This window comes from Stegostoma tigrinum, chromosome 32 (genome assembly GCF_030684315.1).
Source record: "Stegostoma tigrinum isolate sSteTig4 chromosome 32, sSteTig4.hap1, whole genome shotgun sequence".
NCBI lineage: Eukaryota > Metazoa > Chordata > Chondrichthyes > Orectolobiformes > Stegostomatidae > Stegostoma > Stegostoma tigrinum.
This window is the reverse complement of record NC_081385.1, coordinates 5,529,937-5,754,840: the sequence shown is the minus strand read 5'-3', so window position 1 is coordinate 5,754,840 and position 224,904 is coordinate 5,529,937. Positions and strand designations below refer to the sequence as shown.

At 42.2% G+C, this 224,904-nt stretch overlaps 4 protein-coding genes and 1 pseudogene across 9 annotated transcripts; all 5 read right to left on the bottom strand.

The window, feature by feature from the left end:
• Window positions 1–8,719: 8,719 nt before the first annotated feature.
• LOC125466946 (transmembrane protein 25) lies at window positions 8,720–31,278 on the bottom strand. Of its 3 annotated transcripts, none has more exons than XM_048562159.2 (9): window positions 30,847–31,278; window positions 27,258–27,373; window positions 25,489–25,851; window positions 23,351–23,641; window positions 22,255–22,386; window positions 19,403–19,436; window positions 18,726–18,838; window positions 15,048–15,140; window positions 8,720–11,275 (listed from the first exon to the last, which is right to left on the bottom strand). In XM_048562159.2, the coding sequence occupies exons 2-9, from the start codon at window positions 27,328–27,330 to the stop codon at window positions 11,202–11,204; spliced, it is 1,173 nt and encodes a 390-aa protein (XP_048418116.1). In that variant the 5' UTR covers window positions 27,331–27,373; window positions 30,847–31,278; the 3' UTR covers window positions 8,720–11,201. The 3 variants fall into 3 exon arrangements, with proteins under 3 accessions (XP_048418116.1, XP_048418117.1, XP_048418118.1); XM_048562160.2 differs by having other exon boundaries at window positions 25,540–25,851; XM_048562161.2 differs by lacking the exon at window positions 27,258–27,373.
• Window positions 31,279–40,510: 9,232 nt separating this feature from the next.
• Window positions 40,511–45,441, bottom strand: ttc36 (tetratricopeptide repeat domain 36). Its single transcript, XM_048562358.2, has 3 exons — window positions 45,251–45,441; window positions 44,152–44,340; window positions 40,511–42,010 (listed from the first exon to the last, which is right to left on the bottom strand). Exons 1-3 carry the CDS (start codon window positions 45,354–45,356, stop codon window positions 41,736–41,738), a joined length of 570 nt encoding a protein of 189 aa, XP_048418315.1. The 5' UTR covers window positions 45,357–45,441; the 3' UTR covers window positions 40,511–41,735.
• Window positions 45,442–51,812: 6,371 nt separating this feature from the next.
• kmt2a (lysine (K)-specific methyltransferase 2A) lies at window positions 51,813–204,292 on the bottom strand. 4 transcript variants are annotated; one of them, XM_048562008.2, is made up of 36 exons: window positions 204,037–204,292; window positions 170,340–170,418; window positions 157,036–159,686; window positions 146,795–146,972; window positions 141,182–141,407; window positions 140,521–140,585; window positions 138,975–139,343; window positions 137,061–137,137; window positions 132,463–132,591; window positions 131,002–131,115; window positions 130,156–130,308; window positions 128,916–129,011; window positions 127,625–127,745; window positions 125,354–125,467; window positions 115,969–116,153; window positions 112,716–112,886; window positions 112,407–112,517; window positions 111,836–111,909; window positions 105,846–106,042; window positions 99,762–99,868; window positions 98,362–98,499; window positions 95,609–95,767; window positions 95,164–95,281; window positions 94,165–94,243; window positions 93,161–93,321; window positions 89,712–89,891; window positions 80,139–84,684; window positions 76,629–76,721; window positions 75,305–75,393; window positions 70,521–70,688; window positions 69,244–69,318; window positions 67,166–67,340; window positions 65,937–66,044; window positions 64,901–64,984; window positions 59,652–59,781; window positions 51,813–55,028 (listed from the first exon to the last, which is right to left on the bottom strand). In XM_048562008.2, exons 1-36 carry the CDS (start codon window positions 204,217–204,219, stop codon window positions 54,753–54,755), a joined length of 11,979 nt encoding a protein of 3,992 aa, XP_048417965.1. In that variant the 5' UTR covers window positions 204,220–204,292; the 3' UTR covers window positions 51,813–54,752. The 4 variants fall into 4 exon arrangements, with proteins under 4 accessions (XP_048417965.1, XP_048417966.1, XP_048417967.1 ...); XM_048562009.2 differs by having other exon boundaries at window positions 130,162–130,308; XM_048562010.2 differs by having other exon boundaries at window positions 128,916–129,008; window positions 130,162–130,308.
• Window positions 181,143–182,014, bottom strand: LOC125466974 (solute carrier family 35 member E2B-like; annotated as a pseudogene).
• Window positions 204,293–216,357: 12,065 nt separating the features above from the next.
• On the bottom strand, window positions 216,358–222,711 carry atp5l (ATP synthase, H+ transporting, mitochondrial F0 complex, subunit g). The gene is made up of 3 exons (XM_048562170.2): window positions 222,576–222,711; window positions 220,648–220,808; window positions 216,358–216,541 (listed from the first exon to the last, which is right to left on the bottom strand). The coding sequence occupies exons 1-3, from the start codon at window positions 222,637–222,639 to the stop codon at window positions 216,443–216,445; spliced, it is 324 nt and encodes a 107-aa protein (XP_048418127.1). The 5' UTR covers window positions 222,640–222,711; the 3' UTR covers window positions 216,358–216,442.
• Window positions 222,712–224,904: the final 2,193 nt, after the last annotated feature.

The following is a 224,904-nucleotide window of genomic DNA, read 5'->3' as shown; positions in this document are numbered from 1 at the left end:
TCAAGATGGCCGACGACCGTCATGTTGTTGGGAGCCAGGGAAGTGGGCGGTGGGGGGGGGGGGGGAGGGGGGTGTGTGGATTCAACTGCAGTCGCCGGCGGCAACGAAGGGCCGATGGGTTGTGGGGGGGGGTTGCGGGGGCACGGGACATCGAACGTCCTCTCGTAGATTTTGAACACCTCTGGACCTCGAAGGCAGAGGGATGTCCTGGGGTTGGGGGGTCGCGATACAAGACTGAAATGACCAGGCGGTGGTCGGAGAGCTGTCGGGAATGACAACATGTCTGCCGAGCGGAGGGCAGGGAGGTTGGGGGAAGCAAGCAGGGGCCTGTATACGGCCGAAGGGCCTGGCGTCCCTCCCGGAGAAACATGGCGGCCAGCAACCCCCTACCCCGACACCAAAAAACGTATTTCTGTGCTTCACGACTGCACTGAGTCAAAGCCGAAACTCCGAAGGTTTGCTCTCGAGCTGGAGCCCTGCGGGATCCTTCGGGGATTTTCGACGGGGTCCATACCCTCTCTGTTCGACTCAGCTTTCCGACTGACAGAGCGAGACCCGTCACCCACACTCTCAGGGTTCCGAACCCGACGTCTCCCTCAGGACTGAGTGCGCCCCGCTCCATCAGCGCTGAGCCTCTCACAGCACCCATTCCCTCAGCCCACACCTTTCCCTGTGACCCTGCATTTCCCACAGCCAATCCCACCCTAACCCGCACATCCCTGGGCACTACGGGACAATTTAGCACGGCCAATCCCACCCTAACCCGCACATCCCTGGGCACTACGGGACAATTTAGCACGGCCAATCCACCCTAACCCGCACATCCCTGGGCACTACGGGACAATTTAACACGGCCAATCCCACCCTAACCCGCACATCCCTGGGCACTACGGGACAATTTAACACAGCCAATCCACCCTAACCCGCACATCCCTGGGCACTACGGGACAATTTAGCACGGCCAATCCCACCCTAACCCGCACATCCCTGGGCACTACGGGACAATTTAACACGGCCAATCCCACCCTAACCCGCACATCCCTGGGCACTACGGGACAATTTAACACGGCCAATCCCACCCTAACCCGCACATCCCTGGGCACTACGGGACAATTTAGCACAGCCAATCCCACCCTAACCCGCACATCCCTGGGCACTACGGGACAATTTAGCACGGCCAACCCACCCTAACCCGCACACCCCTGGGCACTACGGGACAATTTAGCACGGCCAACCCACCCTAACCCGCACATCCCTGGGCACTACAGGACAATTTAGCACGGCCAATCCACCCTAACCCACACATCCCTGTGCACTACAGGACAATTTAGCACGGCCAATCCACCCTAACCCACACACCCCTGGGCACTACGGGACAATTTAACACAGTCAATCCACCCTAACCCGCACATCCCTGGGCACTACGGGACAATTTATCACGGCCAATCCACCCTAACCCACACATCCCTGGGCATTATGGGACAATTTAGCACGGCCAATCCACCCTAACCCACACATCCCTGGGTACTACGGGACAATTTAGCACGGCCAATCCACCCTAACCCGCACATCCCTGGCACAAGGGGACAATTTAGCACGGCCAATCCACCCAGCCTGCACATCCCTGGGCACTACGGAACAATTTAGCACGGCCAATCCACCCTAACCCGCACATCCCTGGGCACTACGGCACAATTTAGCACGGCCAATCCCACCCTAACCCACACATCCCTGGGCATTATGGGACAATTTAGCACGGCCAATCCACCCTAACCCGCACATCCCTGGCACAAGGGGACAATTTAGCACGGCCAATCCACCCAGCCTGCACATCCCTGGGCACTACGGAACAATTTAGCACGGCCAATCCACCCTAACCCGCACATCCCTGGGCACTACGGCACAATTTAGCACGGCCAATCCCACCCTAACCCACACATCCCTGGGCATTATGGGACAATTTAGCACGGCCAATCCACCCTAACCCGCACATCCCTGGGCACTACGGGACAATTTAGCACAGCCAATCCCACCCTAATCCGCACATCCCTGGGCACTACTGGGCAATTTAGCACGGCCAATCCACCCTAACCCACACATCCCTGCGCACTACGGGACAATTTAGCACGGTCAATCCACCCTAACCCGCACATCCCTGGGCTCTACGGGACAATTTAGCACGGCCAATCCACCCTAACCCACACATCCCTGGGCACTATGGGACAATTTAGCACGGCCAATCCACCCTAACCTGCACATACCTGGGCATTACGGGGCAATTTAGCACGGGCAATTTAGCACGGCCAATCCACCCTAACCTGCACATACCTGGGCATTACGGGGCAATTTAGCACGGGCAATTTAGCACGGCCAATCCCACCCTAACCCGCACATCCCTGGGCACTACGGGGCAATTTAGCACGGGCAATTTAGCACGGCCAATTCACCCTAACCCGCACATCCCTGGGCATTACGGGGCAATTTAGCACGGCCAATCCCACCCTAACCCGCACATCCCTGGGCACTACGGGGCAATTTAGCACGGGCAATTTAGCACGGCCAATTCACCCTAACCCGCACATCCCTGGGCACTACGGGACAATTGAGCACGGCCAATCCACCCTAACCCGCACATCCCTGGGTACTACGGGACAATTTAGCACGGCCAATCCACCCTAACCCGCACATCCCTGGGCACTACGGGACAATTTAGCACGGCCAATCCACCCTAACCGCACATCCCTGGGCACTACGGGGCAATTTAGCACGGCCAATTCACCCTAACCCGCACATCCCTGGGCACTACGGGACAATTTAGCACGGCCAATTCACCCTAACCTGCACATCCCTGGGCACTACGGGACAATTTAGCACGGCCAATTCACCCTAACCCGCACATACCTGGGCATTACGGGGCAATTTAGCACGGCCAATCCCACCCTAACCCGCACATCCCTGGGCACTACGGGGCAATTTAGCACGGGCAATTTAGCACGGCCAATCCACCCTAACCCGCACATCCCTGGGTACTACGGGACAATTTAGCACGGCCAATCCACCCTAACCCGCACATCCCTGGGCACTACGGGACAATTTAGCACTGCCAACCCACCCTAACCCGCACATCCCTGGGCACTACGGGACAATTTAGCACGGCCAATCCATCCTAACCCGCACATCCCTGTGCACTACGGGACAATTTAGCACGGCCAATCCACCCTAACCCGCACATCCCTGGGCACTACGGGACAATTTAGCACGGCCAATCCACCCTAACCCGCACATCCCTGGGCACTACGGGACAATTTATCACGGCCAACCCACCCTAACCCGCACATCTTTGGGCTGTGGGAGGAAACCGGAGCACCCGGAGGAAACCCACGCAGACACGGGGAGAATGTGCAAACCCCACACAGACAGTTGCCCGAGGATGGGCTGAAACCCCGGTCCCTGGCACCATGAGGGAGCTAACTATTGAGCCACTTTGTAAATGTTTGCGAAGTCTGTACATAGTTTGGAGAGAATTGTATTGTCTTCAGTGAAGACCGATCTATGCAAAGCACAGAGACACTTTTAAATATTAAAGAAACAGTAACCTGTCTTTTTTCTCAGAATATATGGACCGATGAGTCTACCTACCAATTTCATACGCTCTGCCCTCGATCCCTCAAGCGATTAAAGTAATGTTTCACCCAATTTTCTGTGTGTGTTTGTGCATGTTTCGAGCTCCCTGTCTGCTTTCACTCACCGAGGATTTAGAGCAGACCCAGTCGCAGCAGTGTGTGAGAGATAATGGGAACTGCAGATGCTGGAGAATCCAAGATAATAAAATGTGAGGCTGGATGAACACAGCAGGCCAAGCAGCATCTCAGGAGCACAAAAGCTGACGTTTCAGGCCTAGACCCTTCATCAGAGAGGAGGATGGGGAGAGGAAACTGGAATAAATAGGGAGAGAGGGGGAGGCGGACCGAAGATGGAGAGTAAAGAAGATAGGTGGAGAGGAGAGTATAGCTGGGGAGGTAGGGAGGGGATAGGTCAGTCCAGGGAAGACGGACAGGTCAAGGAGGTGGGATGAGGTTAGTAGGTAGTTGGGGGTGCGGCTTGGGGTGGGAGGAAGGGATGGGTGAGAGGAAGAACCGGTTAGGGAGGCAGAGACAGGTTGGACTGGTTTTGGGATGCAGTGGGTGGGGGGGGAAGAGCTGGGCTGGTTGTGTGGTGCAGTGGGGGGAGGGGACGAACTGGGCTGGTTTAGGGATGCAGTAGGGGAAGGGGAGATTTTGAAACTGGTGAAGTCCACATTGATACCATATGGCTGCAGGGTTCCCAGGCTATGAGTTGCTGTTCCTGCAACCTTCGGGTGGCATCATTGTGGCAGTGCAGGAGGCCCATGATGGACATGTCATCAAGAGAATGGGAGGGGGAGTGGAAATGGTTTGCGACTGGGAGGTGCAGTTGTTTGTTGCGGACTGAGCGGAGGTGTTCTGCAAAGCGGTCCCCAAGCCTCCGCTTGGTTTCCCCAATGTAGAGAAAGCCGCACCGGGTACAGTGGATGCAGTATACCACATTGGCAGATGTGCAGGTGAACCTCTGCTTAATGTGGAATGTCATCTTGGGGCCTGGGATGGGGGTGAGGGAGGAGGTGTGGGGACAAGTGTAGCATTTCCTGCGGTTGCAGGGGAAGGTGCCGGGTGTGGTGGGGTTGGAGGGCAGTGTGGAGCGAACAAGGGAGTCACGGAGAGAGTGGTCTCTCCGGAAAGCAGACAGGGGTGGGGATGGAAAAATGTCTTGGGTGGTGGGGTCGGATTGTAAATGGCGGAAGTGTCGGAGGATAATGCGTTGTATCCGGAGGTTGGTAGGGTGGTGTGTGAGAACGAGGGGGATCCTCTTGGGGCGGTTGTGGCGGGGGCGGGGTGTGAGGGATGTGTCGCGGGAAATGCGGGAGACGCGGTCAAGGGCGTTCTCAATCACCGTGGGGGGGAAGTTGCGGTCCTTAAAGAACTTGGACATCTGGGATGTGCGGGAGTGGAATGTCTTATCGTGGGAGCAGATGCGGCGGAGGCGGAGGAATTGGGAATAGGGGATGGAGTTTTTGCAGGAGGGTGGGTGGGAGGAGGTGTATTCTAGGTAGCTGTGGGAGTCGGTGGGCTTGAAATGGACATCAGTTACAAGCTGGTTGCCTGAGATGGAGACTGAGAGGTCCAGGAAGGTGAGGGATGTGCTGGAGATGGCCCAGGTGAACTGAAGGTTGGGGTGGAAGGTGTTGGTGAAGTGGATGAACTGTTCGAGCTCCTCTGGGGAGCAAGAGGCGGCGCCGATACAGTCAGAACTTCAGACCTGCCATAACAGTCAACGTCCTTAGTCTGGGCGTTGAAATGAAACAAATCCATTGGGGAGCGGGTGATTAGCTTCACACAGTGCACCTTAGCAGTTGTTTTTGCACCGTAAGTTCTGTGTTTGAAATGATTACTGGGTGACATCGTGCATGGTTGTTTCTTTTTATTTACTGATGGGACATAGGCTGCACCGGCCAGGCCCCATCTTATTGTCCATCCCTCATTGCTATTCTAGAACTGCTGCCGTCCCATGTGCTGTAGGTAGACCCAAAATGCCCTCAGGGAGGGAATTCCAGGATTCTGATCCACCGACAGTGAAGGAACGGAAATACATTTCCAAGTCAGGATGGTGGGCGGCTCGGAGGGCAGCTTGCAGTTGGTGCTGTTCCCATATGCCTGGTGCCCTTGTTGTTCCAGATGGTAGAGGCTTGGAATGTGCTGTTGAAAGATCTTCTGCAGTGCGTCCTGTAGATAGTGCACTGCTGCGACTGAGCACCAGTGGTGGAGGGCGTGCATGTTGAAAGGTGCTGCTGCTAATTACATCGAGTACCTTGTTCTGGTGGTTTTGATTTTACTGCCTGTTGCCAAGATGTTGTCATCACTGATCATCATGATGGCACACGCTCGCCCACTATATCCGCCGGTCGTTAGCTCACATCTCCAAGGTGTGAACATCAATGTTTACAACCTTCAGCTCGCACTTGCAAAAATCCTGAAAACACATTGTTGGACATTGAAGCCTTGTGGCTCCTACTGCTTCATTACTTGGAAAATCCTCTACCATGTGATAAAAAGTGGAAGATGCTTGAGTGGAGCATAAACATCAGCATGGACTAGCTGGGCCCAATTGCCTAGTTCTGTGCCATTTATCCCAGGTACCTCTCCAGCACACGTCCACCTCTCCACATGTTCCTCACTTGAGATGTAATTTAATGGCTCATGAAGCTTAATTCTAACACCCTCATAATAGCAATGATGTTACACACAATTCATATGATACACTGATCACTAAACAAACCTGCGGACCTACAGAAACATGATAACATTACTTTAATTACAGTTTTGCTGAACTCTGAATTGCAAAGTAGATAAATCATGGTCATTTTATACAGACTGTGGCTGAGGACCAAACGTGATATATGTGGACAGATCTCGTCTGCATATTACAAAGACAAAAAAAATGGAATTACTGGAAAATGTACACGAAAGAATTACTGAGCAACTATACCAGATGTGAGATGTTACAACTGTCAGGAGAGAGAGAGAAAGTACATTGGGAGTGGGCGATGATGGTTACAATGTGTCTGCAGATACCCAAAGGCTCTGGAAGGTGATGGAATTTGAATGCAATTTCACAAATCTGGAAGATTAACTGAGCCTCAGTAATGGTGACCATGATCAATTTTTGGAAAATTCCATCTAGTTCACAAATGTCCTTTATAGAGGGAAATCTGCTGTCATTCTCCGGACTGACCTACGTGACTCCAGACCCACAGCAATGTGGGTATCTCTTTACTGTCCCCTGGAATGGTCCAGCAAGCATAGAAACAGAATATCAGAGGAGTAGGCTATTCAGCCCGTCAGACCTGCTTTGCTATCAATACGATGGTGGCTGATCATCCAACTCAACCCCCTGTTCCCACTTGCCCCCCGCCCCCAATTATACTTTGATCCCTTTATCCCTAAGAACTATATCTATTTCCTTCTTGAAAACGTTCAATGTTTTGGCTTCAACCACTTTCAATGGCAGAGAATCCCATAGGGTCATTACTCTCTGGGTAAAGAAATTTGTCCTGATCTCAGTCCTAAATGGCCTTCCCCTCTGACCCCTTGTTCTGGACTCCCCAGTCATCATGAACATCCTCCTTCAGTTTACCCTGCATGCTTAAATCCCCTCGCTATGAAGGCCTACAAACTATTTACTATCTTCATTGCATTCCGCACTAGCATGTATACCGGCTTCAGCGACTGGTGTACAGGTCACTCAGTTCAAGAGCAATTCAGGATGCCAGCAACACCCAGATCCTGTGAAAGTATTTTAAAAAAAATATTGGGGCTGTTTTTGTGCTTTCTGTAGAACTAGAATGACTTGAGATGATAGAGATCTGAAAGGGAAGAGAAAATATTTAAACTGCAGAACATTGGAGGAAATCTGAGGCAACATTGGGAAATGTTGCAACTGTTGGCAAGTATGTGACTGGCCTGTATTGATGCATTCAGTTACACCAGAGAAATACCACTTTCACTGTACCAGTGTTATATTTAGAAAACAGAGATACAATATTGCACATTTGAACAATATGAATGCTATAATCAGCAGCTTTTCAAGCAGTTTGGATAATCCTTCAGCATTTTCGCTCTGAGACCCGCTCTTTGTAAAATTGCATGCACTTTGTCAGTAACAAGTCAAATTTCCATCATAAAACAGCATCAATAAATCTAGCAACTCCTGTACCAGACTCAGATAGAAGTGCAAAGCCGATTATGGAAATTAAAATGTCAAGTGTTACACCTTCCCTCTCCTACACTCACCAAAGACCATCTCTGCAAAATCTCCTCTCACCCCTTCAACCCTCCTTACCTGTATGGCCCATTAACAGACACAGGAAAGAAAGGGCTGATTTACCCATGCGGTCTCCCTATTGTGCTTTCCCAGACCGTGCATGTGTCTCTCTTGAATCGACTGGCTCAGCCCATTATTTTGGGCATTTATTGTTTATATTTTAGTAACAGAATTCAGGTTAGATGGTACGCTTTATGCGCTGAATTTGACAGGTGGGATGTGACGGATAACCAGGGTGAATCATCAATGCCCAAACCGTAGCTTAGACATTTTCTCCCTAACATCTTCCCCCACAATGTGGCAATTCCAATAATTCACCGAGAGGAAACATTCTCGGCCATGAAAGGCACGTGAACCACAAGGGCTGTGTGCAGCTGAGGCTCGGGGAAATCCCAGGGAGCTGTGACAGGGCTGAAAAGAAACTGGTGGACAATTCACTACAACAAAGAGTAGAAGTCCTACTTCTTTGGGGGGAGGGGGGTGGGGCAAGGTGTTGGGAACGAAGCTGCAGAGAACGCTGGAGGATCTGTTTGTTGTGTTGTGTGCGGTGTATGACAATTGTTTGACACTCTGGGAGGCAATGGTATAATTGCTAGACTATTAATCCAGGAAACTCAGCTAATGTTCTGGGGGTGATAATGGGAGCTGCAGATGCTGGAGAATCCAAGATATTAAAATGTGAGGCTGGATGAACACAGCAGGCCCAGCAGCATCTCAGGAGCACAAAAGCTGACGTTTTGGGCCTAGACCCTTCATCTCTCTGATGAAGGGTCTAGGCCCGAAATGTCAGCTTTTGTGCTCCTGAGATGCTGATGGGCCTGCTGTGTTCATCCAGCCTCACATTTTATTATCTAATGTTCTGGGGGCCTGGGTTCAAATTCCAGACGGTAGGATTGCAATTCAATAAAGAATCTGGAATTAAGGATATAATGATGGCAGTGAAGTCATTGTTGGGGAAAAGCACATCACTAATGCCTGTTGAGAAGGAATTCTGTCATCCTTACCTCCTCTGGCCTATATATGACTCCAGGCCTACAACATGGACAATAACTGCTGACCCAGCCCGAGACACAGACGTTCCATGAGTAAAGAAGAAAAAAATTGTCTGTTATCCATGTTTGCCCCATGCTGAGTTTAGGATATCAGAACACGTGTTCCAGCTATCTTTACATAGCCAACTTTGTTATTTCAATAAATGTTTGCAGGCATGAGTTTTATTTGTGATAAACTTGCTATTGTCATCAATGGAAGACATCTGGCTGAACAGATTCTACTATTAAAGCAGATACAACCCCAGACTGACACAATCAGCCAGCTCATGGTTATGGTCATGATTTACATTGACTATGACTAGAGGAGGAACGGGACTGAATGGGCTTCAGTGCAGAGTCGCTCCAAAGACACTTGTTAAAACCTAGCTCTTTGAAGAAACTTTTGATCATCGTCCCTAATACCTTTGAGGCAAATTTTGTTTTGAGTGATTCTTTGAGGTAACTTGGGACTTTCATTTTATTGTACATGAGATACAAGCATCATTGGCAAGGACAAAATTTGTTGCCCATTTCTAATGGCTCCTAGAGAAGGTGGGGGTGAGCTGCCTTCTCGAACCACGGTAGCCACCGTGCTGTGTGTTGACCCAATAACTGTGAAGGAATGGCGATATATTTCCAAGTCAGGATGGTGAGTGGCTTGGAGGGGAACTTGAAGGTGGTGGTGTTCGCATGTTCCTACTGCTCTTGTCCTTCTAGATGTAAATGGTCCTGGGTTTGGAAGGTACTGTCTAAGAATCTTTGGTGAATTTCTGCACTGAATCTTGTAAACAGTACACACTGCTGCTACTGAGCGTCAGTGGTGGAGGGAGTGGATGTTTGTGGATGTGGTGCCAATCGAGTGGGCTGCTTTGTCCTGGATGGTGTCAAGCTTCTTGAGTGTTATTGGGGCTGCACCCATCCAGGCAAGTGGGGAGTATTCCAACACACTCCTGATGTGGGCCTTGATGTGGACAGGCTTTTCGTGGATCGGGAGGTGAAAAACTTGCCAGAGAAATCCTGGTCTCTAACCTGCTCTTGTCATCACTGTGTTTACACGACCAGTCCAGTTGAAGAATGTTTATTCTGGATTCAGTGAATATTGTTGAAATTGAAAAGGAGATAGTTAGATTTTCATAGAAACATCGAATCTCCACAGTGCAGATGGAGGCCACTTGAATCATAGAATCTTTATAGCATGGCAACAGGCTCTCCGGCCCAACAAGTCCACATTGATCCTTGTAGCACCCAACCCAGACCCATCCCCCTACAATCCGCCTAATCTCCACATCCCTGAACACTGCGGACAATTTAGCCAATCCACTTAGCCTGCACATCTTCGGATTGTGGGAGGAAACACGCACAGGCATAGGGAGAATGTGAAAACTGCACACAGACAGTCGCTCGAGGGTGGAATCGAACCTGGGTCCCTGGTGCTGTGAGGCTGCAGTGTTAACCGCTGACCCACCGTACCACCCCAGACTTAGCCCATCAAGTCTGCACTGACCTTCCAAAGGACATTCTCCACAGACCCACCTTCCCCCGCTCTTTGTAACTGCATCAACCACCGAGCCTATACATCCCTGAACACTATTGACAATTCAGCATGGTCAATCCACCTAGCCAGTTTAGCGTATGGGAGGCAACCCACGCAGACCCAGGGAGAATGTGAAAACTCCACACAGACTGTCACCCAAGCGTGGAATCGAACCCAGGCCCCTGACACTGTGAGACAGCAGTGCTAACCTCTGAGCCACAGGGCTGCCCGATTCTTGTCTCATCGGAGATGGTCATTGTCTGGCACTTGTGTGGCACGAATATTACTACGTCAGCACAACTTGTTAAAAGATAATGATTAAAAAAGCAACAAACAAAAATGGCTTTTCAGCTTGTGTTAGTTTTGAAATTTAAATGTTAAAGTATCTCTCATCAGGATTGAGTCATGCACTGGAAATGGCCTCGTTCTGAGTGATACGATTCAAAATGGTTCCCCAAAACAGACAGAAAAATAGTTTAACTCAAATTGTTTCTCATTGCTTTAGTGAATGACTGGATTGGATTAACTGTGTGGTAGGGGGCCACACCTGTTTTAAACATCCATTAACTTGCAGCTTCAGTCACACAGGGCCTCAGCAGCAGCCCCAGGGGGTGAATGGTGATGACTGGGCCATTGAGGGCTCTTTTCAGGTAAAGCAGATCATGGTCCTCACAGTTTGGAAGCCCCAACGTTTATGGGACAGATTGGTCCCTCGAGAACTCAGCAAGGGAAGGACGTGCTTAAAGCCAGATTTCATCACTGCTCACACTGGAGACTTTGTAGATATATCCATACGTCGGGAAATGAACAAATCCTGTAGCAAAATAACAAGGAAATCTATCAGGTGACTAAAATGGAAACCACATGCTCTTTGCGCAGTGCTGTCCATTCTCCCAGGACAGAAATATTCAGCTTCTGACAGAAGTCTCATTTAGGCATGAACAAACTCTTGAGCACCCCGCAAACATTAGCGCATCGCAGAGACGCCCCACAAAATTAGTGCAGCGCAGAGACGCCCTGCAAACATTAGCGCAGCGCAGAGACGCCATTGCAACTAATAGCATATCCCAGAGAAACCCTCCCAGAATATTAGCATACCCCAGAGACCCACCTCTGTGAATATTAGTACATCCTAGACCCCTCTGTGAATATTAGTACATCCCGGAAATACCCCAGTAAATATTAACACATTAGAGACTATCCCCCTGTAAAAACAAACAAATGAAACAGAAACAGGAGGAGGCCATTCAGCCCATCAAACCTGCTCCATCATTCAACAGAGTCACGGCTTATCTGATGTTTTGAATTCCACATTCACATCTACTCCCAGAAACGTTTTATTCCCTCGCTGAATAAGAATTTATCTACTTCTGCCTTACAAATATTCAATTCCCCTTCCTCCACTGCTTCCTGAGGCGCTGTTCCAAACTCACACAAGCCAAACAGTTTTCCTCATCTCTATTCTGAAAGGGTGGCCTCCAATTTTAAAAGTGTCCCCTGGTTCTGGACTTTCCCAGAAACAGGAACCCTCCTTTCCATTTCTACCTTGTGAAGATCATTCAGGACGCTATAAAATTCAATCCTGTCAGTCCTCACTGTTCCAAACACCACAGGATATAATCCCAGCCTGCCCTCACAAAGCGAACCATTCATTTCAGGTGTCACTCTGATAAACCTCTCCTGAGCTACCTCCTACACATTTATATCGCTCCTTAAATAAACAGCTAAGACTGTACACAGTATTCAAGATGTGGTCTCTCTCTATGACCTGTACAACTGAAGAATAACATCATCACTTTAAGAAAAACCCAAAAAAAACTGAAGATGCTGTAAATAAGAAACAGAAACAGAAATTGCTGGATAAACTCAGCAGGTCCAGCAGCATCTGTGGAGAGAAATCAGAGTTATCGTTTTGAGTTGAGTGACCCTTCCTCGGAACCCATTCTGTTTTGGATCATAGATAACGAAGTGTGTAGCTGAATGAACACAGCAGGCCAAGCAGCATCTCAGGAGCACAAAAGCTGACATTTCAGGCCTAGATGAAGGGTCTATGCCCAAAACGTCAGCTTTTATGCTCCTGAGATGCTGCCTGGCCTGCTGTGTTCATCCAGCTCCACACTTTGTTATCTTGGATTCTCCAACATCTGCAGTTCCCATTATCTCTGTTTTGGATCATGATTACTTTAAAGGTTCAATTCCTGTTTTAATAAAGGATAGCATTTCATTATCCTCTTGATTGTGTGCTGTACCTTCATGCGAATGTTTTGTGACTTATGCACCAAAACATTTAAATCCTTCTGCACCTCATAATGGACAACAATGGCCAGATTAAAATAACATTCTGCTTTTTCATTCCTCCAGAAAAAGTAAACAACTTCATTTTTTCCCCCCACCTTAGGCTCCATCTGTCAGATTTTCACACACTCACTCAGCCTATCTATATAAGCCTGTAAATTCCTTATGTCTTTGTCACAACATACTTTCCCACCTATCTCACTGAATTTAGCTACCACACTTTCACTACCCTCATCTAAGCCACTGGTGTAAAGTGTAAGAAGTTAAGACCAAAGCGCACATCCTGTGGGATTCCACTTGTCACATCCTGTCAATTAAAGAAAGTCCTATTTATACCCACTCTCTTTTCTGCCAGTCAGACAACCTTCTATTCATGCCTGCACGTGTTTTTTTTTAATTTCCTGCAATAATCTTTCATGTGGCATTTTATTAAATGCCTTCCGGAAATCCAAATAAAGAATATGTGCTGGCTACTCCTCATCGACAATATCTGATGCACTTTTAAACAACTCTAATAAATTGATCTCCCCTCCCACTACCACATCCCAAAACCAGCCCTGCTCGTCCCCGCCTCCCTAACCTGTCCTTCCTCCCACCTATACCCTCCTCCTACCTTAAGCCCCACCCCCATCTCCTACCTACTAGCCTCATCTGGCCCCTTGACCTGTCCATCCTCCAGGGACTGACCTATCCCCTCCCTAACTCCCCACCTACACTCACCTTTACTGGCTCCATCCGCACCTCTTTGACCTGTCTGTCTCCTCTCAACCTATCTGCTCCTTTATCCATCTTCTATCCGCCTCCCCCTCTCTCCCTATTTATTTCAGAACCCCCTTCCCCTCCCCCATTTCTGAAGAAGGGTCTAGGCCCGAAATGTCAGCCTTGCTGCTCCTCTGATGCTGCTTGGCCTGCTGTGTTCATCCAGCTCTACACCTTGTTATCAGATTCTCCAGCATCGGCAGTTCCCACTATCTCCAATTAAACAGGATGCCTGTTTCACAAATCCATGCTGACTCTTCTTGATTACATTGAGATTTTCTGACCGTCTTGCTGTCACCTCCATAATAATCAATTGTAACACCTTTCCCAAGACAGACGTCAAGCTAACTGGCCTTTATTCCCATTCTGCATCTGCTTCCTTTCTTGAATTGACAGGTCACATTTGCTACTTTCCAGTCTGACTGAACTTTTCCCGAATCCAGGGAATTTTGAAAAAAATTAACATATTGACTTGTCTTTCCAGCCACCACTTTTAAGACCTGAGGGTGGAGTCCACCTGGGTCTGCAGACTGGTCAGACCACAGTTCCCTGATCAGCTCCTTTCCCACCCACCTCCTGAGCGGCAGCTGTTACTGGACTGCTGTCTGTGTCCTCTATCGTGTGAACACAAGCAAACTATTTGTTTACTTCATCAGCCATTTCCTTATTATTTACGATTAACTCCCCATTCTCAGTCTGGGCAGACAACCAACACCCTGTTTTCTCTCCATGATGCTGACACAAATGCCGAGTTTCTCCAGCAATTTCTGTTTTTGCTTCAGATTTCCAGCGTTTGCAGTTCTTTGTTTTATTTTAGTGTTTAACTAACTCCGCTAACTCCTTTCGCTTTGTAAAGATCCCCCCAACCTGGTTTTACATTTACAGGGGAGGTATCTCAGAGTGTGTTCACGTTAATGAGGGGAGGGCTTCAGGGAGATTGGTAATACAGCAAATTTTGTTTTAACCTTTACCCTGAGAACTGGCACTCTCGATAAACCAGCAAAACTAACATACCTCAAATAATAGAAGATTTATTGTAATATCCTGATCTCAGTCAGTTGGAGATGCAAGTGAGAAGGCTCTCTGCTGATAAATTTTATTTAAGGCGAAGTTGCATTACTATTTAATTGATTTAAGCTGTAAATAAGGTGCCACAAGCCATGTGTGTATCCCCTGCACTACGTTTCCATTACTTAGTGTGTTCTTCTACATTGATCTCTTGATTATCCAGAATATTTGATCAACTGGCACTTTCCTGGTCCCATAGCTGCCAGTTAATAAAAAGTTTGCAGTCATAGAATGGGGTCTGCAGGGATATATTTTTTATGGACACTGTACGTCAATGGCAGCATCGCCCAGTTCCCCCAAAGGAAGATTCATGTCACCATAATAGCTGCATTGTGCTGCGTGCAGAGCTCAGTCATGAACGACAGTGTAGGGAAGAGAGCAGACTGGCTCAATTCACATGAAAGTACTGGTTACAGGGGGGAACACAGTTCAGCATTGAACATGAGGCTGTATAAACTCTTTACCTCTAGAGTCCGCAACTGTAACATTCTCCTGATCCGAGAGATCTTCACAAGCTGCTCGGCTTTCCGACAGATGTCTTGATGCTGGGCCTGGCTCTGGGTTACAGCAAAAGGAATTGGCGGGGTTAGTAACTTAGACCATAAGACATAGAAGTGGAAGTAAGGCCATTTGGCCAATCAAGTCCGCTCCGCCATTTAAATCATGGCTGATGGGCATTTCAACTCCACTTCCCTGCACTCTCCCCGCAGCCCTTGATTCCTTGTGAGATCAAGAATTTCCCCAGAATAACCAAACTTAAAAGAAAAAGAACTTCGGCAAGAAAACAACGCGAGAATGTGAAAATCGTTTGGTGCCAACGAGTACTGTAGTCCATTCACCCCATCACCATAACGTTCACTGATCGCAATCAAGGTCAACTCCATTGAAAAATTCTCATTGGCATTTTCAAATCCCTCCCTGTCTCGCTTGAAATTCAAGGATATCTACCTTCATGTAATTCTGGCCTCCTGAGGATCCACGATTTCAATTGGTCTGCCAGCAGTGGATGCACCCGAGCGTCAAACTCTACAATCCTCTTTGGAAGCCTTTTCATTCTCCTTCCTCTTGAACTGGGACACTCAGTTTAAAAATAAGGGAGTGGCCATTTAGGACAGAAATGAGGAATCTTTTCTCCCCCTCAGAGGGTTGAGTGTCTCTGGAATTCCCTTCAAAAAGCAGAGGGTGCAGAATCTTTAAATGGTTTTAAGGCAGAGGGAGACAGATTCTGGATGGCCAAGGGGATGAAAGATAATTGGGAGAATTTGATCCTCCAAGATGCATCACCTCGTATTTGTCTGGGAACCTTCTTGCCCACTTCAGGATTACCTGCACCTGCCAATAGTTTGAAAGTAAACTAGCTCCCTGCTGTTGGAAGTGTAAACAGAGATAATGGGAACTGCAGGTGCTGGAGAATCCAAGATAACAAAGTGTGGAGCTGGATGAACACAGCAGGCCAAGCAGCATCTCAGGAGCACAAAAGCTGACGTTTCGGGCCTAGACCCTTCATCAGAAAAGGGGGATGGGGAGAGGGTTCTGAAATAAATAGGGAGACAGGGGGAGGAGGACAGAGATGGATAGAGGAGAAGATAGGTGGAGAGGAGTTACAGTGGGAGAGAGACCCCCTGAGGTTGGTCCGGAGGGAGGAGGGTAACTTCTTCAGGTTAGGCATCCTGGAAGAGGCTTCGCAGTAACTCCTCTCCACCTATCTTCTCCTCTAGCCATCTTCGGTCCGCCTCCCCCCCCCCCCCCTATTTATTTCAGAATCCTCTCCCCATCCCCCTTTTCTGATGAAAGGTCTAGGCCCGAAACGTCAGCTTTTGTGCTCCTGAGATGCTGCTTGGCCTGCTGTGTTCATCCAGCCCCACACTGTGTTATCTTGGAAGTGAGCATTGTGTTTACCTTTTTCAATGCATCTGCCACATTTGCCATTTGTGAAAATTGGCATTGATGAGTTTTGCAGGGAATCTCTCCCCACAAACAATGGCCCCTGTTTGAAATGAGGAACATGGAGCCGACGGTAAAATCAGATCAGCCATTATAGCTGAGCAGGCTCGAGGGACCTACTCTTGTTCCTTATTCATTTGATTTATTTGTTCATTCTGTAAGAAATTCCTTGAAGCATGAACTCATAGAATCTCCACAGTATGGAAGAAGGCTGTTTGGCCCACTGAGTCCATGGCGACCCTCTAAACAGCATCCCTCCCAGACGCATCAACCCACCCTCTCCTGGTAACCTTGCATTCCCCATGTCTCATCCACCTAGCCTGCACATCCCTGGATACTAGGGCCAATTTAGCATGGCCAGTCCACCCTAATCTGCACATTTTTGGATTGTGAGGGGAAACAGGAACACCCAGAGGAACCCATGCAGACACAGGGAGAATATGCAAACTCCATGCAGACGGTCGCCCAAGGATAAAATCAAACCCAGGTCCCTGGTGCTATGAGGCAGCACTGCTAGCCAGGGAGCTACATGCAACTTTTTAAACTGAACACCCTCTGTCTGATGCTGAACAACCAGCTCTCTCATTTCAAACAGGGGCCATTGTTTGTGGGGAGAGATTCCCTGCAAAACTCATCAATGCCAATTTTCACAAATGGCAAATGTGGCAGATGCATTGAAAAAGGTAAACACAATGCTCACTTCCAAGATAACACAGTGTGGGGCTGGATGAACACAGCAGGCCAAGCAGCATATCAGGAGCACAAAAGCTGACGTTTCGGACCTAGACCTTTCATCAGAAAAGGGGGATGGGGAGAGGATTCTGAAATAAATAGGGAGAGAGGGGGAGGCGGACTGAAGATGGCTAGAGGAGAAGATAGGTGGAGAGGAGTTACTGCGAAGCCTCTTCCAGGATGCCTAACCTGAAGAAGTTACCCTCCTCCCTCCGGACCAACCTCAGGGGGTCTCTCTCCCACTGTAACTCCTCTCCACCTATCTTCTCCTCTATCCATCTCTGTCCTCCTCCCCCTGTCTCCCTATTTATTTCAGAACCCTCTCCCCATCCCCCTTTTCTGATGAAGGGTCTAGACCCGAAACGTCAGCTTTTGTGCTCCTGAGATGCTGCTTGGCCTGCTGTGTTCATCCAGCCCCACACTTTGTTATCTTGGATTCTCCAGCGTCTGCAGTTCCCATTATCTCTGTGCACACTTCCAACAGCAGGGAGCTAGTTTACTTTCAAACTATTGGCAGGTGCAGGTAATCCTGAAGTGGGCAAGAAGGTTCCCAGACAAATACGACGTGATGCATTTTGGAGGATCAAATTTAGGTGTGAATTATACTGTAAATAGCAGAACCCTTAGGAATATTAAAACACAGAGACAGACCTGAGCGTGCAGGTCCACAGTTCCCAAAAAGTAGCAGCGCAGGTGGTCAGGAAGACATATGGCATGTTTGCCTTCATCGGCTCGGGTAGGGAGCACAAGAGTTGGTGTACCACGTTGCAGCTGTATAAAACCCTGGTTGGACCGCATTTGGAGTACTGTGTGTAGTTTTGGTCACCACAATATCAGAAGGACATGTAAGTTTTAGACAAAGTGCACAGAAGGTTCACCCAGACGTTAACTGGTCTCAAGACCATTGGCTATGAGAAAAGCTTAAACAGACAAGGACTGCTTTCACTGGAAAGACAGCGGCTGAGAGGAGTCCTGATAGAGGTCTACAAAATTATAATGAGGTATAGATAGAGTGGATAGGCTTTTTTTCCAGGATTGAAGTTTCAACTACAAGGAGGCACAGGTTCAAGCTGAGCGGGTGAACATTTAAGGGAGGTATGCAAGCGAAGCGTTTTATGCAAAGAGAATGGTGGGGGCCTGGAACGCACTGCCAGAACAGATGGTGGAAGCAGGCACATTGGCAACATTTAACAGGCATCCAAACGGTTACGCAAATAGGGAGGAAACAGAGGGACGATAATTGAATAAAGGCAGAAGACTTGTTTTCCTTATAGTTCAGTCCCGACGTGATGATTGGCACAGGCTTGGTGGGCAAAGGGCCTGTTCTTGTGCTGTACTTTTGTTACTTTGTGTTTTAAGTTCTTCTGCATTTGCAAAGGGTGGACTTCACTGTACCTCATTCCTTCAAAACACTAAAAGAAAAATCAACTAGCAATTCCGAGATTAAGATAAAGATCGCAACCTACCGGCAGGAGGTTGGTTCAGGTTATTCAAGTCTGGATTCAGCTGCAGGTTTGACTGAAGGGAAATGGTTTCTCTTGGGATCTGTGCATCTTCACATTTAACATTTGTGGATTCACTGTGTTGAGAAAAAAGACGCAGCTATTTTATGGAAGAAGAGAATTTGTCTCAGTATTGTTATTCGAATTGCTTGACAACAAGGGAAAGTATCTGGAGGAGGAAGACTGAGATAAAACATTTTGATCAGCACAAAGATCAGTTCAGCAGTGGACTAGCATCTCAGTCTTTCACTCTATCCTTAACACCCATGCTTTGTTGTTCTGTCTGTCTGTGTGCAGAGGGGGAGTGTGTAAGGGACTCAGTGTTTTAACAAGTAGTTATTTGTCAGTGGTTTATAATCGTTTTTCTGTAGCCATCATCTACATATTTGTAATAAATAGTAACTTCTTGCTCAGTACAGAAACTTGCTCTGCGCTTTCCATCAACCTGGGTCTAAATGACAGATAAACTGGGGAAGCTTGCAAACTTTTATCAAACCTCTAACTTTTGTGAAGAGAACAGCAGGGCTTCAATTCCAGTGTGCTCCCTTGTTGAGTTGTGACAATTATGAGAGGTTCAAACCTGCGCAGGCACAAAGATATGAAGCACGAACTGAAAGCTAATATTCGAGAGGATTATTTACCTGTGAACAGCTGAGTCAGCGACAGACTTGAGATCTGGAACAGAATGGGGTGGGGGAGACAGAAAGGAATCAATTATTGTCCTGTGTACTGAAATTCCAGGTTCAAATCATTTCTATGCATCACTATAACTCAGCTGGTAACACTCAAAATTCCAAGTTGGAGGATGTTGAGCTAAAAATCCAGGCGGCTACCTAATGCAGTACTGAGGGTGTGCTGCACTGTCAGAGATGCTGTCTTTCTGAAAATGTTCTAAACCAAAGCTTCACATGCTCTCAGTTGAACAGAAAACATTATTTCAAAGAAGAAACCAGGCTTTCTGCCCAGCATTTTTGCAAGTACTCTCTCTGGGCCACCAGGGCAAACATTTACGCCATCCACCACGGAAACAGTGGTCCGTGCTGTCGGATACGTCGCAGTGATTTTCAAGTGACAAGGACACGGGCAGCCGATACACAAACCTACACTTCCCCTCCAAGCCATAAGCCATCCAGACTTGGAAGGATGTAAACACATTGGATGCAGTTCAGGGAGGGTTTTATTACACTGACGTCAAGGTGAGTGGGTTGTCTTGTGAGGTAGCTTTGGACAGACTGGGCTTGTTTCCAATGGAGCTCAGAAGAGTGAAGGGTGACTTCATGAAAGTGTATGAGATTTTGAATGGGTTTGACAAGGTGGATGTGAAAGAGTGCTCCCTCCTGTGGGTCAGTCCAGAACTAAGGCACACTTTTTAAAGCTAAGGGCTGTCCTTCTTCGGACAGAGATGGCGAGAAATCTTTTGCCCCCGAGGGTTCTGTGGCTTTGGTAACCTCTAACTCCTCAGGCAGCCAGGGTGGGGGAGGGGAAGGTCATTTAATATTTTTAAACACAGATGAATAGATTCTTGTTTGCTGGGATAATTACGGATAAGGGAATCAACGGGAGATGGGAATGTGAAATTTGAAACACAAACAGATCAACTATGATCTCAATGAAGGTGGAAAAGGCTGAACGGTCCCCTTACCCCCTGTTTTGCATGCTCATGTCTCAGTATCATGCTGTTCCTTCTGTCCTTGGGTGAAAGTCCCAGGGACTCCCTCCCGAACATCACGGTGAGTGCCCTGAAACCCTGACCATCCCAACTTTCATCAACCCCCAAGACTGTCCCCACACCATCATGGACTACAATGGTTTCAGTGGTTCTCACTTAGAGATGCCAAGGAATGGTGACCGAACCAGCAATACATGCAAGGAAACATAAACTGGCAGCCTAACACACACCAAAGGCTTTCAGAAGGATTCCGTGAACATTTAAATGACTCTCCTATCTTAGAGAGCAGTCAGCATTTGTCATGAACTAATAAAAAAAACAACAAGATCATCACTAGATCACTATTTTTATGACTATACTTTGTGCAAATTGGTTACAAAAGGTTTGACATTACAACAGCAATTTGCTCACACTTGAGGAAGGATGTGAAGATTTTGGAACGGGATCAACAGAGATTTTCCAGTATGGTTTCAGGGACAAGGGATTGTCATTACACTGAAAGACAAAAGAAGCTGGGGCCATTCTCCCCGAACTGGGAAGGATAAGAGGAGCTTTGATAACAGGATCGACATGGAAAAGCGTTTAGATAACGGACTAAAATAAAGTTTCTGACGGCTATTAAGTAACCAACAAGGGGAAGAAATTTAAGGTGATTGGTTAAAAGATTTTTTAAACGACATGTGTAGTCGGGATTTGGAAAATGCTGCCTGATGGGAAATGGATAAATGCTCAAAGACCAAAATTGAAGGGAGCTGGAAAAGAGCATGGGGGTGAGGGCAGCTGAGTAGAAACTGTTGGTATTGATGGGCCAAATGGCCTCTATCCATAGTGTCCTGTTCTATGACTCTGTGAGCACACAGACACACTATCAGATTCTGGTCTCCAGGCAAATCTTGTATGTGTACGACAGGAACCTTACCACAGCAAAGCAATAGAACATTCGACAGGGTGCCTTCAGAAGGTCTTTGCTTTTACATTGCTCACAGGATGTGGGTGTTGCTGGTTGGGTCAGCGTTTATTGCCCATCCCTAGTTACCCTGGAGAAGGTGACAGCTCGCTGCCTTTTTGATCGGCTGCAGTCCATATAGTGTAAGGACACCCACAGTGCCATTAAGGAGCGAGTTCCAGCATTTTGCCCCAGTGACAGTGAACCAATGGTGATACATTTCCAAGTAAGGATGGTGAGTCACTTGGAGGGGAACATGCAGGGACTGGCGATCCCATGTATTTGCTATCTTTGTCCTTCTAGATGGTAGAAGTCACGGATTTGGAAAGTTCTTTCTAAAAAAGCTCGGTGAATCGCTGCAGTGTGTCCTGCAGCTGGTACACACTGTTGCTACTGTGCGTGGGTGGAGGAGGGAGTTGATGTTGGATGTGATGCCAATCAAGTGGACTGCTTTATCCTGGATGGTGCCCAGTTTCTTGAGTGTTCTTGGAGCTGCATGGATCCAGGGTTATTCCATCACAGTCCTGGCTTGTGCCTTGTAGATTGTGGACAGGCTTTGGAGAGTCAGGAGATGAGTAATTCACCACATTATTCCTAGCCTCTGACCTCCTCTAGCAGCCATTGTATTTACATGGCTGGTTCAGTTAAATTTCTACCAGTCACGTTATCAGCTATGCTTAAGGAGAAGGTGCGAACAGCAGGACCACCCCCCCCACACCACCGCGCCGCGCCCCCCACCCCCCACCCCGCAGTGTTCTGGCACTCAACAGTTACCCCATAAGTCTGCAAGTGGTGTTGTTGACTTGACATTTCATCCACCTACGTCTCTATGACAAGAGGTCATTGACCAACATGCAGGAATGTCCCAAGTCTCTCACCTGCTCGCCCCTTCCTCCTCCGATATACAGCACACAGAACAATAACATTGAGCAGCAGGATACTGAGGAGCCCGACAACTCCTCCAAGAAGAATAACTACAACAGGGACTTCGACACGTGAATGGAAGAAACCTGGGAGAACAAAGCAGAGAGGATCAACAGGCCAACTGTTCGTACTCATCCCACCCCAACTGGAAAGGGAGACCTGCATTCACATAGCGCCTTTCACACTTTCATAGCTGCCTATCTTCACACAGCCAGGTGATAAAGACCAGATTGTTTATGCATTGCTGATGACAGGATAAATATTTATCAGGGAGAACTTAGCTCCTTTTCTTTGGCAGCGCGCTATAGGACTTTTGTTAATATCCGCAGCTGAGGTGGAGCCCTCAGTTAAAATTAAGTCTGAAAGATAGCATCTCTGACAGTGCTGCACTCTCTCAGTACTGTGCTGGAAACATCCACCTCTACTGTACAGTCAGACTTCTAGATGAGGGTTTAAATGGGAAATGACAACGCTCATACAGACATCTGGGGGATGACAGCATAGTGGTAAAGTCACTGCATTAATAACCCCAAGGCCCGCCAAGCAGCCGGGGGCACGCATTCAAATCCAACCTTGGCAAAGGGTGGAAGCTAAAATCAATTAATTCACACTGGATACCGTAAAGCTGGTCTCAGTTATACTGACCATGAAATGATCAGATTGTCAGAAAATCTCATCTGATTCATGAATCTCCTTCAGGGAAAATAAAATGTGCCATCCTTACCTGGTCTGGCCTACATGTGACTCCAGACCCACAGCAATGTAGCTGAGTCTTAAATACCCGCTTAAGTGCATTCATTGTCATCCATTCAAGGGCAATTAGGGACAAATAGCAGCCTTACCAGGGATACCCACATTCCTAATAATGAAAGAAAGCTTCAAACCAGCTCTCCCACTTAACTAGTTCACGGCTGATAACCAGTAACTCATCTCCCTGCTTCGGCTCCAAATCCCTTTAATACCCAGCACTGACAGAATCAATTCATTTTGGAAAACCAGGACTTCCAAACGGGTTTTTATAACCAACACCAGTTTTGTCTCGCAGTTTACCTGGTAAAGAAAAGGAAGATTTGGTTGCACCAAACTCATTGCCAGCGGTGAAGGTGTAGTTTTTAGCCAGGCTGGATACCTGCACGTGGACCGTGTGATTGGTTAACCATGGGTATGTCTTGGTGTCCAAGATCATGAAGTGGGAGGTGTTCACGACGACATGCCCACTCTCGTCCACCCAGGTAATGGAGGCTGGAGGGTTCGCATGAACCAGGACGAAAAGGGCAAGGAACAGGCCCGAGTCATTGCGTTCCCTGTACTCAGTATCCATCTGCACAATTTCAGGTTTAACTGGGACACAACACAGAAAGGACCAAGAAATTCCATTTTAGTGGCACAACAACAGCAGCAATTCATATTTGCATTGATATCGCACCCTGGAAACTTCCCAGGCAGCATTAACAGGCAAAACTGAGACCATGTCAAAGAGGAGATATTAAAATGCAGCTCCAAGAGCTGGAACAAGGAGGCAGGGTTATAGAGTCTTTAAAGGAGGCGGAGAGAAAGAGAAAAGTAAAGAAGACAGGGGTAAAGAGAGAAAACAGAGCGGGTAGAGAGAGAAAATAAAGAGGAGGAGTGATTTAGGGAAGAAATCTAGAGCTAAGCTAAAAGAAAGAGACAGCAAGTAAAGACAGAAAGCAAGAGAGAGATGGTGCGGGTGGGGGGAGGAGAGAGAGATAGAGAGAGAAAAAGAGAGATGGAGAGGTTCAGGGAAAAATTCTACAGCTAAATGTTCAAACAGCTGATGGCATGCTCACCAATAGCAGATCGTGAAATGTTTAGAAACAAACACAGGAACAGCTGAGAGAGACAGTGAGAGAACTAATGTTTAAGGTCAATGACCCATCATTAGAACCCTGGCTTTTGGGACACATTCTCTCTGTTGCTAACTACAGAGATGCTACTTGACCTGCTGAGTATTTACAGCATTTTGTGTTTTAATTTCAGATTTTGAACATTTTCTGCCTGTAAACGGACAAATTGTTTTTGGAGCAGATTTAAATTCTCTCCCACTCTGGTGATAGTTCAGCTCATTCACACAACTCTCACACCCTCTGCTCAACATTAGCCTCACCATCAGCCAGATTACTTCACTTATGTTCTAGCCAAAGGGGATTGAAATGGAGTCACATCTCATATAACTGCCCCATAGGACCCAGTGAGTTAGTCAGTCTTTTGGTCAATGACAGAATCCTGGCGGCAGGAGCTGGAAAACAACAGGCTCTCCTCCAGCAGCACATTCAGTTACACAAAACAACCAAGTTAAATGCAGCTCCAAAGTCTCAATCTCACACAATGCAAGCTTCTACTATTTTTTAAACCTGTGTCAGATGTGTTAGGACACACCTATGGCACAGGGTGGGTTTTTTGGCTCAGAGGAAGGGATGCGACCATTGAACGACAACAGGCTATGTTTAATTTGTTGAACAAAGTATTGTAATGGTATTTCAACATACCTGGTTCCCTGGCCAACATCTGTCTCAGGTTTGCTGCAGTGAAGGTCAGCACAAGCTGGAAGAACAGCACCTCACTTTCTGTTTGCGGACTCTACAGCCTTCCTGACTCAATATCAAGATGAACAATTCTTGGGCCTGAGGCAGCTTCTCCCAAGTCCTTATCTGACCCCCTACACACCAGGCCTTTTTATCACATGATCTGCTATAACACACACCCTCACAGTTCCCAATCTCCCAGGCTGATTATCCAATCCTTTGTCTAACTGCTCTTCTCTCTCGATCTATCGGTTACTCCTTACCCCCTTCCCCATTCTATGTTCTGCAAATAAACCAACTTCTTCACAGCTACCCTCAGTTCTGAGGAAGGCTCACTAGACCCAAAGTATTAATTGTGATTTCTCTCCACGGATGCCTCTAGACCTGCTGAGCCTTTCCAGCAATTTCTGTTTTCCAGCGTCCGCAGTTCTTTCAGTTTTTATTTTGCAATCAGACCGTAAGGCTTTGAGATGGGACAGTGACCTTCCACAGAACTTCACTAATGATAAATGGTGAAGCTCTATGTGGAGTGATGAGGAAGGGGAAAGAAAATTAATGTTTTACGAGAGAAATGACCAAATACCAATCCATCTAGTTCACACACGCCCTTCCAACTTCTTCCCATTTAGTACCACTAGGGCTTACACCAGTTAAGAAGCCTCGTGGAGGGGTTGGGGGTGATTTCCTGGTGCTTACACTGCACATTGAGGACGACACTGGCGTTCTGGGTTCTCCCAGTGATCCGGTCAGTTGCTGAACAGTTGAGCTCCTTGTCCTTCCTATGGCTGGTGATCACGAAGGAGCTGAAACTCTGATTAATGGTCTTGCTGGAGCTGGGGATCAGTAGTGTCTGGTTGCTCATCTGCTTTTTACCGTTGAGGTACCAGGTGACAACAGGCACAGACTTCCAACCATCCATCCTGCAGGTAAACTCCTTCGTGACGTTCTCCTCTAGGGAGACCACGGGCCGAGGGCGCCCATTGAGAAGAGGAAATGGCTCCACATTTTCTGGAAGCAAAATGCAAGCAGCTGTTTTTTCACAATAAAAAAGACACATCCTCAAAACACTTTAACATTGACTGGGGAACTCCACGGCTTCAGATTCCCCTCAGGAAGCTGACCATTTTCCAAGCCTGATGTCAGAGTGTACCATCAAGCTAGTCGACACACGCACGTGGCAACACGACACAGCCAAATCCCACCGTCACACCCCCACTCAACCACCGGCACAAAAACTGACCCGCTGCTCATTACCATATGGCTGCTTGTGGGATCTTGCTGTGCACACATGGGCTGCCATGTGTCCCACACTACAACAGCAACTGCACTTCAACATCGATTCATTGGTTGAGCAAATCACAGCCGCCCCACCCAAACCTTCCTTGTCCCACTCCAGAATCTTATCCAATCAGGAGGGGCTGGTGGATGGAGTCTTGCGGTCAGAGGCAAAGTGCAGTGCCCCCTGCTGGATCGTGTTAATTCAGCACAGGCTGACAGACTGAATCATCCATGTGGAGCATCCAGCTCAGGAACAGGCCATTCAACTACGATGATCTGCGCTGGTCTTACAGCTCTACGTAATCCTCCTTACAACCCTCCTCCATCTCACACCTTCAGCGTACCCTCTATCCTTTCCACCCTTGTGAATATCCAGTTTTATCTGAAATGTTGTTCACTCAGGTTTCCAGATCCTCTCCACAAGCCCCTTCTCCTAAATCTCCTGTCAGAATTTCTTCCAGTCTGTCATATATCAATGGCACAAAGATTTAGACTCTCCCACCACAAGTGAGAATATCACCCCCCTCTCCCTAGTACCATGTGGCATTATCGACGGACTGTTAATCCAGGGACCCAGATAATGTTCTGGGGACCTGGGTTCCAATCCCGCTACAGCGGATGGTGGAATTTGAATTCAATAAATATCTGGAATTAACAGTCTAATGATGCCTGTGAATCTATTGTCAATTGTCAGGAAAAACCCACCTGGTTCACTAATGTCCTTTAGGGAAGGAAACTGCCATCCTTACCTGGTCTGGCCCACATGTGACTCCAGACCCACAGCAATGTGGTTGACTTGTAACTGCCCTCTGGGCAATTAGGGATAGGCAATACATGCTGGCCTAGCCAGCGACACCCACATCCGGTAAATGAGTAAAGAAAGAAAACACTCTCTGAATTCCTAAAGACACCCAGTGAAACTGCCCAAACTTCTCTGTTCTAGAGTCCCAGCCTTTCATTACCCATGACATTGGTCTGGGGGTATTTACTACGAGGCCATTGCTGCTAACATATATTGGAAATTGTAATTCATTTTACCTCAGGGGCTGTCCACAATGTCTGAATAAACGGAGGTCAAGAAAGCAAAATCTCTGAAACTACAAGGAATGAGAATTGGTCCGTTACCCATGGAGTACCTGAGCGGACGTAGGTCTTGAGCTGCAGAAGTAGGAAGACTCCTACAACATTGTCACATCCAGCCACTCTCATGTTGGAGGCTGCTCACCTGCGGGTCATCACATCTTCCCTGGAACTGGATCAATAATATTGTCATCATTTGGTTCCCAGCGTAAGAGACAGAATTTGCATTTGTATGGCAGCTTGCAACACCACAGGTTTTCAAAAAGTCCTTTACACCCAATTCAGTGATTTTGAAGTGCAGCTGCTGTTGTAATGTATGACACATGGCAGCCAGTGTGTGCACAGCAAGATCCCACAAACAGCTGTTTTTATGACATTTGTTCAGTCATGAATATTAGCCATGACAGTGGGGGAAAATTCCACTGACCTTTCAAATAATGCCACGCGATTCCTTTGCAGTGCATCCTCAATTTAATGTCTCATTAAAGAGATAGCACCTCAAAGTGCAATACTCCCTCAGAATGACACTGGGAGTCATGCTTGAGTTAAGATCATGGTGATGCAGGAAGCACAGCAATCTTTTAAGATTGAAATGGAAGACTTTTTTTTGTTTCTATTGCTTTGTTTCAAACATGTGCGAATCAGTGGCTCAGTTGGTGAGTGTACCGAGGAGACTGTCCACAGTATCTCAGGCTGACAGTGCAATGCAGGCTGGAGCGGGGGGCAGCACTGTCAGGGCAGCTGTCATACAAGATCTGAAGGCACTAGTTTGAAGAGCAGCAAGGGAGTTTTCACAGTTACCCTGGAAAGTAGTTATCCCTCAATCAGGGTAACAAAAAGCAGATTATCAGGCCATTATTTGTGGAAGCTTGCTGCATGCTATTTGGTTTTTTTTTGAGATTCCCACAATGCAACAGCAACTACACTTCAAAAGTTTTCCACTGGCCCTTTTGTAACATCAGGAAGAAAACCAGGAAGTACAAATGCTGGAACCCTTTTGTAAAAGATGTGCTAACAGTGCGCAGGATTGTACAAAGCCCTCATCCCATGAATGCATTAAAAAAACACTTTCTGAACTCTAAAGGCAACCAGTGGGACTGCCCTGTCTTCTCTGTTCTAGAGTCCTAGCCTTTCGTGGATTTATGGAAGGCACACTGTGTTTGACAAACACTGCAGCTTTTTGGAAGATGATGTAACCAGTAGAATAGATGAGGGAGAACTAGTGGATGTGGTGTACTTGAATTTTCAGAAACCTGTTGATCTAGACCCGCTTAAGATCTTAGTGTGCAAAATCAAAGCTCTTAGGACTGGTGGTTATGTAATGGCATGGGCTGAGAGCTGGTTGGAAGACAAGAAATGGAGTAGGAACTATTGAGTCATTTTCAGAGTGGAAAGCAGGTTCAAGAGGGTAATGTAGGGAGTGGTGCTTTAGCTTCAGCTATTTACAATATATAGCAAGAATTTGAGTGAAGGAGTCAAATGTAATGTTTCCAGGTTTGCTGATGAAATAAAACTGGATGGGACTGATGGTGCTGAGGAAGATGTGAAGAGGCTTCGGGATGATTCAGTCAAGTTGAGTGAGCGAGCAAACGTATGGTAGCTCCAGTATTAATTTTCCACTTCAGCAGGAAGAACAAAATGGCAGAGTACTATTTAAATGGTGATAGATTGGGAAATTGTCAAAGAGGCCCAGGTGTCCAGGTCAAGGGGTTACCATCTTCAGATTCAAAAGTTGTGGTCAAAAATCACTGAATTATTTAAGACAGAAACAGACACATTTCTAGAGGCTAAAGGTGTCGGGGGTATAAGAAGCGAGCAGGAACATGGTGTTCAGATACAGGATCAACCATAACCACATTAAATGTTAGAACTGATTGGCCTATTTCACTGCCAAATTTCTGTACAAATGCAGTCATTTCATTTTGATTTAGCACATTTAAAACTAAGTGTTTCTCTGGAGAGTGGCCAACTGATACTTAATAATAGGACTTATGACCTAAGATTTGGAAAGGGGTGGTGTTTTTCTTAAATTTAACCTAGTTTTCTAACCAACCTATTCACAAATGTTGTTACACAGCTCTGGAGCAGTTGGGACTTGAACCCAGGCCTTCTGGACTTGGGGTATGGACACTACCTCTATGCCACAAAAGGGCCATGGAAGAGGTTTGAGGAGGAGACGACAGGTAGAGGAGGTTAATGAACAAATTCCAGACACACGCAATTCCCACCAGGGAACCATCAGGAATGGTAACCACGGCTACCTTTCTCTCTCTTTAATTTAACATTCAAGCTCATTGCAACCCTTCTGGTGGCTGTATATCCTGAGATCAGCACACATGAACTCTGAACCCGGATGGTTTGACTGGGAAATACTGTGAGAAAGAAATGGACAAATTGACAGGTCTCCAAAACTTGCTCATGTTAGATCTGACATCCAATACATTTAATGTCACACCAATTTTCACAAAACTGCATTGATTTTGGCTCCAATAACTCTCTGTCAGTGTTTATATTCCAGTGTCCCTTCTCTGACTATCAGCACATCCTTCTATTCCCTTCTCCCTTTTTGTCTCCGCTCAAAAGCAGTTTTGCAATTCACTGATACTTCATTTGAGGGACTCTCAAGTCCCTCATTCTAACCATTCCCTCAATAACGAGTTGCCCCTGCATTTCAGAATGCAATTCATTAGAGATTATTGTGCATTAACAGCCAAATAATCTTCTCAATTCCCTTCATGAGCATCCAGACTTCTATCAACATCACCACTCAATTCTCTATTTCCTCTGAAGAACCCCAGCCTGTTCAGTTTTCCTCTGTCCATTTTTTAAAAATTCTCTTCTGCAGCTTATACATCTCCAATCTCCCCCCTTCCATATACAGCCCACTGCAGGAACTTTGGTGAACGTGTTCAACCTGAATTATGATCCAATCCAAACACAACCACCCTCAAATTTCTAAGAGATAGTCGGAACTGCCAATGCTGGAGAATCTGAGATAACAAGGTGTAGAGCTGGATGAACACAGCAAGCCAAGCAGCATCAGAGGAGCAGGAAAGCCGACATTTCAGGTCAAGACCCTTCCTCAGAAAATGAAGGAGGGTCCCGGCCCGAAACGTCAGCTTTCCTGCTCCTATGATGCTGCCTGGCCTGCTGTGTTCATCCAGTTGTACACTGGCGTGGCCTCAGATTTGTAACCTGGCTTCAGTCAGGTAACCAAGAGCTTCATGGGCTTCTGCTGGTCTAAGTTCCTGTTTTACACTAAAATCCACCAACGTTTTCCACAGGACACCTCACCTCCGCTGAGAGCAGGGACCCCTCTCAACCAGCATGGCTATATCCCTGGCAATGGTCCACAGCCATCAATCTTCCTCCTGTACCGGATATAACCTCAGAGGTAAATGTGCTCAAAGCTCCTTTATTTCGACTGCTGGGTACATAACGCCCGAAGCAGATACCAGATTGCCAGAGCATTTTTATTTCCGAGGATGTGTGCGCGTGCAGGGATCAAGGCCCTTGTTCCCTTGTACAATCATTCACCTTTCACCACCCGTCACATAGACAGAGACCTGATCATTGTGCTGATTTCTACTTAGTGCACAGAACTTGATTTACAAGGAAAGCAGAAACAAAACAAAACAATCTCACCTCAGGGCAGTATTCCAGGGAGGGAGGCTGAGGCTTTGTGCTTTATTCCAATGATCCAGGATGAAGCATCTGAAGGTAGCTCTGGTCCTTTAACAGTAAGGCATCCTCCTCCCCCTTTGCTGATGTTTGTATGGGCTTCTCTGCTAACAGAGCTGCTGCTGCTGCTGCTTCTCTCTCACATACTGCAGTGCAGGGCTGAGGGCGGCCTTCAGACACACTCAGTCAAACCCTGATTTCATGATTCCCAAGCTTCATCAGCCTGTGCTTTTTAACCTAGTGCCCAGGAGGAGCTCTAAGGCACGTTATCACCAGGAGAGGAGCAATAAGCATTGAAATCTCTCCCCACTGACCTGTCCACTCTCCTCCCTCCACACTCACCCTGCTCTCAGTATCCTCACTCCCTGTCCATACTCAACACCTCCTCTCTCCCACTATCCATTCGCAGCTGCCAACTCTGGATAGACTTCTGCCCAGAGGCTTTTTATTGGAAAAAAAAGTTATCCTTGTCTCAAATTGTCTGACCCCCATCAATGGGCAAGCACACACAAACCTCACCGCAAAACACCTTCCCAAGCACAGAGTTATTCACACCCCCTAGCTTTACTCAACAGGGTGATACACAAATATCAAACACCCCATCTTGTTAGTTCATTCATAGCAACACAGGCATCGCTGGCTGGGTCAGTAATTAACCATGTGAAGGCAGTCACAGGCTGCCTTTTCACACTGCCAGTCTATTTGATGTAGGGACACCCACTGTGCTATTAAGAAGGGAACTCCAGAATTTTGATCCAGAACACTGAATGAACAGTGATATATTTCCAAGTCAGGATAGTTAGTGGCTTGGAGGGGATCTTGCAGGGGGTGGTGTTCCTATGTATCTGCTGCCCTTGTCCTCCCAGATGGGAGTGGTCGTGGGTCTGGAAGTTGCTGTCTAAGGACCTACTTCTGAAATATTTCCAATGAACAAACTAGCTTTTAAAAAAAAACTTGCGATCTCTCTCAGCATTTCCCTGTATAAGTGTGGAGATTCATTTTTATTTTTTCCTGATGAGGTGGTATTTGTTCTCTCCTTGGCCTATCAGCAGCAGACCTCATCCCCAGCCCCAAGTCATGTCCGCCCCCACAACACTAACATCTTTTTGTCGCTCCTTTGATCGAATTAGATTTCCAAAAGGTGCTTCACAGGAATGTTGTAAAACACAAGTCAACACCCAAGCCATAACAATATTTCGAGTTAAGGCTAAGAATTTTATAATCTGGGCCTATCTTGACTGAGAACTAACATAGGTCAGTGAGCACAGGAGTGACAGGGGAGCAAATACATCACAATTCAAGATAGCAGCAGAGGTTTGGATCACCTCAAGTTTATGGAGAGCGCAAGACAGGAGACCAGCAAGGAATGCTCTAGTACTAATACTTCCTCGAATTTTCTTTCAATGCACAGGCTTTCACAGTTAGCAGGATCACGAGGATGATCCACGGTATGGAGGGATTGCCTTATGAACAAAGGCTAAACAGGTTGGGATTCTACTCACTGGAGTTCAGAAGAATGAGACGTGATCTCATTGATATATAGAGGATTCTTAAGGGACTTGACAGAGCAAATGCTGAGAGGATATTTCCCTTCATGGAAGAGTTTAAGACCAGAGGGTATAGTCTCAGAATAAAGGTGTGCCAATTTAAGACTGAGATGAGGAAGAATTTCTTCTCCCAAAGAATAGAAAGCCTTTGGAACTCCTTACAACGGACAGCTGTGGGGCAGAAGCTTTGTGTGTATTTAAGGCTGAAATAGATTGATTCTTCATCAGGATGGGAGTCAAGGATTATGGGGGAAAAGGCAGGAAAATGGTTGCGCTGAGCCTATTGAATAGTGGAGCAGGCTCAAGGGGCTGCGTCATCAACTCCTGTTCCCATTTCTCAAGGTTGGTGCACAGCATCAACTTCCAAACTCAGAAGTTAACGAGTTGACATGGTGATCAGTTGGAACGCTTAAGACCCGGCGTACAGAACCAGAGATGAGGAGTTCAGCAGCAGACAAACTGAGACAGGAGCAAAGTCACTTCATCTGTAGCATGGGACCAGCCGGGATGGCAGTGCAGGTAGAGGAATGTTCCTCCTGCATGATGTTTGAGGTGAAGGACACCATTGATGTCCCATCCAAATACGTCTGCAGGAAGTGCACCCAACTCTTGCTCCTCTAAGACCGCGTTAGGGAACTGGAGCGGGAGCTGGATGAACTTCGGATCATTCGGGAGGCAGAGTCTGTGATAGATAAGAGTTACAGGGAAGTAGTTACTCCTAAGCACAAAGAAAGCTGGGTAACAGTTAGAAGGGGGGAGAAAAAGAATAACAGTCAGTGCAGGGATCCCCTGTAGTCATTCCCCTGAAAAACAATATACCATTTTTGGATACTGTTGGGGGAGGGGGGGAACGACTTACCAGGGGCATGCACTGGGGTGCAAATCTCTGGCACAGAGTCTGTCCCTCTTGCACAGAAGGGACGGGGGGATAGGAAGAGAGTGATAGTCACTGGGGGCTCAATAGTTAAAGGGACAGATAGAAGGTTTGCCGGGAACGAAAGAGACTCACAGTTGGTGTGTTGCCTCCCAGGTGCCAGGGTCCGTGATGTCTTGGATCATGTCTTTGGGATCCTGAAGGGAAAGAGTGACCAGCCCCGAGTCGTGGTCCACATAGGCACCAACGACATAGGTAGAAAGAGGGATAGGGATGTCAGGCAGGATTTCAGGGAGCTAGGGTGGAAGTTGAGAGCTAGAACAAACAGAGTGGTTATCTCTGGTTTGTTACCTGTGCCACATGATAACGAGGCAAAGAACAGGGACAGATTTCAGCTGAACATGTGGCTGCAGGGATGGTGCAGAAGGGAGGGCTTCAGGTGCATGGATAATTGGGGCTCATTCTGGGGAAGGAGAGACCTCTACAAACAGGAGTCTCCACTTGAACCAGAGGGTTACTAATATCCTGGGTGGGAAATTTGCTAGTGCTATTCAGGTGGGTTTAAACTAGCTCAGCAGGGGGATGAGAAACTGTGGTGTAGTTCCAGTACACAGGAGGATGAGATTAGGGAGGACATGGACAGGATCTCACTGTCACAGGAGTGTGCTGGCAGACAGCAAGCTGGTTTGAAGTGTGTCTTCAACGCCAGGAGTATCCAGAATAAGGTAGGTGAGTTTGCAGCATGGATAGGTACATGGGACTTCGATGTTGTGGCCATTTCGGAGACATGGATAGAGTAGGGTCAGGAATGGATGCTGCAGGTTCCAGGGTTTAGATCTTTCATTAAGACCAGGGAAGGTGGTAAAAGAGGGGGAGGTGTGGCTTTGTTAGTCAAGGACAGTATAACGGTGGATGAAAGAACTTTTGATGAGGACTCGTCTACTGAGGTAGTATGGGCTGAGGTCAGAAACAGGAAAGGAGAGGTCACACTTCTAGGAGTTGGATGGATCAGTTTTTGTCCAATATGTGCAGGAGGGTTTCCTGGCCCAGTATGTGGAAGGGCTGACAAGAGGGGAGGCCACACTGGATCTGGTACTTGGTAATGAACCAGGCCAGGTGTTTGATTTAGTGGTAGGTGAGCACTTTGGAGAGAGTGACCGTAATTCGGTTATGTTTAGTTTAGCAATGGAAAGGGATAGGAACATGCCACAGGCCAAGAGTTATAGCTGGGGGAAGGGCAATTATAATGCGATTAGGCAAGACTTAGGTGGCATAGAATGGAGTAGCAAAATGCAGGGGATGGGGACAATCGAAATGTGGAGCTGGTTTAAGGAACAGATATTGCGTGTCCTTGACAGGTATGTCCCTGTCAGGCAAGGAGAAAGCAATAAGGTAAGGGAACCGTGGTTTACTAAAGAAATTGTATTTCTTGTTAAGCGGAAGAGGGAGGCTTATGTGACATCGAGATGAGATGGTTCAGATGAGGCGATGGAGAGTTACAAATTAGCTAAGAAGGATTTAAAGAGAGAGTTAAGAACAGCAAGGAGGGGACATGAGCAGACATTAGCAGCTAGAATAAAGGAAAACCCTAAAGCTCTCTATAGGTATGTGAGGAATAAGAGGATGACTATGGTAGGAAAAGGGCCAGTCAAAGACAGAAGTGGGAAGTTGTGTGTGGATCCTGTGGATATCAGAGAGGTTTAAACAAATATTTCTCATCTGTTTTCACTCAGGAAAAGGAGAATATTGTAGAGGAGAACACTGAGTTACCAGTTATTAGAATTGAAAAGATTGAGTTTAGTAAGGAGGAGGTGTTATCAATTCTAGGTGCGTAGATAGATAAATCCCCTGGGCCGGATGAGATTTTTCCGAGGATTCTCTCGGAAGTTAGGGAGGAAGTGACAGAGCCTTTGGCCTTGATCTTTGAGTCCTCATTGTCTACAGGTTTAGTACCAGAGGACTGGAGGACTGCAAATGTTCACAAAGGGCAGTAGGGATGACCCAGGTAATTATAGACCAGTGAGCCTTACGTCTGTTGTAGAAATGTTTTGGAAAGGATTAAGAGATAGGATCTAGCAAGCAACAATTTGATTGGAGATAGTCAACATGGATTCATCAAGGGCAGGTCATGTCTCACGGATCTCTGAGTTTTTTGAGAAGGTGACCAAGCATGTGGATGAGGGAAGGGCAGTTGACATGGTGTACATGGACTTCAGTAAAGCCTTTGATAAGGTTCCACATGGTAGGCTATTGGAGAAAATACAGATGCATGGGATTGAGGGAGATTTAGCAGTTCGGATTAGAAACTGGCTTTCTGTAAGAAGGCAACAAGTGGTGGTTGATGGAACATATTCAGCCTGGAGTCCGGTTGCTAGTGATGTGTCTCAAGGATCTGTTTTGGGACCACTGCTATTTGTCATTTTTATAAATGACTTGGATTCGGGCATAGGTGGATGGGTTAGTAAGTTTGCAGCTGACACTAAAATCGGTGGAGTGCTGGACAGCGTGGAAGAATGTTTCAGGTTGCAGGGAGACTTGGATAAACTGCAGAATTGGGCTGAAAGGTGGCAAATGGAGTTCAATGCAGATAAATGTGAGGTGATTCACTGTGGGAAGAATAATAGGAAGGCAGAATACTGGGTCAATGGAAAGATTCTTGGTAGTGTGGATGTGCAGAGGGATCTTAGTGTCCATGAACGTTGCCACCCAGGTTGATAGTGCTGTTAAGGTGGCTTACGGTGTGTTAGGTTTTATTGGGAGAGGGATTGAGTTCCGGAGCCGTGATGTCATGCTGCAACTGTACAAAATGCTAGTGCGGCCTCATTTGGAATATTGCGTGCAGTTCTGGTCGCCCCATTACAGGAAGGATGTGGAAGCATTGGAAAAGGTGCAGAGGAGATTTACCAGGATGTTGCCTGGTCTGGAGCGCAGGCCCTATGAAGAACGGCTGAGGGACTTGGGTCTGTTCTCATTGGAGAGAAGGAGGCTAAGAGGGGATTTAATAGAGACATACAAGATGATCAGAGGATTAGATAGGGTGGACAGTGAGAGTCTTCTTCCTAGGATGATGACATCAGCTTGTACAAGGGGGCATAGCTACAAATTGGGGGGTGATAGATTTAAGACAGATGTTAGAGGCAGGCTCTTTACTCAGAGTGTGGTTAGGGCGTGGAACCCCCTGCCTGCCAATGTAGTTAACTCAGCCACATTAGGGGCATTTAAACAGTCCTTGGATAAGCATATGGATAATGATGGGATAGTATAGGGGGAGGGGGTTAGATTAGTTCACAGGTTGGTGCAACATTGAGGGCCAAAGGGCCTGTTCTGCACTGTATTGTTCTATGTTCTAACATACTCTTGCTTCACCTCATCTTTTTCAATCCACACACTTAAGGGGCAGCCCAGGGAGACTCTTGTCAGAATGTCCTCCATGTGGCCCAGATGGAGGGTAAATTCAATCTACCATATTTCATTCACCCTGAGAAACCTCACCCCTCTCCCTATCATAGCCCAGCCTCAACCTTTTTCTTCAGTGTTCACATTTACTTCATTTAACCTGTAACAGCAAATTACATTCAAATAGCGTTAGCAGATTTTGTCTAACAGTCATCAGCTAGAGTCAGAGAGAGAGCTCTACAGCATAGAAAAACAGGCTCATTTTCCCATCAAATGTGCTGGTCAAAAAGCATCTAACTGTTCTCATACTACTTTCCAGTGTTTGGTTCATAGCTTTGTATACCTTGGCATCGCAAGTGCACCTCTAAACCATTTTTTCAAAAATTCTACGACAATAACAGCACTGCATTGGCTTGTGGATAACAAACTAGTATATATTTGCTGTGAGGTAGTAGATCAGTGATGGCGTCAAATGGTAGAGCAGGCTCAAGGGGCTGAATGGTCTCTTACTCCAATCCTTATATGACTGTTCTATAGAATAGAATGACCAATTAATAAATCCACAATCAGTGTCATAAACACTTTCTTGAGTAATCAGAGAAAGAAATGTCTAATTGATCTATCGAAAGGAGAGCCAAGTTCTACCCTTGTACTGCACGTACTTGTAACTACCTCCCAAAACACTGATGCCAATTTGAAGTATTTGTACAATACCCTAACAGTGACAGAGGAATAGTTTATATTGAGGATTTTTTTTTTGGTTTTACAATGCCCGAACACTTGATAATAAAAGGGTGCAGATTTACCATAACTGCAGGTAATGAAGAACTTGTTTTGTGCAGATTTCAAATGCACTGTTTGATTCAATAGCAGCCGGAAGTGGAGAAGTATTTGGAAGAGGAAACAAACTGCATGGGGAAAAGACCCAGAGTAAGGCAGTGGAATATCTGGATCGTTCTTTCAAAAGCTAGCGCCGACTTGATGGGTTGTGTTGTTCCAATCAGCCTGTTCAGACATGTTGCTACACACCTCTTGTGCAGGTAGGACTTGAACCTGGGCTTCCTGGCTCACTAGGGGCACCACCACAAGAGCCCCAAGTTCCTTTTCTATACTGATCCTTTATCTGACCTGGAGTCACATGTAGGCCAGACCAGATAAGGACAGCAAATTTCATTCCCTAAAGGAATTAGTGAACCAGATGGGTTTTTAAAAATGACAATTATGGCCATTCAATTCCAGATTTTTTATTGAATTCAAGTGCCATTATCTAACATGGTGTGATTCGAAGTCATGTCCCACAACATTAGCTAGATCACTTGCCCAGCAACAATACCACTGCGCTACCACTTCCCCTCTGTAGCATCTTCTATCTGACTGCCTAAACCACTTAAAGGTGCTATAAACTAAACCATTTTAACATAGGGAAACATCCCAAGGTAATCACAGGAGTGTAGTCAGATACTATTTGACATCATGCTTTCTAGGAGAGTGAGAGAAAGAGAGCGCAAGAGAGAGAGAGAGAGAGGGGGGGAGAGACATAGTTCAGGGAAGGAGGGCCCTGTGAAATAATGTACAGACCACTCTGTTGACACATAGCGCTGTACACATAACTGGTCACAAAGTTTTCTAAAGAGAGACGAGAGCACACACAAAATTTTAGGAATTTCCAGGTCCTTATTTAAATGAAAATCAGTGAAAATGACTCAATTTCAAAATACAAGATGACTCCAACTGAGCAAAATTTAATACAAAATCAAATGTGTAAGCCAAGACCTTTAATAGAGATTTTGTTCAGTTTTAACATTTTGATTGGGCTGTTGGCTTCCAGGCTGACCACCAAGGCATTGCTTTCCTTATTTTGCTTCTCTGTCGAGTGACTTTTGACAACGTTGCTGATTGCATCAGCTCTCAGTCCACAAATGCCATGAATAAAAGTTTCTCTTCCACCTCTCCCTCCTGTTACAGAAACCTATGCAGTCCCATAACACTCCTGGATTTCTGAACACTAATTCAAGTCTCATACATATTCCTGCACTTTCAGCTGTCCAGCTCTCAAATTACTTCCCTATCTCCAATTCTATCTCACTTCATGAGATTAAAACCTACTTTTTTCATCAAATCCTCTGACCAACTATCCTAATACATTTTCCTGCAGTTGGTTGTAAAATTTTGATTGATTGCACTGTTGTGAAGTACCTTGGGATGATTCTCTCTATAGCAAAGACACTATATAAATGCAAATCATTTTCCCACATTAGAAGGCACCAATTGTTGACATATTTTTGCTCTCCTGCCAATTTAGAGTGACACTGCATTTCCATGTTGCTAACCGCACCATCTAGTGGCCTGGATGACATTCAGCAAACACAAAATGCATTCTTTTCTGTAAGAGAGATAATGGGAACTGCAGATGCTGGAGATTCCAAGATAATAAAATGTGAGGCTGGATGAACACAGCAGGCCAAGCAGCATCTCAGGAGCACATAAGCTGACGTTTCGGGCCTAGACCCTTCATCAGAGAGGGGGATGGGGGGAGGGAACTGGAATAAATAGGGAGAGAGGGGGAGGCGGACCGAAGATGGAGAGTAAAGAAGATAGGTGGAGAGGGTGTAGGTGGGGAGGTAGGGAGGGGATAGGTCAGTCCAGGGAAGACGGACAGGTCAAGGAGGTGGGATGAGGTTAGTAGGTGGCTGGGGGTGCGGCTTGGGGTGGGAGGAAGGGATGGGTGAGAGGAAGAACCGGTTAGGGAGGCAGAGACAGGTTGGACTGGTTTTGGGATGCAGTGGGTGGGGGGGAAGAGCTGGGCTGGTTGTGTGGTGCAGTGGGGGGAGGGGATGAACTGGGCTGGTTTAGGGATGCAGTGGGGGAAGGGGAGATTTTGAAACTGGTGAAGTCCACATTGATACCATATGGCTGCAGGGTTCCCAGGCGGAATATGAGTTGCTGTTCCTGCAACCTTCGGGTGGCATCATTGTGGCAGTGCAGGAGGCCCATGATGGACATGTCATCAAGAGAATGGGCGGGGGAGTGGAAATGGTTTGCGACTGGGAGGTGCAGTTGTTTGTTGCGAACTGAGCGGAGGTGTTCTGCAAAGCGGTCCCCAAGCCTCCGCTTGGTTTCCCCTTGGTTTCTTTTCTGTAAACTGACTTTGTCAGAGGTACAAAAGTTATAACATGGGAGGAGACCATTCAGCCCGAGTATGTGCCAGCTTTCTGCAGGACCATCTTAGGAGGCAATTTTTTTTGTCCAATTTGTCACTGAAGCTATAGCTGAAGTCTGATTGCTCCAGCATTTCTCTTTTGCTAACATCTCTCAAAATGCTTTGGTGTAAAAGAATCTGGCACCATGTGATGGCTGCAAGTAGTCTCACCTTGAGTGAGGTGGTATGGGTCTTGTGATACCCCAGAAACCTGAGCCGAAAAAGCAAGGTGACATTTGAAAGTGAAAGTCGTTATGATCACAGAGAATCACACGGCAGTAATCCAGTCTAATGTTCTGTGGACAGGGGTTCGAATCCCTCGGTGGCAGATGGTGAAGTTCAAATTTTGTTTTAAATAAAAAATGGTCTTGTCGTTATTGTCAAAAAATCTCTCATATTTCACAAATGAGAGACAACTGCCATCCTTACCTGGTTTGGTCTATATGTGACTCCAGGCCCACAATGAGAGTGGCTTCTAAATACCTTCTGAAATGGCCCTAGTAAGTCACTTAGTTCAAGAAAATATAGGGATGGGCAGTAAATACTGGCCCAGCCAGGGACACTCATATCCATAAATAAATAAAATCCCCCATATACACACTTCACCAATTTTAAAAACAAAAACTGGTGAAATGAGAATAGCAGTTCAATTTATTTTGCAGATATTGAATGAAGCAATGCCCTACCTTATATTTCAACTTTACACATTATTCTCTTTGGAACACAGAAACAGGAGAACGCCATTCAGCCCCATGTTCTACCATTCAATGATTTCACGACTGATCAGCAGCCCAACATGGTTGCCGTTGGCTCACGTTTCTTAGTACAGTTACTTGAACAAAAGAACTCTCTCAAATTCAAAAGTAACAACTGATCCAGCATTCACTGCTGTTTGTGGAACAGAGTTCCAAATCTCTACCATCCTGTGTGTATAGAAATGCTTCCTGACATCTTGCTTGAATGGTCTGGCCCTAACCTTATCGCAGATTATACCCCCACGTCCAGAATCCCTAATCAGTGGGAATAGTTTGCCCATATCTACCCTGTCTTTTCCTGTTAAAATCTTTGTAATCATGCAAATTACCAACACCTATGTGGGCCCCATTAGAAGCATAAATGCACTTTTCTAAGATAAATATAGACTGTCAGATTATGTATCACTTCCTTTTTCTCTAGTGCAGAAGGCCAGGAGTTTATTACTGGTGCAAAACCCCAGATCCCAAAGGCCGGAGATGATCAGCCAAAGGATTCCCAACTAGTTGGTAAGGGTTAATTGGAGGAGCCATGCCATGTGATCCATTACTTGTATGTTGACAAAGAACATTACTAATTGTGTGATTCAGAACCATCAGCCAACACATGCATATGCACTGGAGGTTAATGCTTTGCAAACCCCATTTCCCCAGTGTGGTTTGGTTTTTGGCAGGCTGGAGTTGACTTAATGAACTTAATTTTAATATGAATTGAAATCTTTTCACAGTCAAGTTGGAATCTTAGAATATGGCTAACAACTAATAGAGTTAAACAGAGGACTCTCAGTCTGGTAACATGGGCTGGAGCTCCAGACTCCTCCTCCTCCGTGTGAGGATTAATTACAGATCTCATTATCACTGGCTAAAAAGGGCAGCCTTACCAATCGTCAATGTTGTGGAGACAGAGGAGTGGGGACTGGTAGACTTGGAATAACCTCTCTCAACAGCAAGACATTGAATTGTGACCATCAGCAGACAGAGGAAGGCAAGCCATAGAAATGTTTTGGGTATTGTTTATCATGAAAGACAGCAGAAAGGAACAACATGCTCTGCAAACCCTTAAACAAAAAGGAGCAAATAAGCCTTCACACAGAGGAACTCGTAGGGGGTTCTGGATTCCTCAGGTTGGCCACCATCTTGGCCAGCATGCGGTTGCACAGAGCTGCATATGGATTCATGAGGGTCACTTGGTGCTTGGCAAATCTGTTGCCTAGATCCGCAGCTTGTCTGAAGTCCTGCAGAGCCTCTTGGTCCTGTCCGCAGAGTCGGTAAAGAAGTCCTCGCTGAACAAAAGCCAGACTGGCTGTCCGTCCTATTCCTCCACTGAGCTCGACTGCTTTGTTCAGATCACTCATAGCCCCTAGGATGGACAAGATTATTTGTTAGTGAACCAAGTGCCTCTTGATTCAATATACAGAAGGTCAACTCACAGAACCAGGATAATAGAAATCAGAGTAGGCTATTTGACCCTTTCACTCCTTTCTACCTATCCATCAAGGTTACGGCAGATCAGAAAGTCTCAACAAACTATATCTTTCCACATGATTCTCATTTCCTCAAATTCCTCTGTACCTGAAACCTATCAGCTAAACATCCAGAACTTGTGAGAGATGAACTTTCTTCTGACCAGGCCTCTCTGGTCAAGCCCTTATCCTGAAACTGCGTTGAGTTCTAGATTTCCCAACCGGGAAAAACACTTTCTCATACTCTACCATATGCCCTTCCTGAGGTAAGGAGGCCAAATTTCCACAGCACACTCCAGGTTTGGTCTAACCAATACCAATAGGAAGACTTCTTCACTATGATAATCCAATCTTGGTAACAGAGGCTGTCACCACTCTGTTTCATAACTGCTTGACTGGAAACAAACCCAGATTTTCAGGCACAGCTCAGTAATTCCCTTTGCTGGCGTGGGGTAGGGGGAGAGAACAGGGGAGTGGAGTGGGAGTAGGTGTAGGTGGGACTGTGAATTAATAGTGGAAATGCCACATCCTAACCAATACATCAAAAAAGCTAGACAGAAGATTTATATTCCATGTATTTCACTCCCTTTCCTTCTCGACAGTATGAATATATGCTTTGTCAATGCTATATCTCTAAAGCATACAGCAAAACACCATTTGGCCCCTCAAAAGTGCTCTGCCACTCAACTAGATCATGGCTGATCTTGCAATTCAATACCTATTTTACACACATATCCCTCAATGTCACTATCTAGAAATCTATTGATTTCTGCTTTGAATATGTTCAAAAGGTTGTACTTCTGCAGTCCTCTAGACTAGGCAGTTCAAAAAAAAATACACACCGAGTGAAGAAATTCTTCAACTCACTCTGACATGCCCCTCATTTGGAGGCTGGGCCCCCCGCCCCGCTTTAATACTACACTCCAGTTAGTCATGGGGAACACCTTTCTGGCAAGGCCTTGTTCAGCCTTTTAAGGACATTGTATGCTTCAATTACATTTCAAGGGTGTCATATAAAACTGGTGGGCATCGAAATTAAAGTCAAAGGAATTTTATACACTAGAGTTTAGGGGCAGCACGGTGGCTCAGTGGTTAGCACTGCAGCCTCACAGCACCAGGGACCTGGGTTCAATTCCAGCCTCAGGCGACTGTCTGTGTGGAGTTTGCACATTCTCCCCGTGACTGTGTGGGTTTCCTCCGGGTGCTCTGGTTTCCTCCCACAGCCCAAAGATGTGCAGGCTAGGTGGATTGGCCATGCTAAATTGCCCATAGTGCCGGGGTGGGTTTGGCAGGGGAATGGGTCTGAGTGGGGTGCTCTTCGCAGGGACAGTGTGGACTTGTTGGACCGAATGGCCTGTTTCCATACTGAAGGGATTATATGAAATTGCCCTGAGACATTCCTCATTTAAGGAAGTGGGGAATTATGTTGAGCTCCTATTTCCAGCCACTGGAGGGCAGTTTTAACTGAGAGGAAAGATACTATCACAGCTGCAATGTTCTCAGTCTGTTTTGGCTGCTGATTCGCATTGTTGTGATTACTTAATGAATAGAAATTGGACGCAAGTATCACTTTTAACAGATTTAGTTTCTACAACTTGGATAACATAGTAACAGAGCACGTGGAAATATTATTCTACCCATGCAGATCCAATCTCCACACACATCCCTTTCCCCTGTCCAGCTTCAACTCTGTCCATCTATAAAATTGTTAATGTCTTCCATCATTTTATCTGTCATTAAACCTGTCATCCCACACATTAATTATCCTATTGCCATCTATTATCCATAAATCCACTGCCCACTAGGCCATCATACCCCACAGTCTCACACAGCTCTTTATAACCGATTCACTCTTGCCACTCGTCCATCCATATAACCCATCCAACCGTGCATTCTCCTGTTCTGCTTCGATCATCCATTCCCCATCATCACAGACAAAACAGTCACCTACAGGTACAAATGGCCAAAGGTAAGCTCCCACCTGACAAAAAAAGTTGAATCCCATCCCACAAGCTCCATGCTAACCCTAGGCCGTTACCTGTTGCGTCACCCATCAGCCGCAGACTCTGTGCTCGGTTGTTGTAGCCTGATGCTCGCTCAGGGATAATCGCTATGGCCCGAGTGAATACCTCCACAGATGCATCCACATTCCCAGATTCTGCCAGGGAAACTCCCTGCAGTTCCAACTCTTTAGTCTGTTGCACTAGAACTGGATCAAACTTGCTATCTAAATATAACACCAAGAAGGGTTACACAGATAATCAAAGTTCCAAAAATAAGCTTACACCCCCCCTGTTTAACTCTGGTCATCCGCTCACTGCACAGGGGGCATGAGAGCAGTAGCTTGGGTGCTAAAATAGTGGAGAGCTGGTTTCCTATGTACTGAAAGTTTCTGGGGTGCAGATCTCTTTCTACCATCTATGCCTTGATTTTAGAATTCTCATCCTTGAAATCAAGTCACTCAAAAGCCTCTTTTCCATCTTGAAAGTCCTCCGATTTCTGCAGTCCTCAAGTTGTGGCCTTGTGAGCTTTTCTAACACTAGTTTTCTACAAATGATATCCATACCTTCAGCTGACTAGCCCCTAAGGTTAGAATCCCATAACTTTTCATCGCTGTGTTTACATTCCCCTGTTGAAGCAGTTTGGACTATTTTATGTTTAAAGGTGCATATAAATGTAAACTGTTGCAGGGTGCTGACTTGCTGAGGTAAGGACTTTGTGCAATGGGGTTCCTAAAGTGTGCCATCTAACTAGAAAACAGGATCTACAGGCTCTTTGTGGGGTACAACTCTGAATAGGATCAACTTTGTTGGTTATATGTTCCTCACATATGCATCCCCAAGGCATTGGCCGTTGTTGGGATAGAGGTTCCCAGGGCTGTCAATCAGATACTTACTGGGATGGAAGCTCCTGGGAGCTGACCCTCACTGCGTTCACAATCCACAGGCAAATATCACATGCTCAACTTTGCTTTACAGAGTCCAGTGAACATGGGTCTCCGTCAAACCCAGAGAATGAATGCCACTGCAAAACCTGATCTTGTTCTCACCACAACATCTACAGACAAAACTAGTTTTCTAAAGGGTAACGTAATGGTCTTCAGTGAAAATAAACAACTGAAATAGTCAAATACTCACCATCATCAGTTAGCTCGACCTCTGCTTCCAACCGAAGATTGTTACCAAAAGGATTGTTGGGGTTGAAAATGGCCTGGAGCACAGCTTGGTCACTGAAGGTAGACATTTCCTACAGTTGATGTGAAAATTTCTTGCAAAAAGGTATAGCTTGTTTGAAACGGATTCCTATGTCTGACCTTGTGGGGTGGACTTCTGACTTCACTCCAGCCAATGGGACTATGGGGCGGAGACCAATGCTCAGAGCACTGACCTGCGCACTGTTGTAAACAGCAATGACATCAATCACAGAATATCTGGCAACACAGGGTTTGCAGAAACCAAAGTTAATCCCAAAGGCACCAATCAGCAGACCTTCAGTCACAGCCCTACTCTTAACCAATTCCAGGACCCCCTTCCTGAAATAGTCCTTATTGTTCAGTATCCAGCAAATGAACAATGGTTACTTAGCAAAGTAATAAAAGGCTCAAACTTATTCCCTTGCTAAGACAAAATCTTACAGGAAAATTTAAGTACTGAAATTAAACTTACTTCGTATCAACACTGAACACATTGAGAGAATTGTGTACTAACTGCACTTGCTGCCTTGACTCAGTGGCAAGTCTCTTTCATGTTTGCCCAGGGTGAAACATGACCTACACAAACTCCAATGAAGTGTAAAGCAAGTGCTGTGCTGGCAGAGGCAGCAAATTTCATGTGACTTCAACTGATGGCCGTTTTGTTTTTGAATGTCGAAGTTCACATTGAAAGGCATTAGAAGTTATTTTAGTGAGTTCAACATTTCACCCTGATCCAACATCACTGAAAATATGTTAATTGGTCATTAATCTCACCATTGTATGTGGAATCTTACTGTATGCAATTAGACTGCTGGGCTTTCAACATGGAGCACACTGCAATCACAAGGAGCAATTACTCTCTTTCGCTGATCTAGTGCCCATGTAAAAACACAATTCCACTTTACTGGGAAAATGAAACAAAACTGTTCTCAACACTCAAGTCCGTTAAATCTTCAATCTTTCCTAGATACTTGCGTCATAGCAGTTATCTTTCATTTTGGAGCATAAAAGTATTACATTCCATTCAGGAATGTTCACTGTGAAGGTTTACTGGCATTAAGTAAGGGCATTTTACTTTCAGGAAGTGACCCAACCTAGCCCTTGATGGGAAATAAAACGTACCCTTTAGCACTTAGTCAAAGACTAAAGTTGCACAGTACCTTCTGCTGGTGCCGAGAGGCTTTTTTTTGGTACTGAACATACTGCACATTTGCACGAGTGTGTGAGAAGAGTAACTTAAGTGCTGACACAGAGACACAGTGGTTTCCTACATACTGAAACTTGCTGGGGTGTAGGTCTCTTACCACTCTCTATGCCTCAATTTTAAAATTCTCATCCTTGATTTCAAATCACTCAAAGGCCTCTACTCCATCATGACTGCCCTCAGAATCCTGCAGCAGTCGTCCAGCATGATGTATTGCACACTTCCAAGATTAATACAAGGTCGCTTCCAATATTTATATTTTATTGCCCTTTATCTTCTATGTTTTTTACAGAAAAGAGGAGAAAAATGACAACTCGCTCCCAAAATTCATCTTGGGAACTGTCACAAACTAGGTAAGTAGTGAGGGCATTCCAAGATTTATTTTTAAGTTTCTTTTCAGTAGGTCATGCTGCAATTTTTTTCTTCCGATCTGGATCCTACTACTTTTAAACTGTAACATTTGCAATAAAGGAGTACCCATTATCGAACCCTATAGTGCATCCACTGGTATAGAACAGTTTACTGACACATACAAATGCAGCATCCCAATGACTTGCATTCAGAACCAGACAAAAAGACAGGTCAAGGATCTGAGATTCTTATCTGTGGTTAAGTTGCCTCCTCTAAATACAAGCACAACCTGAGCTACAACAACAGGATTCAGTTGCTCTGGAGATATTAGTCAAAACATTAAGAGCACTGCAGTGTTATGTCCCAGAACAACAACCCTCCTCATGCTCTCAAATGAAGACCATTGATTTAGTTAAGGTGGATACGCATTTTTAGCCCCAGGTGATCCATCCCAAAGTGTGCGGCAGAAGTGGTACGAGAAAAACAATTAAAGAAAACCCAAACCCACACGAAATACACAAAATATATTTAAGTGTATCCAAGGATAAACTGGACATGTTTATTAATTAAACTATCACTTAAATAAAAAAAGTGCATAGAAAATGACGCTTAGAAACATTTTTACAACTATGTACAATTTTTTTTACATTCATTCTTTAGCATAGCTTTCAGTTTTGCTGAATTAAAATTACCTTCATTACCATGATATGGTTTAACACTGATGCACTAACCAGATTGTTAATAATGTTTTGCAAGAGCAATGTAAAAAATAACAATTTACAGGAACACAAAAAGACTGAAAAAAATAATTAAAAAAGGTTTACAAATTACCTTGTCATGAATAAAAATAAAACAAATTTCTCACGAAAGGTTTCTCAGACCTGGAACATTTTACATCTACTACTTCGTGTATTCATCTCAAAAGAGACATAAAAATATATTCACATTAACGGAAAACACACATATAAATATAATTCCGTTCTGGTGGGATATGGGAGAGAAAAGGCAAGCGTCCTAGTCACAGAGAACAGGGATGTACAGACACAATGTATACCCTAATTTTTAAAAAATAATTTAAAATGTATATTCCCCCTCCCGCCCCATCTAGTAGTTATATAGTCAGCTGTCTATTCTTTAGACAATAAAAAGAATAGTGTTTAAATATTTAAAAAAATCTTGGGAAAGTATTACTGAAGCATTATGTTCTCTTAAAAACAATTGAAACTGTAGATTCTGCATTCCCCCTCACTGTTATTACTTTCTGAACTAGGACCCATATGTACTTTCAAACTATCAAGACATGATGGTTTTACATGATCTCTACAGATTTACCGTAAACATCGTATTGCTTTGAAATGGATGCTAAATAGACAAGGTGAGAACCAGCCCTTCAAATTAACCCGCTTTTTTTTCCAGATGGGATTGTGTATCTCATTGAACAAACTTTATGGTGTATTACTCACTTAAAAAAATTTCGAGTAAGAAGTTGAGTCATTAGAAAAAGATACATTCATTGTAAAACCGCTGTGTCCTACTGTATTGGATTGCAAAGGGGACAATGTTAAACAACTTTATTTTTTAAAAAAATACTAAAGTCCCTCCTTGCCTGGCCTTCTTGGGTTTGAGCCTGAATTATTCCAAGTGATTAGCTTGTAACCTTCCACTCTACATGAGGACACACATTTCATCAGTTCCAACCCTGTTACAGGATAGGATAATGAAGTGCTCCAGCAGGAGAATGAAACAAAAAACAAGGTTTACAGAGGACAAAATACCAGAAAACCTCTGTAAATATTTCTATGGATTGCTAATGACAATCATGGAGGCACTTCTAGCCTTGACTATTCTGCAATCCAAGAGACCGAGCTCAAACTCATTTCTGCAATCGTGGTATGCCAGTTCTGAGGCAACTGCTTTACAAGGACACTAAATGTATAGAATGAACCTTATGAAATGGTGCAAAAGGACAACAGCAGTGTTAAAAATAGATTTTTTTAAAACTTTGGTGTTTAAAATGAAGATCAAGCCTCGTGGATGCCGCTCAGAAGAATGCGCCTGATGTTAATGCAGCTAGTTCTGACAGATCACGTCATGGGGAAGGAATAAGAAATTTAAGTTGTTACAGAAGTACTTCTTGCCAAAAGCTAATCCTTCAAATGGCATGGATGTCCCAGAAATAAGTACATCTGCCACTGCATGAGCACTGCCTCTACCACCCACAAAAACTATAGAGGTATGGAAGTTGCATGGATCTAAGTGGCTCTTCATTCATATGGGATAAATCTACAAGATGCTTGCAGCATCCAATACCAAGCCTCCTTGTCGAACTCAGTCCAGCACATGGAGTGAGCAATGTGTGGGGTATTAGCTATTTATTCAGCGGCACCCCAAACTACAGATAGCTGCACAGAGTACACAGTCAACAAAAAGACCCCAAATTAAATAAATAAATCATAATAAAAAAATATATATGCACTATGGCAGTATTTTCAATTGTTAATTGGCAGGTTTTTAAACTTCAGCTAAGTTGTCTACAAATCTCAATTTTAAAAAAAATAACCTGGCACTTAATTATACACACTGTATGGCATGGGTTATAAAGGTTTTTAAAAAGTTAAACTGTCAACACAAAGGAACTCATGGCAGTATTTTGCTCAAGGTTCGAACAGCCTTACTGACAAAAAAAAGCAGCGACATCTGTAAACAAAAGCGAACAAGCAACTAACCATTTCTTCGGATTTGCCACACATCCCCATTCTAACCTCCCATGTCCAATCGAGTCTTTAGGGGTGACTAAAAGTATTTGAAGCTGTAAAAATACAAAGGATTTCGTCAATGGCATAGAAACATGGGGAGCCAAGTTCCTCTCAGCAGATTACCTGCTTTTCCACTTTCACACCTCTCTCAGAGGGGACAGTGAGATGGAAAAACACATGTTACCGGATTTAAGAACTGTGAATGCCACATTACCAGCCAATCTGAAGCCTGGTTGTTAGTGTACTGACAGTACAATTCTATAATTTGGGAACAAAAGGGAGAGTTAAAACTGACAAAACATTCAAATAAGGGTGTCAAAAGACAATGGTATCTCCTGTTCATATGCCTCTGCTGCCGTGGTTTGATGGCTACACAACTATTGTGTCTCTTGGCTCTGAATTAAAAATGGTGGTTGGCGAGGAGGCATGGCCTGCAAGAAATGCAATGATTCAATCACTCCCATGAATCAAGACTTTGGTACACGTACTCAGGCTGCCACCATCTGGTTCACTGTGTTATCATTTGTTTCTTTCTACCTGTTCAAAAAACAAACTCTCCCTCCTTCCATTCTAACTTTTTAAAAAATACAACTATATTCAAATGTCCTATATGTTCAAGGGCTTCAAACAAATATAAATGACACTGTTTATTAAAAATCTCTGCTGGGGTTATAGACAGTGAAAGTTAAGGAAGAACACCTATAATAATCTTTGTACAATGTCATAACTCATTACCCACAGTCACTAGAAATCCACTCTGGATAAAAAGTACTATTTAAAATCTTTGCAAATTCCTATCAAGTTCAAGACACTTACTTCCCATTGGTGGGAACATGAGGATCAGTAAAAAAAATTCACGCAAGCCCAAACCCTGCTTCAGAATTAATACAGTAATAGCATTTAATTTAGTAACACAGACAGGGTTTTGGTATAAGTTTGATGAGGGACAAGCCACAGAGCTGCGACTCTGGAATCCATCACATTAAAACTACACTAGAAAAACACTGCATTCAAAAAGCATGCCAAAGACCCCTTGCAACAATAACCCAATAAACCATCACACCCCAAATGTGTAGTGCTTTACCTAAGCTTTGGGCAACTAAAGGTTTATAAGTGTATTCAGAAGTTCACATGATTCCATTCATTGTCTGCACATTTATTCAACTTGTTCAAAATTTCTAGCCTTCTCAACAAATTCAAAGGGTTTTTTTTGTTCTTTCATAGGATTTGGGTGCCATCAGAAAAGCCAACATTAGTTGTCCATCCATAAAAGCTGTCACGGTGGCGGTGAGTTGCTTTCTTGAACTGTTTACAATCTTTCTGATACAGGATATACCCACAGTTCTGTTATGACTGGAATCTGAGAGAAGAATCAAAGAATACTGGATGCCAATACAAAGGACAAAGGCAAATCCATTACAGTGTGAACACGCCACAGGAGTGCTCTCTGATCACTGAGAGCAGAGTGGTGGTTGAACCAGAGTGTGACCACAATTCAGGCCATAAGCCAGGCTGAAGACAACACAAGCTGGTACAGGAACTGAACCCACACAAGTGGCATCCCTTTGCATTTGCAAATGAGCCGCCTAGCCAACTGAGCTAACCACCCCCACACATGACACTCAACTGTTCATCCAATTCTTTGAATACTATGTATCTTTGGGTAGAACTAAGGGCATTGAAGGCAATTCTTAAGCCCCAGGTAACTAAAGGCTATTAAAGATCAACAATACTGCTTTAAAAACCTTTTTCTAAGCCACATAATTATAAGTGACTTGAAAAAAACTACAGGTCACTGGACGTTTAAATTCTTGTTGAACTGTAAACTGATGCTTCATATATTCCTTCAACTAGTGATGAAAAAAAAAACTTATGAACAAAATGGTAACAAAAACTGGCAATCAAATCGTTGCCCCTTTTCTGAAATGCCCTGCAATGAAGTAGAGGGGTGCACCAGGAAACACAAACCAAATTGCCCACTGCTAGTCACGGTTCTTTCAATTATGGACTTTTGGTAACACATACTAACTAAAAAAAAAACCAAGTTCATCTTAGCTTGGTATTGTGTCAAACCAACCAGCAGTCATTTATACAGCATTTCAGATTCTGTCTTCACGGCTGTCAGTGCATAAAGAATGGTTCCCCCACCACACCCGCATCCTCCCCACACCCCCCACCCATCCCCCAACCCCTTCCAGTAGAACCCCCATTACCTGAACATTAACACCACAATCAGAAGGCTTGTCTTCCTTGTGCTGTAAATATGCTGCCCTGGCAATTCCACCACAAACTTGGTGAAGTGCAATGTCGTTCTTAGGTAAACACTGCTTTCTTACATAAGAGGTTAATACCTCCCTACGAGCAAAGGTGCCCTCAAGAAACAAGCTCCTATCATAGCAGCAAGGAACATGGTCCCAAAAGGCTGGCGGCGGATGGATGTCATTAAGCAGCAGTAACTGAGTGAAGGCAAATGAAACAAGAAGAAAAATCACCAACCCAACTTTTGTCCAGAGGTATAAATGAAGAGAAATAGTGGACAACAAATACCACATCAGGGAAAAATTATCCTGAAACAGTTTTCCATCCATCAGTCCATCTAGCTGTCAATTGCTGCTTAAAGGGGCACCACTTTGCCAACAAAGGAGGTAGGAACGAAAGTGGAAGGAGGGTTGGGTATGTGACATCTATTTTTTAAAATGAAGACAGTGCCCCTTTAAGAAAACAACTTCCTGATCAGACAAACTGAACTTTTTTCTTTTAGGAAATTCAACAGAGTTTGGATAACAGGGCTCACATCTATAATCTGGATAATTGAATACACAGGATACAACTAATAATCTGGACAACGGGACACATGGAAATACGACTGTAGTCTGAATAACAATATACTGCTGTAGTCAGTACAAATACATTAGGTTTAGCGTCAATCTCAATAGCGCACAGTGCAAAACATTAAGGGATCAAGATCTTCAAACATTAAGTCACTGTGATAAACCCACTTGAGATGCATTCATTTGGTCAAAAATGCCTGTCTTCCAGGAGCCAGTTATGGTAGCATTTCAGCATTGAAACAGAAATTATTTCCTGACTCTCAAAATAAACATTTTTTTAAAACTAAAAGACTATCACAACCATTATGGTGGTTATGCAATATTTTAGCACATTTCCCCAACACTACAATGCAGTACAGCTGTTAAGTGGTGGGGGTGCAGAAAAAAAGAAACCAGATGACTAACACACTAGGTGACATTTACCTGTTAATTTAGTGGAGGTATTTAATACCTGCATTAATAAGTGAATTAAGAAACATCAGAAGCGTATGTTAAGCATTCGTATGCCAGTACATCCACAACGATATGCTGGTTTTCAATTCTGAAATTCACTCATGGCCGGGCTTGAAACATTTGCAATTCCCTACACAACAAACAGTCCTCAGGAGTAGACACACTGACAGGATGATTAAATCAAGAATGTCAACATGAATTTATATGTATGGATGCATGTTCAAGGTTACTTTACCTACTCTTCCAATATGAATCTACCTTGAAGAATTTCAAACATTTTAGAAATGTGTTAATTTGTTGGACAAAAGTGTTCAAATGAAGTGTTAAAGTTATCATGCAGGATAATGACATGGTTGGAAAGAGCAGTGGTCAGGTGATACCAAGCGTGAGTTTTAGAAGTCTATTGATTGTAAGTGGAAAGGAAGATCAAGATGCTTTATCTTTTAATTTTCCCATGTTCTCTTAAACAGGAACAACCATGACATGATAGTCATAAATCTGGATCACTCCACTCCACCCAATGATTAAAAGCTCCCATCAGTGGAAGGGTCTTTTTTTTTGTTTCTCCCCTGACCCCCATCAAATGTCAAGAAATGGGTGCTAACAGAAGTTTAGAGTTTAATTAACTTATCAGTGGTGCTACCGCACCACTAGTGCATTTCAAACAAGTGGTGTGAACGTCAATACTCGTGTGTAACTAGCAAGACGACTTCAGGGGTTCAGAGGTGGGCATATATCAGCAGGCTTTTCCAGCATTAATGAGGTCAGCATGAAGTTTCTATGTACCCTGTTCCTGTTTCCTTTTCCTGTATCTTCCAAATCATTTTCTTAATTTCTTCTCTGAATAGCCAGTTCATCATTAAGTGCAGTGCTACTTTGAAGCAACTTGGAAAAAAAACTTAAAACTAAAATCCAAAGAAACATGAGGCAGAATGCTTACCTAGTTAGTGTTAATTCTATGCTCTGCCACTCAAGTTCCAAAAATTCACAAAGCTTTAAACTTAAACATGCGACAACTGCCTCCTGGAAAGGGGTGGGAACTTGCTAGATTGAAGTGATTTTATGGGATTACAGGCGTTATGCAGTGTTGTATGGGTACAAATATGGTTCACTTCATTTCACTGCCATCTCGCAGTAGCTCCGCGTTGAGAAGCTGCTGTCATTGGAAGAAAAGAATTTGAAGAATACGTTGGTTTCACATTTTAAAATTATTAAAGCAAATTGCTCCCAGGGGAGAAACTGCAAAACACAAGGATCAAAACTGCTCTCACCCAGTACTGCCCCTGCCTTTTCCACTGCACAGCTGTTAAAGATATTAATTTTCCTCACATGCCATCTTTACCTTTCTTCTACAAGAGAGGAGATTCTGCTCAAGTGACATAGCTAATTCAGGGTGAATTTCAGTTTTTGTTGTTGCCTTGGTACATAATTGATTGGGAAGCGGGTAGCACTCATTATTTCACTCAGTTCCATATATGGTACAGGATGTTTTAAGGATGGAAATGGAGCTGTAGTCAATTAGTACTCTGCCATGCAGATCTGAAAGTGATCAGCAGTCAACACTGTTTAGCAATGCATTTTTACCAAGTATGCACTAATACCATGAGCTCCATGAATTCATTTGAATGGCATTTTTTTGCCATTTATTATTTGGCATGAGCCCCACCTATACTACAACCACTCTTTGACCTTGGTGTTCAAAATCTTTTTTTCTACAAGATTTTCACAATGCAGATTGCAAAGCAACTTCACCATTTCCATCCAAGGGCTTTTCTTTCCGAGATCCCATAAAATCATTACAATCACCTCAAGAGGGTGTTTTTTACCCCCACCAGTTAATTTATTTTTTCCTCAGTTCAGGAACTTCCTGCATTTCTTTGCTCCACAGTTACAAGGCAGTTTGTTGCTGGCATCTTCAATCGGGAACTTGTAATCGTATGTAAGTTCTTCACCACGGTAGATCTTTCGCACAGCAAAGATGACTATGTGTTTCTGCCCATCCACATTTATCACCCGTGAGTAGCAGTTGGGTTCACAGGAGTGGTTGATGAAACGTGCTGCATTTCCGTGCATCGTGGCATCCACAACTTCATAATCATCAATACGGAACATGTAACAACCGATCCCCTATTAGTACAAAAAGAGTAGAAAAAAAATTAATAAATTACCATTAGTGTATCTTCTTTAAAATACCAAACTCTTGCTGGGGTACAGTCCTTAGGACCCAGTAGCCCTTGATTATCTTGCCCAAGTTTGCCCAGATAATGAGTACCAATAGGGCACGTGACCAAAAGAAGCACCACAGCCAATTTTGGCAGTTTTTAATGTTCAAACGGTTCATTTTCCAGTTTGGCCTGCAGCAGGAGCCCTGACAGTTATAGATCAAGGATAGTGAAACTGGCTAGCATCTCATTGTTGCTTCAACCAAGGATCTGTATTGGATGCAGTAAGACACAGCTTTAATCTTATTGATGCACTGGGAAGTCAAATTCATTAAAACAAAGATGCAGATACACCAGAGAAGGTGCAGAAAAGATACACAAGAATGCTATCGGAATCGATGGATGTAACCAATCAGCAGAAAGTCAACAGGCTGGAGCCTCACAGGCAGAAAACCGATTAGGCCTTTGGAAAATGCATATTCCTCTGGTACTACGCTGTTAGGTTAGGACTCTCTTCTCCAGAAAGGCAGAGCTGGAGAAGCTGGACGGGGAGGGAGAGTTGGAGGGGTGGGGGGAGGGAGAGTTGGAGGGGTGGGGGGGAGGGGGAGTTGGAGGGGGGGGGGAGGGGGAGTTGGAGGGGTGGGGGCAGGGGGAGTTGGAGGGGTGGGGGGAGGGGGGTTGTGGTGGTGGCGGTGCTGTGTTAATGTGGAGAGTGAACACAAGAAAATACAAAAAAAAGGAGAATCTATGCGCTCACATGGCACAGGAAGACCCCCCAATTGGAAATAATTAAGAATACAATAAGGGAGACAGAAACATTTCCACTAGTGGGGAACCCAGAATCAGGAGCTATAAGCAAATCGCTCTCATTAACAAATCCAATTGGGAATTCAAGGGAGATCTCTTCGCTGAAAGTATCTCTAATGTATTATAGCTGTATTATTAACTCAGAAACCCAGACAATGTTCTGGGAACCTGGGTTCAAATCCTGCCATGGCCGAATTTGAATTTAATAAATATCTGGAATTAAGAATCTAATGATGACTTGTGAATCCATTATCAATTGTCAGAAAAACCCATCTGGTTCACTAATGTCCTGCCATTGGAAGAAAACAGCTATCCTTACCTGGTTTGGCCTACATGTGTGACTCCAGACCCACAGCTATGTGGTTGACTCTTAACTGCCCTATGGGCAATTAGGAGTGGGCATTAAATGTTGCCTAGCCATTCATCCCACAAATGAATAAAGCAATAGATACACAGAACACATAGCTAGGTAAACAGAATTAAAAAAGGGAGAAACTAGATTATGCTGGTAGAGTCAAATGAAGAGTGGTGGGAAGGTTCTTTGTAACGCAACAGAGAGTTCAATCTGGATAAATGCGAGGTAGTGTGTTTTGGCACAAAAAAGACAAGAGTAGGGCTTCTACAATTAATGGTAGAACAGAGGTACCTCGGGTGCAAGTACATGATTCTGCAACGTTTATGCCACATACAGACAGAATGGTTAAAAAGGCGTCTGGCACACTTGCCTTTATTGCTCAGTCCTTTGAGTACAGGAATTGGGACATGATGTTGAGTTTGTACAGGTCATTGGTGAGGCCTCTTCTGGAATATAGTGTCCAGTTCTAGTTGCCGTGTTATAGGAAGGATATTATCAAGCTGCGAGTTCAGAAGAGATTTACCAGGATTTTGCTAGGTATGGAACATTGGAATGTGAGTTTGCTCGCTGAGCTGGAAGGTTAGTTTTCAGACGTTTCGTCACCGTTCTAGGTAACATCATCAGTGAGCCTCCGACGAATCGCTGGTGTTATGTCCCGCTTTCTATTTATCTGGTTAGGTTTCCTTGGGTTGGTGATGTCATTTCCTGTTCTTTTTCTCAGGGGATAGTAGATTGATTTGGACCCAATGAGTTTGTTGGAGTTCCAGTTGGAATACCATGCTTCTAGGAATTCTCATGCGTGTCTCTGTTTGGCTTGTCCTAGAATGGATGTGTTGTCCCAATGAAAGTGGTGTCCTTCCTCACCTGTATGTAAGGATACAAGTGATAGTGGGTCATGTCGTTTTGTGGCTAGTTGATGTTCATGTATTCTGGTGGCTAGCTTTCTGCCAGAATACATGAACATCAACTAGCCACAAAACGACATGACCCACTATCACTCGTATCCTTACATACAGATGAGGAAGGACACCACTTTGATTGGGACAACACATCCATCCTAGGACAAGCCAAACAGAGACACGCATGAGAATTCCTAGAAGCATGGCATTCCAACCGGAACTCCATCAACAAACTCATTGGGTCCAAATCAATCTACTATCCCCTGAGAAAAAGAACAGGAAATGACATCACCAACCCAAGGAAACCTAACCAGATAAATAGAAAGCAGGACATAACACCAGCGCTTCGTCGGAGGCTCACTGATGATGTTACCTAGAATGGCGACGAAATGTCTGAAAACTAACCTTCCAGCTCAGCGAGCAAACTCACATCCAGAACCTCAACCTGAGCTACAAATCTTCTCAAAGCTCGCTATGGAAGGTTTGAATTATAAGGAAAGACTGGATAAGCTGGGACTTTTCTCCTGACTGGAGTTTGGAAGGTAGACAGGTGACCTGATAGAAGTGTATAAAATAATGAAAGGTATAGATCGAGTTGATGGTTGTCTTTTCCCTAATATGGGGACTTTTAAGAGTGAGGGGCACATTACTAAGGTGAGAGCAGACAGACTAAAACAAAGACATGAGGCAAATTTTTCGTTTTACACAGACAGCTGTTCATGTGTGGAATAAACTTCCTGATGAAGTGGTGGATGTGGGCACAATTACAATGCTAAGAGACATTTGGATGGATATATGAATAGGAAATATTTAGAGGGATATGGGCCAGGAGCAGGCAGGCGGGACTAGTTTAATTTGGGATTATGTTACTGTTCTGTATGACTCAATGGCTCTGTATCCAAGTTGGGTCAAATGGTTTGCTTTTGGTCTGTAAATGTTATGTAGTTGCAGCAAAAACTGGAGTTGTTATTTTGTGCATTACACTACCTATCACAGGGAACCTAAAGATAACAAGCCAATAACAAAAATGATTCATACATTAACCAAATGGTAAGGATAAGGACCGCAACATACTTAAGTGACCAAAATGCTGAATGAACGTTTTTCATGAAATACTGCTTTGCGTAAATTTGGCAATGTCATACAATCTGATCAAACTGACTAAAAGAATCAGTTCTGTTAATTCCAGTTTCAGCTCTCAACATGGCTTGCCATGAATTTTCCATAGTTAAGGGGCAATTATATGATTAACAATATACATCTCCATTCCAAATCAGAAACCTCCATTAACCTCTCCTTCTCCCCAGTGACATTAGTCAGTTATAAGAAGATATCATAAGGCATAAAATTTCATTTTCATTTCCAAAAAGCAGGCAAAACTACAGAAGCAAGCAAAAGCAATCGAAGCATTTTTTTAAATAAAATTTTATTCAACAAATACATGAGCAAGAGTTGAAGAGAATGTATAACTACTTGATCCACAGAATGATTCACAGGTATCCCAGGGTCTGGATCACTAAGATACTTAGCTGCTAACAATCATGCTGTTTAAGCAAGTGTCTCCTGCTAACGGTACGCGATCAGATAGTTTCTACGCAAGCTATGGTCTCAACAGGAAATTGAGGCTGACTGCTGGGGAAGGTCTGTACAGGTTGACAAGTGCTTATAAATTCTGCTGCACTTGGCCTTGGGATGAGACCAAGGCCATGAATGCCACAGACACAAGGAAGGGGCTAGCTTTTTAATCTCTCTTTATATACTTGAAAGCACTATTTATTTTTAAGGAAGTGTAAAACATGCCTCAGGCACAAGGCTTTTCTAGCCGGCAGTGTTCCTCAGTGAGTTGAGAGAGTGTGTTTACATCACTGTTAGCAAAGTGCCCTGAGAAAATGTCCAAAGGTGGCACTATACAAAAGATATTTTGTACACTAATAGATAGAGGGCTGAAAAATCTGATGAAAATAATCAAAGTTCAATGAAGACTGGTAACTGCAATTGGCAGCAGTCAGGCCCAAGTAGAAAATAGTATTAAAAGGTGCTCTACAATACAACAGTCTGATTGCTTACTTTGCTGTTTTAGCGGCAAAACAGCATATCCAGGTATCATTGGAGTTTGGATAGCAACAAATTCTAATAGCACCCTCCATTTAAACTATTAATTAAATACAAATTTCACAGCAAGTTATCCAATGTACAAAATAAAGGCACTCAAGAATTGGCCAGTTTTGAAACAGTTCCAAACCAACTTGGTAATCCCCACACTGTGTACATTCAACATTCAACAGCCGAAAAGCTTGCACACAAACCAATTTTTAAAAATGAACTGCAAAGTTGCTGCAAGTTAAACAACACAAACGGGTAAGCTGTTTAATTTCACAAGGAAGGCGGAGCGTCGCTGATGCCATAAAGATAGCGTTATTTCAGAATGGGTTCATTAAACGGCGGAGAAATAACATCAGTGATTCCTACGATGGCTATCCCAGCACCTGTGGTTATTATCTAGCATAAACCTGCACTAGAAACTCACCTTGCTGTCATAATATTTCTCTCGTTTGTCTGTGAGGACAGATCGAATGACATTACCCGAATATTCGATGACCATCTCACCTGCATCAATGTTTCGCTTACAGAAAAGGCCTCGTCCGTGGATTGGTGACCTACAGCAGTTACAAAGATGGGAAGGGTGGGAGGGAAGAAAAAAGACCACAAATCATTCATTATGAACGCTAAACTCATGGCATTACATCAATTTTACTCTTGGCTAAGTAAAAATTCTGTGACAACTAAAACCAAATATCTTCCCAGCCAATTCAACAAGGCATTCAATTGCTTGAATGAGATACTTTGCTCTAACCAGCTGACAGTTTAAATTTTGCATAAACACTGAGTCTCATTACTTATTAAAAGAGCACAGCAAACTGCGACCAAGAATATTCTTAACGCCTCCCTCTAACCTGATTATATTGTTTGGAGTTCAGCTGCTTGACCACATTCGTGGTCAGCTTCTGAAGTTTCAGCATTAATAAACAGGAGGCCATCCAGAACTCTACTGCCCATATTTCAACTAATATCACCTTACAGCTGCTTTTCAAAGTGGTTTTGCTGATCTCAGAGTTAGAAGACATCGCCATTTTAAATTTCTTTTTCTTTTCAGCCATGCATCAACCCTGCAGCCCTCTTGAGATATCGGCACTCCTCCAATTCTGGTCTCCTGAACAGCCCCCATTTTAGTTGCTACACCACTGGTCACCCTGTCTTCAATGGCTAGACTCTAAAGAAAGCAAATTTCTCCTGAGACTGCTCCCACAAACCTGCTAAAACTGCATGATGATGCTTATGTGAAATACTTGGAACATTTTACTATGCTGAAGTCACTACAAAAATGCAAGTTTCTCGTTGAGGTTCAACTGTTCCACTGCAGTACTCTGGTCTTGCTCACATCACGGACACTTGCACAGAAGCAGCATGTCAGCCTGCAGATTGAATACATTTGCACAAAGCGAGTACGGAGATTTTAAAAAGGATTATTTCTAAGATCAGAATGGTTTTGAATGGATGAAAAACACACAATAGCAAATACAAAACTGAAAAACCCCTCATCTTGATAAAAAGGAGGAAGTACTTTCCACAACTGGGTTTTCATAGATCCTGGGGGGAAAAAAAAATTCTAATCTTCTTGCCTTCAATTCTTCCTGTGTTTTCTTGAAGCACTTACTCACACTAGAATACATTGTTAGATTTGAGGCTCCTTAACGTCTTAATTTAAGGTTCAGAGATGGTAGTGTCTTTTCTCTCCCCAATCAACCTGTTCAGACATATCATTACATACTTCTGGACCAGGTGGGACTTGAACTCAGGCCTCTCGGTCCAGGAGGAGGGACACTACCACTGTGCTACTTGAGGGTTCTGGTAGTTGTTAATTGTCTGAACATAAATAGGGAGCAGCTGTTACACTGGATGTGGGATGACAGGGCTACAACTGAGTAAATACTTCTCTACAAAAGACAAGATACATGTTTTGGTTTCAATCTTGTCAACTGGCTTGCACTGTATAAACTTATCCAGTCTACAGACCTAGGTACATTGCACTGAGAGAGTGGCCGTTCTTTGTATGTGCTAACCCAGACAATAAATGATGACAGGTTATTAAATCAGTATATCACAGTTGGGCCCAATGCAGTCCTCAACTAACATGCTCACAAACACTTTCAGAGAAATTTGGTGAACAGTGATCAACAGCAAGGACACTGTTTACATTTTGCTTCTCACCTCCAAGGTATTGACGATAACTGAATCAGGTGGGAGATTACAGGGTAATTACAGAGTTTCAATTAATTTAGCTTCATCCATTCAAAACGTCAGCTTGCCAAAATGGAGCATTCAATAATTTCTCCAAGAATTCCAGAGTTCATGTCTCAGTTATTTAACAAGTAAATTAACTTCCTATTGCGGTTTTAGTGTCAAGATAAGCTTCATGGAATCAGCCCCAACTTTAACTGTTGGTACTGAAAATTTGGTCATTTCAACTTCTAAACCCCACCCCGCTCGCTCAATTAATTTTCTAAATTTATTTTTTCATTCCTTGTATATACATCTAAGATCACCTCAGTTTAATCCTGTCAAAACTCAAAAAGCCTAATACATGACCAATCTTTTTTCATACCTCTGACACTACAGGCATCAACCTTGTTGCTCTCCTCTGACTGCCTCCGGTGTTGATTGTCTTCTTTGTGATAGCTTGACAAAAAACTGTACACAAAACTCATGGCACAGTCTGATGCATGCATAATACAGTTCAAGTAAGACCTCCTTTGACTTTTTTTTAACGCATTCACAGGATGAGGGTGTCATTGGCAAGGCCAGCATTTATTGCCCATCTGTAACTGCCCGGAGGACAATTAAGAGTCAACCACATTCCTGCGTGTCTGAAGTCACATATAGGCCAAAAAAGGTAAGGATAAGAGTTCCTTTCCCTAAAGGAGATTAGTAAGCCAGATGTGTTTTTAGGACAATCAACAATGGATTCATGGTCATCATTAGACCCTCAATTCCAGACATTTGATTAGTTATTGCAGCATCTTATTAGCATTGATGATTGCTGGTCTGATAGTGGGTAGCATGTTGAGAGTCCTGTCAACTAAGTTTCTTGTACAGCACACACAATGTTTGCCAATGATTATATAATTTTCAGCACCATTTGTGACTCCCTCAGGATACTGAAGCAGTCCATGGATAAAAGCAAGCAGCTTTGGACAATATCCAGGCTTGGGCTGGCAAGTAATATTCGTACCACACAAATGAACGTCTCCAGTTAGAGATAATTTAACCAGTGCCTCTTTAAATTCAATGGTGTTACCCCCAAGGTCTGCCCACTTATTTATTTTGTTCAAATAACTTCATATTTTCGTAGCTGATTCTTGAATATCAGCCTGTCTCATTTGGCAACATTCTCAAATCTGACAAATTTACATGGAATTTCTGTGTGCAAGTCAATGCAAGCTGGTCTCAAGAGATGCAACATGGACAATAGATCTGATACAACTCCTGAGAATTCCTCCTATTTTCTGCTCCTCAGACAATGCATCATCTATTCCTAAGGGATATCCTGACTTACCCATGAAGTAGTTAATAGCAATATTTTCACAAAATGCTTTTTGAAGTAGTAGGCATATCACAACAGCTTCAACACAAGAAGATAACTTCTCAAATAAAAAAAGGCCAACTAGGGTTAGTTAATCAGGATATTTCCTTTCTAAATCCAAGTTAACTGCTGTTTAATATGCCGTTATTGTATCAATACCAGGAATAAATTGAGGGTAAATCAATCCCATGATTTTAAATGGGACTGAAGATTAATGATCCATTAATACTATTTATCCCGTAAGGGCTTTATTTGTCTTAAGCACATTTAGCCTGACTGTGGCTTCCAGCTCATTGGTATCAGTCATTAATTCTAGACAAGTTATTGACAGGTAGGGACAGTGAGCTGCTTGGAAGTAATCAATCATTCAGGATCAACTGGCTCTTGCTCACCCATCAGTTTCAAGCCTGGTTGCATCTTTTACGAATGTGTCATGGCAGACCGCCATCTAAGAATAGGCAGTTACAGTCTTATTTTACTTCCACAAATGATTTCATTTCAGGATTCTGGGTAGCCAGCTCCTCTAACCATAATTTAAGAAAACACAATTTAGTTCTTTCTTTATCCCTATAAGCCATTCAGCCTTCTCCCTGCAGATTATTTCCATTAAATTCTGGGACTATTGATATTGCTAGCAAATCCAGTTTAATCTTAACAGCAGTCTATGCTCCAGCATTTCATTATTGGTAACCTGTTAAGCTATTTCGGAACACACTCATTTCGAATTATGTGTTAGTTGAGTTAGATTTGGTTACTAAGAGAACAGAGAAACTGGATTCTTGCATTCAGAAAATTAATGTTCCTAGAAGTGCAATTGAAGAGTAACTAGAAAGAGAATTAAGAGTTCCGGACAGAGTAGGTATGATGGATTTCATGGTCTTTTCTCAGTATCACAGTATTATGTCCCTTTTATTCCTCTGCGTTAGGATCTTACGTATTTTACAACCAATTCGGGATGGTCTATAGCTTGGACAGGAACTTGCAAGCGTGCAAGTGATTCTGCTGGCCTTGCCCTCCAAAGTGGTAAAAGTCATGGGTTTGAAAGGCGCTGTTTCTGGATGCCTAGTAAGTTATCACAGTCTACCTTGTAGATAGTACCCAGCGATGCCCGGTATCATAGATTGAATTTTCAACGTTGTGGATGGGGAACCAAAGAAGCTTTGTCCAGGACAGTGTCGTGTTTGTGTTTTTGGAGCTGCAATCATCCAGCCAAGCGGAGATGGTTTTCATGGGTGTCTTGAGTTGTGTGTTTTGTAGATGATACTCTAACACTGGGCTAACACGAGGAAGAGTCATTCTCCTCAAAATTCGGAGCCTCTGAGCTGCTTCTGTAGCTATAGCTGGACAACAGTATCCCTCAGGATATGTGTGTGTGTGTGTGTGTGTGTGTGTGTGGTTGGGGGGGGGGGGGGGGGGGAGGAGAGGAGGAGGAGGAGAGAGAGAAGGGTGAAGAATCCGAAATTAAGTGCATTTTGATAGCTTCCAGTCTGGCAAGTTTGCCAGAAATCAAAATAGCCAGAATCAACATGAGCTTGATTTCACTCAGAAGGCTCTCCATTAAGCAATTAAATGGATAATCACCAAGAATAGCACTAGAAAGATGTCAGAATACCTGGCAGCATATACATAAAAAGTTCCTAAGCAGATAATGCTGTTCATGATATGCACCAGATCGTGTAGACCCAAAAATGCTTACACAGTACACTGTGTTGAACAATCCTGCAGTGTACATACAAAAGATAACAATCTGTCCACATGAGCCAGCTCTTCCTTTTTCTTTAGTTACTGTAGTTCTTACTTATTGCATTTAAGTAACATGCAGTTAAATACTATAGCATTAAGTTCTTATGCCATACAAAATCACATTCGTGAATGTCCTATATGATGAGATCAACTAAGTTTGACAGTCTTATAAAAAGCTTGATTTTTTAAAAAATCCTCCAGTCTTAATTTGATCTTTCTTTTTGTGCGATGTAATGTATTAGGGGTTAAAGTTACTCCAACAGCACAAATTATACATTTGTGAAAAGTTGATACTAACACAACATAATGGAGCAAATACATTCACTTTTCCACTAGCAGCTTAAAGCAGCTCTATATACTGTGCACACTGTGTAGAATTTATTTTCTCTTACCGGTAGACACCAACTGCTTCTTTAGAAGTCTTTTTCAAGTGCCTGAACCGCATGGCCATTGGGAGGTCCATGCTAGTCGCTCGCCTACAAGGTTAAAGACAATAATAAGTTACTGCAAAGCTATCACTTCACAATGAACTTCTCCAGGATATTTATACTATAAACATAAACCTCTCCTCAAATATATTTCTTCAGTTCCTTGACAGTGAAACTCGGTGATAAAATAGTATTCATCTCAATTTAATTCTTACTTCAAATACGTATCTTTATGTCCAAGTTATCTTCTGAAACAAAATGAAATAATCTTACAATTAATTTTGAACGCCAATATAAAAAATTATGGGATAAATTTTATAAATGGCATCCTTAGTACAAAATGTTTAAGAAACAACCTTTTCATATCAACATTAACAATAACTGGAGCATAGTTGAATTTCAAAACATATCCCCATCTTGTGAAAAATAATGGCCACCATAATAAATTAGCTTCTCGCATTATCAGCAGGGCAAGTAATCTGGCATAGCCCATTGTGAACATGAACACAATCTCACTGTACATGATAGCTGCTCCAGTATCAGCATTTTGGATATAAAACGTCCAGGGCAATGCAAGAAAGAAAACCACGTGCTGCAATAAACTGTTTCCGAGATTCACTGAACCTGCCCATGAGATATAAACTGCGGTTCCATGGGGTCATAACAAGAAACTTTTTTTGATGAAACCGTAGCAAAAGTTTAACATCTAAAATCATGTGAATGCTGTTATTTTTAAGATGCTGATCCACTGGCAGGAAAAGGAAGCCATTCATCCATTACTTTGGTAGGTAAGCTACATCTCAATACGTAGCATGTATTCCTTGATGTCCTTATCTAACAAAGCTAGTTAATTACATACATGTTTACAAATTTATACGTCATTGGATAAACATCTACATTTTTGAATGGTACTTTGAATCAAAATCAATGACTGTAATGTAACTGTTACATATTGACATATAACATATTGGATATGAGTTTATGACTAACTGGAGCCCACCGTGCTGATTTAAGCTGCACCTCCTCTTCCTCCTCTTCATTGGGACAATAATCTGGTGGCTGCCGATGTTTTGAAGCCAAGAAGTTGAACATGTCAAATGCTGACTTCCTGCATAAATAAAGATAAAGCAATAAATTGTGGATCTTCTGGGAAATACTGTCAAGTAATAAGTACAATATTAAATGCACATTTATCTTTCTTCATTCAATCTACAGCTCATGTTTTGAAAGACTAAAGATCACATCATTATTTTTCTTAGTTTTAAACCTTAGTAGTGTCTTAGACCATGAAGACCAGAAGACATAGGAGTGGAAGTAAGGCCATTCGGCCCATCAAGTCCACTCTACCGTTTAAATCATGGCTGATGGGCATTTCAACTCCACTTCCCTGCACTCTCCCCGTAGCCCTTGATTCCTTCTGACATCAAGAATTTGTCGATCTCTGCCTTGAAGGCATCCAACGTCCTGGACTCCACTGCACTCCATGGCAATGAATTCCACAAGCCCACCACTCTCTGGCTGAAGAAATGTCGTCTCATTTCAGTTTTAAATTTACCCCCTCTAATTTTAAGGCTGTACCCACAGGTCCTAGTCTCCCTGCATAACAGAAACAACTTCCTAGCGTCCACCCCTTCTAAGCCATACATTATCTTGTAAGTTTCTATTAGATCTCCCCTCAACCTTCTAAACTCTAATGAGTACAGTCCCAGGATCCTTAGCCGTTCATCATACAAAACTTCCATCCATACTACATTAATGTCATCAATAACCATGCTACACCCAACTGTATTCCAGGACTTCAAAAACTTTAATTCTCTGGGATTCTCAACAGTCTCTTTCCCTTCCAAAGCGCACAAATGCAGAAGTGGCACAAAACCTGGAGGATCTCCAGTTGTTTGCTTCGCAGCAATTCTGCTCGACAAGTGCAGTCCTTCATCTGTGACTCTTGTTGAAAGAAAAAATATCCAATATAGACTTCTAGGGTGTCACGTGTGTGGAAGTAAATCATATTCTCTTGCTCAATGATACAGAAAAATGTGACGCTCTTGTTGAAGCAAATTCCACCTCACCATTCATCAAAACTTCCTGCCTAATGATATCCTGTTGACAACCTTATGTGTAGCTGATCTAACCCCCAATCACTCCACTGCAACAGTCATTTTGAGAACTGAAATCAGCCCAGTACAACAGTGTACGGCTTAAATGCAAATTTCTACCTTTGTGTTTTACCTTTGGTGTATTTCGGCTCTTGCTGATCCATGTGGGTTGATAGGAAGCTCATCCACTTCCTGATGTTTGTGAAACTTGAAGCTGTAATTTTTGCAGCGCTTGGCTCCATAAAGTTGTTCGATTAGGAACACTACTGCATCATGAGAAATACCCAGCATTTTCAGTCCATTTATCGCTGCAAATGGAAACAAAAGTAAAAACTAGCATTCGGGTATAAGATTCTGAAAATACTAAGCACTTGAATAACCAAAAAACATCACTCTTCAGAGTGACCAACACTTCAATTTTCTCACTGCATTTTATCAATTCTACTTTAAGGACAGAAAATATTAGTAATCCCAGTTAAATGATATGATGTATAAACTGTATTTAAGTTCGTTCATATGGACGCACACCACATGAAGGATACTGGAAATCTGAAACTCTCCCTTCTAAAAACCGGTTGAGAAAATTACAAAATTGACACAAAGTATTTTGTTAAGATGCAGGTAATGAGAGCTGGAACCATAGCAAATACGTAGTTTAGATTCAGATTGGCTATGATGAGCGTGGTTGATGGATCAGCTCAATGGACCAAACAGCCTCCTCCCTTTCCTAGCTTCAGGCACAGCAGCCTGAGACGAACAGATAACAGGTGGCTATGTATTCACAGTTAAACAATAAATTTAACGACAAATACTCACCATCAACACCTTAGCAGTTATCAATGATCAGACTGACCTCGACTAGCCACTTAAATGGACAGGTTAGAGGCTTGGAATTCTGCAATGATTAACTTTGCACCTGACTCCTCAATGCATGTTTACATCTACAATGCATAAATCAGGTGTGTGATCTAACATGTTCCATTTGTCTGGATGCGTGCAGCTCCAACAAAGCTTTAAGTTTGAAGCCTTTCACGACAAAGCAGCCTGTTTGACTGGAACCCCACCTAACACCTGCAACATTCACTCCCTCCACCATCAACAGGACGAGTGCACTGCCACAACTCACCAATGCTCCTGAGATGACACTTTCCAAGCCTATGGCCTCTACCATCTAAAAAGGGAATGGGCCACAGATACATGGGAACTTGCACATTCCTCTTCCAAGCCATTCAGCTGCTCCTTCAACATTGTTGGGTCAAGATCCTGGCAGTCCCTCCCTAATAGCAGTGGGTGTCCTTACACCCATAGACAGCAGCAGTTCTACAAGGCAGCTTATCACCACCTTCTCAAGGGCAATTATAGATGGAGCAAAAACACTGGCCTACCCAATAGTACTCACATCCCGTGACTGAATGGAGAAAAATCCTGTTATTTGACAATTAGTTCAAAATGCAAAATCAGACAATCAAAATTTAAATAGGAACAGCAAATAAACTTGATGCTTAATGTAAAAACATTATAATTCAATATAAAGTAAAATGAATTTAACAGTACAGTACATTTTACATTTGCGCATTTTGATAGGTAAATTTTTTAACCAAACTGTAGGAGGATGGTTTTCCGAGTCATATCCTGGCTCCTAGGGCTTGGTTAATGCTAATCACACTGATACAGGTAAATTATTCTCCCTTCCCCACTCAGGAAAAAGCACTCACTTTCAATAACAAGCACATTAAGAACTGAACACAACACAGTCATTGGGGTAATTATGACAGGTCAGTAATCTTAAGGTTAGGGGATAGGCTGTTTAGAACTGAGATGAGAAATTGCTTCACCCATAGCAGTAAGTCAGTGGAATTCTCTGCTGCAGGAAGTGGTTGAGGCCAAAACATTAAGACATCCAAGGCGTTAGATAGAGTTTTTAAGGCTAAAATGATCATTGGCATGGGGAGAAAGCAAGATCAGAGTACTGAGTTGGATGATCAGCATGATTACATTGAATAGTGGAGTTGCCTCTAAGGTCTGAATGGACTACTTTGTCCCTTTTTTTTATGTTTAAGCGAGCTGGACTCAGTTATTACTCAAAGTTTTGGAGCTGCAATTGCTACTTTATCTGCTCTTCCCTCGAAGAAATGTCCTTATCAAGTGGTAAAACCTGTATTTCCTAACAGCCATCTGATGGGCGAGATTCCCTTCACAGCAAACACTCACCAGAAAATGATATGTGCTTCAGGCGGGCATTGGACCGAGCCTCTTGTACTTTGTCAGTCAGCACCCTCCAACCCTCTAGAAAAAGAAATTTATCGTAATTAAATTTATTTTTGCAGACAAATTCATTTCTCATAATTTAGGCAGATACATGCTTTGTTTCTAAATGTAGGCATCATGAAACCACACACAGATTTGGAACGTTTTTCATTAAAAAGGGTTCAAGGCCCATGTGGCATGACACTATCAATGTTAAAGAATGAAAGAGAAAAGTGCTTCTAAACTAAAGGTTTTCCCCAATCTCAGAACATCGCATCGTGCTTTTCTTCTGAAGCTTTGTAGCATCAGGACCCTGAATGCAAAGCAAGGTCTAAAGTCAATGTAAAGACAGCACAGGCCCACGAAAGTGATTGCGATTGCAACGTTGAATAAGTTACAAATGCTGATCAGGATAATAGGGAATGTTTCCCTGCAGTTCTTCAAAATTAGCAGACAGGACCTCAGTTTCAAGTCTCAGCCAAAAACAGATTTTCAGGTCAAATCTCTGGTGTGCAACCTGAAAACACAAACATCTGACCCCCTAAACCATGGGTGACACAGGAGAAAGTAAAGGGATTAGATACAAAACACAATTGGGATAGAATGAATAGTGAGTTTTGGTTTCAACTGAGGATGCAAAGAGGTGGTCAAGGATGAAGAAGTTGGCAGGTACCTGCTAGCTCTCCTTTCTCTATCGGATGGACAAATTAGGCTTTTTCTAGCCAATTCAAACCTCTACTTCAGTGTGCTGTTTTCTGTCCTTCAACTAACAATTGAATATATAATCAACGGCGGTTGTTGTCCATTCTTAAAGTTTGTAAATTAATTGGTCTTCAGTATTTATTACCAGTTTTCAAAACTATTAAATTAATAATTCAAAGTATTTTCGCAACAACTGCAATCCAGATTAAGTGGCATCCATTCCACCTAGACTACTGCCGATGCCAGACTGGACCAATCATTGGGGGAGACACAAGAATAATCTGGAGTTAATCATTTATTTCCAACTGTGAAGTCAAGCGGTTTTGCTCAGCAATTCCTGTTTGTAACAGACTATCAGAACAATCTAAAAGTGTGAATCATTGATTCTACCCAATCAGCATGTTCTTAAAAGTTTAACTTCAAAGCAGACAATCAAACCTTCTTTTCATCTAGCATGTGGAACACAGTCCCCTTATTCCACACAGACAACACTTCACTTCTCTTTCTCTTACAGACAAAAAACAGTAAACCATCCCTACCTTCGATATTATCACATTGAATCTGAAACCCATCATCACTCGTAATCTGAAACAGCAGACCTTTCTTTGTTTTCTTCTCATTCCTGATTTCTTTCCTCTTTTCTTCTTGCTCAAGCAAAGCAAGAAGGGGAGAACTGAAGGAGTCGTCCTCATCTGAGCTTTTGGATTCTAGCAGGAAAACAGAATATATGTATCACTAACCCTTTGAGGGTGAGCTTTATTTGTACTTTCAGAAAAGCATTAGTACATACAAGAAATGAGCCAACAGGAATTTCTGATGTTCAATAAAATATAACAAGGAGCTGCAAATGCTGAAAATCTAAAATAAACAAACTGCAGGAGAAACTCAGTGGGTCTGGCAGCATCTGTGCAGAGAAAGCAGAGTTAACCTTTTGGATCCAGTTCCAATGAAGGCTCGCTGGATCCTAAACACTAACTTTGCTTTCTCTCCACAGATTCTGCCAGAAGTGTTGACTTTCTCCAGTAATTTCTAGTTTTGTTTCTGATGTGTTTTACCAGTGTAGGCTGATTTTGAGTGAAGCAGCACTACAGCAACATTGCTAGAAGTGTACGGACAGGCTAATAATCTTGCTCAGAGGTGGTGAGAAAAAGTTTATCTTTCTCAGAGGACTGAGCAACTTTGGAATACTGTTCCTCAGAGGTTGTGGACACAGGGTCATCAAATGTTTTTGAGACACTGATGGCCGATTTTTGTGAGGAAGGAGAACGAAGGATTATCAAGGGTAGATGCGAATATAGAATTCAAAGCACAAACACACAATCGCAATTTTATTCACTAGTGAAGCGGGCTTGAGAAACCAAATAGGTGCCTTCTGCTACATTTTTGCATGTTTGTACAATACAGAGCCTATAAACGTAAGTGGAAAAAGACCGACAGAAATTGCTGCAGAAATTCAGCAGGTCTGGCAGCAATTTCTCTGGGAGGAAGCAGAGTTAACATTTAGAGTCCAGAGTCTCTTCACCAGAACTGTTAGTAGCTAGGAAACCGGGATATTCGTCTGAAATCAACATTGGGGGAGGGGCGAGGAAAGGGTGAAGTGAGTAGATAGGCGGAGAAGGAGCCCAGAGAGAGCAACAGCGATGAAAAGTGTAAGTAAACAAGGAGATTGTGGATAGCAGGCCAGGGCCGAAGAAAAGCTGAGTAGGTGTGAACAAAAGCTAAGAGAAGGAAACAATGGGTCAGCTGCACTGAAACATCCCATATATGGTAATGGGCCTAGAAACACATGAAAATGGGTGACAGTGCTAAAAGCAACCCATGCCAAAACTGAACCAGGTATGGGGCGGGTTTAAAAAAAAACATGGAAGAATGAAATCAGATTCTAAAGTTATTGAACTGTTGTTAAGTTCTAGAGGTTGCAAGGTGCCCAAGCAGGAAATGAGATGTTATTCTTCAAACTTAGGCTGAGACTCACTGGAGCATTGCTGCAGGCCTGTAACCACAGTGATGTGTTGAAGTGGCAGGCAACTGGAAGCTCGGGATCATTTTATGGACAGAACACAGGTGTTCTGAAAAGCAGTCAACCAGTTTGCGTTTCGCCTCCCCAGAGTACAGGAAACTGAATTGTGAGCAGTGAAAACACTTGACTAGATTGACTGCAGTGCAGGTAAACTGCTGCTTCATCCAGAAGATATGTCTGGTGCCTTGAACAGTGACAAGAGCGGAAGTGAACAGGTTGTTGTTACATCTTCTGCAGTTTCATGGGAAAGTGTCTTTGGGGCATGAGAAGACCTTGGGAATGGTACAGCAGTGGACTATACTGTTCGGGAGGATCCCTGCGGTAAGTCGACAAGGGAGGGAAGGGGAATGCGTGTCTGGTTGTGGCATTCTGTTGAGGGTGACAGAAATGGCAGCTTACAATCCTCTGGATGTGGAGGCTGGTGGTGTGGTAGGTTGGGACCAGGGGGACCCTATTATTGCTGGAGGGAAGGGTTTAGGACAGAAGTGCGGGATATGGGTTGAACACAGATAAGGACCCTATCAACAATGATTGTGGAGAATGATCAGTTGAGGAAAAAGCTGGACACTTCTGAGGATGCCTGGCAGAAGCTGGAATCATCAAAACTGATGTGATGGAGGCCAAGAAACTAGCAGAATGGGATGGAGTCCTTACAGGAAGGACGGTGTGAGGATACGTAGTCAAGGTAACCATGGGAGTCAGTGAGTCAGTAGTGTAGATTAGCGGCCAGTCTATCTCTGGAAATGGAAACAGAAATGTCGAGGAAGGGAAGGGAGGAATTAGAGATGGATCTGGTGAAGGTGAAATCAGGGTAGAAATTGGAAGTATAATTGATCAATTTTTCAAGTTTTTTTAAAAAAATTCATTCATTCATTCACAGGATGAAGATTTATCTGGCCAGGCCAGCATTTACTGCCCATTCCTATTGCCCAGAGGGCAGTTCAGAGTCAACCACATTGCTGTGGGTCTGGAATCACATGTAGGCCAGACCAGGTAAGGAGGACAGATTTCCTTCCCTAATGGATATTAGTGAATGAATTGGGTTTTCCAACAATCAACAATGGTCATCACTAGATTCTGAATTGCAGATATTTATTGAATTCAAATTCCACAAATTGCCACGGTGGGATTTGCACCTGATCCACAAAACATTACTTGGGTCTCTGGATTAAAAGTGCAGTGATAATATCACTAGGCCATTCCCTCTCCTCAGTTGAGAATGAGGTGGGAAGCAGCACCACTGTTGTCATCAACATACTTGAGAAAAAGTTCTGGGCAGGGTCCCGAGCATAATTGGAACAAGGAATGTTCCATGTACCTCGCAAAAAGACAGGCATAACTGGGGCCCGTGCAGGTACCCATCGTTACATGTTTGATCCAAAGAAAGTAAGAGCAGTTAAAGAAGAAGTTGGTATAAGTGGGTGACTGTCTCTGTGGAGTTTGTATATTCTGCCTGAGTCTGTGTGGGTTTCTGCCATGTGCTCCGGTTTCCTCGAACAGCCTGAAGATATGGTTCGGTGGACTGACCATGCTAAATTGCCCATAGTGTCCAGGGATGTGCAAGATAGGTGGAGTGGCCATGGGAAATGCAGGGTTAATGGGACAGGGTAGTGGGAGGTGGGATACTCTTTGGAGGGTTGGTCTGCACTCAATGGGTCGAATGGCCTGCTTCCACACTACAGGGATTCTGTGATTAAGTTGTGGGTGCAGAAGGATAAAATTAAGACCTTTGCCAAGTATGGAATGCAAAGTCAGCAGAAGATCAAACATAAGTGATTAGTTGGTGCTCTTAATTCTTGAGAATTTGGGCATTTCTGCTGCCAATATGCATAATACTGTGATCAAAAAATAATTTATTCACTGAAGGCAGCAAAATTCATGAGGCAAAGATTCAAATCATTTGCTTACTTTGGTTCATAAATTACATGATCCAACGGATACTTTCATTTGGAAATGACAATAACTAATACACTTCTTGCGGCTGTTGGTGGCTCTGCTGAGCTTATTTATGCTCCTGTTGCCTTCAGTACCCCAATCAGACACACAACGGCGCTATAAATCTAATTTTCCTTTCTTCTATAACCCTTGTAATCCTTCCTGTAGATGAGAGGTAAGCTCAGTCTTCACCTGATGTTTGCAAACACCTTGGGAGTGAGACCCAATGGAACATTCAAATTGTTGCTTGGTTTAGATTAGCAAATTCAGAGATTAGGATGAACTTTACACTCAATTACACAAGAGCCTAGGAGACTTAAACAGTCCATCTGGCCCAAAATGACTATGATAGCATCTATACTCAACACCCCTCACTATACGGTACACCCTCAACATCATCTTAAAGACAAAGAACTACAACAATCTTTATTCCAGAACCAGAAATATGACCTCCTCACTATTTGTATCCAGTTGAAGTACACTAGGTCGTTTCCATTAATAAGCACTAATTATTATACTTCTGACATCAGTAGAGTTAAGTAATAAAAAAGGGCTCAAAATGCTTCTATTTATTTCTAATCATCCTTGCCTACAGTACAATTATTGAGAGGACTCTAAATGGACTCACTATCAGCTGGTTTATTTTAAATTGGGTTTTATTTCCAGAAGTATAGAATTAAAATGTATGGAATCTACTTTAAACATGTATTGAACACAGATTACACCACAGAGAATTCTGAAGCAAGTCGTGTAGATGCATTTAAGTCAAAATAGGACAACTTGTTCAGGAAGAAGGGATTGAGAGTTGAAATAAGAAAAATGGGAAACTACTGTCGTGGAGCATATATACCAGTACAGGCAGGGGACAAGAGGATAATACATGGCACAGAAACAAGCCAAGATAATACTACGTGAACCTGTGAAGCGATAAAAAATGGGCCCATAACATTTGTGGTTTCCTTCCTATCTTTCTTCCCTTCATAATCTATTACCTACCGTGGAGTCAAGGGCTATGGGAGACAGTCAGGAAAGCAGGCTTAAAGCTGCAGTTAGAGCAGCCATGACATTGCTGATTAGAAATGCAAGCTCAAGAGACTAAGTGCATTAATCCTGCTATCTCTCATCTTACGTTGACAGTGACACCACAGGCTGCATTAATCCCCAGTTGTGTAAGATGACCGGAGTACTCACACTCAGTCCTATCTCAGCATTTTTAGGGAGTAGACAAGACAAACTGTTAAAAGTGTGCGATTTGGAGTGAAAATATAGCATTTGGCCCCACCACTCCAAATCAAAGTGTTCACATGCAAAGACCAAGTCACAGCAGTTCCCTATTTTAGCAAAGGTGAAACAAAGCTCGCTACTTACCAGTGACAAAGTCATCCTGTCCTTCTGTGTTTGATGCTCCAGTATTCATGGATTCAAAAGGTTGCAGCGTTGGCATATGTTCCATTTGACTAAGGGCAAAGAAAGGACTTACTTTAGTAAATGTCTTCCAAGGCGGACTTCAGGGTACACAACAAAACAGAGTCGCCAAACAGAGGCTGTTAGGCAAGTCTGGTACCCATGAGGATGGCCTCAAATGGGATCTGGGGTACATGTTGCATGACAGGTGACCCCAACACACTATATACCCACACGCACTCTCCCCTCCACACACCCGCGCGCGCACACACAGCGCCCCCCTCAACACACACACACGTGCATGCGCTCACAGAGCCCCCGCCCCGACACACACGCCACCCCAACCCCCTACCCGCTCACATACACACAAACCTAAATCTAGGGGTAGATTAATATTTGCAGAAACATTTTTGTTTGCTCTAAAAGCATACAATTTATAGACAGTCAATACTGATTTTATTTCTAAAGTAGGAATTTATAAAACAGTCTGACTCCAACCTAAAACACGAACAGATTTTAAACAAGGTCTCACAGCTAACATGTACTACCTGAGCTAAAACGTCATCTCTTCTTTACACTGTTAAAACCTTTAGTTCTCTCAGGACCATGACGTGAAAGGAATTCAGGGATTTACATACACACATTAATCAATTAAAACTTTCTAACTGATTAAAGATCTAACAGCATCTCAGGTTTGTTTAGTACATCCTCATTAATGGTATGAACCTTTGATCTTTAAATGTTGTATCTGATACTTCCTCTCTCACTAATACCCCAAGGAGGAGTAAGATTATGAAAGCTTGTGTTTTCAAATAAACCTGTTGGACTATAACCTGGTGTCATGTGATTTCCAACTCTGTCCACCCCAGTCCAACACCATCACCTCCACATCATTGCATTAGTGATGATTTATTAAGACAGATTTGCTGGCAATTAACTATTTTGATAAGCTCACTACAAGTCTTAAAATTAATTTTCAAATTTATATGAACGCCCTTTCAAAACGTAAAAGAGCAAACTTGCAAATTTCTACCAGATGCCAAACTCCTCCGATTTCAGTAAGCTGGCCGAGCTTTAGCATTGATTGAGAGCCAAAACAACTTGCTCACTCAGACATGGAAACAAATTTTTCTAGATTTTCTAAGCTTCCAACTGGCACCTGCTCTATAACCTCAGCTGCATTCAACTTTCATGCAGGAAAAATAGAAGATTGAATGTAGTTCTTTGAGCTTAGGTGTGAAAATGGCAATGCATTTCACTGCAAAGGATAATCATAAACTCTGCTCACCTTGGAGATTCAGAATCCCGGTTACTGATTTCTTGCTGGTGCTCATTGGGTTCTGCTGCATGTTGCACCGTCTTTATCCGTACTCTAATAGATCTAAAATTATGTTGTATATTACAAACATTTAGATTGAGGTAAAGTGTTGTTACTAGGTATGTTTAGTGCATTAGTAATTTGTTAAATGGCAGTATCAAGTTTGCGTCAACTTGCTATCCTATGGTCAAGGTCAAAAATCACCTGACACCAGGTTTCGTCCAACAGGTTTATTTAAAGACGCAAGCTTTCAGAGTCTCACTCCTCCTTGAAGAGTTAGTGGGGGTAGCATCAGACACAGAATTTAAGTGTAAAAGATCAAAAGGAACACCGTACCAGTTCTATGACCACGAGAATTTGTAAGCGGATCAAAGGGTCATTGAACTAAAGGGTTCCTTTAACGCTTTGCTTATAAATTCTTTGTTCGATGCCACTTCTCTCACTGACACCCGAAGGAGGAGCGAGATTCTGAATGCTTGTGTCTTCAAATAAACCTGTTGGACGATAACCTGGTGTCACATGATTTTTGACCTTGTCCACCTCAGTCTAACACCGGCACCTCCACATCATGGCTATCATATGGTGCATTATAAATCTCGTCAAGCTTTTTGAATCAGTGTGAAATGGCTCCCACTATGGCAGACATTTCAGAATTTCTCAAATAGCATTTAAAATGCATTAGACACAGCTTTGGTTTGCGATATTCAAATCAGTATGATTGCACATTTTCCAGTTAATATTTTGTATAAGATTCTCTTACCCATTACACTTCATTGAAATCCTACAGGCAACATACAGGTGTGTATGTAAAATATAGCGCTTGTGAATTAAGAGGCTTATTCAACAGGTGTCTTGATATTTTACTATACTTAACGCAAAAGGTTCTGGTGACAGACTTGCCTTGATAATTCAAAATTATTTATTTTAATAAATTAGTTATCTAAGAAGTTGAAATATTTTTCATAATTCAGGAAAGATAGCAGCAAGTTTCTGGGTGTAATTGAGGACACGGTACAGAGGTTCATCCCAAAGAAAAGAAAGATTATCTGGGGTGGGATTAGACAGCCATGGCTCACAAAGGAAGTCAGGAAATATATCAAAGAGAAAGAGACAGCCTATAAAGTGGCCAAGAGCACTGGGAAATCAGAAGATTGGGAAGGCTACAAAAACAGACAGAGGATAACAAAGAGAGCTATAAGGAAGGAGAAGATCAAATATGAAGGTAGGCTAGCTAGTAATATTAGAAATGATAGTAAAAGCTTCTTTCAATACATAAGAAACTAACGAGAGGCAAAAGTAGACATTGGGCCGCTCCAAATTGATGCTGGAAGGCTCGTGATGGGAGATGAGGAAATAGCTGAAGAATTTAAGTACTTTGCGTCAGTCTTCACAGTGGAAGACATGAGTAGTATACCAACAATTAGGGAGAGTCAGGGGGCAGAGTTGAGTACGGTAGGCATTACAAAAGAGAAAGTGCTAGAAAAGCTAAAGGGTCTAAAAATTGATAAATCTCCTGGCCCCGATGGGCTACATCCTAGAGTTCTGAGGGAGGTGGCTGAGGAAATAGTGGAGGCTTTGGTTGTGATCTTTCAAAAGTCCCTGGAGTCAGGGAAAGTCGCAGATGATTGCAAAATTGCTGTTGTAACTCCCTCGTTTAAGAAAGGATCAAGGCAAAAGATGGAAAATTATAGGCCGATTAGCCTAACCTCGGTAGTTGGTAAAATTCTAGAATCCATTGTCAAGGATGAGATTTCTAAATTCCTGGAAGTGCAGGGTCAGATTAAAACAAGTCAGCATGGTTTTAGTAAGGGGAGGTCGTGCCTGACAAACCTGTTGGAATTCTTTGATGAGGTAACAAGTATGTTAGACCAGGGAAACCCAGTAGATGTTATCTATCTAGACTTCCATAAGGCCTTTGATACAGTGCCTCATGGGAGGCTGCTGTGCAAGGTGAGGGCTCATGGTGTTTGAGGTGAGCTACTGGCTTGGATTAAGGATTGGCTGTCTGACAGAAGGCAGAGAGTTGGGATAAAAGGCTCTTTCTCGGAATTGAAACCGGTGACGAGTGGTGTCCCACAGGGTTCAGTGTTGGGGCCACAGCTGTTCACCTTATACATTAATGATCTGGATGAAGGGACTGGGGGCATTCTGGTGAAGTTTGCCGATGATACAAAGATAGGTAGACAAGCAGGTAGTAATGAGGAGGTGGGGAAGCTGCAGAAAGATTTAGACAGTTTAGGAGAGTGGTCCAGGAAATGGCTGATAAAATTCAATGTGAGTAAATGTGAGGTTTTGCACTTTGGAAAAAAGAATACAGGCATGGACTATTTTCTAAATGGTGAGAAAATTCGCAAATCATAAGTGCAAAGGGATCTGGGAGTGTTGGTTTAGGATTCTCTAAAGGTTAACTTGCAGGTAGAGTCCGTAATTAAGAAAGCGAATGTAATGTTGTCGTTTATCTCAAGAGGGTTGGAATATAAAAGCAGCGATGTGCTTCTCAGGCTTTATAAGGCTCTAGTTAGGCCCCATTTAGAATACTGTGTCCAATTTTGGGCCCCACACCTCAGCAAGGACATACTAGCTCTGGAGCGTGTCCAGCAGAGATTCACACGGATGATCCCTGGAATGGTAGATTTAGCGTACGATGAGCGGCTAAGGATCCTCATTAGAGTTTAGAAGGTTGAGGGGAGATCTAATAGAAACTTACAAGATAATGTATGGTTTAGAAGGGGTGGACGCTAGGAAGTTGTTTCCGTTAGGCAGGGAGACTAAGCCCCGTGGGTACAGCCTTAAAATTAGAGGGGGTAAATTTAAAACTGAAATGAGACGACATTTCTTCAGCCAGAGAGTGGTGGGCTTGTGGAATTCATTGCCGCAGAGTGCAGTGGAGGCCGGTACGTTGGATGCCTTCAAGGCAGAGATCGACAAATTTTTGATCTCAAAAGGAATCAAGGGCTACAGGGAGAGTGCAGGGAAGTGGTGTTGAAATGCCCATCAGCCATGATTTAAATGGCGGAGTGGACTTGATGGGCCGAATGGCCTTACTTCCACTCCTGCGTCTTATGGTCTAAATTTATACAGGGCAAGCAGCCACCAACAGCAATGCAACGGTGGCCAGATGATATTTTTATGCAATGTTGATGGCAAGATAAATTATGACTAAGACAATGAGGATAACCTCTCTAATTTTCTTTGAAATAGTGCCATGAAATATTTAAATCAGTCTGACATAAAAGATAGGGCCTGGCTTAATGTTTCGAGCAAAATTAAAAATCTTAATTTATTCCTACAGGAGATTGACACATCATTATGTATTTATATATAGTAAACATTTATTACTTCGGTTATGACATACATCAGATCACAAAATATTTTCAAGGATATCAGAATTACTTAAGATCAGGTGTATTAAGAGCTATGTCACTTTAAAATGAACATTTTAAAACTTCTCGTATTTTGCTCAGAACACACAGTACTTACTCTGCACTAGAGGATAGGGGTAAATTGGTTGAATCAGACTCCAGAGTAGCTTGATGATCGCCAAAGGATTCAGTCATAACATGGGCTGATTTGTGCTTTTTGATGCTTTGTTTGTCCAAAGCAGGTGATGCCCGTTTTACCCTGGGCTTGGCCTTTGGGGACTCAGGAGACACCATAGTCATTGCGTCGACAGGAGACCGGTCCATGGTAGAGGAAAACACAGAACTCACTGAAACTGGTGAAGACATGCTGGTGGTTGAAAAAACAACTGTGCTGCTCACAACACTAGTTGAGACTGTTAGCATGGTTGTCGACATTTGACTTCCTGAATTACAGGCTGTTTCCAACTGGGAGGTTGATGCAACACCTTTACTGGACAGAAACTGAGATATCTGTTGGTTTAGCTGATAGGCCCCGTCCTGGTCAGATGAGCTTGGTGCAACTGGTACACTAACTGCAGGGCTGGAAGGCAGCAGGCAGATACTCTGAGATGGTGACAGGGGTCCACTGCTTGGGCTATGCGGCGGTGCTAGATGCTGGAACATTCCTGTTCCAGGTAATGGAACTGCCTGATCAGAAAGTCCTAAACTCTGTTGACTAGCTTTGATTAACAGATTGCTTATTGAACCAGTGATGTCTGTTGTCCCTAGTAACATAGGGGTAGTTAAGGTGACTGAACTTTGACCCAGAATGTGTCCTGTTACTGTACCCCCACTAGTTGCTGCTGTTGCTGCTTGCATAGATACAACGTTCAAAACTGACTGGGTTGGACCCAATGCTGACACATTTCCAGCTGCCAAATGAGCATTTTCTGGGCCAATCATGTTGGTAGAACCGACTGCGCCCAGGTTTTGCTGAATTTGGGGCACAGGCAAAGGGGACTGTTCAAAACACATTACCGCAGATTTGGGCCTTTTAATTATATTAGGAATTGTTCGTTGGGCTCCAGTGCTAGCAAGTGTTCCTAAATCCACCAAACTGGTCTGGTTTGTCATTCCTCCAGGGACTTGTGACGGTGAGAAATTATTTAAAGTTATGTTAGGCACAATTTCCGTAGCAGAACCAGAAGTCTGTTGATATGAAGGTGCAAGCTTCTTGCCTTTTTTGGAAGGTAACCTGTTTATCGGTCTTTTTTTAGCCTGGGATGATCCTGGACTAGAGGTTGTGGTAGTGACAAGCTCTGGCCTCTGATTAGATTCTGAGTTTAAAAGTTGCGGATCAGGTGGCGACTGGACCCCAATGAGAAGGCCAGACGTAGAGCTAGTGCTGTTGGACTGAAATGCTGATGCAGTTGGTCCCGCAAAGGAATGTAACTGAGGGTGTTGTGACAAAGTCAACAAACCTTTACTGCTTGCCATTGTGGCAGAAGTGCATATCGATTGGGAAGCTGGCAAACTTACATTTAAACCTGTGGCTAACGCTAGGTTACCTCCCATGGAAACATTTTGCGCAAGGACTGCATTGTTTGTCTCTACAACTGCTTGGGCAGGACCCACTGAAGGTGCAAGATTTATCTTTTGTGTAACGCCACTGGGATATGTCTGGAGAACATAGAGTGGATGCCCATGCTGATTGACGACAATTACGTTATCTGTTCCTGGTTTAAGGAGTGGGGTTGCTGTTTGCACTGCAGCGTTGCTAATGGGAGCAGGGCCAGGACTGTCTGCAGGACTTGCAATGTATTTCTGACCTTGAGGTGGCACAGAGGAGTTAACAGATGCTGGAATGACAACTGGCGAGCTGGTGCCAACCCCAGTCATGTCCTGGCTGTTAGGCCCCTGCTCTACCTGACTACAGGTTGGTGTAGTTAACTGGTCGGTATCCATGTGGCTTTGCATGAACTGATCAGAAGCCATGTGGCTTTCACCGGATGACTCCACAACTTGGTGCCCTATCAAAGAAACTTCAGCATCATTTGCTGTCACTGACTTCTCTCCTGTCACTGTCACCCCCTTCTCCACCGATTCAGCAGCAGGTATATTCAGTACCGATTGGTCTTCTGAGGTGGTCAGCTGTGATGTTGAAATGACAGTGAGGCTGCTGTGGCTTTGATTGGAGACAGTTGGACTGCATGTTGTTAAAACAGAGAGGTCGGATGGCAACTCCAGAGGCAACTCAAATGGCTCCTCTGCAGGAATGGATGCTGAGACATCACTTTCTACAGTTTCTGTGCTGGGGAGAGGTTGGGAAAACACTTCAAAGAGACTGCCCATGTCCTTTCCTCTGTTACTAACAAGACCTAGACCCTCACCCAGCGTTATGAGTTCAGAAGACGATGACTCTGGGCTTTCCCCTAATGCCTGCATAGACTGAGTATTCTTAAGAACAAAGTCCATGATGTCAGATGGAAGGATATTACCACAGTCATCGCTATTGTTATTATCAGAGTCATTAGCAGATTTCAACAAGTCAGTGTTAAAAGTATCCAACAAATTCTTGTCTGAAGGTGTGCTGGAATGGACTCTTCTGGCAGTGTCTAATGAAGTGAGAGAAACCTCCCCTATGGAGTCTTGGCCCTGAGACTTCACTCTGTTTACTGGAAGACAGTTATCTAATTTTGAATCATTGCCTTTCAGGTCAGAAACTGTTTTGACACCATGTTCCTCCTTTTCTACATCTTCGACCCCACTGTTGACGGTTCCATCAAGGTCCAGGCTTTCCGTTCCATTTTCTTTGGCTTTTATCTTGTTCACCTGTGTTGCTTTGCCTACCGTCGTGGCTACACTAGCATCACTCTCTGTGCCATCATCAACACCATCAAGCTGGCTGATCCTGGGTAGGTGACAATCCTCCTCTCCATCGAAGAAATTACATGGCTCAAGCCTTCCCTCTCGATCAGACGTGATTACTGTTCTTGTGAAATTGTAGTAATACTCCATATCCTCATCAGAGGACGTGTTTGGATCGTCAGCTCCATCTACCTGTCCTTGAGTTGATTGTTCTGCCCTTTTCTTTCCTGAAGGATCCCGGTAGAATGGAAAGTCCTCCTCACCATATGACTTTACACCATAAAAGGGAGTCAACCCAAAAAATGTAGTTGAGCGTGCTCTGGCACTCCGGCGGGGATACCGCCTTTTGTTTGAATCATTATCCTGTGTTTTGCTCCCATCTCCATCATCCTGTGAAGTTTGATTTCCACACTGCAGGACATGTTTCTGAAAAAGATTTTTCACCCTTTGCTTGTAGATTTTGTTGCATTTTGGACACCGGAGGACTTCCCGTTCATTTTCTGGACTTTCTGACATTACAGAAGGCACAACTGAAGAGGATACAGCCTCATCACCTCCCTGAGAGCTGCCCGACATGGATGCGGTCAAACCTTTATCGTGATCTTCTTCAACAAGGTACTCGGGTTCTAAACACCCGAGAATTCCTTGCTTTTGGGAAGCAAGCATTTCTTTTTTGCCAGTGTCAGACTGGACTTTTTCTAAGGCAGACTGGACTCCATCTCCAGTGATCGTGACCAGAGGATGCTCAATACCAGCAGATCTGTCCCCAGGCCTCTGTTTAGATTCATCAGTAGATTGAGCTTTCTTATCTATTTCAGCCAACAAGCTGCTAGCTCCTTTTGCATTAACTATTACATCTACAGCAGAATCTGCAGTTGGACACCCCTCAAAATGCTTTACTGCCTGCACTTTGCTGTTTCTGGAAAGATCAGCGGAGGATGCTTTCATGCCAGATCGCTTCTCTATGCAGTTTGAACGAGGATGCTCATTTGCTGTGACCATGATATGGCTGGCTCCAGCAGACTGTAGCCTTGTCCTTTCTGATTCGTGACTTAGAGCATGAAATCCACTTATCTTTCCTGTTTGAACAGTGTCTTTACTTTGCTCAACCAACCTTCTTGAATCCTTTGGATGGAAAGGTAATGTGCAGCCTTTAGTTTCTTTGGAGATAGATGTTACCGAATTAGAGTTTGTATGCAACCCACTGTTATTAAATGCTTCTTTCTGTAAAGAACGTGATACAGTTACTGTTGTAACTGAGTTAGATGTTTGTGCTAATGCTGATGTTGTCACTGAACCGTCCAATGCATTTACAGCTGTAATATTTTCACCTTTCAAGGCACTGTTTTGAGACTGGCTACCAGATGAAAACAGAGAATGTTCTTTTGAGCTGTAATGCCCTGTGGATGTCAGCAATGACCTGTTAGGTTGGGAACCTACCGCTTGAGAAATTCCTGAAAGATGTATCGTGGCAGAATCAATACTACTGAATCTTTGACGGCTAGACGGACCAGAAAATCCTTGGTGTGAAGTGCTTAGTTTGCCTGAATGAAATGCTTTATGAACAATTTCACCAAGGTGACTCCCAGTCTCAGCGTCTGATAACATATTGAGCGATGACAATGGTGATGTGTTAATGTTCCCACTCGATCTTAGGCATGTCATGCCCATTTGGGAAGAAGCCGCCAATCTGTGCCTGGAATGTTGCGGTGATACAGAAGACGTACTATGTCGTCTGGAAATGGTACTTCTTCTCCCTGATGACAGTAGGGCATCAGCAAATGTGACAATCTCATGAATCATCGGGGTGGGGCTCCCTTAACAAGAAAACAGAGAATATTAATTACGACTATTCCTGGTTTTATTGTCACATTTTCAGTTCAGGATGCAATTGTGGTAAAATCAAGTATTATTCCACCTTTCAATGTGAAGACTCTATGTCACTAGTACAGAAACAGACCCTTCATCCCTGCTTCTCCATTTAATAATACATGGGAAATCTGTACCACAATTTCATATCTCTTGATACCTTTACCTGATAAAATAAGTATCAATCTCAGTTTAACTTTCAATTGATTCAGATTTCAGCTCTTTTACGGGACAAGAGTACCCAAAGTTTTACCACTCTTAATGCAGAAGTGCTTTTTGATTTCATTGTTAAATAGACTAGCACAAATTTAAGGACAGTGTTTCTTGTTCTGGATTTTTCACTACCATCAGCTGTTGTTCTTCATCTACACTATTAATCCCTTTTAACATTCATTATTGCTCAATCTTCTAACCGTAAGAGAATACAAACCCCAAGTAATGCAACTTTCACTCAGAATTTAAGCTTTTAAACCCTACATCATTTAGTCAGATATAGCATGCATCACATGCAGAGTTATCAGTAAGTTCATTCCAAACAGGGCCTACTTAATGCACCTTAATCTCCAAACTCAAAAAAACCCTATCACAGCACTGAGATTGTAATTTCCATCATCAGCAGTGCACTGGAGAAGCAATGACATAGTGGCAATGTCACTGGACTAGTAAGCCACGATCCAAGGATTAATGATCCAGCGCCATCCAGTACAAAGATGTACAGTAAGGTGGACTGACCATGTTAAATTGCCCATCGTATCCAGAGACATGTCCGTTAGGTGGATTAGCCATGGGAAATACAGGGTTACGGGGATGAAGAGGGGATGCTACTCCAACGGTCAGTGTGGACTCTATGGGCTGAATGGCTTGCTTCCACATCATAGGGATTCTACATCCAATACAGACGGTGGAATAAAAATCTGGAATTAAAACCTAGCCAGCCATGTAACCACTGCCAAAATGTCATAAAAACACTTCTCAGAGAGAGAGAGAGAGATTCTGCCATCCTTATTTGGTCCAGCCTGCAGACAACTCCAGACCCACAATAACATTGCGAGTTTTGAGAAGAGGTTGAGGTTCTGGATGTGAGTTTGCTCGCTGAGCTGGAAGGTTAGTTTTCAGACGTTTCGTCACCATTCTAGGTAACATCATCAGTGAGCCTCCGACGAAGCGCTGGTGTTATGTCCCGCTTTCTATTTATCTGGTTAGGTTTCCTTGGGTTGGTGATGTCATTTCCTGTTCTTTTTCTCAGGGATGGTAGATTGATTTGGAGCCAATGTGTTTGTTGATGGAGTTTCCGGTTGGAATGCCATGCTTCTAGGAATTCTCGTGCGTGTCTCTGTTTGGCTTGTCCTAGGATGGATGTGTTGTCCCAATCAAAGTGGTGTCCTTCCTCATCTGTATGTAAGGATACGAGTGATAGTGGGTCATGTCGTTTTGTGGCTAGTTGACGTTCAAGTATCCTGGTGGCTAGCTTTCTGCCTGTTTGTCAATGAAGTGTTTGTCACAGTTCTTGCAAGGTATTTTGTAGATGACGTTCGTTTTGTTTGTTGTCTGTATAGGGTCTTTTAAGTTCATTAGCTGCTGTTTTAGTGTTTTGTGGGCTACCCTGATGCCAAGTGGTCAGAGTAGTCTGGCAGTCATTTCAGAAATGTCTTTGATATAGGGGAGCTACAAATCTTCTCAAAACCCACTAGCACCTAAGGGGGCAATACGCTAAAACTGGCCCGAAGATGGGAAACCAATGCCATCCAACAGAGTGCCACCCGCGAACAGCTGTACTTCCTGCATGAATGCCTAAGGAAACAGGTACTACCTAAATGTCTCAAATACAAACCTCCCCTTAACACCCCGCTAGCCAAAAGAATAGCTGAGCAAAACGGCCACAGAATGCTTAGAGAAATGATCAATGATGCCCACAACAGACTCCGTAAATACAACCGGGAAGTTTTACGCGAAAAAACTTTATTCACTAACGCGACAGACCATGAATGGACAGACACTGTACAACGAGCCATAGACATTAGACAATGGCAAACACAGAAAACAAAAAAACTAGACCTGCAGAAAAAACTAGACAAACTCACACAAAATAACAACACAGACAGCACAGAAGCACGGATTAAAAAAAAATTCATCTGACCGACCACTAACAGACACTGAAAAAGCCGTCTTAGTAAGTGGATTAAATTACAACTTCCGGGATGCGGACAAGAAAGATTTCTTAGCAGCATTAGAAACAACACTGAAAGACAACAAAGTCACAGAAGAAACCCAGCAAACCATCAGACAGACAGTCGCACCAACATTAAGCAGGAAAAAGGAAGAAAACACTCAATACACAAGAAAGGAAAGCCTTAAAAGGACTCAAAAAAGATAAAAACATCGTTATCCTACCTGCAGACAAAGGATGCTTGACAGTCATTTTAAACCAAACAGATTACATTGAGAAAGCGAGCGCACTGCTTGCAGATACCGATACTTACTAACAGGTGGCGATAGACCCGACCCCACAGCTAGAGAACCGAATCACAGCCTTACTGAAAAAACTTCAAAAATCTGGAGAATTAAACAAGAGAGACTTCCAAAAAATGAAACCAGATGGATCCAACACACCACGCTTCTACGGACTACCAAAAATTCACAAACCAGGAGCCCCCCTCAGACCCATAGTGTCGCTACCTGGAACACCAACCTACAGATTAGCCAAGGAACTACACCAAAGACCAAAACAACTAGTAGAAGACTCCCGCCACTCCAGTCACTCCACCCAAGAATTCCTGAACACCAAAGACACCAAGATAGAAGAGGATGAAATAATGGTCTCCTTTGACGTAACAGCCCTGTTCACATCCATCAACATCAACCTGGCCAAAGAAACACTGACTACACTATTAGAAGAACCGAAGACACATACACCAGACACCACCAACCTCATCAGCGAGGACATCATCAAGCTAGTGGACCTATGCCTTACCACCCACTTCACTTTCAATAATAAAACTTACAGACAAACCAACGGTACACCCATGGGATCTCCGATATCAGGGTTCTTAGCAGAGGCAGTATTGCAGAGACTCGAACAAACAGCTCTGCCAATCATCCAACCCAAACTTTGGGTCCGCTATGTGGATGACACCTTTGTCATCACTAAACAAAACAAATTAGAGGAAACCTTCAAGACCATCAATAATACCCTTTACTGGCATAACATTCACAAAAGAGGAGGAAAACAACAGCAAACTGCCATTCCTAGATGTCACAGTAGAGCGAACAGTCAATGGGGAACTTCAAACCAGCGTCTACAGGAAAACAACACATACGGACCAAATACTGAACTACAGGAGCAACCATCCCAACACCCACAAACGAAGCTGCATTAGAACATTATTCCAACGAGCCACCACACACTGCAGCACAGAGGAACTACGCAGAGCAGAGGAAAATCACCTATACAGCGTATTCAAAAAGAATGGGTACCCTATGAACACTGTCCGCCAATTCCTCAGCAACAAACCCAAACAAACAGACAAAACGGGCCCAGAAACCATAACCACGCTCACCTACATCAAAGACGTTTCCGAAATGACTGCCAGACTACTTGGACCTCTTGGCATGAGGGTAGCCCAAAAATCCCACCAAAACACTAAAACAGCAGCTAATGAACTTAAAAGACCCTATGCAGACAACAAACAAAACGAACGTCATCTACAAAATACCTTGCAAGAACTGTGACAAACACTACATTGGACAAACTGGCAGAAAGCTAGCCACCAGGATACACAAACGTCAACTAGCCACAAAATGAAATGACCCACTATCACTCATATCCTTACATACAGATGAGGAAGGACACCACTTTGATTGGGACAACACATCCATCCTAGGACAAGCCAACAGAGACACGCATGAGAATTCCTAGAAGCATGGCATTCCAACCGGAACTCCATCAACAAACTCATTGGCTCCAAATCAATCTACCATCCCCGAGAAAAAGAACAGGAAATGACATCACCAACCCAAGGAAACCTAACCAGATAAATAGAAAGTGGGACATAACACCAGCGCTTCGTCGGAGGCTCACTGATGATGTTACCTAGAATGGTGACGAAACGTCTGAAAACTAACCTTCCAGCTCAGTGAGCAATCTCACATCCAGAACCACAAGAACGTAGTTACTCTTAACTGGCATTTAGGGATCAGTAATAAATGTTGGCCTAGCCAACAATGCCCACGTCCCATGAACATAAAAACGTGGCTTTGAGTAACAGTCCATTTTCACACCAGATGTCACAGGTTTATAATCATCTGGAAACAAGCTGAAATTCCTAACGTTTATTTCAAATAAATCTTCTTTAGACACCAGAAAAATCAGTCCTATCAAACTGACTTGTTTTAAACCCAAGCCTGATGGTAAATCACAGTATCATCCAAAACCTTCATTTGTATTGAAAATAAAGCTTCTAATTTACATCTAACAGACATGAAAATTCCTGTAGAATAAATAAAGTAATTCAGAATAGAGAGAAATTAAAATGTTAATTACAATAATTCAAGTGCCCAAAATAGACTTCATATAAAAGGTTTGAAATGTGCACAGTTCCCTTCGAATGAGTTCATGATCTGACCCTTGTGCATCTTTTGTACGGATATCAGTAAAATAAAAAATAATTTATAATTATAAAATGACAGGTATCAGCAAATGATCAACATGCATGTACAAAATTGCTCCTCGACCAGAAATGTTAGCTGATTTACAGTAAACAGGATGATGTATTCGTTAAAATAGGGATAAAGAGATTTCAGACAATCTTGTTACATGTGAGCCATTATTATCTGACAACATAATTTAATGGTTTTAAAAATATGAGTGATCTTAAACATTTATCACTTTAGTGTCGTCCTTTATAGGTTGATTTAAACTTATGGTATTGATTAAAATCGATACGACTCAAAGTCAATAGTTTATAAATTCAATTACCTGGTGATGGAAGGGGTCTCGATCCAGTACTTGGAGATCGTCGTGTTGGGGAGAAACTGGATGTCTGAGTCCTGCTTCCCAGCTGTAATCTAGGAGGTATAGGCCCAGGTGTGAGGGAAGGTGGATGGTGGTCTGGTATTTCAGACATATTTGTATTGTGACTCTCCGCCATGTCAATTTCTGTCAAAATGAAGCCAAATCAATCAGCTAAATTTCTCAACGGGACGTGGCCTACAGAATAACGCAACATAGGAGACCATTCGGCCTACAGTGCCTGTTTCAACTTTTAAAAAAATTATCCAATGACTTGTTGTATATTTAATGTATTGTTTGGTGGAGGAAAAGTATAAATTGGCCTTAAGGAAAGCAAAAGTGTTTTTAGATATCCAACTGAAACTTTTGTCATATTAGACGTACAGTCAACTCTGAAGTTGCAGCTCTCCCTTCATCAGCTGCACCCCAAACATAAAAGCAGTGGGGTTGCAGGGAATTAATGACGACATCAATCTACGCAAATGTTACGGCATCAGTTGGTTCAGGCTGCAAATTCCAAATAATCAATTGGTAACATGCATTCATTCTCCGGATTCCACGTGTGACTAGCAACTAATCTCTATGTTCAAAATGAGAACAGTCCAAGGGGACTGATGTCTCCATGAGGAACCATTGAGAGTAATCAAACATGAGAATTTTGAACCAGAGCACAGAATGTGTTGGATTATTACAAATACTTTCATTGCTTCAGCTTTTACAGTCAAAGTAACAACATGGACACCTCCAAATAAAAATCCTTATTATTTGGTATATGAGGCATCAACAATGCTAGCACTTCAAATGACAAGCTGCACATTTTTGTTTTGTCCCATGCTAATGAGTCTTGAAAGAAAGCACTTAATCCAGTCTTGTCATGAAAATCAATCTCCCACAGGCACTGAGACAAGCTTAAAGCAGCAGAGAATTTCAACAAACCAAATCCTTATAAAGGGTATTTTCCATCACTTACATAATAAATCCAATGATTGAGGGGTATAGACAGGGTGGATAGCAAAAAGCTTTTTCCCCCAGAGTGGGGGACTCAATTACTAGGGGTCATGAGTTCAAAGTGAGAGGAGGAAAGTTTAAGGGAGATATGTGAGGAAAGTTCTTTACACAGAGGGTGGTGGGCGCCTGGAACGTGTTGCCAGCGGAGGTGGTAGACGCAGTCACGTCAGCGTCTTTTAAGATATATTTGGACAGGTACATGGATGGGCAGGGAGCAAATGGACACAGACCCTTAGAAAATAGATAACAGGTTAGACAGAGGATCTTGATCGGCGTAGGCTTGGAGGGCCGAAGGGCCTGTTCCTGTGCTGTAGGCTTCTTTGTTCTTCGATCATCAAGAAAGTGAATATAATGAAATCACTACATTTCAGGGATAGCGAAGAATCAAACAAGCAGCGGACAGACTTGCACTGGTCAAAAATTGTCCTTCCCAAAAATTTGACTAGATTCTCAAAATATTCTTAAAACTATGCTCTCTTGTTTGTTTTATTTGTACCTTGGTCCTCCCCATTTTAAAAAAAAATGGAGTTTACTTAAAATTCTCAACTATCACCCCCTAAAACAGATCAACACCCTTAATAAAACAGCAGTCATTATCTCCCAGACCACCCATAACCTCATCACCTCAGATGACCTCCAACCTTATCATTCCCCAACCCCGCACTGTCTGTTTCTATCTCCTTCCCAAAATAAAAAGAAAATTACCTGCCTTCTGGAGGGACCGCGCTCTCCGCGACTCCCTCGTCTGCTCCACATTCCCCACTAGCCCAACCACCCCAGCACCTTTCCCTGCAACCGCAGGTGATGCCGCACCTGTCCCTACACCTCCCAGCTCACCTCCATCCCAAGCCCACGAAAACCTTCCACATTAAACAGATGTTCACCCGCACATCCGCTAATGAGGTATATTGTATCCGCTGTTCCCGATATGGCCTCCTCTACATCGGGGAGACCAAGCGGAGGCTCGGAGAACGCTTTGTGGAGGACCTACGCTCAGTTCATGACATACGACAGTTGCTAACCACTTCAACAACCCCTCCCACTCCCACGACAACATGTCCATCTTGGGTCTCCTCCAGTGTCCCAACAATGCTACCCGAAAACTGGAGGAACAGCACCTCATTTTCCGTCTTGGAACCCTACAACCCAATGGTCTCAACGTGGACTTTACGAGCTTCAAAATCTCCCCACCCTAACCTCTTCCCAAGACCAGCCACCCCTCTTGTCCCTGCCTCCTTGACATGTCCATCTTCCCTCCCACATACCTGCCCCTCCCACCTCACTGAACAACGCCCATTCCAACTCCTAACCTACACTCCCCTTTATGAGGTTCATCCCCGCCTTCTTGACCTGTCCATCTTCTCTCCACCTATCTGCTCCACTATCCACCGTCTATCACCACCTCCCACTCCCTCCATTCAGTTCACAGCCCCCTTCCCCTCTCCATTTCTGAAGAAGGGTCCAGACTCAAAACATCAGCCTCCCTGCTCCTCTGATGCTGCCTGGCCTGCTGTGTTCATCCAGCTCCACACTGTTATCTCAGTATCCAGCTACTATCTCTGACAAAAAGAACTTGATGCGAACCCTGTACAATAAAACAGCGTAAATTCCAGTCTTGACCTTCTTCTGCTAACCATTACCACTGGTGAATCAGATATGTAATTTGTTCAGCAACTGCTCTATCTGGCAAAAAGAGAATTCCAAGTTAGTCAAAAATGACCGTTGGATTCTCTCTTCCTTCCTCCTCTATATTCTACAGCTACAGCAAAACAACAGATGTTAACTACTTTGATCTGCTGCTCTACAGTATAGCATCCCATGATCTCATTCTATAGAATATGGGTTTGGAAGGTTAGTAACATTAAGCAAATTGCACAAAACTACTAATGAGCTTTTCCTACAACTGGCAAGAGCACAGATAACCCTCCTCCTCCCCATGCGTGACCTGAAATGAGACAAGCAAATCAAAGCTTTTACTTCAATCCACAAAGCTAAATTTAAGCTTACAATAACATTTTTGAGGTGGTGCCATTTTCGCACTCATTGGATTAATAACTTCAGTTTCATCAGACATAATGGCTAGAGCTAAATTAAGAAGCGAATACTGACACCCAGTCTATCACAGTGGAAACAGTTATGTAGTTGGTGGTGTGCAAATGGCAAGCAGCAACAACCACGCCAAATGCTAACGGTTTTAGATCAGCAAGTTTTTACATTTGTAGTCAGCTGGAAGTGCCTCAGTTTAAAAGTATATCAAAAAGGTTAGCACTCCCAACAATTCAGCATTTTGTCAGTCAGATTAAGTGATCTGGTCCAACACTAAGGGTTAACTAGCAATTTACTTTATTTTTAATAAAAAAGGGAAATGCTTTAAGGACAATGCCCTACAACTGAACCTGTCCACATACCTGATGGACTGCTCGGGCTGTGCACGATGGTTCTGTTTTCACTATGCTCTAAAGTGCTGTTTTCTTCTGCTTCCGCTGGAGGAGGTCGATGCTCCAGGATCTTGCATGTGTAAACACATCGCTTCCTAGCATCCGTTGTACTCCAGTACACCCTTGAGCACCTATCAATTTATGTAACACAAACACACATTAGAACAATCCAATCACCAAATGAAAGTTACGAATTTTAATTGAATGCATTATTTAATCGAGAAATAAAGTCAAGGGGTCAAAGCTTATCCTGAAGGTTACCAAATAGGTTACAAAGAGCTGGAGGTTAAGCAAGCCACGAAAGTAGTAGATTAACTCACTACACAGAGTTTGTCTTCTACCAATTCATATGAGAGCAGGATAAATCCAATCCAGCCACTAACCACTCCCTTACCATCCCATCAATTTCTTCACTATCATCAGTGAAATGCTAGATATTTTCAGCAGTTATCAAGCAGCATTTAGACAGTAACAACCTGCTCACTGGTACTCAGTTTGGGTTCTGCCAGGACCAGTCAACTGCTGCCTTCATTACAGTTTTGGTCCAAGGAGCTAAACTCAAGAGGGGAGGCAAAACTGAGCACCTGGAACGTTAGGGCTGTATTTGGCCAAATGCGGCATTGAGAAATGCTGGAAAAATTCTCCACCTGAAGTATAATAGCATCCTTTATAACAAGAGTAAGGCAACATTTTTATCCCTCACTAATTGAAACTTACAACAACCAAATCTGAATTCAAATGTTACATCTTGTTGAGATGTAGATTAGATAATGAGAAAAGTCAGGGGGGAGGAGCAGAAAATGGTGAAACATGCACACCAAACGTAAATTTTGTGAACATTTAATTTTTGTTATAAATCATAATTATTAACTAATCCTGAAAACAGGAACTGGATTATCAATGCTTCCAAAAAGCACAACATCATGTATGCGCTCTCTCTCACCCTATTTCGTAGCAGTACAATGAAAACTTACTGATAGCCGATTGGAAATAATTTGGCTTCACAGTCAGAGAGATCATTGAGTATCCCCAAACAATCTATTGTCATAGATCCTGGATTAAAAAATGAAACAAAATTATACTTTTATGGACCTAATTGAAGGAACATCTCAGCTGAAAACATGAACAATGAAGCACATTCAAATGCATGAAATTCCCAATCAGTAACTACATTGAATGTACTGCATAGAAACAGGCCATTCAACCCATCAAGCCCGAAGTTCATTAAGGATAAAAGCAAATCCTGTAGAATACCATAAAGGTTCACGACTATCTGCCTGTTGCGCCTCCTCACTGCCTGCAATAAGTGAATTTACCATACATAATAAGTTTTTGACCTTTATGCAAATATAAACCAGTGATCCAGATCAAATGTAAATAAAACTAAAATTCAACTTTGGACTAACATATCTGGTCTGGCTGAACTTGAATGGCACACATCTCCAGAAGCAATGTTTATGACACCAATAGTCTAGGCCAACCAGAAGTAATGCCAACTCTATTTGGCACCCATCCGTTATTCAACTCTCCTGCAAATTCAGACAAAAATGGAAACATACCAGCTCAGTATTAATGTGCATCAATTAATTCATGCTGCCCAACTATGGAAGTGGTCTTATACTAGCGAATTCTTATCGTGGATGACCAGACACTCAACGCAGAATTCATTCTCAATCTCATAATTTTTAAATACAATGACAGAATTCCACCACCCCCCAGAACTTCTTTTAAGCAAAGGATCTAAGATTATCACAAGAAGCTCATCTTTCAATCTGCACATCTGTGGAAAATAAATAACACTTTATACATATCATCCTGTCTCCTCCCATAAAGGTTTGCACCGGAAAAAGTCTACCTGCTTAACTAAACACGTAGTGACCTGTTTCAATATTTCTTCGTGTAGCACAGTTTCAAATCATGGTTGATAACCACATTCTTAAAAGTACTATACAAATTAAAATGGCTATACTCACCTATCATCATGTGGATACTGCCTGGCTCAAGGCCTGTCAGAAATTTCCTTCTTAAAGTTATGTCCTCAAAGTTGACATAAACCCTACGTGAAACCTCAAACCCATCATCGGCAACAGTCTGGAAAGAAATGTTGTGTCGTTCATCAAAAATGGTCAACAGCATTCAAACCATTCAGTGTCTGCCCAACTGTCTAATAAATTTGTTAAAGAATCTTGCATCACAAGTTGTTCATGATCAACTGAGCTTTGCCAGTAGAAAACTAATCACGTAACAAGGTGGTTTCCTTCTGTGAAGGAGGACAAAAGTTTCACACTTTAATCAGCGATTTGTTGAGAGCTGAATTCTGCCCTAATGTGTATCAACGATTTTCTGAATGTGCATTTCCAGGAGGGGCCTCAGTTACTGCTTATATTTATTGGGTAATAGCTTCTGTCTTCAACCTACCTCCCCTTTGACTAGATCTTTGTGCCGCTGGCAGTACACTTTCTTGTCATCCAGGAACACACAGTTCTTTGCCCGAGCGCACATGAAATGGTAATTGCTTTGACAGGATGTAAGACAGCAACCAACAGTAGCTCCAGCCTTCTGACAACACTCGCAACGCTATAAAATAAACAGAATGAATAAGTATCATCTATAGAACATTTATTTTTTGAAACAGCCATATCACAAGATGGGTAAATTAAGCTTGCCTTTACTTTAAAAGGTTAATTCAAATCCCTCCCATACAACAATGCTCCAGTTTTTAAACTCCTTGACCTTCTTGACAAGGGGTTAAAGGTAGCCTAAGTTAGACAAACAAGTTAGAGTTCTCTGACCATCAGGGTAAGCTACATTGAAAATAATTAACATTCAAAAGTGAGTTACTTTACAGAATCCAAACACAGAATTGGATGGTCTAACTAGAATTTAATCGGATAAACAAGTGTTGTCACTACTATCATTAGTGGTACAATTCAACATTCATTAGAAAACTACTTATTGTCTAGAATCGAATCTAAGCAAGGAAGGAGGATGGGTTGCAGCCTAGAATCTGCTATTTTGATCTGACAAACTGAAGCTTTCTTTTAGTTCAGTAATCACATTAATTATACTTTGTTACTGATATTTTAGTGATAATACTCGATTTATTTTATCTTGCTATTGATCTACTGGATCTAATCTTTCATTACTTACTCTTTTGTACACCACAAATTAGATTCTCCATAACCACTTGCATTCCAGTGAAAAAGAGAAACCTTTTGCAAATGGCAGAAGTGCCATTATGTACAACCAAGACAGAATCCCCCTCGTCCTCACGTACTACCCCACCAACCTCCGAACCCAATGCATCATTCTCCAAAACCTCCACCATCTGCAATGTGACCCCACTACAAAGACATTTTTCCCTCCCCACCCTTGTTTGCTTCCCGGAGGGATCACTCTCTCTGTGACTCCTTTGACCGTTTTACACTCCCCTCCAGGGCCAACATACCCAGCACTTTTTCCTGCAACCACACTAAGTGCTATACTTGCCCCTACACCTCCCCGCTTACCCCCATCCCAGGCCCTAAGAAGACTTTCCACATTCAACAGATGTTCACCTGCACATCTGCTAGTGTGGTAAACTGTCTCTGCTGCTCCCGCTGTGGCCTCCTCCACATCGGGGAAACCAAGCGGCGGCTTGGGGGCGGCTTTGTGGGACACCTATGCTTGGTTCTTAACAAACAACTGCACGTCCCAGTCACGAACCATTTCAACTGCCCCACCCACTCATTGGACAACATGTCCATCCTGGGTCTCCTGCATTGCCACGAATCATGCCACCCAAAAGCTGCAGGAACAGCATCTCATACTTCGCTTGGGAACCGTGCAGCCCAATGGTATCAATGCAGACTTCACAAGCTTCAAAACCTCCCTTCCCCCGACCGCATCCTAGCCCAGCTCACCCTGCCTCCCTAACCATTCCTTCCACTTCAAGCTCCACCCCTACCTCTTACCCACTAACCTCAACCCTCCTTCTTGACCTCTCCGTCCTCTATGGATGAACCTATCCCCTCCCTAACTCCCCCACCTACATTCACTTTTACTGGGTTCAAACCCTCCTCTTTGACCTGTCTGTATCCTCTCCACCTATCTTCTCCTTTATCCATCTTCTATCCGCCTCTCCCTCTCTCCCTATTTATTTCAGAATCCCCTTCCCCTCCCCCATTTCTGAAGAAGGGTCTCGAACCGAAACTTCAGCTTTCCCACTCCTCTGATGCTGCTGGGCCTGCTGTGTTCATCCAGCTCTACACCTTGTTATACTTAATTCATAGATAACAAGGTGTAGAGCTGGATGAACACAGCAGGACAAGCAGCATCAGAGGAGCACAAAAGCTGACGTTTCAGGACTAGACCCTTCATCAGAAAAGGGGGGTGGGGAGAGAATTCTGAAATAAATGGGACGGGGGGGGGCAGACTGAAGATGAATACAGGAGAAGATAGGTGGAGAGCAGAGTATAGGTGGAGAGGTAGGGAGGGAATAGGTCAGCCCGGGGAGAACGGACAGGTCAAGGGGGCGGGATGAGGTTAGTAGGTAGGAAATGGACGTGCAGCTTGAGGTGGGAGAAGGGGATAGGTGACAGGAAGAACAGGTTAGTCTGTGTCTGCTGCTTTCTAAACATGACTCCCACAATGTAGCTAAATTGTTTTTGATATTCCTACATTTCCAAAACGTCTTTTAAAAATGAGCAGCATTTAACACATAATTTTTGAAATTCAAGTACAAAACCCAGTTCATTCCCAGCTGATATCTATACTTGCATTGTACAAGCTATACTTCACATTTGTTTTGCTTTTATTGTCTCCTTTCAAATTCCCCATAATAGAGATCATTATAACACAATGATATCAGCATCAGAATACATAGATAATACACATGGAAAGCTACTGAAAAAATAATAGTAATACACATTTTTTAAGAACAAACTTAATAGAAGATATTATATGGGTTGAGAACATGGGAAATATTCTCACCAATGGAATAAGCTCCACTCTTAGATCACTGCCACTTATGTTTCAGGTCAGGTCTAGTGATTTATTTCATACTCTTTGTATTTCATTCTAGGATCACAGCAGAAACCTCCAACTCTAGAATTGAAGAAATAAAACCTCTTTTTGTCTATTACACTCTTGCCTATTTTAGAACATTCCTTGGGAACTCCACTAAAACTCACCAGCTGCTTGCCCCTGATTACAGCCATGTGCACATTCTTCAAAGAGCCATCATCATCTTCAAAGACCTCCGCTGACCACAAGGCACAGTTTATGTGTGTCCACTCATTCTGGCCAACGTACAGAAGACGCCCAGCATCCTAAAAGAGCCGATAATTCTATCAATACCTGGGTTTTAAGACAGATTCTTTGACACTATTATGAAGTCTACTTTAAATGAACAGCTCCAGAGTACACTGAATATCTCTTGTGGACAGCTAAAATGAAAGACAACTGTTGTTAACCTCAACTAGTGGGCAGTCTGAAAATAAACTGAATTTTTTTAAAAAATGCAGAATTCTTTAGTCTGGATAATGTGCAGAATTCAGAAAAGTAGTAACAGTTGTACAAGCATAAGCGGCATTTAATGGCTTAACTACATTAGAGATGGAAACTGAATATCTTCTATTTTACTGTACTTTTTGCTAGTTCTCAAGATGCGTGTAACTTTGGCGAGATCACATTTATTGGCTATTCCTAGCTAACTCGAGAAGGTAGTAACTGGCCATTGCTCTACAACATCATGACCCTACTGGAATTTTAAAAAAAGATACTGATCCAATGGCAGCTGGAGTACAGAAGCATATACCTAACTCGGAAAGGAAAACAACCAGTTTCTGCGAGTATTAGAGAGCACAGACATTAAGTCTCATTTCAGGGATGCCAGCCTGACTCTGTTCTGTGCCTGGGAAGGCAGTGAATCCGAGTTTTCTTGTGTATTCATTAATTCATGTGAGCATCATATACTCCATCACGCTCCTGACTTAAGCCGTGCAGATGGTGCAGTTATAGTGGTTCAGGTTGTGAGTCATATGGTCCAAAGTACACAGTCTCCACCTTGTTGCTAGCAAGCTTTAGTTGAGTGTAAGCCTCAAGATATTAATGGTAGGGACTTATGTGTTGGTCATTACCTGGTCCTTATGTGGCATAAAGAAGGCTGGCAGATTTTTGGCTTCAACAACAAGGTGCAACAATTGACTCAGCTGCTTTAGAACGGTACAATGCTACAAATATGCTTAGCAGTTTTAATTCACAATCTCAACTAAACAATATTTTGAATTAAGAATTTACATGAATAATTCTTGGTGCTGAACTGAATAATAGTTGAAACAATCCCTAGCCCATCCCAGTAATATCCGTAAATAACAGGATCTGACATTTAAAACGTGCCATTTGAGCTAACTTCCCAAAACAAAGACAGGCAACCCAAAATCATGTAAGTCAATCGAGTTACAAGGTTTTCAACCTTGTTTCAAAGAATACTCCTACTTTACTTCACACATACAAAAACAAACAGCAAAACATTTGAGATTTGCAACCAGTTGGCTGAGATGACTGGCTTGGAGATAAATGACAAACTCACGTTTCTGTTGTCATCTCCATATTTCAGGCAAAGCACACACTGCCTGTTGTCTTCCACATCAGGAGGGGGGTCGATATCAGGACTGTCCTCTCGGCTTCTGTCAGAGCCTTACAAAGATGACAAATTGACATTACTCCATTATTTATATTAATACTATTGCTGATGAATAATTATTACTGATCCTGGCTAACACTGCTGATTTTACATGAGGTACTGAACTGTCCTAATTGAAGAGAACAAAATATTGAATTATTCTGACAGTAATTAGTCAGAAATGAGTTTGCAAAAGAACAGGTAGGAAAGGAATAGGTGATGGGGTAATTTTGTTAATATGGGATGGAAGAGGGAGAACAGCAAGAAGTAACTTTTAATCAGAAGATGCAGAACATATACGATGCAGGTAAGAAACAAGGGAAGATGACACAGGTAGTCACAGACACACAGTCTATAGGCCCCCAAACAGTAGCTATATATTAGGCCAGGGAATTATTTAGGAAATAACGAGGACATGTAAAAATGCAGCACATTAGAGACAGGTGACTCCAATCTTAGTGTAGATTGGGGAAGCCAAATTGTCAGAGGCAGCCATGAAGAATTCAATGGGTGCAGTCTGGTCTGTTTCTGAGAAAACTAACTTGTGCATTCAACCAGGGGTCAGGCTATTGTAGATCTGATAATGAGGCAGATTTAATAAATGATCACAAAGTAAAAGATCCCCTAGGAAACAGTGACTATAACATGGTCGTTCAGTTTGAGTATGAGAAATCTGGGTTAGAAACAACCATGGGCAAACTTAAACAAGAGCGATTTCGGAGGTATACGGGTGGACTTGGCTGAAGTGGGCTTGGAAAGGAATTTAGCAGCAAAAGGTAGTTGACGTACAACGGCAGACATTGAAGAAAGTAGTTCATAACTCACAACAAAGACATATTCAAGTGAGAAAGGATGATTCTGGAAAGGGGATAAACCAACTATGCTTAGCCAGGAAGAGTTAAGGATAGCATCAAATCAATGGCAAAACATACAATGTTGCAAATACTAGTGGTAAACCAGTGAACTGGGAAAGTTTTTAAAAAAGGTAGAAAATAAATCTCATGGGTAAACCTCAAGTAATATCAAAACAACTGATAAGGGTTTCATTAAATATATCAAAAGGAAGAGAAAAAGCAAAGTGAACACAGGGCCCTTAGAGAATGAGGCTGGGGAAACCAGGACATGGTAGAGGACTTTGCCTCAGTCTTCACAGCAGGAAACACAAACAACATCCTAAAATACAATGCAAACAACAAGTAAAAGAGGTACAGGAAATAAATACAATCGCTGTCAGGGTGGAAAATGTTTTAGGGAAACTAATAGGGCTAAAAGCTGACATGTCTTCTGGGCCTGATGGGACACATCTTGGGATATTAAAGGAAGTAGCTAGACACACAGCAGATGCACTAGTAGTATTACGCAAGAATCCTTCAATTCTGTATAAACACTGGAGGATTGAAAAACTATCAACAAAACACCCTTATTCAAAAAGGAAAAACAGCTAATAAACAGGTAGTTCACTATTGGTAGTTACTTTCACATCTGTTAGTGAGAAAAATGTTAACACCTCTGTTAAAGGGTGTTAGCAAAGCGTTTTGAAATGCAGGGTCAGCGCAGCTTCATGAAGGGGGAAACCTGCCTGATAAACTGACTATAACTTTTTGAAGTGGTAACATGCATGATAGATGAAAGGGAACCTGCAGATGCAATATAAACGTATTTCCAGAACGTTTGATAAGGTATTACACATGCAACGACTTAAGATAGGCATCTATACTATTGGGTGGCGTATATCTGTGTGGATATTACTTGAATACATTAGCTAACTGATAGAAGGCAGAGAATTCAAAGAAAGGGGGCTTTTTAAGAATGGCAAACTGTAAATAATGCAGTGCCAAAGAGGTCAGTGCTGAGGCCAACTATTTACAATATATCTTAATGACTTGGATGAGAGAAATGAATTTACTATTGCCAAGTCTGTGAATGACAAAGTAGGCAGAAAGGCAAATGGTACAGATGATCCAGACAGGTTGAGCAAGTGAGCTGAAACTTGGCAAATGGAGTATAATGTGGAAAAGTCTGAGGTCATGAACTTCGGCAAGAAGAACTGAGGAAAAAGGCAGCAGAAAGCTAACATACAAGTTCAGCAGGTAATAGAGAAAGCAAATGGAATGCATAGAGAACAAAAATAAAGTAGCCTTGCTAAAAGCACATAAGGCACTAGTGAGACCACACCTAGAATATTGCAAACAATTTTACTGCACTTATCAAAGAAAAGATATCGCTATACTGGAGACAGTGTAGGTAAGGTTCAATAGGTTTATCACTGGTATGGGGAACTTTCTTACAAGGACAGGTTGAGTGGGTTTGGCCTACAACCAGGGGTGTTTAGAAAAATGAAAAGATGACCTTGCTGAAATATAGAATATTCTTGGAGATTTGACAGGAGAGATGTGAAATGATTGTTTCCCTTGAGGAAAAGTCCAGGACCGGAGGGCATAACTTTACAGTAAAGGGTTGTTCAATAAAGAGGAGTTTCTTCTAAGAGGGTAGAGAATCTAGGCGTTCTTGGTCAGAAGCTGTGTGAGCATTATGTTCAAGGCTGAGATAGATAGATTTTTCATCAATAAAGAAATCAAGGGTAACGAGGGAAAGGCCATAAAGTGGCACTGAGTATTGTTAAATCAGCCATGATCTCACCAAATGAGAGAGCAAACTCGATGGGCCAAAAAAATGTACGTCATCTCCCACTTATTATGGTCTTCTACAGGGTACTGCAAAAAACATGTTACTGAGAGAACAGGCAGTTAATGTATTTGTACTGATCCTCCTGGAATCAAAACTGAATCTAGTTTAGACAGGAGGCACAAACACACACTGGTCAAAAAGCCATAGTCGTCCTAGACAAGCATGGGTTCAGGCCTCTTCCTATTTGCGTGGGCTCATGGAACAAACAACATGGACAGTTTGGACAATGAAAATACTGATTCAGCACCAGCTGGAGAATTGCATTCAAGACATCGACAGTATACTTTAAGAAGAATATAAAGATCAGTTCAGAAGCTATTTATTTGAATGAGAAAAGGATAAGCAAAATCCCCCGAAAAATAGGAGATGAGAAGACTTGTTTAAAAAAAATGCATCTCAGCTGAAAACAGTTTCAATAATAACTTTTAATCCTACTCGTGATATACTGTTTCAGGACCACAGAGAATTGCACATCAGGTGGGACGCATTGCATGGGTTTGCAAACAGCTAGACAGGCATGATGAGCAAACTGTGTTGTTAAGATTAAGCGTCATGCTGCCATTTAGCTTGTTGGAACAACTATCATACACCACGTACAATGAACACATCTTCAAATCTTAGGTTAATATCTACAAAAATTCACATACAAACCTGAAATAATCAAAGCCACAAACACAAAAATGGAAAATTTGTATGTGCTTGCGGGGCACAGAGAAAAGGGAAAGAAATTACTTTTCTATAGCTTACAATGGAAGCAAGGCAACTTTGTATATTTCTATCAGGAGTGGAGAGAGAAAGAAAAACATAACTAGAAGGTAGTTATTTTGGAATTAATTTTAATATTTCACTATGACGGGACTGAGATCAAAATTATGAGGTTCAAAATTAAAACGGACGTTATCCCCTGGCCCGGATGTTTAGATGATGTATTATCTCAGTCCAGCTTCACACATTAGTCACAAACACTAACTAGCAATTATATAATATCTCTGTTGCAGATGCACAAACACTGTCCAAACCCCCTTTGGATGCAAATACTAATGAAAGTTCCGTCCAGCTTCATAGCTACTTCCTCCAGCACCTGTGCCAGCTATATGCCTGCCTCGACCTGAGACTATGGTTGTTGCAGAATACTGTACTACAGATGACAAATGACATAACTTTGCACATTACAGTACAATCTTAGAGGTCATGTCAGGTGATTTTGTTGCATAAATCGCCAAACTGCTATGTTATGACCAGCGATGCTACATCAGTACAAGTACACAACCAGGTGTATGAGTGTTTGTAATGGCTTGACCAGAAAACAACGGCTTGATTATAACATGTTAATGTCCAATACATAGTTGGTAATTTTACTGATCATAGTGGTTGTTGTTTTAACACTGTTTCAGCGAATACACCAAAGATACTAGGACTAAATTTGCAAAATATATGCTTTCATAATGGCACTGCATGTACTGGAAGTGTGTGGCAGGAAATTATAGATACTACTCCCACAAACTAATGCCCATTTGAATACCCAGACAACAAGTTTTGGCACTATTGCAAGATTTCTGATTTATGCTTAAAAGTGAGACTTCAAGGACCAGGCAGCAGTTGTCAAATCTAAAGATCTCCATTCACAATTTTGATATAAATTTATCACACTGTAATCTTAACTCTCATTACTCTCTCCACAGATGCTGTCACTTCTGATGAGTATTTCCAGCTATTTCTACTTTTATCTCCATTTACAGTTTCAACTAAAATAATATGCAATACCATATTACACCTCTAGATGACTAAAAGTACTGCAAATAGTCCAACACGTATTCTTACAGACCAAAATCTTGGAGGTGGCCAGACAGGAGAAGGAACTCCATTTAAATAAATGGAAGGATTGTATTCCTGATCTGCCCTCATTTCTTCTTTCACCTCTCTGCCATCACTGGTACTAAACTTTCAGCGGAAAGGTCCATGGTCAATCTTTGTATATCACTGCTAATAGAGAAGCTTATGTTGCCAATGAATGGAAGGCTTCCATCAAAGACACAGTGCATTTGATTGAACAGATGAACACAGGCATGCGTGTGATGGTTACTGAACGTCATGCCTCTGTCCTTCATTTCTGGCCATTCCTGCAAATCATTTAACTTGCTCCTGGATTCTGAGGCTCTGGGGAACAATGCATTGATATCATGCTCACAAAAGTGAAGTGCACAACTTCGTTGCTCATAACCCAAAATCACTGGCATGTTATCCATAATTTTGTGACATGAATTAGCAGCATTTCTTGAATTACTATCCTCAAATAAAGTCCAAGTTGTCATTTGCCATTTCAATTCTCCCCATGGAATATCATTCAATTTCTGTCTTTGCTCCAATTATTTCAATGAAACATCTGAGGAACAGTACTGCATCTTTTCACTGAGCATTTGGAAGTACTTTGTAATTTTTTTTTAAACCTAAAGCAACAATACACCTTCTGTATAGCAACAAGTGATGCCACACTAGACCAAGTGTATGAGTCTAGGGATGATGGAAGAATGGAGTAAAGAACAGGTTGCTGCTTAATAAGTGGAACCTCCGCTAAAAAAATGGATTTGCTTTATTCTTCGACTTTTTATTCCAACAGACTACTCTGCTCCACTTTACCTGTGTCTCTCAATTCCCATTCTACTCGCTTAAACCTCATTCAGTTATCTCCCTTTAGCTATTCACACACACCTTGTTCACCTTTTTATTTGGTTGATCTGTTACACCCTTCTCTTCTGCAATTCTTACTCTTGTTGTTTACTAGCCCCTATTCTTCACTTTAAATATCAATTACTTTGCCTACATGTGCTTAGGTCCATTTTAAAATAGTATCTTTCAGCTCTGAAGGGAGGTCTGCAAATGGATACTCACTTTCCTTCTCTCCACAAATAGTGATGCATTGAATCTGTTCAGAATTTTCTTTTCTGTTTCAGATTTCCAGCATCTGCTGCATTTGGCATTCTGACTTGGAAACATTTGATGCTGATTCAAAATGCCTGAGGTGGTAACCATATCCAGAACCAAAGATTCCTGAACAACAAACCCCACCACCAGAGCACTGACGCGCCATCCCACATCTCTCTTGCCCCGACCACCGCAGTACAGAGGTAATTGGAATGGGATGAGTTTAGACCATTCAGCCTCTTGTACTTGTTTAGTTAAAAACAGTGAATCTACACTTTAACTCCATTTAGCCATCTCTGTTGCAGTTTTCTTGAATCCCTTTTCGCCTAAAGACACAAAAATAAAACTGCACAGTTGTAATGTTTAATATTTTAATCATACCTGCTGCAATTGCAAGGGGTGGTGGGGGCAGAGGCACTGGTGAATCAGGGTCTCCAGGTCCTTTTGGTTGTGGTGCGGGTATGATCTTCTTGGTAAGTGCAGGCTGCTCAGTGCGAGTGCTCTCCTCCCGTTCTTGCCACTGAGCATAGTTGTGATCCGATGATGGTGGCAACACTGCGTTTGGTAGCATTCCACTACTGAAACAGCAAGATACTGACAGTAAGCATTTTAAGCAAATATGCTTCACTGAACGCCGATTAGACAAAGCAAATCCTTCGGTTTGAGGGGGTGCCTGGTTGGAACAGTCTGCTTATCTGAGAAAGAAGGGCAGCAAGCCACAAGCCAGTGCAAGTGGCAGGTAATCGTTTTCATGTTGGAAAACAACACAAAATCTCAGGGTTATGAGCTTAAGTTTGGTAGAAACCAAGATACCACAATTTGTGCAGGGCTTACTCCATTTCCCCATTTTCCATTTCCTCGCACACTTCAATGCACCCAAGGTGTGGATTTGCTCCGTGCTGTAGTTCAACTAACACCAACAACCCTCCAGCACATCATTTCAATGTCCAGTATTTATGCACAAATCTAAAGTCAGTCTCAACAGTTTGTGCAGGGGTAACAACCAAACCCTGTACTATCCTTTCCAGATATTTGCACACAACCACTTCAAGCAGGAATAGAAAGTTTGTGTAACGACACACTATCCAACACAGTAGACCAGACACCCTAATGCTCCTCCTTTTGAGATTAACTAAAGATCATGATGGCACGCATGATTCAATTTTCCTCTGTAAAATCAGCACAGTATTTTTTTTTAGAGATAATGGGAACTGCAGATGCTGGAGAATGCCAAGATAATAAAATGTGAGGCTGGATGAACACAGCAGGCCAAGCAGCATCTCAGGAGGGCATCTCTGATGAAGGGTCCAGGCCCGAAACGTCAGCTTTTGTGCTCCTGAGATGCTGCTTGGCCTGCTGTGTTCATCCAGCCTCACATTTTATTATCACAGTATTTTTTTATCTTTTACACCAATGGCAGTTGAAGGGTTATTCAGTTAGGAAGTAACCAGACTTGAGAGACAGAACATGACCAAAGAAAGATATGGAAGTGACAGAAGATTTTGTGGCAAATGCTCTAAAAGTAATATTGAGTATTTTTTGTCCTGGTCCACAGAATTGAAAAGGACATACCCTCACACAAAGGTCTAGTTCATGCTCATACTTCCTGATTCATGCATCTGAGTTGGGGGAAAAAGTAATTCAATTCAAAAAAAGTATTCTGAGCTTTGTCTAGATAATATAATTTGATTGACAAAGTGATTCACAGCTTCTCTTGCAAAATCTAAACACTGAACGTTTCCAGAGAGATACTGGAGAAGTTAAGCTAAGATTCTGCAGACAATTGAAAGAGCCACAATTTAAAGTTAATAACGTGCAACAGAGTTTTGTCCATGCAACTGATGTGGCTACTTCATGGCGGTCCCGAGTCAAAGTTGAGGACTATCAGTGCAACTCCCAACTGACTGCATACCACTGCACCGCCACCTCTGCTGCATCTGTCCTGCTGGTAGGACAGGGCATATCCAGGGGTGGCGACGGTGGTGCCTGAGACGCTGTAAGGTATGATGCCATGAGTATGACTATCTCAGGCTGTTGCTGGACCAACCTGAGACAGTTCTCCCAATTTTAGCACGAGCTACTGGACGTTCCTAAGGGAGGACACTACAGTGTCAACATGGCTGTTTCTGTGCTGAGGTTGATGCCAGGTGATACATCCAGTTTCATTTCTTTGAGACTTTTTTAGCAACTGCTACAACTGAATGGCTTACTAGGCCATTTCACAGGGCAAGAGAGAGTTAACCACATTACAGTGGGTCTGGAGGCACATGAAGGCCGGACCAGATTTCTTTCCCTGAGGAAATCAGTGAATCAGATGGATTTTTCCGACAATCAACAATGACTTTGAGGACATCTGAAGATCCTTAATTCTAGAATTTTTATTGAATTCAAACTCCACCTTACCCAACCTGCCCACTCCCCCATTACTTCTCACACCATTCCCACTTTCCTGTTCCCTCTCCCATCCTGCCCACTTCCAGAACCTCATTCACGAAAACAAGAAAAGCTGCTTAAATGTTCCAAAGCTTTCCAACCGCTAGTGAATGAATAGTTACACAATGCAGCATCTAGTACCATGAAATGAAGGTTATAACTCTTCTCCCGCCAACGCCTAACAATCCAGCACTATGATGGATCACAACTTCAGGTGTGCTTCACATTTCTGTTGCGACTGGGGATCAGAGAGTCCAGCCAAAAATTGGGAACTCCATCAGGGCAGAAACATATGACAGTGAAGCAGCAATCTGATAGCAATTGCTACACTTTAAAAAAAATTGATCCAAATTGTCAAAATGGAGGGATAACCAGAGGCAAATGGTATATTACTTATATCTACTTTAAAAGTGAAGTTTTTTTTTTAAAGAAACGTTGCCAAACATTATGAAGATAATGAAGAAAATCTAGAAAATTCAAAGCAGCAGGAAATGTTACTCCCCTAAAACTGTGCAAAGGTAATTAACTATGCTTTTCAATATGACAGCGAAAGTGTTTGAAGTTTTATCGCAACTTCAATTCCAGCTAATGTCTGACACTCAATTCAGTACCTCACTTCAAATTTAAATCCACCCATGTCCAACTGAGATGCTAATCTCCTGTTCTGTGCCATGTTGGGATTCAAAAATGCATTCCTGTCCAATGGAATTCCAATCGCTACTTAAGCTCCTGAACCTGATGAAGGATTCAAGTCAGTTCTCAAAATTATGATAGCAATTTAATTTTTTTTTAGCAACTCTGTCCCACATTAAGATGCAGGCATGCATTCCTTCCCACTCTTCAATTGCTTTCTAGTCTCTACCACAAATATAGAATTCATATACGTCACACGAGTACCAGTAATTTCATGAATTGTACAACACGGAAACAGGCCTTTCAGACCAACCAGCATGTGCTAGATTTTACACAACACATGGGCCTCCTCTTGTTTTTTATTTTAGCCTTTCAACACACACTGCATTTGTTTAGATCCTATATGTTCCAAGGACAGTATTACAGTTGCAGAAAGGATGTTTGGGGACTCGTCAACTGAGGTACTATGGGCTGAGGTTAGAAACAGGAATGGAGCGGTCACCCTGTTGGGAGTTTTCTCTAGGCCTCCGAATAGTTCCAGGTATGTAGAGGAAAGGATAGCAAAGATGATTCACGATAGGAGTGAGAGAGACAGGGTAGGTGTCATGGGGGACTTCAACTTTGCAAATATTGACTGGGAACACTATAGTTCGAGTACTATAGATGGGTCAGTTTTTGTCCAGTGTGTGCTGGAGGGCTTCCTGACACAGTACGTAGATAGGCCAACAAGGGGTGAAGCCACATTAGATTTGGTACTGGGTAATGAGCCCGGCCAGGTGTTAGATTTGGAAGTAGGTGAGCACTTTGGTGATAGCGATCACAATGCTGTTATGTTTACTTTAGTGATGGAAAGGGATAGGTGTATACCACTGGGCAAGAGTTATAGCTGTGGGAAAGGCAACTACGATGAGGTTAGGCAAGATTTAGGGAGCATAGGATGGGGAAGGCAACTGCAGGGGATAGGCACTTTAGAAATGTGGAGCTTATTCAAGGAAAAGCTCCCGCGTGTCCGAGATAGGTATGTACCTGTCAGGCAGGGAGGAAGCTGCAGAGCACGGGAGCTGTGGTTTACGAAGGAGGTGGAATCCCTGGTCAAGAGGAAGAAGGCAGCTTATGTTAGGATGAGATGTGAAGGCTCAGTTAGGGAGCTTGAGGGCTACGAGGTAGCCAGGAAAGACCTAAAGAGAGAGCTCAGAAGAGCCAGGAGGAGACATGAGAAGTTGTTGGTGGATAGGATCAGGGTAAACCCTAAGGCTTTCTATAGGTATTTAAGGAATAAAAGAATGACGAAAGTAAGATTAGGGCCAATCAAGGATAGTAGTGGGAAGTTGTGCATAGAGTCAGAGGAGATAGGGGAAGCGCTAAATGAATATTTTTCAACAGTATTCACTCTAGAAAACGCCAATGCTGTTGAGGAGAATACTGAGATACAGGCTACTAGACTAGGTGGGATTGAGGTTCACACGGAAGAGGTGTTAGAAATCCTACAGAGGGTGAAGATAGATAAGTCCCCTGGGCCGGATGGCATTTATCCTAGGATCCTCTGGGAAGCCAGGGAGGAGATTGGCGAGCCTTTGGCATTGATCTTTAACTCATCTTCATCTACAGGAATAGTGCCAGACGACTGGAGGATAGCAAATGTGGTTCCCCTGTTCAAGAAGGGAAGTAGAGACAACCCTGGTAATTATGGACCAGTGAGCCTTACCTCAGTTGTTGGTAAAGTGTTGGAAAAGGTTATAAGGGATAGGACTTATAACCATCTAGAAAAGAATAAATTGATTAGGGATAGTCAGCATGGTTTTGTGAAGGGAAGGTTGTGCCTCACAAACCTTATTGAGTTCTTTGAGAAGGTGACCAAACAGGTGGATGAGAGTAAACCGGTTGATGTGGTGTATATGGATGTCAGCAAGGCGTTCGATAAGGTTCCCCACAATAGGCTATTGTACAAAATGCGGAGGAATGGAATTGTGGGAGATATAGCAGTTTGGATGGGAAATTGGCTTGCTGAACGAAGACAGAGGGTGGAAGTTGATGGGAAATGTTCATCCTGGAGACCAGTTACTAGTGGTGTACCGCAAGGGTCGGTGTTGGGTCCACTGCCGTTTGTCATTTTTATAAATGACCTGGATGAGGGCGTAGAAGGATGGGTTAGTAAATTTGCAGACGACACTAAGGTTGGTGGAGTTGTGGATAGTGACAAAGGATGCTGTAGGTTGCAGAGAGACATAGATAAGCTGCAGAGCTGGGCTGAGAGGTGGCAAATGAAGTTTAATGCAGACAAGTGTGAGGTGATGCACTTTGGTGGGAGTAACCAGAAGGCAAAGTACTGGGCTAATGGTAAGATTCTTAGTAGTGTAGATGAGCAGAGAGATCTCGGTGTCCATGTACACAGATCCTTGAAAGTTGCCACCCAGGTTGACAGGGCTGTTGAGAAGGCATACAGTGTTTTAGCTTTTATTAATACAAGGATCAAGTTCCGGAACCAAGAGGTTATGGTGAAGCTGTACAAAACTCTGGTGCGGCTGCACTTGGAGTATTGTGCGCAGTTCTGGTCACCGCATTATAAGGAGGATGTGAAGGCTTTGGAAAGGGTGCAGAGGAGATTTACTAGGATATGTGTGGTATGGAGGGAAGGTCTTACGAAGAAAGGCTGAGGGGCTTGAGGCTGTTTTCATTAGAGAGAAGGAGGTTGAGAGGTGACTTAATTGAAACATATAAAATAATCAGAGGGTTAGATAGGGTGGATAGGGAGAGACTTTTTCCTAGGACGGTGGCGGCAAGCACGAGGGACCATAGCTTTAAATTGAGGAGTGAAAGATATAGGACAGATGTCAGAGGTAGTTTCTTTACTCAGAGAGTAGAAAGGGAATGGAACGCTTTGCCTGCAACGGTAGTAGATTCGCCAACTTTAGGTACATTTCAGTCGTCATTGGATAAGCATATGGACGTACATGGAATAGCGTAGGTTAGATGGGCTTCAGATCGGTATGACAGGTCAGCACAACATCGAGGGCTGAAGGGCCTGTACTGTCCTGTAATGTTCTATGCTGACCAACGAAAGATTCTGTTCAGTTTACATTCCCATGATTCCAAAGCTGATTTACATATCCATTTTTCTTCAGGTCTGTAGTCTTGCCTTCAGTGAGAATCCAATCTCTTTCAACATTCCCAACTGAGATTCTCTATGTCCAGTTCTCACGTTCAGTCGCCTGGTACACAATGAAAATTTCTAAAGTTTCTTTGAGTTATATTTATTATTTCAAACCTCTATGTAAAACCAATTCAATACTTTTTACATTACTCACTTTGGGGTAACCTTGTTGGGCTCCCAGAATTTGGATTCCTTCACACGAAACCATGGGAAGAATCGCTCCATTTGCTATAGAAGAAATCAAAGTACTTAAGGCAGTAAATCAAACAATGGCAAACTGTCAGAATTACTGGAAAACACATTATCCTCCTGCTACTCCATTCCAGTTTTCTCCCTCCTGTGATCTTTAGACTCCACCACATCATGCAATCAAACTAAGAATGCAAACAGCCTGCTCCCAGAAACCAAGTAAAAACACTAGATCATAAACAAACATTTCAATTTCAAAACTCAAAAAGAAAATTTTCAAGGACAATTAGAATCTTTTGATTTTGAGAATTGAACTATTGCAGCCAAGGAAGTTAAGGTCAAGATGAAATATCCAACTGCTCAGCAACAGAAAGAACAACGTGATCGCTGTATTTCGTCTTCAATAGTTGTAGCTGATTGCCAGGAGACAGGATTTTCACAGTATGCTTGCTTCTTACTAGTTTAAATGTTGAAAAATTAACCTACTCTTGAGATCAAGGCAGGAGATATTGCAAACTGTAGATAAAGCAACTTACTCGTATAAAGAATGCTTTGACCATGCTATTGGCCTTTTTGTTTTCAGGTTGCCCTCCATCGCAATTCATTGCTGTTTGAATGATCTTCACAATGTCATCGCTGAACTCCAGCTGAGCACACAATAGTGGATAATCAGCATTTGCCAACAGACAGAACACTTTAATTACATAGAGAGAGGAGAGTGACTCATGCTGCAAATTTCACGATGCCGAACTTACAGATTGCCTGAGATATTTCCTTGTGGGCTACAGGTTAAAGAAAACACTTTTCTCACAAATCTACGAGGACAAAATAAATGGCAGCCTTACCACTGAATGATATCTCTCCTGTTCCATCTTCCTCTTTACCCCTTCTAGATCAAGAGGTTGTTCATCTTGTTGGTTCACTTCTATTAGAACTGGAGGATCAGGACCTTCTGGCGAGCTGCGGACTGAGACAGCTTCCTCAGTCTCTGGGTCTAAATCAGGTGGCTTGGCTGCCTAATAAGGAGAAAGGAAGACTCAGCTGCATCACTTCTAACACCACCTACTTACCTCAACCAAGTTTACAAAAACATCAGATCTATGCTAACCAATTCAAGTGATATAAGGAGTCATTCACATTAACAAGTGAACCCCTGGCCCAATGAGATCAGCTCTAAGCTGTATTTCATAATCCAGATCAAATACTAGTAAATTCTAACAAAAACGGTATATGGCATTAAGTCACAGATCAACCAGGATCTCAGTGAAAGCAGAAAAAGATCAAGGAACTAAATTAATAAATCCTTTTCCAAAATTGTAATTTTGACTGCAGTTCTCTAGTTACACATTGCAAACAGTGCATTTACATGCAATTACTGCAACCTCCACACTATCACAGCCACTAACCCTACTAGTAACATGTGAAGCAAATGTCCTGGGGTCAAAGTAATTCCCTTGAGGGCAGAAAGTTAAAACATTGAATGGCAACAAGAACAAACCTGTCAATCATACCCTCAGGAAAGCTACTGACAGGTGAATGAGCCCCAAAACCACCCAGCTATCATTAGGGATAATCCACCTATAGGGGTAACAGGTCAAGGAAAAGTTGGTCCCATAAACACAACAGAAGGAAATAGTGAGAGCTTCCCCTCAATTACAATCTGGTTTCCCTTCTGTGATTACTGCAATCAAACAGGGGTAGGGAGATTGGAAGAGGTGTGAAGGAGGAGGAGACGGTGCAAGAGGGGAGTGGACAGACAAGCTAGTTGCATGGTTTGGGGGGTGGGGGGGTGTTACAAAGGACAGAAGAGTTTTAAACCTGTTAACGAAGGAATAATAAAACAACTGGCATTCAAAAGAGCTTTAAATCCCTGACGTAATTAAGTCCTTGCAAATTAATGTCAAATCTCTAATTTTGCGTAGGTTCAGGGACAAATATACTTGGGAAAAAAAATATAGCAAAATTTAGCGAACACTGTCAACTGTTAAATTTAAATCTGAGACTGAGTTCAGAGGTGCACTAAGTCAGGTTGTCACTGTGTGCTTATTATATTTCAGCTTTGTTCACGTGCAATGGAAATGCATTAGCTGTGACCTCCCCAGCTGCAGAAGGCGCACTGGGGTTGGTTATTTTCACATGTAAAAACACGTGTTTGTTGCTTTGAAAAAAAACTTAACTTTTCCCTGTTCTCTTGTACTAATTAAATACTGTGATGTCTAGGAATTCCATGTGTTGTTTTAGTTTAATGGTATGTTGATGGTTACTGAGGCTTTGGTTGAAATGATGAAATTCTGCTGACTGTCCAACTACTCCAGATGTCAATAACAAGGCCACTTGCATTCATTTAACAGGAAATTACTAATATTGAATTAAGGAGATGAAAAAGCAGCCTCCAAAAACCAAAATTCCCTCCACGAAAAATTCTGACCCCTAAAAATCAGTTTTGACTTGTATTACCACTGATATAGCAGAGACACAAAGCATGATCTCATGAACAGCAATGAGATAGATGACCAGTTAAGGAAGAAATGATTATTGGTCAGGAACCTTCTGCTTAGTCTTACTGAATATTCAAATATTCCCACTCAAAATATTTATATCAATTTGAACAGGCCTTTAGTTTAACCTTCTGTGCAGAACAGCATCTCTATTGTTCTACTATGGTGTTTGGCAAGGAGAACGTTTTGATAAAAACAAGTTAAACTCTGTGATGAAAAGTGTGAATGTCATACACATTAAGAATCATTTTAAGAGTTTGGAATTATTTGAATGAAGCTTTGTTTCGCCCCAAAATAAAAGGCAGGCCAGACAGTCCTTTTGGACCTTATCCAGCATGAGTCAGAGTGCAGGGAAACCCCTTGGAATATTAATGGAAAGTTGTTTATTCTGAAGCAGTTTAAAACAGGGGTAGTAAACATTCGAAGTTATTAACTTATTCTTCATTCAAGATTATTGAGGACTGACTTTAAGCTCAGAAAGAACCCTAGAAGCAAAGTTTTTAGGGCAATTCAGAGGATACCGGACTGGGGTCAAAAACAAGTACAGTCTCTCACAGAGAAAGGATTTTGTTTTTTAAAAAGCAGTTAAGAAAATGGTTTACCTCAGTAGAAAAGGTTGTGCAATTTCCAGACCAGGGTTGCTTGCTTAAAAATCCTCACGTTCTTAGAGTTTCATGCATATTCATGTAGGAAAACGTCATTGCTCACAGGACAGAAATTGGGAAGAATCGGCGAAGTCAAATCTCAAGTTTTGATATAAAAGAGGTATAATTTCTTTGGATTTGAATCACTGTAAACTGTCACTGGGTTGACTAACTTGAGTACAAAGTCACTGACAGAAAGAAAGGGCAAGTTTATTCTCTCAAAGGATTGAGTGTCTTTTGCAACTCCTTGCCATGAGGGCAGAGTCCTCATATATTAAATGATTATTTATTTAAGATACTGTTAGGGAATAGGATAAAAATTCATCCTGTTAGGTGTTTAAAGATTTTTCCCCAATATAGATAGATTGGTTCCTTTCTTCCGGTTTTTGTCTTTTATGTAATGAACTTCTATTGCAAAAGAAACTCTGCAGCCTGGAGTAACTAGGTTTCAGCAAACAACCAGATTAAGCAAAACAGAAAAAAAAATCCATCAGGTCAGATTTCATTGAGATCTGACTTGTCAAGAAATACCACCAAGTCGAATCATAAGAGACTCTCTTTTCGTGATGCGTTTTAATAAAGACAGTATCAGACCACATTTGAAAACATTTTAGCAATCACTCTACATCATCTGAGTTTATTCAAAATTCCACTTTAGTTCAGCTATTATGTGCTAGTTATGCAATACCCAAAGGGAAAACTATGTAATGGAGCTTATTATTAAACTCATAAGCAGAGCATATATTATGTAACCAAAAGAGGATCTTTTATCCACATCAGCACAGTTTACTCAATATGATAAGCAATTCAGCCAAATAAAACCAGTTTTAAAACTACAAATTCATGTCTGACAATACAAATAGGAGCCAATGCATGAAGGCCTGTACCCACAACAATGTAAAATATCTGCTTCTTTATGCTTTGTTGATATTAGTGAAGCAGCAGTTCAGACTCACCTGCCTATAGCGTAACAAGTGGCTTGTAGTCCTCGAGTTTAGTAGTGCAGTCAGAACTTGCTTTAAAGAGATTTGCAGTTCCTTTCCCAATGCCAGCCGCCATTCTGCAGGATGCTGCTCTGTGCAGTTTATACATGTGTATGCCACACTTTCTGGAAGATTTGACAGGATCTCATACATCTCATCTTAAGAAGATACAAACAAAGAGAAAACATGTCACAACTAGATAGCTGATATATTACGTGACTGATGCTATAGCCTCTTCATACTTTTCAAGGCAACGAACTCAATGCTTCTAAATATCTTTGTGATAGACACACGGACATAGCAGTATGATAGATGCAAACTACTGAAGCAGTTATGCAACATGACAAAACAGGGCTAATCTCCTTGGTGGCTGAATAGAGCAGATTCTATATAATGAATGACAACTGAGCGGGAGGGGAACCAATTTGCACGATCATACCTACGGCAAGTCCCAGCATCTTCTAATGGGGCTCTTACCATGGGAATGGGCCTTAGATGGTGAGGAGTGGGATGAACTGGAGTACAAAGTCACTTACAGAAATAGAGGACGAGTTTATTCTCCCAGAATAAAGAACAAAGAAAATTACAACACAGGAACAGGCCCTTTGGCCCTTCATGCCTGCGCTGATCTAGATCCTCTGTCTAAACCTGTCATCTATTTTCTAAGGGTCTGTATCTCTTTGCTCCATGGCCATCCATGTACCTGCCCAGGTACATCTTAAAAGACACTATCATGTCTGCGTCTACCACCTCTGCTGGCAACGCATTCCAGGCACCCACCAGCCTCTGCATAAAGAGCTTTCCACGCATATCTCCCCTGACCTTTCCTCCTCTCACTTTGAACTCATGACCCCTAGTAACTGAGTCCCCCACTCTGGGGAAAAAGCTTCTTGCTATCCACCTTTTCTGTACCCTTCATGATTTTATAAACCTCAATCAGGTCCGCCCTCAATCTCCATCCTTCTAATGAAAATAATCCTAATCTACTCCACCTTTCTTCATAGCTGGCGCTCTCCATACTAGGCAACATCCTGGTGAACCTCCTCTGCACCCTCTCCACATCCTTTTGGTAATGTGGCGACCAGAACTGCATGCAGTACTCCAAATGTGGCCAAACCAAAGTCCTATACAACTGCAACATGACCTGCCAACTCTTGCATTCAATACCCCGCCCAATGAAGGAAAGCATGCCATATGCCTTCTTGACTACCCTATTGACCTGCATTGCCACCTTCAGGCAACAATGGACCTGACACCCAGATCTCTCTGAACATCAATTTTCCCCCGGACTTGTCCATTTACTGTATAGTTTGCTCGTGAATTAGATCTTCCAAAATGCATCACCTTGCATTGCCCGGACTGAACTCCATCTGCCATTTATCTGCCCAACTCTCCAGTCTATCTATATTCTGCTGTAATCTCTGACAGTCCCCTTCACTATCTGCTACTCCACCAAACTCCGTGACATCTGCAAACTTGTTATTCAGACCACCTGTACCTTCCTCCAAATCATTTATGTATATCACAAACAACAGTGGTCCCAGCACAGATCCCTGTGGAACACCACTGGTCACAGGCCTCCAATTTGAGAAACCCCCTTCCCCTACTACTGTCTCCTGTTGCACAGCCAGTTTTTTTTTATCCATCTAGCTAGCACATCCTGGACCCCATGCAACTTCACTTTCTCCATCAGCTTGCCATGGGGAACCTTATAAAACGCTTTACTGAAGTCCATGTATATGACAGCCTTTCCCTCATCTATCAACTTTGTCACTTCCTCAAAGAATTCTATTAAGTTGGTAAGACATGACCGTTCCTGCACAAAACCACGTCCTCTATCACTGATAAGCCCATTTTCTTCCAAATGGGAATAGATCCCATCCCTCAGTATCTTCTCCAGCAATTTCCCCACCACTGACGTCAGGGTCACCGGTTGATAATTACCTGCATTATCCCTGCTATCCTTCTTAAACAAGGGGATAACATTAGCAATTCTCCAGTCCTCCGGGACCTCACGCGTGTTTAAGGATGCTGCAAAGATATCTGTTAAGGTCCCAGCTATTTCCTCTCTCGCTTCCCTCATTAACCTGGGATAGATCCCATCTGGACCTGGGGACTTGTCCAAGTTAATGCCTTATAGGATACCCAACACTTCCTCCCTCCTTAAGCCAACTTGACCTAGAGTAATCAAACATCTATCCCTAACCTCAACATCTGTCATGTCCCTGTCCTTGGTGAATATTGATGCACAGTACTCGTTAAGCGTCACCCATTTTCTCAGACTCAACGCGTAACTTTCCTTCTTTGTCCTTAAGTGGGCTAATCCCTTCTCTAGTTACCCTGGGGATTAAGGTTGATTAACCCAAGGTTGAGAGTCTTTCAAAACTCCTTGCCATAAAGAGCGTGGGGGAAGAATCCTTGTCTATATTTAGGGCTAAGGCAGATAGATTCTTGATCAGTAGAACAGACCTACTCCTTTTCCTCCTTCTTAGGGTCTTTTGGTCTACACAATGAAATAATAATGCTGTAGAGCAAAATGGAACGAATCAGATAGGGCATGGGGCACATACAATGCAAGCTGAATGAATACAGCGTCTGTTCAAAACTGACCAGTAAACTCAATAAATTAGTTCTTCTACACATACCTGGTTAGACCACACTTGGAAATTTGTGTTCAGTTCTAGTCACTTCATTATAGGAAGGATGTGTAAGCTTTAGACAGGGTGCAGAGGAGATTTACCAGGATGCTAATAAAATGTGAGGCTGGATGAACACAGCAGGCCAAGCAGCATCTCAGGAGCACAAAAGCTGACGTTTCGGGCCTAGACCCTTCATCAGAGAAGGGTCTCTGATGAAGGGTCTAGGCCCGAAACGTCAGCTTTTGTGCTCCTGAGATGCTGCTTGGCCTGCTGTGTTCATCCAGCCTCACATTTTATTATCTTGGAATCTCCAGCATCTGCAGTTCCCATTATCTCTCTCTTTACCAGGATGCTGTCTGGACTGGAAGGCAGGTCTTATGACGAAAGGTTGCGGGAGCTGGGGCTTTTCTCATTGGAGCGAAGAAGGATGAGAGGTGACTTGATAGAGGTTGAAAGATGATGAGGCATAGATAGAGTGGATAGCGGAAATGACTATTATGAGGGGGCATAATTTTAAGGTGATTAGAAGGTGGTATCGGGAAGATGTCAAAGGTAGGTTCTTTACACAGAGAATGGTGGACATGTGGAATGCGCTGCCGGGAGGGGTAGTGGAGACAGATAATTTAGAGACTTGTAAGTGACTCTTGGATAGGCACATGGATGATAGTATAATGTAGGGGGCGCAGGGTAGTGTGATCTCAGTAGGATAACAGGTCAGCATAACATCGTGGGCTGAAGGGCTTATACTGTGCTGTACTATTCTATGTTCTGTTTAATTTCTGAGGCAACAAACTATGAGTGGTCAACCAACTCGTGGTCATGACAATATTAAAATAAATTAGTAAATGATTTAAAATCTCTTCATTCACAATCAAAAATGAATGGGCTTACTGGGATTAGCAAGCCATGTGGTAGCCTTAAAAAGTTAATGGCAGAGAGAAATGTTAAATTGGCTATATGTAGAATCTGCATGCCCTACCTCAGCCTTCCATTTTTTGCAGCAGCAAAAGACAGCAAGGACCAGGGGACTGCCGGGAGGCAAGTCACCCCAGTTAATAACTTACCTCGTGCAATCAGCGGCGTTCATTTTTTGCTGCTGCAGCAGCGGGAGCAGTGAGAACGAGGACCGGGGGCTGCTGGGAAGGTTAAGTTCTTCATTTCAGCAGTGGAGCTGAGTGGGATTTGTCAAATTGCGTTCTCGGTAGTTGAGTGAACTGATATACTTGGGCAATGGCTAAACCTGAGACAGCACACATGTGTCTCCTCCTCTGACCAAAAACAAAGGACTCTGGTGTGTTGATAGGGCAAGTGTTTTTCTTTCACTTACCAGCATACGATAAAAGAGAGGAGTGATTTGGTACAATTTTTTTTCTTTTCATTTATCCAATATTTGATATTATAGTAGGAATAAGTTAAACTCAAGAGTAAAAACAGAAGGAGATCCCAGACCCATGTCATGCTCCTCTTGCTCAATCTAGGTGGTCAGGGACGCGACTGATGTCCTTGACTCCGACACGTGCAAGAAATGTGTCCAGCTGCAGCTCTTGTTAGACCGCATGTTGGCTCTGGAGCTGCAGATGGACTCACTTGGTGAGCATCCGCGACGCTGAGGAAGTCGTGGATAGCACGTTCAGCAAATTGGTCACACCGCAGATTAGAATTGCTGAGGGAAAAAGGGAACGGGTGACCAAACGGCAGAAAAAAAGCAGGAAGACAGCACAGGTGTCCCCTGCGGTCATCTCCTTCCAAAACAGGTATACTGTCTTGGAAACAGTTGAGAGAGATGGCTCACCAGGGGAAAGCAGCAGTTGCCAGGTTCATGGCACAGTGGCTGGCCCTGCTGTATAGAAAGGCGGGAAAGAGGGTGGAAGGACTATAGTCATTAGGGATTCAATTGTAAGGGGAGTAGATAGGCGGTTCTGTGGTTGAAAACGAGACTCCCGAATGGTATGTTGCCTCCCAGGTCCAGGCATCAGGGATGTCTCAGATCGACTGGAGGGCATTCTAAAGGGGGAGGGTGAACAGCCAGCTGTCGTGGTGCATACAGGCACCAATGAGAGAGCTTAAAAAAGGGATGAGGGTCTACAAGCAGAATTTAGGGAGTTAGGAGCCAAGTTAAAAAGTAGCCCCTCAGGATTGCTACTAGTGCCATATGCTAGTCAGAGTAGAAATGAAAGAATAAGCAGGATAAATGAATAGCTTGACAGATGGTGCAGGAGGAAGGGATTCAGATTTTTGGGACATTGGAACCAGTTCTGGGGGAGGGAGGACTATTACAAATCGGACGGTCTACATCTGGGCAGGGCTGGCACTAATGTCATAGGGGCTGCTTTTGCTAATGCTGTTGTGGAGGGTTTAAACTAATGTGACGGGGGATGGGAACCAAATGAGGTGGTTAGTGGACAGCAAGGAGGTAGCAACTAAAGCCTGTAAAGAACTAGATAATGCAGTCAGTGTGACTAAGGAGAAAGAGGAGGCAGAGAGCAGATGATGAACACAAAGGGGCAGGTGGTCTGAGGTGCATTTGTTTTAATGCGAGAAGTGTAGTTAGGACTTGGATTAGTACCTGGGAGTATGATGTTATTGCTTTACTGAGACTTGGTTGAGGGAAGGGCAAGATTGGCAACTAAATATCCCAGGATATAGATGCTTCAGGCGGAAGAGAGAGGATGGAGGAGTTGCATTACTGGTCGAAGAGAATATCACAGCTGTGCGGAAGGAGGGCACTATGGAGGACTCGAGCAAGATGACAATATGGGTAGAGCTCAGAAATTGTAAGGGTGCAGTAACAACTTTGGGGTGTACTACAGGCTTCCCAACAGCAAGCGTGAGATAGAGGTACAAATATGCAGACAAATTATGGAAAGATGGAGGAGCAACAAGATGGTGATGATGGGAGATTTTAATTTTCCCAACACTGGCTGGAATTCACTTCGTGTTAGGGGTTTACATGGATCACAATTTGTAAGGAGCTTCCAGGAGGATTTTCCACTGCAGTATGTAATTAGTCCTACTCAGGAAGGGGCCATACTGGACCTGGTGTTGGGGAATGAGCCCGGCCAGATGGTTTAAGTTTCAGTAGGGGGTTACTTTGGGAATAGTTATCACAATTCCCTCAGTTTTAGAATATTGATGGACAAAGATGAATGTGGTCCTAAAGGAAGAGTGCTGAACGAGGGAAGGCCAACTATAGCAAAATTCAGCAGGAGCTGGGGAATGTGGATTGGGAGCAGCTGTTTGAGGGCAAATCCACATTTGATATGTGGGAGGCTTTAAAAGAGAGGTTGATTAGACTGCAAGATAGATCTATGCCTGTGAAAATGAGGGATAGAAAGGGCAAGATAGAAAGGGAACCATGGATGACAGGTGAAATCAAGAGACTTGTAAAGAGGTAAAAGGAAGCATATGGAAAGGTCTAGGCGACTGAAAACAGATGAAGCTTCGGAAGAATATCAGGGAAGTAGGACCAATCTGAAACGATGATTTAAGAGGACTAAAAGGGGTCATGAAATATCTTTAGCAAACAGGGTTAAGGAAAATCCCAAAGCTTTTTATTCGTACATAAGGAGCAAGAGAGTAACTACAGAAAGGGTTAGCCCATTCGAGGACAAAAGGAGGGAAGTTACGCAAGGAGTCAGAGAAAATGAGAGAGATTCTTAATGAGAACTTTGCATCGGTATTCACTGAGGAAAGGGACAGGACGGATGCTGAGGTTAGGGATAGACGTTTGATTACTCTAGGTCAAGTCGGCATAAGGAGGGTAAGTGTTGGGTATTCTAAAATGCATTAGGGTGGGCAAGTCCCCAGGTCCGGAGGCAATCTATCCCAGGTTACTGAGGGAAGCAAGAGACAAAATAGCTGGGACCTTAACAGATATCTCTGAAACATCCTTGAGGTCCCGGAGGACTGGAAAACTGTTATGTTATCCCCTTGTTTAAGAAGGGTAGCAAGGATAATCCAGGTAATTATGGACCGGTGAGGCTGACGTCGGCAGTGGGGAAGCTGCCGGAGAAGATACCGAGGGATAGGGTCTATTTACGTTTGGAAGAAAATGAGCTTATTAGTGACAGGCAGCATGGTTTTGTGCAGGGAAGATCATGTCTTACTAACTTGATAGAATTCTTTGAGGAAGTGACAAAGTTGATAGATGAGGGAAGGACTGTAGACGTCATAGACATGGACTTCAGGAAGGCATTGATAAGGGTCCCCATGGTCGGCTGATGGAGAAAGTGAAGTCGTATGGGGTCCAGGGTGTACTAGTTAGATGGATAGAGAACTGGCTGGGCAACAGGAGACACAGTTGTATTGAAAAGGGAGCTTCTCAAAATGGAGACCTATGACCAGTGGTGTTCCACAGGGATCTGTGCTAGGACCACTGTTGTTAGTGATATACATAAATGATGTGGAGGAAGGGATAGAAGTTCTGATTAGCAAGTTTGCAAATGACACTAAGGCTGGTGAAGTAGCAGACAGTGAAGGGGACTGTGGAAGAACGCAGCAGAATTTAGACGGATTGGAGAGTTGGGCGGAGAAATGGCAGATCGAGTTCAATCCAGGCAAATGCAAGGTGATGCATTTTGGAAGATCCAATTCAAAAGCGAACTGTACGGCAAATGGAAAATCCCTGGGCAAAACTGATGCACAGAGACACCTGGGTGTTCAGGTCCATTGTACCCTGAAGGTGGCAACGCAGGTCGACAGAGTGGTCAAAGCGGCATACGGCATGCTTTCATTCATCGGACAGGGTATGGAGTACAAGAGTTGGCAGATCATGTTACAGTTGCATAGGACTTTGGTTCAGCCACAATTGGAATACTGCGTACAGTACTTGTTGCCACATTACCAAAAGGATGAGGATGTTTTAGAGAGGAGGTTCACCAGGATGTTGTCTGGTATGGAGGGCACTAGTTATGAAGAAAGGTTGAGCAGATTAGGATTATTTTCATTAGAAAGACGGAGGTTGAGGGAGGACATGATTGAGGTCTACAAAATAATGAGAGGTATAGACAGGGTGGATAGCAAGAAGCTCTTCCCCCAAGTGGGGGAACTCAATTGCTAGAGATCACAATTTCAAGGTGAGGGGGTAAAAACGTAAGGGAGATATGCGTGGAAAGTTCTTTACACAGAGGGTGGTGGGTGACTGGAACACTTTGCCAGCGGAGGTGATAGAGGGAGGCACGATAGTGTCATTTAAGATGTATCTAGACAGATACATGAATAGGTAGGGAGCAGAGCGATATAGATAACTGGAAAATAGGCAACAGGTTTAGATGCAGTATCTGGATCGGCTCAGGCTTGGAAGGCCGAAGGGCCTGTTTTTGTGCTGTAATTTTCGTTGTTAGGCCGTAAGGCCATAAGACATAGGAGTGAAAGTAAGGCCATTCAGTCCATCGAGTCCACTTCACCATTTAATCATGGCTGATGGGCATTTCAACTCTACTTACTCGCACTCTCCCCATAGCCCTTGATTCCTTGCGAGATCAAGAATTTATCAATCTCTGTCTTGAAGACATTTAACGTCCCAGCCTCCACTGTGCTCTGTGGCAATGAATTCCACAGGCCCACCACTCTCTGGCTGAAGAAATGTCTCATTTCCATTCTAAATTGACCCCCTCTAATTCTAAGGTTATGCCCATGGGTCCTAGTCTCCCCACCCAACGGAAACAGCTTCCCAGCGTCCACCCTTGCTAAGCCATGCATTATCATGTAATTTTCTATTAGACCTCCCCTCAACCTTCTAAACTCTAATGAATACAATCCCAGGATCCTCAGCTGTTCATCGTACCATTCCAGGATCATCCGTAAGAATCTCCGCTGGACATGCTCTAGTGCCAGTATGTCCTTCCTGAGGTGTGGGCCCAAAATTGGACACAGTATTCTAAATGGGGCCTAAATGTTCTTTGTTCTCCCGAAAAAAAAGTAACATTTATGAAAACTATCCCCATCTAATTATCATTGCAGCTTCTCTTGCCAAATGCTGATTAAAATTTGGAACACACTTTTTTTTGAGAGAAAAACCCATTAAATATTTACAAAAGAAATTTTATATAGGGGCAGGAGGTGGTCCTTCAACTCAGGACTGATTCAGGATTCATTAACATCATAGCAAATGGGCACTGAATTCTTATCTTACTGTTTTGGTTTTGTAAATCTAATTCAACAAAAATAATCAAGCTGGTCAAAAGAAAGTACAGCATTGTGGACAGAGCAAGTTAGATCAAAGAAGCAGTTAAAAAGGCAGCTATCAATATCCAAGAATAAACTCATGCAATTACGCATGTTCTGATTTATAAACGAATGAATTTCTTTTGAAAGTGTACTTCTTATAATAAATACTAGCAAGCAGCTGTTAGGAAAATTAATGCGAAAACCAAAACCCTCAGGAGAAGACAGAAGACGACTGGGGCATCAATGAGAAGGCAAATAATACGGCAATTTTGTTTGGAAGATTTGTTAGTGTAGGAATAAAAATAGTAGGGCCAGAACTTAAGCCGGTTGGGGTTACACACAAAACAGCTAAAGAGGAAGTCAAGACACTGATGTTATTTCACAGATTATATGCATTAACAAATTATGCATTTATATTTTAAGTTAAAAGGAACGTCTATATAAACAAATCCTGAACGAAATGAAGCAGGCTAGCTAGCCAGCCAGACAACACATCTCCTTAATGGCATCATGTGTTTCAAATACAAAACATGCTCTGCATTTTAAAATACCTGACAGGCTTTCACACTTTGCATGAACCCATCGATCACATTTTCCACACTGCATCATCTTGCTCTCATAATCATCATCATCGTAGCACTTGTCACACAGTGGGCAGAAGTTTCCTAAAAATAAACAACAACTTGTATCAACACAGCTGTTGTCCTTTCACAGCTTTCCTGATAATCCTCAACACCGCTGACACAAGTTTTGTCTGTAATTCTATTAAAATGGACTGGGTCTATGCTTCCCAACCTACAGAGCTGCATGCAATATCTTACAACACACCTAACAGAGGCTAATCAGCCATATGATTACTGGAACAGGCCAGGACCATTCAGGCTTAGGATAAAAACAACAAATGCAATATGGATTTTTATGCCAAGATGGAAAGGAAGCACCGAATGAAAATCCCTAAATAAGTTCCATACAATTAAAACAGAACTTGACTTATTTAGTTAGTGCAAGCATGTGAAACTGGGAAGAATTCTCAAGTTTCCTTTGTAAAAAGGACAGACTTGTAACTTTCACTCTACCTATGCAGATGCTCACTACAACTTACCTCCTGACAAGCTCCAAATAATACTAAATATTATAATTAAAGAACAATTTAATCAGGGCAGAGGAAAATAAATTAATGATGTAAATTTTAGAGATGTCAACAAGAACCTTCTCTACCAAAACATATGGATCAGGTAGTAACTAAGTGCTTTAAGCAACTAACTGAATGAGTTTTCGACCGTTCCCGGACATTTCAAAGGCTCCTGTGTTGAAGGTGACCTCATCTGAACATATGCAACGGAGAAGGAGGAACTGAGATAATGGGATGGAGTCTTTATAGGAAGTGGGGTGTGAGGATCTTTAGTCCAGGTAGCTGTAGGAGTCAGTGGGTTTACAGTGGATATCAGTGGCCAGTCTACCCCCAAAAATGGAGGCAGAGGGAAGGGAGGAGTCAGAGATAGACCAGGTGAAAATGAGGGCAGGGTGGAAATTGGCGGTAAAATTGATGAAGTTTTCCAATTCCAGGTGAGACAGGGAAGCAGCACCGATGGTATCATCAGCATATCAAAGAGTTGTGGGTGGGGGCCGGATTAGTACTGGAACAAGGAGTGTTCCACGTACCCCACGAAGGGACAGGCATAGGGATAGGGCCCATGCAGGCACCCATGGCAACCCCTCTTACCTGAAGAAAATGACAGGACTGGAGAGAAAAGTTGTTACGGGTGAGGATGGTTCAGGTCTTTGCTCCAGGAAGAAGCGGAGAGCCCTATGGCCCGCTTGGTGGGGAACGGATGTGTAAAGGGATTGCACATCCATGGTAAAGAGGAAGTGGATGGAGCCGGTAAACTGGAAGCTTTGTAAATGGCACAAGGCATCAGATGAATCATGGATGTATGTGGGTAACGAATGGACCAGGGGAGAGAAAACTGAGTCAAGGTTGGAAGAGATGAGTTCTGTGGGGCAGTCGATACAATGGCCTGATGTGCCATGGTGGGGTCATGGTCCAGGGTAAGGTAGGAGGAGGTATCTGAGAGCTGGCACTCAGCCTCTGCAAGTTAGAGGTCAGTACGCCAGACTACAACAGCACCATCCTTATCAGCAGGCTTGATGACAAAGTCAGGGTTAGATCCGAGTGCACAAAAGGAATCTCAAATTTGGGGATATAGTTTGTGAATACGGGACACCTGTTTAACGATCGGGTGTGAAAGAATTTCTCTCGGACAGTACTGAACATCTGGAAATCTCTACCCAAGAACTGTGGAGGCTAGCTCACAAATTATTTAAAAGGGGAGGTGGATGGTTTTTTTAAATATCATGGAGTTGCAGGTTGTGAGAAGGTGGTGCGAAAGAAGAGTTAAAGCCTGGAGTAAATCAGCCATCATCTTACTGAATGGCAGGGCAGGCTTGAAGATTGAATGGCCTTCTCATGCTCATAGTTCTTTTGTTCTCACCTCAACTTTTTGTCTACCAACCACATTGCTAAATAAGCCATGTTTCTAACCTGGCTGAAAAATAAACCATGACCATAGCCAACTTTTTGCTACAGCACTTATAGCATTAAAGGGACAAAATAATTTTCTACCTCAGTGAAGCAAAGTTGTGTGTTACACAGTATAATATCCCTCTCCTGACAAAAATTACCTGACTTATAATGAGCAACTATATATTAAACAAACTCCAATTCACAGTTTAAGACAGTGTCTGAGCTGCTTAACCAGTTGCCTTGGAATCACTGCTAGGTAGTTCCATTTACTATGAACAAAATAAATGTGTGCACTTACCTTTATCAAACAGCTTTGCACATTCGTGACATAAAGAAAAATCATGTGACCACTGCGCATCCCAGCCTTTCCCTGGTGTTGTGGCTCCACAACTCTTACATCGGACACACTTTGTACAGATCTATAGCATAGGAAACCTTTATTAGAAATGCCAATTAGCTACTCTTCTGACCCTTATCATATCCCGTTCTGGAAACTGATGTACATTTCAGAGTGTATCCTTTTACTACATAACCTACGTTAACAGTACCCTGGGGTTTGGAGATCCACAGGCATCTCAGTTGCCTTTACTATTGTCTGCGACTGGAAATACCTTGCACCTTCTTTCCACTGAACAATCTGGCCTTCCTTTCAACTGTAAACTGACCTAACACCCGGATATATTGTTCAAAAGGTTTCAGCGTTCATCATATGACTCTTCAGTTTACTCTAAGTGAAAGACCATTTCATGAACAAATGAGCTGTTGCACTTTGCTGTTTGTCATGTACAGATTTAATGATGTCCATTTAAAAAGGGGGGCCCATTGGTAGCTGCATAGGAAAAAATCTAGCCTCAACTTGTCATACTGATAAATGGAAAGCAGCAACAGCATGACACATCTTGTACAAGCATGAGAAAAGCAAAGGTGAGACTTTCTCAAGGTGACCAAGAAAGATAATTGTAGGGAAATTTAAGGCAGGAGGGGCCTTAATTTGGCAGGTGAAGGAAATGTCAATCCACTAATGTATTTAATTGACAAACACAATAAAATCCCCACAAACAATCTTGTTCTTGCACTAAATATACTGCAACAAAATGTCACGGAACACAATGTTCAAGGGGCATTTCCACTTCTTTAGAGCAATTTGGGATGGATATTGTTGGTTCAACCAGGAATACCCCCCTCCCACAAACACATAGAAAATCTACACAAGTATAAAAGCAAAATACTGTAGATAGCAGAAGAATGAAGAAAGTGAAAATACTTGAATGATAAGATTACTTTTGTTTTGATGACATCAACAGAACAGTAACTAATTCTCTCTCCAAAGATGCACTAAACATTTCTAGCATTTCTCTTGTACAAATACATTTGCACATTAGTTTTAACTACCTGGATTGACAAACAATTCTTGAATTTGTGACCAAGTCACTTTGTTCTAACCATATTTGTTTTGTCATTAGCAACTCCCTAATGACAAGAACAACATCCATACTCTTCAAATGGGTAAAGGGGGCAAGAAACAGTTGATGGAATTTAAGCCATGAGGTAAAACAAGTCACAGTTTTTCATGAGAAAACTAGACTTACCCATACTTTCTTTTTCTTGGTTGGCTTTGTTGGGTAGTTTGGTCCCAGGCACTCTGGATGATAGCTGTTTCGACACTTGCCACACTCCAGGAGCTGCTGTGTAAAAATACAAGTTTTAAGAGACTGCATTTTATTTATGATAATCAGTCTTTGAGAGACAGGACTAATATTTAGGATTATTTCCCTTGCTTAGAGAAATTCTGTTAAATACTGCACCATTTTCCATCCAATTCACACCTGTTGGAACAAATAAAAATAGAAAATGTTTATGTTACAAAAGGTCCATCAATCCAAAAAAAATACAAGCTAAGGTTTCAAGCCTAAGCTTAATCAAAGGGCATATGGGCTGAACAAAAAGGTTGGAAATGCAGATAAACATGAATAATTCATTTTAAATAAAGACCATCTAATCTTCTGGTGCTAAATGCATTAATGCAGTAAACAAAGCAGCATTAGGACAGAAATGTTCCCTTCTATCACACGCTATTTCTCCTCACTATCTCCTTAAGTGAGCCTTCATGGGGAGACAGGAAACAGAACTGAAACATTTCCCCAAGTGGGCGGAAAAATCCCCAGAGTTAACACCTCTAAACCTCATGTTTTGGCAGCTGCTCTTTGGCAGCAAATGCAAAGTGGGCAGGTAATTAATTTGTCATCTACATTCAGCTGATGTTTATCGCCAGAAAGAAAGACTCAATAATGAAGATAACTTTTATAACAGAGTGTGTGCTCTATAAAATGGCAAACATTTACTTTGAAAGAAATAACTTATGCTGAAAGCCTACTTTTTTTACAGCTGTCAATGTGTCAGCAATGAACACAACAAAGTTAAAGGCTCAAAAAGAGAAGAGAATGTGTCTTTATTTAGAAGTAAAAGCAACAATCAGGAGCAGACAGTAGTGATTAATAGTTCTCCCAGGAGTCGAGAAATTTTAAACTCCAGAGGGAGTTAATCAGCTCGGCAAACGCAAAATTCCTGTATATAACACTTAGGAGGCATGAATAAGGAGGTATGAGATAGGATTTGAAGTTTCCTCCTGCCTAGGTTATTTTTAAAAAAAGAACAATTCTGTTAGAAGTCACCCTCAAACCACTTAATTCTTGTAATCACTGACATGTACGTAACGAATGAACCAGTTAGACGTGAACCTTGCTAGCAGAAGAAGGCAGAATATGAACTTTGCAGCAGTAACAGGGGCAAATCCAAAATGCCCATCTTAAACAATTATGCGCAGCTTACCATTACCTTTGAAGATTTATTCTGTCGGCAACAAACGTGACAGAACTTGCAGCGCCGACAACACCAATTCTCCCACTGCTCCTCCAGGGGTCGCTCATTTTCCTCCAAGCAGAAGAGATGGAAAGGCTCACAGCACACCTGACAGTAAACAAACTGTAAACAAAACACAAAGTAAAATAAATCAGCCAACTATACACTCTCCAGGTGATAATGATTGGTCCCCCGAGTATGTCAGATCTGTAACAATGTCACAATCCCTAATGCACATTCAGCCAAATTTGTTTGTGCATACAAACTCTTCATTTCTTCCCGTCCTTCAAGGGCTGTTCATTTCCACAATGAAAACATCTTGCGATTTTTCTATTAGCTGCAGATAAGATCCTGTATATTTTTTAAAAAATCACCAAGCCTTGCGATTAGGCAGGATCCAAGCAATATTAATTTGCACATTAGAATTCAGAAAATGTGATCATTGCCTGGTGACAACGGAATACTAAATGCCCTTGCAGAGAGAAATACCACCTGAATATGCAAAGCGGTATTACAGAGTTGATCATTTCGCTACAAAAACCAGGCTTTACTCATGTTTCTTCACCACAATCTATGTTGCTTGTGTTGCCAATAAACATTAAGATCAAGTTCCACTCTGTCAGTCTCACAGATGTTGACTCGAATTCAGATGGAGTTTAAACTAACTTATTGAGTAAGGGGTGATCATAAGATTCTGCATCCCCGGGTAATGATGTGGTGTGCTGCTCTTACGCAGTTATTTTACCAATTCATGAAGTAACTTCTACTAAATGGAGGTCAAACTTCAAGACTGAAATCACGAGATGGAAACCATACCTCAACATGTCCACTACTGGCACAGAGGAAGCAGACCACCCTGGGAGTGATGGGTAAAGAAGTCAGGATACTAAGTCCACCCATCTCCCACACATTTTCCACATCACAGTCCTCCTGCCAAAGTCAGTAGAACAATATCAGAACATAAACAGCAATAAAAAGTTTATTCAGTAGTTAAGTAGCTTCAGTCGAAGCCTGCCAGTGTTAATATTCAGATTTGCTGATTTGAGTAGTTCCTTCTTCATACAAAAAATGTACTTAACGTTCCTGAACCCATTCTTTAACAGTATATCCACTAGAAATATCACATTATAAAGAATAGCCTTCACGGAGAACATTGTTTGAGATGTGCACAGTGATTCACCAGGATGGAGCTTTGAACAGAGGCTGGGTAAGTTGTTTTCTGTGCAGCACAGGTGGTGGTTGAGGGGAAACCTCAGAAGTATATAAGATTATGAAGAGCACGGACAGAGTACATAGAAAACAGCCGCTTCCCCTCGTCAAAGGATCAATAACAAAGGGGTATAATTTTCAAGTGAAAGGCAGGAATTTAGAAGGAATATAAGAAAAAGCTTTCTCACACAGAGGGTGGTGGGATCTGGAATGCACTGTCTGGGAGGGTAGTTGAGGCGGGCAACCTCACAACCTTTTAAAAAAATACTTGGAACAGCACTTGAAATGCCAGAACATTTAAGGTTATGGGCTGAATGTGGGAACATTGGACTAGTAGTAGTATTTTATTTTTGGCGTACGGACTCGATGGGGCAAGGGCCTCTTCTGCACTGTATGATTCTACGACACAAAACCTGGTATGATCCTTTCCAATCACAAGAATCAATTAACAAATCAGAAAGAATATCCTACATACAGTTCTAGAAGTGGGTAGAATTTTATAATGGACACTATTCAAGTCTCCCAATCTGCAGAGATTTCTTTGAAAGGAGCATTATTCTCCAATCCACCCGTCATTTCAGAAACACAAGTAAAACAGCATTAACAGGGCTGCTACTAAATTCTCCCAAAAAGCTTCCATGGAGATTATCAATTCACAACGTACAGCACAGACAGGGAAAGATTTGCTGTACCTTCTTGCATTAGACCTTGGAAGATTGAACACGGATGAAAAAATATTCTCTACATTGTCCGAGAACTCAGTCAAACTGTGCTTTGGAAAGAGAGTCAGAATGAAGTGGCAATGAGGTGGTGGGATTGAAAAACACAAAGGGAAGAGTCAATTCTTACTGCTCCTAGAACTCCCTTACACCAATGGAATGCCAGTGAACAGGTGCCTGGCTGTATGCAAGAACAGAAATGGTGTATGAGATGACTGATTAAGTTTCACAGTAATAGAAAGAGGGGGACAGAAATCAAATCAAAATTAAATTATACCCTCCTTATCCTAAGCTAATATTTTCTACAGTTTATGTGACAGCTTCGCAGCCCCAACAGTTCTTTTTCTACCTTGAAATCCACTCTGATCCTATGGACTCCATCTGCTAACGGTTTTTGTTTTCCACAGGTGACATTCGTCAAAGGGGTGAGCAGGTTCAGAGTACTGGGTTCAAACTTGCTGACAGCAATCACTTTATCCTAAAAACAAGAAACATAAAATAAATAAAGCTGTTGTTTCATGAAAAGCATTTGTGAGCAATTAGACAATACCTGCTCAAGCTATGGTTTACAAAAATCATTATATTTGACTGGCAGCACGGTACAGGAGATTAGCTTTCAAAAGCATATAATTTCTGCTAGAAATATGCAAGAAACATTGGTCACCATACAAGTTACATTTTGCTCAGTTAAAATAATACCATTTTTTAAATTTCTCCATCACCATTTTCCCTGCTCTCACGGAGAGGGGTTAGAACTGACTCTAGAGGTTCAGCTGCTCAGATCAGCTAACTCAGGATGCAATTAGAATTACACTTGTGAACTTGTCTGTGCCATTTAGTATTACAATATTCAGCACCCCCTAAGGGAGTTTAGTGGCACTGAGTCAAGATACTTGTTTGGGTGAGATGGTGGGGATCCCAAGTAGAAAGTAAACAACAAGAGCCTGCAAGTGCAATATTGCACTCCTTACATGAAGAATTCCACAAAGCTGTTTTCATGCTTCTGCAACTATGTAACTGCTTCAGAATGAACGTTAGTCAAAAAAACTTCAACTGTCATCAAAACAGAACATCCACCTGAATGCACATTCTATAGAGAATTCAGGCCTGACTGGTCACTGCTTAAATATTCCACTTCAGCCTACTGCCCATCACAATAGTCCAGGTGGACTCGGGAACTTCACAGATAGTGAGCAAAGGTGATATAAATTCACATCCTAAAGGAAGTAAGTTTCAAGCTGCTCAGGGTATTTAACCTAGTCCTATGAATGTAGGACTGGAAAATTCTCAAGAACAATGGCAAAAAGCCAGTGGCATGGTTCTTGTGTCTCTGACCTCTCCTTAGAGCCTGCCCTATAAAGGGATTTAACCAAAGTTGGATTCACTCCAGTTATGTGCTCTCTCAAGAGGAAAGGATATCCCAATAGTTATTAAAATAGATCTATTTGCCATATGGTTTCATTTTCCCTTTTCCTCCCCACACAGAAGTGCCGGGATTCCAAATGGCAAATGGTCAGAGGCAAGAATTAAACCGGGATGTCACAGTATGGGTAATTACAGGTACAAACCCACTTAGTATCAGGCCACAGCACAGCAGTCAATAATGTTCCACAAAGAGGCTCTAAAGCAAAACACTAAATAAAAGAATTAAAATAAAACATTCTGAAGAACCCAAAAGGTAAACTCTACTTTGTCTCCACAGATAGTGCCAGACCTGCTGAATTTTCCCAGCGATTTCTGCTTTTGTTTCAAATAAAGAATGACACTAGAGCAAAGAAAAGTGACTTATGCTGCTGTAAGAAATGCCGGCAATAATCTTAAATTGGCAGGTACATTTCACTGCTTATGTATACTGACACTCACACAGCCTGGCATTAGTATCTACCCATAATCACTTAATTTTATCAGGTAGACCGCATCTGTAATTGCAAATCTGTGGCTAATGCAGTGGAACCCAGCTCTATTTATCAGACACAGTACAAATCAGCATTAGGTACCTTCCCAATAGGGACGGCGAATAATCAGACTATACATCTCAAAGCCAAACTAGTCAATAGCTGGTCACAACAGTGATGTATCGGCGTAGCTTTCATCATGTTCCCTTTCATGTTTCCTGAAAAAATAAACTTTAAATTCCTCTCTACCACACGTGGTAACATTATTACTTTTCAGTCCTGATGGCAGCTTCAATACGAGGGGCAGCATGAGCAGATATGCTCGGTGTGGCTGGTGAAAATTAGTGCTCGTCCTAACAATTACTTATGAAGCATCACTGGTAAAAGAACAAGGAGAACATCACAATGCATGATCATGATTCAAGGGATTGTGGACAATATTGAAATCTATTATGGGGAAAAATACTGAAATCTATTATGGGGAGGGAGGAAGAGAGGGGGTGAGTGCGCACGTGCAGAGAAAGAGGCAAATGAAGTCAAGACCTTTAATAAAAGGGTCCACAAAATGAGAAATAATTCCAATACATTCAGCAGCTTTACTTTGCAAAGAATCATTGTTTAATTGCTCAACTCTCACTCTCTTCTAGCCTTTTTCCTGTGTCTCACTAATGATATCCTTCTTTTATTATATCCTTTCATTTTCCGCCCTGCATTTCTACCTCAGTTGAAAGCTTGTGACTTGTACTGATTGTCTTTCGCATTCCTTTGATCAGTGTCTGTTCTCATCTTTCTTTTGCCTGTTTCTCCTCTTACTTCCTTGCTCTTCTTCTGTTCTCTTTCAGTCATCCCTCAATAAAAATTTTGCATGATGCAACCTAGCAGTCTAACAAGGTTTTACGTGAACATGCTGCAGCATCAAACTAGTAGGACATGTGTTCAATCTCATCATCTCTTACAGTCCTGACATCAGTTGGGCCAAGCTGGAGGAGAAACTAGTCCTAAAAAAGTGAAAAATCGGTCGGACAGCAAGTCAATCTTAGCCACACCTGTTTGCAATATGTCACAGCATTGTTGACAGACAGCTGAAAGAAACTCATCCTGATGAAAAGATGCTTGGTAAAATGGAGAATGCTATTTTAAAATGCTCGCTTCAGTTCTGTTGCAATTTTCCTGCCCCATTACTTTTTTTAAAACAGCTGATTTGTGGTATGACAAACAACAGCCATGGGATTAGTCTTTTCAACCATACAAAACCACTGTAGAAAAAATGTTAGTATTATGTTTACAAACTGGGAAGGTAGAGTATTTATAGCAACTCGTTCCTTTAGTATTAAACTAAGACTTTAGGCAGGAGGGACTGCAAGCATGTTTCCTGTTCAAGAATTTTGTGTCCCCATGCCTCTGATATTAAGACGCATAAAAGCTGAACTGGGAAAAAACATCTAAGATCATTGCATGTGTTGCACACATTAATTCTACCTGACTTGAGAGTTGAAGCCACATCAAATGAACAATGAGTCACTGAAAGCCCATACTGCACAGTCCTTTCCACTAGATTTAAGATACATTTTTGGGCCATTTCTGTGCCCTGCACCTGAAAAGTCTTCAGCATTTTTCCAGTAATGAAAGAAAGACAAGGTTTTACTTAGCAGGAGAATTAGAAGGGCCAACTTATTAGTCTAGAGAAAGCAACAATTATAATGGTACTTTTTATTTTTGAAAACATGGGGCGTCAGGTTCACCAGAAGAACAGATTGAAAAATTATAGGCACATTCATCATTGTTTCTCCATTATTATAAGGAAACCTGTGGGAAATAATACTGCGATTTTTTTGATTATGGTCTGCCACGAAGAAAGATTTGGTTCTGGGAGAACACATTTGTGAAATTAGTCCCTACATAAATGTCATTTAATATCAAAGTTGGCCTCAGTTGCTCAAAAGGTCAACTTTAACACAGTAGTATATCCAATAGATCCAATCTACTCTGTCAACCAGTCTCAGCAAAAGCATCTTTTTGGGATGCTACAACCGGTCTAGGACCCTTAGGTTAGTGCATTGGAAAGAATGTCAGTCAGTCAATCAGGAGCCTGCGATGCTCGCTATATTAAAACTAATGCTCTTACCATCTGGTGCACATTGCATACTGAAGACCCCCAGTCTAGTGGACCTGCACCTACATGCGTCAGCAAGTTAATTTCCCTTTAAACATCAGACAATTTCTACATGAATGTACTGATCATATAACACTAATGTCAGAAAATCTTGGCTCCCAAACTCTCTACAGCAAGATGAGCTAAGCAAGAAGCCCGTACATTGCTACCGGCATTAAGTGAAACGCTAAAGGAGCATCAACCACTGGCTTCCTATGCATATTTTCTGAGCTGTCACTGGACAGCATGGATAGCTAGGGATCCTCTTTTGTATGGGATCCACATGTAACAGGAAGATCTTAATAAAAAAGCGAAGTAGGGATAAGAAATGACAGAGATAAAAGGTGGGCAACTGAATAGGTTTTACAGTTCTAGGGACCCGGGAGAGAACTCTAAACAACACACGTGGATTTTAGAATTGCAGGTGCACAATTTAGGGGTATACCTGAATCACGACCCTGTTTGGTTACTTGTACTTGTTTTAACACTGAAAATTTGAGGCCATATATGCAACACACTGACCTTTGCACACCAGAATTCCCAACACAATACAGAGCATCATGTGTTGAGTGTAAGAACTACCAATTGTAAAATCTAACCAGGACAAGGCAAAACAGATGCAACATTTTTGGCCTTGACATGAAGGGAGGTTCTAAGAAACTTGATGTGCAGTTCATCCAACGCAGAACAGCACAAGAAAAAGAAATAACACCAGATATCTGCAACCTATGGAAGCATCTTGGGAAAATGCAATCAGAAGATTTAAAACAGTGGCATGATGTTTTAATGTCATCAGAATGATAAAGGTTACCTAGGAGAACACACATACACCAAAATGTGCTGGAGTTGTCCTTTAAGTAAGGTAGAATTAAAACACTAAGATGAAAGTTTAAATCTCACCTTTTCTTTCGGCTTTTTAGTTTTTAACTGAACATTGAAACGAGCAGGGGCTTTCTTCTGCTTGCTCAGCTCTAGTGCTGGGGAAACAAAGATCTTTATTAAGCGACAAACCAAGATGAACCTTTCACTGACAACAGGTTCAGATTGTATGAGGCATTTTTTCCCTGAAATGCTTCAAAATCAGTAAAATCTGTTGTTACCTAGCCGAAGGTACAGTCGCCCTTTAATTGTCTGAGAATGGACAGGGGCTTTGTGGTACCTTTAACAAAAGACAGTGGACTGTTTTGATGGCTCAGTTAGTAAAGTGTGCAACTAAGCCATACGGATCTGAAGGTCATAGGTCAACTCCCAGTCTCTGCTGATGTTTGCCAGTGCAGCATTTGGGGATCTACAAAATGTTCTCCATACTCTAGGAAAGGGAGAGAAATCATGCAGGTCTCTGGCTTTTGGGTGCTATCAGGAGCTATCTAGACACAATAAGCTGATTCAGCTGATGTCAGGACTTGGCTGTGGTACCCCATGAGATCAACTGCCTATCACAATTTACCTTAAAACTCAGTTGCGGTAAAGTACTATTTGGGCAAGGTACCAAAGTAGTCCCTGTAAAACTGCCTGCATCAGAGGAAGGGAGATAGACAAAAACAGACATTACATAGTAAAGCTGGTAACTGCACCATTTTAGGTGGTAAGTGTGTACGCACCTTTCCTTTCCTAATTTTCTTATGGGGAAGGTTCCGGATATTATTAGGAAGAGGTCCCATGCAAGCTGTGGAAGTTAGGGAGCAGAGGGTGGAAATAAGTAGCTAAGAAACCCCACAACACTCTCAAGAGAGACATTAGTTGAAGACTGGGAACAAAAGTGCCTGCCTGCTCTCTTGAGTACATCTTAAGAATCCTTAAGAAGAGGGGAAAGAAACAAAACAAATAAATTGGAATATGCATCATATATTTCAGGTGCTAGACACTAAACCGGCTGTAGAACCAATTCTAAAAGTCTTATCTTGAGCTAATTAAACAGGAGTGCCACAGTTATCTTAATGGAAGACAACCCAGCTTGGTCTGAGGGAACAAACTGCCAGAAATCAGGAGGTTCTCAAAATAACAACCCCAGCCATATACTAAAAGAAACTCTGCACAAAATATTTCCTGCATGGCATGCAAGCATTCCTTAAAACTTAGTGAAGAAAAATCTGTAACTATAGATTGGGCCGTCTTGGAATCGCATTATTCAACACTATCAATAAATTCCCACCTGCAGCAAATGAACTGAGTCAAAGCATGAAAAGTAGTAAGTCACAAAAGGCAGGGAAAAGAGACTTGTCGACAGATAAATGATGTGACACGTTGAGATGACAATGCTTTAGAGGAAACAATAGAAACTGCAATTTAAATTTATCTACAACCACAAAACTTTAGAATTTTCAGAACTTTTATACTGGAGAATTGACGGCAATTGTCTTGTGACCTTGCAGATGGAAGACACAATCAGTAATGTCAACCAGCTCCATAATTGATAAGTTTGATTGGTAAATCTCAACACGTTGTAGCAGTGATAAATCAGGTTGCAATGGCACCTGGTCTGGACTCCCCTCCTGCTTTTTCCAATGAGATCATCAAATTTGCTGGGAACAATATACCTTTAACATCAAGGTAGCAAAGAACTACATGCTTATTATACAACTGGAGCGGGCGTGAATGATAGCTAGGGAAGTGTCCTGTTAAGGTGAAAACCTGCACCCTGAAATCACGCGGTGCAATAGTAATAACTACGCCTTTTTTTGCAAATGAGTAGATGTCTTAAAACGATAGCCAGGAGGAATTTGTTACTTTCAAATTAAAATGTCACCCCTAATTGCAGAATGGAAGTTCATCCCAGTGATGTGCATGATAGTGGGAATGCCAAGTTTGGATTACCTGAATCTGTTTGCAATGGCTGTTTTTTCTTAGGGTCATTCAGCCCAGGCTTGACTGATTCTTTCTTTAGTTGCACAGGTCCTGGCTGCTGAGGCAGGCTGAGGTCAGGTGGCTGAGGGGGCTGTTTGTTAGGTTTCCGGGTAGGTGAAACTATAGCTGTTTGCTGCCGGGCTTCAGAAGGTGGAGAGGAATTGTCTTCCTCAAACTGCTGGTCATTGTGTTGATGAGGAACCTGGTTAGTTTTCTGGGCATGCTCCTGCCCTTGTGAACCACCCTGGGGAGAGCTCTTATGGCTGAAGTCAGAATGCTGTTTGACTGCTGGAAGTTCCTTCTTCTCTTGTGTTTTTGTTTTCTTTTCCTTTTTCTTTACTAAGAACCAAAGTTAGAACATATCAGTCATAATGAATAAGAACAATTCTCAAGAAGCAGAGCCCAATTACCAAACTTCTCTTGATGGCAGTCACTCATAGATAGTTATGTTCTATAGGAAGCAACACAAATGGTCAACCCCATATCAGGGTGAGCTTCACCTTGATGAACTGTCAAAATTGGAATATTCAATTTCCATGTGTGCTATTAAGGAAAGCAGATTTTTTTTTTGTTTAGAAACCCCTTGTCTCTTAATGGGGAGCAAAGGCTGCTAGCTCCGGTGGATGTCCAAATAGTTCAGTACTATATAGCTTATCCATGAGTAAAAAAGGGAGCATCACCCCAAAACATTGATTAAATAATTTGTACAGATGTACCTGGAAATCACACTGGCCACTACTATTCAATCTGCAGGTATCTTAATAGCCGCTTAATTCTAAGTTCCTCCTGTTTTAAAGAAACCCACCAACTTAAGACATGCCCCAAGGCAATATGACAAGACAACTTAAGGACAAGCAGCCATTTCAACTAAATTCTAATCTGTTGTGAAAGTTTTTTTTTTTTAAAATGAAATATAATTTTAATAAGAAATATAAACACATAGGAAGCATTAACTTCTTACTTCAACATTCCTAACATAACCTCTAAACTAGGAAATTTAAGGAATGTTTAATTTTAAGGGTAATGGAAAAACACTAGGTAAGCTTTACAGTGCCATTCAACAGGGAACTAGGAACGTAAGTGTCTATAATGAGGAGAATAAAATTACAAAGGGAGGAGGGTTCAGAGGAAATAAAACAGATTTTTACCTGTTAGACATATATATACACTTTATCTCTCAGTATCTCTTCATTTTTATAAATCAGCAAATAAGATGGCTCCTATCCTATTAGCAAAAATTTCATAGGGCACATTAAACACATTTAAAATTCTGTTTGGGCGACTTTTATTAAAAGGTCTACAGACCATAATCACTGCTCTTTAAATCAATTAAACACAGATGAAGCATTTTGGCAAGTTTTGGACAGGTAAGCTAAGATGCTACTTCAGCAAATCTTGATTTTCTACCTAGGTAGCATGTGCAACTTTCCAAAATTCACCTAAAGTGAAGTGCAGAAGCAGAACCAAGTGCAAATTAAGAAGCGCACAGCAGAGGGAAAAAACTGCAAGCACTCACCTTTAACTGGTTTTGGTGGAGGTGCTTTAGAAGGCATCCACTGGAGATTTTGACATTTCCGCATCCTGCATTCACAAAAAAACATGGAGTTGTTACAGTACAGTTGAAAAGAGAACAGATTAAAAAGAAACAAAAAATTATAGAACACACATTACACTTTCAGGCACTGCACTTTGAACAGTTTAATGCTGAAGGGCCTGTTCTGTGCTGTACTGTTCTATGTTCTATGTTCTAATACTATAGATCTAATACTGAAGCACAAAGCTCGTGACAAAATTCCTCAATCGGAGAGCCTTCAAGGGGAACCAGTTAGAAAATCACACATTGCAAACTCCATACCCAATTCTATACCTTTTTTTGTTTATCTTTCCTAAAGACAGGGACTGGTGAGCAGCAGCACTAGCAGGCCTCCAATAACATTAAAATGGCTGTTCCATGTTGCAGAAATTATTCAACTTTAAGAAGAAATCCCAGTAGAACTCAAGTTTACGCTAAATCAATGTCCGCTTTTCACTTTTGAGCTGATCAGTAGAAGGAATTCCAATCTTCCCCAACCTAACCCAGGGTACCGGTTCAAATTGTCACATTCCATCTGTTTTCTTGATGGAGATCAGTTACCCAAAGCTTGAACCTATCCAGCTGGTTATAAAACCTCACTCACTTGCAGCATTGTTTCTTCACATTCCGACCACCAAATTTGGGTTTGTCCAAGCAGTTTGTACATTGGCCGCAGTCATCTGGTACCTGACAGCCTGGACACTGCCCACACCTACGTGATCTCCTCCCTTTTCGAACAACAGGCTCCTGTGGCACCTTGTGCTTAGCAACTGGTTTAATTACTGGCGCAGGTGGTTCAGCATCCTCAGACCCAGCTACAGACGATTTATCTGTAATGCAAAGACAAGAGGTTTCAATATCTGTCATTTTCTTGGGCAACAGGGATTACAATTCTAGCATGGCAGAGACCTCCACAAACGCAGGTATATTCCACAAAGACTCTCATTTCCACAAAGGATCTATTTTAAATTCCAAAGGTAAATGCTAGCCATTCAAAGGGAAGAAATACTGTCATTTCATGTAATTTTTAATTATATACAGAAACCAGTAAATGCAGACATAAGACATAATTCCTAATACACCATGCTAATAACTACATGTACCCAGGCACAGACAGAGACAGAATTTTGATGTGATTCATGACCGCAGAGTTGCCTTCATGGTTTTGAGTTCTTATACCTCAGTTTTAATACTATAAGCTATCCCAACAGTTCCAAGTAGTGACAGGCCACAATTATACAAACTGAAAATCAAAAGCCAAATATGGAACTTACAACTTTCTTGGGTCTCCAGAATTTTCCACATTACAGAATTTGATTCTCGATAGAGAGCATATGCTCTCCAATGAAGAAGGTTTCTTATCAGGAAAACGTTTAGAATAAAACCAGTAGGAGTATCACTGACCAATTGTAACGAGTCAGGACTCTAGTGGAAGGGCTGATTTTCGTTTCCCATTGGCCCCAAAACTTGAAAAATTGTTGACTAGTCTTTCAAAACATTGTCAGCAAATTCACTTGCACAGATGGGTTCTCACTTCATCTCCAGTTTTCTCCAGGCGGATTATGTCATATTTTCTTTACCTTCCAAGTGAAACCGCTTGTTTAATGGTAAAGTCAGAAGTTATGCCAAATATGTTAATTATAACTATTTTCCTTGTATGTTCTCGTAGTATCACGACACCAAGTCTGACAAAGTATCTATCTGATCAGTCTGCAAGAATGCCAGTTAGCTGGAAGAACTGTCAGGGGAAAACAGGGGCAGGAAATAAATTCAATAACTATCACTAGAGAGAAAGTACTTAGGAAACTAATAGGGCTAAAAAGCCACAGGACGCCTAGATCTGATAGGATGCATCTCAAGATACTAAAGAAAGTAGCTACAGCAATAGCTAATGCACCAGTAGTTATCGCCAGCATTCACTCACTAATCAATATTATTGTGCAGCTAGAAAATTCTGTGGGTAGTAATTTTCCAAGAATCCTTACATTCTGGAAAAATTCTGCAGATTGGAAAGCTATTAATATGACATCCCAATTCAAAAAGGGAAGTAAGTAGGGATTCTGCAGTGTCCCCACGCACAACTCCAGACTACATCCACATAAATTTTGTGCTGGTCAGACAGTCTTTAAGTTTACTGGCTAGCTATGTCTCCATACAATTAGTCTAGGTCTCTGGATTACTAGTCCTGAGACACAGCCACTATATCATAGTCTTCGCTACTGAAATGTAAGATTCAGAAGGGCATTATGAGGTAGATGCAGAGATAATGCTTCTCGTTGTGGCAGATTCCAATCAGAATAGAAGGAACTTCTTCCCTAAACACTGTCAATAGCTTTTGGACTTTTCCTCCTGAGAACAGTGGAAGCTGTGCTACTGAATACACTCAAGGCTGAGTTACAAAGATTTTTAATCCAAGGATTATGGATGGGAGAAGGAAAAATGATTTCAACCGTCATTTTATTGAATGCATCAGAGTTAAGTGGAAGAGATTCAAGGGCCCAAACAGCTGACACCTGCTTCAATTTCTCATGACCATATAAAAAGTTGCATTGTGTTCATTATAACTCCACATATTAAACCACTAAGTCAGTCAGATACAACTTCATTTAAGTTTAACTGTTTGCACAGGTATAAGTAAAGGCCACGTTTTTACAAGTCAGACAGGCACTTAAAACTCCAAACTCTACATTGTCAAGGCTTTAGAAAAAATCTTCTATTGTAATATATCAGCATGGGTTTGAAAACTTAATTTGGAATTTCCCACCTTCAGTATTAGTCAACTGACAAATACAAGCACACAAAAAAACACTATAGTGAAGAGTGTATAACAAAACATAGATTAGATACGTAACTTGCATGGTCAGAACTGAAGTTGGGTTTCAACAACCTATTATCTTTACTACCACAAAGATCATTTCAGTTCCTGAAATGGCCCAAGCCTTCTATACAGTTTTACTCATTATAAAAGTTGAGTACACTTTCTGGTGACAACATTCAGTCTTTCAGATTTTGAAACACACTTGGCAAGCCTAAGCTTGCTCACTTTATAATTTTCCGTTGCAAGGAATGCAAACTGGCTAAGTTTGGAAGTAGTGGTTTTGCACGCAGAAATTATTTGACAGGCTAGAGAGCCCAGTACTAACAAAGCTCTGTAACAGTCATTACGAAGTGACAGTTACAGCATCCAATTTGGCACAACAGGGCTACACTTGGTCACTTGCCAGGAAAACACTGTGACTGACTGTAAACATAAGTCACACTCAGTGCTGTCCTCAGGCTGATTTATCCTCAGTCTTCCAGGAATCAATACGAGTGTACCTCTGGACTCAAAACATTAACTCTGCTTTCTTCCTACTATGTTTCACCAGTAATCTCTGTTTTGTTTCAGATCTCCATCATCTGCAGTTCTTTGTTATATTTTAAATCAATACAAAGGACACTAGCTCGACTTTAAAAACATATGCCAGATCTTTGATGTCCAATAATTGTCACTTTTTCTTTTATGGGGATGGGAGAGAGAATTGCAGGCCATTTGGGAGTGAAATTAGACAATACTTTTTCACCAGTGAAAATATAGAGCTGTGTCCTACAAGGTTGTGGACATTATGAATCATTTGAAACTTCAAGGCTGAGCTTGACATGCTTTGCTAGCTAAGCTTATCCAGGGACAGAGGGCCAGAACAAGCAAACGGGAGCTGTGGTTTAACCTAAATAGCCACAAACAAAATACACTCAAATACTGGGTTTCAACATTGAAATGGAACATGCTAAAATGGTACAACTTTTTGAGCAAACTGTCCACCTAGACTTGTTTTGACCAAAGGACCACGGATTATATTTGGGTACAGTTGGGTACTGTGACAAGGGTGGGGATCAGTCACAGTAGGTCCAGGCTATAGGGATGACTAGCACGGGTGGATATGTCCTGCTCCTTCCTATTTGCTAAAAGGATACAAATGACATAACAGAGCCAGTTCTGAAAGAAAAGACAAGGCAGGTAAAAAAACAAAAACAGAAGTTGCTGGAAAAGCTCAGCAGGTCTGGCAGCATCCATGAAGAAAAATCAGTTAACATCTCGGATCCAGTGACCGTTCCTTGGGATTCTGAACCATTCTGAGGAAGGATCACCGGGTCTGAAACATTAACTGATTTTTTTTCCTTCTTGGATGCTGCCAGACCTGCTGAGCAATTTTAGCAATTTCTGTTTTTGTTCCCAATTAACAGCGTCTGCAGAGGTAGTAGGAACTGCAGATGCTGGAGATTCAGAGATAACAAGGTGTAGAACTGAATGAACACAGCAGGCCAAGCAGCATCAGAGGAGCAGGAAAGCTGACGTTTCGGCCCTAGACCCTTCTTCAGAAATGAAAAAGTCATTATATGAGATTAACATCTACAAAAAAATGTATTTCTTGAGTGAGAATGCAATTCAACTGCATTATTGTACAGTTAAAGTTCGTGTTTCTAAATCAGTGATTGCATTTCTACTTAGCTCTTTGTTTCAGAGTGCTTGGTTTGGCAACTCAAACATATGAATAAAGAACAATAAAATTGACAATAGTGGTGAAATTGTTCAGAAAACAAGCAAATGGATGCAGTGATAGCATTTTTTTAATGATAGTTTTTTGTTTAATTGTGGCTTTGACAACTCCTGAAGACAACTCCTGATTATAGCACTGTTCTTTCAATAGTTTGTTTCTTACTAAATAAAAGCCAAAAGAACTGCGGATGCTGTAATAACAAGATGTAGAGCTGGATGAACACAGCAGGCCAAGCAGCATTCGTGGAGCAGGAAAGCTGACATTTCAGGTCTGGACCCTTCCTCTACCAATGAGACAGTATTAGCTTTACAAACAATACCATGATTTAATCAAATGTTACTGGCATAAATCAAGGTTTTTTTGGGGCACGTTCCAAAGATTATATTATAGACTAGGATACTTTTGTACTCTCAATTTAGTGCCATTGTGAAGCAATCTGAGATTCAGGCAACACCAGGTTAGGATTATGGATTAAGATTCAAGGCCTGACCTAATTCCCGAATGAACCAGAAAGCTCGTTCCTTTTCCTGAACATGGTTTGAAGCGTCAGTGCAGTACGGAACCTGGTTTACCAAAAGTTTTGGGCACTTTCTAAACCCAATAAACTTCAATTTCTTTTATAAAAAAAAGAGCAGGAATTCTCTCTTTTCTTTATTTTGAAATATTTAATTGTTGAAACAAATACGCAACAGCTCACACTTCCTGGTAAGGCCATTCCAGTTCCAACCAGGCAATGTAAAAATTTTCTTTTTCCTCCCTAAATGACGCCACAACTGCAAAACAGATTTAAGTCAATACAAGCTGTAGGCAAAACTGTTGATACTGGTCATTATGTAACTGGTACATGGTGATTCACCATTATCTCACTTTAATACTTGGGCACTTATCAGATAAAAAAATTAAACTTAATGTAACAATCAATCAATCAGCAAATCATGTACTGGCTGTCATTATCATAGACTCTGTACTGATCAAGCAAGGTCGCTCCCACAAGAACGTGCAACATTTTCCCAAGAGGGAATAACCAGGGCTTTTTTATTACTAAAAGTAAAACTATAATGTTAATGCCTCTTCTAATATTGCTCATAATGCACTAAAACAAACAAATGAGAGACTTTCTGAAAACAAAGTGTAACAATGTGGTTTCTATCCAATTAGTATGAGCAACACTTAAACAGTTGAGTGTTTTATAGATGAACATTTTCACAGGTTCAATTTAAAACTTTGCCCAGGAAGTTGAGATGAGCAGTCTGTAGGCCATATTTCAGTCACTAAATTCATACACAAGTTCAAATGCGGACACGAGTAACAATGTTTCACTTATTGAGGTTTCCTAGACAATTGGGTTTGTTAACTTTATTCACTTGTTCTGGTTAGCCAAATACAACCAAAACAGAATATTATTAATTCAATGCATCAAAGATACAAAATCAATGGTTCATAATTTACCTCATATGCATCCTGGACCGAAGTTCCAAATTAAGACAACTTCATGAATTTTCAGATCATATTTTTGGAAGTTTATACAGACTTCAACTTTAAAACCTGGAGTAGTTGAACCAGAGTGTTTTCATTCAAGAAAAGCAGCCTTTTTGCTCTCAAATAAGATAAAATGATTTCACCCCAGGATGTTAAAATCCCACCTCAATTTCAACAAGCAAGAGTTTAAGTTTGCCTACCATCATTTCCCATTGAAGACAGTATCTTCTCACGCTCTTCCCATGGCAAGGCACTCAGGGTAGGCATGTCATCAGGGAACACAGCCCTCTTCCGACCTAGGGCAACAGCAGCCCGTCTGCAAACATGTTTTATACGAGGCCCTCGTATTGATGCTTCTGAAGAGTCACTTTCTTGACCCTGACACAATTATAAACAAATTGGGACACATCAATTTTCAGATAGAGAAGTTAAAAAAGGCCCAAGTTTCCCATCCATTGCATTTGTAAGACTTAGCGAGAGTAATTACCTAAAATAAATATATGCAAAAACTATCTTATTGTTGGAAGTCAAACACTGTTGACAATGTTCATTAACAGTTTTAAGTAGACATTAAAGACATACCAAAATACCAAGGTAATCAACTATTCTTAATCTCTGGAGCAATGAAGAATACAATAACTCGCATCAACTAGGTTCACATGCACAGTAGCTCAATTACTGAAACAACAAGCTTTATAGAATTGATACTAGAGACCAAACCCAACAGCATATTCCAGCTGAATTAAACACATTTATGAGAAAGAAATTAATGAAGTGTCATTAAACTCTTCAAGATTATATTCAAATAATTATTGAATAAAAATAAGTGAGGATCAATAAGTCAGCAAGGTGCCCAAGCAGAGAGACATTTTTCCTCATCAGATAAAGACTAGTACTTAAAATTGGATGATAGTTCTGTTACTAAACATTTCCTAGAAACTGACGGAGGAATGACAGTGGCGGAACTGGATGAGATCATCTGCCAATGGACAATAACCTAGGTGAAAACAGGAAGGAGAAAGCAGAATTTCACAAACGCAAAGCAGTTAAATTGGAAACTTGCCAACATTTTAAGACAGTTCTTAAAGAACATACTGACTAAATCTTGATCAAATCAGTCAATAAATTAGCTACTCATCCAAATCTCCAAAAAAATCCTCTGCAGCTGTACGGAAACATGGGCAAAAGTACAAGGATTTAGTTTAAAAAGATCAACTTTTAGCAAAATACTGCAGCATCCCATCTCATTTTAATAGAATAAAACTGGAATAAATATGAATCATAATTGTGCCGTAGACATATAAACCTAGCTATTGTGCATTTGTCTGTCCTTTAAGCTCTAAGGCTCAAGACCTAGGTGAATATTCTCTTGTTATTCTGATACATTACTGTCTAATTAAATACTGTTCAAAGAACATTATATGAACAATATTTGATTCTCAGGAATAAGGTAACTACTGCATTTATATTGTATGAATACCCCACACACACACACACACACACACACACACACACACACACACACACACACACACAAATGCAAAGCTGCAAAGATAAAATAGTCAGAAAAGTGGAGAATGACAACTTTCATGAGTAACATTTTTGGACAAGCTGAAACTCTTTTCAAATACGTGCTATCACAGGAGTTTTGTAGGAACTGGCATGGTCCTTCAAAAGGTGCACAAAACCAAAACCAAACCTTTTCTCAAAATTAATAAATTAAGTTGCAACCTTCATGAAGGGAAATATTAACTTCTGCACACGAATTTATCAGATTCAAAATTAAATACCATTTATACAGACTTATACAATTTCACCTTTCTCCCCCTCCACAGTGCAGGGAAGAATCCTGCTGTAGAGTATGTATTGAATAAATATTAAAATCCATTCAAATCATCCCATTCATCTTCAGAACAGAAATAAATTTTCGCCCAAATCGGTTTCCAAAATGGAACCATCATACGGATGCACATTATTATTTGCAAAATGATATGGCTGTGACAACCTTTTGTGCAACCAATTTTATTTGATATTCCACTCCTCGGAAAAAATTTTTTTCCATCTCCTTCCTGATTTAATCCCTGGCTTCTACAGGCCGCATTCACAGGATTGGTAACATTGAAGCCAGTGTGCTGCTTCCCTCAATAAAAGTCATTTCTCCACCAGTCATCCAGTAGTTTCACATTCTTCTCACGTTATCCTTGAAGGTTTGCTTACGGGCATCCAAGGGTGGTTACACAACCAGGCATCAAAAATATGACTACTTTGCAAATGAATTCCACATCAATAAGGAGTGATCTGAACATGTACCAGATGCCACTTTATACTTTACACAATCCTATTTGGAGTTCTGAACCAACTATTCACAACTATATTTTTGAATTATCTTCATCCATCCATTCTTTATTGCCAAAATACAGTTTCCAAAAAACAAGTGATACTCTTTTGAGGAAGGATTCTCTTTTGAATAGAATCATTAGTTCAGCTCTAGCCCTTTAGCCATTCAAGACAACAGTGAATCTGTTCCTTTCATGTTCAGTTATCTTCACTAACAGTTTTCTCCACAACCGTGCTCACCTTTTAACAGTCTGGCATGTCAAAATTCTTGGCAGTCCCATCCAAATTCCTGACACATGTCTATCTGTATCAATTCTTTCTGTCAAAGTCTGTTTATAAACTGCTGAAATGAGAGATAAGCTTGTCACTGAGTTCTATTGGGAGATGCTGTGAAATCTTGGACTCTCTATCTCAGTACAAAGTTTATTCATTTCATAAACCTGGTACACTTCCAAAGTTGGCTTTGAAATTTGCAAAGCCAAATTTTATTGCTTGTTTCCAAGTGAATATTCAGACAAATCCATAAACTGAATCTGTTCTGGCAATTTTCATTGACATTTTGTCTTTCAACTACAGCAACATGCTAGGACCTCCTCAGGGCATTTATTCTTAGGCATCTGCCTAAGCTATAAAGAAAGCTTGTTCTTACCTCTAATGTTCTTCTCCAATATCTTGAATTCTCTAGCTTCTGCAAAATTATTTGCCTGTGCTATAAATGTCAAGGCCTCAAGTTTGAACTGGGCTATGTACCCTCCATTTTTTCTAAATATCATGTTGTCACATTAGACAGCAGGAATGGCAGGAATGCAGCATGCAACTCTGAAGTAATAGCCATTACATATGTTGGCATGCACAGACACAGGACTATTTCTTAAATAGTGTGCTATTACAAACATGTAAAATAGGAGCACATTTAGCTCCTGAACCCTGTTCTGCACTCAATAAGGTCATGCAATTTGTTCATGTTTTAAATTCCACATTTCCATCTACCTGGAAACAGCTGGGCAAGGGAAACAATCTACCACTGCCTTAAAAATATAACTTCCTACAGTTTTTAATCAAACAAGATGCCACGGAGGGAGATTAACTTCAGCAGAAACAGGTGGCAAGTACAAAGAGTTTGGGTTTTTGGGCTAAAAGTCAGGCATTGATCTACACACAATCATGTGAAAATTGTATTGTATTTGGTAAAAATCCAGTGTTTGGCTTTTACAGGAAATCAGACATTACCTGAGTATGTGTAAGTACATTTAACACCCAAGCTTGAATTGAGCGTTTATTCTGATGATGCTAGAAGCACAACGTTCATCAGCAGACTGATTTTTTTTGTTAACAACCTATAATATTTTGCATTTACCTCAACTGTAACGAGTAGGGTCGACTAGAAGGGGCCTAACCCACGATGCATCCACCAAAATATATATTTTTGGCAGCGTGAAACGTGTATGCTTTGCTGACATGTGCATCTGCACTTTTAACCACATATTTATTCTCCTACATTTTGGTTAGGCACAGCCAAATGGGTTGTGACAATATCCACCTGCAGAGTGTGTCTTTAAACACTTAAGCATAGCAGAGGAAGCATCCCAAGGTACATTTCAATGGGAGAAAACTTACAACCAAAGGGAGGAACACACACCAAGCCGGGTTAAGAATAATCAGGGGAAATAACTGAAAATTTGATCAGTGTGCGCTAAGGAGGGTTCAAAAAGGTGGAGACTGAAGTGAATAGATCGTAAGCCTCAAGTAAGAAGTTCCAGAGCTGAGGCGCCTAAGAACTTTCACTAAAAATGAATGAAGGCCAGAGGGAGGTAACTGTCCAAGTATGCCACCACAGCAAAGCACTCAGATTTTGGAAATCTAAACTAAAGGCAGATAATGTGAGTTAACAGATTTCTGAGGACAGCAAACATGACACTACGACCAAGGCGAAAGAAGTGCATTCTCAAGAGTCCTAGGGAACAACTAGTCACAACATATAAAATGAAAGAAAATTACTTTTGCCAGTCACGAAGATGCCTAATGAAATCCTTCATCTACATTAGGGTTTAAAACAAAAAGGTATATCAACCAGGATTCTTAATAAACACAATTAAGTGTTATTATTGAGAAGGTTTTATTCTGAAAAAGACACAGGAAATATTTAATATAGAATCCGTAATATAGAAGCATGAATGTTTATTCTTCGCAGTATCCCCAAACTACACAAAAAAACACTCTTTTCAGGGAGAAAGAAAATTTCTCGGCTCAGACGGAGTTGCCGAGAACAGTTTGGCCAATAAGTTATTCTAGAAGGTAAATGGAGAAGTGCAGGACATTTTGGAATCTATTAATCGTAAATTTTGGTGTGGGTGATTAAGATACTAGGCACTCACCATTTTCTACTTGCAACTTCAGGAAACACAATCTTGAGATGTTCTTCCAAAACTCCTTCCAATGAACAAAAAAGGTCTCAACCTGAACTCAACAACAGGGTTTTTCCTTTCACAAATGGGTATAAACAGTTGGGCATCTTAATAAAAGTGAACTTTTCTCCAATTCAGCTTGTTCTCAGTTAGCCTCTCTCCAATTCAGTTTGCTTTTCGGCATCCTCCCAAATGAACCAGCTCTCCAAACTGTCACTACATAAAGTAGCTTTGGTATACTGCACAGCAAGCAGTTATCCTAGTCATGTGACTTAAAGGAAGCCTTGTTTAAAAATACTCCAACGCCCATACTGACCTTCGAAACAACTTTTTTCAAGAAACCACCCTAGATATTTTCACAAAACTTGTAATAAATTCATTTTCTGCAATGCTCTAAAATGTAAGTTCTCCAAGTTGATGATGCTGTGACTTTAAGGTGGTTATTTTGTCATGCCTTTTTTAAAAAAGAGAGATATTGGAGGACAGGTGCCGGGCAGTCTATGAGAAAATAAACAACTTGTGAAGCCTTGGGTTTTCTTTTAAAGCTGGAACGATAAAAGCAGCATTAATGGGTATGGTCAAGCTCCCACCCACAGAACCAAGGGTTTTTAGTTTTCAGCAGCAGCTGCTGTTTGGGAGTTAAGAAAGTAGAAGCTACTTTTCCCTCGATGACAGTTGGGGGCTGCTGGATTGCATGTGAGACAAAATCTGTTTTCTGAATTTGCCTTTTGCCAAAGGTATGTTTAGGGAATGTTACTGTATTGAAACAGTTATAGAGTCAGAGATATACAGCACGCACAACACCCTTCAGTCCAGCTCGCCCTTGGTGACCAGATAACCTGAATAAAACCTAGTCCCATTTGCCAGCATGTGGCCCATATCCTTCGAAACCCTTCCGATTCATATACCTATCCAGATGCATTTTTAAATGTTGTAATTGTACCAGCCTCCGTCACTTCCTCTGGCAGCTCATTCCATACACGCACCACACTGTGAAAATGTTGCCCCTTGTGTCCTTTTTAAATTATCTTTCCCCACTCACCTTAACTTGGTTTTTGTTCTTTCTTCACTATCCTGTCTACATGTGACTCCACTTTCAATGAACCACGAACCCACACTCCAAGATCTTTACTCAGCAACACTGCCCCGGATCTCACCATTAACTGTACAAGTCCTGCCCCGATCTGCCTTTCCAAAATGCAGCATCTCGCATTTATCAAACTTAAACTCCAACTGCCACGCCTCAGCCCTTTGGCCCATCTGATCATGATCCTGTTGTATTCTGAGGTACCCTCCTCTGCTGTCCACTACACCTCCAATCTTGGTGTCATCTGCAAAATTACTAACCATACTGCTGATGTTCACATTCAAATCGTTTATATAAAACAACAAAAAGCAATGGGCTCAATACTGAGATAACACAGTGCGAAGCTGGATGAACACAGCGGGCGAAGCAGCATCACAGGGTCCTTGTGGCACACCACTGATGACAGGCCTCCAGTCTGTAGGACAACACTCCAACACCACCCTCTGTCTTCTATCTTTGAGTCACTTCTGTTCCCAACTAGGTAGTTCTCGCTGCATCCTTGAGATCTAACTCTGCTAACCACTCTACCAAGAACCTTGTCGATCGCCTTACTGAAGTCCGTGTAGGTCACGTCCACCACTATGCCCTCTAATCCTCTCGTTACTTCTTAAAAACAAAACTCAGTCGAGTTTGTGGGACATGACTTCACAATGACATGGTGACTAACACTAATCAGTCCTTGCCTTTCCAAATACATGTAAATCTTATCTATCACAATTCCCTCCAACAATGTGTCCACCACTGATGTCAGGCTCACTGGTCTACAGGTCCCTGGCTTTTCCTGACCACTTTTCTTAAGTTGGTCGGACCACGTTAGCCAACCTCCAGTCTTCCTGAACCTCACCTGTGGCTATCAACGATACAAATATCTCAGCAAGGGGCCCAGCAATCACTTCCCTAGCTTCCCACAGAATTCTAGCGTACACCTGAACAGGTTCTGGGGATTTATACACCTTTATGCATTTTAAGACATCCAGCATCATGTAATACAGACATTTTTCAAGATGCCGCTACTTATTTCCTCATGTTCCGTAACTTCTACATCCTTTTCCACAGTAAAAACTGACGCAAAACACTCATTTAGTATCTCACCATCTCCTGCAGTTCCACACATGGCTGGCCCAGCTAATCTTTAAGGGGCCCTCTTCTCTCCCTAGTTGCCACCCTTGTCGTTAATGAATCCCTTTGGATTCTCCTAAACCATATTTACCAGAGCCATATCATGTCCCCTTTTGCCCTCCCGACTTCCCTCTTAATATACTCCTACTACTTGTATACTCTTCTAGGCAATAACTTGATATCTGCTGCCTATACCTGACATGTGCTTCGTTCTTGATCAAAGTGTCAATTTCACTGGTCATCCAGCCTTCCCTACACTTACCAGGAACATACTATCTCTGGACTCTACTCATTTTTGAAGGCTTCCCATTTCTCAGCAGTACCTTTACCTGTGAACATGCACCCACAATCAACATTTGAAAGTTCTTGCCTGATACTATCAAGTTAATGTATCTATCATTCTGTTAAGTTTTCCAAGTTCTTCCTTCTTTTGCAGTATTTGAACTATGGCGTTTGAATAAACTGTTTTGTTTAATATTGAGTAGTCTAACTAATCAAATTGCATCTGGGACACAGCATCTGACATTTACCTCTAAAATAAGAAAATGTTCAGGTCGAGGCTACCTTCTCAACATATTTTGAAGGGGTGTGGTCTGGTGCATAGCACAAGCAATATTAAATATAAAGCATCTTTATACCAATGATAAAAGATCACAGGTCTGAAATGTTAAATTTTTTTCTCCTCAAATGCTGCCTAACCTGAGTATTTTCAGTGCCCTCTGCTTCAAGTGCAGCTATCACACTGCAAGGAATGAGGGCACGTGGCATGGATGCTATCCTTCTCATTTTCCTCATGTACTTTGGCTGAGTGCACCTACCTCAACAATGTTTTGCACCTCCACAACGGAATGTAAGAACTTGCCTTTGGGCAGAATAAAGTTAAACTCTCCATGACAGCATGTTTGGGCCCCAATTTAGTTCATCACTTAGTTCAAACACATTTTATTAACTTTTCCATTGCTAATGTAATCACTACCAAGCAGATGAGTTTGACCAAAGCAGTCTGTGCCAAAGCGCTGTAGTTTACAACAGAGGAGGCAGCAATCTGATTAGTTGTTCTGTAAATGTGAGAAAAATCCAAAACCAATTCCTTGTTCAGCATTATCCCAATGTAACTTTTCCCAAAAAAAATCACATTGGTGTCTCAGTGTGACAAAGCTTTCCCAGCATTCTACCTAAATCAATTGCTCAAAATCTCTTTTCCTTTTAGTGACAATTTTATATGAAGGACATTTGCCACAGACTCTTCAACCAGAATTGGTCTGTACATTGTCATCTTATTGAAACTCTTCCTAACTTCATAAACATTTTCCAATAACTCCCCTCATTAACTCCTCCTCTGTTCCAATATAATTCAAACCTATCAAGTCTCTCCTCATAAACAATACCCCAATCTGATGGATCAAACCTGTCTGTTCTCTATTGCTTTTATGGTTCTTCTGATTATAGGAAACTCAAAACTGCATACTGAGCATTAAACTCTCAATTTGCAGCAGAAAGTTAAGCTTCCAAGTCTGGACAGGGGAAGACTTCAGAGTCTGCAGGCATTGAAGAGAATGTCATGGACTACATGTAATTTGTGCATCGGCAATTTTTCAGAGTTTTTAATGCTGATAATTGATGTATAGGGTCTTGCTTGAACCTAATATGAAATAGTCATGGCTACCTAACATAGAACATAACAGTACAGTACAGGCCCTTCGGCCCTCGATGTTGTGCCGACCTGTCACACCGATCTCAAGCCCATCTAACCTACACTATTCCATGTCGTCCATATGCTGATCCAATGACGACTTAAATGTACCTAAAGTTAGTGAATCTACTACCGTTGCAGGCAAAGCGTTCCATTCCCTTACTACTCTGAGTAAAGAAACTACCTCTGACATCTGTCCTATATCTTTCACTCCTCAATTTAAAGCTATGCCCCCTCGTGCTCGCAGTCACCATCCTAGGAAAAAGGCTCTCCCTATCCACCCTATCTAACCCTCTGATTATTTTACATGTTTCAATTAAGTCACCTCTTAACCTCCTTCTCTCTAATGAAAACAGCCTCAAGTCCCTCAGCCTTTCTTCGTAAGACCTTCCCTCCATACCACGCAACATCCTAGTAAATCTCCTCTGCACCCTTTCCAAAGCTTCCACATCCTCCTTATAATGCGGTGACCAGAACTGCGCACAATACTCCAAGTGCGGCCGCACCAGAGTTTTGTACAGCTTCACCATAAACTCTTGGTTCCGGAACTCGATCCATCTATTAATAAAAGCTAAAACACTGTATGCCTTCTTAACAGCCCTGTCAACCTGGGTGGCAACTTTCAAGGATCTGTGTACATGGACACCGAGATCTCTCTGCTCATCTACACTACTAAGAATCTTACCATTAGCCCAGTACTTTGCCTTCCAGTTACTCCTACCAAAGTGCATCACCTCACACTTGTCTGCATTAAACTCCATTTGCCACCTCTCAGCCCAGCTCTGCAGCTTATCTATGTCTCTCTGCAACCTACAGCATCCTTCGTCACTATCCACAACTCCACCGACCTTTAGCGTCATCTGAAAATTTACTAACCCAACAACAATATTACTGCTAATCCTGCAGTTCAGAGAAAAGGAGAAAGAAAAATTCCAAATTATTTCAGATTATCAAATGAGGAAATTTACTGGCTTCCTTAAAAGAATGTAGGCATGATGGTTTTGGAATTATGAAAGAAATTAAATCTTAAGAGAAATTTACTGCTCAATGTAAAGAATCAAACACTACCAGCTACGAAGTAAAAACCTGAACTTGATAAGTAAGACCAAGTAAAATACTTTTGGCTTGAAGGATAGCTGAATTCAAGGGTCACACTGGCATAGTGGTAAAGTCACCGCATTTGTCGAACCCCAGCTCTGTGGACATGGTTTCAAATCACACCAAATCAGATAAAAGTTGAATTCATCAAAAATCTGGAAGTCTCATCTAATGGTGACCACGTAACCACTGACAATTGTCATAAAAACCCATTTCGTTCACTAACGTCCTTCAAGGAAGAAAATCTACCATCCCTACCTGGTCTGGCCGACATGTGATTGCAAGCCCACAATGTGGTTAACCCTACAGGCAATAAGTGCTGGCCTAGCCAGCAACACCCATGTCCCGAGAATGAATTAAAAAATACTGCAGCATCAGCCACTGGGGAGGAACCCGTAAACCAGTGTAAACTACATCAAGGTACATTTTCAAAGAACAGGTCAACGAAGATGGCTAGAGCACAGTCACATTGGATTCATCTGATAATGAAGAAATGGGGAGCTACTGACCTCGACACGTCCCTTAAATTCCCTACAAAGTATCTTCAAAAAGTAATATTTTTACTTCTGAAGTTTATAAGCATGTAATCGACAGAAAAGACTGAAATGAATAATTTGAACAATGCATTTACGTAGTGCCCTTTAGGTGTGCGAGCACTTCAACTTCAAAAACATCTTAAACAAAACTAAATCAAAAAATTACCTGTGATCTTGTTGGATCAGTTATTTTTAATGACTTGCTCTTCTCTATTTTGCAGAGCTGTGCTTTGGCCCTTCTCAGCAGGTTTGCAACGCGCTTATCAGTTGTTGGCATTTTGTCTGCTTGTGCAAGCATGCTACTAATAGCAGGTGCAGAATGTTTTAGAGTACCAGACGACAGCATCGCAGTAATGGAGGAATGTTGAGGAGGCTTGTCTTTATTGCCTACGGAAGCAGCTGCAGTGTTTTCAGTATCACCTATCACAGGGCCTACCTCTTCAGATCCAAGCCTGCCTTTCTTCGAATTCTTACTCCTCACATCTGACAGGTTTGCGGCTGGGCTATCACCCATTGCTGCTACATTTTTATCATTTGATATCAACTTTTTGGTTCTCCCTGAAACTTTCTTCATGGAAGATGAAGCAGCTGCATCCTCTGTAGCTCTGTCTTCATCCACCGCCCTGGGAAAAAGAAACAAAGGTGCAGCACTCTGAACCTCTGTTCCCTTACTCTGAGACTTTTTTTCTTTGTCTTTCCTTGTTTCACGTTTATTTTCCTTTTCTTTGTCTCGATCTCTGTCTTTCTCAGACCCTCTCTCACTGTCTTTCTCTTTGGATAAATCTTCACTTAGTTTGTCTTTGTTTTTCCCTTTGTCCTTTTGGACGCTCGGTGCTAGTGATGGAAACAGCGGAGGTGTTGGACTGGCAGAGTCCACAGAGAAGCTGTCCCCTGGAGTGCTGGTCTGTCTCGCTCCCAACTTTGATCTACCATCTTTATCCTTTACTGTTCCCTCAGTGTGCACCAAACTACCAAGAGGGGGAGTTAAGGCACCAGTTAGGATGGAGCTTACAGGAGATGAAGAGGCTACAGATGCCTGCGGAGTGACTGGCGACAAATCTGTGGAAATTAATCGCCCACTTCTGGTTCTCATGGAGTGCGAGGGAGATTTTGGATCAGTGCGACTTGGGATATGCATCTCTTTCTTCTTCCTTCTGGAAGAATGTCCTTTTGCTGAAGCAGAAACAGAAGATCGACCCACAGCATGTGATGACACAGTAACAGACTCAAATATCCTGGAGTGAGCTTCACTCGGAGTGAATCGTGGGGCACGAAGTAGAGGGCTTCTCTTATGTGTATCAAACCGAGAGGCAGGGTGAAGCTGTGAGAAAAAGCGTGGTGGTGGGGTGTTGGAGGACGCATGAAATCTGGACGGCAAGCCAACATCTTCAGGAGTCAAAGGCGACGTTATGAAGTTATCAAATATCGGCTTGCGGATGAGTCCCTCTTTGGCATATTTTGCTGAGGAGAAGTACTGATGCGATTCTGGCCTCAGGTTTTTTAGCGATGTCCATTTAAACGTTGGCTCTCTCAAGATAGATTTCCGCTTCTCTGGCAGTGTGGTTGGTGGAATAAATGGTATTGTTGGAGGCATTAACCAGGGAGAGTGATCAGACATATTTGAAGATTGTTGCAATGGAGGGGGAGGAGAAAGCAAGGGTGGTGGTGGAGATGATGATGTTGGTTGCGGTGATGAAGTTGGCAATTTTTTGCTTGCTGTATTGCCTCTTTCCGGCATTGAGAATCGATGACCCTTTTTATCCATACCACCCGATTCACTCGACTGCGTAGTATTTAAACAACTATGCAAGTCTGTGGACTGGTTTGCTTCAGGAAGAGCCTGCAATTCATCAGATGCCTGTGAATCAGTGGAGGTGACACTGGGGCTGCTTGACCGTGAAGAGTCAGAGGACATTTGTGAAGAATGCTGTGAAACAGCACTAGACTTCTCACTGGACCCACAAGATATTGTGCTGAACCGGCCAGTTGGAGTTGACTCTAGGCGTGGTACCTTGACAGGAGGAACATAACTGTCATCTTCAATGAACCTTTTTGGAGTCTTAATTATCCTCGAAGAAATGGCACTGATTACTGGCATGATAAACTGACGAATATTTTTCAGCTGAGGTGAAGCCATCCGTTTCTGCGCTCCTTTTTTGGCTCTCTGCAGTAACTGTTTTGCAATGGCTGCATCTGTCCTTTTTGTGACAGGTACAACTCTGACTGGTTTAGTTATTCTGCGGGGCCTCTGTTTGACATCAGTTTTTACCTCCTTAGTCACCGACTGCTTTGGTGTTGATGTGATATCCTTCTCCTTGCGAAATTTCTTTTGTTTCTTGGGTTGTGGAGGAACAAGTAGTTTTGGAACGGTCTTCAATCGCTCAGAGGATGGTGGCCTCCCTCTTCTCCGCTCAATCTTCCCCCCATTACTATTTATCTGTAGTTTAGCTTTCTTTAATTTAGACTGCAAAGGGGACAGTTTGACTGCCCTGAGCTTCTTGATTTTTGTAGCCTGCTGCAGTAACACAGACGGTTTCTTTTTCATTTTCTTTTCTTTTTCAGTTTTTTGCTTTTCTGCTTTCCCATTTGTTGTCACTTTCTTGTCATGCGAAAGATGAAGTTTGGGATTGCTCAGCACTGGAGGCCGGCCTCTCCTCCTGTCCCCACTGCTAAGCTCTTGCTTCTTCTCCTTCTCATCAGGCTTTAATTCAGGCTTGTTTGGAGGGGACAATGCAGAGGATGAATCAGATAACACATCCGAGCTTTGAGAAGAAAATGTCCTTTGTCTTCCTCGAAGCTTCCTTTGAGGTGATTCAACTGAATGACAAAGAGAAATACTGAGGTTAGAAATCTTGAAAAAAATTTTAACTACAATATTAAGTTCAAGGTAAATTACTACATCCATGTTAATCACAGAGGCATCAAATGAAAACAAAATATATAGCAGTTTCATATAATGCCAACGAATTTTATTTTTCTCTTCTCTCTCTGCGCTCCCCCCCCTCACCCCGCCCACAAAAAAGAGACCCATGCTTTTTTTTGAAAGACAGGTAGCATAAAACCTTAGATACTTACTGATACAATCAACTCAGGTCGAGTGGGCATTCTGACTACAAGAGGATACGAAATAGGGATGAAGAATGCATTCTTTAAAGCTAATTAATGGAAAAGCTATATACATCACAAAACATTAAAAGGCAGACATGTGGTTAAACATAGGTAATTTCAATAATGTGCTGAAAGGACTGGAAATATGCTTAAGTCTCTGATAAACAGAAACAGGTATCAAGCTTAACTTAAGGCATCAAAATGCAACTCTCAGTGCAGCGATTAGTGAAAATGAGGATTAAAGACAATCATAGTGTCAACTGATAAAAGATTTTACTGTTGCTATGTAAACAAGTCAGAGGTGGAAAGGGACTGGATCAAGATGGGCACAATGATGTTCCAGATGGATGCGGGTGGTCAGACATAGGCTCCACAGTTACAATGTAGAAACCACTTCCTGATGCCTGCTCCTTTTAGATTAATATCCAGGCTAACGAGTTTTGAGAAGATGTGTAGCTCAGGTTGAGGTTCTGGATGTGAGATTGCTCGCTGAGCTGGGTTAAAGTATACTTTTAAACTACTTTCTTGGTGGTAGCCTTTAAACACCCTGTTAGGCTGTATATGGACCACGCTCTCCTGAACAATGCCAGCGCCGGCCACTTAGAACAACCCGATACTTCAAAGGAGGCCTCAGTTAACAATGCATTTCCTGCCTCCTGTATCAGGGACTTGGAGGCTGTGCAATCAAATTTCCAGGCCCAAATATTTTGATTTTCAATTGTGCCAAGATCTGGGTTTGTTTTCCAGCGCTTAGAAGGGTTGATGGGGGTATTCAAAATAATGAACAGTGTTGTCAGAGTAAATCAGAAACTATGTCCAACGGTAACTGGTAATCAGAGGATACAAAAGGAATGTAACTGGCTAAAGAACCTAACATGTCACACATAGGAAATGTCAAGACACAAGCAAGGATCTTAAATTCACTGAATCAGATAACAGGAAGGCCAATACAGATCAACATGAATCAAAGAGAAAAATAAATGGGATTTAGAGCACAGCAAGATGTAAATTGTTGCATTTTATACAAGTTGTAATTTGTCCAGGAGTGAAGGATGAATGGCCAATAGGGCAGAGAAATCAATAGCTGATGTGACAAAACCACAAATGAGCTGTGTAAGCATGTGTTTCAACAGCAATGGGGAGCTGATGGCAGTGGTGTAAGAAGACAACGTTTTACCTGGTAGGAGTAGGAGGCAGATATCACAGCACTGGTGCTTCTAATGTTCGCCTGGAAGGAATTGTGGCTAATTCACTACTTGATGCTTCAAAGTCGCCTAATGGCACAAACATTATCATGGGATCAAGTGTGATGGAGAAGTAGTTTTGTTTTAATTCTTTTACAGGATCCAGGCATCATGAATTAGGCTAATACTTATTGCTCATTCCCAAGTGCCCTCCTGCAAACGGTGGTGAGCTGTCGTCCTAGCTCATAGGGCTACACATACAACCCAGTGTTATTAGGAAGGAATTACATGAATTTGACCCAGTGACAGCGAAGAAACTGTGATAAAGTTTCAAGTTAGGATAGTGTGCAGCTTGGAGCAAAATGTGAAATTGGTGATACTCCCATGCATCCACTGAACTCATCTTTCTAGATAGTAGAGTTTGCAGTTTGGAAAGTGTTGCTAAAGAAGCTTTGGCGAATTACTGCAATGTACTTGCAGTACTGGGCTGCTGCAGAGCATCAGTGGTGGAATCAGCAAATATTTAAGGTTGCAGATGGGACACCACAAGAGGTTACTCTTCCTTGGAGTGATAATGGGAACTGCAGATGCTGGAGAATCCAAGATAACAAAGTGTGGAGCACGATGAACACAGCAGGCCAAGCAGCATCTCAGGAGCACAAAAGCTGACGTTTCGGGCCTAGATCCTTCATCTCTGAAATAGAAAGCGGGACATAACACCAGCGCTTCGTCCGAGGGTCACTGACGATGTTACCTAGAATGGTGACGAAACATCTGAAAACTAACCTTCCAGCTCAGCGAGCAAACTCACATCCAGAACCTCAACCTGAGCTACAAATCTTCTCAAAACCCGTTAACCTGGGTATTAATCTAAAAGGAGCAGGCATCAGGAAGTGGATTCTACATTGTAACTGTGGAGCCTATGTCTGACCACCCGCATCCATCTGGAACATCATTGTGCCCATCTTGATCCAGTCCCCTTTCCACCTCTGACTTGTTTACATAGCAACAGTAAAATCTCTAATGAAGGGTCTAGGCCCGAAACATCAGCTTTTGTGCTCCCGAGATGCTGCTTGGCCTGCTGTGTTCATCCTGCTCCACACTTTGTTATCTTGAATTCTTCCTTGGAGGGTGTTTAAGCTGCGTAAAAACTAGTCAGGCTGAATAGCTTACTTCTGCTCCTATGTCTTATAGTCTTCTGCAGGCAAGTGAAGCAGTCCTGATCTGTCCCTTATGGGCAGGCATTAGAAAGTCACCAGTTGAGTTACAATTGCAGAATTAAGTCATAGAGTTGCACAGCACGGAGACAGGCCCTTCAGTCTGACTTGTCCATACTGACCTGATATCCTAAACTGATTTAATTCCAGTTGCCAGCATTTGCCCATATTCAAATACACATCCAGACACCTTTTAAATGTTGTAATTGTACCAGCCTCCACCACTTCTCTGGCAGCTCATTCCAGACTCGCACCACCCTCTACATGAAAATGTTGCCCATCGGGTGTCTTTTTTACCCCCTCTCACCTTAAACCTGTGCCCTCTAGTTTTGGGCTCCCTTACACAGGGGAAAAGACCTTGGCTATTTACCCTACCACGATTTTACCCTTTATGATTCTATAAACCTCTATTAATGTCAGCCGTCAGCCTCCAAGGTTCCGGGGATTATAGCCCCAGCCTATTCAGCCTTTCCAGCCTCTCCTTATAGATCAAACCCTCCAATCCCATCAACATCTTTCCTCCAGCAGGGAGACTAGAATTTAACGCAGTACTCAAAAAGAGGCCTCACCTATGTCCTGTACAGCCACAACATGACACTGCATCTCCCATACTCAATGCACTAACCAATAAAGACAGGTGTATCTTCTTCACTACTCTGTCTATCGGAGATTCTCCTTTCAGGGAATAATGAACCTGCACCTCAAGGTCTCCTTATTTGGCAACACTCCTCAGTTCTTGACCATTAAGTGTATCAGTCCTAGCCTGACCTGCCTTACCAAAATGCAACACCTCACACTTATCTAAATTCAACTCCATTTGCCACTCCTCAGCCCTTCACCCATCTGTTCAAGGTCCCAAAGCACTCTGGAGATAATCATCTTCACTGTCCATTCTGCCACCAATTTTGATGTCATCTGCAAATTTACTAACCGTACCTCCTTTATTCACATTCAAATCATTTACATAAATGACAAAAAGCAATGGAGCCAGCAACTACCCTTGCGGCACACCATTTGTCACAGGCCACCAGGCCAAAAAACAACCCTCCACCATCCTGTCTCCTACTTTCTGGCCAATTCTGGATGCAAATGGGTAGTTCTCACTGGATACCAAGTGATCTAACCTTATTTAGCAGTCTATCATTGTTGAATGCTTGCTGGAATCCACATAGACAACATCCACCACTCTGCCTTCCTCAACCTTCTTTGTCACTTCTTCAAAAAACTCAAATCAAGTCAGTGAGACACGATTTCCCATGCACAGAGCCACAGTGACTAACCCAAATACATCAAAATACTGTCCCTCAGAAAGCACTCCAACAACTTAGCCATCACTAAATCTAAAATAATGGCACACATTAGCCATCCTCCCCAGACTTAGGAATCTGACCTGTTCTCGTCGCCTCAGTTACTTATATGGCTGGCCCAGTTCAGTTTCTGGTGAATGATCTAATGTTGACAGAGGATATTCAGTGATAGCAATGTAATTGAATGTCAAGCACAGACCAATAAATTCTCTCTTGTTGGAGATGGTCACTGTCTGGCACAATACTGCCCAGCACATGTATAGCGCGTTGCTTGCCACTTATCAGTCTAAGCCTGAACACCATCCAGGGCCTTGCTGCACACAGTTTTTGTAACTCACTCGTGAGACAAGAGCACGGTTCGCTCCTTCCTTGGTCCCTCTGTCTCCATCTCCGGCAATAACCCAGAAACCGATATCCATTGCAAGCCCATTGACTCCCACAGCTACCGGGAATACACCTCCTCCCACCCACCTTCCTGCAAAAATGCCATCCCCAATACCCAACTCCTTCGCCTCTGCCGCATCTGCTCACAGGATGAGGCATTCCACTCCCGTACATCTCACATGTCCTCATTTTTCAAGGACCATAACTTCCCCTCATCAGCGGTCAAGAATGCCCTCAACTGTGTCTCCCACATTTCCCGCAACTTATGCCTCCAAAACAGAATCCCCTTCGTCCTCACGTACCAACCCACCAGCCTCCGGATCCAACGCATCATTCTCCAATACTTATGCCATCTGCAATCAGACGCCAAAGACATTTTTCCCTCCCCACCCTTATCTGCCTTCCGGAGGGACCACTGTGATTCCCTTGTCCGCTCCCCCCTCCAAAACTCCAACCCCACCACACCACACCCAGCACTTTTTCCTGCAACCACAGGAAGTGCTACACCTGCCCATACACCTCCTCCCTCACCCCCATCCAAGGCCCAAGACGACTTTCCACATCAAGCAGATGTTCACTTGCACACCTGCTAATGTGGTATACTGCATCCGTTGTGGCCTGCTCTATCGGGGAAACCAAGCAGAGGCTTGGGGACCACTTTGCAGAACGCCTACACTCAGTTCGCACTAAACAACTGCATCTCCCAGTTGCGATCCATTTCAACTCCCCCTGCCATTCCGCAGACGACATGTTCAACCTGGGCCTCCTGCTGTGCCACAACTATGCTAACCAAAGGTTGCAGGAACAGCATCTCATATTTCGCTCGGGAACCCTGCAGCCCAATGGTATCAATGTGGGCTTCAGAAGCTTCAAAGTCTCCCCGCCCCCAACCGCATCCCAAAACCAGCCCAGCCTTCCTCCTACCTCCAACCTCAAGCCCTAAACCCCCCATCTCCAACCTACTAACTTCATATCGCCCCCCCCCCCCATTGACCTGTCCGTCCTCCCTGGAATGACCTATCTCCTCCCTACCTCCCCACCTACATTCACTTCTACTGGCTCCACCCCCTCCTCTTTGACCTGTGTCTCCTCTCCACCTATCTTCACCTCTATCCATCTTCTAACCGCCTCCCCACTCTCTCCCTATTTATTTCAGAACCCCCTTCCCCTCCCCCATTTCTGAAGGAGGGTCGAGACCCAAAACAACAGCCTTCCTGCTCCTCTGATGCTGCTTGGCCCGCTGTGTTCATCCACTCTATTGCCTTGCTATCCGGCCCTAGTTGTCCTTGAGAAGGTTGAGGTGATCTGCCTTTATGAGCCACCGCAGCATGACCCACAACGCCATTAGGGAGGGAATTCTAAGATTCTGACCCAGGAAAAGAACAACGATATATTTCCAAGTCAGGACGCTGAGTGATATGGAGGGAATTTTGCAGGGGATGGTGATCCCATATATCTGCTGCCCTTGTTCTTCTAGCTGGAAGTGGTTGTTGATTTGGAAGACACCAGGGATTTCTGATGAATTTCCACAGTGCGTCTTGTAGACAGAAGCAGCAGTGTGTGCTGATTGTCAGTGGAAGATGGAATGAATGTTTTTGGATGTGGTGCCAATCAAGCAGGCTGCACTGGCTTGGATGGTGTAAAGCTTGAGTGTTGCTGGAGCTGTACTCATCCAGGCTAGAAGGGAGTATCCCATCACACTCCTGACTTGTGCCTTGTAGACAGTGGACAAGCTTTGTGAAGTCAAGAAGTGAGTTACTCACTGCAGTTTCCCGGCCTCTGACTTGCTCTTGTAGCCAGTGTGTTTATGGGACAAGTCCAGTTGCGTTTCTAGTCAATGGTAACCCCAAAAAATGTTGGTAATGGACAATTCAGTGATACTAACGCCACTGAATGTCACGGGCAGTGATTAGATTGTCTTTTGTCTGAGATGGTCATTACGTGACATTCCTGTGACGTGAATGTCACTTGCTACTTGTCAGCCCAAACCTGGATATTGTCCAGATCTTGTGTATTTGAACAGGGACTGCTTCAGTATCTGAGGACTCACGAATATTGTCGAATACCACTATCATCCGCGCAAGTCCCCACTTCGGATCTTAAGATAGAGGGGAAGTCATCGATGAAGCAGCCTGGGCAGCACAGTGGTTCGCACTGCTGCCTCACAGCACCAGGGACCTGGGTTCAATTCCACCCTTGTGCGACTGTCTGTGTGGAGTTTGCACATTCTCCCCATGTCTGGGTGGGTTCCTCCCTCAGTCCAAAGATAGGCAGGGTAGGTGGACTGGCCATGCTAAATTGTCCAGTGTTTAGGATATGTAGGCTAGATGGGTAATAGGGGGATGGGTTTGGGTGGGTGCTCCAAGGGTCAGTGTGGACTTGTTGGGCCGAGGGGCTTGTTTCCACACTGTTGGGATTCTATGATATAAAATGACTGAGCCGAGGATTGTACCCTGAAGAATTCCTGCAGTGACAGCCTGGGGTTGAGGTATCGGACCTCAAATAACCACAACCATCTTCCTATGTTCCAAGTATGACTCCAACCAGCGAGTTTGCCCCCAATGTTCACTGATTCACTCAATCACTGGGTCAAATACAGCCTTAATGTCAAGGGCTGTCACTCTCACCTCACGTCCAGAATCCAGCAGTTTTGCTCATGTTTGAACCACGACTGTCATGAGATCAGGAGCTGAGTGGCCCTGCTGGAACCCAAAGCGAGCACGGACCACTTAAGTATCTGATGAGTCACGACAGACATTCAAATTGTGCAATCATAAGTATCCCCACTTCTGAACTTACAATGGAGAGAAGATCACATGTGAAGCAGCTGAAGACCTTGCGCAGGACACTGTTCTGGGGAATTCTTACAGTGATGCCCTCGGATTGAAGCAACTGATCTTCAACAACCATAACCAACTTCCCTTATACTAGGTTTGACTCTAACCAGCAGAGGATTCTCTTGTTGCCAGTGTGCTGCTCAGCCTACATTATAACCTTTCATAATCTTTTCAAGCCTTAATCTTAAAGGGGAAGAAATCGTAGGTTTCCCTCTAGACTAGAATCGTGACTTTTTACATTCTCTCATACACCCCGCTGAACTAACTGAATTATTTTTCTGTTCAGATTTCCAGCATCTTTAATATTTTACTTGATGCCCTGAACCACCTCAGCTCTCATGAAAACATTTGAGATGTTAATTCTGGCTTCATTACTATGAAGACTCACACTGGTGCAGAAGTGCCAGACCTTACGGATCCAAAAGAATTATCCAAAAAAAACTCAATCCAGTACAAACATAAAACAGAAGCTGCTGGAAATACTCATCGGGCTTGGCACAGTGTGCAAAGAGAAAAATGGACTTAAAAAGGCAGTCAACCTTAACATTTACAATTTATGGCCTGTTAAAGGAAGATGAGAAAAGACTGTCTCTTCAGGCCTCAGTAAAGCCCTTGTTTTGCTCCTAGCCTGTGTCTAACCAAAATCGCCGCTTCCCTCAGCATGATTTGACAACTGCCTCCTCGTAGGAACTAGTCATTTTCCCACTGTCTCAAATCAGAAAACTTCAGAGTGCTGCTCACCAGATTAGAATAATATAGCAGAACAGATAGCAGCGACAACAGCCTAACGAAGTGTTTTTGTGACATGTTAAATTGGCCCCAAGAAATTATTTCATATAATAACATACGAACAACAATATTTGCCAAATGTCTGGTGGCGAAGAGTCTAGCAACATTTAAAAACTGCCGACAAATTCTCAAGCTTCTATGTTATTTTAATAAACTTTTTTGAATTCCTAAAGGAGCATTCCTCGCTATCCAGTGGTTGAAATATCGAAATGAGTTGGAATAATACTTAATTCCATTACAACAGGCCTTAAAAGCTATTTTTCCTCTATTATGAACCAGAGATTTGAGTAACATCTGACCCAAAGATCAAAATGTTAAAAACACAAACCATGAGCTCCACCAATGCCCGATTAAATGATATTTCCCAGTGAAATATTAAATCATGCCAATTGGAAGGCAGAATTAGGGCATAAGCAGGATGCAGAATTGGTTGAAATTAAGCTCCTGTTTGGAACATAAAAACATCTACTGAAAAGGACACACATGTGGAAAACAGATGATGACAGAGTCAACTTTGAGGCACACTGTGGTCCAACATCTACTATCCAGCTCACACAAGGCAACTGTGTGGTATGAATGAAATTCTCCACCTCTAAAATGACACCCAGTGAGTGCTAGGACCTATGGCACATGGGGAACAGGAAAGAGTTGGGAAGACTTAAGAACTGAAGTTTGAGCTCTAAAAATTGGACTGTTTATCATGAAATCCAACTTAAAACTTAAGCAAAATACAATACTGGCATCTGCCAGAAGCTGAAGGCTGTCCAACGAACCAAAAAAGTGAATAAACAGCTCATGAAGATCTGTAAAGACCTTAAATGGAAGTGTTGTTCTGTATGAATGAGAAATTGGATCATACGGAAAACAGGCATTGACTTGCGGAAGTGGTTTGAAAAAGAATGAAAATAATCAGTTGGTTAGAGAAAGTAACAAATAAAGAAGCGTTGTGAAGAATAAATGAACAAAGAAACCTGCTAAAGGTAATTTAAAACAGACAAAATCTCTGTAGGTACATCCCAAGAATCTCTCAGCACGGAAACTGACCTTTCAGTCCAATCCACCTGCGCTGATCAGACATCCCAATCCAATCTAGTCCCATTTGCCAGCATTTGGCCATTATCCCTCTAAACCCTTCCTATTCATAACAGTCCAGGAGCCTTTTAAATGCTGTAATTGTACCTGTCTTTACCGCTTTCCCCTCCCACCTTAAACCTATGCGCCCTCTAGCTTTGGACTCCCCCCACCTTGGCTATTCACACTATCCATTGCCCCTTGCGAAATTATAAACCTCGTAAGGTCACCCCACAACTTCCAATGCTCCAGGGATGAAAGCCCCAGCCTATTCAGCCTCTCCCTATAATGTAACGTTCCAGTCCACAACATGATATCCCACCTCCTCCACTCAATGCACTGGCCAATGAAGGCAAGCGTGCCAAACACATTCTTCTTCGCCGTTTAGCTGTAACTCCACTTTCAAGGAACAATGCACTTGCACCCCTAGGTGTCTCTGTTCAGCAACACTCCCCAGGGCCCTACCATTAGCCGCAGAAATGGATTTGTAACCGACATTATGATTTTTTCTGAAATCTTTTCTCTATAAAGAAAGAGGATATCAATGCCTAATTACTTGAAAATTGCAGAGTGTTACAAGGACATAAAAGAATGGGCCAGGATACAGACGTGGAAGGAATGCTATGAGGTCAGAACATGCCTTTGGGTGGGGAAGGAGAGGAGGAGGAGAAGAAGGAGGCTGCAGAAAGATTTAGACAGTTTAGGACAGTGGGCCAGGAAATGACTGATGAAATTCAACGTGAGCAAATGCAGGGTCTTGCACTTTGGAAAAAAGAATACAGGCATGGACTATTTTCTAAACAGTGAGAAAATTCATAAAACCAAATGTACAAAGGATTCTCTAAAGGTTAACTTACAGGTTAAGTCCGTGATTAAGAAAGCAAATGTAATGTTGTCATATATCTCAAGAGGGTTGGAATATAAAAGCAGCGATGTGCTTCTGAGACTTTATAATCCTCTTGTTAGGCCCCATTTAGACTACTGTGTCCAATTCTGGGCCCCACACCTTGGGAAGGACATACTGGCACTGGAGCTTGTCCAGTGGGGATTCACACGGATGATCCCTGGAATGGTAGGCCTAACGTATGATGAACAGCTGAGGATCCTGAGATTGTATTCATTAGCGTTTAGAAGGTTGAGGGGAGATCTAATAGAAACTTGCACAAGATAATGCATGGCTTAGAAAGGGTGGACGCTGGGAAGTTGTTTCCGTTAGGCCGGGAGACTAGGACCCATGGGCACAGCCTTAGAATTAGAGGGGGTCAATTTAGAATGGAAACGAGGAGACATTTCTTCAGCCAAAGTGTGGTGGGCCTGTGGAATTCATTGCCACAGAGCACAGTGGAGGCCAGGACATTAGATGCCTTCAAGACAGAGATTGATAAATTCTTGATCTCGCAAGGAATTAAGGGCTACAGGGAGAGTGCAGGGAAGTGGAGTTGAAATGCCCATCAGCCATGATCAAATGGCAGAGTGGACTCAATGGACCGAATGGCCTTACTTCCAGTCTTATGTCTTATGGTCCTATGATTTTGGACTGCACATATACCAACACAAAAAAGGCAACATTTACCTCTCTGGGGTCTGGAATGGCATCTTGTAGGGCTTCGTACACTGTTGTCATCTGAGCAGAAACCCAAAAACTGTTCATCCTGAAAGACAAATATAATCAAAATATGAAATTAAGAAAATGCATTTGACAGACTGCTGACTTCATCTGGAATAACAAGAGAATCAGACAAGTATTACAGTGCAGAAAGAGGTCATTCAGTCCATCAGGTCTGTAGTGCCAGCTCTCCAAATGAACATCACTCATTCTCCTGCCTTTCCTCTTATCTTTGGATATTTAAATAGACATAATCATTCAATGTCCCCTGAATGCGTCAATGGAACCTGTATCCACGAACAGGTCCCAGCCAGTGCATTCCAAAGCTTGTATGAAACAGTTTTTTCCTCAACTTACATTTGCTTCTTTTGCAAATCACTTTAAACCCACGCCCTCTCATTATTTATCCTTTTAGGAGCAGACTCAGGAGCAGCAACGGCTGTTTTGATTTTAGATGACCAGGTAGGAGAACACTACCCATTTCAGCGCAGAAAAGGCTACTTTATTTAATTAAGACAAATGAGTTGCATTAGGATGCTAAACAAACATTCCACTTCAATTCTTGCAATTGGTCAAGGCAGCCACTATTTACTAAATTTTACTATGTAGAGGACTATGCTGTTATGTTGCTTGCCAATCTTCAGGACAACTCAAGTTAAAGTCTGGATCCAGACCCAAAATGTTAGCCTTCATGCTCCTCTGATGCTGCCTGGCCTGCTGTGTTCATCCAGGTCTACACTTTGTTATCTCAGATCCTCCAGCATCTGCAGTTCCTACAATCTCAAGTTAGAGTCAATGACTTTTCAAGAAGGATAGCAGATATAAATCAGGCAATTACAGACCAGTGAGTCTCACGTAAGTGGTAGAGAAATTTTTGAAGTCTGAAGGACAGCATTAATCTCCACTTGAGAGAAGCAAGGTTTAATCAGGAAGAGTCAGCATGACTTTGCCAGAGCGAGGTCATGGCAAACAAGTTGATTTCATCTTTAAGAGGTGGTGACTAGATGTGGAGATTAGGGTAGCACAGACGATGTAGTTTATTTGGATTTAAGCACAGCCTTCGACAAGGCCCCACATAGGAGAAAAGACGACAAAACTATTTTTTCATTATGTTTTTATCAAGCTCTGCCTTGATTAAACTTCAAAACATAAAAACATAGGTACTAAGTTAGCCTGGAGCAGAGTTTTTAGAGCAGTAAACTTGTGCTATTTTCTGGGTCTGTAGATGGTTAAGGTGCAAAAATGGCCTTCAGTAGAGTGATGCGCTGTTCCTATCAGATGTAGGAGATTAGGCAGAGTTTCCAATGTTATTGATGATATGTCTGCAGAAAGTGTGTTTGTTTGCGCATCTGGTTCAGTTGGAGTGGCAGCTAGAGGCAATGAGGAACTTACAGAAGCTAGAGGGTGTGATGGATAGCACTTCCGGAAGTGAAATGAACTGAAGATGCAGTCAGGTAGGTTGGTTACCTGCAGGAAGGGTCGGATAGGGAAGGAGGTCATCCACAAATCTCCTGTGGCTATCCCCATCTCAAAACAAGTATGCTATTGTGGAAAACATAGGAGATGGACGGACTCTCAGGGACGTAGTACTGACAGCCAAGTTTCACAGACTGGATCTAACGTTACGCAGAGTATGTCAGGTTTCAAGTAATCAATTGTGATAGGGGATTCTCGCGTCAAAGGGACAGGACAGACATTTTTGCAGCCAACACCAAGACATTAGAATGGTGTGTCGCCTCCCTGGTGCCAGGATCAAGGGCATCCGGGAGAGGGTGCAGAATATTCTCAAAAGGGGAAAGGGACGAACAGGAGGCCGCTGTACACACTGAACCTAACAACACAGAAACAGAAAAGGATGAAATTCTGAGGAGAGGATATAGGAAGTTGGGAATTAAGGAGTAGGTTCTTGAGGATTATTCCTGGTGCCACAAGTGAGTGAGGATAGGAATAGGATAATAGAGCAGATGAATGCATGGCTGAGGAGCTGGTGCAGAGAAGGATTCATCTTTTCGGGCCATTAGAGTCTCTTCTGGGGCTCTTCAAGGTTTAAACTGAAGGAAGGGTGATTTTGACAACATTAGCCAAGAACTTCCAAAAGTTGATTGGGGACAGATGTTTGAAGGTAAAGGGTTAGAGGAAAATGGGAAGCCTTCAGAGGGTCATATTGCAACTGTACAGGACATTGATTAGGCCACTATTGAACGCAGTATTCCAATTCTGGTCTCCCTGCTGTAGGAAGGATGTTGTGAAACTTGAGGGTCCAGAAAAGATTTACAAAGACGTGGCCAGGGTTGGAGGATTTGAGCAATTGGGAGGCGCCGAATAGGCTGGGGTTATTTTTCCTGAAGCACCAGAGGCCGAGGTGTGACCTTGGAGGTTTATAAAATCATGAGGAGAATGGATCAGGTAAATAGACAACATCTTTTTCCCAGGGTGTGGGAGTCCAAAACCAGAGGGCATAGGTTTATGGCAAGAGGGACAAGATTTAAAACAGACTAGGTCTGTTTAGGATATCTTGTCAGCATGGGCCAGTTGGAGCACAGGGTCTGTTTCTGTGCTGTACATCTCTATGACTATATGAAATCCAGGGTAATTTGGCAAGGTGGGTACAAAATTGGCTTTGTGGCAGGAGACCAAGGACAGTGGCAGAAGACTACTCGTGGGACTGGATGCTGGTGTCCAGTGGTATACCCACAGGAATCAATGCCAGGTCCCTTACCGTTTCCGATACATGTAAATGTAAGGAAGAAAATGTAAGGGGGCTGATAGGTTCACAAATGACATGAAGACTGGCGGGGTAGTTCAGAGTGAGGAAGGGAGGTCTTGGGTTACAAAAGGACCCAAGCTTATCCAGCCTCTCTTCATAGCTGAACTGCTCCATTTCAGTCAACAATGTCGTGAATCACATCTGCACCTGCTCCAGGATAATCATTTCCTTCCTACACTAGAACTACACAGACTACTTCACCTGTGTTGTTTTTAATGTGAAAGGTGGATTAGTCAAATGCTGCAAAGGGGGGGGGGGGGGGGGGGGGGGGGAAAGAGAGAGACAGAGAGAGAGAGAGAGAGAGTCAATAGCCAATAGAATTTAACTCAAAAAGTGAGGCAACACACTTTGAAAGTAGTAACAAGAGAAGGGAGTACTCAAATGCATGAAGTTGCTGAGTGGAACAGAGGGGTCTTGGAGTGCTTGTCCACAGATCTCTTAAGGCAGCTAGAGATTAATTAGGGTAGTTAAGAAAGCATATGAGCTACCTGCCTTCATCAGTTGTGGCATGGATGGAAAGAAATGACAGGTTATTCTGTACTTATTATTCTGGAATTTGGTTACAACACAGATGAAGTGGTCTGTGTAGTTCTAGTCTAGGAAGGAAATGATTATCCTGGAGCAGGTGCAGATGTGATTCACCACAGTGTTGACTGGGATGGAGCAGTTCAGCTTTGAAGAGAGGGTGGATAAGCTTGGGTCGTTTTCTTTAGAGCGGAGAAGTCAAAGAGGGGACCAGATTGTTTTGTATGAGATTAGGAGGGACATGGACAGGGTGGATAGAAACTAGTTGTTCTCTTTAGTTAATAAAGTGTGAAGCTGGATGAACACAGCAGGCCAAGCAGCATCTCAGGAGCACAAAAGCTTTTGTGGTCCTGAGATGCTGCTTGGCCTGCTGTGTTCATCCAGCTTCACACTTCATTATCTTGGATTCTCCAGCATCTGCAGTTCCCATTATCTGTTCTGTTTAGTTGAAGGGTTAAAAACAAGAGGACACAATTTTAATGTGAAAGGCAGAAGGTTTAGACGGGATTTGAAGAAAAATGTTTTCAGCTACAGAATGGTGGGAATATGCAATGCATTGTCTGGGAAGGCAACTGAAGTAGGAAACCTCAACTTTACCAAGTACTTTGGTAAACACTCAAAATGTTGTAGCATTCAAGACTTTGGGCTAAGTGCTGGAAAATGGAACTAAAGTAGATTTTTAGTGCAGACTTGATGGGCCAAACGGCCTCTTCTGAATGATAAAATTTGTTTTTAACTGTGCCTTATGTTGGCAAATGTTAAAGGCAATTTACAAACAGCAAGGTGACAAAGTGCCAAAGGCCCTATTCAAGGATTATTGTGCAAAGACTGGCGCTCATGACAACAGTGTTTGCCTTAGCTTAATTTCTGATTCCTGTCACTATATCACCCCATCCTCACTATTACCAATCACCTTAAATCTTGAATTTAAAATTCTTATCCCTTTTCTTTAACCTGCCTCAGGGCTCCTCAACACAAGAAAGGTCACTATTATTGGACAACAAACCTGATTACTTCTAAGCCTAATAAACATTGTTTAGTTAACTAAAGATAAAAATCGCCATAGCCCCAGCCAACCATACGGCTACTCTGAGATAGCTATGACTGACAGTGACTTAGCCTGAGGTTCATCACATCTTGGGTGAGTTAAGAGACTGAGAAGGAGAATCCTTCACAGAAATCTTAGCCAGTGCAGGAACTGAATCCACACTTTTGGTGTTACATGCATGGCAAACTAGCTGTCCAGCTAACTGAGCCAAACAACATAATATAAATGAACAGACAAACTCGATCATTACATCATAAGCAGCTTGCAACATTTTGAACTGAAATATGGCATAAGTTACACTGTGCAAATGTAAAGGCATATGAATTTCAGCCATGGCATTTTTAATCTCTGAGCAACCAAGTTCCAGTTTCAAGTCCCACTCCAGGTCTTGAGTACACAAATAAGGCTGACATTGAAGTACAGAAGCAACATTGCACTGTCAGAGGGGCTGTCTTTCAGTTCAGACATTAAGAACAGCTGTGGATACAAAATAGCCAAAGGCATTATTTCTCAGGCACTTTAGGGGTTTTCCAAGAGGTAAATCAAAAACGTGCTGACAGTTTTTCCCGGAACCAGTAGCCAAAGGTTTTAGATTGGGGGGACACCACTCTACATCAAGCACAGCAGATCAGAAAACGCTCCTGCACTTACTATCCGCCAAAGGCTTACATGCTGGTTTAGCTCTACCCTGAATGCAGGTTCTGCAACTATCATGTCTTTGACAGGGACACAACATAGAGCAACTCAGAAGTAGGATACCATCAACTTGACTTTCCTCAATTCTAAGGGGATCACAAGAGCTATCCCACTGAGCTGACCAGAATCCAGTCATTATGTTACCATTCGCAGGAGCCTGCTAAGCACTTGCTCATTGTTGCATTTCCTCTATTACAAATGTGATTACACCTTTACTGCCTATATACCAATTTCAGATGTCCAAGGTCATGAAAAATGGTAATGGAAGTCTTCCTTTTCTCATCTACAAGTTCTCGTTTAATTAAATAAACTACTGACACTTTATTAGGTTCTGAAAATTTAAAAAGGCTTTTTTTTAAAGACTAACTTTGATCAGTCTCAATTTAACGAAAATGGCATCTGCACCCCAATATTGTGACAAATTTTACGTGACGATGATGATGATGATTTGGGACTCTTTAGTTTCGGGTAAAATGCAGGAATGAATGGGGCCAAATGATCTGTTGAATCATACCCAGTAATTGGAAGTGGTGGTGAAGAAAGAGAGCAAGAGGAGAGAGAAATCCTACTAGGAAGACGGTGCAAGATACTCACATCTGTAAACAATGACCACAGTAAGTTGAGTTGACGGTGGTCAGACTTAAGGGAGGGTGAAAGCAAGAGTGAGAGAGAGACTAGCTCTTGGAGGGCTGAAGGGTCAGAGAAAAAAAAAGCTGCCCAGGAAGGGAATTTTCAGTCATTTCAAAGGTTAAATGAGGAAACATTTCCTTAAAGTTTAAACTGCTTACTCAATAGTGTTTAGTCATTGTTGCTTTTAGTTTATTATAGTAACGTAGAACAGTAATAATCCTATTATTCCATTTAGATGAGATTATGGCTGATTTGTGGCCCAACTTGACATACCTACTTTTGGCCCATATCCGTTAATACCTTTATTTAGCAAAAACTCTGTTTCAGATCTAAAATTAAGGGTGATAAAGATGGTATTTTTGTTTGCATTCACATGCTCAGGCCATTGAGTATAGGAGTGGGAACACCAGGCTGAGATTGTCCAGGACATTGGCGAGACCACTTTTGGAGTACTACGTACAGTTCTGGTGCCCTGCTGTACAAATGATTTATTAAATTAGAGAATGTGCAGAAAAAATTGACAAAGATGTTACTGGGATTGGAAGGTTTGAGTTACAACGTGTAGCTGGATAGGTGGGACCTTTTTTCCCCACTGGTGCATAGGAGGTCAAGAGGTGACTTTATAAAGGTTATAAAAACCATGAGGGGCATAGACAAGGTGAATAGCAAAGGTCATTTACCAAGGTAGGGGTTTCAAAACTAGAGGGCATAGGATTAATGCCAGAGGAGAAAGATTTATAACGAGCCGGGGTGGGGGGGATTTTCCACAGTCAGGGTAGTTCATACGTGGAATGAACTGCCAGAGGAAGTGGTAGATGCACATATAGTTAAAACATTTGAAAGACATTTGGATAGGTACGCGAATAGGAAAGGTTCAGAGAGATATGGACCAAACACAGGCGAATGAGACTAGTTTAGTCGGGGAAACTTGGTCAGCATGGACAAATTGGACTGGAGGGTCTTTTACCCCGCACAGAGACTCTAATTGATCCAGAATCAACTGCCCTTTGTCGAAGAGAGTTCCAGCGTGTGCATGGAAGTGCTTCCCAACTCACCTATGCTGCCTCTTAGTTTTAGAATTTGTGGAAACCTGTAGAACTCTTTTAGAGCTAGTGGATATAGCTCATCTTTATCTACGCTGTCTTTTCCTGTTAATGTCTTGAAGACTCATTATGATCCACCCTCTGACTATTCAAATCTATCTCCCCCTAATTTAATACTTAACAAAATTCTCATTATTCTCTGCTTGAATAGAAATCCCAGGATTTGGGACAGGTTCAACAACCTTTACAAGTGCTGGAATTACGTCACATAACAAGTTTTGATCATTGTCACACTGTTGTTTGTAGGAGCTGGTTTTCTGCAATTGGTTGCCATGCTTCCTACATAATTGTGGCAGTGTTTCAAAAGTACTCATTTGCTATAAATTGTTTTGGGACTTCCTGTTGCTCCGAAAGGCCCTGTACAAATGCCAGCCTTCTCATTATTCCGATAACCATAGATGAAATTAACCTTTAAAAAGGCACTTGAAGATTTCAACAAGACAATGAGATTTGACATCTTAAAACTTACTGGATCCTGAAAACATCACTTATTAGGTAACCACTTTCCTTGCAACTTGGGTGACAGAATGCAAGAAAAACCTCAAACATGTAAACAATATTCAAGTCGGGCAGACCAGGGCATTATAGAGACCCACAAGCTGCTGGCAGGACAAAAAAATATTGCTGGTCATAAAGAGGCAACTGACTTATTTTCCTTCTTCCTGTTCTCATTCACCAGCTGAGAAAATAGAGGTGATCTTTACAAACATCTCAGCCAGCATTTTTTTTTAAAAATAGTGAAGTGCAATGAGATAAGTGCACAGAGTGAAACTGTGTCCAATTACCACTCCTGTACTGTACAATTGAGATTGCAATCCAAAAAAATGTAGACATGAGCTTCTACCCTGGCATCCTCTTCACCAGTCTACTTAGCTCTTTTTAGTTAATTGCCTTTGTTAGCAACTCCTCACTGATCCTCCACTCTAAGCACATGCTCTTACCTTCGAATCACTTTTTGGATTAATAAAGCTATTCTTCCCCAATGCCAAAGACAAGGTTATGTAGCTGTCAGACATTAACAATGGATGGAAAAGACTTGATAAATGGTATTTTCCCCTTTATGACTAAAATCAGTGATACAGTAAGCATATGCAATTTATGGGTAACTGCCAACATAAAAATGAGAATTTTTGTGGTTGTTGATTGTATGTTGACTATTTTACAACAAATTATTTTGTTTTAAATTACAATTTTCAAGTTCATCTTATACAAACCTTATATGCAGATGTTTCCAGCAACACTACTTTTGCTAATAGTTCTGGCTTTCAAATATATTCAAAAGCTTATGCAGATATTCAAACAAACTGCTTAAAAAATGCATTTCCAGTGGGAAATACCCCAATCATTTTGCAAATGTGCAGTAAAAGTAGTCATATTTTCCTTCACCTACTCAAATCTACCCTGTAAATGATTCTTGTGTCAACAGATGAGACTTGCACAGTCTCCTGTGAGGCACAATTTTTGTTGCAGCCTTGCACAATAAATTGGCAATGCTGTAAAGTTTGGAAAACTGCAGCTTGGGCTAGTGGAAGTAATGCTATAAATATTCAATATACTTAAAATAACAGACCCCCCCCTCATAGATTTGACCGTAAATGAACACTGTGCATGTAACTGCACTACTTAGACGGCACCAGTTATAGGAGACAGCTCACAACCGCATGTTTAAGGTCAGTTAGGTATGAGTAATAAATGCCAGCCTTGCCAGCAATGCTCACAGCATTAATCGATAAAAATGAAAAGATTCTGACTTGGTGTAGACCAACTAACTGTTCTGCTGTTAGAACAATGGTAGGGATACAACAATTCATCTGAGCACTGTAGGTTGCATGACATGGAGGATTAGCCAGTGGTCCCTTTCCTTACTGCTAGTCAGAGTTTCAATCAACGTGAAAGTAGTAACTATATTCTGTTCTTGATGGCATCAGCATAGAACAACGGACTTACTGAAGTTTGCATATAAAGACTATCCTGGCAGCTAAAATATCAAGAATCCACGCAGTTCTACTGTGTTTAATGTCAGCATTTTAAAATGAGTGAAAAGTGATGCTTTACAATGAAAAGTCAAACACAATCTCCTCTCATGTGATCACAAATAATAAAGACAAATTCTGTTGCAATGCCTGCAAACAAATTCTGCATCTCTCCCTTTGTTTCCCTGCCTTATTTTCATTATTCTCTACTGCTTTCTTCACACTTGTATCAACTTTCTCATATGGCTCTCCCACTTGTATCTCTATCTCTGCACACACTTTTCTTCAGTATTTCTACAGTACAGACTGCAATCTGTGTTAGGCTGGTGTATTAAGGCTTTCAGAATCAGAATGGATAGTTGTGGTAATGATCACCTACAGTCAAAGAGGATGAAAAAGGAGAGAATGGCCTTCTTTTGGTCCTTCGTGATTCAAGCCAAGTATGCAGATATTAGCTTCAGGTGACCAAGTGACTGATTGCACACAAACAGGTCGACTGTTCGCAGAGAACTAAAGTGCTGCGTACCAGTTTTAAATAGATGCTTGATGTATTTGGCCTGGAAAAACATTTGGTAAAGTATCAAGCTCTTGGGATTTTGTTTTACATGGTGTATCTGACATCATGGAATCAATGTCAAAACAATTTTAGTCTGACTCTTTCATTATACAATATTCCAACTCAGAGTTACATTTCCTTGTATTTAAGCAGGAAAAGGCTTACACTTGCTACACACTGGAAATATAATTCCTGTCCTAAATATACTGCATGCCGATTACAAGCAGTTAAAGCTGCCTTCTGCCAAGGATGAAGTTTGTTTTTACTTATAATTGTCCCGTATCTCAGAAACCCTGAAAACTACAATTACAGGCAACAAAATATTATGGTCAAGAAAAAGAATAAGGGGATTGAAAAGACGCATGTCATCGCAACAGGATCTCAATTGAGATTACATTATAACTAAAGTCACTTACTGCCTAAACTTGTTTTATAACACAATGCAAGTTTTGTTGTTCTTCTCAATTGATTGTCGAGATGTGAGAGCATATTATATTATCTTGTGCTATTGACAGCACTGCAAGCACTAGAAGTAGTGTTCAACTGTTTCTCAACAAGCACACAATTAGCTTCTTCTAGCCTAATCCAAATGTCTTTAAAAGTTCATGCGTCCTAGATTTCTTTGCATCTTTCTTCAGTGTTTCTATGTTCTCACATACATTCGCCTATTTTGCCCACAAGACTCTCTTTCTGCTCCCTTCACTCTATTTCACCCAAATTATGAAACGCACAGTTTCCTTTCTGGATCTTGTGACAGCCGAGTCTGCTTATAATTCTCTTCATCAAATCTGCCATCTCTGCTCAAAAAGAAATGTCCTCAAGACCCTTCTGTCATTGTAAACTACCTAACTTCCAACCTCCTATTTCACACCTAAGTCCTTGAACCTGTTCCTTCCAGCATGGGCATGTCTGACCCACTCCAAACAACAATGCAAAAGCCCTTATAGCTGCAAACAATCTCTTATGTACTGGCGACCATCCCTACTTATTCTTCTCAACCTGTGTTCAACTGCTGATACCATCCTCCTCCAAAGTCTCTTGTCTATCGTCCAGCTGGCTGGGACAGCATTCAGCTGGTTTCTACCTATCTATCCAGTCAAAGAATCATAGAATTCCCACAGTGCAGATAAAGGCCACTTGATCCACTGAGTCTACAAAGGATTCCACTCAGACCCCACCACTCCCATCCCCAAAACCCCACATTTATCACGGCTATTCCACCTAGCGTGCACAATCCTGGACGCTATGGGGCTATTTAGCATGTTGATATAATTGTCTTTCTACTGTGGGAGGAAACCAGAGCACCCAAAGACACAGGGAAAATGTGCAAACTCCACACAGTCACCCAAGGCTGGAATCAAACTTAGATTCCAGGCAATATGAGGCAGCAATACTAACCACTAAACCACGTGCCCTGTGGCTGTGTGTAAAGTTTCGTCAGATAATGTTCCTCTGAAGTGCCTTGGAGTGCATTACCATGGCAAAGGCACCATGTAAGTGCAAGTTTTTGATGGCTGTATTCCTAACAAGTTTTGGAAGCAACAATGCCATCTTTTAGAACCAATACAATTTTCACAATTCAGGTGCTGAACCTCTTGTCCATTGTTATTGCAAGATATCAAAGATTGGGTTTTGCTGATGCTGCCATAACTTGTTATGCAAAAACACTCCAATGACTGAAGATGTCCCAAAGGCACAGTATGCAGTAATCATGTTGTTGAAGATGATGATACTGAGTCAAATAGAAAGAGCATGCTCCAAAGTATTGGCAACACTAAAAGTAACAGGTGATATCTTTCCCATTTAAGCATATGCTGCCACACTCCAAATTTGGAATAACATGCCATCAACAAGAAGCAGCATCATGAATACCTTGGTCAAAATTAAAAAACTTTGTCCATTTTTCTCAATGGGAATTAATGGGAATAGCCCTAAGAAACAGCCACATTAATATTATCACTAGGAACAGAACTACAGTTCAGGTGGTGAGAATTTACATTTGTCTCCACTAAGCAATTTTTTTAAAGAAGAGAAGACATTATGTAAACAGTCCATGAAATTGGTGCTCAAAGCTGTTGAGAAGCCATGTTAAAGTAGATTTCTGAGCCTGTACACAACGCCAATCCACCCAGTAAAGGCATGAAAGACTTATGAACCCATGAACTGCGCGCTCTCCTGTAATTAGCCGAAACATAATTAGAATGAAGATTGTAACTGAACTTTTTACACTTTCTGTCAGTAAAACAGCTAGATTTTTTCTAGGCTCACTTGTCCCAAAACAACAGTAGTAGACTCATTAATCCTACAAAGAACGTAATCTAAAGAAGTTGGATGGGTATTCAATTGATATTCAGTTCCCACTTCTGCACTATTACCTCTGGAGTCTCTCAAGAATCTATTTTGGCACCGATTTCTCATCCAGATTCTTCCCGTTGGCAAAATCATACAAAACCATATCAGCTTCCGTAAATACACGGACAACGCCCAACTCTACTTCACCAAAACCCCCTCTCAATCACACTCTGCCTCAGGTTTGCCACTGTTAGTATACATCCAGAGCTGGAGGACGAAACATTTCTTCCAACCAAACACAGAAGACCAACATCAATATCTTCAGGCCCTGCCACAAACTCAGTGCACCAGATATCAATTCCAACCCTCTCACTGACTGAGGTACTACCAGATCATTAATAACTTGAAAGTACACTTGATCTCAACAGTCTCTGTTTCTTTATTAATGAAGCTGCATTTCCCACAAATCATCATCATGTTAAAAGGCTTTCAGCTGAAGGGAATAAAAAAAACTTCCAGAGGACACACCATAAGATGTTGCACTCCACCAAAATCTGGGGAATATATTTAATATATTTCTTCCTTGTGTTGGGAGTAGCCTTTCAATTAACGAGCTCTCTATTTAAACCTACATAAAAATTATTTGAATCCAATACTGCCTCAGATCACTAGCTGAAGTCCTTGCTTAAGCCTCTATTATCTCTAAATAACTGCTCTTATGGTCTCCCGGCCAGATTCTCACTTTCCTATCTCTGAACATCCAATGTAATGAGGTCTCTGGAGGTTTCTTTTTCTGGACTCTTGTACACATCAATTTTATTTGCTCCACTATGAGTGGTTTTGCCATCTGCAGCAGCCTAATCCCATAGTGCCGACTTTTCTCCCAGAGCTGCTCTGCCTCGCTATCCTCCTTTAGAAGGCTCCTTAAAACCTTTGCCAGTCCTAGATTCTCCTGAACAGACTTGGTTAATGAGTATAGATTGATCATGCTCCAGCAAGATCTTTTACCACATTAAAGATGCTACAGTATGAAACTGTTGTGGCTATACCTATGAGGTGCATACTTATTTCTATTGAGAAAGGATTGAAATTTTAAAACTACACAGACTATATTCTATACAAATTAACACTGTATAGAGTTTAAGGTGGCTTTCAACCTTAGGATCTGCTACGTGAGAAACAAACAGTAAATAAATTGCAAGATTGGAAAGATACCTACTACAACAGTCAGGCATGCAATACAGACTCAGTTCCCCAGATACAAATCCTTAAGGTTCCAAAGACTGACATAAGACTAGTTGACGAGGCAGATCTGGTTACACATTCACTCTTCAAAGAGCAGCTGCCTTCATTAACTTGGAGATAGTAAGAACCGCCGATGGACAATTCTTCCAGCAATTCACCTGCATCAAACTACCCCCAACACACATCTCCCAACTCATTTCCCTCAAGAACTGTGAACGCCAACTGTGGTTTTCACTACTGCTGCATCCAAGATCAGTTCATGCAACACATCAAGTTTTACAGTGGGCCAATGGCAACATTTTAATCCACCAAGTGAGGGCCAAAGCAAAATACCACGGATGCTAAAAATCTGAACAGAAACAGAAAACAGTGGAGGCAGAATTTGCAGAGAAAAAACAGTTAACATTTGAGGTCTGTGACCTGAACAACAACTGGGGAAGACCCACTCGGTTATGAGCAGTAACTGACAATAAATAGATGACTTATATAATACCCGACCTGAGTAGCAGAGCCAATCACCACAGAAGCTTTTTATAAAATCTCAGAAGTGTTAAATATTACCATAATTTACCGGTGATCAATATTTGGATATTACTGGTGGACTTGTAGGCATGTCAAAAATTTAGCAGCTTTAAAAAGATCTATACATTACAATGTTGCACAGTTAAGGCTGACTAATGGAGCCAGAGGCAACATTTTGTGAGCAATACAAGAAAATCTTGGAGAAGTGATAATTTAAAATTGGTATCATAGTATGAGTGTCAATATATTCTAGGAGTCCTATGACCTTCCATTCATGTCAGCTGATGGTATAAGAAGAGTATTCCTGGTTTCAAACATAAACACCAACATTATCCAGAAATAATTTTTATATGAATTTGCAATATTTTACTAAATATTCTCATTGGTACTGAAAAACCATAATTCATCATTGGCACTTAAGAATATAAGAACTGGGAGCAGTCTGGAATTCAGCCCCTCAAACCTGCTCTATCATTTGATTCAATCATGGCTGATCTCACCTTGGCCTCAATTCAAATTTTTTATCTGCTCCCCTTAAATCTTTTATCTGTTACTAATGAAAAGTGTCTGTCAAATTTATTTGGCATCTCGGTGACCATCGCACTCCAGGATGGTGAATTCCAGAGATTCACAAATCTTTGACAGTGGTAATTCCTTCACAAGCAAAAACATCAAATGTTGTAAAATCTCAGCAGGTGTGGTATCATCTGTGGAGAGAAGCCAGAGTTAAGGTTTCACGTCCAGTGACCCTTCTTCAGAACAGATTCCTTCTCATCTCTGTTCTAAATCTGTACCCTTTTGTCTGAAACTACGACCTCTTGTTCTAAACTGCCCTACAAGAGGGAACATCTGTTCTAGGTCTAGTCAACCTCCTTCAGTATCTTATATACTTCAATTTGATTTTCTCTCATTCTTCTAAACTACGGCAAGTACTGACAATCTTAATTTGTAAGTCAAACTCTGCACCTCTGGAATGAAATCGAGTGAACCATCTCTGAACTGCCTCCAATCCAATTATGCCGTTCTTCAAGTAAGGTGGCCAAAACTGCACACAGTATTCCTGATGCAGTCTCACGAATAACTTGTACAGCTGCAATAATACTGCCCACTTATATACTCTATTCCTTTAGCAGTAAGTGCCCAAAAAATTTCATTTGCTCTCATTATTACCTGCTGCATCTGCAATTCATGAACAAGGACAAATGGATCCCTTTGCACCAAAGCATTTGAAATTTCTCTCTTTTTAGGTAAAAGTTGCCTTTTTATTCTCCCAACCAAAATGGATAATCTCACACACCTATTCTGACCCCCTTTTGCCAAATTTTGGCCCATTCACCTAACCAATCCATAATCGATTTGTAAATATCTTACCTATATTTTGTCATTGCAACTAAGATACTTATTTTTGTACCATCTGTCAGTATGGCCAAAGTACACTATCTTCACATCCAAGACAGATATAGACTGTAGACATGCTGCGGTCCTCTGTATTGAACCCTGCAGCACCCCACTAATTACAGCTTGCCAATCAAAAAAAAATTCTTCGCTCATAACTCAGATTTCTGTTTTTTCTGAAGAAGGGTCCAGACCCGAAACGTCAGCTTTCCTGCTCCTTTGATGCCACTTGGCCTGCTGTGTTCATCCAGCTCTACACCTGGTTATCTCAGATTTCTGTCGGTCAGCCAATCCTCTATCCAAACTAATATTACTTAACCCAGCATGATTTTACCTCAAGCATTAACCTCTTCCTCATCAAATGCCTTTTGGAAGCCCAGGTATACTAAAACCACAGGACCTCCCGTTATCTTCTTTGCCTGTTACATCTTCGAAGAACCCTAGCACATTAGTCAAACATGGATTTATTCTTCGGAAAACAATGCTGACTCGAATGGATTGTGTTTTGACTTTCCAACTGTGCTGGTACTATTTCCTTAATAACAGGTCCCAACAACAGATGTTAAACTAACCGGTCTGAAACAGGTGCATTACATTAGTATTTTCCAAACTTTCAAGAATCAAGGGAATTTTGGAATATTACGACCAAAAGATGAATTATATGCTGCCACTTCCCTTTACAACCTTAGAACATGGACGGTCAGGCCTTCGGGATTTGTTTATCTTTAATCCCAATAGTTTGCTAATAACTATTCCTTAGTGATAGCAATTTCTTAAAATTCCTGTTTTTAACCTCCAAATAATCAGTTACGTTGGGATTGTTTCAGTGTCCTCCACTGTGAAAACGGAGGCAAAATACTGATGTACGTCTCTGCCAGTTCTGCGTTCTCCACTAATAATTCCCCAGTCTCGTCATCTAAGAGACCCAGATTGACCTAAGCTATTCCCTTCCTTTTTATATACTTACAAATGCTTTTGCTATCTGTTTTTAGATTTTGCACTAGTTTTCTATCATTATCAGCTTAATTTTTTTTATACCACATTTCGTAAATTTTTGTTGGTCTTTAACATTTTCCAATCTTCCAGCCTCAGTCACATTTGCAATGTGGTATATCTTAGATTTTGCCTTTATCTTTTGACTACTTTGCTTGGCCATGGATGATTCCCCCAAGCCATCCCTCCTTAAAATCTTCGCTTTGTTAGTGCGTATTCAATTCCTCCCAACTAACACATCTCCTTATTCACCACTGTTCAACAGTTCCCCTCTTAGCCTTTTGATTCAGTTCACTGGGGCCAAATATATCATGTCTGTGAAATTATCTTTAATATCAAAATCCAGTTTCACGTTTTCAAACTGATTTTGAAATGCCAGCATGCTATGATCACTCTTTTCCAAAGCACCGTTTACTAGGTTATTAATTAATCCCATCCCACTGCATAAGACGAAAACCAAATCAGCCTGCTGCCCGATTGCTTCCCCAACATACTGCACCAGGAAATAATCTCTAATATACTCTATAAATGCTCCCTTAATGCTGCCCTTGCCAATTTGACTAAGCCTGCCTATACAGATTTTTTTTTTTTAAAAATCACTCAATTATTGTTGTACCTTTCTCACAAGCCTCCACTACTGCCTGATTTATACAATGTCCTACTATGGAACTACTGTTAAGTAACATAAAGAATACTCCCACCAGGACCTGTTTCCCTTGCTGATTCATGTTTCTGCCCAGACTAGTTATATTCTTGATTTCCAGACATAAACTCATTTCTCACGACAGCACTCTTCCTTTCATCGCTTTCCTTTTTGTCCATTCTTCTGAAACACTGGTATCCAAATACTCTTGGGCATTCACCTCCCAGATCTGGTTAACCATGTCTCAAAGATATGTATCAAAGATATGTATCAAATCATATCCCATTGTCTCTATCGCATTGCTAACTCTTAACTTTATTCAGAGTGCTATGTGCATTCAGATACAAATCTTGTATAAATGTAGGGAAAATTATTAATATGACATTCATACACTGACCATACCTTTCATTTTCTGGTAACAAGTACCTTCATCACTAACCTGCACTCCTATTTTCTCCCAGAGATAACAAGGTGTACAGCTGGATGAACACAGCAGGCCAAGCAGCATCACAGGAGCAGGAGAGCTGACATTTCAGGCCTAGGTTCTTCTTCAGAAATAGGGAAGGGGAAGGGGGTTCTGAAATAAATAAGGTGAGAGGGGGAGGTGGAAAGAAGATGGATAGAGGAGACAGACCAGTCAAAGTGTCAAAGAGATGACAAGAGAGCTGCAGTGGGAGAAAGATCCACTGAGGTTTTTCTGGAGGAAAGAGGGTAACTTCTTCAGGGTAGGCATCCTTGGAAGAGGCTTTGCAGTGGGGTTAAAACTGTTTCAGAGATAGTGGGAACTGCAGATGCTGGACAATCTGAGATTTGGAAGGTCGAATTTGAAAGCTGAGTACAGGATTAAGGATAGGATTCTTGGCAGCGTGGAGGAACAGAGGGATCTTGGTGTGCAGATACATAGATCCCTTAAAATGGCCACCCAAGTGGACAGGGTTGTTAAGAAAGCATATGGTGTTTTGGCTTTCATTAACAGGGGGATTGAGTTTAAGAGTCGTGAGATCTTGTTGCAGCTCTATAAAACTTTGGTTAGGCCGCACTTGGAATACTGCGTCCAGTTCTGGGCGCCCTATTATAGGAAAGATGTGGATGCTTTGGAGAGGGTTCAGAGGAGGTTTACCAGGATGCTGCCTGGACTGGAGGGCTTGACTTATGAAGAGAGGTTGACTGAGCTCGGTCTCTTTTCATTGGAGAAAAGGAGGAGGAGAGGGGACCTAATTGAGGTATACAAGATAATGAGAGGCATAGATAGAGTTGATAGCCAGAGACTATTTCCCAGGGCAGAAATGGCTAGCACGAGGGGTCATAGTTTTAAGCTGGTTGGTGGAAAGTATAGAGGGGATGTCAGAGACAGGTTCTTTACGCAGAGAGTTGTGAGAGCATGGAATGCGTTGCCAGCAGTAGTTGTGGAAGCAAGGTCATTGGGGTCATTTAAGAGACTGCTGGACATTTATATGGTCACAGAAATTTGAGGGTGCATACATGAGGATCAATGGTCGGCACAACATTGTGGGCTGAAGGGCCTGTTCTGTGCTGTACTGTTCTATGTTCTATGTTCTATAACAAGGTGTAGAGCTGAATAAACACTGCAGGTCAAAGCAGCATCATAGGAGCAGGAGAACTAACGTTTCGGGCCCACCTTGTCCCCACCTCCCTAACTTGTCCTTTTACCCACCTATCCCCTCCTGTCACCTCAAGCCCGACGCCCATCTCCAACCTACTGACCTCATCTTGCCCCCTTGACCCGTCAGTCCTCCCCACCTACACACATCTACTGGCTCCGTCCCGCCTCTTTGACCTGTATGTATCGTCTCCACCTATCTTCTCCTCTATCCGCCTCCCCCCCCTCTCCCTATTTATTTCAGAACCCTCTTCTCCTCCCCCATTTCTGGAGTGGCGTCTAGGCCCAAAACGTCAGGTCTCCTGCTCCTCTGGTGCTGCCTGGCCTGCTGTGTTCATCCAGCTCTACACCTTGTTATCTCAGATTCTACAGCATGTGCAGTTCCTATCTCTCTCCCACTTTCTCCCTACATCTTTTCTCCAACCCGCCCACCCCAATTTCCACCCTTTTCCCATTAGTTGTGATTTGATTAAATCATATTGAAGTAAATGCTAATGAAACAAAATTGTTTCATCTACGCACATTTATGAATAATGTGTGTTGGATTTGCTATAGGTTTGTTTATCATTGATTTTTCACTCTCTTCAATGTATAATTCCATGGACACCTTTCCCAAATGTCCACTCACAGTCAGTGACCAGGGATCAAACAGCATCACAATTTGGTATCTCCCGACATCTACATGTGCATTCCACTACAGTACACGACAAATATATTCGCTTTGCTTTGCCTGATCCAGGGCTAAATGTCTTACTAACAATTTTCCCCACTTTTCCTTGATTCCTTGGTGCAATATTGAATTGAATTAACTTTACTGTCACATGCACTCGTGTACAGTGAAAAGTTTACAAGTTGCCACTTACGGCACCATCTGAAGCACATGAAAAATTCAGTATTACAAAAATTCAAAAATACAAAATCATAGTAATAAGTTAGAAAAATAAAGAAAAAGTTCAAAATAACAGTGCTTCCAGTGCAACATAAAAAATTGAAAGAGTGTCCACTTCATAGCTTTGGGCTTCAGGACTCCAAACAAAACCACCCCCCACCGCCCCCCGCCCCCGCCGCCCCACCCACCGCCACCACCAAAAAAATTCACAAGTTTAATTTAGCAGCCTGCACTGCTGCTCTGGCAGCGATCAATTAAATCACCATTGAGACCTAAATTGGGATTTTCAACTACGTTCCATTCTTACCAACAGGCAATCTAATTTATTAGCAAAATCAGAAAGAGAGTAAATTTGCAAAATTTAAAAGGTTACTGAAGACAAGGACTGTAACCTAAAAAGTGCAGTACTCTATTGCAACCTCTGATATGTAATGGGCTAACAACAGAGACCACGATATGGTATGATTTAAGTGGGCAGATCATTCCCACAACAGGGCAGCTTTGTATAGATGTGTAGTCAAATCACCTTTGATCTGGTCTGTGCATGTTTGTTTACATCCTTGGGGAGCTATGTGGTATGAGTGCATTCAAACTGAAAAGGGATCTGACAAGTATTATGCATTTGCACAGATAAAGTGAATAGGTTGAAAACTTTTTCTTGGGTAAGCTGTGTAGCAACATACCCAAAAGGGTACTTTAAGATTCAGATCTTATCAAGATCATAGGCTTCAAACAAACTTGCTAGCATTTAAAATTGTTCACTTAGTTGTCAAAGTATTTTCTATATCAAGCAAAAATTCAAGAATGTATTCTGTTAGCAATAATGCACTGCTCCTTATTGACAGCTCTCAATTCAATGTCTTTGAAAGACAGAATATCATAGGCCATAATTTAGATCACAAACAGGAAAATTCCCCTGCTTAAAATGGAATCTGTTACATATCAAAATGTATCATTCAATGCAGTAAAATGTACCTTCAAAATGTACACTGATGCTCACAGGTTATTTAACTTAAGGTTAACCATGCTTCTTGGATTATGTGATCCAAGAGCAACATTCTCCAATAAAGTCGACTTTATCAAGTGTGACAATAGCTCAAAGAATGATGCTTTTCTGGATCACAGGTCAAATTGCCTACCAAATTAGAAGGACACCCAGCAACCAGTATTCACCCACAGAACTAAGCAATTCTCCCTCTCATCTGTTTCTAAGATGGCAAATCCACTCAATCAAGTGTTGAGTTTAGAGTTGACTGAGAAAAAGCACATCATTTTGTTTTTATAACAAGCTATAAAAATTATCCATTAAGTTTCTATTACCCAAAACCACACAAAATTAAACCAAATGATTTTAGAGGAGCTAATACTAATCAGCATTTTTTGAAATGAAATTGTGTATCACCAGACACAAAAAAAATTGGATTTTAAGTGGTATCTTGGCATTTGCAGAAAATAATTAGGAACCAAATTACTCAAACTTGGAATGACTCATATTGCCTCACCAGTTATCCCAAATTATCTTCAGAACATAATAAACAGTAGCAGTAGTAGGCCATTCAGCCCCTCAAGCCTGTCCACTATTCTATTCAACAAAACCTTGGCTGATTTGCTGAGACCCAACGCTCTTTTGTGTAAAGTTCTTGACATGTCAAAAATCTTCCTACTTCTCCTTCTAAATACTTACAGTATCTACTCAGAGAAAACACTGACCAGTAAATTTAATTTGGAATATCTCTATTTTATAGATCAATTCAATAAAAGTGACAGGAAATTAATTAGGCAATAGATTCAGGTTCAGTATGCCATGAAAAAAAATACAAAATCTGTACTTTGCAACCATCATGAACAAGTCTGTCTTTTTAAATTCATGCATACACTTTAAAAATAACTAATTCCCTGGACTGACCTATCCCCTCCCTACCTCCCCACCTATCTTCTTTACTCTCCATCTTCGGTCCGCCTCCCCCTCTCTCCCTATTTATTCCAGTTCCCTCTCCCCATCCCCCTCTCTGATGAAGGGTCTAGGCCCGAAACGTCAGCTTTTGTGCTCCTGAGATGCTGCTTGGCCTGCTGTATTCATCCAGCCTCACATTTTATTATAATGGATCACACTTTCAGTTTTTAGGAGAGTTTTTGTGTTACTAGCTGTCAGCACATTCTGGACCACTGATGTTGAAAGTAGATATTCAGTCCAATTAATTACTGCAAATTAAGTCATTCCAGTGGATTAAAAGAAACAGAATCTATGGTCATCTAAACATTCAAACTGATTTGCTAAGGTTATGTATCAAACTATGGTTGAGGCCACTTAATCTTTCATTTCATACAATTAAATTTTACACCAATCCTCTCTATTTAAAAACTTCATTTTCCTTATAACGATTGACCAATTGACAAAATGCAGTAATGACCACTATCCACATTTAAAAGACAATGAACTCTAAACCCCAACACAGTGTGGAGCTGGAGGATCACAGCAGGCCAGGCAGCATCAGGGGAGCAGGAAAGTTGATGTTTCGGATCAGGACCCTTCTTCAGAAATGACCCTTTTTCTGAAGAAGGGTCCTGACCCAAAAAGTCAACTTTCCTGCTCCTCTGATGCTGCCTGGCCTGCTGTGATCCTCCAGCTCCACACTTATCTCAGACTCCAGCATCGGCAGTTCTTACTGTCTGAAACTCCAAACCAGGAGGCCCACGTTCAAGTCCCACTTGCTCTGGGTGTGTCATAACATGTCTGAACAGGATAATTAGAAAACATCTTAAATGACAATCAATCCTATTTATTGGCAAGTTAAAACCTTGCCCAAGAATCTAAGCAGAACAAAATTTGCATGTTAGATCAGAGCCGTACATCTGACATTCGCTGTTGATCAAAGACCTCAGCAACTAGGCTGTCTGTCATATTTAAAAACTATTACTGTTACTTAACACTCTGACTCTACGCATAACCAAAATAATAATGTCTTCTTTAAAATTCCATTGAACTGCATAACAGATTTAAGTTCTCACTGTTCCGCACTCAACAGAAACAAGAATTTTTAACAAATGGATCATAAATTACATATATTACTGTCAAGATATGCGGGCAAAGCTCTTTTGAAACCGTTGGTAAATAAAGACAAAATTACAATTGTTATGCAAGTTCATTTATACGCTTGTATCATCACTGCTCTAGATTCAGATTATTATGCTAGACAGACCTATTTCATCTTTCAGCCATTGTGCCTTTTCCCACTCCAACATTTCGATAAATACAATTCGCTCATATTTCTGTTCATCATACATCTAAAAGCTCGGGACCTTGATGTAACTGATGATGCCCCACTGGGCAAAAAGAAAAAACTTCATCCTACATTTACTTTACACCAATAAAATCCAAAAAAAACATAACCTTGTAGTTTGTTTCTGCACATGGCATGGAGTTTAAAGGTAATTAATCAAGGAAATGATGCCTGCATTCATTTAGCTATTATTCTTGGCTGAAATCATTCAATTGAGATAGGGTGGATTTTTAGTAAAGCAAAACAGGGTAGTGAACAGGTCATCAGTATGACAGCCATTACAGGTCAAGAAAGAGGAGGTTTATAAGCAGTGCACTGTCTGAAGTGTAATCTTGCTGCTCAAGTAGTAAAAAACAGCGCAGGCAATAAACTTAGAAGCCATTATTTTAAATGGAAAAACAATAAGACTCGAACAAAATCAAAGATACAAACAAAAATATACTAAGAAATCAATATTAGTCCGAGCATGCTGATGCAATAAAAATAAATTGAATAGTAAAAATCAGAACATATTCATTACAAGTAAATAATGTCAACATTAACACCATGGACTACATCTCACTGATTTTCTTCATGGAATGCACATAGCATCTACTGATATTTTCACTCCTCACCCTCTTCGAAAAGATGGTCAGCTCAATCAAGATTTGTGTGTGGAACATACTGTTTCCCTTCAATACACTGCAGAGCCATCTAACTGAGAACAAGATCAACTATGTGGGTAATTACAAGTATTTATCTAACTTCCTTATTGTGTAGTACCCTTCACAATTGTGTCAAGGTAAAATCTGAAGGGAGAGAAAACATCAAACGCTGAGGTCAGCATAAAAATTGCAGTACATTAGTTTTAATATAATGTGTATGTTGGCATGTGTGAAAAGCAAGTTCCCTGAAAGGACTTAAAAGGGCAACCTTAACCTGTATCTAATCAAACTGGAACTAGTATAAATACAACAAAAATAACTTACAATTTCCTAGCCTTCATCTTTGTGTGCAACTACTCCCAGCAAGTAATTTGCTCCTATTGTCATTCCTGTGACAACTTAGACAACAAATCCCAGTCAGACTGATTACATTTCACAGAACTGCAGGACAATATCTTCGAACTCATTTTCCAGTAGCTGGTCACAAATAAGTAATTAAGAAAAACTGCCCGATTTTCTCCTCTTTAACCCAGGTGCACAAAGGTCAATTTCAAATGCTCCAACTGTTCTAATTGTTTTGATATCAGCTAGTGAAGTGTAACTCGTGAGTAATAAATGGTACTTTACTTCCATGTTTTAAACTAAAGGCCTATATTGGGGTTTTAACAGAGCACACAAACTAGATACTTCTAGCCCTTTAAGTTCCAGTTAAGAAACCACATTTGTTACATCAAAATTATCTTGCATATTTTGAAGTCTTCTGTTGATAGTGTGGGGCTACGACAGTGCAGTGCAATAAAGTGAGACGGGAAAAGCAACTTTAATTTTTTTTGAAAAAAAGAGAAAATGAGGGCAAGGCATATCCAAAACATTTCCAACTTCATCAAGGAAAAAATACATTTGCAGAATAGATAGATGAATGGATTAAAAAAAACTTAAAATTTGTCAAGTCTTTGTTTATCAGCTTAAAGTTTCAATGTAGTTGCCGGCTTAATCCCAGACATTTACTAGCTTTACTATGACTACTTGCAGTGAGGCAGGAAACAACTTCAAAACTTAGAAATTTAAACAAAATAATGAGTGTATCTTTAGAACTGCAACTGATCTACTGAATACAATGTAATGTCATACTTAAGAAACCCTTTCCCACTTGTGCTTTCAGAATAGGTGATCTTGTATTCTTACAGAACCTGAATGTCTCAAAACACTCAACAGCCAATTAATTTTTTTTGTCTTTTCATTGTTATAGTATAGGAAACATGACAGCTTCTTTCTGTACTACAAGCTCCCACATACTCCCATAGAGATGCTAATTGATATGGTAGGTTAATATGGTCAGTACATCCAAGGGGAAGCTCTGATCCTCTTCAATGGTACAACTGAATCTCTAACATCCAACTGAGAATGTGGGCGGGTTTAAACCTCAGCCATACAACAGGACTTCTGGCACAACCACTCCTTCAGTACTATACTAGCACTGTCACCCTCGATTGTTGCATTCCTATTTCCGAATCAGGCCTTGAACCTACAAACTTCTGATGCAAGGGCTATCACCTGTGCAACAACTGAAAGTGGAAGCTCCTACAAACCTAGGATCCAGTGCTGCATTTTGAGCTCTGGATTTACAGAATTAAACTGGTCCATACTGATTTGCCAAATACAGATCATTGAAGGACCAATTTACCCACACCTTTTACACAAAGTCAAAGTAGAACATGCAGATCAAATTTTTTAGTTGATAGTCAAGTTTCTTAAACTTGTCACAATTTCAAACCACACAGATAACCAAAAAATCAAAAGACCTGGATATTAGGCCAGTCTATCACAACATTCTATATTTGAGAGTGAATAAATCAGCGATAAAGAAGAAAATGTCATCCTTTAAAGAGCACCAAGAAAACAATGATCAATATCAAAGTAAGGGCAGCACAGGTGAAGGCTGACAAAGGAGAATTACTCTATCACATGCGCAAAATGAGGAGGTAGGTTCACCATGAAAGCAGCATCTCCAAGGCAATTAGCATCACTATCTCTAATGAATTATACTTTCAAACACATGGCAGATGAAACTTCCTACATGCTTTATTGTAATGTACTTTCGACAATTAGCTATGGAGGATGTTGGTCAACAGAGAGCTGATCAAGTATCCCATCCCTGGGGGTATTAAACTGTACTGTTTGATGTGTATTTGGTTAAAACAAACTTTTGAAGTAAAATCCCACAATTTACTTTGGGATAAAAAGTACAATCCCTTTTACTATCGTTACTAGTTTGCATAATTTATTCAATCTGACAGATTAGGCCTGAACTCCTGCTCCTTGCTTTGTGCTGTAAAATTTGTGTATTGTTTCATGAGCAAGCCTCAAGTGATTACTACTTTTGTAGAGGAATTTAAATGTGTTGTATTCCAGACAGCCCTGTAAATTGTGCCCCTTTGGATTTGTCAGCTGAATTTATCTTTCAACTGGAATTCTGTCTTCACCGTTGCATCCATACTGAAAACAAAATATGCTAGAAACCACAGCTGGTCAGGTAGCATCCACGGAGAGACAGCAAGTTAACTTTTCAAGTCTAGATGACACTTCTTCAGAGCTGGTGTAAAGCTCAGCTCTGAAGAAGTCCTCTGGAAGCAAAACGTTAGCTTGCTCTCTCTCCATGGATACTGCCTGACCCACGTGATTTCTTGCATTTGTTTGTTTTGTGTACAGATTTCATAATCCGCAGGGATTTGTTCCGCCTTCCTGTCGCATCCATATTTTGTATACTTCATAAATATGATTCAATTAAGATACAAAATGCGTTATGATGTAATACCACTCCAAATAGCAAATACCACCACACATAACCAGAATCAAAAACACTGTCTCCAACGAGTTGGGCAGTAAAACTGCTCCAACAAAAGCAAAATACTAGAGTAACTCAGCAGGTCAGGCAGTAGCTGTGGAAAAAGAAAGAGAGTTAATGCTTTGAATCCAATATGGCTCTTCTTCTGAAGTCGAAGGAAATTACTGCTTTCCATATAGTTACAAGTTCAAATACCCTACGCATCACAGACAATTAAGTCTATGTAAATGTACATTCCACATCTCCGTGGGTAAAGGCACCAATTGAAATGGTGAAGAGTTTTAGAACATAAAACATAACAGCGCAGTACAGGCCCTTTGGCCCTCGATGTTACGCTGACCTGAGAAACCAATCTGAGGCCCATCTAACCTACAGTAATCCATTATCATCCATATGTTTATTCAATGACCATTTAAATGCCCTTAAAGTTGGCGAGTCTACTACTGTTGTAGGCAGGGCATTCCACGATTAGTTGTGAATGCACATGAAATGAAACAAAAATCAGCAGGAATGGCTTTATTATCTTTAACCTTGGCAGCCAAGTTTTACTCAAGCTGACAGAAGCATTTCCACCAACAGATCAAGTTTAACTAACTCACTTTAGATCTGGGATTAAACATAGGATCTTGTAGGTTTTCATAAACACATTGAATGATGCGTAATGGCCTTTGCATACCATTGCGTAACATTTTTATCATGTAATGACAGTATGATGCATTGATAAAGCTATCAATTTATCTGGAAACTTGTCAAACACTTCATGACAATTCTCCCTTATGAGCCAATAACTTATAAATAGTGACCCACAAGTACAAATAAAATTTCACATATGAAAGAATCAATAAAAGATTTGACAATATAACTACATATTTCTGTACGATTTGAATGACTGCAGTTTTGTGGTCCAAGAAGATTCCAAGATCCCAAGATCCATCATTGATGTGTTAACTCTGCAGGCCTTGTCACTGGCCTCAAAATTTCATCTTTAAGAAGTGGGAATCAGCAGGCAGACATGGAAGGGGAGGACAGCACAGAGTCAGTTGTAAACATGTGTGTGTTTCTGGTGCTCACTTGGAACACGACTCGCTTCCTACAATTTTCTTTTGTTAAGCAACTCATCACTGCTGTTCAGGTTCAACCCTAGTGAGATAAGGGCCATCGATATGAATTCCACTTTCAACATCGGAGTTAAAACAGCAAATATACCCATGGTTTCCCTTCATTCTAGACTCCAGGCTTCGACGAAGTTCAGACTTATGATTCTCAGCCAAGGTGGTGGGTAGGTTGTATCGTACAACAAGAACTGGGCAACCTGCACTCAATAACAGTCATATTTTCATGTGCGAAAGGATATTAAAAAGCTTACGTTCTTGGAGGTCTCTTTCAGCACCCATGTCTCCAAGCCAGAAGGCCTCAAGTTCAAGTACCACCTATTTCTAAAGAGTCATAACACATCTGAAATGGTTAAGTAAAGTTATCTTCAATGATTTAGGGTCATTGGGCCTATTAACAGCTCCTTCCAAAGACCTAGCACAATCAATGCATTATAGTCTACCAATTTAATATTTAGGGAATCTTGCACACAAATGTCACTTGATCTCAAACTACTCTAACATTCATTAATTACAGCATGTCCAGTTCAGCCATGCACTCCACACAATTAATGGCGACTTCCAGTTCAAAGGATATGAAATCAATGAACATCACTGCAACCCCAAAATGTGTTTTGGACGAATCTGGTAGAAGTTTAACAAGATAGCCAGTCAAGCTTATAAACGGCAAGATGAAATCCAACCTGGACAATTACTACACTAGTCTATCCTCAAACGTCAGTAACATGATGAAAGGAGCAATCAACAGTACTAACAAACAGCATTTGCTTAACAATAACCTGTATAATGACCCCCTGTTTGAGTTCCGCTAGGGTCACTTAGCTCCTAACCTCACTGCAAGGTCAAACATAGACCCACAGCACCACTGCAGAAGTTCAAGATGAACACAACCATTTCAGCTGTTTCAATAACTCTCCTCTCCACAATAACGTCAAGATGTTCGCTAATGGTAACACAACGCTCAGGGCCATTTACTGCAACTCAGACACTAAAGCAGTCCACGTCCCAATGGAATATGACCCCAACAATATTCAGGCTGAGGCTGACGCTGGCAAAAGCAAACATTCACATCTTTAAAATGCCAGACAATGACCATCTCTTGACATCCAATAGCATCACCATCATTGAATTCCCCCACTATCAAGATCCTGGGGTTATCATATAAATATTTTGCAAGTAAGAGGTTAGGAATCCTGCAATGAGTAAGCCATCTTCCAATTTCTCAAAACCTGTCCACCATTGACAAAGCAAGTCAGGAGTGTGATGAAATACTCCCCACTTGCCTGGACGACTGCAGTTCAGCACTCAAGCTTGACATCAACCAGGACAAATCAATTGCTCAACTGGCAACGCATCCACATTCATTCACTCACTCCACCACTGATGCACGGCAGCCATCTTCAAGATACACTGTTGGGATGCAACGCAGCTCCTGAGACATTCCTCAAAAACCTTGAGCATTTCCATCTACAAGGACAAAGGTAGCATACAAGCGGGAACTGCACCACTCCCCTCCAAGCTCCCCTCCAAGTCATCTAACATTCTGACTTGGAAATATAATTACTGCTGCTGACTCAAAATCCTGGAACTTCCTCCCTAGAAGGATTGCAAATCTATCACACTGCAATGATTCAAGGTGGCAGCTCACCAATACCTCAAGGGTAAGTAGGAATGGGCCATGAATGCTAGCCCAGCCAGCACCGCCTACATCTCAAAGAATAGAAAATGCATCCAATTTCTCACCTAAAATTAATCTTGTTTGGCTATTGCTCCCATAAATATTTTCACTGTTTAATTTTGCAGCTTGCCATTCACAAAGTTCCAGTATACAGCTGGAGTTTCCTAATATGTAAACAAATAGTCTGTGGTGCAGTACTGAGCCTAGAGAGGGAGCTCCCCCTGCTGGGAGAAACAGTCACAGAGTGCTGACAAGGTTAGGCACACATTCCACAATCAATACCCTCAATTCATTCAAATCCATAAGTAGACTGATACCACAGGACATTTAGGACTATAGTTAATTTTTAATTAACCTGTTCAGATAGATTATTTCACACCTCCTGGGCAGGTGGGATATAAACCCAGACTTTCTGGTCCAGGGCCAGGGATATTACCACTATGGCACAAGACTCTACTCATTTAGAACTATACACCAGCATCAGTCCCCACTTTCAATGTGGGAGGAATAAAGGACAGACACAGTCTGAGAATGACTACAAGACATCAGGCAATATGTAATAAAATAAGAGAATATAAAATGTATTTCAACACTTATGCAGAAATTAGTTATTTGTTTCTCACTGTACTGATCTTCATGTTGCAACATTAGAATGTTGCTTAATATCAATGACACCAGATAAATGAAAACTGCTATATACCCTTATATTAACAATTTTAATAAAATTTCCATCAAACTAATGGTAGTGTTTCAATATTGCAATTAAAAACATATAAGCTCAGACAAAGCAGCATCATCCTTAATATTAGGAATAGGTAAATCAGCCAACAATACCTTCCAAATCACTGTCTAGTGGCTGCTGCCATCCCACCCCACTAGAAAATACAAGCACTTAAACACATAGCCATATGAAGTTCTATTATGAAGAGTCCAGCAGCCAAGTCTTCTTGCAGGAATGTCTAGCCTCACATGAAAAGCAGGCATTTTAAGAAAGTATGGGAAGATGTGTGCAGGAGGAAAAGACAGGAGGAACAGTTGCAATGCATTTTAAGGTCAGGCAGTTGTTTGGTACTCAGTCTAGGTTCAAATATGAAGAGCTATCATACAGCTGACCAACCAGAGAACACAGGAACTCATGGAAGCAAATCCTAAAGGGGTGACATATCCAAGAGAATGGAGGGAGAACTGGGCACAGAAGAATTAACATATTTCTGAAACTCATTTGTCTACTTTGCCTGATGGTTAAACGTATTAAAGTTCAGTAAGGCCTCAGCATCAAGTAATGAGTTGAGCAAATAACATGTCTCAGCTTAACAGATCTCACCAGTTCATTGCTGGGTTTGCAAACAACCAAGTCATTTAGATGCATTCCTATTTACACAATGAAAACACAGTACTGCATTTGGGGAATATTTTATTGAGAATTCTGCCTCAGACCTCAGACACTGGATTTATCTTGGTCAAGCGATGGAGCAATATATACGACAATTGGGGTGGCACGGTGGCTAGCACTGCTGCCTCACAGCACTAGGGACCCGGGTTCAATTCCAGCCTCGGACGACCGTCTGCGTGGAGTTTGCACATTTTCCATGTCTGCGTGGGTTTCCTCCAGGTGCTCCGGTTTCCTCCCACAATCCAAAGATGTACAGGTCAGGTGGATTGGCCATGCTAAATTGCCCGCAGTGGTCAGGAAGGTGTAGATTAGGTGGGTTTTGGGATGGGTCTGGGTGGGATGCTCAGAGGTTCGGCGTGGACTTGTTGGGCTGAAGGGCCTGTTTCAACACTGTAGGGATTCTATGATCCTATTATTCTATTCTATGACAGTGTTACTTAGCTTTCCATCTGTTCAGACCAGGCTAGCTCTAACAGAAGAGCTTCTCTTCAGTTTGCGTTATCGAACAGAAAAAAAAATCAAAATGATAATGAAAGTAAATTTATAGGGTTAGGGATATAGAAAATGGTACTATTAGACCAACGAGTCTGTCAACATGTTGCTTATGACAGAAAATTCTGCCTCATCTTAAGCTCCATTTCAACCACAACCTGGGCACAAAGTTTTAACATCCCGATGCAATCTTAAACAGATTCTCTTCGGTACCTGCATATCAATCCAGAGTTCCTACAGCGTAGAAGCAGGCTATTCAACCCATCGGATCCGCACCAACTCTGACCAGCATCCCTCCCAGACCCAGCCCTCTACCTTATCCCTGTGACCTCATACTTCCCAATGGCAAATCCACCCAACTTGCACATCTTTGGACTGTGTGAGGAAACCAGAGCACCGAGGAGAATCCCACACAGACACGGCGAGAATGTGAAAACTCCACCGTCACCCATGGCTGGAATCGAACCCAGGCTCCTTGGTGCTGGGAGACAGCCGAGTTAACCAGTGAGCCACTTACGAGATTAACCGTAGCTGCTCTCAAGTACATTATCCACTTTTTGGAGAGACATATGCATTCTATAGTCACTGATATAACTACTTTTAATCTAAAGTTTTCAATGTTGATGTAGCTGCTGGGCTCGGCTTCCCAATACACTTTTTGCATTCCATGCCAACACCTACTCACTGAAATCCCACACAACTAGAATATATTGATTACAGATCAATAAATTGATCTCTACTTTCAAATGAATCACTGCAACAGATGCTTCTGATAGAACCTAATTGGAAAGTACATAAGCATCAATTGTAGCATGGGAAGTAAATCAATTTTATTTAACATGCAAGCTATTTTCAGTGAGAACGAGGATATTTTCAAACACGCCAAATATCAAATCACGAATTCATCCTTTTTCTATTAAAAAAAGATGGCCCAATGGGTAAATTATTCAACAGTGCAACGCTTTGCTACACAATACAAACCCCTAGATTCCTAGTTCGATCATCAGTTATCAGATCACAGTCACAGCAACACAGTTCAGGTGGCTATGCCTGGCCTGAATACTGTGGAGAACTGAAATGAAAAAGGAAGTAGAAAACAAAGAATAAATTACTGTTCCTGATCACCAGCTTTGGAGATTAGGCAGAAGAAAAATCAGACCCACTTATGTGAAAAATAAAAACATAAACCTTAGGAAGAAACTGGCGATTTTATTTGGTACCACTTGCCATGGGTATTTTTTAAAAACAGAAAATGTAATAGTTCTAGGAACCAGTAACTATTCCCACACAAATTAGCAGGCACCAGGTGCCAACCACTTTGTGCTGTATCAAGTCAGACAATCCCATCATGACAGTAGGAAGAATATAACCCATTCTCAGAACAAGGCTGGAAAAAGTCAAAGAAAATGCTTGTAATCACCATCAAAAGTATATGGGCGTAGAATGTGGCCAAACAGAATAGAATCAAAGATCATGTAGGGGAACATCAATTTGGAGAAACTGCTGAATCCAAAAAACCAGCTACACACACCCAAGATACAGCAAGTTAGCTGCATTATTTTAAAACTGAAATACTTTTAATGTTCAACTGGTGATAGACTGGCTTTCCTTTCAAGCTTGCAATTTTGGTACAGATTACCATAATGCACAAGTCTCAAATTTTTGAAATCTTAAATTATTGCAGTGACTGTACAAGTTATGTCATCAAGAATAGGTTGAGAGAGAAATAATTCCCTTGTTCTTTAAAAGGGGGTAGGGTAGCCTGATCAGTAGATGAAACTCATTTCGATGGATTTTAAGGCTGTGAATTATACAAACTTGTACAAATCAAAAATGTATAGTTTAGGTGTCCTGAGGAAGTTTAGAAAATTTTGTGCTGTGGTAAACATATAGCAATGACTCCAGTCTACAAAACGTGTTTTACATTTTGTGATCACATGCATAAACATGAAAAGGTTTTGATGCTTGCTGCCTAAAGATTAATACTGTCAATTGACTGCCGTCCATTAAGAAGTGTTCTCCAAAAAGACTATAGAAGTTGCACTTCTACAATGACACTGCACAAGTACGGCACAAAAAACTATTAATGGTTTGTTTCAGAAGCCATGCACTTCTTAAAATCCCCAGGACCAAACCCCAATGCGAGTGCTTGCTAGGAACCATGTGCTTCATCAGGGGCTATTTTTATTAAACCACAATGATCAAAATTAGTCAAGTTTCAATGACTTTCTAAGCCAAGTAATAAAACTATACCAAAATGAATCATTTAGGCCCTAAAATCCTGGGCAGAGAGAAAGAGGCGGGGTGGGGGTGTGGTTAATGAAAGGTTTGCTAAGAATTAAATAAATTATTTTTAAAAGACTTCAATCCCTAATAAAATGTATATTAATGATCCTTATTCACCTCCCAGCCCAAAAAGTGTAGAGAAAAATGAAATCCAGTTTGGGGTGTACAGCTCCTGTAGATTTTTAAATGTATGTTTAAAAAGCTGCAAATAACGCATTCAGGTGCATAAACAGTAATGGATGCATTTTAAAAAGAAACGCAATATGCACTAACTCCCCCACCCTTTCGAGTGAAGTTGTAGGAAAAGATGAAATTCAAATGCAAGTGGCTTACGGCCTCAATAGCCCTTTTTCCTAAATATATGCTCTAAGAAGCTGCAAGTGATGCAGAGATGCAATTTTTTACAAAAATGTATAGATGCACAGTAAGCAAGAGACGTGCAGGAAGAGGGGGTGGGGAGGGGTGATGGATAAAACAAAATCAACTGAATTTACATCTATCCTGAACATGATGGCGGTCGCTGGAGGAAAGCCCGCCAAACAGGTGATTAGCAATGCAAAGGGAGCTGAGGCTGTAACTCCAGGCTCGGGGCAAAGGGTTTGACATTTTATTGTGGGGGGGGAAATCGAACTGAAAATAAACGTTTTCTGAAGGTGGGGGGGCAAACTTTTCAAAGAGGAATCAAGATCCCGAGGGGAAGAGGAGAAGGTTGTTGTTGCTTGGTGGAGTAGTGGGGGGGGGGGGTTGTGCTTTGTAAAGACACAAGATACGCAATTTTAATTTTCATTCTGTTCGGGGAGGGGGGAGAAAGAAAAAAGTCGACTACCTCCCCACCCTCCCTGTCCCTGGACGTCAAAGATCTGTCAGACAGGCCCCGGTGTCTCTCAATGTCCAGCTCCCCACCTCAACAAACACTCCATCACCACCACCCCCTCCCCAACACCGTCACCATTTTTTTATTTCTTTTTGGGAAGAGTATTGGTTGGGGGGGGGGGGGGCAAAGAGAGCGGAGGAGGACGGGGGGGGGGGGGTTACCTCACTGCTGCTGCTTTCACCGAAGAGGTCGTGGAACTTGTGCAGGTTTTTGCCGATGGCGGCGGAGACGGGCAAGGCGGCGTCGAATCCGTGTTTCAAATCTTTCCTCAAGCTCGGGATCCGCGACCGTCCCGATTTTTTCCAGGGCCGAGCTGGGAAACGGGTCCGAGCTGTGTGCGCCATTTTAGGGAGTCTGTTTGTATGTGTGTGTATGTGTGTGTGTGTGTATGTATGTATGTGTATGTATGTGGGGAGGGGGGGGAGGTGGCGATGGCGGTGGGTGGACGAGGAGGGAGAGAGAGTTAGAGAGGGAAAGGGGATCTCCCCGCCCCGCAACCTGCATAACTCAATGTTCGCCCGGCGGCCACCGCCGGAGGGAAAATGCCCTATTCACGTTCAGGGGCGAGAGGGAGGAGCCGAGGGTAGCGGCACGGGTGAAGGCGGCGCGCCCCGCATCCTGGATAGCGCAGCGCGCTGACGTTTCACCCCCAACGAGCTGCGGAGATTGCATTATTCATGATCCCGGGGTAACCAGACAAGCGGCCCGGGATCATGAATGCCAACGCTACAGATAGGTGGTTTACTATCAAAGACGATCGTAATATTCAGCCTCCTGCGCCCGCGAAACAAGTTGGAGTAAACCTTTCCCGGCGGCTGAATGATGAAGAATCCATCAATGAACAATCCCTGTCCAGTTATGCGGTAGTCAGGGGCCAGGGTTCAAATGCCGTTAACCCCTGTATCAGCATATTTCAGCACAGATTTAATGGTTGTAAATAGGTGCGCTTATAGTATACATGGGTCGGGCTCTAAGCCATATTACGACATCGTCTTCCAACTGAACAACATTGTACTGATACGGAATCTAATAATATCGTGTTATCCACTGTCCAGGGTCCAAAGGAACTCTGGAACATGAATAACACAACAGCAAGGATAAATAAGAAAATATTAAATGTATCAGATTAAAGCGCGTTTTTAAGAAAAAAAACTGATAAAGCAGAATTCAGAGCACTACATGGACCTAACATGGCAAAAAGGTCATTTTTAAAATTCCAATATTTGCACAGGCTGTTAAATTAAAATACAATTAAGTGGATAATTTTGTGTGGACGCAAGACGGGGCAAACGTGCCATGTGGAAGTGCAAACATAAGTTCTTTGCTATTAATTGCTAGTCAGAGAGCAGCAGCTCCTCACATGCAACACTTGTGGTACTTGCACCCCAGCTGCCACCGTGCTGTGACGCAACTTAAAATGCATTATATGCGGGGGGGGGGGGGTGGAGACAACAGGGCTGGGCTAACATGCAAATTGGGACACACAGACGCCTTTAAAGCAAAACACAGTAACAGATGGAAAGGGGCCCCCATGTCGAAAAAGTAGAGTCTGGACGCGGTATGCAATTCATGGAAGGGACAGTTTAAATTTCTCATTGAATGGAAGGTGCAACCTTCTGTCGTCACTGAAAATCTTGGGAGACTGAATATAAACAGCATCATGCCACTCCTTATTGATGCAGGGACAGGGGGCACATGTAAACAGACGCAGGCAAAGTGCTTTTTTTAATCCACGCTTGCCGACAGATTTCAGTAATGACTGCAATCTTTCAATACAAGGTCTCAGTGACACTTCTGTCTAACTCAACCCACTAAATTGGGGAATAACTACATGATCAAGTTCAAGTTTGTGGGAGGGAAGTAGCTCAGCAGGTTTTGAAACCAACTGGAGGCAATGAAAAACAGTGATATTAAAACAAAGATGACCATATTGGCTTCTGGCCCATCAGGTTTGCCACGCCATTTGTTCATGGCTGTTATGTTTCTCACCTCCATACTCCCGATTCCCTTATCAATCAAGGACTTTTCTACCTCTGTCTTAAGTACACTCAATAACTTGGCATCCACAGCCTTCTGCTGCAATCCGTGCCACAGTAACCACCCTCCCGCTGAAGAAATTCCCCCTCATCTCAGGTCTAAAAGGACTGTTCTTTCATCCGGAGGCTGTTCCCTTGGGTCATAGCCTCTCTCTGTGGAAACATCTTCTCCACGTCCACTATTCTGGCCTCGTAGTATCGAGACTTTCAATGAGATTCATTGCTCACTCTTTCGAACTCCACCGAGTACAGACCCAAAGTCCTCACCTCATCTGACAAGCCCTTCATCCTGGGATAATTCTTCTAAATATCGTCTTGGCCCCCTCCAAGGCCCAGGACTGCTCACAGTACCTCAAATGCATTCTGACCACAGCTTTTCACTGTCTGAGCTCATGCTTCCTCCCCGCTTTGGAATGAACGCTGACATCGCATTTGCCTTCCTGACTGCCAATTGAACCTGCTTGTTAACAGAATTTTTTTAAAAAGCTTTTTCATTCACAGGGTGTTAGTGTCACTGGCCAGGCCAGCATTTATTACTGATCTCTGACTGTAAAGGGCAGGTAAGCATTAACCACATTGCTGTGGATTTGGAGTCGCATATAGGCCCAGGCCAACCAATGACAATTTGCTTCCCGAAAGAACTTAGTGAAACAGATGGGATTTTTCCCCTGACAATCAACAATGGTTTCACAGTCATCATTAGATTCTTCATTCCGGATTTTGAATTCAAATTCCACCATCTGTCATGGCAAAATTCAAACCCAGGTCCCCAGAACATAACGTGGACCTCTGGGTTAACAGTCTTGTAATAAAACCACTGGACCATCACCTCCCCATTCCCTAATCCTGAAGTAGGGCTTCCAAGGCCCTCTACGCTTCAGATTTTCAAAGCCTTTCCCCATTTAGAAAATAGTCAACACCTCTATTTTTTTGTACCAAATTGCATGACCTCACACTTGCCCACACTGTATACCTGCCACTTCTTTGGTCACTCTCCTAGTCAGTCCAAGCCTGCCTGCTCACTGAACACTACATCCATCTATTTTTGTGTCATCTACAAACTAGCAAAAATTACCCAGTTCAACATTTAGGACTTTACCAGCTAGCTGGCTGATTAGCACTGTCAGAACGTTAGGCAGATCTGTTGTTAGAAGCTAGGATTCCCATTGAAAGCTAACATCAGTAACCACATGAACACAAATTTAGACAAATAAACCATTCAACCCTTTTAACTTGCTTTACCATTCAATAAGATAATGGCAGTTAACTTTCCATTCCCACCTGCTCCAGATAACCTTGTACCTTTTGCTTATGAAGGTTCTACCACTGCCTGAAAAACAGTCAAAGAACTTTGCTTCCACCTTTTATGGAAAAGTATTCCAAACCCTCATGACCTTTAAGAGTAAAAAAACAATGCTCATTTGATATTTGCTAACCTGCTGGCAGAAGAGAACCGAAAACCTCAGTGAGTACTGCCTGGATCATCATAAAACACAGGCCAGCATATTTTTAACTGATCTTAGTGGAGGGATAAATATTGATCACCAGGTCAGACAGCAGCTGTGGAGACAGAAACAGAGTTCAAGTTGTAGCTGACATGTTGCAGTTAATGAGTCAACCATCTCCCCCATCCAATCTACACGCAAATCCCACCCTCCCCTCCCACTGGCCTCCAAACATAACCCACAAACCGTACATTCTCCACCACCATTTCCGGACCTAACCCCCTCTCATGATCGGAGGGCCAGACCCGACATCCCCAAGATGCTGCAATGGAACCAACCCACACCCATGCCACAAGACCCAACCATCCATCTCTTCTGCCTACAAGATCAGACTTGACCCAATCCTCCTGGTGCTGGATCTGAACTCTCCAATGCAACAACCTCCAACCCCACTGGACCTTTTTTTTCAGTTCATCCAGATCTATGCACAACCTTTAGTTACCCAACTTACACCCTACCTGTACAGGTCCCAATGGTTTAACATCCTTCTTGAAAGAATTAGTCCAATACTCTGTGGTCTCAACAATGTACTGTTAAGATTTAAGGAAAATTTTCACATCTTTGCATTCAATTCCTCTTGTAATAAACTATAAAACATTCTATCTTTCCCAATTACTTGCTGTACCTGCATACATTTTTGTAAATCACACATTTGGATATCCAGATGTCTCCACATTTCTGATCTGCCTCTGTATTATTGGAACAAATAGTCTATAGTTCCTCCCCTTCATTTCCTGATTTACGACAATTTCTGGGATGTTACTTGTACCGTCTATAGTGGAGACCAATACAAAGTACCTGATCAATTTAAATGCAGAGATAATAGGAACTGCAGATGCTGGAGAATCCAAGATAACAAAGTGTGGAGCTGGATGAACACATCAAGCCAAGCAGCATCTCAGGAGCACAAAAGCTGACGTTTCGGGCCTAGACCCTTCATCAGAAATTCTGATGAAGGGTCTCTTCATCAGAAATTCTGATGAAGGGTCTAGGCCCAAAACGTCAGCCTTCCTGCTCGGCCTGCTGTGTTCATCCAGCTCTACACCTTGTGATCAATTTTAATGCCATCTCCCAATTTTCCATTATTAATTCTCCACATTAAAGTTGACCAGAGCAATATTCACTTTGTTAACTCTTTTAAATATCTACAGAAATTCTTGCCAGTTTTCAACAGTCCGAGCCAACTTTCTCTTAAACTAACCGTGCTCCTAAGATGCTGCTCAGCCTGCCGTGTTCATCCAGCTCCACACTTTGTTATCTCCTTCCCCCAATCTTTTAGTGCTTCATTACTGTTTTTATATTCTGTCCAATCTTCTGACCTGCTGCCGATTTTAGCATCAAATTTAAAGTATATAGTGTACAATCTAACAGCTTTCAGTAAATGTGGATGATAGGTCCGAACCTCAATTTTTCTTGTTGCAATGTACTTACTGTATTGGAAATATCTCCTTAAACGCCTGCCACTGCATCTCTACTGACCCATCTCTTAACCAAATATGCCACTTCACTTTAGCTGGCTCTGATTTAATTTCCTCCAAAATGCTAATATCTTGGACCCACTCACCTCTCCTTCAGTGTAAACTCAAACGTATTATGACCACTGCTACTTAGGGCCTCCTTCACTCTAAAGGTTAATTAATGCTATTGTACTGCTATTCGAAACTATTCGAAAACATTCTAAACTATCTTAGCACAGCTTATTTTTCTAGTATATATGCAGATTAAACTCTCTAATGCTCATCAAAACTCTGAAAAGCTCCCATTCTTTCCTCCTTTATACTCATCCCACTCTGTTCTTACTATTAAATGGCCTCTACACCATTCTCACATGAATTATTGCCTTTACCATCTCTCATCTCTACCCAAGCTGCTTCTACATTCGAGTTTCCTGAACTGTCTCGACTGTGCTGATACGGTAATTAATTACGTTTCCTCTGCCTTTTCTTAACTCCCCATCCCTTTTAAAAATGTCCTGTACACTCCAATCCACCCTGAAAATCCAATGACATAAACACCAAGGACTGGACAAACAGGGGGCTGTAATCACTAGAGGAATAGGACAGATCAATGTAACTGGTGACACTCCTAAAGCATTGATATGCATATTAAAAAGGACCACAAGTCTTCTCTCACTAAACTCTAAGCAAATTAACAAGTTCAAGAAGGAAGTTGTTTCTGAGGGAACATGTGTCTGCATTAACAGTCACACAAATCCCTGCGTCAGTTCATGGCAATTGCTTTTAAATCATTTAGCAGCAAATTACCACAGCACTCCAAGGAGTAAAGAAAACTAGCTGTGAGCAATTTGCGATTATCAAATAATCTTTGCAGGCCTCAATTATATCTTCATCAGAATATGATCAGTAAATGCTAAAAAGGTAAAATTGCAAAGCAGGGGAAAAAAAAAGGAGAAACAATCAAGATACCCACGTATTTTCACTTAACACACTCCTTCTATCAAAAAATCTATATTAAGAGCAGGAATTAGTACTAGTCAACTCCCTTCCCCAAAGCCTTGGGAAGTAAAAATCCAACTGTAGTAACCCTACAATTATACCTGCTGAAAATTGCCGTTGGCATAAGAACAAGTCGGAATTTAACTAGGAAAATTATGCATGCAAGATAACAATGTGTGGAGCTGGATGAACGCAGCAGGCCAAGCAGCATCTTAGGAACAGGATGCTGCTTGGCCTTCTGTGTTGATCCAGCTCCACACCTTGTTATCTCGGATTCTCCAGCATCTGCAGTTCCTACTATCTCTGATACAAAATTATACATTCATTTAGTTGCTACTTAAAGACGGGATATAAGGCTTCAATGTGACTGTAGTATCTTGGCTTGGGGAAGTGCGATCAGGTATGCATGTTAAGTATTCCAGAGTTAGCTAATAATCCCAACAAGCTGTATCAACACAAGCACACACGTTCGATATTGATCACTATGATAAATACAAAATACTGAAGTATGGGAAAGATAAATCTAACTTTAAAACAAGGAGAAACGAAAGAACATAAAATTTAAGCATATACGATGCTCGTAACAGTTAAATAACACAAAAATAGCAATACATGCAAACTATCTACCCGGTGATCGCCATCATAGCTCAACAGTCAGCCATATAAGCATGATGAGCCAAGGAGCCCCAAGTTTTGATCACAGCTCAGTTACGGTAGTTGGTCTTAGACAGTGGAAACATAATTAGACTTAATGTTTTCAAGATGGGAAAGAGAAAGGAACAGGCAAGCTCTGCTGCAAAGTACATGCACCTGGACTGGAACACTGTTATACCCACTGTTACCCACCAATAAATTCAACACCTTCAGAAAGAAAGAGAGAGAATCAGGTGCAGGGAAACAAGCAGAAAAATTTAGAACCACCAAATTCACTCGCATAATTCAGGCCTTCAAAACAAAGGGAATCCATACATAGGTTAGTAGACAGTACAAACAAATTTTTGACAAAAATCTCTCCCTACACTGCTAGGATTTTTAGAATTCAAGCCAGAGAGAACTGCAACATGTTTAGTCATCTCTCACCTAGGTCACGTTTCATTGGAATTTATTGCATAACAGGATCTTGGCATCAACTATGCCTAATAATGCCTGGAGGCAAAGATGATACTCAACCTTGAACATACATGGCAATCTGATTATAGACTTGCATCACTTGTATAGACACATGCCACACATTTCTACATGGTGCATTAACCAAGCCTAGACTAAGCTGATAACGGCATCATTTCTAACTTTCCAAAGCAATAATGCACTTAATATATGGCAATATACGCTTTTCAATTCACTTTTCCTCAGACAAAATATACAGCTCACTTGCTCTACAACCTGTCATTCTACGGGTTAAAATTTCCAATTCACATTAGTATAATTAGATGACCACATTCATTACCTTAGGAACGATGGTCAGGCAGGTCTATTGTCATCTAAATAACAGCACCTTTTCCTAGATCACATTTCATCCTGAAGTTTAACCCAGATGGAAAATAAACTTCTTATCTGTGTAGTCAGTGACTTTGCAGTGCAAGAATTCAAATAACTGCAAGGTAACTGCAACAGTCAGATCCCAAAAAGCAACTATGATAGGTATATTAAGCAGTTCGTTTTCAGTGATTCAATGTTTACAGTTTTAATGTATTCCTTTAAAAATGATGCCATTGGCTTTTTAATATTCACTTAAACCACAGGGAGCAAATAATGTTTCAGTTCATTATTACAATCAATAGCAAAACAGTTCCAACAGTGCAGCACTCCCTCAGTACTGCACCATCAAATCAGCCCAGACTGTATCAAATTTCATTGGCACAAATCCACAAATACTTTAAAACTACAAGGTTTAACAGAGCTCTCCACAAGGCAACTAAATTCAAATTTCTTTAATGATGCTTTGACCTCGATAAAGCAAGGCAGTTCCAGATTTCATCATGGACAATCAGTAAAGGAAGGGAGGGTTATTGGGAAAAAGCAAGACAACAGAGTTGAAATCAGATCAGCTGTGATCATATTGAATGGAGCGATCAGACTCAATGGGTTGAATGGCCTACACCTACTCCTACATTTTATGGGCCTGCCTACGGCTGAAAAAATCTCAGCCAGATACAAGTGAAGATGTATTCAAAGATTAAACAAAGCTAGAAAACTTGATGTACTTATCTGTGATGGTCTCAGTATTTTACACATGGAAACAGGCTGTTTGAGCCATTGTGGTTCTGCTAGTCATCAAGCACCTATTTGCTCTAGTGCCACTTTCGAGCACATGGCCTTTGGCTTTGTATGTCATGGCATTTCAAGTGTTCATCGAAAAACTTATTAGATGTTGTGATGACTCCCACTCTACCCACTTTCAGACAGTATGTACCAGTTATCCACCATCCTCTGGGAGAAAGAAATTCTTCCTTATACCCTCTCTAAACTTCATACCCTTTACATTGAATAAATGTACCCTTGTCATTAACCTCGGAGGTGAAAAGTTTCTATCTATACCCCTGAATTTTGTACATCTCAATCAGAGTAAATCAGTATCTCACTCTCCATCATTGTCCAAAAATTCACTGTAAAATACACAAGTGGCCAATGTTGTACAAGATAATGATTCTAAAAGAGTTAATGCTGGAGACTGTATTAAGCTTCAACAAGTTGATTATGTTATTACTGATTTGGATAGAAAAAAAAGGGCAGACTATCGCAGGATCGTGATGTACAGGCTGATATCCACAGCTCTCCTTAGTCTTAATAACAATGTCCAACAAACCAATATACCTTGTACCCAATTGCTATCACGCAGCAAACTACGTCTTAAGACAACTGTCTCTTCATGTTAATACTCAAGTGGTTGATCCTGGACCAATATAAACCGATTAGGCTCTCAGACACAAAAGAAGACCGAGGCAAGGCAAATGGCAAAATCTAAAAAAGGATTAAGTTTGGACCCAAAAATTTAGTAAACTGAGATAAAGATTAGTCAATCTAACTCTTTTGCATTGGGTGAGGTTGGACAAAGTAACCTCCACCTGTTAAATTTATTCTTGAAGTTAAGCCAGATACCCGGTTTGGTGCAGCCTGATGCAACACCTTTACGAGAGGACAAAGCAGCATTCCAGTTCAAAAAAAAATCAGGGATAGACTGTATAATGGATTTGGACTTATTTAAGTCAAAGCTCTAGGTACACCAAGGATTTCTGCACTGGGGCAAGATCAATTCAGCTGTACACACTTCTAAATCATCGACCATTGCGTTGCCTCTCAGTTAGTATATCTTTAAGAGACATACTCATGACAATATCATTAAACCTGGTATGTGGTCCAAGGGTATAAAGTTCTCATACTCCATCTTACCTCGGAACACTAATCATAACACTCCTCTGGAAACTGTGGAAGTAGTAACTTATATTAGTCCACATACTTAAGTACCTGAGGAAAGTAATTTTTATATATAAAGTTAATTGCAATTAATGTCTCATGGATTCTTCAATTCAATGATACTCACATCCAGTTTCTTACATTACAGAAGGTAATGTATCCATTGCCACATGACAAAGACACACACTTGGAGGCAAACTAACATTATTGCCCAAGTACCATGCAACTATATTTAATCATACAACTATATTTGAGAGATATAAAACAGTAACTAGAGGATGCTAGTTAATCCAAAGGCAACCATATTTAATTCTCAGCATAGCAGCTTGCCTCAGGGAAAGAGGGCACAAACAACTGATTGCCAGGATCCTGCATGTATTTCATAGAATCCCCACTGTGTGGATGCAGGCAATTCTGTCCATCAAGTCCACACCAACCCTCTGAAGAGCATCCCACCCCATTCCTAATCCTGCATCTCTCTGCTTGGAATTGAACCTGGGTCCCTGGTACTGAGAGGCAATAATGCTAGTCGCAGTCACTGTGCCACCACAGTTTTTTGGTTTTTTGACTGGAGTCAAATGAGACATCGATTTCCAGGTTTGAAATCATCTTTCTGAGAGGTTCATGCAGATATCAAACCATACCCTACAAATAAAAATTCCTATTAAATCCTACCAATCTGAAGAATGGAAAACCCAGTCAGCTAATGCCATAGCAAAAAAGATAGTCAGAGTCTGGTCAAAGAATCATTCACTCTCGAGAGTGATCATACTGTTCATCAAGGGATTTCCTGACAATCCTGCTCCCATGGTCTTTCCTTAAAGCCCTACAAGTTTCTACTTTTCTCCAGATAAGCCACATAACTTGGAAAACAATTCATTATAGTTGCAGTTATATTAAAAAATACAAACGAAAACCATTTCCTTCAGTTCTCAACTTCTAACCCACTCTTAGCAGACTAGCTGATCACAATATCTGGATATCTGCCCAACTTTCAATGTGTTAAAGAATCCTTTTCAGGTCTTTAAAAAGACAGTTTATTTATTTTCAAACTAGCTAGCACAAAAAATAGCGAAGGCTGAGACGTTGCATGATTCCGATAAGGAGTTGGACAAAGCACTTAGGGATAAGGGATCAAAGGATATGGGGAAAATACAGGAGCAGGCTTCTGAGTAAAATGATCAGCCATGATTATAAATGAAAGGCACAGACTGTGAGGGGCCAAATGGCCTACTTCCACTCCTTTTTCTATGTTTATGTATTTTGCAGACCTCAAATTCCCTTAGAAAAAAAATCACCAATCATCCACTAACATTCTTTAATCATGCACCATCAAGAAAATTAACGTGCATGCCAGTGCCCCCCTCAACACTGGTCTCTATAGAGCCCAGAGTACATAAAGGTCAAAGTCTTCTCTCCTTCTCCTTGGCAAGTTACTAGAAAAATGCCATTTAATGTTAATTAGATCCTAATTTGAATATGAAGGGAGGCACCAAGCTTCTCCTTGAAGAGTTTATTGACTTATTCAGTTGCCATTCTCTAACTCACTCTCTCCACTCCCAGTACTGGCTGATTCTGCTTTAGAAATGTACACAATTAACACCCATCACTCTTTTAATTAGCTATTACCTTTTAACTTTAACTTCTTGGCATTCTTTGTCAATAAAATTCATTTGACATTGAAATCCAATCAATTCCAGTCACTTCTGGTCTCCAATCTCTCCTCTGCTCTTCTTGGGTCCTCTAAATTTGCTTTACTATTGGTAAGTGACTCTACAAACTTTATGATCTTCCTCACAAATGGCTGAGTGTCTAAGGTTTTGTCTATGCTCGAGATGAACTCAGTGGACAGCATCCAACTTGAATTCTACCAAGACCTTAAAATTGCACAACTCCTTATTTCTTCTCATCATACAATTCACTGGCTTTTAAAACCAAAGTTGGTATCACCCAATATTTACTTCTGAACTTACTTTGTCTCTACTCTTTTCAACTGTTTTCAGACCATTTATCCTGGGTTTCCAAATTAAGGCACTGTGACAATATAACCAACAGAAAGAGAAAGTCACAGGTGCTCAGCCTCAGGATGGAATGGCTCAGCGAGAATATATTCTTACCTCACTCTGAAAAATTCTCTTTCTTCTGACACCCACAACACTCTCCCACCCCAAAAGATCAAAGTTGTTGTGAATAATGATAGTTCCACCCCTCTGGAAAAATTAAAAATCAAAACAGTTAGGAAATTAACATACCATTTCATGAGGCACTTCCAACACCTCAGTTACAGAATGAGATTGAACTTTTTCATCCCAGTTAAAATAACCTCAAAACAAGCATCCTTACCTGGTCTCTCACCAGCTCCAGTTAAAATCGCCCAGCAGAGGGTGCAAAGATAATCTGTGTTCAAATTTCCTTTCCACTCCTAGAACTTCCAAACAGCACAATTAGAAGTATATATTTATACAGATTACACTTACATAACTATATTCCTCATATAGTCAAGGAATGATGAAACCTATTTTTGAAACAGCAACATATCAGAAACTGGGACCAGGTATTACCTGAAGATAGATAACCATTTGTATTAACAAAGTCCAGCAGTTCATTGTGTGCCATCATTATTTGGCCCTATGGTCTGCAGTCTTTAGTAACAAATTAGAGGCTTAAAAATTCAGACAACTACTGAGATTGAGACTAGAATTAGATTTCAAACCTGGATGGTCAAATTTAAAAATATATACTTTTTTATATACTAGTCATGTGAAACATGCCTGAAAGCCTCAAGCCAATCCCAAGAGAATCTAGGGCAGAACTGCGAATAATTTGAAGCAATTTCAAAGAAAAATTGCTTTAGGAATCATAATAGTGTCGTAGTGGGTGCAAACACATTAGATTTTTGATGTAGCTAAAGGGAAATAAGGGCAGCTTTGCTGTGTCTCATCCAATTCTGCCAATCTGACAGCAAGTATCAGAAGTTGAAACACATCCTGGCATAAATAACATACATCTTGACAAAAATAAAAATGATTCACTAATGTGTAATGCATGAAATAAAAGGCAGTACTAGAGTGTTTGAAGTCCTAATAATGGTTTTATTTAATTTGAAATATTATTCATTCATTTACAATGGAATGCTGGTTCAACACAGAACATAGTTCAGACATTATATCCAATCAAGCTTCGTCGACCAATGACCTCGCCAATGTAAAACCACATCGCAATTTCAGTCGCCACCAGCGTGTTCCTCAGGGCATCCTGCAAATATAAAGATAGATAATATTGGAGGCAGTTATTAGGCTTTGCAAGTTACAAACTCAAGGACAACAAAAGGGAGTAGAAAGTTGGGAGGTTTACAATTGCCAGGAAAGACAGTGTATCAAGACTTGACGTTAACACAGTTAGTTTCAAGCGCATCCAGGTCAATGAATAGCTGCACCAAATCTCTTGGCATGATCCCCAAATTTATCTGCATTTAAGAATTTACCCTGACTTAAAACAGGATTCTCATTTACTGTGCTTTCCAATGGAAGACTGTCTGTAAAGATTTCAATGCAATTCTCAAACTTTGTGTTGCTCATTGTTAATGTCTCAATTCATATGTAAATTACCCTTCCAGCTGGTCTTTCTCAGCAATGTGTGGATCCCAGAATCAGGGAAAACAGCTGTGTATATTAAAAAAACCAAAAGCAAGATTGCCCTCCCTAAAAAAATGTTTACTTGATTCAAACCTGATAGAGGAGAGCAGAAAAAAAAGAGTACTGACTTCACCTCCCCCTGCACTCTGCCTCTCCAAGCTTCAACGAACTGCATAGCAAGGATATTCAAAAATCCTAAAGTCAAAGGCTTATATATGTCATCTTTCAATGGTCTTACATAAGAAGGGATCCAAATATCACTATTTATACAGTTCATTTGTACAGTTCATTTAACCAGTTCTCATTCTGGGACTGCAAAGTCAGGCAGCAGGAGCAGATGGCACAGTCTATTTACATATGAATGAGAGAGGCAACAATGAGAGACTAGAAACTCTGAAAAATATCATCTCTTCAAAGAAAAGGAATGTCACTGCAATTTTCTCAGGTTAATCTCAAATTTGGGGAAAACTATTGATGCCAGTTAGAAAAACGCTGACAGTCAGGCAGCTTTGAATAATAAAGAGGTTTACATCAGAACGCCTGGGCTTCAAGATCGCATTTCATAAACATTAAACACTTGGGTTTCCATTTCCATTAGTTCCCACAAAAGGTTTTATTTACATTGCAGATAAATATAACAATTTCTTTTCATTCATTCTACCTGGAATAATCCATCTGACCAAAAAAACCCAGGAGGGAATTAATGAAATGCAACTCAATTAACAGCAAAGATTCCAAAGCAAGTTTTCATACATCCCCATGTGTAGCAACCAAAGTACAAAGAACACAGTGAAGTGCAAAGCACGTTCATCGCCTTAAAGGAGAAATATTCTAGAGACATCACTAAGTCTAGCTTCAACATGGCAGTTTAACTGTCTCATAGTCATCTTGATGATTTTGGTGAGGATTAGGGATGAAGAATCATTAACAACAATCAGGAGTATGAATCAGGAGCAGACATTCTAACCCAGAGGGTCATGTACCCTTCTTACTACCAAAGCAAAGATCAGTTATCTCAAAGCAATCCACGGATCAAGATTGGAAGTGTACACACACAGCAGGCCAATACAGCTGCAGTGTATTTACTGGGCAAACAAAAGCAAGAAATTAAATGAGGAATTAGCCAGAGTCATAATTCCATGCCAAACAGATATCTTAAACTAATCTAATCCCATTTGTCAGCATTTGTTCCACATCCCTCTAAACCCTTCCGATTCATATAACCATTCATATGCCTTTTAAATGTGGTTATTATAACAGCCTCCACCACTTTCTCTGGCAGCTTACTTCCATACATACACCATCCTGTGCATGAGAAAGTGGCCCCTTAGGTCCCTTTTAAATCTTTCCTCTCTCACCTTAAACCTATGCCCTCTAGTCTTGAACTCCCCCACCCTGGGAAAAAGACTGTGGCTATTTACTCTATCCGTGCCCCTCATGATTTTACAAACTTCCACAAGGTCACCCCTCAGCCTCCAACACTCCAGAGAAAATAGCTTCAGACTTTACAGCCTCTCCCTATAGCTCAAACCCTCCAATCTGGCAATGTCTTTGTAAATGTTTTCTGAACCGTCAAGTTTCACAATACCCTTCCTATAGCTGGGAGACCAGAATTGAACGCAGTATTCCAAAAGCGGCCTAATCAAAGTCCTGTACAGCCGCAACATGACCTCCCATCTCCTCTACTCAATGCACTGATCCATGAAAGCAAGCACATCAAACACCTTTTTCACTATCCTATCTACCTGCAACTCCCCTTTCAAGGAACTACGAACTTGCACTCCAAGGTATCTTTGTTCAGCAACACTCCCGAGGACCTTACCATTAAGTGTATAAGTCTTGCCCTGATTTGCCTTTCCAAAATACAGCACCTCACATTTATCCAAATTAAACTCCAGCTGTTACTCTTCAGCCCATCTGATCAAGGTCCCAACGTACTGAGGTAACCTTCGCTGTCCACTACACCTCCAATTTTGGTGTCACTGCAAACTTAGTAAACCATACCTCCTATATTCACATGCAAAGCAAGTATATGAATGACAAAAAGCAGCGGACCCAGCACCGATCCTGGTGGCCACTCTCTTGAAAACAGAATTTCAGATAGAGTGAACACAGCAGAGAAGTGATATATGCAAGTTTCATCCAGATTAAAAGAGAATCAGGAACAATAGGATTAACACCAAAACAGATCCCTGTGGATGGTGTAAAACCTAAACAAAAACTGCTGGAAACACTCTGCAGCATCTGTTGAGAGAGAAAAAGTTTAATATTAAAGTTAAAAGTAATATAATGTTTCTGTCCACAAACTGTGCCTAGTATGCCGAGTACACAAAGGGATAGACGATGCTGGTCGGACGTTTACCCTAATCAAGGAATCTAGAACTGGGACAATTTAAAAATGGGGGAATGTTATTTAGCACCAAGATCAAGAGAAATCTTGCTACTTAGCTGTGAATATTGGGATTTCTCTAGCCCAGAGGGCTGTGGAAGCTCACTCAATGTTTAAAGTAAAGTACAGTCTGGTGGATTTCTGATAGCATGAACTGTTACGGGGGTAGTGTAGTAAAAGGCATTAAATGAATTTGATCAGTCAAAAATCACATTAAATAATTAAGAAGGCTCATTTGCCTGAATGGCCTACTTCCATTCTTTTGATGCTGTTTTTGTTTGTAAAACAGGATTGATATTTACTTCTACATTAAGTGTCCACCTGAGCTATCTGTCACTCAAAGTAGGAACTTTCTGCATTTCAAGACAAAAAAAATTTAGAGAAAACACATCACTCCATTTGATCCATGGGTCCTCCTTGTGGCAAGATGACAGAAGACTCTGATGAAGGGTCGAGGCCCGAAACATCAGCTTTTGTGCTCCTGAGATGCTGCTTGGCCTGCCATGTTCATCCAGCTTCACTTTGTTATCTCAAATTCTCCAGAATCTGCATTTCCCATTATCATATCAATTACTGACATTCGGTTTTGTTACCAGATTTTTAAATTGAACTTAAATTCCAGTGGTGGTCAGAATAGGATTTAAACTCTCATATCTCAGAATACCATCTGGGCAACACACCCCAAGTTCTGCGACTGTGCGCACAGTTGCTCCAAGGTTCTGCACATGGCAACTGGCACTGGCCCTCCAATCAGGACCTGACTTCCAGTTCCGAAAGTTGCTGGGACACACAGGACTTTGAGGCCCACACAGCCACAAAGAAAATTCGAGGGTATACTGATTGTTACTGGATGAGTAATCCAGAGGGCTACATTCTCACTACACCACCGTCTCCCTTACAGCCTGTAGATTCTGGTTGAGATACAATTCACTGGTTCTCAGCAGACTAAACAGATTTAACTTGACAACCAAACGATCAGGCAAAAGGCAAAAAGCAAAAATCAGGTATAAGTTCACGTGACTTTCTGAAGCTTGAAAGGCTTGAAATCAATTTTAAAAACAGCAATTATTGACTTGAAATCTCAAGGTGTTTTTACCGAATAGCATTAGAAACCAATTGTTTAAGAGGCTGCAAGATAATGGACTGCTGGATACAAGATATAGTTTCCTGAACCAGTTTTGTGTGAGCCAACTAGACAAGCAATTGATCACTTCACTGCAACAAATACACACTTTCCTTTTTGGATACACAAACTGGTCACGAACAAAGTAAAAATCTCAACCTAGAGTTATCTTCACACTGGCCAGAGAATTTCGTGAATTTTCGGTATCTCTTACCTTTACAGTTACATGTTTGTAAGCCCCTGCCTTAAACGATGCTACTAAACCTTTAAAGCTTTCAATAGCCACTGGGATTTCTTTAGGAGTTGGAGGAGTCAGCTCCACACGGGCATATTTCCAGAAGGTAGCCAGACGAGGCTTAGAGTAATTAGCAGCAGCTAGAGAGAAAAAGAACTTATAAATGTATGTACAACATTGCTGATAGGATAAAATAACAGTAGAAAACCCAGACTACAAATTGAAACATGAGAAGTTACAAATACTGAAATAAACACCAGACATGACAGAGGTGCAGGACATAAAGACCAGGTGTTACAGAATTTACTCAGCAGATCAGACAGCATCTGCGCAGAGGGTGAATGTTCAATGTGGATGACCTTCCAGATTTGAAGAAGGGAAAGGTTCGAGGGGAGAGAGAGGCGCAGAGGGGAGAGGTGGCACGAGTGGAGAGGGGGGGAGCGGATGGGAGGGACGGGGGGAGACGGGGGGGGGTGCGCGCCGACGGGGGGAGACGGGAGTGAGGACGAAGACAGGGGACAGATGGGGGTGATGGAGGGTGCGGATGGTGGGGTGGAGGGAGAGGTGGTGGGCGGAGGGAGACATGGGGATAGATGGGGGGTGGAGGGAGAAGGGGTGGATCGGGGGTGGTGGACAGGACGGTGGAGGGAGATGAGGTTGGATAGGTGGGCAAAGGAGACGGTGGTGGGTGACGAACACGTTGTTGGGGTGGGGTAAGGACAAATGGGTTTTTTTGGGAGGGGGAGGACAAACATGGTTTTGTGGGGGGAGAACGAACGGGGGTTTTGGTGGGGGACGAATGGGGTTTTTGGTAGGGTTGGGGGTGGAGGACGAACGGGGTTTTTAGCGGGGGTGGGAGGGAGGACAAACGGGGTTTTTGGGGTGGGTGGGAGGGAGGACAAACGGGGTTTTTGGGGGGGTGGGAGGGAGGACAAACGGGGTTTTTGGGGGGGGTGGGAGGGAGGACAAACGGGGTTTTTGGGGGGGGTGGGAGGGAGGACAAACGGGGTTTTTGGGGGGGGTGGGAGGGAGGACAAACGGGGTTTTTGGGGGGGGTGGGAGGGAGGACAAACGGGGTTTTTGGGGGGGGTGGGAGGGAGGACAAACGGGGTTTTGGGGGGGTGGGAGGGAGGACGAACGGGTTTTTGGGGGCAGGAGGACAAACGGGGTTTTTGGGGGGTGTGGGGTGGAGAAGGATGAATGGGGTTTTCCGGTGGGGCGGGGGAAGAGGACGAACGGGGTTTGGGGGGAGGAAGACGAACGGGGTTTTTGGCGGGGGTGGGGGGGGGGGAGAGGACAAACGGGGTTTTCGGTGGGGTGGGGGAAGGATGAACGGGGTTTTGGCGGGGTGTGGGAGGATGAACGGGGTTGTGGGGCGATGAACGGTGTTTTTGGAGGATGTGGGGGTGGGGGGAGGACGAATGGGGTTTTGGGGGGGTGAGACAAATGGGGTTTTTGATAGAGGAAGGATGAATGGGATTTTGAGGGGGAGGGGAAAGGATGAACGGGGTTTTGGGTGGGGGGGGGAGGACGAACGGGGTTTTTGGGGGGGGGGGGGGGACGAACGGGGATTTTGGTGGGGGTCAGGGGGAGGACGATCGGGGTTTTGGGGGGAGTCGGAGGGAGGACAAAGGACGATCGGGGTTTTTGGTGGGGGGGTGGGGGGAGGACGATCGGGGTTTTGGGGGGGGTCGGGGGGAGGACAAAGGACGATCGGGGTTTTTGGTGGGTGGCGGGGGGAGGACGAACGGGGTTTTTGGGGGGGGGTGGCGGAAGAGGGGAGGCCGTTGCTACGATTATGATTCCCTTCCCATCCCATCCCATCCCCGCGCTCGGTGGTGTCGCCGCCCGCTCGCCAGGTGAGTGAGTGAGGGAAGGAGGGAGCGGGCGGGCCTCTAGGCAGTTACCGAGGGCGAGCTTCGGGCCCCGGGTCACCAGGTTCTGCATCAGCCGCCGAGCCACGTCCGCCATACTCGCAATGTCACCGTCCGGACAACTGCCAAGACCCCCGTGACAGCAACCCAGTTCACTGCCTGACTGCACAATATCCACTCGGGGTCCTCCGCGTATCACCGACAGGCACCTTCATAGACAGCTATCCCATTCAGTACAGTCCTGGATACAATTCTCAATGAATATATTTATTTAATTAGCTAAATGTCACTTTAAACACCATTCAAAATGTTGACATACAACTCTACAGTTCAAAACTTTAATATAGTTAAAGTAAATGAAAATTCCTTTACAACTAGATAAATTCACTTAAATTATATGAAGGAGGTTTCTAAATTTAAATGACTTTAAGTACAATTCTAAATATTACAACTCCAATCTGCTTTAAATGCAAATAAGTTAATTAATTTGCAATGTGATATCTAGAAATGGGTGGAAGCACTGGATATTGCCTATGTTGTGGGTTCTGATAACATTCCGGTAATAGTACTGAGGACATATACTCCAGAGCTTGTGGTATTCCTGGTCAAACAGTCCCAATACAGCTACAAAACTGTCATTTATCAGACAACATAGGTTTGCCTTTACAAAAAAGCAGGACAAATCCAACACAGCCAGTTACTGTCCCATTGACCCACTTTCAATCATCAGTAAAGTGGTGGAAGGCATCACACAGCACTCGTTTAGCAATAACCCACTCATTGAAGCCCAGTTTGAATTCTGCCAGGGCCACTCAGCTCCCAACTTCATTACAGCCTTGGTTCAAACATGGACAAAAGAGATGAATTCCAGAGGCAAGGTTAGAGCGTTGGCTTTGACATCAAGAAGCCCCTACAAAGCTAGAGACTGACAGAGCAGATTTCAAGGGCCAAATGGCTTACTTATGCTTAGTTTCTCTATCTCTAGAGTCAATGAGAATCAGGAGAAAAACTCAATGCCTGTTGAAGGCATACATAGCACATAAGAATATGGTTGTGTTATTTGGTGATCTAAGATACTATTGCAGGAGTTCATTAGTGTCTTTGGATTCTTGCTCCTAGACAATACCCACCCACTTTTGTTGGAAACGTGTATAGACCAGCAGGATCAGCCCCACGTACAGAACTTCCAACTTGTGTTGATGTTAAACTATTGGAGGAGTCCCCCACTACCTGCCAAGTTGCCATGGCAATATATTTGCTGATATAGGATTGAATTAACTGGGGATTGCATAATCAGACTGTCAAGCATCTGATGAATTAAGACACTCATTTGTCCATCTAATGCATCTTTCAACGTGAAACGTGCAGCTATAGGTACACGTCCAGGATTAAATTTTCTGGGATTGAAGAATATGCGTGGGGTTAGAAGGAATGAGGAGGCATGAATTGGACAGGATGTCAGCATGGACCAGTTGGGCCAAATGGATCAGTTTTATATTACAAACATTTTTAAGCTCACATGAAGGAAGATCATTGCACAAGATACTCTTCAGATGTCAAACTCAAATTGATCCATATTTCACGAGCTGAAGATAGAATCTGCATTTATTCGACGATTCTCATCACATCTGGGAATCCTGCAGAGCTTGGCAACCAATAATGTATTGACTGAAGTCAGGAGCAATTGGGACAAATCTGAAATAAAATTGTGTTTTGTATGCTGTGTGCTCTATATTGGTGTTACCACAAATAGCATTTGAATGACATTTCAATACTGGATAAATCCTGACCCTTTTTGTCAATTGTGCCATTGAATCTTTAATATCTACCAGAAAGAAGGCACCTCTGACAGTGTAGCACCTCGTCAGTACTGTATCAATGTGTCAGTCCCAACTATATGGTCAAACCTTTGGAAGGTTGAATTTACACCCAATGCAGTAATATTTAGAATAATTTTATTAGGGTGAATAGTCACCCCTCCATCTTCACCAAGACAGGGGAATGTATAAATTCCAGGGATGTGTAGCACCATCCATTTTTGTACAATATCCAATCGACAGCTGTTCTTCATTTTTATGCCTATTTAATAGTTTCTATTTTCTACATATTTATTTTCCATTGTAAACAAGGTTAGTATAACTAATGCATTGTGCACTGTCTCAGAGTAGTGTAGGTAAAACAAATATTTTCTTCTCATAAACCAGTGAACTAATAATTTGGACGTGGAAAACTATTTTGTATGATCATACAAGGTTTTGTAAATCAGGCATCAAAACAGGTTACTCAACAGACAATTCATCTTCTATTGATGTTAGCAGTTAGTTATGATGGAGTCTGGTGGACAAGTATAATTCACAGAGAA

What these genes read in the sequence shown, in the direction of transcription:
- LOC125466946 (XM_048562159.2), bottom strand. Translation starts at nt 27,330, where the DNA reads ATGAGAGTGGCTGGATGTGACAATGTTGTAGGAGTCTTCCTACTTCTG. An exon ending in ATCTTCCTTTTCTTTACCAG is followed by an intron (nt 22,387 to 23,350) that starts GTAAACTGCGAG and finishes TTGTTCTCCCAG; the next exon opens with GTTTCTTCCATTCACGTGTC. An exon ending in GCTGACTCAGCTGTTCACAG is followed by an intron (nt 18,839 to 19,402) that starts GTAAATAATCCT and finishes TTCTCAACACAG; the next exon opens with TGAATCCACAAATGTTAAAT.
- ttc36 (XM_048562358.2), bottom strand. Translation starts at nt 45,356, where the DNA reads ATGTCTACCTTCAGTGACCAAGCTGTGCTCCAGGCCATTTTCAACCCC. An exon ending in GGTCGAGCTAACTGATGATG is followed by an intron (nt 44,341 to 45,250) that starts GTGAGTATTTGA and finishes TGTTATATTTAG; the next exon opens with ATAGCAAGTTTGATCCAGTT. An exon ending in GCTGATGGGTGACGCAACAG is followed by an intron (nt 42,011 to 44,151) that starts GTAACGGCCTAG and finishes TGTCCATCCTAG; the next exon opens with GGGCTATGAGTGATCTGAAC.
- kmt2a (XM_048562008.2), bottom strand. Translation starts at nt 204,219, where the DNA reads ATGGCGCACACAGCTCGGACCCGTTTCCCAGCTCGGCCCTGGAAAAAA. An exon ending in GGATCAGAGTGGATTTCAAG is followed by an intron (nt 131,116 to 132,462) that starts GTAGAAAAAGAA and finishes TGACTTTGGCAG; the next exon opens with GAGGACTGTGATGTGGAAAA. An exon ending in ACTTGTTACGCTATAGGCAG is followed by an intron (nt 112,887 to 115,968) that starts GTGAGTCTGAAC and finishes TCTCCTTATTAG; the next exon opens with GCAGCCAAGCCACCTGATTT.
- atp5l (XM_048562170.2), bottom strand. Translation starts at nt 222,639, where the DNA reads ATGGCGGACGTGGCTCGGCGGCTGATGCAGAACCTGGTGACCCGGGGC. An exon ending in GGGCCCGAAGCTCGCCCTCG is followed by an intron (nt 220,809 to 222,575) that starts GTAACTGCCTAG and finishes TTTTCTCTCTAG; the next exon opens with CTGCTGCTAATTACTCTAAG. An exon ending in ACAAACATGTAACTGTAAAG is followed by an intron (nt 216,542 to 220,647) that starts GTAAGAGATACC and finishes TTATATTTGCAG; the next exon opens with GATGCCCTGAGGAACACGCT.